At 53.9% G+C, this 262562-nt stretch overlaps 84 protein-coding genes across 84 annotated transcripts; 40 read left to right on the top strand and 44 right to left on the bottom strand.

Moving 5' to 3' along the window:
• Positions 1-1587: 1587 nt before the first annotated feature.
• CCOS01_02205 (uncharacterized protein) lies at positions 1588-3964 on the bottom strand (the record flags this gene model as incomplete). Its single annotated transcript, XM_060450397.1, has 4 exons — positions 1588-1751; positions 1809-2400; positions 2457-3517; positions 3583-3964. The coding sequence occupies 4 exons, from the start codon at positions 3962-3964 to the stop codon at positions 1588-1590; spliced, it is 2199 nt and encodes a 732-aa protein (XP_060319047.1).
• A 1774-nt stretch (positions 3965-5738) lies between these two features.
• CCOS01_02204 (uncharacterized protein) lies at positions 5739-6245 on the top strand (the record flags this gene model as incomplete). Its single annotated transcript, XM_060450396.1, has 1 exon — positions 5739-6245. A coding segment is annotated over one exon (507 nt), but the record flags the coding sequence as incomplete, so codon positions are not given.
• Positions 6246-6499: 254 nt separating this feature from the next.
• Positions 6500-7246, top strand: CCOS01_02203 (uncharacterized protein; the record flags this gene model as incomplete). Its single annotated transcript, XM_060450395.1, has 3 exons — positions 6500-6594; positions 6885-6938; positions 7105-7246. 3 exons carry the CDS (start codon positions 6500-6502, stop codon positions 7244-7246), a joined length of 291 nt encoding a protein of 96 aa, XP_060319045.1.
• Positions 7247-8284: 1038 nt separating this feature from the next.
• CCOS01_02202 (uncharacterized protein) lies at positions 8285-9446 on the bottom strand (the record flags this gene model as incomplete). Its single annotated transcript, XM_060450394.1, has 3 exons — positions 8285-9161; positions 9234-9299; positions 9364-9446. 3 exons carry the CDS (start codon positions 9444-9446, stop codon positions 8285-8287), a joined length of 1026 nt encoding a protein of 341 aa, XP_060319044.1.
• Positions 9447-13134: 3688 nt separating this feature from the next.
• On the top strand, positions 13135-14950 carry CCOS01_02201 (uncharacterized protein; the record flags this gene model as incomplete). Its single annotated transcript, XM_060450393.1, has 6 exons — positions 13135-13241; positions 13388-13611; positions 13662-13719; positions 13771-13990; positions 14046-14164; positions 14224-14950. 6 exons carry the CDS (start codon positions 13135-13137, stop codon positions 14948-14950), a joined length of 1455 nt encoding a protein of 484 aa, XP_060319043.1.
• A 1438-nt stretch (positions 14951-16388) lies between these two features.
• Positions 16389-16595, bottom strand: CCOS01_02200 (uncharacterized protein; the record flags this gene model as incomplete). The annotated part of the gene is made up of 1 exon (XM_060450392.1): positions 16389-16595. The coding sequence occupies one exon, from the start codon at positions 16593-16595 to the stop codon at positions 16389-16391; it is 207 nt and encodes a 68-aa protein (XP_060319042.1).
• Positions 16596-19960: 3365 nt separating this feature from the next.
• Positions 19961-21708, top strand: CCOS01_02199 (C2H2 transcription factor; the record flags this gene model as incomplete). The annotated part of the gene is made up of 3 exons (XM_060450391.1): positions 19961-20724; positions 20788-21021; positions 21093-21708. 3 exons carry the CDS (start codon positions 19961-19963, stop codon positions 21706-21708), a joined length of 1614 nt encoding a protein of 537 aa, XP_060319041.1.
• A 4183-nt stretch (positions 21709-25891) lies between these two features.
• CCOS01_02198 (uncharacterized protein) lies at positions 25892-27467 on the bottom strand (the record flags this gene model as incomplete). The annotated part of the gene is made up of 2 exons (XM_060450390.1): positions 25892-26924; positions 26974-27467. The coding sequence occupies 2 exons, from the start codon at positions 27465-27467 to the stop codon at positions 25892-25894; spliced, it is 1527 nt and encodes a 508-aa protein (XP_060319040.1).
• Positions 27468-27903: 436 nt separating this feature from the next.
• On the top strand, positions 27904-28293 carry CCOS01_02197 (uncharacterized protein; the record flags this gene model as incomplete). Its single annotated transcript, XM_060450389.1, has 1 exon — positions 27904-28293. One exon carries the CDS (start codon positions 27904-27906, stop codon positions 28291-28293), a length of 390 nt encoding a protein of 129 aa, XP_060319039.1.
• A 4077-nt stretch (positions 28294-32370) lies between these two features.
• CCOS01_02196 (triosephosphate isomerase) lies at positions 32371-33343 on the top strand (the record flags this gene model as incomplete). The annotated part of the gene is made up of 4 exons (XM_060450388.1): positions 32371-32408; positions 32528-32598; positions 32657-33262; positions 33315-33343. 4 exons carry the CDS (start codon positions 32371-32373, stop codon positions 33341-33343), a joined length of 744 nt encoding a protein of 247 aa, XP_060319038.1.
• Positions 33344-33695: 352 nt separating this feature from the next.
• CCOS01_02195 (uncharacterized protein) lies at positions 33696-34465 on the bottom strand (the record flags this gene model as incomplete). Its single annotated transcript, XM_060450387.1, has 4 exons — positions 33696-33987; positions 34045-34127; positions 34182-34274; positions 34352-34465. The coding sequence occupies 4 exons, from the start codon at positions 34463-34465 to the stop codon at positions 33696-33698; spliced, it is 582 nt and encodes a 193-aa protein (XP_060319037.1).
• A 151-nt stretch (positions 34466-34616) lies between these two features.
• On the top strand, positions 34617-36203 carry CCOS01_02194 (U1 small nuclear ribonucleoprotein; the record flags this gene model as incomplete). The annotated part of the gene is made up of 4 exons (XM_060450386.1): positions 34617-34878; positions 34936-35063; positions 35118-35367; positions 35458-36203. The coding sequence occupies 4 exons, from the start codon at positions 34617-34619 to the stop codon at positions 36201-36203; spliced, it is 1386 nt and encodes a 461-aa protein (XP_060319036.1).
• A 1237-nt stretch (positions 36204-37440) lies between these two features.
• On the bottom strand, positions 37441-38424 carry CCOS01_02193 (ribosomal protein L10; the record flags this gene model as incomplete). The annotated part of the gene is made up of 3 exons (XM_060450385.1): positions 37441-37519; positions 37606-38088; positions 38234-38424. The coding sequence occupies 3 exons, from the start codon at positions 38422-38424 to the stop codon at positions 37441-37443; spliced, it is 753 nt and encodes a 250-aa protein (XP_060319035.1).
• Positions 38425-38990: 566 nt separating this feature from the next.
• CCOS01_02192 (Cullin family protein) lies at positions 38991-41715 on the bottom strand (the record flags this gene model as incomplete). The annotated part of the gene is made up of 3 exons (XM_060450384.1): positions 38991-39048; positions 39101-41013; positions 41068-41715. The coding sequence occupies 3 exons, from the start codon at positions 41713-41715 to the stop codon at positions 38991-38993; spliced, it is 2619 nt and encodes an 872-aa protein (XP_060319034.1).
• Positions 41716-42606: 891 nt separating this feature from the next.
• Positions 42607-51833, bottom strand: CCOS01_02191 (phosphatidylinositol 3; the record flags this gene model as incomplete). The annotated part of the gene is made up of 7 exons (XM_060450383.1): positions 42607-45064; positions 45224-49691; positions 49742-50079; positions 50135-51523; positions 51581-51623; positions 51687-51734; positions 51782-51833. 7 exons carry the CDS (start codon positions 51831-51833, stop codon positions 42607-42609), a joined length of 8796 nt encoding a protein of 2931 aa, XP_060319033.1.
• Positions 51834-52491: 658 nt separating this feature from the next.
• Positions 52492-52752, top strand: CCOS01_02190 (uncharacterized protein; the record flags this gene model as incomplete). The annotated part of the gene is made up of 1 exon (XM_060450382.1): positions 52492-52752. The coding sequence occupies one exon, from the start codon at positions 52492-52494 to the stop codon at positions 52750-52752; it is 261 nt and encodes an 86-aa protein (XP_060319032.1).
• A 43-nt stretch (positions 52753-52795) lies between these two features.
• CCOS01_02189 (uncharacterized protein) lies at positions 52796-57982 on the top strand (the record flags this gene model as incomplete). Its single annotated transcript, XM_060450381.1, has 4 exons — positions 52796-52985; positions 53050-53673; positions 53726-57864; positions 57926-57982. 4 exons carry the CDS (start codon positions 52796-52798, stop codon positions 57980-57982), a joined length of 5010 nt encoding a protein of 1669 aa, XP_060319031.1.
• Positions 57983-58764: 782 nt separating this feature from the next.
• On the bottom strand, positions 58765-60301 carry CCOS01_02188 (uncharacterized protein; the record flags this gene model as incomplete). Its single annotated transcript, XM_060450380.1, has 3 exons — positions 58765-58952; positions 59002-60135; positions 60247-60301. 3 exons carry the CDS (start codon positions 60299-60301, stop codon positions 58765-58767), a joined length of 1377 nt encoding a protein of 458 aa, XP_060319030.1.
• Positions 60302-62102: 1801 nt separating this feature from the next.
• CCOS01_02187 (DNA polymerase family A) lies at positions 62103-65612 on the top strand (the record flags this gene model as incomplete). Its single annotated transcript, XM_060450379.1, has 2 exons — positions 62103-62277; positions 62332-65612. The coding sequence occupies 2 exons, from the start codon at positions 62103-62105 to the stop codon at positions 65610-65612; spliced, it is 3456 nt and encodes a 1151-aa protein (XP_060319029.1).
• Positions 65613-66191: 579 nt separating this feature from the next.
• CCOS01_02186 (ABC transporter) lies at positions 66192-68428 on the bottom strand (the record flags this gene model as incomplete). Its single annotated transcript, XM_060450378.1, has 6 exons — positions 66192-66815; positions 66872-66922; positions 66984-67063; positions 67119-67566; positions 67626-68122; positions 68191-68428. The coding sequence occupies 6 exons, from the start codon at positions 68426-68428 to the stop codon at positions 66192-66194; spliced, it is 1938 nt and encodes a 645-aa protein (XP_060319028.1).
• An 824-nt stretch (positions 68429-69252) lies between these two features.
• On the top strand, positions 69253-69870 carry CCOS01_02185 (uncharacterized protein; the record flags this gene model as incomplete). Its single annotated transcript, XM_060450377.1, has 1 exon — positions 69253-69870. The coding sequence occupies one exon, from the start codon at positions 69253-69255 to the stop codon at positions 69868-69870; it is 618 nt and encodes a 205-aa protein (XP_060319027.1).
• Positions 69871-70863: 993 nt separating this feature from the next.
• On the bottom strand, positions 70864-73137 carry CCOS01_02184 (uncharacterized protein; the record flags this gene model as incomplete). Its single annotated transcript, XM_060450376.1, has 4 exons — positions 70864-71410; positions 71463-71743; positions 71798-72757; positions 72922-73137. The coding sequence occupies 4 exons, from the start codon at positions 73135-73137 to the stop codon at positions 70864-70866; spliced, it is 2004 nt and encodes a 667-aa protein (XP_060319026.1).
• Positions 73138-75093: 1956 nt separating this feature from the next.
• Positions 75094-78846, bottom strand: CCOS01_02183 (urea carboxylase; the record flags this gene model as incomplete). The annotated part of the gene is made up of 2 exons (XM_060450375.1): positions 75094-78595; positions 78647-78846. The coding sequence occupies 2 exons, from the start codon at positions 78844-78846 to the stop codon at positions 75094-75096; spliced, it is 3702 nt and encodes a 1233-aa protein (XP_060319025.1).
• A 741-nt stretch (positions 78847-79587) lies between these two features.
• Positions 79588-84467, top strand: CCOS01_02182 (LamB/YcsF family protein; the record flags this gene model as incomplete). The annotated part of the gene is made up of 4 exons (XM_060450374.1): positions 79588-80316; positions 80409-80436; positions 81344-83269; positions 83716-84467. 4 exons carry the CDS (start codon positions 79588-79590, stop codon positions 84465-84467), a joined length of 3435 nt encoding a protein of 1144 aa, XP_060319024.1.
• An 855-nt stretch (positions 84468-85322) lies between these two features.
• Positions 85323-87359, top strand: CCOS01_02181 (uncharacterized protein; the record flags this gene model as incomplete). The annotated part of the gene is made up of 1 exon (XM_060450373.1): positions 85323-87359. The coding sequence occupies one exon, from the start codon at positions 85323-85325 to the stop codon at positions 87357-87359; it is 2037 nt and encodes a 678-aa protein (XP_060319023.1).
• A 702-nt stretch (positions 87360-88061) lies between these two features.
• Positions 88062-88319, bottom strand: CCOS01_02180 (uncharacterized protein; the record flags this gene model as incomplete). Its single annotated transcript, XM_060450372.1, has 1 exon — positions 88062-88319. One exon carries the CDS (start codon positions 88317-88319, stop codon positions 88062-88064), a length of 258 nt encoding a protein of 85 aa, XP_060319022.1.
• Positions 88320-93610: 5291 nt separating this feature from the next.
• Positions 93611-93997, bottom strand: CCOS01_02179 (uncharacterized protein; the record flags this gene model as incomplete). Its single annotated transcript, XM_060450371.1, has 1 exon — positions 93611-93997. One exon carries the CDS (start codon positions 93995-93997, stop codon positions 93611-93613), a length of 387 nt encoding a protein of 128 aa, XP_060319021.1.
• Positions 93686-94072, top strand: CCOS01_02178 (uncharacterized protein; the record flags this gene model as incomplete). Its single annotated transcript, XM_060450370.1, has 1 exon — positions 93686-94072. One exon carries the CDS (start codon positions 93686-93688, stop codon positions 94070-94072), a length of 387 nt encoding a protein of 128 aa, XP_060319020.1.
• Positions 94073-99752: 5680 nt separating this feature from the next.
• On the bottom strand, positions 99753-100349 carry CCOS01_02177 (uncharacterized protein; the record flags this gene model as incomplete). The annotated part of the gene is made up of 1 exon (XM_060450369.1): positions 99753-100349. The coding sequence occupies one exon, from the start codon at positions 100347-100349 to the stop codon at positions 99753-99755; it is 597 nt and encodes a 198-aa protein (XP_060319019.1).
• A 3266-nt stretch (positions 100350-103615) lies between these two features.
• CCOS01_02176 (uncharacterized protein) lies at positions 103616-103801 on the bottom strand (the record flags this gene model as incomplete). The annotated part of the gene is made up of 1 exon (XM_060450368.1): positions 103616-103801. The coding sequence occupies one exon, from the start codon at positions 103799-103801 to the stop codon at positions 103616-103618; it is 186 nt and encodes a 61-aa protein (XP_060319018.1).
• A 1099-nt stretch (positions 103802-104900) lies between these two features.
• CCOS01_02175 (uncharacterized protein) lies at positions 104901-105372 on the bottom strand (the record flags this gene model as incomplete). Its single annotated transcript, XM_060450367.1, has 2 exons — positions 104901-105087; positions 105140-105372. The coding sequence occupies 2 exons, from the start codon at positions 105370-105372 to the stop codon at positions 104901-104903; spliced, it is 420 nt and encodes a 139-aa protein (XP_060319017.1).
• A 2307-nt stretch (positions 105373-107679) lies between these two features.
• Positions 107680-108146, top strand: CCOS01_02174 (uncharacterized protein; the record flags this gene model as incomplete). Its single annotated transcript, XM_060450366.1, has 3 exons — positions 107680-107801; positions 107854-108067; positions 108111-108146. The coding sequence occupies 3 exons, from the start codon at positions 107680-107682 to the stop codon at positions 108144-108146; spliced, it is 372 nt and encodes a 123-aa protein (XP_060319016.1).
• Positions 108147-109457: 1311 nt separating this feature from the next.
• On the top strand, positions 109458-110088 carry CCOS01_02173 (uncharacterized protein; the record flags this gene model as incomplete). The annotated part of the gene is made up of 3 exons (XM_060450365.1): positions 109458-109542; positions 109626-109884; positions 109947-110088. 3 exons carry the CDS (start codon positions 109458-109460, stop codon positions 110086-110088), a joined length of 486 nt encoding a protein of 161 aa, XP_060319015.1.
• Positions 110089-110493: 405 nt separating this feature from the next.
• Positions 110494-112107, bottom strand: CCOS01_02172 (uncharacterized protein; the record flags this gene model as incomplete). The annotated part of the gene is made up of 3 exons (XM_060450364.1): positions 110494-110831; positions 110878-111131; positions 111179-112107. The coding sequence occupies 3 exons, from the start codon at positions 112105-112107 to the stop codon at positions 110494-110496; spliced, it is 1521 nt and encodes a 506-aa protein (XP_060319014.1).
• A 783-nt stretch (positions 112108-112890) lies between these two features.
• On the bottom strand, positions 112891-116790 carry CCOS01_02171 (glycosyltransferase family 28 domain-containing protein; the record flags this gene model as incomplete). The annotated part of the gene is made up of 1 exon (XM_060450363.1): positions 112891-116790. The coding sequence occupies one exon, from the start codon at positions 116788-116790 to the stop codon at positions 112891-112893; it is 3900 nt and encodes a 1299-aa protein (XP_060319013.1).
• A 1266-nt stretch (positions 116791-118056) lies between these two features.
• CCOS01_02170 (uncharacterized protein) lies at positions 118057-118401 on the top strand (the record flags this gene model as incomplete). The annotated part of the gene is made up of 1 exon (XM_060450362.1): positions 118057-118401. One exon carries the CDS (start codon positions 118057-118059, stop codon positions 118399-118401), a length of 345 nt encoding a protein of 114 aa, XP_060319012.1.
• A 262-nt stretch (positions 118402-118663) lies between these two features.
• CCOS01_02169 (uncharacterized protein) lies at positions 118664-120538 on the bottom strand (the record flags this gene model as incomplete). The annotated part of the gene is made up of 2 exons (XM_060450361.1): positions 118664-119626; positions 119684-120538. 2 exons carry the CDS (start codon positions 120536-120538, stop codon positions 118664-118666), a joined length of 1818 nt encoding a protein of 605 aa, XP_060319011.1.
• A 1714-nt stretch (positions 120539-122252) lies between these two features.
• CCOS01_02168 (uncharacterized protein) lies at positions 122253-123768 on the top strand (the record flags this gene model as incomplete). The annotated part of the gene is made up of 2 exons (XM_060450360.1): positions 122253-123027; positions 123083-123768. 2 exons carry the CDS (start codon positions 122253-122255, stop codon positions 123766-123768), a joined length of 1461 nt encoding a protein of 486 aa, XP_060319010.1.
• Positions 123769-124716: 948 nt separating this feature from the next.
• On the bottom strand, positions 124717-126167 carry CCOS01_02167 (uncharacterized protein; the record flags this gene model as incomplete). The annotated part of the gene is made up of 2 exons (XM_060450359.1): positions 124717-125333; positions 125423-126167. The coding sequence occupies 2 exons, from the start codon at positions 126165-126167 to the stop codon at positions 124717-124719; spliced, it is 1362 nt and encodes a 453-aa protein (XP_060319009.1).
• Positions 126168-128414: 2247 nt separating this feature from the next.
• On the bottom strand, positions 128415-130113 carry CCOS01_02166 (sulfatase; the record flags this gene model as incomplete). The annotated part of the gene is made up of 3 exons (XM_060450358.1): positions 128415-129272; positions 129329-129913; positions 129976-130113. The coding sequence occupies 3 exons, from the start codon at positions 130111-130113 to the stop codon at positions 128415-128417; spliced, it is 1581 nt and encodes a 526-aa protein (XP_060319008.1).
• A 1048-nt stretch (positions 130114-131161) lies between these two features.
• Positions 131162-131725, bottom strand: CCOS01_02165 (uncharacterized protein; the record flags this gene model as incomplete). Its single annotated transcript, XM_060450357.1, has 1 exon — positions 131162-131725. One exon carries the CDS (start codon positions 131723-131725, stop codon positions 131162-131164), a length of 564 nt encoding a protein of 187 aa, XP_060319007.1.
• A 2361-nt stretch (positions 131726-134086) lies between these two features.
• CCOS01_02164 (uncharacterized protein) lies at positions 134087-134450 on the top strand (the record flags this gene model as incomplete). Its single annotated transcript, XM_060450356.1, has 2 exons — positions 134087-134098; positions 134136-134450. 2 exons carry the CDS (start codon positions 134087-134089, stop codon positions 134448-134450), a joined length of 327 nt encoding a protein of 108 aa, XP_060319006.1.
• A 966-nt stretch (positions 134451-135416) lies between these two features.
• On the top strand, positions 135417-135818 carry CCOS01_02163 (uncharacterized protein; the record flags this gene model as incomplete). The annotated part of the gene is made up of 1 exon (XM_060450355.1): positions 135417-135818. One exon carries the CDS (start codon positions 135417-135419, stop codon positions 135816-135818), a length of 402 nt encoding a protein of 133 aa, XP_060319005.1.
• A 1122-nt stretch (positions 135819-136940) lies between these two features.
• Positions 136941-137678, bottom strand: CCOS01_02162 (uncharacterized protein; the record flags this gene model as incomplete). The annotated part of the gene is made up of 1 exon (XM_060450354.1): positions 136941-137678. One exon carries the CDS (start codon positions 137676-137678, stop codon positions 136941-136943), a length of 738 nt encoding a protein of 245 aa, XP_060319004.1.
• A 1537-nt stretch (positions 137679-139215) lies between these two features.
• Positions 139216-139452, bottom strand: CCOS01_02161 (uncharacterized protein; the record flags this gene model as incomplete). Its single annotated transcript, XM_060450353.1, has 1 exon — positions 139216-139452. One exon carries the CDS (start codon positions 139450-139452, stop codon positions 139216-139218), a length of 237 nt encoding a protein of 78 aa, XP_060319003.1.
• A 4740-nt stretch (positions 139453-144192) lies between these two features.
• On the top strand, positions 144193-147099 carry CCOS01_02160 (uncharacterized protein; the record flags this gene model as incomplete). Its single annotated transcript, XM_060450352.1, has 4 exons — positions 144193-144204; positions 144476-144635; positions 144699-146152; positions 146200-147099. The coding sequence occupies 4 exons, from the start codon at positions 144193-144195 to the stop codon at positions 147097-147099; spliced, it is 2526 nt and encodes an 841-aa protein (XP_060319002.1).
• Positions 147100-148193: 1094 nt separating this feature from the next.
• On the top strand, positions 148194-149522 carry CCOS01_02159 (MOZ protein represents a chromatin-associated acetyltransferase; the record flags this gene model as incomplete). Its single annotated transcript, XM_060450351.1, has 1 exon — positions 148194-149522. One exon carries the CDS (start codon positions 148194-148196, stop codon positions 149520-149522), a length of 1329 nt encoding a protein of 442 aa, XP_060319001.1.
• Positions 149523-150504: 982 nt separating this feature from the next.
• CCOS01_02158 (uncharacterized protein) lies at positions 150505-150882 on the top strand (the record flags this gene model as incomplete). The annotated part of the gene is made up of 1 exon (XM_060450350.1): positions 150505-150882. The coding sequence occupies one exon, from the start codon at positions 150505-150507 to the stop codon at positions 150880-150882; it is 378 nt and encodes a 125-aa protein (XP_060319000.1).
• Positions 150883-153451: 2569 nt separating this feature from the next.
• CCOS01_02157 (uncharacterized protein) lies at positions 153452-153838 on the top strand (the record flags this gene model as incomplete). The annotated part of the gene is made up of 1 exon (XM_060450349.1): positions 153452-153838. One exon carries the CDS (start codon positions 153452-153454, stop codon positions 153836-153838), a length of 387 nt encoding a protein of 128 aa, XP_060318999.1.
• A 3385-nt stretch (positions 153839-157223) lies between these two features.
• On the top strand, positions 157224-157700 carry CCOS01_02156 (uncharacterized protein; the record flags this gene model as incomplete). The annotated part of the gene is made up of 1 exon (XM_060450348.1): positions 157224-157700. One exon carries the CDS (start codon positions 157224-157226, stop codon positions 157698-157700), a length of 477 nt encoding a protein of 158 aa, XP_060318998.1.
• Positions 157701-160233: 2533 nt separating this feature from the next.
• Positions 160234-160824, top strand: CCOS01_02155 (uncharacterized protein; the record flags this gene model as incomplete). The annotated part of the gene is made up of 1 exon (XM_060450347.1): positions 160234-160824. The coding sequence occupies one exon, from the start codon at positions 160234-160236 to the stop codon at positions 160822-160824; it is 591 nt and encodes a 196-aa protein (XP_060318997.1).
• Positions 160825-163190: 2366 nt separating this feature from the next.
• On the top strand, positions 163191-163559 carry CCOS01_02154 (uncharacterized protein; the record flags this gene model as incomplete). The annotated part of the gene is made up of 1 exon (XM_060450346.1): positions 163191-163559. One exon carries the CDS (start codon positions 163191-163193, stop codon positions 163557-163559), a length of 369 nt encoding a protein of 122 aa, XP_060318996.1.
• A 1452-nt stretch (positions 163560-165011) lies between these two features.
• Positions 165012-165629, bottom strand: CCOS01_02153 (uncharacterized protein; the record flags this gene model as incomplete). Its single annotated transcript, XM_060450345.1, has 1 exon — positions 165012-165629. The coding sequence occupies one exon, from the start codon at positions 165627-165629 to the stop codon at positions 165012-165014; it is 618 nt and encodes a 205-aa protein (XP_060318995.1).
• Positions 165630-167450: 1821 nt separating this feature from the next.
• On the bottom strand, positions 167451-168975 carry CCOS01_02152 (endo-beta-1,6-glucanase; the record flags this gene model as incomplete). The annotated part of the gene is made up of 6 exons (XM_060450344.1): positions 167451-167518; positions 167569-168001; positions 168049-168243; positions 168293-168344; positions 168393-168460; positions 168514-168975. The coding sequence occupies 6 exons, from the start codon at positions 168973-168975 to the stop codon at positions 167451-167453; spliced, it is 1278 nt and encodes a 425-aa protein (XP_060318994.1).
• Positions 168976-171728: 2753 nt separating this feature from the next.
• On the bottom strand, positions 171729-172052 carry CCOS01_02151 (uncharacterized protein; the record flags this gene model as incomplete). Its single annotated transcript, XM_060450343.1, has 1 exon — positions 171729-172052. The coding sequence occupies one exon, from the start codon at positions 172050-172052 to the stop codon at positions 171729-171731; it is 324 nt and encodes a 107-aa protein (XP_060318993.1).
• A 590-nt stretch (positions 172053-172642) lies between these two features.
• Positions 172643-174031, bottom strand: CCOS01_02150 (uncharacterized protein; the record flags this gene model as incomplete). Its single annotated transcript, XM_060450342.1, has 3 exons — positions 172643-173110; positions 173168-173854; positions 173918-174031. 3 exons carry the CDS (start codon positions 174029-174031, stop codon positions 172643-172645), a joined length of 1269 nt encoding a protein of 422 aa, XP_060318992.1.
• Positions 174032-175966: 1935 nt separating this feature from the next.
• CCOS01_02149 (carboxymethylenebutenolidase) lies at positions 175967-177280 on the top strand (the record flags this gene model as incomplete). The annotated part of the gene is made up of 4 exons (XM_060450341.1): positions 175967-176234; positions 176285-176673; positions 176729-176916; positions 176971-177280. 4 exons carry the CDS (start codon positions 175967-175969, stop codon positions 177278-177280), a joined length of 1155 nt encoding a protein of 384 aa, XP_060318991.1.
• Positions 177281-177483: 203 nt separating this feature from the next.
• On the bottom strand, positions 177484-178880 carry CCOS01_02148 (uncharacterized protein; the record flags this gene model as incomplete). Its single annotated transcript, XM_060450340.1, has 4 exons — positions 177484-177995; positions 178048-178112; positions 178165-178606; positions 178670-178880. The coding sequence occupies 4 exons, from the start codon at positions 178878-178880 to the stop codon at positions 177484-177486; spliced, it is 1230 nt and encodes a 409-aa protein (XP_060318990.1).
• Positions 178881-180108: 1228 nt separating this feature from the next.
• CCOS01_02147 (uncharacterized protein) lies at positions 180109-181080 on the top strand (the record flags this gene model as incomplete). Its single annotated transcript, XM_060450339.1, has 2 exons — positions 180109-180567; positions 180733-181080. 2 exons carry the CDS (start codon positions 180109-180111, stop codon positions 181078-181080), a joined length of 807 nt encoding a protein of 268 aa, XP_060318989.1.
• Positions 181081-186284: 5204 nt separating this feature from the next.
• On the bottom strand, positions 186285-189258 carry CCOS01_02146 (uncharacterized protein; the record flags this gene model as incomplete). The annotated part of the gene is made up of 2 exons (XM_060450338.1): positions 186285-188570; positions 188656-189258. Coding segments are annotated over 2 exons (2889 nt in total), but the record flags the coding sequence as incomplete, so codon positions are not given.
• A 2165-nt stretch (positions 189259-191423) lies between these two features.
• Positions 191424-192570, top strand: CCOS01_02145 (uncharacterized protein; the record flags this gene model as incomplete). The annotated part of the gene is made up of 3 exons (XM_060450337.1): positions 191424-191513; positions 191600-191820; positions 191895-192570. The coding sequence occupies 3 exons, from the start codon at positions 191424-191426 to the stop codon at positions 192568-192570; spliced, it is 987 nt and encodes a 328-aa protein (XP_060318987.1).
• Positions 192571-193519: 949 nt separating this feature from the next.
• CCOS01_02144 (uncharacterized protein) lies at positions 193520-194255 on the bottom strand (the record flags this gene model as incomplete). The annotated part of the gene is made up of 3 exons (XM_060450336.1): positions 193520-193793; positions 193911-193989; positions 194186-194255. The coding sequence occupies 3 exons, from the start codon at positions 194253-194255 to the stop codon at positions 193520-193522; spliced, it is 423 nt and encodes a 140-aa protein (XP_060318986.1).
• A 1779-nt stretch (positions 194256-196034) lies between these two features.
• On the top strand, positions 196035-197326 carry CCOS01_02143 (prephenate dehydratase; the record flags this gene model as incomplete). The annotated part of the gene is made up of 2 exons (XM_060450335.1): positions 196035-196134; positions 196434-197326. 2 exons carry the CDS (start codon positions 196035-196037, stop codon positions 197324-197326), a joined length of 993 nt encoding a protein of 330 aa, XP_060318985.1.
• A 1028-nt stretch (positions 197327-198354) lies between these two features.
• Positions 198355-198867, top strand: CCOS01_02142 (uncharacterized protein; the record flags this gene model as incomplete). Its single annotated transcript, XM_060450334.1, has 1 exon — positions 198355-198867. One exon carries the CDS (start codon positions 198355-198357, stop codon positions 198865-198867), a length of 513 nt encoding a protein of 170 aa, XP_060318984.1.
• A 172-nt stretch (positions 198868-199039) lies between these two features.
• Positions 199040-199471, bottom strand: CCOS01_02141 (uncharacterized protein; the record flags this gene model as incomplete). The annotated part of the gene is made up of 1 exon (XM_060450333.1): positions 199040-199471. One exon carries the CDS (start codon positions 199469-199471, stop codon positions 199040-199042), a length of 432 nt encoding a protein of 143 aa, XP_060318983.1.
• A 1270-nt stretch (positions 199472-200741) lies between these two features.
• On the top strand, positions 200742-202801 carry CCOS01_02140 (uncharacterized protein; the record flags this gene model as incomplete). The annotated part of the gene is made up of 4 exons (XM_060450332.1): positions 200742-200813; positions 201160-201342; positions 201884-202411; positions 202667-202801. 4 exons carry the CDS (start codon positions 200742-200744, stop codon positions 202799-202801), a joined length of 918 nt encoding a protein of 305 aa, XP_060318982.1.
• Positions 202802-203324: 523 nt separating this feature from the next.
• Positions 203325-204607, bottom strand: CCOS01_02139 (uncharacterized protein; the record flags this gene model as incomplete). Its single annotated transcript, XM_060450331.1, has 2 exons — positions 203325-204290; positions 204404-204607. 2 exons carry the CDS (start codon positions 204605-204607, stop codon positions 203325-203327), a joined length of 1170 nt encoding a protein of 389 aa, XP_060318981.1.
• Positions 204608-205306: 699 nt separating this feature from the next.
• CCOS01_02138 (hsp98-like protein) lies at positions 205307-208078 on the top strand (the record flags this gene model as incomplete). Its single annotated transcript, XM_060450330.1, has 1 exon — positions 205307-208078. One exon carries the CDS (start codon positions 205307-205309, stop codon positions 208076-208078), a length of 2772 nt encoding a protein of 923 aa, XP_060318980.1.
• A 2493-nt stretch (positions 208079-210571) lies between these two features.
• Positions 210572-210778, bottom strand: CCOS01_02137 (uncharacterized protein; the record flags this gene model as incomplete). Its single annotated transcript, XM_060450329.1, has 1 exon — positions 210572-210778. A coding segment is annotated over one exon (207 nt), but the record flags the coding sequence as incomplete, so codon positions are not given.
• A 442-nt stretch (positions 210779-211220) lies between these two features.
• CCOS01_02136 (uncharacterized protein) lies at positions 211221-211490 on the bottom strand (the record flags this gene model as incomplete). Its single annotated transcript, XM_060450328.1, has 1 exon — positions 211221-211490. One exon carries the CDS (start codon positions 211488-211490, stop codon positions 211221-211223), a length of 270 nt encoding a protein of 89 aa, XP_060318978.1.
• Positions 211491-216232: 4742 nt separating this feature from the next.
• CCOS01_02135 (uncharacterized protein) lies at positions 216233-219844 on the top strand (the record flags this gene model as incomplete). Its single annotated transcript, XM_060450327.1, has 2 exons — positions 216233-216477; positions 216538-219844. The coding sequence occupies 2 exons, from the start codon at positions 216233-216235 to the stop codon at positions 219842-219844; spliced, it is 3552 nt and encodes a 1183-aa protein (XP_060318977.1).
• Positions 219845-221151: 1307 nt separating this feature from the next.
• On the top strand, positions 221152-221394 carry CCOS01_02134 (uncharacterized protein; the record flags this gene model as incomplete). Its single annotated transcript, XM_060450326.1, has 1 exon — positions 221152-221394. The coding sequence occupies one exon, from the start codon at positions 221152-221154 to the stop codon at positions 221392-221394; it is 243 nt and encodes an 80-aa protein (XP_060318976.1).
• Positions 221395-222054: 660 nt separating this feature from the next.
• Positions 222055-226397, bottom strand: CCOS01_02133 (PHD-finger domain-containing protein; the record flags this gene model as incomplete). Its single annotated transcript, XM_060450325.1, has 7 exons — positions 222055-222477; positions 222533-222716; positions 222771-223214; positions 223309-223637; positions 223925-224021; positions 224235-226324; positions 226377-226397. The coding sequence occupies 7 exons, from the start codon at positions 226395-226397 to the stop codon at positions 222055-222057; spliced, it is 3588 nt and encodes a 1195-aa protein (XP_060318975.1).
• Positions 226398-227864: 1467 nt separating this feature from the next.
• Positions 227865-229526, bottom strand: CCOS01_02132 (DNA-binding protein; the record flags this gene model as incomplete). Its single annotated transcript, XM_060450324.1, has 4 exons — positions 227865-228088; positions 228145-228936; positions 229025-229213; positions 229511-229526. The coding sequence occupies 4 exons, from the start codon at positions 229524-229526 to the stop codon at positions 227865-227867; spliced, it is 1221 nt and encodes a 406-aa protein (XP_060318974.1).
• Positions 229527-231201: 1675 nt separating this feature from the next.
• On the top strand, positions 231202-233456 carry CCOS01_02131 (snf5/smarcb1/ini1; the record flags this gene model as incomplete). The annotated part of the gene is made up of 2 exons (XM_060450323.1): positions 231202-233076; positions 233133-233456. 2 exons carry the CDS (start codon positions 231202-231204, stop codon positions 233454-233456), a joined length of 2199 nt encoding a protein of 732 aa, XP_060318973.1.
• Positions 233457-234618: 1162 nt separating this feature from the next.
• Positions 234619-235914, bottom strand: CCOS01_02130 (uncharacterized protein; the record flags this gene model as incomplete). The annotated part of the gene is made up of 1 exon (XM_060450322.1): positions 234619-235914. One exon carries the CDS (start codon positions 235912-235914, stop codon positions 234619-234621), a length of 1296 nt encoding a protein of 431 aa, XP_060318972.1.
• A 1726-nt stretch (positions 235915-237640) lies between these two features.
• On the top strand, positions 237641-238531 carry CCOS01_02129 (uncharacterized protein; the record flags this gene model as incomplete). The annotated part of the gene is made up of 2 exons (XM_060450321.1): positions 237641-238189; positions 238292-238531. The coding sequence occupies 2 exons, from the start codon at positions 237641-237643 to the stop codon at positions 238529-238531; spliced, it is 789 nt and encodes a 262-aa protein (XP_060318971.1).
• Positions 238532-238891: 360 nt separating this feature from the next.
• On the bottom strand, positions 238892-239584 carry CCOS01_02128 (uncharacterized protein; the record flags this gene model as incomplete). Its single annotated transcript, XM_060450320.1, has 1 exon — positions 238892-239584. The coding sequence occupies one exon, from the start codon at positions 239582-239584 to the stop codon at positions 238892-238894; it is 693 nt and encodes a 230-aa protein (XP_060318970.1).
• A 1099-nt stretch (positions 239585-240683) lies between these two features.
• CCOS01_02127 (uncharacterized protein) lies at positions 240684-241305 on the bottom strand (the record flags this gene model as incomplete). The annotated part of the gene is made up of 3 exons (XM_060450319.1): positions 240684-240971; positions 241065-241196; positions 241255-241305. The coding sequence occupies 3 exons, from the start codon at positions 241303-241305 to the stop codon at positions 240684-240686; spliced, it is 471 nt and encodes a 156-aa protein (XP_060318969.1).
• A 2570-nt stretch (positions 241306-243875) lies between these two features.
• Positions 243876-243977, bottom strand: CCOS01_02126 (uncharacterized protein; the record flags this gene model as incomplete). The annotated part of the gene is made up of 1 exon (XM_060450318.1): positions 243876-243977. The coding sequence occupies one exon, from the start codon at positions 243975-243977 to the stop codon at positions 243876-243878; it is 102 nt and encodes a 33-aa protein (XP_060318968.1).
• Positions 243978-244482: 505 nt separating this feature from the next.
• CCOS01_02125 (uncharacterized protein) lies at positions 244483-250003 on the top strand (the record flags this gene model as incomplete). Its single annotated transcript, XM_060450317.1, has 3 exons — positions 244483-244544; positions 244623-244775; positions 244867-250003. The coding sequence occupies 3 exons, from the start codon at positions 244483-244485 to the stop codon at positions 250001-250003; spliced, it is 5352 nt and encodes a 1783-aa protein (XP_060318967.1).
• Positions 250004-251119: 1116 nt separating this feature from the next.
• On the bottom strand, positions 251120-253389 carry CCOS01_02124 (sodium/hydrogen exchanger 3; the record flags this gene model as incomplete). The annotated part of the gene is made up of 5 exons (XM_060450316.1): positions 251120-252255; positions 252312-252971; positions 253028-253174; positions 253245-253274; positions 253344-253389. The coding sequence occupies 5 exons, from the start codon at positions 253387-253389 to the stop codon at positions 251120-251122; spliced, it is 2019 nt and encodes a 672-aa protein (XP_060318966.1).
• A 3174-nt stretch (positions 253390-256563) lies between these two features.
• On the top strand, positions 256564-258540 carry CCOS01_02123 (general alpha-glucoside permease; the record flags this gene model as incomplete). Its single annotated transcript, XM_060450315.1, has 1 exon — positions 256564-258540. The coding sequence occupies one exon, from the start codon at positions 256564-256566 to the stop codon at positions 258538-258540; it is 1977 nt and encodes a 658-aa protein (XP_060318965.1).
• Positions 258541-259585: 1045 nt separating this feature from the next.
• On the bottom strand, positions 259586-262272 carry CCOS01_02122 (uncharacterized protein; the record flags this gene model as incomplete). Its single annotated transcript, XM_060450314.1, has 2 exons — positions 259586-262047; positions 262122-262272. The coding sequence occupies 2 exons, from the start codon at positions 262270-262272 to the stop codon at positions 259586-259588; spliced, it is 2613 nt and encodes an 870-aa protein (XP_060318964.1).
• Between the last annotated feature and the right edge of the window lie 290 nt (positions 262273-262562).

Genomic DNA, 262562 nt, shown 5'->3' with positions numbered 1-262562 from the left:
TGCCTGGGTTAAGACGTGTTTGGTGACGGAGATGACATGGGGGTCCTAGACGGTCTGAGGCAGCAACCCCCATATTTCCAGGCACGAGGGGAGTCCGCGCCCTGAAAATGCAGTGCTTTTCGGCGACAAGGAGACAGGAGAAAGGGAAAACTAATCCAACGCCAACGGAGTGCCAGGTCTCGTCACGAGCAACGGATATGTGTGCGCCGTTGCGTATGACTGACAAGGCAGCAAGTTGCTCATTGTTAGCAGGTGTGGCTTTGCGCTTCGGTGTAAAACGGCGAGAGCGCGTTTGCGCCCTTGCGCGCGAGGGGCAGGGAAAAAAGGTTGGAAAACGGAACAACAATGACAAAATAGAGGCACGTCGGGGCAATGCAATGCTGTCACTGCCCGTGTGACTGATCTCGGACAAACTGGGCAACTCTCGACAGGCATTACTTGCTCCGGTGGTGAGTCGAAGGCCTCAAGGCTGACTGGAACATGGTGCCGGTGAGGCTTGCGGGACGGGTACGGAGATGCGGCGGAACAGTCATTTTTACAAAAACTTGGAGTATGTCGGGAATCACTCCCCCATTACATTTCTCGGTGACGGGCTCCGTTTTGATTGACGGAACCGGAAACCCAAGAAACATGGGATAGGAGGCACAGCCCAGTTTCCCTCTAGCACTCAAACTGACCGAACCACAAGTGGAAGAAGTTACGTCGAGATCGGTTGATTATTTTGGTGCAAAGTGTGTAAAGAGGAAAAAGGGTTCGAAAGAGAGGGGAATTGTGGTCCGCCAGACAAATAAAGAGGTGTCGTTGCCTACAGGCTGCCCTGCTTAGCTAATGACATGTGCTGCCTAAGCTTGAGCCAATCAGGGCTAGCACGTCGTCAAACCTCGTGACCTAGGAGAAAGACGGCGTCTCCACAATTTTTCGACCTGGTTTTTCTCGCAAAGTATATTTTCACGCGTTCCCCTTCCCTCTCCTCTCTTGTGTTCCTCATCAGCATCAACAACAGTTCGCGGGCCACCCATCCCAGCTTGGGCTACGGATCTTATGCATGGTCCTTTTCAGATTCCAGGATGGCGTTAGACTGCCGTGTGATATCGCACGGCAGACTGCGTCTCGGTATTGAACCAAACCGTCGTCCATGGCTTTGAGCAAGTGCTGAAGCCAACCGACACGGACAAGCCCGCGAGCTCGTTTTGATGTGTGCTCCCAGCACATAAGGTCTTTGGACCAACCCCACGATATGCCTACACCTCGCGATCTTACTGCGCAAGAGTGTCAACTACTTTTTTATTCGTTCGAGTGGGAGAACAAAACCAACGGTCTAGACAACCGGTCCGCTCCACCCTGATACCGTCGAGATAGTGCGGCTTCAGGACTAAAATCGGACGAACATATCACAAGGCATCTCACACGAGTTGCACGTGGTGCGTTCTTAATTTACCTTGATTGGTGTCATTATAGTAGAGAGTCATTATTCCTAAACCCATGTCACCGAGTTGTACCTGCCATCAGATATATATGAAGGGTATTCCGACATCCTCTGCGCAAGAATTGCAATTCCACTCCATCCCTCGAGTCATTAAACTTCCGTCAAATCCAGTGCTCGCCAAAGATGTGCTTCTCGTCCATGAAAGACAACAAGAACTTGGACACCAGGCGACCCGTATAGTTGGCCGCCACATCTCGCGGGAACGGGTGCTGCTCGTGGTCGGTCGATAGGATTGGGTCATCCGCCAATCCTTCGAGTTCCTTGCCTATACACCACAAGTCAGCATTGACGGTTTAATCATTGGATTGTCGGGTCAGCCTACCGTTCTGATGGATCAAATTCCTCAGGCCCAAGACCATCTCTATGGCTGGTCCGTCCAAGTCGCCTTGCTGGGCCCATGAGTTGTCGAGCATGGGATTGAAGGGCTTGTTCGCCGTATCCCGGCTGTGGGTCTGGTAGATCTGGTGGAACTGGTACGCGAACTGCTTGAACGGCATGTTTTCGACCGCTGCGTTAATATTCAGGGCGTCCTGCCGTTTGTATTCCGGTGGCGTGTGGTTACGCAGGCTAATCTCGTTGAGAGCCACCACAAAGTTATCTGCGGATGTCTCGACCGATTCCATAAAGAGGCACAGTACCAGGAACGAGGCCATACACGGCGCCCACTCCTGTTTTGACTTAGGCTTGAGCAACTTTGAGAAGGACTCAAAGAGATGCTGCATGTCCCTCATCAGGAGCTCGTCAATTACCGCCTTGATCTGCCTGTTGACGACACGTGGGGTCACCCATGGTACTTCCTGAGGGACGAGACCAGAATCCTGGAGGCCCACGACACTCTGCCGTGTGATGCAGAGGTGGCGGGTCATGACGAAGTGGGCGCCGTAGATCGCCAATGCCTTCTTCACCATTGACGACTGGGTCGGGTCAACCAATGCTCTTACGCAAGACAGTCAGTAGCATGGCAACTTACATCAGACTTATTGGCGTATATCTGCACAACGTCCAAGACCTTCTTTGGCAACTCGGTGTGCCGTATTGACTCTGTCACTGATTTTGCGAACCTCGGTTCGGCTGCGATAGCAGCGAGGTACTCCTTCACCTTCTTCCTCAAGGCCTCCCTTTGAGCTGCCGAATCCAACTCCAACACCATAGGTGCCGAGCCTCTGGCTTGCAGGTCTATCCGGTCTTTTTGCACATGCAGATGGTAGTGCTGCTGTACTTCCTCCGTTCGAGGCTTGAAGAACCTCGCTCGAACCTTGAGCGACGCCGAGAGACCGGAAAAGAGCTCTACCTCCCGAGGCGCTAGTTGCACCGCGTCAAGGTCGACATTCTCCTCCATGAATTTCGACATTTGATCCTTGCGGAAGTGGCTGCGCATGAAGTCGGGGAACAACACGGTCAAAAAGTCGGAGAATTGCCAGCAGACGACCTGCGGCACCTGGCCGGCAAGCTTTTTACAGCTCTTGCACGGCCTTTGCGAGTCGCACTTGACTTTGCGGCTGTGGCAGCAAAAGCAGGCACCCAGACGGCGAACTTGCAATGCGCTCTCCTTTGTCGCATTTGCCAGAGGCCCCTTGCGACCACGCGTTTGAATTTTCATGGCTTCGAAGCACTCCCACGGGTTGGGGCGACCCGATGAGGCGTTGATGGAGTTGGGCGTCACGATGACGAATTTGTTCGCGGGTTCGGTAGCCTTCTTCTTCTCGACCTTGCCGGTGATAACCTTGCGGATCTGGCTGGCTGATGCTGCCCTGTCTCCCTCATGTTTGAGGTCCGGGGAGCTGGAGTTGGACTGGGAGGGGCTTGTGGATGTGGAGCTCTGAGACGAGGTTGCGGAAAAGTCCTCCATCAAGAACGTTGAGCTGCCATTGTCGACCTTGAGGTTCGTGGGGTTCCATGGGGCCGGGTTGATGCTATGAGAAAAGGTCTGTGACAGGTCGATATCGCCATCGTGCTGTTGTTGCGGGAATGTGTCTAAGCCGGTCAGGGAGGCATTGTTCGATTGGAATGAGTTGACGAAAGATGTCAGTTCTGAGAACAAAGACAGTTAGCTCACGTATACTTGAAAGTCGGCCACGGGCGGAATGAGGACTCACCATTCAGGTTCAGCTGCTCCTCTGCAAAGAGGAAGCCCTGTGGTGTCAAAAAATTGGATTCCTGGCCGCTGGGAACGAACTGGCTATCAACAGACGGCGCCGGGGCAGCAAACGCCTCCGCTTGGTCGGGGAAGCTCGAGGCGGAGAAGGCGGGCTGGTCGAGGTCGAGGTTTAGCGGGGATAGGCCCGCCGGGTCCGAGCCGGCATGGTGGCCGACGACGGCGAAGCCGTTGAGACTGCCGCTGGCCGGGCTAGGTAGGAAGCCGACTGAGGCCGGATACGAGGCGTAGTCGAGATACTGCCATGATTCTTCGGTGTCGGCCGCGGACTGCTGATCGTAAGGCGAATGAGGCGTCGGGCCCCTTGAGGAAACAGAAGCCATTGTAGTTTCTGTGAGTAGGCAGGACCTATAAGTGGCGAACCGTTGAGTCGCCCGGCGCTTTCAATCCGCTCGGTGAGTTCGATTCGATGATTCCGTAGCCCCTTGTGGTTCTGTTGAGAAAACAGAACAACAGGTCCTTGTTTCCTCACAAAGTCGAATGGCCAGTAATCCGGGGGGGCTGTGTCTGCTTACTTCCAATTCTGCAACTGGCGCGGGGGTCACTCTCCGGACAAGCGAAAAAAATGCTAGGCCTTGTCTCGTCTCTTCTCCCTTTCAACACTCATCGGAGTCGCGATTCGAATTGTCGTCGGCCGGACTCGAATAGATGTTGCTCAATCTCACGAGTTAACCTTTTCTCACCGTTCTTTACCGCTCGGGAAAGTCATGCAAAAGAGCGGGAACGAAGGAGAGACGGTGCGAAATGGGCAGCCAACAAGATTAATACGAGGGGGGAGAACAGCGCTGTCACACACTCAACCCCCATGACAGCAGATGAGCGGAGGGACCAGTAAGCAGCGGCGCCGCAGCCATCCCGCGCAGACCCGTCAACCTGTAAGGTACTTTCTTGTGGGCACGCTGTGCTGCTGGATGAGTTGGTCCTGGTCTCCGCTCCTTCGGCCCAGCTGAGCCGCTAGGCCCTTTCTGGGACCGAAGGTGGATCCACTGCTCCACGAATGAGGGTGCTCTAACCCGATCCATCACCGGCAGCTCACCGGGGCCCGGAGCTGCGGGAGGACCGTACTGCCGCACCGGTGACCGTGGTGACCGAAGCTGATTCCGGCTCTTGCCATCGGGGAACGCACTTGATGCCGCGGCTCCGTTCCGTGGCGAGAAAGGTTGAATTTCAGGAAACTTCAAGGCACAAGATACCTACCCTTACCTACCTCGCCAATTATACATCAGCGTTGCGTTTCTAGCAATCGGCACTGTCCTCTTCCCTTCTCCCAATCAAACCAACGTTGTTTCCTCCGTTTGACCTCCATCACCTGAGAGGCGCTTTATCAATGCAACGCCAACCCGACGTCGAACTTATTTTCACCACGAACCTTTAACGTACGAAAAGACAGATTTCTTATTCCATTCTTATAATTGCCTCAGAGATCGATAGTAAAGCTCATACCAGCGAACCGGCCCGAGCCCCAAGACCCTTGATGATTGACCGTCATCCAACATCCCTCAGGATTGCATCCCGCTCCCCGTCGATATCAAAACCCCCAGCAGTCATAACATCAAGCCTCGAGTGCACCTTGACTCAAACCAACCTCCCACACTCCGCCACTCCGCGTCCTGTCGTTCTTCGCATTACGAACCGCCTCCAAGCATCTAGCTGCATGCATGTATCAGAGGACAATCGCTCCCCGGATCTACCAGAGTGGATAAGCTCCCAACCCGCCGGCATTCGACCTTTGTCCTCACGACACCACCGTAGAAAAACCAACGCCAACCTCGTTTCTCTACCACGATTACAATGTCGAGTCTGGCAAGCTGATCATCACGCCTCCTCTCTCGTGTGACTAGAACAACACCCAGCATCCCCCGCCAAGATAAGGTTTAGCGCGCGCGGCGCTTGACTAGCACTTACACGCACAACGTAAGGATACATCTGTCCGTCTGTTTGTAAGTCCAAGACTCCAAGTTGGCACAGCTCAGACCACAAACCCCGTTCGGCGCGGAAGCTAAACGGGTCCATGCCGCCCGGCACGGCCTCCCCGCCGACGCCGGTGTCCAGGGTCACATATTGCCACTCGCCTCAGGGGGAGAAAAAGAGGAAACGGCTGGTTTTGCTGGATTATATGCCGCTTCCGTCGGCATCCTGCCGTCAGTCCTAGCCTGCTCCATTCCTCCTCTAGGCATCTTGGCCGACACTACACAAGGGCCGGTGGTTTCTTTCGCGACCCCGTTGATAACTAGCGAAATTGAAGGCAGAATATCCAACTACGACAGGCCGGCTATAGCATCGTTGGTCATCCTGTTCACGATCCACCCCGACACGAAACTAGCTCTCACACCTCGAAACAATGATTCAGGATCCCGAGTCCGAAGTTGGCACGGCGCCCTCGTCACAGACAGAAGCACGTTCCAATTCTGCCCGGGTAAACCCAGTGAGTCGCGTGCCGGGACGAGCCCCCTTCTTCCACTGCGTCCTCCAATCTGCTTGGGATCCCACCACTTCAAGTCGATACAGTGGGATAATGTCCCCAAGATAGAACATCCAAACCACCGCAACCGTGGGCATTTCAAACCTTGTTCTGCCACACAGCTCTGCTTATTCACTCTCTAGTCAGCCAAGATTCGAAACCACCTTCTACCGGACTCTAACGTTCTTCCAGAATTCCGCTCTTTTCGCATCCTTGCTTCCCTGTGCTCATGGGCTTTATTCCCAGCACCGGCCTGTCTGGTCGCGCCCTGGAGTTTGCCTTACCCGTACTGATAGCAAAGCATAAGGAACTCCATTTCTGGCGACAATGAATCAATCGGACGCCGCTATGTGGGCGATAGAACTGGAGAAAATCGCAAAACAGAGCACAAGCCAAGATGGGGCCTTTTGGCCTGTCTGCCATGTGCCCCGGTTTGCTTGTCATTCTTCAACACGACCTCGCCAGTCCCACCAGCAACCTCATCGCATACTTGTCTATGTAACCCTACCAATCACCGGATACTGTAAGTCTACATCGCACTATTCACCGGCTCTTTGCCTCGCCTTTGACATGAGTTGTCAAGGGGGGCACGCGGCGCAGTCCGACGGGATTCTATGCGGCACGCAGATCGCACCCCTTCTTTCCCATCCATCTTCAATTCACTTTTCCAACAGCTTGCTTACCCCCCGGTTTCATTGCTTCGCCTCCCCGGCCCTGACCCTTCTTCCCCGGGGGACCCATCAGGCGGGATGCGACACAACGGTCTCCCCATCGACTTACAGAGCTCCCTTGGTCGTTTTACAGTTTGCGTTCCCCGTTCTTGGCCAGGTGATAGTGTAAGATACATCCATCGATCGCCGCTGATGGCCCTTGGTGGTCCTTCCCGCTCAAGTCACTCCGTCAGGCACGCAAGCAGGAACCCCATCGGCTGATGATCACCGTTCATTTCAGCCCAACCCAAGCGCCGCCGGGTGTGGGGGGGTAACAAAGTCGCACCGATAGGACAGGGGCAGAGGCGACGGATACTTGGGTTCCTGCCACACCTGTCCTGCCATCATGCCGGGTTAACAAGCCAGATGGCGTAACTTTGGCTCCTGGAACTCGCGCAGGGAAGACGCGTGAGCAACCCCCGTCCCCTACTTGATGGCAGGAGTCAGGAGCCGTGCGACGAACAGAGCGCTTCAAGTCATGACGTTTACGAACTGGATACCGGCACATTTGAAGGACAATGCGTAGATTTCTGGCGCTGAGAGAGCGCGCCCAGCCACGGGCTATAGGATATCAAACTGCCAAAGGCTCATCTAAGCCGCCCAAATCAAGTGAGTAGAAAAGAAAACAGCACTAGTATAGTAGGGATATGTCCAAATTGCTCTCTCTCTCTCGTGAACCGCACAAACAGAGACGAACAATACGCACAAGCGCAAAACAAACGTTGTCAAAACAGCCATCCGGTAGCCCAGTATAAGTGAAGGGTGTCTGTCAAAAAAAAGATATGACCCATTGAAACAACTCCAGGCCCCCAAACCACGCCGTGGCAGTGCAGAAACGAATAGCAAGCCACCAAAATAACAGGGCCAATGTACAAAGAGGTTTCCGCCCTTTCCTGATGAACCTGTAGCGCCCACCGCTTTCCCTGTAGCATGCTCATGCCCTTTTTTGCTTGCGAAACCAAACCGTAAAGGGTCAAGTAAAGGTATGTATGTAAGTGTGTGTGTCGTGTGCGTGTGTAAAGAGGCAGTTCAGTCGAGAGTCCCTGGAGGCCGCAGAAGTAAAGCGAGGTTTTTCTGCCCACAATGGAGCGCCATTACCATTTCTCGTACAAAAATCAGATTCAAAAACAACAAACAAGACGCAACTCGCTTTGCCGAGAGGTGGAGTGTTGAGCTAAGCTAGAGCCTGTAGGTGTGTTCTCCTGCGTCGTGCCTTTGGAGGGCGCTGTCGTCCTGATGACGTCCCGGTTCCGTATCGTGGAATCATTTACACTCTTCTTCTCTTCTTCTAAAGAATGAGGTGGATTCCGCCCTTCTGCAATAACTTTCAGTTCGTAAGGTCCGTAAAATGTCGTAAACAAAGTGCCACGTTGGCCGCCAGCGTCGAGACACTCGCCGTGGTTTGCTGCGCACGGCGAGGTTGTCAACTTCGGCCTGGGCGAGTATATGGTAGGAGGTAGCATGGAAGCACACTAGCTTCTGAACCGCTGTGCAGCGCGATCTTGAATTTGCTTCTCCGTAGAAACGTATAGTCGGTCGAGGTAGTCCATGGCGCTCGCGTCCTTGAGGATCTTGGCTACCTGGATGCCCGCCGAAATGAGCTGTAAAATGTTGCGGTCGTCCTTTAATGGGCGACTCTGGTGCTTGGCCGCATGTCGCATTTCCAATGAATTCTCGAGAATCGTGACAAACTGCTTAATCTGGCCGTTGTAGAGTACCCGCGCCGGGATGCGGCGCTTCGTAGCCAGGCGCTTCAGGAGGTAAACCCATTCTGTCCATTCTCGGTCCTGAGGTCGCTCGACAGGTCGCATGTCCTGTGTCAAAGGAATGGGGAACTGATATTTGGCCACGAAGTCGTACGCGCACTGAGAGAGCCTGTCGTTGACTTGGGTGAGCACCAAGTCCTGCTCTTGAACGTGGAGGTTGGTAGGGAGATGGGGCAGTTCGCGTTCTTGCATGGCAATGTATTCTGGCGGCGGGCGAGCGAGAAACTGATGCGGGCCGTCGAATTCGTCGCGGTTAGAAGGTCGACGTTGTGGCCGACCCTTGCCATTCACCTTGCTCTTACTCGGGGGAGTGGTGCCAGCCCCGTTCTCGAGTGAATAATCAGAAAGGTTCGGGGATGCAATAATGTCGTCGACCGAGTCCGTCGGTGAGTATCTTTCCTGGTGATCCCATGATTGAGAGTTCGTACTCTTGTACGACCCGTAGCCGGCGGCACCACTGGTGCCGTATGTGCCAGAAGCTGGGCGCGATCCGTACGCCGGGGCAGCGGCAGCGGCAACAGCATGAGGATTGGTTCCGATCGGCAAATTGTAGTTACTAGCTCCTGGCGAGTACGTGGACACGCTTGAAAGGGACGGTGTTACTCGTTTGCTCCTTTGTGGGAATACATCATGAACAATGACGTCTGGTTCTTACCTCGATGAACGGTAGTAGTTGGTATCAAATCCTCCGGCAGGCGGGAATGTATCGTTGTACATTGAACTTTTCTCAGCGGTCAGTCACCCCTCCTCGGGCATTGTTTGGAAATTAGGAGAGCGGTCCGTACCTCCGCGTCGAGTTCCACGGTCCGTTGGACATGGCTGATGGTCTGTATGCAAAATCCGGCTGGGCCATATCTTCCGGGGGCATAACGGTAAAGAGAAAAGAAATCAGGCAGCAAAATTTTTGGAAATGTCCAAAGTGTCCTGAGATGGAAGCCACGTGAAATATGAATAGTCCTTGGGCGGGCAGGTCAGCCCTGGGTGTCCAAAAAAGAGTCCTTTGGGCTGTGATCTTCGGCCAAGTATTCCTGGGAAAATGCGGCAGGTTGTCTCCTCAAACACAAGGGAATCCACGATAACAAAAATGGTCTTGTTCCAGGATGGGACCCTTGAAGAACTCCGGGTCGTTGCAAGGGCGGTGTGCGTGATGGGGGGCAAGCAGGTGATCGGTCCAAGAAACGACCAGTCTCCACGAAGACACCTTAAATGACTTATAAGATGATCGGGAATGGCTTGACGTGAAAGACACTAGGGGGTTAGTGGGAGATGTCTGATCTTGCTGGCGCAAAATGGGAAAGAAGAAACCAACAAGCTCCTGGGATGGACGAGGATGGGGGAGCGGGCAGGATCCTGACAGTGGATGATTAAGTTCGGAATGGAGGCATTTATGTCTGCTTGCGATGTCCTTCCTCGTGGGGCGTTGTACTGGAGCGGCGACAATGGTTGATCCTGGTCAAGACAGCAAAAAGATGTGGTCCGTTGGGAAGTCGAGGCGAAGGGAGGACAGGGACCAGGACAGACGCAGGCCGGCGAGACTCGAGTAAAGATTTGCATTCGCCCCAATGACCAACACCATGGACTCATGGAGACGTCTCTGGTTTCAAGCGGGACGGCTGCCGCATGGGCTGGAGGATACGTGACTGCCAAGCGCTGTAGTCCAGAAGGTTCATCTGTCGGGCGTCCTGGAATAGATTGGTCGACGGTGGGAGCCCCAGGACAAGTTGGCATCCATCCCTAGCTTGTCGAGCGTGGATCGTGGGCACGACACGCGAGTGACGAGGGAGATCAGCGTGCCCTTTGATTGCTGGTGCTCTTCGTGTCCCCCTCTATTTTTCGCGCGATGCCAGGTCGAATTTTTGACAGTTGGCCCCTCAGTCAAGGAAGACCCCAGAAGGACGACAAATCTTATGGCCGGCCTGTGTAGGCTCACGCGTGGAAGCCATTGGACGTGCCAACTCCTGACGGAGGACGGAGCCAGTTGTGTCGAGTAGGGCACCGATTGGGCTGTGACAGAAACTTTTCCTTTGCTGGGCTGGAGGATTGTTGCCCGAAAGGTCGGAGTAGCTTTTCGGTACCGGATGGGATGATTTGTGCAGGGTTGTACCTAGCGGGAGAAGAAGCGGTGACAACAGGCCGGGTTGGGCACAAATTGGACAAGCAAACACCGACGGCCGATACGATGAGGGGACGCGCGCTACGTGCGAAATATGCGTGCCCAACCATGCCTTGATGCCCACCTGGTAAGTCCAAGTTGCTTTTGTGCATCATTGAATCAGGAACCCTCCATCGAATACCCCGACAGTGGCATTGCTCGGAAGGGGTCGACTGACTATTTACCAGTCAACCAATCATGCAGCGCTTTAGCAGACGTTCATCGTTGTCAAAATCGTGGGCGTCTTGCTCCGCTGAATCCCGGGTGGCTTCTGCTGCTTTAGCAGTACCGGGTCGGTGACCTTTGGAGCCTCAATGATTCGCGGACCCGACAAATGGTATGCGTGATCTGAACGTAGCGAACGTGAAGCTAGTCACGGCGATATTGAGGCAAGGGAAAGCTTATGGATCCAAGAAGATATTGCTGGGGTTGGTCAAGATTTGGGCGGAAGCGTCTGGGCCCCCCCGCCAGGGCCAATGGTGTGCACCCCGGAGGCTTCAAGCTGGTCGTTCGGCTGGCTGCGGGTGACTAGCCCATCGCCATCGACTTCCATCGCCAATCAAGCGGGATGACGTGCGCCTCGGTTAACCCCAGTATCCTGGCGTGCCTGGGTAGGTTCTCGATAACCTCAACGATTCGAACTCGACTGTTCCGAATCCAAGGGCGAACAGTGGTGGTCGGACGATCGCCGCAATCTCTGTGCATAATATGCCCTAGATAGGTTAATCGATCTCGGAGTGCAGTAACAGTCAGAAGCAGTCGAAACGAGCCAACGATTGCCGAGTGGAGGAGGGGGGCAGGATGGCTATTTCGTCTATTGATGAGCTGTCAGGCGGCGCCTCGTGGATTGCGGGGATTGCGGGACGATCAAATCGCCAAAGAGATAAAATGAGATGGATGACGTTAGTTGTTTTTGTTGCCAATTTCGTCACAAACGTATCGAGCTGCTGTCACATTTGACAGTTATTTTGGTGTAATGGCGACAACGACTACAGATACATCTCGTGCCATGTGTATGCGCTGCAAGATTTTGAAGGAAAGCCGTCGTTCGTCGGTCTGTGGACGGCGACACCTGTCGTTCCAGCAGCGCATTGATACAGGGTGGGTGGGGAGTTTGTTGTGTTGTTTCGTATGCCTCATTGAGACGACGTCTTTCTGGAGCGGAGTAGAACGTTGAATGTTGGCCGAAACAAAGGAGCAAAGATTCTTGGGCTCCCCATGTCTCCGGGCATTGAGAAGGCCGGGATGTTGCGCATGGCGGAGCGAAATGCGCATGACATGGCCGAAATCACAACCGGTGTGTCCCACTTTAAATCTGGCGATTCGGAAGGGTATGACCGGCCACTTCCACCGAGCTGTCAATGCGTCTTTGCTTCGTCGGGTCGATGCTTCTATTCCGTTTTCCGGGATAACGGCTCGAGATCGAGTTCAATCGAGAGGCCCGTCGCGGGTCCCTGATCGGCCCAGTTCTGCCACGATTGCCACGGTCGCACCTATGGAAGGATCCGGCCATAGAAGCATTTTCGAATCTTTGGTGTTGACGTTGGGAACAACACCGGCTTGGTAGTCTAGGTTGTGAGGATGATTCAATGGATGACAGGGTTGATGCTCGACGCTAAAGAGGACACTTTGGTATGGAAGATTGGTTTATGCCTTGCTTATTAGCGCAGGTAGGTTGAATTCTGGAATATTCTGTTCGTCTGTTTGAATCCTCGGCTGGGATGCTGGGCGGGAGGAAGTGTGGTTGTACGGTACTGTCAATCCGAAGTGAAGATGTGTTGCCTGATGGTGTATGGAGTCGTAACCTATGAGGCAGGGCGCCGCTTTCCCATTTGAATATTCACTTTTTTCCATCCAAGTTCAGGTCCTGCAGGTCCGGCCCTCTCTCTCCAGGCTCTTGAATATTCACCATCCATTACCTAAGGTACAACTCCAATGACCGGAAAAACAACGGCAGGACGTACTCGGAACCGACCTGTAGGGGCTTGGCGGGGCTGGATCGGGTGTTTCCCTGACCCACCAACTGACACCCTTCATCTCCTATTGGTCGAACTCTTATGCACCTCTCGTGTAGCAACTTCCACCTGACCGCTTACGCCAATCATCATCAACATCAGCAACGTTTTCGTCAAGTTCAGGAGGCTGATTAAACATGAGGGATGGAAGGCAGAGACTTCCAAGTCGCAAACTACGTGTATCTCTTCGCTCAATTCCAATCTCCCAGCTACCACTTCTATGCTGTCCCCTTTTTGCCCAGAGCTTTCCCAAGGATCTCATGCAGCCGCAAGATCAATCTCGCTCTGGTCCGCATAGCCGCAGTTCCCACCAAGCATGATCAATCGGCGCCGCTTCAAGCCCCAGGACTGTGTGGAGAATCATTAATGACGAGGTGTGTTGCGTTGCTATGGCACCGCCTAAGAACCGAATACGCAAATTCCACCGTCGCAGCAAGAACGGTTGCTCGACGTGCAAGCAGCGTCATGTACGATGTGACGAGCGCAAGCCTTTGTGGTATGCACCTCTTTCTCATCTGTCATGCCCACGTCCCCTTGACAATACTCGTGCCCCTCAACTGCCCCTTATCCCACGTCCTGCCCGTGGAGGACCAACGCACAAGACACTCCTCCCGTTGAATGATTACCTAACATCGGCTTTAGCACAAACTGTCTGCAGACCGGCAAGGACTGTGTATATCCAGACGTCGAACCTGACGAGGAGTCTCGATCAGGTTCTCTTTCAGAGTCCCGATCTGGGTCCGAACTCACCGTTGTCCCGGCTGAAGAAGCCTCCATCATAACCAATGTCGTGTCAAACCAGCCATTTGCCGGCTTCTCATGCGACTACCAGATGTCGGCAATGTCGCAATGGCTCTGGCACCAATGTAAGCCGCCTTCTGTACCTCCGAGATCACTTGACTAACGCCATGCCCAGTCACTGCCTTTTACGTCAGAGGTCAGACTCCGGTAGAAAGGGGACAGAATCTATGCAGGTATGGTTTCGTCTCCTATCCCACGACATCATCCGGGCTAACATGAGCAAGCGTACAAAGGACACTTCTGCATCCGGGCCTGCTTCATGGCTGCCTTGTGGTTGCGGCTTGCCAATGGGCATGGGTCACTGGATCCCTTGAACACGTCAAGGTGCCGTTTCTCTATCACAAGACAGCCGCCTATGAGTTTGCGAAGCAGCAACTCTCCGAGTCTGAGGAAACCGTCAGCGACACAGCCATCTTTGCTATAGCCAGCCTGGCACTCACTGAGGTAAAGAACCATGACGTCCTTATGATAGAATTTTGTATGCTAATGGCATGCGCAGGGAGCGGTTGGGGACTTGGATGCTTCTTCGAAGCACCTGCGCGGTCTTCACAGGCTGACTCTCAGGAAGAACGGCTACAACTTGATGAGATCAAACCTAGCGCAACAGATGCTGCAGATGTGAGTGGCCCCTTGCGGATAATGTGTAGCATTGATCGATTTAACAATTACTTGGACAGGGCTGGCGATCGCCTACGTCTAGGGGAAGTAAATGTGATCCACGATGCCATTAGTGCTGATTTCCAGCCCAGTATCATCGCCTTGCTGTTCACTTCACTGTGGGATATGGAAAGTCTCCCGCCGCGGCAAGCACCGAGATACGGATGGTGGGAAGGCGACGAGACGCCCACGGACAGGCTCTGGCAGGACTATACCAAAAACCTAAATTGGGAGCTTTCCCGTGGATTCGATCCAGAGCGCAATATAGCGACGATGCTCAACAGCGACGCAAAGAGCAGCAGGGCGAGCTACATTGCCACCTTCTTCTACCTCGTCATGGCGGTCAATGACAGCGAAATGGATTGCGTCCTTACCGTGTGGCTGCTGGAACAGCTCATTGACGATGTTTGCGACAAGGAGGAGGAAATGATTGCCGGGACATTCAGTCGCAGCCTTTGGTTATGGAGCGTCCTGTTCGGAGCTGCTGTGGCTTACACGGGCAGACCAATTACCGCAACAGGCAGAGAGCAACTCGCGAGGTGGAGAGAGTTGTACGCTGCGAAATTGAGCTTGGCCAGCCACGTGCTGCAGCTCGACAGCTGGCACGACGCGAAGGCAGTCCTGGCGGAAGTTGCCTGGACTGAAGGCTCAGATGCTGAGGGGAGATTACAAGACATATGGGAAGCAGCCGTCTTGCGTCGTACGGGCTCTGCACATTGCGTCCATGAAGTGGACGTGACGACGTGAGTGGCTGAAAGTCAAGAACAACACGGCTAGAAGATCTTCCAGCTTCCGAATCGGCATGCTCATTGCCCTCTAGCACCATTTCGACAGAAAGAGATACGTCTGTGCATATTTCCGTGCATGACATCGCCGACTGCATGCCGGAGCAACGTTTTGTCGAGATCCGGTATCAAGTTTTCGGTGACCTGGAGGCTGGCGACCCTGGCTTGAGTCAGAAAGCCGGTACACCGAGATTTAGATCGGCGTTTTAGGTAGGGGATGATGCGCAGCAACACCCAATTTGTCGTAGCGCAGACGGGCGGCTTCATATCCGAAACTTGTTTTCCTTCCTTCTCACAGTGAAAAAACTAGCAGCTGAAGAAAGATCCACCGACTGGCATCTTTTGATCTCCGGTTCGTGTCGGCGACGGCGGCGAGGCGCAAGGGCAAGATCGCCATGATTGCCAATTGCCTCACGTTGTGTTAAAGGGGGATTTCGACTCGGCAGCATCTACCGAGGGACGAGCGTGACAGAGTTCAATGGTGTGGAAAGACGACTAGGATGAGCCGAGTAAAAGGTAGTCCACCTGCGACCGGGCTCGATGGGGAACTGTGGAAAGGGAAGCTGCCGAACGGGAGGTTGTAACTCTGCCGGTACGGATGGGTCAGCAGTGGATACTCATGTACTGATCATTATGCTTGAATATCAAGGACAATCACGTGCAAAAGTTGCGTCCAAGAGTTGTGAAGCCTTTGATGCAAAATGGTAGTAAAATGCTGGAGGGTCAAAGGTGAAGAAAGGAAGGAAGGTGGTTTCATCGTACACCTACCTACCTTATTGTCCCGACACGAGGTATCTACTGATTGCAAGTACCGGTGATTAGACAATTACCTAAGGTAAGATGGGTAGAAAGGCGGCAAGCTATGGCGCTGGTCTGGGGCTGCGGGTGGCTTGCGTCAAGCTAAGTGCCGTTTGTTTGTTTTATCCATACTGACGGGACGTTGTAGGTAGACGACTCTGAAAACGGAAAACGGACAGCGCTATCGCATGGCGCATCGTGGCTTCCCCAATGCCATGTGTCTTAGTCTTTGCTCTTACACTTGACCTTACCACCTTACATAAGAAACTCCAGCTGAGAGTCTGGGACAGAAGGCAAGAACCTTGCACACACTCTCTCGATCTCGACTTCAAATGTCAACGCCTCGTCGTCTGCGTCCATCGCCAAGGTCTTTTCTCCATCCCATCGTCAATGCTCTCCGCTCGACGACGGGCGCCTCCGTCTCACGTCTCTCGCTGACCCCTCGTCCCGTATTCCGTGTCAACGTCAGCTCATTAGCCATTCCGCATTAAACTGCGTTGAACTGCCACACGCCAGTGGTTCCCCGCGTCTCAAGCTCATGCTGGCCTCAAAGTCAACAAGAGTCAAGAGCACCGGCTTCGTCGATTTCCAGCTCATCGGCGTCAGAGAAGACCGAGGTGGGGGGCCAAGAAGATGGAGCTGTTCAATGCAAACTCGACGGGAATCCGGAGAACGAAGTCAGAGACGACGTGGAGCGATTGCTGGTGATCGAGTCGAATGCTCGTGGATCGCATCAAACTACTCAAGATGCCGCTGTCGTTGCCGGTGCCGCTACCGTTACCGCTGCGCTCCATGATACGATCGAACATGACAAGTTGCACCATGTTATCAAGCCATCACAAGGCCACACGCTGCACGTTACTCATGCATCGTAATGCAGCATCATCAAAGGAGTCGCAAATGGTTGGTAAGGACCGCTTCCGCCAGAAGCAGGCCAGCTGGTAGACACCGAAAGACCGCATCGCGAAGCGCGTTTATGTGTCTTGCGGGCGTGATGCACTGCGTTGTTGCTTGTGGTGTGTGGCCGACTGACTGCGACCCGAGCCAGTGAGCATCGAACACGCCAAAATAGCTGCTGGCAGATTGTGCAAGTTGAGACGGAGACTGTCGGCCGGTGTGTGTCAGCCATTTGCGGCCCGCCAACCACGGCCACTGCTTCGTCGACGCGTGAGCCGGCGGCGTGCCTACACCAATGAAGCAGCCAACGACCAGGAGGAAGAGTAACACGAGGTTGACGGACAAACGGGCTGACAGTCCGGCCTTCCGCAGTTCCCGCTCGGCTGTGGTGCTACACTTGTCTGTTGTTAGTGTCGTGTGCGTCTTTTTTCACCCTCTCGCTCTGTTGCTCCGCCGCCGTCTGTCGCCTGGCTTCTTCTAGCGGCCGGCGGTGTCGATGCCACCTCGGCAAGCTTCGATTGATGCGCGTCAAAACATTGGTTCAAGATGGCGCCATGACTTTGATGCTCGAGACGGGTACTGGAAACGGGTTACGGGAGGCTATCACGTCTGTGCGAGGAGGGAAAGGGGGAAAGTCAAGGAACAGTCGGAACAAGAGCAACACATATGGATGGTTAGGATGAGCAAGTTCCGCTCCTGGTGCGAGTCGACAAGCTGCGCAGCCTTGTTTCTTTTCTCTGCGTCTTCTGGCCTACTCTTCTACCGCCGGGACGCTTGAGGTTTCTGCACGGATGTGTTGGTGCTGCAGCCATGATCCCTCCACGCTGCCGAGACGGACGAAATACTGGCAGCGCGATAGGCCAGGGACGTGACCAGTCTCCACCCGGGACCCAAGTTCAAGTCAGGAAAATCAAGGAAGCAAGACCAGTCACCGCCATCCTCGCTCGGAACGGGCCTATGACAGACGCAGACAGAATGAGGCCAGCTGGCTAGCGCCGTGTGTTAGCTCGAGTTTGACCTGCGGACTTTCTGTGACGGCCAACACCAAGGCACATATTGGATACGACGAGGTCGGCGATTCGGCGGTGGACGCTGGCCGCATATCTGTCTGTTTCCAAGGCAGCCAGCAGAAGCTGAGAAGATGATGATGATGCTGCTGCTGCTGCTGCTGCCGCCAGGAGTCTAGACACTCTGGCCAGCAGCTGCCCACGACGCAAGACAGAGAGATGAGACTGGATGGGCTTGGAAATGAGTGGTGGACAAGATATTCCAAGATGTGATTGCTATTGCCTTGGCCTAGCATCCATCTGCAGAAACCAAGGGCGCCAATGCTTCGGAACAGGGGTTGTCTCTGGCCAGCAGGACATGGGCAGGGGGGGGCCACGCATGTCGACGTGGTAGACAGCTCCACCCCCAATCCTCCCCTCCCGAGTCTGCCATGCCCGCAGCCCCTTGGATGCCCCCCTCACAGACCTCATCTCGTTCGCTCGTTTGTGCAAATGCCAGTAGAGACATGGCTTCGTCCCGCAACATTAAAACCCGCTGACCCCCTCTGTCCCTGCCCGACGTCTGTTTCTCTTCTTATCCTTTCAGCCCAACCCGCAACCTCATTCCTACCCAACTTCTTCTGCATTCTGCATCGCTGATCTCTGGCAACCCAACAAGCGCCAATATTGTCTTCTTCTACCCGCCTACATCCCTTCAGCCCTCAAACAAACGGTCAACCTGAGCTAAGAAAGATCAAAAAAGATCTTCCGCATCTTGCCACCCAAGGATTACCATACTCGACACCATCTCGACCAAAGCATTCCAAAGGAACGTCGCAAACAAGTGACCCGCTGTGTTTGCTCTTTTCTTTGGTATCTTCACACGACACAACTCAGCCGAGTTGATTCACATTGCCCTGGATTTGCATGACTACGCGACCCGAGGAATCAATGACTGCTCTTGTTGTTCCGCGCCCGGATATGCCTGGCTACAATTCTCTTGATTTGGACGACGTCCACACACCTTCTAGGTATTGTCTTTTCTTATTCTGTTCCCAGGGTGGTCCGTCGTCTTTTTAAGTCATGTATTGCAAGCTTCATGTACAGTTTCTTCGCGTCTCTACCAACCAGATCTTTCCCGCCGCGGAGGCATTCAAACTCAAAAGGATATATCGACCCATGGACTCTGGACTATTTTCTGCCTGGACACTTTCCGAAGGATCATTGCCCGGGACATACTTTCATTCCGCTGGACTACAGGAGACCGTAGTGCAGAGGCCTAGCCTCTTGCCTGTCGTGCCAGACGCGGTCATCAACAATATTTGATACTATTCTACCGGTGAGTACTGCCCGACAAGAGCAAACCCGAGACAATCAGCAAATTGGACTCCACTGGAATATTTCGCATCAAACAAACCTGGACAATACCTGGAAACCTTTTCCCCAATGGATATTCATGGATATGACCTACTGGGACCCATGGACGTCTCACCCGAGGCTATAGAGGCTGCCCAGCTTCGCATTTGGATGGACTTCCCTGGATACCTTCACCCAACGACAGTGGATATGCCGGTTCTACCGCTTTGTTACTGCCTTACTTCAGGCTTGACAATGGCACATTTCGGCAAATAGACCCTGGACTATCACGGTGCTCCAGCACGCGTCGGCTTCTGTTCTCTCTGTTCATGGATTTTCGCTTTGACCATCTGCTTCGACTTGACATTACCTGGTCTACCTCCACAGCAGCACATCCTGACGGACGGGACTTGCTACTACGCTGTTTTCTGGAATATCACTCTTCAACACAACCGGCATCATTCATCATCTTGAGGTCTTGCACGACTGCTCACGCCTTGTGAGCCGACATGGGGACAACATCATCGCACCGAGGAAACTTGATTTCATCCTGAAGACTGCAACGCCGATACCGCATACTACCAAGGACTTCTATCTTCACGACTCTTGACCCTGAGGATCTCCGACCCATCTCTGTTACACACCTGGAACTTCACATGTCTGATCCGCGGATTCACACTGGACCATCTTCGCCATCTTTCCTCGGACTGTATTCTGGCATGATCATGTTGATCTGCGCTCGCTTGGTCTGTCAACTCATAACTCCGAACCTATGAGGCACAAGACCAGTCTGCTAACATGCTTGTACTACAGGAACAAAGTTGTACCATGCTGAGATGTTTTCTTGTTTACTTGCTTTGCATTGCACACATGATTAGTGGAGAAACAGCACACTAACCCCCCCTTTCAGCGACTACAGCTTCTTCCACGCACAAATGGTGCCCTCAGGAATGTTTTCCTTTTCTTCTCAAACAGGACCATCGGACCCCTTGAGTGGTTCGTGGGAAACGACAGGAGAAGGTGCACAGAACTTTCAAGACTTCTCAGACAACGGATCTGCCCACCCGGGAGACTCCGAGGACTACTCATTCCAAGTTGATGGCCACATCACGCCCAGAGGACAGGGTCAAACTACCGAGGATTTGCAGAGCAAGTGGACTGCTCCCGCAACTGTTGGTAGCGAGCCCATGCGGAGAGGAACTTCGCGCAGCTCAGCCGGAAGCCGCAAGCACCGGATTTCCAAGGTCACATCTCCCAAGGCACGACCTACCAGAATGACTGCTGCTGCGTCAGCTCAAGTATCTGCTCAGCTGTCCTCCATGGACATCACAGGTAATGCCACGGTCTACGGACCTCAGCCCAGCGCCCAAATGATGGACGTGAACCCCTACTTCCTGGACACGGATACGAGCGCCGTCTCGTCCCAATGGTTTAACTCGATGGAGCTCGGCATGATGCCCGATGGCCTGCCCTCAGGCGAGCTGAACATGCACGTTGTGCCTGCTCAGATGCAGCTTGACCCGGACTCGAGCTTGGGTGCTCACTCTCCTTCTGCCTCCTGGAACTCCTTCAGCCCTACAGAGTCGCACCTGTCTTCGCCGGCTGGAAGCACTGAGGACTCATGGCTGTCCGCCCCTCTCATGTCTTCGCCGTCACACTCGGAGCACGTCTCCCCCATTATTCAAAGCCAGTCTCCAAGGTATGTTCCTCAGATCAGCTGCTCTAGCCTAGAGTCAGCCTCTGACGAGACACTCTTGTACAGCGCCAACGGGAAGTTCATGAGCGACGAGCTCGCTGGAAGCGTCCTTACCATCGTCGGCGATGCCGCACTGCCCCCTGCTTTCCCCAGCCGCCGGCCTACCAACGAGGGTGACACCGCCCGGGACCACCCTTTGTACAAGAACGCGACCCCGCAAGCCGATGGCTTGTTCCACTGCCCATGGGAAGGAGAAACCAGCTGCAACCACAAGCCCGAGAAGCTCAAGTGCAACTATGAGTAAGTCGGCCTTTGTCCTCGTCTCCACACCCGTCCCGTCCCCCGAGACTAACCACCCCCTCCTTGTGCAGCAAGTTCGTGGACTCCCACTTGAAGCCCTACCGCTGCAAGATTGACTCTTGCGAGAATGCCCGTTTCTCCTCCACTGCCTGCCTGCTCCGCCATGAGCGTGAGGCTCATGCCATGCACGGCCACGGCGACAAGCCCTTCCTGTGCTCCTATGAGGGATGCGACCGTGCCATGCCCGGCAATGGATTCCCGCGCCAGTGGAACCTGAAGGACCACATGCGCCGTGTTCACAATGACAACGGCGTTCCCGGATCCCCTACCAGCGTCAGCAACGGCCAGCAGAGCTCCAAGGGCCGTAAGCGCAAGGATGCGCCCAAGGCCGCCACCGTCGGACCCGCACCACCCTCCCGCAAGGTCACCGCCAAGGCGGCCGTCGTGGAGGCTGCTGTGAAGGAGGAGCCTTCCTCCAAGCCCCTTATCGAGGAGTGGATGGCCCACCGCCAGGCTCTTGAGAACATCATTCGTGACCTCAACCAGCCCGAGGACATGAAGAACTCGCAGCTCATCAAGGATGCCCACAACCTCCTGTCCGCCATGGGCAAGATCGGACACAACCTTACCGCTCAACCCATGGACGCCAAGGTCCCCTTCCACGGAAACTACGCCCACGCCGGATGAATACCTACTTTTGGTCCGTAAAAGCCCGCTTTACACCATCGATAAAAAAGACTTCCCACTGACTAGTCATTGCTTGCAGAACTTGACTACACCAGTCACAGAATGTTACCAGCCCTGAATGCAAGCGCATCAGGTACCTTCGACTACAACTCGATCCTCTAAATTGTGGACGTTGTATGTTGCCGGGGAACCATCACGCTATCACGAGGTATTCGTGTCGTAATGAGCTTCTCTCACACTGGATAAATCCACACCTCTGGATGGATACACATCGTATGCCGCCCGGCGATGGATACCAAGGATTGAAGTCAACGGACACCGCAAGGAGTACCCAAAGAGCCAACAAAATGCGCTCTAGCGAAAGGCCGCGCCGCCCCCGCGCCGCGGTCAGATGGAGGAAGTGCGATTGCGATGCAAGGGAAGGCACACTGTTTTGATTTACGCACGATGGAATTATTAGAAGAGGGTACATGTAAGAGCTCACGCTCGACACACAACAGAACTTGTATTTGTTTTTGGAACTGGATTTTGGAGAAGACCCTCACAGCGCGAGGCTCCGCCACAACTGTGGCAAGTTACAGACTCGATCGAAATGGACCAACAGCAACTGGAATTAGATTATTTGAGTATATAGGTGACGAAGAAGGAAATTAGTTGAAAAAGAAGAAAATGGTGCTGAAACTCTGTAGTTCCCTAGTCCCACGTTGACTGAATATGATTGAAGTGCACTGGAGTTGTCGTTCACAGCAGAGTGTGTACTAAGACTTGTCTAGGGACGGTCGACAGCACACATTTCCAGTTGCGAGATACGGAAGCATCCTTATGGTGTCCCTAGTATCTAAGGGCGGCGAGTCCAGCTCGACTGAATGTCCATCTCAATACCGTGACTACAGCGTGACCAAGTATTCAACTGCCACACAAAATGGTTAAAAGGATCAGAACACAAGTTGAGTTTAGCGAACTCCGGTCTTGGCTTCATCTGGTACGTTTAGATCTATGCCTCGTTGCCTTTTTTACGATTTCCCCTCTTCAACCCATCCTTTTCCCCTTTTCTCCTCTCTCTCTGTATAACTGCTTCATATCTTTGGGGGGTCCGAAGCGTAGACTGATGATGTGTCGAACCCTTCTACAGTATCCACGACCAAGGCCTGGAAAGATGCGACGCGCGGTCGATGGGCTGGAATCAACGAAGTCTACTTGTCCCTGTGAGGGATCATAACGCTTACCCACGTCTTGCACATGGTTCCCGAGATCATGGCTCGAGGGTGCGATCTTCTGGCTTTGGGGTGTGATCACGATTTGCTTGGAAGGGATCGGTGGATAGTGTTGATGAAGAGGGGCTTATCGGGGGTATATCACCGGCGTGTTGATGGAATCGAGATTCTTTATGGAGCGGATGACATCAGGGTCGACATGAGATCTCCCGAATGGAATTGGAGAACTTCTTTGCTCAACGGTGATAGAAGAGTCGATGACAGATGTGAGCAGTCCCCGCTTATGACCCCTCGATGGGATATGGTCAGGGGCAAGTAACCTTGCAAAGGGATGGGACAACGAGGGAGAGTTGGCATGGAGGAGGAGAGCTGGGATTAACAAGGTCTATACGCATCCTGCGTTATTGACGGGGTTTCTTCCAGGGGAGTAACGCGTGGGTATAGGGTTAAATAACCTTTTTCTCTACATTTACTCTCTGGATCTGGTGGAGGCGTGGTGGTCTCCCGCTCTGGAGACGTGATCGTGATTTTGCATGGAGACGGTCTATACACATAACCTCGCGGGAAGAGAAAAAGATGGGATTTTTCAATTTTTTTTTCTAGCTAGCCGACAATAGCTGGCGCGCAGGTAGGGGTCGTGATAGTCTCTTGGGAACGAAGGAGTATGTCGGCTATTGAATACTTCGCCGTGATGGGATGAGGATTAAGGAGGTTTAGTTTGTAGCAAGGTTGGTGATGTGAGTATAGATTCCGACTGTAGGGCTCGGCTAACACGAGAGCTTCTTTCTAACAATGGGTGTGTTACGATCGTCGTAGCTCTCTTAGATATGATGGGCACTTGATGTATCCAGTCTGGGAATCCCTGATTTGACATGTACAAGATTTCCCTGACACAGGAAACTCCCAGACTGGGACGATACGATGGAAAAAAGCCAGAAAAGTTGCTCGAGTAACCCAAACTGAGCATGCTAAATGGCTTGCAAGAACACCGACTGCGCAGTGAGCCCCTGAAGCCGATCTGGACGTGAACGCCACGTCATTTACAGGGGATCGTGAACATTAGACAAGAATTGGATGATGATCGGACTATCAAGTCGAGATTGAGAGGGGAATCTAGGCACATGTGTGGGCGGGTAGGATGATGTGTGTACGGGAAACGAGTCTGATGTTGTGGCGACAAAGAGACACGGGGAGAGAAAAGCACACAGGAGCGGGAAGAGCATGCCCGCGCATAAAGAAGGGACGAGGGCGGACGAGGATGGATGAGGACGAACAAAAGGCTTTCTGAGGGGTGTGTGTTTCTCGTGATTGCTAAATGTTGCGCAACACAATAGACCTCGGAGTTCCAGATATTCAGGAAGAAAAAGGCCGAAGAGGCGAGTCCAGGGTTCAAGCGCGCGGAAGAGACTTCTCGCAACAGGCGACGATCATCAGTCTGATCACCAGATGAATTTTCAATGTGGTCACTGCCTTCGTCCCCCCTTTTACTTAATGATATGCCATTATAGCCTTTTCACCAGCTTACCATAGCTTACTTCTGGTCTTGAGTCTACCTAGACTCCGTTTGATCGGCCTTGCGCGCATGGTGTTTGGTTATGTGTATGAGAGAGCGAGAGTGTAAGCCACAGCTTTGGAAAAGTATGACAGTGTAAGTGAAGTCGGTACGGACTTCCTGTAAAGGGGTAAAGGAGCTTACAGGATTGTTACTCGCCCATGCAAAAAAGGACGCGACTATCAACTAGATCGCCTTCGGTCGAACACGAATACCCCCCTTCCTTTCGCGATGACTAGCGTTTGATTTAGAGATTCACTTTTCCACCATCTTTAGAGACCGTCACCTCGTTCTTCCTTCTCCTTCTGCTCTCCTAGGCCGTGCGCGACAGAAATATGCGGCTGGTAAGAACAAGAAAAAGGAAGGAGGATAGACTTTCATGTAAGGGAGGGAGGAAAGCGACCACGGCGTCGAAGGCTTGTGCAGCCTGCCACGTGGAGGTGGACTGATGGAGGATGTGGGAATTTTCAAGGTCGCACTTTGCAGTGGGACGTTGACGGGCATTCTATGAGCGATGCTGCGATAGTATGCAGGTATTCTTTGTCCCTTCCTGTATGGCACAGCTTATCTGTAAGTGGCATGTCCTGGTCAATGGCGAGGGGCGGGACGGTCATCGCCGACGAAAAGCACCATTTTGAATTTGAACGGGAATGTATGCACGTGAGGGGTCTCTATCGAGGCGGCCGTCGCGGGAAGGACAGCTTACCATTGGGGGTGAGGACGGCCAAGAAAATCATGCTTGTCCAGGAACAAGAGTCGGGGTAATGAGAGTGAGAGAAGGGCAGGACCGCATGATGATCAGCGGCAGCCTCGATAGACGCAAGTGATGAGCTGATGATATGGTCAGCGGACAAGACGGCAGCGAGAGTTTGTGCCCTTTACGCTTCGGCGGCCGCCTTCGGGAACGGTGCCGAGGAGGAGGAGGAGGGCGGAAGTGAGACGCTTCTGTTCTGTAAGAAACGGAAAGTGAATGGACGATGCTTGGGCCAATCAGAATCCCATTCCCGGTGGCCGTCTGGACCAAGCCGGGACGAAAGTTCACCTTGTTCAACAAAAGGGATGGGCGAGAGCTGACTGAGAGTTTTGTACAAAAATGAGATGGGAGGCAAATGGGCAGATGGCGGTGTTGTTGGCACGGCGAAGGCAAACAGGGAAGAAGTCTGAATTACTAGTCATTGACCTCGTTGACTAAAGCTCGGGTCTGGCTCCCGAGAAGCTTAAATAGGTAAGAAACTATAAACATGGCCGTAAAGGGAAGTGAAATGCAGGAACTGATGTCCTGAGGGTGTATCGTAAAACTCTTTGAGCAAGCATTCTTTAGCCGCCCCTCCCTGGTCTTTTACCTCAAAAGAAACAACAATGGATATTCCCGTCTGCAAGGTTTATACACAATGTACAAGCTTTTTGGGCCCGTCAATTAGCCCCCGAATGTACCGACAGATCCCGATTTCGCGTGTTTCCGCAGAGGCGCGGGTACGGCGGTGTAACTGCTGCGGTCGTATGTGCCATAGCGAATCCCTGCCTCCAGGTCGTCGATGCTCTGGCGGATGCTCTCACGATAGACAACGTCGTCAACTTCGTAAAGGATCTGACTATGACGACTGCTTTCGCCCGACGCATTGGTAAGGTGGCTGTCAGGCCGGCCGTCTTCAGCACTGAAGCTGGGCCGGTGCTGACTTGAGGGCTCTGAGTTGCTCCTCATGTGTTGAATCTTTGGACGGCTGAAATTATTGACGGCTTGGCGCCGGGCCATTTCCGACTTTTCCGTCGTTCGACCCCTCGGAGCCCTTCTCCTGTCGGGAGACCTATCCGCGGGGCCTAGACTGGCTTCGTCCAGTTGGATGTTGATAGTGTAGACTGATTGATTCTTCATCACTGCCGGTAACGGCTTGTTGAGCGTCCCTTCACTAAACCTTTTGGTTGCGGGGGACTTTGAGGGAATTACGTCGAGCTCCTTCACTGTAGGCTCGTTTGACATCTGACTGGTTCTTGCCGAACCGGTGGTGGCCTTGTCGGTAGGTACTGGCTCCGTTGTCGCGCGAGTTTTGCGTGCGTTGGTGCCGAGGAACTTGGGAAGGTATTTGTTGAAGAATGGCTTTGTAGAGGGAATACTGGTGCAAATGATGCCGAGAAATAGCTCAAGGCAAGATACAAGCCAGTTGATCCAGGCGTTCCATGTGGCGTCGGGCTCCGTAGTCATGATCCAGGTGAAGTATGTCCGAGCAACACCGGCAAAGCATGCGAGGAATCCGGCACCAAATAAGAGGTTGACAATGGTAAGTTGTCTTGAGGTGAGCTTGTCGGCGTATACAATACGTACGAGGGCGAGGGGTAAGAGAACCACCAGGAAGTCCGTGACGGTATTGATGGTTCCGGCAACGAGAAGATGGGTGGATTCGTTGATGCAGTTCTGCGGCTCCAACGAGAGAGTCCAATAGAGCTTGAGAGGCCTTGGATACGTCAGTACTGCGCGTCTTTCACCATCGACGGAGAACTTACCGGCACTGCAACATAGCTACCAACATAAAGACGATGCAGTTGACGGAGATTAGCACCTGTAGTGCTACGACGAGCACTCTCAACTTATTCGATGCTGCACACGCGATTCTGTACATCAGAGCCAACATGGATAACTTGGTGAAGCTTGTTGCCAAGTCGAACAGGATCTGGCTGGCGAGGCCGATTTGAAGTGATCCCGTAATAGTTTCGGTAGGCACATCCCAGACATGCCGCCCCCAGCCATAGCTGTTCGTAGCTATGACTCCAAGCACCACGAAGCCCGTGGCTGGAATAAAGGCCAGCACGACGAGAATGTCGTCCCAGCCGAACCCGTTAGTGATACATCGTCGTGTATAGATCCGGATGGAGAGGATGACAGTGGCGATGGCCAGTAGGATGATGGCAACGATCTCGTTGGCCGGGCCTCTCGTTACTGGATTGACGAAGTTCGGGGTCGGCCAACTGAGAATGACTTCTACAGGCGGGATTCTCATATCGTAGATGGCGTGAACATCATGGAGAACGGGGAGTTGGCCACGACTATTGCTAAGAAGCGGAGGTGTAGGAGAGGTTTGGGGAGTATCTCCTCCTTATTGCGGCGTCCAAGGTGGTCCGAGTACACGCGGGGACGAAGAGGACACTGGACGAGGGGGGATGGGCAAATCGAATGGATGGGCAAAAAGACGTTTTTTTCAGCGGTGGTGACCGTGCTTGAGCCTAATCAACGGATGAAGGCAATGGCAAAGCATAACTCTGCTTGTGACATCAAGATGGTGATGCGAGCCCCGGCCAATATATCCTTTCGGTCTCGATGGTGGCCATCCCATCCCTGGCACGGCACTGCGGGGAGGGGGGGGGGGGAGTGGTGCGAGGAGTGAGTGTTGGCGAGACATTCTCAAGGCCGCACTGACGGCTTGAACCGGGGTTCTCATGAGGAACTGGTGGTGTCGTGTCGTGTTGTCTCTCTCAGTGTCCATTGGATATCCACGGGGCGGTGCTGAAAAGGGAACGATGGATGCTACTCCGTTGATCCCACGGCATCTTGGCCGGTTGCAAGTCTGTGTGAAAGAAGCCGGGAAGGCAGTAGACTTCGGCGCCTTGCTTCTTTGCGTAAGTCATCTTCTGGGGCACCGTCGCATCGCTTCTCTAGAGCCGTTATGGGAGAGAACGTCTCCCAGCCCTATTGTTGGTTTTGCAGCTGGGGTGACAAGCCCGTTTCTCCGGCTAAGGAGGCTCAACAGCAGACTAGGCCGTTTGACGCGGCAGACCCAGGCTCAGAGACCGGGGTCATTTGCCGCTAACGCAGCGGAACCAGTTTGAAGCTACCGAGACAGCTTTCACTTCTAGGTGTCAACAGTGTCAGAATCCTTTCATGATCGTCAGCGTCATGCGCCAGGCCTGCGATCATGAGCATGACATGTCAAGGGAAGCTGTCAGGTTATTTGACAGAACGGGTTGGCCGCTGGCAGCTTCATTCGAGCGGTAAGGTGCTTGTTGGTGAGAGCATTCAAACTCAGAAACCGGCCCTGGTCTGAATATCATCATGATGGTGGAGGTGGGCGGCCGGTGGACGTAGCGGAAAGCAGGCTAAAGGTGGGGAAGACAATGTGTTCCTGGATGAGGATCAGAAATGTTTGCATCCAGGATCTGGATTGGCGAGTTGTCTTCGAAGCCGCGCCGCCTTCTCGTTTCTCTTTGGTTACTGTGGTAGAGAACTGTTTGGAGCTTGGCAGGACGCACGGGTTTTGGGTTCGTTATGGCGCATTGACGACCGGGCGAGGGCATGATAAAACCGTACGTGTCAGAGGGTGTTGGACGCCATAGGCCCCAATTCGATTCTCGCCTGTTCGACCTCGACATCCTGGACAGGCCTCTTAATACGGCTAGAGGCAGGTCATCGTGTTCCCAGAGGCTATGCTGCAAGGCCCCCGTGATGCGGCCGCTCTCTGATATGGTAGTCTTGGCCTGTCAGGTTCCGGTCCCTATCACATCGGATCTGGGCGTTCCCATGACTGGTGGCGCCCCAATGCTACCTTGTCTAACGAACAGCGGATGCCAGGGTACGCATGTCATCAAGCGAAGAGGCGGCTTCATATGCAAGAGGATGGAATAGGATGGCGTACTTTGACGTGAAGTCGTTAGCTGGCAAGGAGTTGACAGCAGGTGTTAGTTGGAAGATGCGGCTTCCATTCGGTTCTTGAGCCATGACATGCTGCCCCACACCACGAATGATCTTAGTCATCAGCCAGACGACACCTCTCAAGTCACACTCAGCAACTCATATCGCAAGGCCGATTTCAACAACTCTACTATCCATTGCCTCTGGGTTCGTCAATCTCGCCACACTCAATGAAACGAACCAGTACTGTTATCTGGATGTCGTATTGCTTCTTCTTGCAGCCACCACGCGCAATAGCTGGGTGGCCAGATTGCTATTTCTGAGCCGTTTCCGAACCACCCCTCGTACGCTGCTGTTTCAACCGGCACACGATGATTGGGGCCCTGGAAGGTCGGCAGCGAATGATGTCGCGAGCGCACAGCTCGGTCCCGGTGTTCCTGTCATTAGCGGGCAACGGAGAAAAAAGTCTTCAGCCCTCTCTCCCTCCCGCCCGTCGAGAGCAACCCTCCGTGAAGCCAAGTTCCCCGGTCTGGATCATGGCTGGTGAAGATGCGATTGGGCCCTGAGATCAGGCCGGGGCTGTCAACCCCACGTGTGTCCGGCCTGCCATCAGCTGCGCCTCCCGGGGGCTACCCCTTACTTGACCGACTCAATCATAACGACACTTGACATGGGTTCATTATACCGCCTGGAGTGCTCACCTATTGTGCGCGAAAACGGGTAGATGACGGGTTCTAGACGGCACTGGACTTCTAGAATGCCCAGGCGTCTCGTATGACAGATTGTGAGAAGACATTGTGTTTCTGACGCGATATTCATGCCGCCTAGCGCGTGTTCGGGAAACGTCGGAAGCATGCTGGAGAGGATGACTCTTGGCAAGACCATCACATCTCAAGTACAGTGTGCTCTATGATATGGCTCGCTCATTCTTGCACCTTACTATGTGCCACCAAAGTGCCATCCGTCTCCCATGTCAGAGGCCACCAGTCCGGTATAGACTCGTCTAATTCATAGAAGCTATCTATCTCTTCAAACGCGTGGTATCGGTTCTTTTGCGCCTCGCTGCATCTATTCGAGTTGAAAATGGTTTCACCGTACTCGAAGAGTTCGAGGTTTAGCTCATGATTGCACAGAACAGCCCGAAAGGGGCGCCGGCATAGCAATAGATAGATGAGGCGAGGGCATATGCCGAAGCTAGCACTAGACGAAAGCTGAGAGAGAAGGCTCCTGTCTGAAGAGCCTGATACGGAGGCGTATGAATCCATTACGGAGCTCGGTGATCGGCTTACACAGCTTTAGATCTGGAAATCGTCTCTTCCATCTGCAAACTCCACGTCAATCCTGCTTCGATGCTGTTCCAATGAATATGAACGCTGCATTACTAGCAGCATTGACCGCTTACCTGCGTAGACGTCAGAAAAGACGGTGAAAGAGGGCTAGGTTGGTCTAACAAGTAGTGAAAGACTTCCTTCTCATGGAGTTCCTTTTTGGTACGGCGCAATCGAATGCGACGATGTCTTACAACAGAGACGAATTAATCATCACTCCGCGAAGACACCACGACGTTGGCAGGATCTGGGAAGGTCCGAGCTGAAGTGGTTCTGGCTAGATGAAGGGATTCTCAATGAGCGCGACGCAAGGAAGTTGAGCACGGCCAACTTCACAGACCGGATTATGCTCCCTTGCCAAGTTTTCTCCCCTCTCATGTTAGGATGCCATCCGGAAACGAAGATCATAAGTCAGGGCAAGTCGACCAAGGCGATCCGTGCTCTGCACGGGATGCTGCATGGACAAGACAATCGAATTTGCAGATTTGTCGATTGGCGACCTTCACTGGGGCTGCGGGTACAGATCATGAATTTGGCATTAGACGAGAAACTGACTAGGACTTATCATATCTCCCGGCCCAGTGGCCTTGGATCCTGTTGAATCGTGATTGTGAAATATCTGAGACGGCGTCGTCTAGCTTTGCTTTTGATGCTCCGGATCGAAGACGCCAGACTCGCGGTCTCGGGACAGCGAAGAGATTGGGGTGCTTTAACAGCAAGGACTTACGTGTGGAACTGGTAATTATTATTCGTTTTTTGGTGAGAAGCTAAACCATCGCAGACTTGATTAGACGAAGGGATGGTGAGTGCCGAGATCAAGGAGATATGATTATTGAGACATTATACAGGGCATGCGTTCTCGGACTTCAGTCTACTTCAGTCTAAACTTGCCATACGATGTGTTTCTCACCAAACAAAACAGAGCAAGCAAGCTTGCTGCCCGGGCATATCGTGAGCCGGAGCGATTGTGAATCATTTTCGTTGACGAGCCGACATTGCGTCCAACCGAGATGTCTGCCACTTTGCTTTGCCGGGGCTAATAAGAGACGGAGCTCAAGTAGCCGTCGATTCGGAAGAAACAGGGTTCGTGAACAGGTTGGCCGAGGTCTTTACCTCACAGAAATCTGGCGGATGCATCGTTGGCTCTTTTGGTGCAACATTGACGCCTCAATCGACAGCCTGTATCAATGCAAGTTCACCGAAGCAGGATAGGTCCGGGGTCGTCAATCTCAAGTCGTTCATGAAGAAACATCTTTGGCTGGTTCTTACTCTACAATGACGGGTTGTACATACTAAACTACACACTATCTTTGCTGACTTACGCGGTCAAGGTAGCCGTCGTTCTCTGCTGCTATTCACCTGGGAGCTAGCGGGCATCCGATTGGCTTATCAAATGAGAGACTCGGCGACCCTGGGGATGAAAGGAAGAGAACGGTCCGACTGGGCATGAAAACTGTTGAGGGGCGGTCGATGTTGGAGGATGGTCTCAGCCCACGGTAGACGGACGCTCAGGTCACTTGGGCAACTTTGGATGCTGCAGTGAGGTTGAGTGCGGGGCAGCTGCAGGCTCCGGGTCAGACCGGGGGCCGCTGGGGACCCCACCAGAACTGCTGATTGTGTGCTGTCAGCCTGCTGCTGTTGCTGCCATGGGCTCGGCCTGCCAGCGGCGGCACTCTGGCGGCACTCTCGAGGTGGGCAGCTGTGGTACCAGTTGCCCCTCCTGCGCAGCCCCTCTGCCCCTCCATGAGACAAGCGCAGCCCACCTTGCACTGGAGCTTTTGACGTGACCCAACCCTGAGGTCTTTTCCATGACTACGAAGCTCTCCGAATCTATCCTGCGTCATTTACACCCAAGTCCTTGATCTGATCTTTCACTCCTGACGGAAACTCAGACGTATCCAATCCTACCAAACCTCCCACGTATCACCAAATCACCACCAATTGCCCAACATGGCTCGCAAGTTCTTCGTCGGCGGCAACTTCAAGATGTAAGTTTCGTCCCATTGGCGGGGTCGACGATCTCTGCACCACCCTACCGGAGAGGGGCAGCCTGGAAGCTGCGGCTTCAGCCAAAACATCGTGAGACTAATGACCATCAACCTTGTAGGAACGGATCTGTTTCCGCCATCAAGGAGATTGTCCAGAACCTGAATAACGCTACCCTCGACTCCAACACCGGTACGTGCCATGTCTTTGCAGTCCTGTCCCGCCGTTGAGTTTCTCTGACAGTCTGCAGAGGTCGTCGTCTCCCCTCCTGCCATCTACCTCCAGCTCGTCCGCGACCAGCTCCGCAAGGACGTCGAGGTGGCCGCCCAGAACGTCTTCGACAAGCCCAACGGTGCCTTCACCGGCGAGATCAGCGTCTCCCAGCTCAAGGACAGCAACATCAACTGGGCCATCCTCGGCCACTCTGAGCGCCGCACCATCCTCCGCGAGTCCGACGAGGTCGTTGCCTCCAAGACCAAGTACGCCACTGAGAACGGCGTCGGCGCCATCTGGTGCTGCGGTGAGAGCCTCGAGGAGCGCGAGGCCGGCACCACTGTCGAGGTCGTCAGCAAGCAGCTTGCTGCCCTCAAGGCCGCCATCTCCGACTGGTCCAAGGTTGTCATTGCCTACGAGCCCATCTGGGCCATCGGCACTGGCAAGGTCGCCACCAACGACCAGGCCCAGGAGGTTCACGCCGCCATCCGCGCCTGGCTCAAGAAGGAGGTCAGCGACAAGGTTGCCGACGAGACCCGCATCCTCTACGGCGGCAGTGTCAACGAGAAGAACTGCAAGGACCTCGCCAAGGAGAAGGATATTGACGGTTTCTTGGTCGGCGGTGCCTCCCTGAAGCCTGGCTGTGAGTATTTTCGGTGCACCATCATCATGGACGGACAGCTAACATGGCACAGTCGTCGACATTGTCAACGCCAAGCAGTAAACAAGCCAGATTACAAACTTGATGATGATGACCTAAAATCAGGCCGTGATGGGCCGGGATAGACCTAGGATGACCCCCAAGTGACCATTCGTAGTCGCCAACTCCTAGGGCCGTAGACTTGAATAAAAGAATTATACCCCCCCCCCCCCCAAATCTTCTGAAGGTGGTTAGACCTGGTGAAATGTTTGTGATTCTTGAATTTCGAGTTCTTAAAGGGGTACTCTTTGCCCTCCCTGACGGGTCAATGTATGGTACACGCGGCAAAGAAGCTCCCGCTTTCGTCCTGTACACGCCTAGTTCCTTTCGTAATTTTACACGTTTTTCCAAATCGATACGCTCGTGCCTCTCATATTTATACAGCCATGCCATTTCCGTGGTAAGGACTCCAGACACCTCTGACACTGGGGTTGATACTGTTGACCGGCTTGTTGACCCTCTTCAATTTCTCTCCGTTGGCGTCGCGCAGAAGCTCAGCCTTTTTCAAGATCTCGATTGGCTCCATATTCCGAACGCAAATGGCCTTCTCGCGGCCGTTGATGTAGTGGCCGACAATGATGGGGTGTTTCGACGGACGGGGCGATACGGTGAACTCGACTTGGGGGTTTGCGGCGGCGAACTTTGGAAGCTGAGACTTGATGAAGCCGCTGGGTGACCGTTAGCAATGTTCTCGATAGTCTCCTTCTGAGGGCGGATTGGCGTACTTCATTCCCTTGGAGCTGCCGGCCCAGTCGCAGTAGTGAAAGTCCAGCTTCTTGCACTGGAGGATGAAAGAGCCCAGGCCATTCTGTAAGGACGTCAGCAATGGGTTCACGGTGTATTCGTCTTCCGAGGAACTTACACGGCCGGTAGACACCGTCTTCAATGCTCTGATCGTCATGGTATCCTGCTTGGCGCACAGAATCCGGTTCGCAGTCTGGATCACGAGAGGCTCCTTTCCAGGGACGGGGAAATTTCTTAGCGCGAAAATGTAGGATGCAGCCTGAGGTGACAGCTTCCAGAGGTACGTACCTGCCTGCACTCGAAGCTCCCGTCTGTGACCAGGATGGCTCGGCTGAACCGCGGCGATTGGCCAAAGGCAGGCTGCACTACAAACTTTCCCATGCTCGTGTCAATTTCATCCATCTACTTTACTCTGACGACGCGCCTGCTCCCTTTCCAAATCCCGACATCCCACCAAGCTCCGTCGATGCATCATTAGCTACGGCGCGACGCATCCCATCCGAGTCGACAAACATTTCTTGAATCGGGAATTTGATGAAGAGCAACTACAGCGATGACGGATAAGCTCCCTCCTAACCTGTTGGCGCTCTTCGCGCCGCGCCCTCCTCTGCGATGGGTTGCGCCGCCCGACCATGCGCCGGAGGCCCGACGAACCCTCCCCGTCTCTGGACTCGCCGAGTTCCTTCCCGCGCTCCAGCAATACAAGGAGGAGGACGACTACAAGCCGACAGAAAGTTGGCTTCAGATGCGCGACCGCAAGAAGCTTGAGAAGCAGGCAGCTGTTGAGAAGCTCAAAACCGAGGGGCCGAAGGACTGTTAGTTCTGCCAGTATTCATCCATCGAGAGTCTATGCTGATGTTTTCGCGATCTAGTTAAGCCGCACGAGGATCCCAACATTCGTGGCGACGCTTTCAAGACACTCATTGTTGCGCGACTCTCGTACGAGGCAAATGAGCAAGACCTCGAGAGAGAGTTTGGTCGATTCGGCCCAATTGAGCGCGTATGTACTCCCGAATACCTTTCCACACTTCGAATCGAGCTAATGTTTGTACAGATTCGCATCATCACTGACACGCATGCCCATGAGAGACCCAAGAAGAAGAAGAAGCCCCACCGAGGATACGCTTTTGTAGTATTTGAACGAGAGAAAGACATGAGAGGTAATACCGCCGAACCCACCCCCTCCGACAAGACTCGGCTTGTCTGCCAGTCGTTCCCCTTCAGACGTGCGGCCCTCAAGCTTGCCCGCGTTCTGCACTTCACACCGAGATCTGTGGCCCTCAAGCTTGCCCGTCTCAAATCTTGTTTTTCCTTCTTTTTACCCAGTCACGATGCAAAGGTATGATATCGTCAAGGTTTTACTGACACACGCGCCTTGGCGCACTGGTGAGTAGCTGCTCTAGATGCCTGCGATGGTATTCGAATCAAAGACCGACGTATCAAGGTAGACGTCGAGAGGGGCCGCACCGTCAAGGGCTGGGTGCCCCGCCGATTTGGCGGTGGCCTCGGTGGCAGAGGTTACACCAAGGCTCTTCCTGCCCGTCCCATGGGTGGCGGACCTGGTGGCAACTTTGGCGGTGGCTTCCGAGGCGGTTTCCGTGGCGGCTTCGAGGGAGGTCGCGGACGTGGAGGCTTCAGGGGAGGCGGTGGAGGTTTCGGTGGTCGTGGTGGCTTCCGCGGCGGCGGCGACTTCGGCTCCAGGGGTGGTGACCGCGGACCGAACGGATACGGCGCACCCAGAGACGCCCCTTCAGGACCTGGTCGCGGCTTCGGAGGCGATCGTGGTGACCGAGGCGACCGCAGCTTCTCCGGTGGTGGGTATGACCGTGGTGGTGGCCGCTCATATGACGACAGATCCGCTGGCGGTGGCGGCGGCGGCGGCTACCGCGACGGAGGCCGCTTTGGTGATCGGGACCGTGACGGTGGCCGACGGACTGGAAGCAACATGGAACCCATCAGGCCTAGAGGGGAAGGTGGGTATCGCGACCGTGGTGACCGCGGAGACCGAGGCGACAGAGAGGACCGGGACCGCGGCCGAGACAGAGACAGAGATTACGACCGACCTCGTGATGACGACAGTAGAAAACGCGGCTACGAGGGCGGTGGCTACGAGGATCCTCGCAAGTTGCGTCGTTACTGACGAGACACCTAGTGTCTTGCGGTGGGTGACGACTAGCTCGTCTCTTCTTTCCGTCTCTTTTCTTCTTCCCCTTCTCTCTCGAGGGTAAGCAGAAGGTTTCAAGCGCGAATTTCGAGTACCTCCATATTCGGACCAAAGAGAACTCGGACAAAGCTCGGATGCAAGCTTGGGGCAAGTATACGCAATTACCAGGCAGGCCAGCAGTGTTCACAACAAATCATCACACGAACCACCAACTTCCAAAGAACTGATTCAGCATCTTGTTGAAGGTAAACCTCGCCACGTGCATAAACAACCTGCCCAGGCTACGACTGCCGTAACAAGGAACTCCGACAACGGCTCGATGCTGCAGGTAAGGTCAGAGGTAAGGGACTCTGTGCCTACTGACCTGGAGCTTAGTGAAGGAGGATTCGTACCGGGAAACAATCAAAAAGGATGGGACAAATCCACATGTACCACGTTATAATTACTTGTACCAATAGGTGAGGACTTTTAGTTTCTTACGCAGACAGATCAGACGTCGTATCCGTACTTCAGCTTCCTATCATCCGGCTGCTCGAGTTGTATCCAGTCGTTGCCGAGAGTGCATATCATCGTCCCAGAATTCCTATGTGTTTAAAAGAGGCTGCTTCCTCAATACACGGGAAAGGGAAAAAGGGCCGGCCTAACGAAAGGTTGTCTCGAACTGGGGACCTCTCGAATTCTGAGAGTATTCCATCCGTTAAATAGGTACCTCTGCGCGCGAGCGTGTCATGGCAATTTGGCAGGCACCAAACTTTATATGATGAAAGATGCCCAAAAAAACGAACTACCCACGGCATTTTTCAGAGCCAGCCCGGCCTGCTCCTAGCCAATCGGAATGGAAAGGAACAGTCAAACCGTTCGGCTATCGACTACAACGGATGACGCTCGTTGGGGAAGCTCTGCACTTTTGCTCCCTAACAAGGTTCGACGTCCATCCACAACTTGTTTGCTTCCATGTCATTTCACCTCCGTCAAGGATGACAGAAGGAAAAGCCTGTTTTTAGTGGAAGAGATTGATGCTTTGACGCATGAATTGTTTTCAAGGAATAATAATCTAGTAGAAACCCCCTTCCGTTAAACGCCGTGAAAATTGTTTTTGTTGGTCCCACCCTTTCGCAATCCATGATGGTATCAAGCCTACATGAGGAAAGCAATCATCAAAGTCTAAAAGCTTTTTTTCATCTTTTTTACGTTTGTTCATAACATTTGGCTCTTAGTCGCTCTCGACCTCGACGCCGTCCATGGCGTTGGGGTTCACTTCGGTTACCTCGCCTGAAGCAGAGCTCCAGTACCTACGTACACATGTCAGTACTCGCAATTCTCGGGGAGCCGGCCTCGAAAGGAATGCGGGGGAACAAAAAGGGAACAAGAAACTTACGCAAGAACCTTGACCTTGAACTCGCTCAAGCAGATCCCAAACAGCTTCAACAGCCTCGTCTGCCGACTGTCGAGCACATCGCCCTCCTTGCAGACGGTGTATCCCTCGCCCTCGCCAGAGTCGTCGCCGCCGAGGCAGACGCGGCCCTTGACCATGCGCGTGGGCATACCCAGGCGTCGGAGCTCGGGCTCGATGCTGTGCTCCATGGGCACGTCGTGCTCGGCGGGCACCTCACCGCCCGTGGCGTAGACGACGCCGGCGGGGATGACGAAGTCGCGGGTGGCGACGGTTCCCGCGCGCGCGAAGTCGACGGGGGAGACGCCGTCAAAGTACTCGAGGATGGAGGCCGGGTCGCGGTTGGTGAAGATGAGGCCGACGGTGCCGGCGAGGAAGGGGGTGAGGCGCTCGATGCCGTCTGCGACGGCGGAGGAGGGGTCTTGGCCTAGGGCCTTGGCCATGAGTTTTGTCTTGCCGAAGAAGAGTCTATTAGGTGGCAGGGCAGGTCAGTTTGGTGGGTTTAGATAGGGGCGGCTCATGTATGAGCCAGTGTATTCTGCCATGGTGCACCACCATAGGTGCGGTATCACGGGTTGAGTAGACTTGGAGAGAAGCTGTAAAAAGAACGGACCTGCAGTCGTTGAGCTCGTGGCGGACCTCCTTGAGGTAGTTGTTGCGCATGTTGTTGACGCCAAAGACGAAGCAGTGCTGGTACTGCGGCACCGACTCGCGAATGTTGGAAAAGAGCTTGTCCTTTTGCTCGCGCGTCTTCTTGTTCACCTGGGTCAGGTTGACCACTCTGTTGCGCTTTGACTTGGGCATCTTGGCGGATTGTGCTGGGTTGTCGACTTAAATTAAACAATTGGCAAATATCCCCTTATTCGGCTTTCCTTGATAGTTGCAGGACGGCTCGGCGAGGTACTTCGTCGAATCCGGGAGGGTGGTTGGTGGGAATCGGCGCAAGTCAAGTCGTCGAGGTTTCGCGGTGCACCGTACAATGGGAAATATTTCTGGCCGACCGCCTTTGGCACAAAATTTCCCAAAATTTTGGCGCCCAGGTGCAGGAGGGACCACCGCCGCCGCAACTTTTTTCATGAACCCCGCAATGCGCTAGGTGGAACGATTATCCGCAGGGTCCCGACAGGGGTCACCATCAGTCACCGAGCTCACCGAGTGTAGATGGAGTGGTCAGTGCACCGGTGAAGGCAGTGTATTAGAGCCAACTCAAATTGCATTGTTCCATGAAAACGCCGGTTTCCTAACCATCCAGCGTCTCTTTCATTCAGTTCATTTATGTATATGGAAAGATCAACCATGCCATCTACTTGACTCACCAGGGTGATCTTACGCCCTGGGTACGAACGAGTCCCGCAATGCCAACTACCTCTCTACGCCAGGTACGTGTAAGTGTTGCCCTCGCGTTCCAAGTAATCCTTGTCAATCAGGCTATGAGGTGTTAGCAACGCTTCGTTCCGCCAACGATACGGAAGTCACTTACTTTTCTATTTCCTTCTTGATTTGCGCCGCATCAACTGCACCTCGGTTCTTGGTCAAGTTGATCACCTCCGCAACCAGCTCGCCGTGGCTCATCTCCTTGCGACTCTTCATGATGCGCACAATGGCTGCCTGTGTTTCGAACCGTCTGTCCTGGGCGATACGCTCGTGTGTCGCCTTGTTCTCTTCCTTGGTCTCCTTGAGCTGAATCTGGTTGATCTTAACTCGGATCTTTGGGTGTATGAATGCCTTGTTAATCGTGAACGTGTCCGTCGGGTTGACGTCCCTCCCCTTGGGACTCTTTGTAAGCACGCGAACCTGGCCGCAGGCGAGAGATTGCAATGTTCGGTTCAGTTCTTCTCCTTGCAGGTTTGTCGAGCGAGCAATCTGTTCGTAGCCGAGAAAGCCCTCGATGCCGACCTCATTGAAGAGAACGAGGATGATGGCTTGGTACGCGCTGACGAGAAGCTCCTTTGTACCCTTGGGGAATTTTGCCTTGACCGTGCAGTGCGCTAGTGCGTGCTTCCAGTTGAGCAGCCGGCCCGTGTGCTTGTTCTTGTAGTACTGGTCGAATCGCTCAATCTGCTTGGCAACATCGTCTGGCAAGTGCACCTTGACGTCGGGATATGTTGGCCAGGCCGCCTGTGACAGGATCATTACCGACAGATCGACAGGGGCTCTATCCACGCCGGTGCCTTCCGACCACTGCTTGTAGGCTTCCATTTCCTCCTTGGCCACCTCGACGTCCTTGAACATCTGCTCCAGGTTGTGAGTAAAGTTCATACCACACTCCTCGCGGAGCTTCCGCAGCATGTTACGCTCGGCATCCTGACTAGCGCTTCTACCCATGAGCAGACGGCGAGCCAAGTCTTTCTTGTAGAACGCTTCGAACGCGTCCTTGCCTTCAATGAAACGGAAGAGCTCCAGGGCCTGGTCCAATTGCCGGTCGAGCTCAGCGTCTTCGTCGCCGGCGCTGGCTATACCGCTCTGCTCTGCCGCAGCTCGGTCGATGTTATCTGACAGAAGTGTTTTCGGCAAAGCCTTGATTCCACCGCGAAGCAGCATGTCGACATACTTTGCGATCATCTCGCCAACCTTGGATGTTCCGGAGCTCCACGTCGTTGCAATGCTGCGATCGTTCATAAAGTCTCCAAAAGCGTTCCTGAGCTCGTTGACAAAGTCTTGGTCGCCGCCATAGGCGTCGCGCACAATGAGGCTTAGTGACCTCTTAAGTTCAAGAAGCCTCTGGACCATGTCGTCGCCGCGCTCCTTGTCAGCAACTATGGCAGCGCCCGTCTTCTTGATATATGTGCTCCAGGGCTGCTTGAGCTTCTTCTGTATATCGGACAGTCGCAACAAATCGTACAGGGCCTTCATGGAGTCTACCTCATGGTCGGAAAGGAGCTTGGAAAGACTCTCGCTGTTGAGAAGCTTGTCGGAATACTTGTTCACAAGGATACCGTGCGCGGCGTCGAGCAGCTGCTTCTTGGTTGTAGAGTCGAAGTTGTACTCGTTGCAGCGGTAGTCCTCCTTCTTCAGCAGCCTCTCACACGCCGAGATATACTCCTTCAGGCTTGACGCGCTCCTCTCCTCTGCGAAGTCCTCAAAGAATGTCTCTGATAACTCGATGAACCGGGGCTCGAAGTATTTGGTGTAAATGTTGAACACGTGTAGCATCATGACCGAGTCCTTGAGCAATGCCGCTTCGAACCGCTCGTCCCCTGTTCGGTCGTACGAGATCAGGTCGTACATGCCCCGTAACGCCCTGCCACCGGGCGTCTGACCATCTGGATCGTCGCGAGCCGGGAACGCCATCCTCCTGAACTGTGAAATGGTTAAGTCGTTGATGGAAAGGTAATTCTTATTCTTTAGGAGGTAGGTACGATCAAGGTAAGTGAACGTGGACCGGATCGTCATCTGTGTCGCGCGTTAATGCCAAGCCAGGGCGTAGAAATCACCTCGTAGACTCACAATCTGGCCATTCCACACCCTCCAGTGCTCGAGGACGCTCTTAAGCATGGCTACATCTGTGCTGCCAGCTCGGGACTTGATTGACCGTAGTACATCTTGGGTGAGGTGCTCCTCGCACTTTCGCCGCAAGGTCTCGTACAGCTGCAAGTCGCTGTCTTGGCCGCGCCTGCATATATCTTCCACGGCCCGAGATAGCCTCTCCAACGGTAGCTTTGGCTTGCGCCCGCTGAAGATCTCGTGCAAAGCATCGACCAATTCCTGCTCGGTCCGTTCGTAGTACTTTTCCAGCTTCTCGTTGGTCGCCGAATGTCGAAAGTTCTTGATGATCAGCTTCTTCGCGCCCGTATATGGCCGGTACGAGTTGGATTGCGTCAGGTCAATGACCTCGGGTAGCTTGCCCTTCATCTTGGTAGACATGGTATTGTGAGAGGAAGGGTCGTCGGCGCCAAACTTGAAGCGCTTCGGGCTCGGTCTGTTGGACTGCTGCTGGTGCGGGGCGACGGAACCGGAGCGCGAGACGTCGGAATCTTGGCGGGGTCTTCGGCGTAGAGGGTTATGGTTGTCGTTGACCGGCGCTACGCCGCCTGTCCTTCCCGTCGCCCGTGATGGCAAAACTCCCTCGACTGCGGGGGGTGAATTCGACGGCATGGACCGTGTGGCCCTGCAACAACTTTTGTCCAAGCTGTTACAGACGTACTATGCGCTCTCGTGGAGATGGGATGGTGTGGGCAGGGCGGGGTGGCCGGGGTGAAATCGTAGAAGGCAATCTTCTTTTGAGTGAATTGTCGGGTGTTTGCAGAGAAGCTTGTCACAGAGAGGTTGGGGAGTACAAAAGTCGTGATTGCGGGAGAGTTGTCGCGGAGTTAAACGCGGAGCTATGGACGCCATTAACAAATCACCACCACCACGGTCGTTAGCATCATCCATTTAGCACGTCCCCTTATCGTCAGTGACAGGGATTAGATAAGACATGGACCCCACCACACCTCACTTCTCGTCGTCACGTCAAACGGTCCCACCACAGTAAACACCCGATCCCATTGTCCCCGGGCACTCCACAATATGCTTCACTCAAGTCTGTACTAGTTAACAAGATTGTAACGCCTACTTACCTGCTTAATATGCCTGACATTCTTATTCTTTTTATTTTTTCTACCATTTCTGCTATTGTTGTTGTCCTCTATATATTCATTAGGGAATACTCTTTAAATAATGAATAGGGATAGGGATAATAGGCACATAGATTATAGAAAAATAGCCTGGGAGGGTACCGATAGAGCGGCAATCGGATTAACGCCCACTTGCTTGGGTAAGGTACCTACCGTATTAAAAGAAGATTACTATGGAGTCGCCTTTCCAATACAACATTTAGTAGACGTCACGATAGCGTACTTTTCGGATACCTAGTTGTGTCAGTCTTTATGCACCCCTCTTCTTGCCCTTGTACAGGCATAGAGATATAGAGGCGCAGGCGTGATCGCCTCTTCAAAACTGATCATTGAATGCATTGCAAAATCTTCGGAATGAATCTTTGATTATCTATGCATACGCTGCCCATCCCGAGTAGAGGACGGCAAGATTACTTATGTCGGTCGCTTGGTTGATCAGGTCGTTGACCGTTGCTGTTACGCTCAACGTCGTTGACAACTTCCCCCGTACCACCTCCAAAGCCCGGTTAGCCTCCGACGGCTCATTGACCTGCTGCCCCTTTTTACCCTTCCCACCGTCTTCATCACCTTCGTCGTCGTCCCTGTTGTAATCATCTCCTTGTACTTCTCTCTGTAGTTTTGCCAGGCGGACGGGAGAAATGGACCATGAGTACAAAGGATCGTAACGCAGGACGTCGAGTATCGTCATGATCGAGTAGGTCTCCTCACGCAAGGCGTGTAGTGTGAACTCGCAGCAGCGCCGGAAGACGCCCTCAGTCCCAGTGATGCCCATTCCGTCCACAATGTCTCGTGTCAGCCGGAACGGGACGAGTTCTGGCACGGGGAGGATGCGACCCATCTCGAACGCGACACCCAGGTCGATATGCACGACCTCACCCGTCTTGCTATCTAGCAGAATGTTGTGGCCGTGCCTGTCGCCGAGACCGAGCACATGGCCAAGCATTGAAATAGCTGCAGTTGTACGCGTGTATGCGAGGCGCTTGGCAAACCACTCGTCAGGATCGACAAAATTCTCCATGAAGAAGTATTTCATCACGGGATGGAACTTGTCTATGACCTTCCTATAAGCGGTAATTCGATGCTCGACAGTCTTGCCTTGCGCATTAGAAATGTCTTTTCTGCATTGAGAGCCTTTGAGGTCCTTGGGAAAGTATCTCTCGTGGGCTGGCATAAGAAAATCGTGCAATGGAATGGTATTGGGGACAAACTCGATCAGCCCAGATGCCGATGTCAGAGGAAGGACCTTGTACGTGCGGATCCCAAGGTTTCTCTGCTGTGCCGAGCGATGCAGTTTGAGAAGATCCGACACGGCCGCAAAGACCTGCTCCATGATGGCGTCTTGACGGAGATCGTCGTTGCCGCCCTTGACAAGTTGTCGGTATTTCTTGCCATCACTCCCGACTGCCGTAATGATCTTTGGCGCGCTGACTCCAGACGCAATCGACATCTGCGGGTCTAACTTTGAGATGATGGGGACATTCGAGTAGTCCATGGTCGCTGACACCTCGAGCTGCATGGTCGGGGGCGGGATCTTGTACTTGGTCAGTGCATTTTGAAGCGATTGGGCCGAGTGAACGTCCTTGAGCGCCATCTTTTGTCCAGCCTTGAACTTATTAGAATCTCGGTCGACAGCCAGGCGATGGTAGTAAGAGCTCGTCCTATCGATCGCTTGCCATATTGCCGCGACAGACTTGGCAGACTGCAGCAGCGATGCCACCTTCTCCGTGGCTTTGAGTCTTAGGACTGCCACTTGATCCTCTTTGCGGGTCTTCACCTTTGTGCCTGACCAGATCTGGTACATCCCATGGTATGGATGCTGCAGACAAATTTTGTAGACGAGCTGAATCAGGAGCTTCTGGAAAGGCGAGCTCGGTTGATCCTGTAGTCTAGAGGACAACTGATTCATCAGCGTTGCAAACTTTCTCGTGGGCGTCTTGTCGAGGTGTTTCTTGACGGCCTCATTGGTCTCTGGCTCCTCGGAACGCTCCAGCCAGAGAGCCGTGAAACGTAAGGCATCATTATTATGCTCATCAGAGGCGGTAAGTGAAAGGAGATAGTTTTCCAGGCTGAGCCGCACAAATTCGCCTCTCGTCTGCTCCATGCGACGGAGCTTTTGCTCGTCCAGTCCTAGCCATAGCCGAGCGCGATTCAGGTGACCCTGGTATCTTTGTTTGAGATGGGGATCGCGGGTGCTCGATATGAGGTCCTGAAGTTGAGAGACTTCGTCACTCTTGCCCTTCCGCAAAGTCTGCAGCCTGGCAAGATCCTGCAAACTGTCTTGGTCTTGCAACTGCTCGTCACAGAACATGGCGAATTGATGGTAGACATGCCCAGCTTGCTGTCCCTGGCTGTTCCCTTTAAGATCTTTGAGAGCGGGTTCGAGGTAATTTTTCTGGATGTCATGAGGGTTCTCCAATTTGGCTACCGACACCTGGTAGCCAATTTTCGACAGGAGATCTGAGCGGCTCACTGGAATTGTCTGCTTCTTGAGGGACGAGTCGCTATCGATACTTTGTAACATGCGAATGGAAGGGATCATTTCCCCATAGTCCCACATTGAGTTGGCTGTCTCAATCTTGATGGCGGCATCCACCTTAACGCCGAGCTCGTCGCATGTACCGATCAAGCCGACAAGTAACGTGGAGAGATTTACACACTCTTGCGTTGCTTGATGGAAGCGATATATCCCCGAGGACATCAGCATGGACCGGATCTCGATTTGTCTGGCCTCGACTGTTGACAAGGCCTGGGCGCGAAGCTTGGGCTTCTGTCTGATCAAGCTCAATGATGTCCCTCTACAAGAAAGTAGGTGGCTGACATCTTCGTACCTATGGTTTGTCAGTTTGATCGTATTCGCGCAGAGATATTCAATGAGTAGCGGCAGCGGGAGATCGGACACCCGAGCAGAAAGTGGAATGGTAAAGGCAATGATAAAGGCAATGTAGCAGGATGAAGAAAAACAGGTGGGGACCCAAGGTTTCACATACCTTCCGCGCCTCATCCACTGGCCATGTCGTTCGAACTTGCCAAGCATGTCCTCCAGCTCAGAAAAGTCAGCCACGTTGGCAATATCATCAAGCTCTGTCAAAACTGCGAGAGCGCCGAGATGCTTGCGAAGGCTGGCTGCATTCAGGCCACGATTGACAAGACTGCGCATGGTCTGGCTGAAGCCGGCATAGATGGCATTGCGCACAGAAAGCGTGTCAGTGGCTTGTTGGACATTCTGATACGCCTTGTAAATGGTTACGGCACAATTGTCGGCGGTTGATGGGACAGGGAGATTCCATAGCTCCAGTCGGCGTGCTGTCTGGAAAGTGTCCTCCATGGATGCTTCATCTCCGTCGTGGCTCTGTTGCGTCTGTAACAAGGAATGAGAGAGACCCACCAAACCCAAAGTACCGAGAGCTCTGACAAGACACTGGCTATCCACCTGTGATTCGGGGTTCCTTGTCCGAATGTGTTTGTCGTACTGGGCTCCTCGGAAGACCAAGTTCTTGGAGCCGTCCTTCTCGTAGTCCAATCGAGCCAGGAAACTTGTGAAATCGGCGGGCTGTGGGAGGCCATAGTACGCATCAGGATCGTCAATGTTCTCAAAAATCGAAAGAAGGACTTCAGCAGAATCGTCCTCACGGATCGCAGATGATCGCCTAGACGAGCGAACTGTCTGAGAGGCGGCAACCTCCGTGAACAGCAAGGCGGTCTTATACATTCCGCAACGCGAGGCGGCAGCGGCAGCGGCAGCGAAGTCGACATCGAGCCACAATGCCCGGTCCGCGATGGATGTCTCCTGAGGAATGGACTGTGTTCTGAGGTATAATATTGTGTTGATCAGCTGCTTCTGGTTCGTCCGCGCAGCATCATCCTCAATCTTGAGCCACTCTTTGGCGGCTTCCGACAAGTTGCGCTTGATGTGGGGTTGTTTGTCCAGTTGACTGTATAAGGCCAGGTGGACGATGAATGGAAATGCATCTTGGGCAAAACCTTTGACGTTCTTGAGAATTGGCACCAGCGCGCTTAGGACAATGTACTCGGAAACCGACTGCGCAAGGTAAACAGCGAGCTGCTGAACCCAATCAGAACTCTCCACATGATCCCGGAAGAAGACCTGCGAATCAGGAACAATCGGGGACAGGACAAAGTCGGAAGGAGGCGTGCGATATTGAGCCCAAGCGGAGGCCAAGCACAAGGATTCTGTCAAGATCTGCTGGGCGGCAGAGACTAACGCACCGTCCTCCTGCGCTGCTGCTTCTGATACGACTGCCCTCAAAGCCGATTCGGCCAAGCCTCCGATGGCAGATTCTTTGCTCTGTGTAAGTTGTTGCAGTAGACTCAGCAGTCCCTTCTCGGAGTCATTAGCTCCTGGTGCAATCCTGCTGTACTGTGATAGCTCGGACTCTTCCAGAAGTTCAGCTTGAATTTCTCCTGAAGCGGCGAAAGACCTGCCCATAACGCGGCCTGCCCAGGCGAGATACTCGTCACTGAGAGCTAACGCATTGCAGCTCTTCCACACAAGTCCGGTGTGCCGTAGGGCCTCCTCATCGTCGGAAATTACATCTTGACGACCTGTGGTGGGCACAGCGAAATCTCCACACAATAAACCGAGTGCTAGATTACGAGCTGCCTCGTTCAGAAGCTTCGACTCGCGTTCGCCATCCCTGAGAATCTCCATCAGCAGAGTGCTCTCGTGCGTGCCCTTCTCGGCGTTTCCTGAAGATCGGATTTTGGATGCAGACTGGGTAATCAGTCGGAATGCCTCCCGTTGCTGCTCATCGCCAAAGTTATTGGAGTCGTAGCCAGTGAGATAGGAACTGAACCATGAGTGGAAAGTCTGGGCTTTGCTCATGGTCGCCTTGAATTGACTTTCTTGGGTTGTACTTGACTGACTGGACTCGAGGAAAACTCTGAGAGATGCTAGAGTAGACAAGGCGTAACCAGCGAGAAAGGATGGGGTTTGCTCGAGATGGTAAGCCCCTTTCGTGATGAGATACCGACTCACACCAAGTGCATCGTCGGCACATTCCGAGTCCACAATGAACGGCCGGACGGACGAAAGTAGCATTTCCAGAGGATAAGCTTCCAACGCGACAGGGCCGGCAAGAGAAATCAAAACTCTGACCTTGCGCAGCACGGAGCAGGCGTGAAACGAGCCCAAGGCAGGGTGGACAGTGTTGAACATTCTCCGGGCGACCGAGACAACCAAAGCTGGTGTCCAGAGCTCTTGTAGCTCGTACTCCGTGAGGCGACACACATGGAACAGCTCTCTGGTGAGGTATTTGGCCCTAAACATGGGTTGTTGATTAGGCGGTAGGGCGGTTGTCGACTGAGATAACTGCTTCATCTCGTCCAGTGCCTCACAGGCGTATTCAAAGCTCTTGTCTCTAGAGAGATGCTTCTCGATGGGGTCTTCTTGGTCGAAAAGATCCAGCAACAAGGCAACAATGTCGGCAAAGTTCAAATAAATTTGATCGAGGAATGGTTCGTTACCCAAAAGCGTCCGAACCCACGTCTCGCCGGTTTCGAAGTTTTCGCCTTTAGAAATAGGCGTGCTGAGCTCATGTGCGATAGCGTATGCCATGATCTTTGTGAATCCTTGCGTCACCATGTCGACCAGGGAGGTACCCAGGCGCTTGGAAAGAGACTCGACGTCTTTGTAGCGATGGCGCATTATCTGCAACGCTGTCGTCTCGGTCTGCGCTTCCTGTAGAAGGCCATTAAGAGTCGGAAAGCCAAAAATCTCATATGGTATGTCCTCGATTTTGTTGATGGCTGGGCCGTTTTCGTCGTTTGCGGGGGGCGCAAGCCATGTGTATAGCAGCTGGGGGCTAAATATTCTGAATAACTCTTGAGAAGAGGACAGACAAAGGGCTTGCGAAACCGTTTCCAGGCACCGTTTGGCATACTGACTGGACTGCATGATATTCCCCGGCGTCTCGAAGATGTGATACGTGCATCTCCTGAGCAGGGTTGGCCAGCGGCATGCGAGCTGAGACAGCACAAAGAGGCGGAACGCGATGCCTTCGAGGTCTTGGGAGTTGGTAGGAAGACTGTTCAGAACGTCAAGAAAGATATCGTCATGCATCTTAAGTACGTAGGAGCCGAATACGTCCGGCAAAGCGGACCCGATGAAGAACTTGACGGGCAGCGTGCCGCTTTGCATGATTGACAGTAAAGTCGTTCGACAAGAGTCTAGGCCAAGATTGCTCCCATACTGTGGGTTGGTCCTCAAAAGCGCAAGCAGCAAGCTCGAGAGAGACATCTGCGACAGTGGGGAAAGGAGGTTATTGGGCAAATATTTGCTGACAAAGTGATGGTACAAGTCGCCGAACATCTTGGCCACGGGCTGTTGGTCGTCCTTATAGACCGGCATGAGGCTTTGCAGAATCCTCAAGCTGGTCGAGTGAGCTACTTCGCAACAGGAGTATTCGGGCTCACCCATGATGTCGCCTGTTCTTTCAACGACACCGATCGCATCTTCTTCACTGATCGGCAAGTCAGACTCGAAGAGCTCTGAGGTGAAGGTGCTACACAACATGAACTCCTTGTCAGGGAGCGACAGAAGCTGTTCCATGAACACCTTCCCGTTGTCTTTATGCATCGATGCAAAATGGTATAGACGTTGTATAGTTTCATGTATGAATGCTTCTCCATCCAGGCTCAATGAGATGTTCGAGCGGGGGACTTCGGATAGCGTAACGCTGACTCTGCTCTCCTGTGAGTCGAAATCATCGTCCACATCCATAAGATCTTGGTCCTGTCCCGAGGATTGCCGCAAGGATCTCTCTTCCACGGTTGCTGTCAGTGTCGAGATCAGCCTCAACAGTGGAGCATGTTCTTCGAGGCTGTTGATGCCCGTTGTGTTAAGTGACGGAAGCACCGGTCGTATTGTTCTCAACAGAAGCTCGAAACTTGTGTTGTCACTCGAGTTCGAAGCAGCACTTATGCTGGCCTCGGAAAGCTTGGCCAGGAGACTTTCGATATCTCGTGACTGACCCGAGTTCAAGTCGACAAGCTGGCTGGCAAGGAGGATGCCTATGATATTTGCAGAGAAGAGACTGTAAAGTCGGTCTGAAGACATGGGAGCGCCTCCCTCTGACCCCTTTCTCGCCCACGAGTCACAGAGGTCCTGCAACTCCTCGACCTTTGGGAACAGGAGCTCCAATACTAGTCTCTTTGCGGCATGAAAAGAGGCATCGTTGGCCTGGACTGATTCGGAAGTGCTCGAACGACAGCTCAGGAGGGTGCGTGGCTTCGATGCTGGTGGTGCGTCCAGCAGCAGGAGGTATCGTGTCAGGACTGCTGTGTGGTACTGTGCCTTCCACACCTCGCAAATGGACCCTCCGGTCACTGTCAAAGGTGTCGGTGTCAAAACTCGTGCGCCACAGCAAGCCCGGATCAGGTTGGCAAGTTCATTAATCGGAGCGTGGATAGAGCAGTCGCGAGCATAGCTCCAGTCGGCTTGAGAAAGGTTAGATTGGTGAATAGCTCCAGCTTGTAGAACGACGTACCTGGATTCCATCTCTGGAATATCCATCGAATAACGTGATGATTTGTTGACTGGCTTGCGTTGGGTAGCTTGACGTTTCTGAGGGACCGTAAATGAAACATGAGGGTAATGGAAGAGTCCACCAAGAGGGCTGGGCCGTTGGCGTCGGCAGTCGTGACAATGCTGTTGATGCCATCGGAAACATCGTGGTAAAGTACAAGGTTTCTTTCAAGGACAGTGTGCAAGAGTACGCTGGCGGCACGACTGGTGCTAGGAAGACCGACTGCTCGAGAAGCTACTTGCCATAGCTGTCTCCATGAGTCTGAATTATCGGCCGACTTGACCTGTGATATTGCGGAGCTTTGCATCCTTAGCTTTAGCGATCTTAGTTGTACACAGTTTAGAGGCGCCTTACCTGGAGCAAGCGAGCATAGCCCAAGATACTACCGTGGAGTCCTTATCGCCAGCAAGGCCGGCGAGATCAATAACAAGATCCGACACTTCAGCCACAGAGAAAGTGTTTAATTGAAGAAGGAAAGGCACGAGCTGCAAGGCGAGTATCCGTGCTGCCGAGTTGGGTGACTGCAGTTTTTCCTGCAAACGCGTCGCTGCAGCGTGAGTCTTGCGCTTTTTTCGCGGTTGCTCCTCTGACGACTGTGATATATCCTTGTTGCGGCTCTTCCAAATGATTCGCTCCAAGATGGCGAGGTTCTGACACAAAGCCCATCCTCGCTCTCCCTCCCGGTTGTGTATACGAAGGCCGAAGACCTCTAGTGTGAAATAGTCCTCGGGCAACCTCTGGGGGGCGAATGTGAGATCATCGAGTTGAAGCTGGGAATGTTTGGTTCGCCGCGAGTATTCCAGCCATAGGGAATCGGCGAGTCCTATTATCTCTTTGCGGGCTGTATCGTCACCCTCGAGGCATACAAGACGCTCAAGATGGAGGTGGATGATCAACATGGTTTTCAGCATCTCGTCCCGGATCGAATTGAGCATCCCGTCTTGAGATGCCGTTCGCGCCTGCCACCAATGGCTGATCAGTGGCACAAGGTCTCTGGCCAAGCTGGCAGCCCGAGAGATGTCGTTTGCTTGAATCTCGACAAAGACTTTGTTGATTGAAGCAAAGCTCAGCTGAATCACTTGGCTCAACCCAAGGTGGCGTAGCTGTAGTACCTGGATGATCGTCTCGGATAGATCAATAGATCTTTCGTGAAGCGGCGCATTTGGCGGGCGGACGAGGAGGTGGATGCAATGAATGAGGTCCTGTACGGTACCGCGATGGATTTGACCCGGCATCCTCTGGCTAGCATTGGTGCTTCTTCCAGTAGAGAAGCCCAAAGATGCCGTGCCCGGTGCTGGAGATCCCCGTGAGCCGGAGTCTCTGTCAGCATGATCGAGATATACCCGCACGGCATCGACGCAGAAGTCGACACAGTTCTTCCATCCGGCCGCATCCAGTGTAGCAAGCTGCTCGACATTCGCCTGATGGGAGAGCAGGGCGAGGATGGATTTGACATAGTCTTTCAACAGTGGCTCCACGTACGGTCCGTCCCCGGATCCAGGTGGGCAGGGTAGAGCCTGGGTGACGTGGTCGATGAGAGCAAGCATCGTCTTTCTCTTGAGCTTGCTGGCAGAAGCTCCGTGGCCAACAGCAAGCCGAAGGGCCTCGGCGCATTTGCCCAATCTGCCTCCCGCTCCTGCAGCCGTCGTCCGCTTGCCCCCGGTGTAGGTCTTCTTCTCACTGATGGCACATTTGAAGAGGATCTCAAGTATGCGATGGTAGTGCTTGTCGCGAAGGGTGGATCTACCACATTCGTCAACCAAGGCCAAGAATGGATCAGTGATAGGGGGAATTCCTTACAAACTGGCCGATTTGCCCTTTTTGTCCAGAAGATAGATCAGGTCTGCCATATGTTCAACATCTCTGGTCCTGAGCAGGCCACTGTTGTCATCAAGGAGAGACTCACCATCCAAACCAGAAGAACGCTCTCTGAGGTTGCCCCCCTCGATTAAATCTGCTGCGCTGTCAGTTGTGAAATTGCATGGCAGCAGTGTTACTAACCCAGCGCATCATTAACAGTAACGTCCCCCGTCTTGATCTTTGGAGGCGCCATTGTTGTTATATGCCATCGTCCTATGGCCTCGTCAGTGAACAACTATTCCCAAGCGAATGTAAACAGAGTTGATAGGCTCGGACACAAGATTAAACGAGGGTAGAGAGCGAGGATGAAAAGCGAGGTTGCAGTGTATGTACCTTTCTGCCTGCTGAAAAAAAAGTTTGAGTGCACCTTTTAGTGTTGAATGTCATGAGCGTGCTGTTGAGGCAGGCGTAAGCGTGGTGATTGTAGTATCAAGTAGTCGCGACGGAGCTTCAAGTGCAGCAGTGGCAGCTCACAAGTCACAATGAGCACGAGGTGATCATTTGCTGGCATGCGGCTGACTTATCAAAAAGGGTCAATGTGTCGCGCAAAGCTCAGGTATGACACTTGATGAGCTTCCAGAAAATCATTCGGTGAGACGCAGCACTTCATAGCCTGCAACGAAGCTCCTTCACAGATAGATTCCTACAGCACCTGGAGAGCTCCTTGCGCCACCTCAGGTACCTTCCTTCCTTCAGCTTGCGACTTTCCCTGGTCCCTGCTCAACTGGAAGCAAATTACGGCAGAAAGTTTCACCACCTACCCGAGGCGGATAGGTTAGGTACGTCTCTTATTGACTTCGGCGCGGAACATCTGGAGGGGCCGCGAATTTCTCTCGACACAGCAGCCGCCAATGCACCCAATTGGACACTGGAAGTCCAGGCACCCACCACCATGGACACTGACAGCACCGACCGTTCACGCGCCTACGGCAAGCCACACTTCCAAGGTTGAAGGACAAGCACCTCTCGTCGCTGCTGAGCTCCACACTAAAATTCCCGGCATCTCGAAAAGCGTCGCCCGCGCAGACCACTCACGACCGAACAAACGAGCAGATCCGGTCGCCTTTCGCCAACGCGACAGCTTCGCGGCCTCCCCTCATCTCATGACATAAACAGCTTTTTGAGGCCATGCAATAGCGCGCCCAGCACCTCAAAATGGCCGAACCGAATACCCTCGAAGCTTTGCAGGCTTTCCACCGCGACTTGGCTGCCATTCGCGATGGTCGTCCCGAAGGCGTTGATTCCTTGGACAACCCCGTTATCCAAGCCATATTCGAAAGGGAGCTCGAAAAAACATGGCAACGGCCTGCAAGAGATGAGAAGAGCCGTCAGGCTGTCAAGTCAGGTTGGTTTGAAGCTCTGTAGCTTCCCTGTTTAAACGTGTACACTGACACAGCTCCATGCGCCAGGCAAGGTTGTGATTGACGAGGAGGAATATGCCGTCAACGACGAGTTTCAGCAATTGGTCCTCAGCCTCGCCGACGAAGCCGAAATAAACGAAATCGATGCCATGCGATGCCTATTGGATTCCGAGGATGATCCCATCGCCATCGCTCGCCCACTGCTCGAATGCGCTTTGATCAGGGTTCACCAACAACGAAGATACACTCTCGACAGTATTCGACTCATGTTTGAGATTGATGCGCTGGACGACGACGAGGTTGATCCCGAGATTCTCAATGGTGTGCAGATGTATCTGTCCGCGACCATCTTTCAAAGCCTGCCAGGCGAGACGGCTTCTTCGCAAAAGAGGCTGATTCCAAAGTGCATGTCGGCGATCCAGGATGTTAGGACATGGCTCCAGAAGATTGCCGACAAACTGACGGCTGCAGCCGTACTGATCAATGGCAGAGGTGGTCAGGTACCCGAGGAGATGGAGACGATTGAGTTCTCCCGCGTCAGCCTTTACCAGCAGCACGAGCTTCTTTCAATGATCCTGTGCCGCGCAATCGAAAAGAAGGATGCTGAAGTTGGCGACTTCAAGGCGTTCCTGCAGCTATTGAGCAACGTGGACAAGTATGACATTCTTCTTGGTAAGTACGACGACTTCTGCGAACGAACTACATCCGCTGACATGGGCTGAAGCGCATTTGTTCCCCGCATTGGGTGCGTACATCACACTATATGGCTCGACCGAAGGAGTTTCGAACCTGAACATGGCGAGACAACTCAATCCGATCATCTGCCCACAGGCCGATGAGACGACCCCTTGGCGCTTGGTGTATCTTCAAGCAGCTGTCAAGGCTTGGTGGCTATCAGAGTACAGCGGGTGGTACCTTGACGACTCGCTCCTTGGTGGCCTGGAAGGTGTTGATTTGGACAAGGAGGACAGACAGAGATCCAAGCAATTCTTGGAGGCTCTGAAAGATGGTGCTTTCGACTTCATCCTCTCCATTGCCGCAGATGTCAAGACGCCAGAGTGGGTCGACCCGTCAAGAATAACGATGCGCAACTGGCTCCAACGAAAGGCGCCTCCGCTCATCTCAGACTCCATCACCTTCTCAGACGAGTTTCAGTCGTCCTTGATGCTTCAGTTGGAGGTCTTTGTTGATGCCTTCATTTCGAACCTTCCTGACGTCCTGCGGAAGCTTCGCGTGGAGGAGGACGAGCAGCGTCAGCTTAGCCAGACACACGAACAGGACCTCGACCTGGAGCGCTTCCTGGTGATCATTGCCTACGCGTACGAGGGCCGTCCCGATGCCGCAATGAATTTCTGGTCAGACCCCGATAGCAATTTGGCTGGCTTCATGCACTGGGCATCACGGAGAGCCTCGACGCCGCTAGTCAGCTCGTTCTGTGAGATGCTGCAGGCCATTTCAAGCAACGAGGATTGCGCCACGGCCGCGCATGAATTCCTTTTGGACGAAGGCCACCATGCTTCTGGCAAGATGAGGCGGTCGCAGTCCCTCACGTGGCACCAGATATTCAGAGAGCTTGTCTTCTTCTCAAACAAGATTAGAGAAAAGGCCCAGACCCCCCAAGCGCCATCAACATACCGGCCTGGCAGACCGACCAGCGACCAGGCCGAGGCAGAGCCTGAATCTACCATGATGTTGCAGTCATACTTGCGGCTCATTACCAAGCTCGCGTCCGAGAGCGAAGCCCCGAGGCAATTCCTCCTCAAGGAGCCCAGCTTCAACCTCGTCGAGATGCTCTTCCAGCTTGCAAGCAGTCCGATCCCTGCGGATTTGCGGGCCGGCACATTCATGGCCTTGCGCGCTCTTATCTCACGGAAAACCCAAGAAGAGGCCAACATTATGTGGCAGTGTCTGGAGGCCTGGATGAACGGTGCCTACATTGTGACGCCAAGCCAGCACCGATCGCCCCAGAGCTCTCCCATTGTATCCATGGACACCGTCAGCGACGACATTTGCCACGGCTTCGACGAGCCCCACGCCTTCATTCAGCTGCTGATCGCGCTCATTTCGCCTCCGGAAGACAGTAGCCCTCTAAATGATGGCTTGCCATTCCCTGAGAACCTCGGCTCGGCGAATCGCATGCCGGGCATCGAAGTCTACGTCGACACTGTCATGGGCAAGGTTTTTGCAAACAAGGCCAACGAAGTCAACGATGTGAATCAACTGAGGATGCTTCGCTTGAGCTGCCTCGAGTTTGCAGCAACCTGCTTGGCGACATTCAACGAAAACCTCATCATCATCGCCAATGAGACAAACATTCCCATTGACTCGGCAATGGCCGCAACGGACCTAGCGACCTACGTCAAGCTGCACCCCTTTGCTAGAGTCATGGAGTGGATGTTCAACGACAAGGTCATTGCTGCACTGGCCCAAACCATCCATCAAGACGCAGTAGACGTCGGCAATGCCGCGCCCACATCACCAATTATTCTGGGCATTCTCAGAGCGGTGGAAGTCATTTCCAAAGTGTTGGATCTTCAAGCAACATTCCTTGATCTTGTGCGCCCAATCATCAAAATGCAGTCAAATCACCGACGGGCTCCTGTGGCCAACGCCGCATACGCGTCCTTCGAGGACGGTTTGGTTGGTCATCTGAGCTTGGTTGTCGACCTCGGGAACTACTGTGGCCTCGGCCATCCCGAGTTGACCCTGTCTTGCCTGCGATTGCTGCAAAAGATGACTGCATCTTTCAAGATCACTTCTGCGTGGTCGTCCACGCCAGGCCGCAAGAGCCACCGCAACAAGGCCATCGTCGCGTTGGAGGCGAATGGAGAGCACGAGGCCATTGCCCGGGCTCTCGCCGCGGAGCTGATCACGCCGCTCGACCTCGCCGGACAAGCCGAGTCACCCAACTACCTCACCAAGACTTACATACTCGAGTTCTTGTCAAGCTGCTTGGCCGCAAGCCCTAATAAGCCTACCATTGCTCACCTTCTCCTCGGGTTCACCTGCGGCGTTGACACGCTCTCGATAGCGCCAGATGGCACCTTTGCCGCAAGAGATTCGCTCTTTCACAGCATGTTGAGGCTTCTTCTCGAGAGCCCTCACGGTGATGCCACTTGCATGCGTCACTGGCTCATTTCACTGAAGAGCAGATGCATGCGTATTTTGCGCGTATTGTGGACGTCGCCGCTGTCAGCTCCCTTCATCATTGACGAGTTGCGGGACAACGATATCTTGTTCCACTTCTTGCTGCGCGAGGTAGTCATCCAACCTCAACTCCTGTGGGAAGAGCACGAAATTAGCATGCCCCAGTTCCCACTAACGGAAGGAGCGCCGACGTTTATCGACTTCCTTACGTTGCGCAGCATGAGCTTGGAGTACATATCGATGGAGCTATGCAGCATTTCGCAGAGCCGAATGCCATCCCTCAAGCGACGCATCTTCGAGGCTCTCAATGGCCAGATTGTGGGCGAGAACAACGAACCCATGCCTATTCCCACAATCTTTGATTTGTACGACTTCTCACTACCAGACGGCATTTGGGACGAGACACTCCCTTCACTACAGTTTTACAAGGATCTGGATCTCAGCTCATGCCTTGAAGAAGACGACCACGGAAATCCCATATACAACGTAGAACGGGCAAAGGAAATTCTGCAACTCAAGCGCAGTGAACGAAGACACGACGGCGTCGTGCTCACGGCACAAGATTTTGCGAATCTGGAACGGGAAGAGGCGACAATCATTGAATATCTCATCTTCTCCAACCGGCAAAAGCGCATAGCGTCGCAAGGTCTGGGTGTCCTCAAGACCTGGACAAGCCTGCTCCTCGTCATGGTTGCATCGAACGAGTTCAAGGGCACCGCCGAAGCGTCTTTCTACCTACAAGCGCTTCAGGCCATCCTGCCTGGCTTGGAGGCCTCTGCGTTTGAGCGGCCAGAGGAGGCCATGGAGCTTGCCAAGTTGGCCAGGGTGCTCCTTTTCAGACTTGACTTGACCGCGAAGCCTTCCCTTGACCGCGAGAGCCAGGCGATTGGCAGCCTGGTAAGCGACAAGCTTTACCAGCTGTTCCAAATTTGCCTGCAGGCTATTGGCAAGTGGACCGGTTCATCAGATCTCAGAGCAGTGTACTACAGCATATGCTACCGGTACTTGACGGGCATGGTAGACCAGGGACTTCTCGTTGCCGGCCGCCAGAAGACGAACAAGACTATTCAGATGTACGGAGAGAGGCTTATCAACGTCATTTGCGACGATGCGTATGGCAGCGACGCGGCATGTCAAACGGCTGCCTTCATCCTGCTCAACGCGTTGGTCAACCTCGGACGACAGGAAGATGACCAGCACATTGTGGAAACACTCAACCGACTCAACTTTATTGGAATTCTCGTTGACTCGCTGCGGACCATTCTGCAGGACTGGAACGAGATCATTCAAACCGGCAACACGGCGCAAGAGACGTACGTTGCCGCAAAGTTTGCGTTGCTCTTGCAACTCGCCCAGACAAAGTCCGGTGCCAAGTACATCTTGCACGCAAACCTGTTCCGATCCATCGAGGCGTCGGGCCTGTTCGCCGCGGACCCGGAGCTCCAGATTGATCCGACAAACCCCAAGGCACTGGAGAAGCACTACGAGCTGCTCGCAAAGGTCACGCAGGTCGTCGGCGCCGCCATTGTCAGCCGCGGCTCGAGCAACGTTCTCCAGGGTCGTAGGTTCCTGACGGAGCATCGCATGTTGGTGACACACACCCTTAAGCGCAGCGCTGGTATCGGCACCGTTGAGGGACAGGGTGCGTTGGAGGAGAATATCGAGGAGTTGGCTGAGGGCTTCATGGTCTTGATTGCCGCGACCGGCTTCCTGGAGGTAAGGATTTTGCTTACATCTCGTCGAGAATTCATGACACAGTTTGCTGACTTGTTGACAGTTTGAAAATGACGTGATGCCGGAGCCAAAGAAGCAGGGCCCTGTTTTGTTCACTTAAGAACAACCGGGGTCGAGCCGCGCAAGGGGCCGTGTACGAGGCGTAATCAGTGGAAGAATTTGAGAAGAATCAAAAAAAAAGGGGGGGGGGGGGGGGGGGGGGGGTGAAAAACCGGGGGGGGGGGCACGGGGGAAAAAAACCGGGGGTGGGGGGGGGGGGCCAGAGGAGGGGCGGGAAAAGGGGGGCGGGGGGGGGGGGGGGTGGGGGGGGGGGGGAAGACTTGAACATCAGCGTGGATGTCATCTGTGCATAGAACCAGGCGTTCGGGAGAAGGTCCAAAGGGTCGGACAGGAAATGGGACACTTTTGGCCGGAGGTCATACCTAGTCTCGTCGGGAAACATATTCCCCGAGGAAAGCATATTTGAATACAGAGTCGTGACGAGTGTAGATCTGTTTGCACATGAATTTTTTGGCCGCTCGTGGTCTGTCCTGACTCTCTGTAGTTTTCTTTCAGTAGTTTCATAGTGCTCAAGACTCGAGAGTAGTCAGGAAAATGGCTGAAATGGGCTGTCATTTCGCTTTTGCTGTCCCTAAACAGGTCTAAGGGCTCCTCCGCTCGCCCTCCGTGAGCGCAATGCTGGTTGAACGGGTATCACAAGAAATCAATGACCAGGCCCTCCCGATTTCCCCCAAACGCACTGTAAATGCTAGAACCACGCAACCCTATGCTCTCCCTTGCTGTGTGTGTTGGCCAAAGATGTACGTACTGCCCGCGACTCGAAGAAGGCAGTCCAGGGGTGTGTTAAAATAAGTAATGGTGTAGAAGAAAAGGAAAAAGTCTTCAGGCTCGCTGTTTCCCTTTGCGGCTTGCTGTCATCAACTTGAGTTCTAGAGGCCAGAAGCCCTTCGTCTTGCTTGTGTACTCGTTTCGGTCCTTGGTCTCGACTTTTTGTCGGCAGATCGGGCACTTATTCTTAGTGGCGTCGACGTTGAGTGCAGAGTGCAGGCACTCGGAACAGAAAAGGTGGCCTGCTAAGCATTAGTGCGATTTCCCAGTATAGCGCAGGTTGGCACATACCGCAGTGTGTTACTGTCAACGCAGTGACATCGTCCATGCAGATGACACACTGGAAGGCTGAGAGCTTGACCCTGTTGTCTTCCTTGGGTACTTTCACCTCCTCCGACGCCTCATTAGGGCCTGCCAGATCAATAATGTCCTCATCCTTCTCCTTTCCCTTCTTCGATTCTTCCTTTTCCTCGGCAAATGGGTCGTCGTCTATGACTAGAGTATTGGTTGCTGTCTGAGTGCGCGTACCCTGGGGCTGTGATGTCCGCCGCCTTTTCGGGCCGGCAGAACCTCGAGACGGTGCAGAGGAGGGCGCAGCTCTCTTTCGCGATGTGGGTGCCGCGATCTCCTCCGGCTCGAGGTCGTGGTCGGAACTGAGTATTGTGGAGGCTCTCCGGCGCGTCTGCACAGGCATTGTGGCTGGTACTTGTTCGTCGTCTGAGCTGACGAAAAGCGATTCTTCCACCTCGCTCTCGAAAGTAGTAGGATTTCCCGTCGGTGCTTGTCCTACAGGTGGCGCGGCGGGAGTGTTATTGCTGCTGTTTCTGGTGAAGAGGCGGTTTGGTCGCAGCGCCGTTTCTGGAGGGCAGCGATGGGGAGGATTTTGTAGGTTCAAGGACTGATTCGGTTGGTGGGTGCCTGGATAGGCTTGAGCTTGTTGAGGGTACGAGGACGGCGAGGAAAAGTTCCCATCAACCAGTGCCGAAAGGAACTCGTCACTGTTCAGGTCGTGGCCAGGCGTCTGCGGGGCGCCGTTAGGGAAAGGCGCTGTCGCGTCGAACTGCGAGAAATCCAGGTTGGCGGCAAAGTCTGAAAAAGAGGGTAAAGCTTGTAGGTGCTGGGTGTTGTCTGGTGTCAATATGCCCCAAGGGTTGACTGCGTGGTTACGAGACCGCTGTTGTTGCTGCTGTTGCTGAGTATCGGTGGCGGCGTTTAGAGGCCCTGAAGTCGTAGCCTGTGCGGGCTCTGAATCGTCGTCGAGCTCGATGGGTGCCTGACTACTACCGCCTCGTGCAGCACCCCGGTCCAGGCCTTGGAGGTGATTCACAGATTGAACAGAGGTAGGTCGAGTCGGCTGAGGCAGAGGAGGCGTGGGTAGAAACGGAATGAGGCCCGGCATAGGAGGAATTAGGAAGCGCCGGTCGTCTGCAGCGCGAAAGGAACAATGTCCAAGGTCAGAGACAAGAGGTTTGGGGATCCCAAAAAGACAATGATTGATAGACAATGTGCATAGGGAACAAGAAGGCAGCTAATTACCTGACAGGTATCCGCTGAAAGGAGAATGGAGGTCGACAAAGGGGTTCTTCGCCATGTCGAAGTGACGAAGGGAAAGTGGTGGAGGGGAGCGAAGAAGGCGGGATGACGGTTGGACGTCCTTGCTAGTGTCGTCAGGTCGTTTCGGGGTTTAGGCGTCGGTTCGGCGATTGATTTGTTGCTGACCAGTGGCAGCGGGCTGCTGTGGACGGGTAATTGCTCCGCGACCTGGACGTTCTGAATGACAGCTGAAGCGGCAACTGCGGCCGTGTGTGAATCAGGTCAGCAGGGCACTTCTTTTGCCGGTGCACTGGTGGCGACTGGATGGGACACTTGAGTTCTTCCAGGTTCTCAGCGGACTTACTCATGGGCAACCTGCACTAATGAGTATTTGTGATCCGCCAGGGTCAAATCTGAGAGGAAAACAAATGAGAAAGGAAAAAAAACGAATAATGTCCTCGGATCAGGATGTGTACACTACTAAGGGATACCTCTGTAGCTGCCTCGGGATTCCCGATTGCGTCAAGTGGCAGACGCAGCGCTCGGGTCGTCAGTGGACAGAGGAGAAAACGCGACTCGAATAAGAAAAGAAACGATTTAGGTGGTCCTCTCCATCTGTGTCTGCCTCTGCTTTGGGATCTAGGCCGGTCCCGGCGTTGCACAACACGGCTACATGCAGCCAGTCGGTCGCCCAGTGTCGGGCAGCTCACGCACAGCGTTTTCACTCATTCATTGGTGTGATACGTCGCTGCAAAGTGATACCAGTTCCAAACTGGCTGAGGGCCTGAGACTGGTGCGGCAAGCGCGACACAACACAGGTGACCGCCATGCCGCCATTTGAACCGGGCATCACCGACCCCAATTCTGTCCCACCGACACGAGGTGGGCGCAACACACGGCACAGGTGCCAAGTGTATGCTTCTCCAAGCAGCTTGGACGAACTGTGCCTGGTTCATTTTACTACCTACCATGTAGCATTACGGACTAGAGACATGCCTGCCCAAGATAGAGTAAACCCCCGTTAAGAGGATTATGACTGCCGGAGCGGGCCGGAGGTAATCGACCCACAGTGCCGACCAAAGTGGGGGCGACGGGCGGCGACTGCCCTCGGAATCCGACAATTCGATACCCAGGTAGCTCAAGGCGTAGACCATGGATATCATAACCTAACTTCGCTGCTTCATACCTTATGTTATGTGCTTACGTAGAAGGCAGATGAATGCACTAATCTAGTTGCAAGATATAATGTTAAAATCCAGGAATTCACTAGAATATAATTGTTTGTAGTTGCAGTTGCTCTTGCGCTACTCGTCTTAATGAGTCAAAGCATGGAGGTCAGGTGCTGTAGCTGATCCTGCACAAGAATCCTGATTGACTGTACGAATAGTGGTAAATTAAGATGTGTGATAGGTTGAAAAGACAGTGTCCTTCGGGATGACAGACGAGATATGAGACGCGATCCAACTGTCTTCGAAGGTTGGAACATTCCACTTTTGAGGTCGCTTCCCATGGCCCAGGCAGGCGGGAGACCCTGAATGCTCGCAAGGTGGGGGCGACCAGGTGAGCTGAGCAAAGCAGGCAATCCCAACGATGCCGATTGGCTGCCATCCTTGCAGCAGCACATGGACCCAAGCTAACGCGCCCCTCTTCCGCCCCCTATCGCGACGCCTATCGAAATGGTGACGGCAACTTTCGAGTTTTCGCTTTGCTCCTTGTTCGTCGCTCATTCAGCGCCGCACCTCTTAGCTTCCGCGCATCCTCTCCTTCGCATCCAGGTCATGCTGCGCAACCATATATCGACAATACGCATCTAATACGCACCCAAAATCGCTGCGGCATGCTGCAAGGACGATCCAGCGATGGTTGAGATTGCGAACCATGTACTGAGGAGTTCGACTGCGAGCTTCGTCCGCCTAGCTCGACACCATGCTTCCCGTCGCCTAGCATGGCGCTCTCACGTTCGGTGGCAATCCGCAATCGCTACAGATGCCTCCAAGACAAATGACATTGCAGAACCACAACAAAGCCTAGCTCGTACGACCATGCGCCTGCCTAGATGTATGTCTGGTCATTCGCTAACATCTGCAGTCCCGTCGCAAGCGCGCTTCAACGATATCGGTGTCCAGCACCTCAGCGCTCATGTGTACAAACAGCTCTTCCCCGATGGAAACTCCCCGCCGCCTTCAGAACTTATCGAACTATCGAAAGACCATTTGCGCCGGCATGATTTACTCGGCAAGAACACGGACAATAGCGACCCCATCGCCTTCGATTTACCAGAGCTCCAAGGACGCACATTGGACGAGCACTTCTACAAGCTGGCCGTCGATTCTGCCGAGCCGTACCTCTCTTTTGCAAAACAATTTGCGAGGGCGAGCGCACCGCCAAAACCGCGGAAATGGGTTCGCCGGAGTGGCTGGACCAAATACTATCCCGATGGCCGAACTGAGGCGGTCGATGCGCCCGACGAGTCGATGCTCTGTTTTGATACCGAAGTCATGTGGAAGGAAAGCTCGTTTGCAGTCATGGCTTGCGCCTCGAGCCCGACGGCATGGTACGCCTGGTTGTCCTCGTGGCTCCTGGGCGAATCAGAGTCTGATCGACACCTGATACCGTTGGGCGACCCGAACAAGGAGCGTATAATAGTAGGACACAATGTTGGATACGACAGGGCGAGGATATTAGAAGAGTACGACGTGAAGCAGACTCGCAACTCGTTCCTGGACACCATGTCGCTTCACGTCGCTGTGAATGGCATGTGCTCGCAGCAGAGGCCGACGTGGATGAAGCACAAAAAGAGTAGAGAATTACGAGATAAAATCGCGAGCGAAACAGACGACGTCCAGCTTGCGGAACTTCTAGGCAACAGTGCCTTACGGCAAGAAGAGGAGGAGTTGTGGGTGGAACGAAGCTCGGTCAACTCACTCCGCGACGTGGCCAAATTCCACCTTGACGTCAACATTGACAAGGCCGTTCGCGACGAGTTCGGCTCCCTCGACCGGGACGGCGTATTGAGCAAGCTAGACAACCTCCTCGACTACTGCGCTGCAGACGTAGCCATCACTCATAGGGTGTACCAGATTGTGTTCCCCAACTTCTTGGACACTTGCCCTCATCCCGTCAGCTTCGCGGCGCTGCGACACCTTTCGTCCGTCATTCTACCCGTCAACAAGACATGGGACGCTTACATAAACAATGCTGAAGCCACCTACCGAGAGCTTTCTGATGCCGTTCAGGAGCGTCTCATCGGGCTTACTGAGCAGGCTCTAGCAATCAAGGACGACCCCGAGAAATGGGGGAACGATCCATGGTTGAAGCAGCTGGACTGGTCCGGCCAGGAGATCAAGATGGTCAAGGGAAAGAAGAAGAATGATCCCCCACGACCAGCCGCGAGACAAAAGAAGCCGGGCATGCCGAAATGGTACAAGGACTTGTTTCCGAAGAACGATGCCCCCATTGCCATCTCTGTACGCACACGTATCGCGCCTATCCTACTCAAGCTATCGTGGGATAACCACCCGCTTTTCTGGTCGGACAAGTATGGTTGGACATTCAGAGTGGCCTTTGACGAAGCAGAGGCTTACGCGCAGAAACAAATGATTGAGTGCGATTTCTCCGACTCTGACGCCGATGCGGCACTACTGAAAGAAGAGGGCATCTTTTTTAAGCTCCCCCACAAGGACGGGCCCACGGCACGATGTGTCAACCCGATGGCCAAGAGCTATCTCTCCTACTTTGAGAAGGGCACCTTGTCGTCAGAGTATGCATACGCCAAGGAGGCACTAGAAATGAATGCGTCGTGTTCGTACTGGATCAGTGCTCGGGATCGCATCAGGTCACAGATGGTGGTGTACGAAGACGATCTGTCGGTCAACGGTGAGAATGCGAGCTCCAAGAAGGAGAAGAGCGCCGAGGAAGTCCAGGGCTACATCTTGCCTCAAATCATACCTATGGGTACCATTACGAGACGAGCCGTGGAGAACACATGGCTCACGGCAAGTAACGCGAAGAAGAACAGAGTCGGATCGGAGCTCAAGTCGATGGTGAAAGCACCACCGGGCTACTGCTTCGTCGGTGCCGATGTTGACTCGGAAGAGCTGTGGATTGCGAGTCTGGTCGGAGACGCAACGTTCAAAATGCATGGTGGCAACGCCATTGGGTTCATGACTCTTGAGGGCACAAAAGCAGCCGGCACAGATCTCCACTCGCGGACAGCAGGTATTCTCGGCATCACGAGGAACGATGCCAAGGTCTTCAACTATGGCCGTATCTACGGTGCGGGCCTCAAGTTTGCCGGACAGCTGTTGAGACAGTTCAATCCCAACCTGTCCGAGCAGGAGACAAACGCGACTGCGTCCAAACTGTACGCTACGACGAAGGGTACAAAAACCAACAGATCAGTACTCAGCAAGCGGCCGTTCTGGCGTGGCGGGACTGAGTCATTCTTGTTCAACAAGCTGGAGGAATTTGCGGCCCAGGAGCGGCCGCGGACGTTCGTCCTGGGGGCCGGCATCACGGAGGCCTTGATGCGCAGATTCATCAACCAGAACGGCTACCTGACGTCGCGCATCAACTGGGCCGTCCAGTCATCCGGAGTCGACTACCTCCACCTCCTCATCGTCAGCATGGACTATCTCACTAGGCGGTTCAATATCGATGCCCGCCTCGCCATCACCGTCCACGATGAGATCCGATACCTCGTGAAGAACCATGACAAGTACCGTGCGGCGATGGCGCTGCAGGTAGCCAACGTCTGGACCAGGGCCATGTTCTCCCAGCAAGTGGGCATCAACGACCTGCCGCAGTCGGTGGCGTACTTCTCGGCCATTGACATTGACCATGTCCTCCGCAAGGAGGTCGACATGGACTGCATCACGCCGAGCCACAAGACACCGATCCCCCACGGCGAGAGTCTCGACATCACCACGCTGCTCTCCAAGGGCGCCGAAGCCCGTCTCGACCCCGCCATCGTGCCCGACCCCTCTCACGCGCCCAACTTTGACGGCATCGAGTACGCGCCTCGCACGCCCGTCATGGACACGCTCGAGGACAGGACGACGGCCGACACCTTTTTCCTCAAGGCGCAGATCGCCAGCAGCGAGGCGGAGCTGAGCCAGGTGCTCAAGGACAGGAGGACGGCGCTCAAGGCGCAGGAGGAGAAGATGATGACGCCCAAGCCGCCTAGGGCCAAGAAGGAGCGCAGCGTGTTGCCGTACCATTCGGACGCGAGGCTCGTGCCCACGATGACGGTCTCGGACGCGATTGGGAACAGGTTCTCGCGGTACGATGGGAAGAGCAAGTGGACGATGTGGCAGAAGGAGAAGGGCGTGGGCCGGTCGGGGCCCAGCTCTAGCTATAATGTAAGATGAGAAAGTGGTGATGCTGACGGCGTTGTACGATGTTTGTAAATGCCCGGACGGCAACCTCTGTCGACTATGTATGTTACCAGAAGCCGGTGGTCTTGAAAAGTTGGGAGCTCGATTGACTGGGAAGAAGCGAGTTGGTGTTTTGATGTTGGGTCCTGGCGTTGAGTTGTACATGGAGGGACGGCAACGTTTCCGTTTGCGATATCTGATACCAATCATATTTGTTTTACCTCACGATATCCATACTGTATGTGTGTTCGTTCTCAGTCGACTCACTCCTTTGCCACTGTCCCGAAGGATTTTTTTGGATTTTATTTTCAATTATTGAGACTTGCAAATTAAGTGATACAAACCGTCTAAACCAAATGGACGCCATGACCCCTACAAACAAATTATTACGCTCCCCCCTTCATCTAAAGACCGACATAGAGAAACACTATAGGATTAGGCTTTTGCAAGCCGTGTAAGATCAACTATACCAGCGGAAAAGACAGACAGACTTGAACCTCATTTATACACTTCCCGACCTTACACCACTTGTACGAGGCATGAGATGACCGACCAGCGGCGCGGGCACCCTCCTCAGTTCTTCTTGATCTTCAACACGATCCACGCCGCGATGCGGTATCCGATGACGATGGAAAGCATGATGCCCACGTCCCTGCCAAAGTGGTTCTCCGTGTACCCGTACGTATCGAGCACGCCCTGCCCGGCAATCTTGCACTCGCTCGCCAGCGGGGTCTGGTACATGCACTGGCACCCTTTCCCGCAGGTATACGTGCGGTGCCCAAACTCGTTGTGCATCATGCCCTCAAAGACATACTTTTGGTAGTCCCAGTAGTGGAAAACGTATTTGTAGAACGAGTTGAGAATGGTGGGAGAGACCATGAAGCCGTTCACGCTCATCCAGAGGCCGTTTGCGAAAGCCACGAGGGCGAGGCTGATGACGAAGCTGGGGAAGAGGGAGACGAAGAAGACGACGAGGGACTCGGCGGCGAGCAGGTCGAGGAAGAGCCAGAGGACCCAGACGAAGAAGGCCGTGGCTGAGGGGCGGAAGTTGGAGAGCCAGTAGGAGATTACGGAGAAGATGAGGGCGATGAGGAAGAGGTAGGGGATGCCGATGAAGAAGTTTGAGATGAGGAGGGCTGTTGGGCCGTAGAGGCCGTTTTGGTGCTCCTTCACGTATTGGTCGCGGTCTTCGAGGAACTGTCATCCGCTCTTGTTAGTTGCTGTTATACGAAAGTGCAGGGGAGTTTGCGTACGCTTGGGACTGCGGCGACTGCCATGAAGCTCATGAAGGCACCGCCAAAGAACTAGTATGATGGTCAGTAAAGCCCGGGAATCAGAGTTGGTATGGACTATAGGGGTACTTACAATGGCATTGGTCAAGGGGATAATGGACTCTTGGTCAGTCGAAAGGCGAAGCCAGACCGTACCCATCATGATAGCCAGACCTAGATCTAGTCAGCACACCTCCTTTGCAATCACACAAACTAGATGGCAACTCACCAGTGTACATGGCAAACCGGATCCCGTACGCCACAACATCCCGATAACTCTTGATGAAGCTCCGATGCAGCAACGTCAGCGCGAGACTCGGCAAGCCAGGCTTCTTCTCCGCCTGGTCGTCCTCGAAAGCGGTGCTATTCTTCTCGGCGTCGGCGATGGCGGCCCGCAGCTCCTTGGCCGGACGCGACTCCTCCCAGCCCTCGTGCATCGACTCGAGCCTCTGCGCCGCTTGGCACTTGTCTTTGACGAAATCCGTGTTGACCATCTCGAGCACGTGCTCGGCCGGGTTCACCTGTGTGGGGATGGGCATGCCGAGGGACTCGTAGTAGGGGACGACGTTGTCGACGGGGCCAAAGTAGTGCGTCTTGCCGGCGGAGAGGAGGAGGAGCTTGTCAAAGAGGTTGAAGGTTGAGGTGGAGGGTTGGTGGATGGAGGCGATGACGATGAGCTGTCGGTGTGTTAGGGTTTTCGTAGAAGTCAAGTTAGGAGGCAGACGACTCGACTTACATTGCTCCGCTTGGCCACAGTCTTGAGGTAACTAATCACCTCAAAGCTCGCCGCAGAATCCAACCCGCTCGTCGGCTCGTCCAGAAACATAATCTTCGGACTCGTGATAAGCTGGCTCGCCACGCCAACACGCCTCTTCTGCCCGCCCGAGATACCCTTGCGGATCGGCGTGCCAATGATGGTGTTGGCCTGCTCGTTGAGGCCGAAAGCGTTAAGCAAGCCGTCGATGCGCGCGAGGCGCTCGCTGGCGGGCAGCGAGGAGGTGCTGGAGAGGCGCGAGGTGAACAAGAGAGTCTCGCGGACGGTAAGGGAGCCGATGAGGGCGTCCTCCTGCTCGACGAAGCAGCTCATCTGGCGGAACTGAGAGCGCGAGGGCTTCGCGCCGTTGACGAGGACGGAGCCGGATACCGAGGAGGCGTTTGTTGGGCGGCCTGCGAGAACGTTGAGGAGGGTTGTCTTGCCGCAGCCAGAGGGGCCCATGAGGGCGCAGATCTCGCCTGGAAAGTAGGTTGTGTGAGTATGGTATGTGACATGTGAGTAGAGTACAAGGAATTGCAAGACGTACCCGCCTCCACGATCCCGTTGACATGGTCGACAATCTTCTTGGGCTGCTTCGTCACCCTGTCCTTGACAGTGACCTCGGTGCCCTCCCACGAGATGTTCTGGACAGTGGTGTTGAGCAGATGGGCGTCTACGGATCCCATCATCTCGACGTCGTGCTCGAAGAAGCTGTTGTTGTCGCCATTTGTCATGTTGGTGTGCTCCTTCTTCGTACCCGAGGCGTCGCTATCTCGAATCGTCATGGTGTTCTGTCCTTGTTTCTTGGTGATGTTTCACCGAGAAACTGTTGTAAGTCGATGCTCGAACTGGGAATCTAAAGGGGGTAAGTGCGTGTAACTCGAATGTTCAATTCACCACAATGTAAGAAAATCTTGAGATATCAGAGTAATAATGGAACACAACTATGATACAACCGGTAAAACAAGGAGGAAGGAAGGCAAGCGTTATATGAGATCCGATCCTTCCCCTCCACCGCTTCCTTCCTCCTTCAAAATCCTTATCTGGGGAACCGACATCCGCCAAGAGATGTAGCCTACTCGGCTCGCCAGGGACGGCCGTGCCGCCGCATCCACTGCTTGTGTTGCTTCCATGTTGCAAGGTATGGCGTACGGATACCTAGGGTGTGGGTAGGTAAGCAACGGGAGACCGGGGTGCGGCCAGGCCGTTTGAGGCTGAACCAGACAATAGGCTTCATTCCTGCCGCACTAGTAATCGGCGACCATCATGTAAGACGTCTCTTTTAGCTCCCATGCCACACCCACAGATACCCCGGCTCTGTTCCATAAGCCAAAGAAGGGGGAGTGGAAGAAAAAAGAATGCGCCGAGGTAAGGGTGCAGCGCCAACACGCGTTGATAGTACCTTACACAATAAGCAACCTTGTGGTTGGAACAGCCATGCAGCGCAACGACGGGTGCAGCAGCCGTGCCTTGCCCACATAAACATCCAGGCACGTTTATTGTTTACTGTACTGCATGTACAACACAATACGTAGTAGGTAGATGTGATTTCACTTACAAGAGCCCCGTTGAAATCTCGAAAGAGGTTGCCTGGGCAGGGTGGACCGGTATGTTCGGCAAGGGTTCGACGCCGCCAGAAGTACGAAGGCTCCTTTGGGAAACCTCGACCGATGCCGGTATCACTTGGCGAAATCATGGCAATGACGTCGAGATTAATCCCCGATGGAACCTTAGACGCTGCCTACAACGGGGGGACACTTCATCTATCTCGCAGGAGGTAGCCGTGGGGGCCGGTTATCTCCAAGCCGCACCGAGTGGGTGTGACATGTCATGTTGTATCCATCTCACACGCAGGCGGGAGACGTCTACAATGGGACAAGGACTTCTTTCATCTGAGCCTCTGAAGATGTGGCAACCGGTAGGTCCCCCCGACATCCCATCCCGCCTTGCCGCCAGCCGGTTTGCATCCATCCCGCATCTCTCCCGTGCTACCTCGACACCAAACAATCATACGCACAAAAACGAGGTTCCTGCCGACAGCCGAAGGGTAACACAAAAACAAAACGGTCCAATCTCTAGCCTTTCAATAGCGTGGGAAAGCGTGGGAAACAAAAGACTAGAACTCAAGCAAGGACGGGGGATAGGGAAACATCGAATGGTCCCCGAGATGAAAGATGCGCTGGAGCAGAGTTCGGACGGGAAACTTGTGGGTAAAGTAGGTAGGTAATTAAGTGGACGCCGAGAAGGGTGGCGACGGGTATCTGGATTGGCGCTCCGCTAGTTTGCACTGAGACAGCACACACTCGGATTACAGCGCAGACATACAAAATGAGACAACCTGCTTGGGTATTACTCTGCAGACGGTGTGCATGCACCGGCTACCTTCACAGTACAAATAATGTGGCTGCATCCAAGCCACGCGAGGTAATTGGACGAGTTCCATCGAGAATCTCAGGGAGGGGTCTCATTTCTCGACGCCGCCTCAGAGGGCTGAGTTTAGGTTGTCCGAATGTGTGGCTGTCTGCCACTCCACGTCGCGATCCTCCGGTGGTGGTGTGTCGTCGTCGTAAAGAAGAATGGGGATTAGCTTAAAGAACGGGGTAGGACACCACCACCCTTGCTCTTCACGATCCTTCAATGCTACGACATTTCCATTATGGACAGGCATTATCACAATATTAACTGGTGCCTGGAGTAGTGTGCATACAAAGCGGGGGCAACCAAGTCTTGGCTGACTCGAGATCTGAAATCTGACGATGGCTAGATCTTCAGAGGTGGCGGATCTCAATGGGACGGTGGGATCTAGCGATTGGAGATTTCCCGACGGGCTTTTGGGGGCTTAGAGATCTTCGGAATTGAACTTTCGAGCGGAGGAGCTATCGGGAAGCTCGAAATATGACAATATTCTGCTCACAAATCATGGAATTAATCCTGGAGCCTAAAAAGCGCTCCAATACTTTCCAGGTCATAGATTAGAATCATATTCAAAATTCCATGGCGGTCCATGCCGCCGCGTGTATATTCTGAGCAGAGATATATGCCGTTCAGGCCAATATAAACAAGACAGATTTGTCTCTCACGGAGAACTCCTTTCAAACGCCCTCCACTGCTCGGCGCGCCTCCCGAGCTGGTATATATCGCCAACAAATCAACAAATCGCCACATATCACGCCACGCTATCCAATCCTATCTTCGTACGCACAAAAGACCTCCCCGGGCTTTAGCTGGGGAGGTTGTCGAGAGGCGGCATTGGCATCCCGCTCAACCCAGTCTCAATATCGTTCATAATCGTCTCGTCCGCCGCAATGCTGTTCATCACCTCGTCCTGCGTGAAACCTTGCCAGTACGTCGGGTTGATCTGCGACGCCTTCTTGGACCGGTAAATCTCCTGCGCGACGCCCTTGACCTGCCCTGAAGCGTTGCCCGCCGCCTTCCACACCGCCGAGAGCTTGTTGAGTGCGCCAATGTTGAGCCGAATCTGCTGTCGCAGGTCGTCGTCGTCATGGGGGATGAAGAAGAGCGCCCACTTGCTCAAGTGGACGATCGAGGAAAGCGTCACCACGCAGGTGAAGAAGTGCGTGTGCGAGAGGAGAGGGACGCGGTGGGTAATCATTTTGCTGATCTCGGCAGCCGACGCAATCGTGTGGTTCGTGTGCGAGTTGAACAAGTCTCCAGACGGAACCGGTCGGTGCGGTGCGCAGGATGTTACAGACCGTGTTGGCGAGGAGTCCAGCTGAGAGTGGGGTTGGTGAAGCATGATGGATGTCCTACATCACGTCAGTTCAACAATGCTCACATACCACAGACGTTCAAACGTACGCATTGGTCATCATGTTGGCCTGGAAAATCATCTCATCCGACTGCAGCTTCTGGTTCAGGGCGTCCTTCTTGGACAGCGGCAGGTGAAGCCTCCAGTTGGTCAGAAGGGCCTCGATTCGCGAGAGATTCTCATCATCAGGGCCGTATATTGGTGGCACGCGCATGAACTTTCCGAGGTTCCGCCCTGCGAGAATGCGATACGCAAACGAGGAGAATTGCCTGTCGTCCCCGGAAAAGTCTTGGTCTTCCAAGTCCGTCAGGGTCAAGGGCGGCGGAATACTCTAGTTCAGAATCTTAGCCTTTGACCGTCACCCAGGATAGTAAGGAATACTCACTCCAGACAAATACTGGTGCTCCTCACACGGTAGGGCGGCATCGGCGGGGACATCAAACAGGAGGAAGTTGGTCTGGCGGTGTACACCAGCTACCATGCCGTCTACAACGAACAAGTCCCACCACGTCCTGCGCCAGCTCTCCTCCAGCACAGGGATACCGCGCCCATACTGTGTTGCATATTCACGGGTATTCAGTCCAAGTTCGAGAGCGATGCGCTCGGCGTCACCAAGTAGATTTCGGGCCTTTTCCTGCTCACAGCTGCCGTCGAGGCCTACGATTAGGAGGATCAGGGCTTGCACGAAGAAGCCATCCCTCCGAGTCGTTGGATCTTGGACCAGACGCAAGGCCTCATCCAGGAAGCCAGCCCGCGCAGGTCCCACATCGAGGAAGAGAGCTCCAACCCACCGAATGGCAGCCAGGAGAGGCTCCACGTTGGTGTCTCTCATGATACGGAGCAGCCATTCCTTGGGTAAGGCAAATGGGTGCGAGCCATGGAAATGGTGATAAAAGGAGTCGAGACATCGTTCAGCCAAGGTAGGCACGGGGACTTGCGCAGGTACACCGGGCTGAGATTGACCCAGGGCCAGCTGGGTCGAGTTGAAGCCGATGGCAGCACCGAAAGACCGGTAGAGCTGCAGGTTTGAAAAGTTGGGCGTCGCGGCAAAGGTGGTGCTGGGCGTGTCTGGAAGGACGACGCCCGGGGTATTAAATGCCATTCCGTTCTGCATCGTCGTGGGGACTGAAGTGCCGTTTGCGCCAAGTAGCATTGGACAGCTATTGTCGCCGACACCTACGGTGGAAGTGGGGGAAGAAGACCGCGCTCTCTTGTTCGGATTGGCGGTGTTATTCCTCCTCGGGCCCTTGTAGCCGCGCCGAGAAGCGACGTAAACGCACTCGGACTGGGAGCTCAGGCATCGCGAGCACGGGTTCTGGCCGTCGCATTTGAGATGCTTGCTGCGCTGTCACAGAATAAGATTGAGGTCAGTCTTGGCCTCGCTAGGGATGGTACTCTCACGCCAAGGAGGGTGGTGCCCGTCTCGCCGTCACCGTCTCCACCGGAGCCAATGGAGAGCAGTGAGAGACGACGACGGGGGACCTGAGCTGACATGGAGGGGCGACTTACGCATGCGAGACATGCAGCGGGGACCGCTACGACGGGAGGCTGTTGTCCTTGGGATCGAGAATCACTGGTCGCCGAGGAGGATGCGTTTGGCGAGTCGCGGTCGGCTGGTGACTCGGAGTCGGGCACCATTGCCAGAGGGTTCGGGGACCCGTTGCTGTGTGTGCTGTGTGTGCTCCCCGGGGGAGGTGGGACTTCGGGCGACAGCGAGGATTGCATGTCGAAGACTATTCTTCAGGTTTGGTAATTGCGGCCGATTGCCGTGGGCTCCCCGGGATTCGTTATCACTCGATTGTGGAATGCTGTCGATATTCTGTTTCTCTCTCTGTGCCTGTCTCAATCTTTGGCCTCTAGCAAAGCGTGGGAAGTCGATGGGTGGTTGCAGGAGGGAAAGAAGACGCTTGGTCGGCGACAAAGAAGGTGCCAGAGGGCGTATTAGTATCCCGTTGGTAGCGAGGACCAGGAGAGCAGAATGTTTGTGACCTCTGGCCACCCCCAAACCATCGACCGGGAGGCAGCAAGGAAAGAGCTGCGGCGCACGGATACGGTGGGTTGAACCCGTCAAGAGGTGCCTGAACGGTCCTGGAGTCTGGACTGTCTGGGAGCCCTGGACCCCTCCACACAAGCAGGGGGTTGAGGTAGCCAATTGAAAAGCCAATTGGACCAAAGCTTGAGCTGCCCGCGGTGGCTGAGGCGTCGACTTGTGTGCTACGTGCCGTCTTTGTTAGTGTTGGATTGTCGTGGGACGAATGCGGGTAGGGATGAGGTCGTCGTTGGTGGCTTGCACCAAGGTTTCCTTATTCGCGTGTTTGGTGGTTGGTTGGCTGATGTATCCGTAATGGAAGTGTAAGCCTCGCCTTCCAAGGCAATGGAAGTGTCAAATGTTTGTCAAGTGGAGACCAAATTCGGGACCGAAATCAGTTCGGGGAAGCGGGCCCTGGCTTGAGGCCCTGTGGAGGAGAGACAAAAGGCAGGAGTCAAAGACGCAAGGTGCAGGTGCTGATCGTCGCTGCGTGTTTGAGTGTAAGGTATCCCTTTGACGCAATAGAAGAGGCGAATATTGATACCTGGCAAATCCAGAAACCATCCCGGATTCCAAGGTGGTCCGGATCGAGAGTTTGAAAGCCACTTATACAAACCTGAGCAGCTGTGCGCTTTCTTCAACGGCCGGCAATGTCTATGGTGGGCGGTTGTCGGCCACCACGCCGCGACAGGTGGCAGCCACCTCAGTCCGTGCAGCTGTAACTTGTGTAGTGCGGATCTCGGCCTTCCTCACCAAGTGACTATCGGCCATCAACATCGGCTCAGCCCTACAACCCATGGATCAGACGTTATGATCTCCCGGCTTGACCCGCATTATTGACCTTGCCTTGTAAGTTGTCGACTAGCATGTGCAGAAGCGGCAGCGTGAATGAAGTTGGACGTAGATTACCTGGTCACACGACGTGTCTCAAACTGCACCCATTGATGCTGTTGGGAATGCCTGGGGTCGGCAGTACATCGGGTTCTCGCCATCTTCTCTCTATCACCTCATAGTTTTATCGACCTAGATCGCTCGAGCACAACCAAGGGAGCATCGAGATCCGACCATTTCGTACACGGCGGTATACTTTCCAGCTTCCTGGTTGACGCATGACGAATCCTCTCCGGCCGGCCACTCAAATGCTCTCGGCTTCGAGATGAAATGCAAGGGCCGTTTCGGAGCCTTCTGAGATGTGCAACCCAACCCGGAACCCAATTTTTCCCCGCCGGGCCGACAGCTTGACGGACACATACTTCCAATGGGAAGATAGCTTGTGCCGGGGGGTGGGGGTGGCCAGGATGCTCCCGGATCCACGACGCAAATGGTGCACTTATCAACGGTGCAGAAGAAAAGGGAAAATACGGGTGACGAATTTCCTCATTCAACCTGCACAATGCTCTCTTATTTGCTCAACCTCAAGCGGGGCCTAGAGTCCGGTAGCGGCAGTCGGTCAGCCCCGAGAAAGTGGGTCACAACCCCCGGCGGGCCGTCGGGTCTGGCTCAATTCGTCACCCCATGCCAAGGTGAATGGAGTCACATTACACTCGGCAGTCATGAGTCACGATAAAGAAAAGGAGCCTCCGTTTGGTCATTAACAGCGTAATATTCAGCAGCTCAGGATCGTCGCAACTCAGCATACATACTACCTTAGGCTAAGAGGCCTTCTTGCCCACTATTATTGGCATCCCAGGACTGACGACAGTCCCTGGCGGGCGTGTAATCTTCGTCACGACTGCTCCGACATGAGAGTCTGGAACAATCACCTTGATTTCCATCTTCATCGCCTCCAAGATCGCCACCGTCTGCTTCGCCTCAAGGACGTCCCCGACTTCTACCAGAACTTTCCAGACGTTGGCGTTCATGGGCGACTCGATAGCCACAGCATCTGCTGATGCATCGTCCCCGCCCCCTTCACTCTGTTCTAACAGAGCCGCATCCTTGGCGGCAGTCCATTCACCGAAGAGCCGCTGTTCGAGCTCTCCCATTTCCTTGGCAGCGGCGTCCTGACGCTGCCGCCATTCTTGATGTGCGGGATCGCGGGCTGCGGCGTCAAACTTGGCAATGTACTCGTCCATGCTGATGGTCTCATCGGAAATGTTGAACACATATCTACCGGCCTCAAAGTCTCGTTCTACTTGATCAAATTCTTCCTTGGAGACCTCGTGGAATCTAACGATATCGAAATTGTTGAACAACCAAGGTCGCGTCGGGGAAAAGCCGGCTCGAGTACCCATCATATCCCACGTACCCAACGTGCGGCCCATGAGTTGGTAGCCGCCCGGTGAGGCCACGGGATAAACGACAAGCAGAGACCCACCGAGTGCGACTGAGCCGCTCGGAGTGTACGCGCGGTTAGGGTTGTATTTCTGCCCCGTGAACACGTACTTGGGGTCGAGCGGAAACATGACAGGGGTTCCGAGGAAGAAGCCGACTGCAACTGTGAGCCAGGGTGTCTTGAGCAGTGAGTCAAATACATCGCGGCGAGTCTCCAATGCGTTATTCTTCCGCAGATACTCGACGTTGTCTGGTAGGTAGGCAGCAGTGGGCCGAACGCTCTCCATATATCTTTCCGTCGCTTCTGTGATGGTGGGGTGGTCAACATAAAGCGGCAGGTTGACTTCGCGAACGGGCACTTTGATGCCAACAATCTCTTCGATACTCTCGTCTTGCTCAATCAGGCTTTGCAACAGCTCGGATTGGGAGACCTGGAGCGGGTCGTAGTGCACTGTGAGCGTAGCGAGGTTCGGCTCACAACGCACGCTCGCAAGGTTGCGCGCCGCAAGCTTTCCCTCGAGAATATGAACGCAGACCGTGTTGCGCAGATCCGCAACTTGTTCACCATATTCTACTATGATGGAAGTGTCGCCACCTTGCCTGTAAGTGACGCGAGGATGATCTCCATTCGGTTCGACCAGGTGCAATATTGAACTTGTGGTCCGTGAGCCGAACTCCAACTTGAGTGGCACAATTTCTGTATCATTACCATCCACCAGAGCACCCAAAGACCTCAAGTAGGCCTCGTTTGTGTGTTTGATCTTCATGGCATCCTCAAAGGAAACCAGTCGCAACTGAACGCTGTCGCCCGACTTCAGCTGACCAACTTTCCACATCTCGGCTGAGCAGATGGTGACCGCGCAAGCAAACCCACCGAGATCCGGGCGGTCGCGGGAAAAGATGATGGGAAACTCCCCGGTCCAGTTGACACCGCCGTTGGGATACCCGTAGTCGAAGACGTTTGATGGATGAGATCCGCCTCCCCCGCCGGTGGTGCGTGCCCACTTTAGTCGTGGGCCCTCTAGTCGAATGCCACTGCGACTACTATTGTGGCTTACGGTCCATTTGGAGTTGGTGATTGTTGCCATACCCTCGGGGGTCAATATGTCTTCCGAGCCATACGGACCATTAAGGCAGAATATCTCCGAGTGCCCGTAATCAGGGATTGCCTTCTGTGGTAACGAAAAGGGAGTGGCTGCCGCTGCCCAACTTGCTGTTTCAGCGGCAAGGGCGAGAATATCGTTGATCTGCAGCTTACGGCCCTGAAGACCGCCGAACGCGAGCTCTGGCGCCGTTGATTTGGAGCCGAGATAAAGAGGGATGTCTGGGAAGCCTCCTTTGACTGCGAGGTAGGTCCGAAGGCCGTCACCTGTGACGTTGCCAATCTTGAGCGTCTGCCCCTGTTGCACGAGTATTCGGGACCACATTGGCTGGTGCCTGTCGTCAACACTGACGGGAACTTGGGCACCACACACGGCCACCACGGCCGATTCATGGAAAAGGAGTTCCGGGCCAGACATTGCTATTTCGAGGACCTCGACTTGAGCGTCGTTACCAACGAGAATGTTTGCTGTCCGACTGCTCAAATCATCCATTGGTCCGCCGGGAGGCACGCCGTGTCCGATCGTTGGCCTCCCAGGGTAATCCTGAACCGTAGTGAATACACCAGGGTTGAGTACTTGTACGGCGCACACCTTTGCCTTGAAAATGGGTAGGAAAGAGGTGAGCGTATCACCCTTGGTGAACTCATTAGAACGTAGCACCTGCAAAAGGTACTGCAAGTTCGTCTGTGTACCTTGCAAAACAGTTTGGTCAAGAGCGGCGAGCATCATCTTCTGCGCCTCAGCTCGACCGTCATTGCTGTGCACCATGACTTTTGCGACCAAAGGGTCGTAGAGGGGTGTGATTTGCTGGCCGCTCTTTACCCATGTATCCACCCGGATACCATCGCCCTTGGGCCAGCTGACACGCTGTAGAAGGCCCGGGCTAGGAGCAAAGTCGAGCAAGGGCACTTCAGCATATACTCGGACCTCAATGGCCGCACCGTTCGGCTGTGCTTGTGGGATGCTTCGTAGCTCGTCCAAGGGGATGCCGAGCTGGCCGCCGTGCTCGTAGTCGGCTTGCTGCAGCATCAAGTGAACCAGATCAACCCCATAGCACATTTCTGTGATGCCGTGTTCGACCTGGAGACGCGTGTTCATCTCGAGGAAAAAGAAATCGGCCGTTTCATCGTCGACCAAGAATTCGACAGTGCCGGCACTCTTGTACTTGAGTTGTGAGGCGTAGTCGACTGCCGCCTGGAGCATCTTCTCACGGAGACCTGGCGTTCGCGCAACGAATGGACTGGGGCACTCTTCAACCACTTTCTGGTGACGTCGTTGGAGAGAACATTCCCTCTCCCCGAACGCAACAACTTGCTCGCCGTTTCCAAAGACTTGCACCTCTACGTGTCGGGACCGAGGATAATACTTTTCCAGAAAGACGCCGCTGTTCTTGAATAGAGCGCCCGCACGACTCTCGACTGTGACGAATGCTTTTGGGATATCATCGTCGTCGTAGCATATCTGCAGGCCCATACCGCCGCCTCCTCCAGTGGCTTTGAGCATGACCGGGAAACCCAGCTTCTTGGCCCCTTCTATGGCCTCGGGGGTTGATGGAATTAACGAAGTACCGGGGATGACGGGGACTTTTACGGCCTCAGCAATGGCTCTCGCCTCATGCTTCAGACCCATGGCCTTGATGGAAGCGGATGAAGGACCCATGAAGATCTTGCCTGCAGTCGTGACGGCATCGGCAAAGTCGGCGTTCTCGCTGAGGAAGCCATATCCGGGGAACACAGCGTCGGCGCCGCAGCTTTTGCAGATTTCTAGAATGGCGTCTCTGATGTGATTGTGAGAAGCATGATGCTACGGCCAACTCGGTGTCACTCACCCATCTGTGTAGGTGTCGTTACCCCGCAGTGCGATCGCCTCGTCAGCTAACAACGCATGTAGTGATGTTGTGTCGGCGGCCGTATAGATGGCAATACTGTGGACATCTAGCTCACGGCAGGCCTTGATGCAGCGAACGGCAATCTCGCCACGATTGGCCACCAGGACCTTCTTAATGCTACGAAGTGGCCTGGAATGCATAGCTTCGTTGAGGCTTTGAACAAGTCAGCGACAATTTGGACGCGGTTAGAGGGCACATGGAGGGTTAGACCGTACGAAGTTGGGTTCGTGACCCCCAGTATATCAATCAGCCCATTCCGTTCGTCCGCATATTAGTGATTCGAAGGCAAGACGCGCCCACACCAGGCCGGTGGCTACCCTGAATGCCTCTCATGTCGTTACCCCAACAGCTAGAGTCCCAGGAGAGGGGAACGCATCCAGTAGCATTGCCGGAGTACCGGGTCGAGATAAGGGATCATCGGCGAAGCGCATGAAGGTTTGTCGGGTGGAGGTCCCGGTAGGCTGTGGTAGGTTTATGGTAAGATGATTGACCTCTTTGCTCAGTTGACGTCGTTGGCCTGTACCTCAAAGGGTGTGTGTGGATGGCAGATGCAGTAACGACCCCGCATCGTACCAATTGATGGGGTCACAATGGGCACCCCTACTATCAAGAACACCTGTCGGCGGAGTTTAGTGATAAGGACCGCCTGATCCAGCATACCCCAAGACGGACCTTTGGAGTAATGGACCCCAAACGTCTACCCCAACAGTAGAGTATCATCCACCTCTCACTTCGATCGTTGAAGCGCTCTTACTAGACGACATTGAGGCAGCAAAGACAAGATGCCTCCATCACGCTTACTCCATCCTCTCTCGTTACGTCAGACTGTCTTTCGACAGTCAAACCTCCCCGGACATCGCCCGTTATCCCAACACTTCAAAATGGCTTCAGGACTGGCGCGCAAATACGAGATCAACGCCGACATGGGTGAAGGCTTCGGCCGCTGGAAGATGGGCCCGGACGAGGAACTGATGCCGTACATCGACGCCGCCAATATTGCGTGCGGATACCATGCCGGCGACCCTTCTATCATGCTCAAGACAGTTCGCCTGTGCAAGAAGCACGGCGTCAAGGCCGGAGCGCACCCGGGACTGCAAGATATGTTCGGCTTCGGTCGCAGAAAGATCGAGATTGACCCCAAAGACATGTATGCCATGGTGCTGTACCAGGTCGGCGCCCTCAAAGCCATACTCAATTCGGAAGGCGTCGAGTTATCCCATATCAAGCCTCACGGGGAGCTCTTCTTCTACATGCAAAGAGACGAGACCATCATGAGAGCTGTTTTGGAAGCTTGCGCCACGTTTGGGGACAACATCCCAGTCTACGCATCGCAAAACGCGACACAAGAAGCTATGTGCAAGGAGCTGGGCATCCCGTTCCAAGGGGAGGTCTACGTCGACATTGATTACTCTCCAGAGGGCAAGCTCATACCGGTGGCACAGTCCAAGGTGGCTACACCAGAATTATGCTACGAGAGGGCTTTGTCTGCATCACTGAAGGACGAAGGCAAGGATAACAGTGGCGGTATCTTTAGCTTTGGCTTTGAGGGAAAGCCATTCAGCATCTGCGTGCATTCTGATCATCCCACGGTGCTTCAGAATGTTACGGGTGTACGCAAGGCAGTCGACGAGGCGAACAAGCAGAGGTTCCCTAATTTTTCGAAATAGTCGTTTCTCAATATGACCCTAACAATGCCTCGAAGAAAGCATGTCAAGAAGATTCCGATGTTGGTATGAAGGTAACCTGAAGAATGTCTGCAGGCGTCTAAGAGCTGGAAGCGCAGAGTAGTGGCGGGCATTCAGCCGGCAGCTGACATATCCATGGCAGCGGAGATGACTTGTCTTCAAAGTTCAGCCAATTTCAACTCTGAAGCCACAAAGTGAACACAGCTCTTTTGAAACTACGGAAACGGCGACGTCGGGACCAGTAAAATGGCCCTTGCTGATCTCTTGGAAAGTCTCAACGAGACTATGATGGATCATGTCTACAAAGTGCGCGCCTGAGCTGTCTGGCTTGTCGACGGCGGAGCGCCAACCCCTTGGTACTGGAAATTCGGATCCTCAGACACACGCCTCGATGAGAAGGCCACTCGCCAGAACGGCTCTAGGTCATGCCGCATGAACCAGCAGCAAAACATGGCAGCGTGCTATCCCTAAATCTAAATCCACCGAGGACAGAGAACCGGCGTCGTCTAGAGTGCTATGGGTTGGATACGAGGCACAAGTATCCAGTGCGACGTCGGAATGATTGTCGTATCGGATACGAAAAATCATCGGAGCCGCTGAGGGAAGCGCTGTGCAAGCAAACGATGTCCATACGGAGGCCCGCAAACTTGGCGATGCCCATTGAAATGATTTAAGGGGTCACATAGGAGATACTCGGCTTGGCGATGCTGCTCTCTGGATGCTTAAAAATGGCATCTTCACCGCAAAGATGCTTCCCGCCCTGGACACTATATGGCATTCACCCACACTCTTTACTTCCATTAACTCTTCTGCTCCTTTCAACGGCAAGGTCCTAGCCCAATGCCCAAAGTCTTCCAGTAGAACACAGATTGAGAGACGTCGTCGAACCACTCGATGCATCTACAAGCTTCGCTTACAGCCTTCGTCGCACTGACCTTACTTGTCTGTTCAGCGATCGCGGCAAACCCCACAACTCCACACGAATCTCCTCATGGTTCTAATGGCTTTGCTCTGGTCTCTCCAGCTTGCATAGATCCTCTCTACAGCAAGCCGGTGATTGACAGCGAGACCGACGAGATCTCCCCAGGTCCCCATCACCACGTTGCGGGGCACTTTTCTAACACGTCCACTCGCTTCAACTTCTACTTTCCGCCAAAAGATGCCTGGGGCGGTCGTTTCTTCCAACTCGCCTACCCTACGCAGTCCGCGAATGCCACTGAGGAAACCATTGGGTTCGGGCTAGACAGCAAGGCCTACACGGTCCAAGTCACGGGGTCAAACGGGTTCCGTGCCGAAGCAGCAGCAGCAAGGTATTCCCGGATTGTTGCGGCGCGATATTATCGTCTCACAAGCACTCAGCATATCTATGGCTACGTTTACGGCGGCAGCGGTGGCTCTAACCAGGTTATTGGGGGTATTGAGAATACAGTCGGCGTCTGGGACGGCGCTGTGGCGATGGTCCAAGCCGTGCCGATTTCCGCCCCCAACAGCCCATCGATCAGGGCAATGGCGGGTTTAGTTCTACGGAACAGGAAGACCGAGATTCAGGATTCCCTTAAGCCCGGGGGTAGTGGAAATCCTCTCTCAATACCATCAATGACGGAGCTCGAGCGAAGCATGCTGATTGAAGCCACAAAGCTTGGTGTCCCCATCCGTGCCTGGGAACAGTATGATGAGGTCGCTGACAGTTCACATCTGAACATCCTGCGGAATACCATTATCCAGCCTTCGGACCCTACATACGTCGAAGATTTCTGGTCCAAGCCGGGCTACCTCGGAACGGCGGATAGTGCGCTCGGAATCGCCATGAGAGAGGCCGTAGTTGACTTCAATGCGACGGTAGAGGATGTTCAGCTTGACAACGATGGGAAGCTGGTCAGCATAAGACTCGACACAGTCCCGGAAGCTGTTGCTGACGTATACGGGTACGACCTGGGTTTGCTTGGAGCCGACGACTTCAAATTAAGAACCATCAGCGGCACGTTGTCTACGGCCAACTACACCATGTTGTTCACCGACTACACTGCCGACGCCAACGATGCCACTCTTACAAAGTTTATTGCAAAGGGAGTCAAAGTCCACATCGACAACAAGTCCTCTGTTGCAATGCACTCCTATTACAGACACCAAATCCCGGAACGAGTAGGATTCTACGGATTCGACCAGTTCCGGACCGTCAATGGCACGAACTACCCCCAACGGACCCCTGACACGTCCAAGTCCCTCGCCAGATCCGTCTCTGGCGGTAATCACACTGGCACCATCGGATGCAAACTCATCGTCGTTCAGAACCTGCTGGACAGCGACGCGTTTCCGTGGCATGCCGACTGGTATCGTTCGCAAGTTAAGCGGCAACTGGGAGATCGCTTCGAGGATAATTATCGCCTTTGGTACAACGACAATGCGGAGCACTTTTACGAGAAAAGGCCTCCACACCGTCTTGCACTCATTGTGCCGTACAACGGCATCTACCAACAAGCTCTCCGAGACGTGGCAGCTTGGGTGGAGGATAGAGTGCCTGCGCCAGATACCACGTCGTATACTATTTCGGCCGACGACAACTCGGTCCAGGTGCCACCTACAGCGACCGAACGGCGAGGAATCCAACCGGTTGTTGAGCTTCTTGCGAATGGAAGATGCAGCTGTACGGTGAAAGCCGGCCAGTCGGTGACGTTACGAGCGACTGTCGAAACACCCTCCGGGACTGGCAAGGTTGTCAATGTCGAGTGGGATCTGACTTCGGAGGGCACCTTTACTGATGTAGGGCCCGCATTCACGCCTAACCAGACTGTGACGATTGAGCACACGGTTGTCTACAACACGACGGGGAACTTTATCGCTATTGCGAGGGCGACGTCTCATCGTCAGGGAGACCAGGGTGCCGTTTATGCGAGAGTGATGAATTTGGCTCGTGTGAATGTTATTGTAGTATAGTCTTGGTTTCGTCTCAAAGTGCCTGGTCAAATCAAGCTGTTAGCCAAATGCTCACAAAATTCCGGCTTGAAGGTGCCGTGAAAATATGAAGAGTTCGTTTCCTAGAGAATGAGGTGAATCATGATCTTTTCGGAAGTCAAGCCAAGGACCCAGGAAAGTGCATGACGGCGGAAGTATTCTTCCAGGCAAACGCAGTAAGGTGATAGAGACGGGAAGGAACCTAGTCACTCTGGTTAGATATGCCTGCCTGACTGCCTCAAATCGCGTACAAAATTCGGAAAGACAGGCCGATTCGGCCCACGCTCCTGCTTCCCCTACGATAATCATCCGCCTGCCCTCAGAATCTTTCACACAACCTTACATCTCCTCACTTCTGCAACTGCACACCAGCACACCAGCACACGCGCACACGCGCACACGCATACCCACATCCACACATCCTCTCAGAAGAAGTCATGGACTCCCAAGGCAGCCAAGCGACGAAGAAGCGGAGACTGGGTGATGGAAACGAAGATAGTCAAGCCAGTAAGGACGACGGCAGTTCACTCGGCGTGTCTTGGCGTGGTTTCCGTCCTCGGACCATCGAGTTCGACCATCAAGCCTCCTGCAGTGAGTTTGAATCTCGCTTCGCACTCGAGATCTGGGCGACGGATGCACAGGGTGTTGAGCGTCAAATTGGAAAAATCTGGGATGAAATCAACTACGCTGGAGCCGGGAAAGTCAAGGTCATCGCAAAGAGCGCAATGAGCACACTGAGCGCACTGAGCGCAATGAGCGCAACGAGCATCGACACCCCGCGGTTGGCCTCCGACGATTACATAAAGGCATTCGAACGCCATATGAAATCACAGCAGACTATTCAAGAGAAAGCTCGTCAGGAGGAGAAGGCTCGCAAGGAGGAGAAGGCTCGCAAAGAGGAGAAAGCTCGCAAGGAGGAGCAGGCTCGCAAGGAGGAGAAGGCTCGCAAGCAGAAGAAGGAGGCTCTCCGAGAGAAAACACTTGCCCTTGAGGCTCTTCAAGCGAGAAGGAGAGCCCTCCAAGAGAGTGAGAGAACTCTCCAGTATGAGGAAGAGGCTCTCCAAGAGAAGATTCAGTCTCTCCAAGAGAAGCAGACTGTTCAGGAGGGCAACAGGACTCTTTAGGCGAGGTGGCCACCTCGAATACCTGGAATAGGAAGAGCAATCTTGCCAGGTACAGAAGACTCACTAGCATGCAGAATAGAACAATGCTCTATCTGGTTTACCTGAGAGCCCCTCCCCACGCAGCCCATTTCCATCAGGAAGCATCCCTCCCACGTTCAATTAAACCTACTGACAACCCTCCGAACACAGGCCCATCTATTGAGATTCACTACATTATAAGGTGACGGGACTGTGATACGGGGTCAACACGAGTCAACTCCTCCTGCTACCACGGGAATCGAGAACAATTATGTCAAATGCAACACGCTTTTACAGAATCATTTGTGGCGTGATGTGACGAGACTGAGCATGTCTTGATGCTGACAAGGTCCAAGTACTCCGTTATGCACAGCCGTTGGGAAATAAGCTCAAGAGGAACGGGCCGATCCGATGAACATCAGTGCAGTCAACGTTGCGCTGACTTGCGTCCCTCGCAAAAGCTAATTACTTAGCGCTGCGTGCCTATTTACATGCAACGCACACTTTCCGTCAACCTGAGTTGTCTTCCTCTGTCCAGCCCAGAGCAGGGAGTCCAGGCCCTCATGTCCTTCCATCGAGTGAGATGCCCAGAGAGAAGGTACTCACCTCCATGGGCCGGTCTAGGTGCTCAGCTTTCCGTCGAGTTCCTTCCAATTTGGGAAAAGGCAAGTATCTGTTATACTGGATGGATCATTTCGCTTCCACACGTTAGATAGGCACCTTGCTCCAAATCCCTGGCTTACCATGTCACTCCATTAACGTGCCTCAATTAGTACATCCCAGAACACCAGAACACCAGAACGCCAGACCGCCAGACTATCGAAACACGACGAAAAAATGGCGACGCCGAGCCTTGAAATACCGGCTGAATGGAAGAACGAGATCGACAAGCTCTCGAGATGGTATGGGGGCGATGAAAGATATTCGGTCGCTCACGTGCAATCACCTCCCTCGACCGACGACGGTAGTTGGTTGGCCTTGGTCTTGCATATCATAGGCATGAGGGCGAGCGGAGATAATGGTATCTTGTCCAGGTACCTCGTCGGTTCGCTCCAAAAAGAAGAGGTGTCAAAAAGCGAATGGGACAGCGCTGGATATTCCGTGGGAATGAGACCCGTGGTATCAAGATACGGTGGTATCGGATTCGTCTCGGACTTTAATTGCAGATACAAGCTGATCATCATTGACGCCGATCACTCCAAGAGCGTCGACTATGCGATCTCGTTAGTCAAGTTAAGCATTCTCGCGAAGACCGAACAGACGACTATTTTGCGCTTCGTCTGGTTGTCATCTGCCCCCGTTGACAAAGATTTAGGCAGGATGCTCGCCGTTGCAACCAACAGATCAGAGACTCCCGTCACAGCTTTTCGATTGACACAGCGGAGCAATTCGTCAAATTTGTCAAATTTGAGATGGATTCAATACAAAGCGAGCGACGGGGAATACCCAGACGCTGTGATGGAAGCTATTGCTCCAGCGTATGCGATGGTTCAGGACCCGGGGCCGTCGGAATACAAGATAACGAGAACGATAGCCTTCTGGGACGGAGACTCCGAGTGGAAGCGGCATCATCTGAGACGAACGCTTCTAGCGGCCGCTCGGAAGTACTTCACTGACGAGAAAGATACCAGATCAATCTATATCACCCCCGGTTTGATGGGAAGATCGTTGAATGATGCCAAGAACTCGTACCATTTGATTATTCTCAATAGCGAGATAAAGGAGGTATTCGACACAGAGACATCGCATGTGGTTCAGAAATGGGTGGCGATGTCGAGGGCCAAGATGCTGACTCAAATAACTTGCGCCTTGGACAAGGATGTTGAGCAGGCGGATAGAACCATCCACGCCCAAGTGGCACTACAGGACATCCTCGACGCGGAACCTAAAAGGGAATTCGAAGATATTCACCTTCCGGTATTCATCATCTATGTGATGGATGAATGTCCTGAAATTACTATCGATCGTCTTCGTGTTTGCTTCGTTATCAAGGAGCCGGCATTCGCTGAGGCTATCCGTCGGCTTTATATGTTGGGGCTCATCTACTACGGCATGGATGGAGTCAGTGTACATCTCAACATTTCCCAGGCCCGGAGGACTCTTGACTTCTTATCAACCACGGGAAACGACTTGTCAGTAGCCTGCTTTCTGAGCTGCATAACAAAGGACACGCCCGCCACGGCCCGGTCCGCGATGATCGACATTGCGGCTATCGTGCTCACGTGCCACGCTTTAAATCCCTTCTTCGTCATTTCACCCGATCACTTTGCTGACGAAGATTCCATAAACGGGCTATTGCAGCGGCATTGCATAGACGTGCCAAGCGATGTTATCAAGAGTGGCGCCATGTGGTTGGCTTTGGCTATCTTCCGCCAATACGAAGAGGAGTGGCATACTGACAAGGGTTTTATCAAATTTGAGGATGGGACGCTGACTCTTTCATCCAATACATGCCGCAAAATCAGTTCCCGTGCAAGAAGGATCGACCATCGTGTGAACAACTTGATCCCGGAGGCTCAGGACAACGCATCAGAAGCGATGCTCAGAATTTCTCATGAAGACGTGGGAGAAATTCAAAGGTGCATGGTTCGTGCTTGGGCACACAACGTCCTTCTCCCCGACGGCAGAGGTGGCCTGGACAGCATCTTTTCTGGGACCTCGATCAAGCTAGATCCCGACCAAGGTTTGCGACTTCCTCAGGACGCGCCACTACACGTACTCAGCTTTGGATTCGCTTTGTATGAAACGGAGTACTATGCATGGCTTCCGACGGTCATACCGGAACAGATTCTGTTCGATACTGTTGGCGAAATGGGCTGTGACCTGGTGGACTTTGCTACGGTATATTTTGAGGAGGACGATGAAGATTATTAGAAAGGCTGGTCGGAAGACGAATCGGATCAAGGTGACGAAGCATAGGTGGGTAGTCAAGACCTTCCTGAAACGACATTCTCTATTGAATCGTTCGCCCACGTAGAGCCTGCGCATGTTTCGCTGTAAGACGAGAGAGTTGAGGGCATCACTTTTAGGTTAATAGACTCTTTCTTACCTAAAGCTTCTCAAGTGAATTATGTCTTGATCCCTCCCGGGTCACTGCGTGATATGTCAATCGTAGATGAATAGAGCTGGCAGTTTAACAAGGCGGTAAGTAGTCGTAAAAGAACCTTCAACTCGTCGAAGATCAAGTACTTCAAGCACATTATCAGGTCAAATGGAACCAGTCGGCTTTATGAATAGTCGTATCTTGTGTACGTCATTCAGAGAAGAGAGTTGGGAGGAGCTCCCAAAAATCAACTGGTACTGTGTGTATCTACCTAGGATCCTTGAGAACGAGATACAAGCCTTGTGGCATGCCCAGAATGCAATCAAACTCCTGAAACCTTTTCGTTTGTTCAAAATTTTGCGTTGTATTTCTTGCTACATTCACCCACATCTCTCTGATGAAATCTCCTACTTTCCTCGTCTCTTAGAACATATCCGTCCCTTTCAAGTCTCCATATTATCGGCAGACTTTTGAAGTCTTTGCACACAACTTGAGCCTTGCGTTTTGATTTACTTTCAAGGGTATGATCTCACCTATTTAGACTTCACAGGCGTGGACTTGGTAGCCTTCTTCTGTCTCTCAAGAGCCATGGCAGCTTTATAGATGCAACAGTTCTTCTTATGAATCTCGATGTCGATCCCACTCTTCATGACGATGTTGCAGTGTTCGACCAAGTCCCCTTCACCATGCTTCTGCATGTGCGTACGATGGGTATCGGTGTCTGACTTCTGATCCCAGTAGCAGCCGGATTGAGAGCAACACTTGATCGGAGGCTGCTGGATGGTAGACATCTTCGCTTCGTGGTGCCAAGAAATTTGGTATTGAGAGAAAAGGGACTCGGCAGTGCGCGATCAGGGGTCGGGAGAAGAAAAATCGATGGCAGCCAAGAGACGACATGAAGAGATCGTGAGAGGAATCTTTTACTCCTATTTATACTTGATCATCTTAGACACCGCTCTTTCTCTTTTCAAAGACTATTCCGACAATTTGAGAGGGCTGTGGGCGACGAGGTGGTCCATCAGCCACGTGATATCGCTCCATGAGCGCGTTATCTACCCATGAACGCTACCACTTCTACCGACGCGGTTGCCTCACGCGTTCTGAAGGATGCTATTGCATACGCAGTATCATGGGTCGGATAGACAGGATTTACATGAGACCAGGTGGCTGTACTTGGCTAACCAGGGCATCCAGGGATTGGCGAATGGCCGAAGGCAGACTGGGAACTGTTATGCCGGTAACCATCCCCGGGGGGCAAATTTGTTCCCTTGAGCAAGATGAGCGTCTGCAGGTAGCCAGGGATTTCAATGAGAATGCAACCTGGGGGCTGAATGCTGGGCTGTTCTTTGAGAGCTGACCATCTCGGAAGACTCTCCGCGGCTGTTCCTCCAGAGCTTTGTAGCTTTTATCGCTCAGATTGTTTCTCGGGCCCTAAAAACATGAGCCAGACCCTGCGACTCTCAGAAACTCCGACCTATAGTGGGCAGTTGCCTACGCCTACGGCCAGCAATGGGTGTCATTGGGGTCGAAATACTACCAACTCTGGCTGGAATGGCTTCATGTCAACTAGTAAAGCACGCGAGATCGAAGGTGAATCTTTCGGTAATCAATCTGCTATAATCTGAACCCTAACGACCGAGGAAGCGATTTACTGCACATATTCCCACTGCGGTGTGAGAGCGGCCGCATTTCTGGCCTCCCAAGCATCGAAACCCCAATCATGGGGGAGAACTCCCCCCCTTGTCACCTGCATCCTGCCATGCATGTTGGAGCAAGGCAGCATTGAGGTTGTGTGCGAAGGGAGATTACAGAGTCCGATGCTATCCACCTACTTAGTAACTTGGTAGAGGGAAACGCATGGGTTAAGTAGTCTTAGCTGCGAATGTTGCCACGAGCTCCCAACCCCTACGAGAGAATCATGCGCTGACTCCATGTATGCAGTCTATGACTCAAAGCCTTGGAGCTGCCGGCATGCATACAGGCATGGTGGGTGATCTGCCCGCTCGGGGCGTAGGAAAGGCCCTTTCCGGCTTGCCATCATGCCGGCTTCTCCAAGCGGACTATCTTCTGACATACCCCAGTTGCGGATCTCGCTCCGCCTTGGAGAAATAATCCATCATTTTCGAGGGTTGAGAGACGAACACGTGGTGTTCGACCACCCGTTTCGTGCTCACCGGCTGCTGTTCAGGAGCGTCGACGGCATTGCGGGCGTTTAGAGCACCACAAGAGCTTGCATGACGCTCCCATGGCCGCTCGGGATGGCATCATGCGGTCTTACTTGGCCCGGAGATGGTTTATTATTCGCTCCTCAAGGTGCTGTAGGGTGAACCTGCTATTGCTAATCACAACCTTTTAGAATTTAGCACTAGCACCTATTGACCTCCCATCTAGTGGAAAACTTCTGAGCACAAAGCTGTGAAAAACGATGTCTGTTTTCTCGCGTCTATGGGCATGTGTGATGGAAGCGGATCGTGAGCTCCATTTGGATGCGTGACTGAAAATGTCGGTGCAGAACGTTGTGGGATCAGAGGTACGAGAGGCAGTGCACGTAGACATGACGACTTGCTGATCCCCTTCTTCCTACCTCACGTAGCAGTGTACATCAACAAGAATCTCTAATTGGTATATGTAATGATATTTTACTCATACCTCCCTCAACAATCATCACTCCAGCACCGCGTTGCTCCCGGCCGTGGCACCGTGAGGGCATCACGTCACGTCGATCCTGGCTATCAGATTAGTATCATGAGATGCTCAGCAAGACATCCGGCTTCGCTATTCTATTCATTGTCAAATGCTAATATGATATGTATTCCGTGTCACTGGCCAGAACCTTTCTTTTGGCGTAGCAACAATATCTTGCTTGAAGGCTCACAAGATATAGGCCCTCCTTATCGCAAAAAGACGGCAGACCACGAGGTAGTCAGACGTACCCCTGATGCCGTCCTAGTAGGAAGCTTCTTACCTGAGACGGGTAACTGCCAACATGTATGCCCATCTAGAGCGTTGGGAAGGTGCGGTTAATCTCTGCTCCTCTCTCCTCGCCATGCTCCTGCAGTCGCCACATCCTCGTTTCTGCAATTCGAGTCTCTGAACCGGGCCGACGAGCTCAAGGCGTTCTCTCGTGCTTTGGAATGAAAGATTAAGGACTGGTCTCAAAGCAAAACCATTGTATCTCGTGGTCTAGGTGAAGGAGCAAGGACATGCTACTAGGATTAGGAGTAGGTAGACATGCCGCCTGCTCAAAAGGGGGGGAGAGCTCGCTAAACAATACCGGACTAGGCCGAGACCTCTTCCAAGAAGATGCGAGGAGTATAAGAGCAAAAGTAGAATCGTTTCTCGCGGCCTTCGGTGGGACATTGCGGCTTTTCTTCCTATGTTAATACGTGTTTTTGGGACCTCAAGTTCGGTATCGGCTTCATCGATCGAGAAAGGGTAATAAACGCGGACTCTTGGTCTAATCATGAGCAAACGTCAGCACAGATCTTTCACTTGTCGTCAATCGAGGTCAAGAACGAAAGTCGGTACGTCTACCTTCCGCATCCGCTCGAGACAAGTATTTTCCGTAGGCCTACCGCGACCCTAAACTGAGGCTTGAGGTACAGCAAAGTTTGATCAAAAGTTAGACCGGTAGAACATTGAAAACGAGAGATGATTGAATAGAAACGTCAAAGTTTTGACGAAATTGCAGAGGCCCAGGTGCCATCAAGAAGGGAAGCACCAGGAACGACAACTTGAGGGCAGCCGTGTATTGCCAGGAGAAAATTTCAGTGTCGAGACGATGTGAGGCAACCAGGCATCCAGCCGCACGTCAGCTTCATACATGACGAGATTTCATTCCATCAGAGGCATCATTTGGCAAGGCAGATTAATCGGGCTGTGTATCCTGCTTTGGTCGACTTGGTTCACGGCGAGTGCTCCCAATGTAACCTCGAACCAACCAACTGCCAAACCGGCCGCATGCGAGAGACCGTTTCTGCGAACGCAAGAAGCGGTCGTGACCCGAACGCTCCCAATGATCACAGACTCCTGTTTCCTGATCGAGTGGCTGACGGCGCTTAATTTTTCCACTTGGCGCGAACGTCATGAACATCCTCCACCAGGCCTGGTGCCCTGCCACGTTGTGCGTGAAGAGCCCCCTTGAGTGTTTCTAAGTCGGTCACTTGACTTTCAGCTCCAATTTCGCCAATAGTTTCAATAAAAGTACTCTGCTGTTCTGCACCGGGCGTGGGTGAAGGCGGTGTGGTCGACGCTGGTGTGGTCGAGTCCTGGACACTCGGCCGCGCACTTGCACCCCGTCGACAGGGGCACGATTGCACCGCCAAATTATTTATTGCAAACCCTTCCACGAAGAAGTTTAGGTTAGAACTCATGTTCGTGAGTGAAAGGATTCTCTTGGAGGAACACATCAAGCTCACACTCACGTCGCGGCCGGAATGCCGATCCCGCGCTCCCCGTTGTTGACCAGGTTGGCGTTCGAGGAGGCCCTCGCGAGGTGTGCCTGCCAGATGCGACAGCCATGCATCAAGCGGTTCGACCAGGCGGGTTAGCTTCCTAACAGTATGATTTTCTTTTCTATTCGATTCGGTTCTATATGGGCTCATAATGCTCTGCCGGTCCTGGGGGTCAGAAAAAAAGGGGGAGGGGGTCGGTGTCCTGCACTTTGGTCCGCCAGCGGCCGCTGCCAACTCAACTCGCAGGAGGAAGAAACTTGAGGGGTACGAAGTGAAGAAACCCGTTGAAATGCAAGCCATGATAATGAGGAATATCAGTCAAGTGTGGCAAATCTAGTACAGTGTCCCAAACCTATTCGCGTCTACGTCTCCAGCGGGGCGTCCTCCGCCATCCATCATTATCCACCAGCGCGTCTCTGGAACAAAATTGCATCTCAAATTTTGCTCCCCTTTGCTTCTTCTACTAAAAACCCATGCAGCTGAAGGATTTCGGCACCCATCATCTCCTTGTCCTAGACTCAAGACAGTAGAAGCGATGCAACTGTGTGTGTGTAAGTGTGTGTGTGTGTGTGTGTGTGTGTGTGCAGCGGAACCCCTGGTATCGATCGCGACCTTGGCCTCAAAAGCAAAGAGAAGGCTCTCTAAGTCCCATGCAAAGCTTTTCATATTTCTGTTTTGGGTTTCCGTGGTGATTCTTGTGACAGTTGACGGAAGCGTAGGCTTGGTAGGATGGTGAACCTCCTCCAGTACCGCTTCATGAGTAGCGGAAAACCCTTACTCAACCCGGTGTCTCGACAAGGCGACGAAAGGCAACCACCAATAGTCTCTAGAGCCTCCGGCTAATGCAATTAATATGATGGATGGCTTCCTTCATCCTTTCCGAGGGTGTGTGGGTTCCAGCACAGGGCCAGACCGGGTGGGCTACCCGGAGGCCAACCCAGGCCTGTGCAGCAGGATATTAGAATACCAACCTCTAACAATGGCTCAAAGTATTGATCCGTGGTAATATTCTCGGTTTCAAATTTTGCACATCTCGTCAGTTCGGTCAGTCTATACCCTGTCTCGCGTATTCCAATCTCGCCCCCAAGCTGCGGACTCAACACCAACTCACACCTACCCACTCACACGGAGTCCCAAAGCCAAACCAGCTATTCCGTTTTCGTCTTAAAAGTCCAATTGAGCATCAAATTTCCTAGAGCACTGACATGCTGCCAAGCAGGGCCAGCTTTTTGTACTCAATTAACTGACGAGGGGATGCGGCAAGTCGGGGTCCCAAATTTACCATGCTAGCTTAGAGCGTGGGCTACAGTTACCTTAGATATACGGAGCTGTGACGAGGTCTCTGTGAGTTGCAATGTGCTGAAAAAGGTTTATTCTAGTCTAGGATAAGTTCCTCCAAGTGAAGTGAAGAAGACCAAAATCGGCATTGAATCCCAGCAACTCCATCGCTGCCCTCGTAACCTGACCACCCTTGTATCGCCCTGTTATCCAAATTTCTGAATTTCGCCCTCCAGTTCTGACCAATCTCGAAGGCCAGTCTACCAATATTCTGTTATCGTACGTTCTTGCCAGAATCTGTTTCTAGTCGTGGTGTCGTGCTTGACGTGTTTGTCGACATGACGAATAATCTAGCTCGTCTGGCCGCCAGCGCAGGCCAGAGAACCGCATTTGATTTTCAGGGAGATCTTTCCGTAGTTTGAGCCATGAATGGTGATCCCGCCATTGTGGACGGAGAGAGCTCGGTGGTTGCCCTCAGGAGCGCCCTCGGGATCGTCACCGCCGTCATGTTCAACGGAAGGCATGAGGGCTTCTGCAGCTGCTCTCATGTTCTTGCAATCGACGCAGGACTCCTTGTGGCGTTCAAGGTAGTGGCCAGTGTTGATATGATATCTTCCGCAGGGCGCCCGGCCTGGCGGTCCGTGATGGTAGAAGATATGGCGACGGAGGCTACAACCTGCGCTGGGCTGCCATCGGCACCTCTGATCGGAGCATTCTTGGGAGCTTCGTTGCGACATGTTGGCTTGGAGAGTCTTTTGGTGGACACGGAGGCGAGCTCAAAGCAAAGTGATAGAGAGTCTGAAGATGACTGAGTGTCGATGAACTGCTTTCAGCTAACCTCAGACGAAGGGCCCTGCTGATTTATATGTTTGTTTCTCTATGCCTCCGAGAAGACTGAGCTGAGATTAAGCAGCGACTTGAGTTGGGATCGGGCTGTTGTGGTGAGTCGTTGCTCGAATACAGGATAACAAGGCCCTGGGCCTGCTCCGCGCGGAACGACCATGCTACGACTTGGGATTCACTTTTCTTTTTCATCACACCCAATCTTCCAAAGGTTGTTCCCTTGATCAAAGCGTAAATTACAGACGCGACGACGTCGTGTGGATGTGAGTACCTTCCATCAGCTGGGCCCCCGGCAATCCCAAGATCTACGTGGCTGTAAATGCTGGGGATTAAAAGCTCGTCTCTACGGATACACTCTACGGATACACTCTGTGGATACCTTCGTCTTCCAACGGTAGTTGAGGAGACTGGTGGGCACGCTGCTCGGCGTGCTGGTGGGTTTAATCTGCCTGGCACCAGATCAATCCGAGCAACTAGAACTTAGCGCAAGTCTAAACTTGTTCCAGAGTAACTCCAAATCCGACCAGGTCCTGGACCAGGTATCATGACAGCAAAAATGGAGGCCCGACAGGGCCTCGCCCCTTGGTTCCTCGGGTGCGCGGCACCACCCAATCCTTGTTGACTCGCATCTTGTGGTGTGTCAAATTTGCGTCGGCTCCGAGCCAATGCAGATAACTACGAAGGTAGATCCTCCGAGGTAAAAGCAAATCAAGCTCTACAGCGGACGAGATGCAACTTCGTCTTTGACACCTTGGGGTGAAAGACAAGAGGTGAAGGGAGTGGGGTTAGAGAAGAGAAGAAATGACTCGGCACTCTAGGGTAGGGGCAAGTAACTACGGAACAAGGGATTGGAAAAGAGAAGGGAAGAAGGGAAGAAGAGGCTTCGGTGAGAGACATATCGGTTACCTAGGAGAGAGATTGGGGTGTCTGCAAACTCCCCGCGCTGACGCGCCGCGTCGAGGAGCGACTAGCGCGGCGGCCTTGGGATGCGGTGGGAGTGGGAGAGAGACACGGGGAAGAGAGTGACTGGGGTAAGACAGAGAGGATCTCTCTGGGGTGTCGAAATGTATCCGTTGGATGAAATGGAGACGTTGGAGCCGTTAAACGAACGGCTGAAATGAACTCTGTCCACCCCCCCCCCCCCGGTTTTTCGACCTAGAAGCGATCGCTTTTCCAACTCGAGGGAACCGCGTCACTTGCTTGTGTGCACAATTCCATCGTCGCGGGACCTGACTTTTCTTTTTCTGCTCGTCTGGAAATGATCTGCGCAATGGAAGTCTATCCTGCAGCTACGGGCCACAATGGGTGTTGCGTTGCCAAGCCCCTCCAAATCATGTTCTCGCAAAATCTTGACTCTCCGCTCCTTGTCCTTCCAAGCACGCCAGATTATCAAGCCCCTGCGGTTGCTGAAATGGGATTGACTGCCAATCTGCAAGGTACTTTTCCGACCTTGGTGATGCACTTGTAGAGACCGCTCTTCGTCGCACGGCCTCATACTTTCTTGGGCGTATGCTGATCAGTTCTCTCTGTGGCTCGACCGAGTTTCGTCTTCTGGTAGCAAGATGGCCAAGTCTACCTGGGTTCGCCATTGAGTAGCACAACCCATCCAGCCCTTCGTTCGGCGTTTGATGCTCCCCGATCACCCCCTCGTTTTGTTCTCCCACTCATCAAACCGCGTGCCCATAAGACTGGTGAAAGAAATAGTACCTCATAGAGAGATACTCTCATACTGTGAGATAGGAAGAGGTTGAACTAACCAAAAACATAATCGTAAGCGCCCCTTGCCTTTGAGCTTGGTCATACTCACCTACCGTACGGAGCATTTCCAGTGCGTGTGTACTGGTAGGGAATCGGAATCGACAGGCTAGGGCGTGGAAAGATTGACCCGCCACTGGTCAGCGGTGCTCCCATATCCACGATTTTCCCAACGGCAACGGCACGGACACACAGACGGCACTAACATAGTCTCCATTCACCACCGCACACAAACGGGTTCCCGCGGATACTTGCATACTCTCCCTCCAGCGGCGAGAGAGCTCGCTTGACCTGGCGGGGGTCATCCAAAGACCAAACTGATAATTTGTAGCTTACGGAGTACTTGGTCCATGTTTTGCTATCTAGATGAACCAAACCTAAAGAGGCGCCAGCATAGTGAAGTCGAAGGGGTTCCGACATCGAGAATTTACATGAGTGTCTGCTCCTCGGGGTGCCTTGCAGGAAACGTGATACACTGTCCGACTATGGGCTTCTCATGTATCCACGGCAGGTCAAAGCGAACTCAAGTGAATCTCTCTTGAGGTATAGAGTCCACCGCACACGCCGTCATCTGACAACCAGGATATATTGGGAACCTTGGCACAGGCACCGTCAACGCCAGCGGGGGTGTCTTCTTAGCCAGGTAGACGGCTAGGGTCTTCATGTCACTTGCAAGTCACAGACAGGGGGCGTTGGGTCTTGAGCGAACCAAAGTATTGACAGACGGTATCTTGCTGGATCTGGGTCGTCTGGGGCTTTCTAGAACATCCAGCACGTCACCCATGCTAGCGTCACCTACCTACGTTACCTTACCTTAGCTTTGGTCTGTCAACTACGGTTCCGTATCCATACATGTTACCTTAAGATCCAAACAGATCTCCCAAATTTGGCCAGTAAACATACGCTGGCGGGTGTTCCTTGTAGCCTATTGAGAACTGGACGGGGCGTGGCACGATGAGCAGCTCCTATTCCCGTTCCACCCATTCCGTATAGCGTATTGTACAGATCCCGGGCACTAGGAAGCCTTACCCGTGCTGGTTTCTCTGGACCGCCCACATGCACCACACCACACCAGCGGCAGCGGCAGCCGCGACGGACACGGGTCCAAGAAGATCCAGAGGATGGAGCTGACGCCAATTTCCCTTTCTATCCGTACGGATCTTCAAAGATTTCTGCTGGAATATGCAATGCGAGGTCCGCCTGCGCGGACAAGGGTGTCAGACTCGTCAGCTCTCACATACTCCCTCAGTCCCAATATGCACGCCAACAGGGATACAAGAGACCCGACGTCTCGATCCCAGTCCCGGCACACGGAAGCCATTACCCGTCACCAACAGCAAGGTAGCTAGTTCGATCAAGTTCTCGTATCTCGACATTCGAAGGGGGTCCTCTCTTGTCCTCTGTGCCAGGAGCCGCCCAAACACCTCCGATGTAGTCGGTACCGAATGCGCTTTCTGCTGCTTATGAAAGACTCAGGATTGGCGTGAGCCGAAGCGAGCTTAATTGAACGACGTCCAAGTACATCACACATGTTCTCACGAATATGAGATTAACGCAGCAACATGGAGACGGCCTGTCTACCCCAATAGTCGGATCATTATGAATCAGTAGGCTGCGCAGTACTCTTTAAGGAATATTCAGGAGGAGTCTGACCTGCCAAGCCGGCAGTGCCGTTTTCTTCTACGCCGTCCGGCCACTATACAGCGAACGAGACTTAGAATGTCGGATCTGTGACGCCTTCCGAGGCTACTTGGCGCGTCGACCACATTGTCCGTGCCGGCGCCATCCCGCAGAGCTGATCTTCTTGTTGCCTGCTCCAAGAACTCCCGACGCGTTGAATAAACTCAGTCACGGTTGTACTATGATGGTAGAGCTCAACAGAGCCTCGCAGCCAGGGTGTTGAATGGACGCTGGGACTCGCTGGGCAGCACCTATGGCCCGGGCGATGGGCTACTTCTGTGCAGGACACGCGGCTTCCAGGAGCCTCCCCGCCCGTTGCAGCCGTAGAGGCGTAACTCATGCAAGAGAATTGGCAGACACAACAATTCCCGAGATCGCCTTCGGCTCACTCTGATGTGTGACATGCCGGCTCCGACATATCAGACAAGGGGGGGGGGGGACAACTTTTGATTTTGTCCACCCCCCCTTGTCAGGTCAACCCTGCAGACTCGGCCCTCCAACAGCTCATTGGATATGACGGATGATAGATTGGTGGAAAACTGCCGCCAAGCTACGAACCCCTGCACGTCGGGGCTAGATAAGCATGTCCTCATTGCTTTTTCTCCCGAGACTCGCCAGGAGCCAACGTAAGGTACTCCGGAGGCCGCAAACCACCTCAACTAGCGTCCTGCGCCGTTGGCCAACGGTGGTATCCACCATCCTTTGTCTTCGGCCCCACTCCGGCTCACGACCTTCGGCCGGCCGTCGGATAGGCCGTTCCGCTGAAATCGGGATCAATCATCTACCGTGTTTGAACTCGTCTTTCTGCAGGAAAGGTCTTGTGAGCATATGAATCAAGAGGAATAGCTTCGAAATTTGTTGAGTTGACCGTTGGAATCGCGTATCCTAGCGAATTTTATCGTGAAAAGGCCTGCTGTCCCAGGAAGGCTGCCAAGTATCATGCTCCCCAGGTCATGCAGCTAAGACGCGAGCGGGGACTTTCTTTTCCTCTACCCTGAAGCTTACGGGTTGTCTCGAGAACACGTGCTAATGAGGTGTGCGTAGAAGATACACGCTTCTCTCCCTGCCAAGACGGCTCAACCTGGTGGCCAGGTACGGACGAATCACTAGGCAACTAGCCAGGCATGTGGCGTCAGATAAACCTTAACTCTTTTGGAGCTCATCGGAGCTATGGATATCACTTGAGATGGCATCACGACAGCTCCGGCTTAGATTATTCCAAGTCGAAGTGCCGTTGCAGCCCTCAAACGGGGTGTTCCTGTCTGTTCAAGCAGAGGTCATCAATCACGTCAGCTTCTAGATCACGACTTGAACTCTATCATCTGGATGACCTGCACTGAAAAAGAGGCAGGGGAATGAAAGAAAATATGTTTCACCTCACGGCCTCCTATCGAACACAATCACGACTCAAGGCTGGGCGAAAGGATTGGATAGTATGTATGGGATCCCAAGTCAATGACGCATTCTCCATGGAGCCAATGGATTACCTGGCCTAGCCTCGCTCATCTATGGGCAGTTGAAGTCCGATGCAGGCAGCCGACGTGGCAGCCCGGCCCGCTCTTGGCTGACCTCCTCGAGGTAGCGTGCGCGAGGCAACGCGAGTAGAGAACGGCTGCCAAGAAGTCAATGAACAATGGGTCCAGGAATATGTCTTACCTTACTCGGACATGGTCAGCAAGGCGTCTAGCGGGCAGAGCTTGGGGAAGCTCTGCTTGGTCCGTGTCCGAATTGCTGGAGATACTTCCGGATCACTGGCTGACAGGGGATACCGTTGCACAGATGGGCCATGGGCGACAGCAAGAAACAATCCTCGGGCCGCTGCACTCTTCATCTTTCGCGCCTTTACATTCCAAGGATCTTGGTTCATCGCAACTACCCGTAGGAAACTACCTTGAGCTTAGTCTCCCTCCCTATGCTAATTCGAGGGATGTGCACCACAGGGAATTCATCTGTCCCAGGGGAAGTGGTCGATGCTTGACACAATGCTCTTGAGTGTTTTCTATTGCAACAATAAATTTACTCCCAACTTTCAATCAAAGCTCTTCTACCCAGAAAAATTGTTGGATTTATCCCGGTGGACCACATCCCTGAAACCTCTCCGTGGTCAGGTCAGTGGCCTTCCCCTCAAGGCAGCCGCTCGTTCATCGTAAACCCGGGGCTAGGATATCTTCTCAATGATGGCTCATGGCAGAAAGAGTCATTGAGCAGTGCTTACTATGCGTTTTCTTCTTCGAAATTAACTGAGTCGTCACAAGTGTACGGGCAATAGTATGTGGAAGTGTTTCCAACGTTGCCACTACCAAGGCCCATGGGTTGTCCCATTGCGTTCGAGAGGGTTGTGTGCAATAAAGTTGGCAGCACCTGAGATTCGAAGATGCTGTCGATTAAGCCAGTCCAGGTTCCAGTATCAACAGGAATGGCCGAGTCTAAATTGGCTGAGACGAAGGTCCGTCCTGCTTGACTGCAGTCTGCCATTGGAGGAGCTGTGTCCAAATGTCGTGGGTCAAATCCTTCGGCTGTGGTTGACTCCACGTGAGTCGGGTCAATGAATGCTGGAGAAGTATGAAGCTCTCTCTGAAAGCTTTCTGATTCGGTTTCCGAGTCGTTCTGGCTAGCGAGATGGCCACTGCGAAGACATTTGCATGTCTCGCACTGTGTCTTATGGCGCTTCATGTTGTCTGCCCTAGGCTTGAGCCATCCACCGCAGGGCATTTTAACGCGTGCTGAATGAACGGTCTTGGTGTGTCTCTTGTGGTTGCCTTTCTGAGTGAATGTCTTGCCGCAGCACACGAGTGCCTTTTCAGAAGTCATGGTGATTCCGGCTGTCGTCTTGGGTGGTGAAACGCAGGTCTACAGGAAGATGGTTCTCTCCAATGCCTTAGCATTGGGGAATGAGCAAAGAAGAGAATGAGTGGCCACGTCTACTTCTGATCATACTTGCTTGAAGAAGCGGCTCGTATTTAAGGTGAGCGGGGTTGGAGCTTTTAGTAGTGCGCATGAGGAAAACAAGGCAACGAGTCGAAGGCCCTCCACAACTCGTGGATACGGATAGCAGTAAGTTTCGTGACGCGGAGTCATAGCTTTTCCGAAGCCTTTGGGGTCAAGTCGAGTCGTGGTGACTTGTCTGAATGGGACAAGCTATAGAGGGCGGAACGCCTGGCAGGAGGCACGGTGGAAGCTAGCCAGGCGAGAGACCGTATGTGGTGAAAGCAAAAAAGGAATGTGCTTAGATACAGCTACCGTATGTCGCCGTCTGGGCGGAAAAAACGGGCGATAAAATCGGTAAAGTGATCTTAGCATATGTACCTATGATGCCCAGGAGGCACGACTGTACCTTCCAAGCGAGTATCGACGCACCTCTAAAGGCTGGACTGTACTTGGATTTGTAGGCGAGTAAGACGGTCATCACCAAATATAGATGAGATATGGGAAACCGTTGGGAAAGAAACGGTAGTCCGTCTCTCGTCTCGCTTCTGAGGAATGCGGCTGCCGTTATTCTCACCATTACGAGTCGACAGTGTAACGCCAAATGAATGACGGGAGCCAAGCCAGACGACTGGAGTCAATCATCAGCTGCCCATTTTAGGCATCAAGAGCAGGAAGCTTCGAAGGCTTGACATGAGGCTCCGGACAGTGGTCGCCGAGAATACGTAGAAATATTCATAGGGTAAGTAATATTTGTTTAGGATGGACATCAAACATACGGTGATATCGGGTAGAATGACGAGCAAGTTGTCGAGGTTATCTTAGAAACGGGGGCAATAACTGAAGCCATTGCTGCTTTCCGGTCCGGCACTGTGGAAATCCAGTTCATCCCCTAATCATTGACGTACTCAGAGAACAGCTCCTACTCCATTCTTACAGTGTTCTGAGAAAGCTTGAAAGTGAGGCGAGACACATTGCCAGCCCTCACATCTTGCGGACACACTCTCCTCACGCTCTCGTCCCGTCCCTAAGCTTGACTAGGAGACTAGCTGTTCTACTTCAAATAAACGGGCCATAAGCGGGGGCAGTCCAGACTTCGGAGCTAAATCAACAACTAAGGAAGCAGTATTGCGAAGGCAGACAGGACGCTGCAGGTGCTCCCAAAGAGACCATCATCTGACTGACGATTTCGTCCTAAGGGGTAGATGTCGGCCAAACGATACCAGCATGGGTTCATCCAAGTATCTAACTTTGGAAGTATCTTATATGCCCCATAGACTTTTACTTTATTATTTGGGCTACTTCTTAAACAAAAGAAGAAAAAAAGAGTGTATACCCCTGAAAGGCTGCTGTCGGACTTTGCGATACCGGAATGCGGGAGAACGACGAGGAATGACGGATTGGTGGTCTGTGGGTCTACGGAATGTTGGACAGGTTCAGCTCCTTTCTGGACTCTGATCAGCACACTCACGCGGGTGATCCCGAACGTTAGGGCCTCTTGAGCCTTCATGTAGCCTTAAGTGAGCAGCACTTGACAGTAGCCAAGACGAAAGCCATGTCAATTCTCGAATTAGGTGACGATGGTGTAGAGGACTGGTGGAGAATAGTCGCGTCTAGCTTCGTTGCAGCCTGCTGATGAAGAGTGCCTTCATCATGGGTGAGACACTCAAATTACATGGGACAGGGTGCAGCTCCCTTCCCCTTTCCCCTTTTCTGATGTCTTCTTCCGTGGCTCTTGATTCGCCCGGTTCCGTGCCGCGGCAACACCACGGACTGAGCAGCCCTGTGTGAGAGCCCAAGAAGCCGACAGGTCGGTGCTCCCGTGGCGAGCTTCCCACAGTGACGTATGGAAAGCTTATTCCGCTGTTGACAGATTGATGATGCCTCACTTGGAGGTAGTGAAGGAGTTGGCCACCCACTGGCACATCAGTCCAGTTGCTTTCGTATCAACCACCTACCTCCTTTCCACGATGAACTGTTGCATCTTGTCAGCTTGCTTCAGACCTAGCGGTAACTACATTGTCACTTTACCTAAATGGCGACGTTCTCAGGTCTGACTCGCTGTTTTCTCTGTCTGTTTTCTCACCAAGCGAACAGTTATTCATTGAGTGTCCATGTGAGGCTGTCCAACCAATACTACTGCAGAATCGAACGAGACAGACTCTCGCTCTTATTCGAGTGAGAAACACATCTCAATTTGCCCTCCGTTGCTTGTCATCGTCGTGAAGCTTGATAAATAGTTCGTGAAGTCGGTCAAAGACGAAACCTACGGATTACGCTTGTCGCTAGTGGAAGGACTCGCACGATTTCGGGCCGTTTGCGGCCACCCACGCGAGCCCAACGCGCACTCACTCACTCCAACGCGACAGGCTAAGACTAACTCTTGCATCGTTACAACGTTGTATTTGAGCTTATTTGAACTTCATTGCAAGATTAGCTAGCGCTTGTTTGGCTGAGGCAGACGCTATCATTACTGCGGCACAGACGTGGTCCTAAGAGCCGACCGGTCCGACCACGACGCCGCTAGCTAGCGAAATCAACATCGATCGCGCCAACCATGAATTGATAGATGCGATGGTTGGTCCTATATTCGCATTGACAACATTCTTGGGTCTTAATCTTGCTGCCGTGGGGTATGCTTGTAAGGAGGTAGAGACATCATCCTCTTTCCAAAAGAAAGTGGTAAGCTGTCAGTATGTCACTGAACCGATTTGATACCTCCTAGGGACCGAACCTATTCTTTTGAAGCTGCGTCGGTAATGTTTAGTGGGTTTCCAACTCGATCCGTGCTCTCCGCTGAGGGAAGGTTCCGAAACCCGGGGGACTGCCGATGCATCTCCACAAGTGATCGGACATTGTCTCCACTTTTACCGGTAACTCGGACCCGTTGCAATCGGCGTTACCAACAAGAACATATGCGCCACGAAATCTTCACAGAACGTCATTCCACATGCCTGATACACCAAAATGATCCTGTCGCTGCTTGTTCATTCCAATTCTGAAGAAAATTACCTTTCAGCTTCTATAGTCAGAGCTATGTGCTCACATGGACCGGACTGGACTTGAAACCTGGATGGGCTCCTATGGGCTTCCACGATCACCCGGCTATTCGAGATGATAGTGAGGGTTTTCCAAAGGATAATTGCGAGTAGCTAGCCACATAGCCTATAGGCTAGGAAGCAACATGTTCCGGTAGCCCATATTACCCATCGGCTGCATGAGCTGTATCCAATCGAGCTACCCACAGGAGCGTACATCAGACTTCCATCGACTTTGTCGCGGTTGATCAATGTAAAAGAACGCGCTTTGTTCCGAGTATACTTCATTTCCGTGAGCATCACGCCCCGTAGACTTACATTATCCAAAACACAAATCCGCAGATGCCCAAACTTCAGTCGCGAGACTTCGATGGTTTTGGCAGAGCCCCCAGACAATTGAGATGGCACCCTAGACAGAGTTGAGGCATCGCATAACTCTGTCAGATCCGCCGTGTCATGTCGAAAACACCACTCTTGGCCTAGAGGTCACAAATCTAGAGAGAACCCACCAACCGCTTGATTCAAGATGACTAAGAACCATAGAGCCACCAGGAACATAGAGAAACTGCAATTCGTTGTGCACCAAGCTATCATAGTACGGAGTCAGTGCACCTGGATAGTTCGAGTCCAAGGCCATCCTCTGTGACGTGAGCTTGGTCACGTTGCATCAAGACTGTCCTTTTTGAGTGCCAAGTGACCTTTTCAGACAGTCGAGTGCTTCTGATTTCGGTCTGAGAGAAAAGACCTGGCGTTTCGGTAGCATTACCGCCATGATTCCATTACGGCGACCTTGGCCTTCAGTAATATTCAGCCCGTGCAAATCATCATCTCACCCTAATCAGCTTGCACCAGATCCCACCCTCTGCTGGCTTTCTCGAGTATAGAATCGAGGTAGGAATCACGCTCTGTAGCTTTTGTCTCGAAATTCGACATTTAGGTCGCTGAGATCATACGGCGTAAACTGTCGCATCAATAAGTGTTAGCCAAATAGCCTCACATCCAGTTGGAATATTGTGACTGCATACTTACTCCAGACATTGTCGCAGGACCGCTGCCTTGATCAACCAAGCCCCGACATCACCAAATAAACAGGACTTCTTTCAGATCGCAGGAAGGTTGAAAAATAATTTCGAGGTATCGTAATGTACAAAGAACGCCTTGTCGTTAAATCCGAGGGGCAGCTGCGACACATATGTATCCAAACGTTGGTCGCCTTACGCCGCTGACTCATCACACACACCCTCCACGTTGTTTGGATTTAGGCGACCACCGACCATTCCCAATGGAGCCAATCTTTCAATCTAGCCCAAAGACCCTCTAAACAGTGGTCAAAACTTCCCGTAGGTGTCGTTTCTGTGCCGAGGGCTGATCGCTCTGGTGGACAAGCGTGACAAGGCAACTAAGATGATGGATCTGAGTGGATACTTATTGCGCCGGGATCCTGTGGGGTTGTCTGCACGACATCAACGATGAGCGTTTTGTTCCCCACAACAGTTACCAGTGGAAGGGGACATATCCATATTCGTACGTTTGTTACTTCGTCCCATGTACTAATGGGACCAGTCCATGTGAAATCACCGCCAGGACTATCAAATCGTCAGAACAAGATTATCATTATGATCTCGGAGGGGAACTCACAATCCGTATGGGTAGGCGTAGATCGTGTCCAAAACCGGGTCATGCAGCGGTGCGTTGACGCCAACATCGTACGAAGTGTCTCGCGTCTCATTCTTAGGGGCATGTAGGTAGACTTCGTTAGGGGTGACACAGCCCGATAGCTCGTTCTGGGCTGAGGTCCCGTCGACTGCGCGTGCTATGATAACTTGTTGTACATGCTGACTAAGACGCTCTGACCGACGGGGCTTAGTCATGCTTGGAACTTTTTCAGTACCGACAGGCTTTCGGAGACACGCGTGGCACCTTTGCTGATGGCGTCTGATGTTGCAAGAATGACCTCGTAGAAGCTTTCCGCAACGCAATTTGACTAGTGGACCGTGCACAGCTCTCATATGCCGCTTAAGGTTGGCTTTTGTTGGAAAGGGCTTTGAAGTGCAGCCAAGTGTCACGCACGGGAAGAACTCATGGGCAAAAGTTGCCATCAACGGCATTGCTTCCAACGTGGCCATTGCGACTCTAACGATTCCGTTTCGGTTTCTCTGCCACACGCTGGGTCAGTCGAGCTATAAGGAGTGTTTGGCATTCGTTTCGTTGAGAAGAGTTGTGTTAGCAACAGGCGGTTGAGGTCGTGAAGAGATATGTATATTCGGAGGATATCGAGAAAATGCAGAGGCGACGTTCCGTTGATGAGAGCTTTACGCCGCAAGAGAACAAAGCTGTATAAGGGGTAGCTGGAGACACGTGCCCAAATTCGGTCTGGAGCTGTACGATTGTTACCATTGAACTTTTGACGAGGACGCTGGCTACCTAAATATGGACAGGGTCACAGAGGTCAGGCTAAGGGTGCGAACCACTCGCCACCTAAGGCACATGCATTAGCACGGTTGCCTGAGAAGGCCTGCGAGAGCCTCAGGCTGGTTCGCGAACCAGTCGCTTTTTCCATCCTGGTGGACTTCCTCTTCGCCCACCCCAAGTTCCCGTCTATTTCCTTCTTCCCAGTCCAAGTCACAAACGGCTCATCGAACCAAGAAGCCGGCACCTTGGACGATGATTCGAGCCAGCTCCCTGCCATGATGACCTCCCGGCTGACCTAAGGTAAGTCAACCTTCCTTAACCCCACCTTCAATTGAAGAGGCATCTAGCCTGACGAACTGCGGCCGTTGCAAGGAGTTGTTAGAATTGCATTGAACGTTCGGCCGGGCAGAGTTATCGCAGAACTTCGAAGTGCAAGCCACCGCTGAAGTTTGCCTGGCACGTTTTGTATACCTACCTCAAAGCACTTCCATTGCGACCCGTTTACCTCTATCATCAGTCAACGACCCAAACCCTCTTCTATCTCTCAAATGCATGATGGTTATCACGATGCAAGTGTGCTCCTACGGTAATAGTTAAACCCCTTCACACTGTGTTGTTCCGATCATGGAAACGATATGATTCATTGTGAAATCATGGTGAGAAGGGGTACTACCTTGTACACTGCACAGTGTTCACTTGAAAACTTTGCTTTGGTCCAGAATGGATGGATTCAGGAGTGATACTCAGTTGACAACATTGGAGCGTGGCAATAGGAATCGGCCTGGAAGATCACCTTTGGAACCATCATTACCTTGGAATCTACCGTTTAAGGCGTAAGTGCACGAGATTGATGCAGAAATGTAATGCATGCTTCTTTGCACATTTGACCTGACTTGCTGTGAGAGCAATAGAATGACTACATTGTTAATTTCTCGCCAGGTCCACGACTCGTTCTAACTCTTTGAGTCGTTAATCGTTTTCGTAATCGTTCCCCGCCCGTAAACAGTCCGAGAGGTCAACAACAGGCTCAAAAGAATCTACATCACGCAGTAGATCTTTGCCACCCTGCTCCTCCTCTTCTGAGCCGCATCTTTCTGAACTCGTCACTCTTTTCCCTCTGCCATGTAGTTACAGCTTTCGTGGGCGACGCCTGGACTCAACCCAAGGCGGTCCACATCACACACCCCACACCACCCTCTTCCCTAAGACACCCCCCCTCTGAGCCATCTACCCCCTTCCCTTGGTTGCCTTAACAAGGAGCCGCGTGGTTTGCGAACCAGAAGAAGTCGTGTCCTTCGGGGTCATGGTGACACCCCACCCTCCAGCTCATATAGGTCGCACTCGGTATAGGTTTTGCTCTGCTTTGATGTCAACGAGCCATGCAAAGTTACCTGCCGCCTTGATAGATGCCTACTCCCGTAAATCAACACAGGTCCTTATATCCGAATATTCCACTCTATTTTTTTTCTCTCTCCACCTTCTCCAAGGCAACTTCCCCCATGATTTCGCCCTTCCATATCATCCCGAGTAGAGTGGCTAGGTATCTCGCCATCCCAAGCACGAACAAAGACTGGATGAGACAGACAGATTCAATCAGCATCTGGTTTCATGACACTTTCCTGAATCCGCAATACGCGAGCTAGTGTCTTCATTCACCAAACCCCAATTTCCATGAACCTATATCCATCAAAATCCATATGTTGACTGCCCAGCAGCTTTCGTTCCAAAAACCCAGTACCCCCCAACGCCGTCTGACTTGACTACTCATGCTCACATGTAGCCTTCGACTTACAGGCCGCTCTACTTACGAAAACTCTCAACTCACGAACTTCGACCGACGTAACCATCCATGCTTGGATTTTCGTAGCATTCGCCAAATAGATATAAGCTGAGCACAAGGACCTGCCATACAACTTGGATAGTATCTAGCCAGGCTTTAGATTCCTGAGAAAAGGAAATTTGCTCAAAGTTTCACTTGACTATAAGCAAAGCGTAGAAGTCGACTACGAATACGAAGACGACGACTTACGCATTGCGGAATTCCTTCACAACAAGAGAACCAACGAAAAGGTCGACGAAAGTTCGACTCTAGCCTCCGAGAAAAGGGACTGCGACGCTTTCGAAATCCCTACGGGACGGGTTATGTCCGTCAAAGTGCGCAACAGACATGACTACCATAGTCTAACAACACACTTAGTCCGAAGCATGGGTCCGGCTTCCGAAGCAATACTGACACCTGTCGAATCTTCGACTCGGTAATGATAAATACGCATCAATCAGCGGCTCATAGTCTCGCAGGCTTGGCCGAGCATCTCGTTAATGTTGCGACTCGCCTAACGCTTCTACAACGTCTTGAGAGTCACACAAATTCAATATTCCCAAGGAGGTTTATTGCAACGACGAGTTCAATGGCTCAAAATCAACGGTGACGCTCATAGCGACTGGCTCGATTTAGGTATCAACGGCTGATGCCATCACGGCAGTACTCTGACATGGCAATAGTTGTATCATGGCTTATCCTTCTCAACATCTCTTTGGTCCACCTCCCAACCTTGCCCAAAGCCCAACATGGACACGCCGCCCCCGACCCACGATGTAAATATTCCAGAGCGATAAAGAACCTCTCAGGAACGCAGTGTTTTCCAGATGAATCTTTCTCACTTATCACCATGAGCCTAGATGCAGACTAATGCCTCCCAGCAAGAGCCCTGAATGCGGCCCATTGGTGGCACCTATAGCAACTGGTTGGAAAACGATGGTGGAAGCAACAAACCGTATAGGAAGAGGTATGTAAGTAGGAAGGTTACGAGTAGAGAGGCTAGGCTGTAGGCTCCTCACAGTCCTCATGATCCTTAAGTAAGTGCAGTAAGATAAATATTATAATCAAGATCACTACGGAGATTTTTCACCTTGTCCCTATCTCTTCCCTCCGCGTCTTTTCTCTCGGCGTCAACTTCGTCCTCGTCTTCAATCCCGTCTTCGTCCTCGTCGTTGGCATTGTACTCGACCTTCCTGCTACTATTCCCCTTGAATACTACCTAGATAGCGACGCCGATAACGTAAGATCCTTTGACGCCGGGAACAGAGAAAGAAAGCGCCAGCCTTTAGTCACTATCTTCCCGAACCGGTGTCGGACCACCCTTCTTGATGTTCGCGCTTCCATGTAAGGCTATGACAAAAGCGATAGGCCCCGGAGTCTATATGATTGTCTTTAGCATCAAAGATTGAGGCGGAGAACTTCCCGAATTTGAATGGAATCCAAGCAGGTAATCGCTTCTCTCAAGACACAAGCTGAGAGCCTTTGAGGGCTTTGGGCTTGATGACAGTCAGTCATAAGCAGATCTCACATTCGCCCGCGCAGCAGGTAGTATATTTGATGGCCATTCCATCAGCATAGACTTCAAAGAGTACTATCAGCCTCGGTTCGTTGAGTGCTAGGCACAGACAGATAGGGTACGGGACTTCATCGACCGCCTCGTTCAGACGCAGGGGTCATATCCAGGACTGGCAGGCGCAGAGATACACCAACAACAGAGCCCGCTCTATGTTGGATGACTCGTTCCAGCTCACGGTATGGCCGATTCAATACAGCCTGGCGGCTAGCTTCAAGAACATCACCAAGTCCCTGGGTCTTTTCTCGTCCGTACTGCGCGCCACCACGGCCTTGACCCCGTTCTTACGCGGAGGGTGGTGCACAACACATGGCTCCCAGGGCAGTTGCCCGTCGCTGAGACGCTGGTCATTGCCCTTTCTTGCTCCTACGCGTGGCAGGACGGCTTCAACATTGCCGAAGGAGGTGCAATCACTGACGACATGAACAAGAAGAAGAAGTTAAGGACTGGCAAGACGGGTGGTGTTGCAGATACCCCCAAAGTGAATATTATGGTTCGATTCTCCCGCATGAGAGACAACATGGAGAAGTCGCGAGAGGATATTGAAGGAAGATCGTCCCTTATCCGAGGCCTCGAAGAGTGCCAATCAATTAAACAAGAAGTCGAGTCCGACGCAACGAGGATTGACCAAAACGCAACAGGGGCGCCCAGGCGTGCGAGGAGGGCGACGCGCTGTTGGAAAAGGCCAGCAAGGAATGGGGGCAGACGCTGAGTGAAAAGCTGAGAATGCATGAGATTTGGAAGGAGATGAATGCGCTGGCCACTATCCTGGAACGACTGTGATCTAATGTGAGCACACTTATGTTGACCTGAACAAAGCTCGGTCAAGAGATTCATAGACGTAGTGTTTACGGATGGAAATGGCAATCACTTGCTCAGGTCAATCGTTACTCATATTCAAATTGTTTCAGCAAAACTTGTCAATTTCCCACCCCCCTTCCCTCTCTCACTACTGTTCTATGCAGCCTTTGGCCACGTCTCATAATCGCTGAGGTGCCAGTCTCCAACTGTGCGCGCGGCTGCGTGGGCTTGTACTTTGTCTCTCAGTCCTTCTTTTTCAACCTGAAGTTCCTCCAGGTGCGTATCCTCCTCAGCGTTACGCCTGTTCCGGTTTCACCTTGGTGATGGCGCTCGTACTCTTGCCTTCCACGCTTCGATCTGGCGTCCTGCTTCTTCAAGATCTGTCTTCTAGATTTCCTCCATCTGTGCATGTTCGCTAGCTTCACGTTCCAATCTCTCCCTCAACTCTTTGTTTTCGGCCTGGAGTTCCTTCAGGTGCGCGTTCTCGTCAGCGGTACGTCTCCTACGCTTCTCGATTTGTGGTCGTGCTCGTAATTCAGCCTCTAAGGCTTCTTTCTGGCGTATTGCGTCGTCAAGATCCGCTCTCAGTTGAGCGTCCCCCGTCGTTTCATTTTCACGTGCTGCCCTGTGGCGACTTGGGACTCTGAAAGGCTCAGTCTTTGGCACGTTGAGTCGGGCTCGGCGTTTCTTGTTCTTTGCTTCCCATCGCAAACGCACAAGAATGGCTCGCTCGTAAACGTCAGCAATGTTGCTCTTGTTTTGATAACTCACTCGATGGCCTTCGGCCGTAGACGGCGAGCTTGGCATATTCCTTGGGCGTGAAGCCTCCCCATTGTGGCATGCCCATGTATGTAGAGTTGGCCAAGGCCCTGATGATGTTGTTGATCTCGTGAATGCTAATCTTGTATGTTCGGAGCTTCCTGCCATTCGTGCGAGGCTCGGCGTCGGTGACAATGCTCCCCTCAAGATCCAGCATCAAGGTTGACAGAGGTGATGCATTCAGGGCTTTGTGGGTCATTCGCGATCTTGTCTTCTTGTGTAGCTCGGGCAGCGGCTTGCCTTGCCCTTGTACTTCTCAATCACATTGATAAAGGTGGCGAGGAAGTTGTCGTCCGTCGGATTATCCAGCGGCCAGTCCTGGTAGTTCCTCGTGCGTAAGATGGAGGCGTACTGCAGAGCGATTGCAAGCAAGTCGAGGCTCCCCATCCAGACGGGATGGAGAGACAGGTGGTGAAGGTTCCGACAGAATGCTACCGACCATATGGCGGGTCGTCTCTTGTAGACTTGACCATTCTTTTCGATTTCGACCTCATCGACAACGCTGGTGTCGAACTCCATGTTGTTGTACTTGGAGATGAACAGCTGTGGCGAGCAGCGCCAGACGCGCAGCCAGACCTTCCAAAGCCCAATGAGCTCAGCTGTGGTATACTTGAAGGTCACGAGCAATTCCCGCTCAGCGTTCTTCTTCCACTCCCTTTGCAGCTTCTTCTCATCTTTCCTGGTCCAGTCTTCGTCGTATTTCGACTTGGGCAACTTCTTTGGGAACAAGCGATCGAGCTGACGTTTCGTCAGGATAGGAAGCGTCTCATCCATATACTCTCGAACTCGGGCCGTAGACATCTTCTTTGACAAATTCTCTCGCACAAGGCCCCATAGAACGTGACCCTCGGTAGGCTCGGGCGAGGATGAATGGGGACTGTCCTCTTCTCGAGACCGCTCCGCGACTCCGCCACTCTTTGGCGTCAGATAGCTCGTCTTCTTCCTCTTGGTGCTGTCTGGCAAGACGACTTCTACCGACGGACTCCTTCCTCGCTTGGGTGCTTTGCGTCTTGCCGGTCTCGTCGATCGGGGCTCTTCGGGCTCAGTCGGTGCCTGGGATCGTGCATATCGTCGTCTTCTTGTGCCTTGCACGATGCCGTCGATCTCAAGGTTGCCCTCCTCATCGCCATCGAAGTGCATGGCGCCGGCCTCTTCGAGACCTTGAGGGGGAGTAGTCGCCATCGTAGTCGGGTTTATCCGTCAAACTGTACTCGTCAGCAGAAGCCATGGTGAGCAAGGCTGATCATACACAATCGTGTGTAAAATCAAGATGTGGGGGATGTAATTAGGACAAAGTCGGGAGGAAGGGAAAAATATTTTGAGGCACAAAAGTGCGCAAGCAGACTTGGGTCATATTCGATGAGGGTGCCGTGGGAAAATGATTATTCGTACCTGCCTTCCAGGTCCATCGTGCAAGGAAAGTACCTCATCCTAAGGCAGGTATGTATCGAGCAAATGGCAGACAGCAGGATCCGGTAATACGGAGAAAACGGGGCACCAGATAGAAACCGAGATATGTTGAACATGGCGCGGTTCGACATCGTGTCTATTTGCCATTTGTCTATCATCCTCTGGGACCATGTTTACGGAAGACATTCGATATTCCTCGTCCAACCAAAACAACAAACCTTCGTCCATCCGTGACGGGCACTCACCTACATCTCTCTCACCGCCTGACAGGCCCCCAAGCCATCAGCCATTCTCACAAAAGCATCGGAATATTCCCTTGGATATTAACTTTGATTAGAAAACTACTCGCTACTCCTACACAGGAATAACAAGAAAAAAGGGGGTGGGGGTATAAGTCAGAAAAAGTATCTAAAAAGGAGTCCCAAAGCCAAACAACGCATGTGCCGAACATGCCTGGGCGCTGGGGGTTAGTCTGTCTGTCTGATTTGGAAATCTCTCTTCTCAACCACTCGGAAAACAAAAGAAACGCCGTACGGACGATAGCCTCCCAAACTCCTAAACCTGAGCCGACCTCGCGCGATCAACGCTGGGCCGGCGATGCCCGTCCTCCTCTGACTGCGTCTTATGCTCTACTCCGGCCGTGCCATTAACCTGGGCTCCGTCCTTAGACTTGGTCTCAGAAGCCTTCGCTCTGTCTTGTGCGTCTTCCGCGGCAGCCTTGTCTTTGGCATCCGCGCGGTCTGCCGCCTCGGCTCGTGCTTCCCCTTCCTCGTTCTCCGCGATATCATTTCTCCTCTTGGACGAGTTCTTGTCCGAGCCCTCCGAGTTCTCCTGATCCTCAGCAGACTTGCGCGCCCGCGCGGTTTCGGTCGACCGCCTCGTATCAACACTATGTCTAGTCGCAGGACTCTTCAACTTCTCATCCGCCTTGCGAAGCTCCTTTTCCGTGCCGACGACAGTGCTTATATCCTCACCCTTTTTGATCGCCTGTAGGGTGCGGTCGGCAATGTCGACGCTCTCAAAGGCTGCGTGATTGACTCGTTGCTTCTTGTGCGAGAAGACTCCCTTGATGCCTTGCTTCTTCTCGGCCTCGAGGGTCTCCAGGAGTTCGCGAATAGTATACCAACCAGTGACTACGTCCTTGTCGGTTTGCTTCTTTGAATCGCCTGGGAGGTTCCGTCTTTCGCGTTGGCCCTGGACAAGACGGGCCCGACGGACGACTCGATCCGGCTGTTTCTTCCGTTCGACTTGCTTGGCAATGCCCTTCAGAGTGTAGCCAACGGGACTAATGATGGCGCTGAGATCCTTGAGTACGAATCCCGTGAGACCCATGCCTGTTCCCTTGACGAATCCCTTGACGCCCTCCTTCTTGGCACCCCGGACGGGTAGGCGAACGAGGCCGGTCGTGCCGTCGTAGATGCCGTAAGCGAATTCCTTGCCGGCCGCCTTCAATCCAGAGCTGATGCCGGTAACACGTGGCGGGCGTCGAACGGTATCGTCACCATACAGCCGAGGAGCGTTGTGGAATCCCTGGGCAATAGCCATGGATAGGTCTACCGGTGCCCTCGCCAGGGCCTGTGCCGATTTTCCCACGCCCTCGCCGACCTCATTGGCGTAGTCTCCGACGGCGTCGTCGACGGTAGTTCCAGTATCGATCGATGACATGGTATCGCGACGTTCTTGCGCACCCGGTCTAGCAGAAGAAGCGTTTCCGTTGGCTTGGGACTGCTCTCCCTGGCTCTTGTTCTTGCCGTCTTCCTTATCTACTTTGTTGTCCTCGGCTTTTCCTTCATCTTTCTTCTGCGCTTTGCTGTCGTCCCCGCCCTTTGCTTTCGCCTTGTCGCCCTCCTTCTTGGAATTGTCCTCGTCACCCTCCTGCGGTTGCAGCGCGCCATTGCTGTTAGTCGCGGCCTTCCGTTCCTTGGCACTCGTGCGCTTATCTCGGAGGGCCCTCAACTTCTTCTTCTTATCCTTCTTCTCTTTGCGCTTATGTGACGTCTTGGCAATCCTGTAGGGAACACTGCCGATGCCACCAAAAACGTTGCCCATCGTGCCGGCGAGAGAGCCCGCGATACCGGTCACCGGTTCTCCAGGGCCCTCGAAGTCGTTCCATTCCGTGTGCCGCAGCAGTCTTAGCCTCTTCCACGAAAGTTGTCCTTCCTCGACAATGATGTCGGCGGCGAGGGCACTAAGCTTGACATTGGTGTTCTTCAGCGTCCAGACTGCCGGTCGGTCACGCAGAATGGAGCAGCGCATCGAGTTCATGCCTCCCAGAGTCAGGTGGTGGTGGAACGACCGCACAGCATTCTTGGCGCCGTCGCCTTCCAACTCAATGTCTTTGGCGACCTTGGCCGCCGCTTCTTTCGCCTCGTCCGTAAGGCAGTACTTGATGCCCTCGGCGAGCTTCTCGGCGTCCAATTGCTTGTAGGGTACAGCCTCGGGTCCGGCTTTGCTTGTTGCGAGGATGCTTCCCCAGAAATGCTGGTCGCCGAAGAAAGGCACAATCATGGTAGGCAGACCACACTTGAGAGCGATTGCGGTGGTTCCAGCTCCGCCGTGGATGACGCAAGCTTTAACTCGGGGGAAAAGCCAGTCGTGAGGCGTGTTCTCCAGCATGAAAATGTTATCGGGGACGTCCATCTCGTCACCTCCCAAGCCGCCCCAGCCCTTTGACACGAGCGCGCGAACCCCGGCAAGTTCAACAGCCTCGAAGATCATTTGGGTGAAACGGTCCGCATCATCGACGACAATCGAGCCGAAACCAATGTAGATAGGCGGTTCCCCAGCATCCAAAAACTTCCCCAGTTCGCTGGGTGGATCAAATGTCGAAGCCAAGTCGAGGAAGACAAATCCAGAAACGTCAATTTCTTCACCCCAATCTTGCGGCTTAGGGACGAGACCAGGACTCCAAAGGTAGGTAAAGGGCACGTGCAAACGGTAGGTCGCGCCAGGAGCCCAGAGAGTCGACACGGCGTCCAAGCCAAGGGTCTTGACGCGGAAGTCATTGACCAAGTCGCCCAAACCCTGCCAAACCATCATCTCGACCAGGGGGTATGAGATGAAGTTGGTGTACCCAGGGTCCACGTTGGATTTCTTGATGCTGGCCAGTGGGTGAGGAAAGGCCTGTGTCGGAGTGTAGGGGAATGTGAACATGAGATGCAAGGGGATGCCGAGGGCCTCTGCGCAGTGAATGTGGGCAAAGCTCGGGGGGTTGGCAATAATTGCGTCAGCGATGAAGGGGTCCTTTTCACCCATCATCTTGAGGTTGTGGACATCCTTCTCGTCGTCGGTGGCGTTGATGCAAGCTCTCCAGAAACCGTCAAACATCTCCGCCATGGCTGAACGTCGACGTCCAATGTCTCCAGCCTTGACAGCATCCAGAGTCGGAATCATGCCCGGGTTCTTGACCATGAAGGCCATCAGCTCGGAGGGATCGCCGCCGACCGAGAAGAACTCCAGACCGGAGTCGTTTTCGACGAACTCGCGGAAGGCGGGGTGCGTCGCAATACGAACGCGATGTCCATAGTCCTCTTTGAGTATCTTGCCAATCTTGAGGAAAGGCTGCGCGTCACCGCGGGAGCCAATGACCATGATGACAATATTCAAGCGCGGCTTCGGCTCGCGGTCGGCCGTGGCCGTGGTAGCGGAGGAGAGACGTGACACGGACGGACGCTGCGCATCCTCGCCCTGCTCCTCACCTTCGGGCACCGGCACCACCTTCTTGACGGCGTGTCCTAACGCCTTGGCCAAGTAGCCGGTATTGGCCGTCTCCTTGACCGAGATGCGCAGACGACCGTCCTTCTTCACCTTGCCCTTGGTGTTGTAATTGTCATTGCCAACGTGGAAGCGGCGGTAGCGCTCGGCAATCTCCTTTTGCCGCCTCGCATTGGCTTTATCTTGTGCCTTTTTTCGTTCGGCCGGGGTTTTGCTGTCTTGGGCGTTCTCGTCATCGGAGGAGTCGCTGGAGCTCGAACTCGAGCTCGAATCTCCCCTGTCGGCCTCCCAGAGTGCCCTATCGAGGTACGATGTTCCGGATCGCTTGGGGACGTTCCGCCGTGTCGCGCTGCTCTGGCCAGCTTTTCGTGCAGGCGCCTCGGTCCTCCACTTCTTGTCTATGGGAGGGCGTTCTTGGGTGTTCGACGTTCCGGGAACCTCGAGGTGGTCAGGGCCGTTTGGGGCCGACTCGGTCTTTGTGGCCCTTTCATCCTTTGGTGGTATTTCGGGAACTGTAGGCGCGGTCGTGGATTGCGGTGATCGAGCGTTCGGCGAGTCGACCTCGGGTGGTACAAAGGACGGGTAGACAATGTTCCTGTTCTCGTCTCGCACAACACCAATGTGTCTTCCATCGCGATCAATTTCGTCAATGTGAAGCTGCTCGGGAGGAGGGGTCGCTGTCGCCTCGGACTCGGTCGCGGTGCCCAAGGCCAGTTGTGCCGCGGCGGTTGGATGCGCCATGATGGCGTCGGGTTGGCGTGTGGTGGTGTCAGGTCTGCTCTTGAATTGAGTTTCGTCTCTGACGGTGGTGCGGAAGGGGGAGGAGGGGAGTTGCGGTTATGGAAAGGAAGTTGAGATCGATTGTGAGAAATTTGTTGTTTAGCTCAGTGCTGGCATCCCAATGTGGACATTAAGGTAGGTAGGTAGGTAGAGATACGTTTTGAAAATAGCGTGGCTAAAGAGGTCTTAGGGGCGAAGTTGGTCTTGGTGCGCAAGTCGCGTCACTTGTTCTTGGCTGGGTTGTCACGCAGAGGTTGACGTCCGGAGCAATGAAGGAGACTAAGGACCTCGAACTCCGCAAGCTAAAAAGGCGAAAGGGACGGACGGGAAGCATAAAGAATGCCGATACCACCCTCTTCATCGGCCGATCTGTTTGGTTCCGGGAATAATAAGGTACAGCAGAAAGACTTGTCCGGCCCACGGAAAGTTTCACGCGAAAATCAAGCTTGCGAGCTTTGCGGAGGAGGAGCACAGGAAGGAGGGCGCCTGGACGTGGCTGCGGCTTGCGCTCTGGGACCTGAAGCCGAACTGGTTCTTGCTTTGCTGTTTCCAAAGCAGTCCATCTGCAGCAAATAACAGTGCAGTAGTGCAAGCCTCAGGAGCAGCGCAGAGCTGGAATTTCATTTCCAACCACCCCCTGGTCGAAAATGACATCACTTCCCGAAGGTGACGCTAGGGCGGTTATCTGCAAGGGTGCGCCCCTGCCGATGAGGTAGCTTCCTGGTCTGTGCGACGGAATGACATTGGCTGGGCCGGGCTGGCCCGTGCCAAACCGCTCAGAGGGCAATCTACGATGGTCACGTCCGGAGACTCTCCCCCGGTGGCTCGTTCGAATTAAACCGCCACAATCCCGTCCCGAGTGCCTCAGTTCAGGTTTTTCTTACAATTTGGGCAATCAGCGTTACCTCCTTGACAACACATTGCTTTCATTTCAATCGAATCACGTTGGCGATCTATGGTGAGACAAGTAAAGTACAGCATGACGGAAGGTACGCAAACCGGCCCCCCTCAACCGAGATGAGATGGTGAGACTGCGTTAGGATTTGCCAGCTGTTTCCTACATGAAGCCAAATTGGGCTCGAGCCCCTTGGGCCGCTGCGTCCTCCAAACATGTACATCTGGAGATCTGATTGCACATGAGCTAAGCCACTGGCGCCACACTTGTGCTTCGGATGTATTACCTCGAGCTCTCCTGGTCCAATAGATCGAGGATCTACACCAAGATCGATGGTGCACAGCCACGAATCACTCGCCACAGTCCGCGTCTACCTGACGGCATTTGACAACCGTGACAACGTTCGCAACGTCCTCATCCCCAGAACGTCCAAGTTGGCCGTGGATCGTCAGAGCAGGCGTTTAGAACCATGCGGCTTTCGGGTCAAATATGACGGGCTTCTAGACATTCGCCCTTCCGCACTGACGCCGTCGACGCCATCTTCCGCTCATGAACAGCGTGAGTCCGCAACGGATAAGACGACACGTGTGGTGGCCTGTAGTGGAATGCATTCCATGCATTGTAGTGCGAGTTCGGTGACGGGTGGTCTCTCGCACTTCACCGCGGCCCGCTCCTAGGCTCTGATCTTTCCTCTGATGAACTCTGACGAAGAGACGCCACAAAACACCACGCTCAGCTAGCAGCATATTTAAAAGAAATTTTTGTTTTAAATTCATACAGCTGCTCGTTGCTCAGCAGCCAAGGTAATTCGTAACTCATAAGAGACTCCGCCATGAACCTACTCCCGAAAATGCAAAGCCCATACCACAGAGCATCTCGGCTTACCCGCGCCGGGGCTACCCGTGATATCCAGTGTCCAATGTACAACAACAGCACCTTTTACTGCAGAGGCAAGCTCTTCAACCGCATCGTCAGAATGTCGAGCTGTGTCTTAACCTCCTCGCCCTGGCCCTGATCATCCACTTCCTTCTTCTCAAGGGCCGTCTGCAAAGTCTTGACGGCGTGTAGCAGAGGCTCAACATAGCGCTGCTCCACGGCGCCAGGCATGCTAGCCGGCACCAGGTGCTGGAAGCTGGTGCCGGCGAAGAGGAAGTACGCAAAGTTGGCAACCTGCAGGTGGAAGGGGAAGTTTTGCACCCAGTATTCCCAGATTTCGGGAACGGACTGCTCTTTGAGGAATGCCATGTTGGGGAACAAGACATATTGCAGAGTCTCGACTGCATCTGTTGTCGAGAATCTGTTTGTGAGCTTGCGTTTTTGAGCCACAATCAATTCTTCTCGCAACCACGTCACCGCAGAGGCCTGCAGAGCGGAGAAGATACAGTTCTCAAGGAGATCCTCCAAGATCTTGAGCCGGTCGCTATCGTCGGGGTCGTCATGCAGGACGAGGCCCGCGAGGGTTGTCGAAACATTTCGAACTGATAGTGTCGGGTGGAACACAGAGACAAGTGTGAGAAGATGGTGGTAGGGCATAAAGTCGCCTTCTGACGGTGAGATGCGCTTGTAGTTCTCTAGCCAGAGTCCCATTACGACGAGAGCCTCAGTGGTGCCAGGGTTTCCCACGATGCGCGACTGCGGGTCTTCGCCAAAGAAATTTTCGAGAAGCTTGACATGATCGGGGAACATGGTCATCTGAACCTGTTCATAATCCGCATCAAAAACTTCTGCTGAGAAGAGCCAATATGCAACCAGGCACCAGACACCTCCGGTGGAGAGCTTGATGTTGTCGGGGCTGAGGTCATCGGTCTCGACTGCTAGCGGGCTATTGGGGATGGAGCCCTCAAAGATGTCCTTGACGGAAAGAGCACGCACTCTGTTTAAGCCGAGATCTCCTGCAAGTGCCTGGGTTATTTGTTAGCGAGTTCGTCCGTCCGAGCAACATCAGACGAAGGTACATACGACTAATTGGCCAACCAGAGCGTCCCTCGCCAAGAGATCATCGTCCTCCTTAAAGGCTCGCAACACGCTCTTGCGCATCACGACACGCTCTGGGTTGTAGAATTCCAGCAGGCGAGAGGCCCATTCCATGCCGGTGCAGTTAACGTAGGCCTCGATGATGCAGGTAATGAAGGACTGGAGCAGTCTCTTGGTCGTGTCAGGATCCGTCGGCGCCAACTGCTGCTTGTGTGCGGCCTCGGGGTCCGGTGCGTGTTTTGTGGGATCGCTCTTCGTAAAGGGAGTGTCGAGCTTGTTGCTGGACTGACGGGTAGGGAGCGGCGGGCGCTTATCGCCAGAAAGGGAGCGGACGAGGGCAATGACTGCAGCCGTCATTTCGGGATTGCGGGGATGGTAGGTGCGGTAGACGCTCTGAAGGGTCGTGTGAACGAAGCGAGAGGGGCGCGCGACGTTCAATCGCTTGTGGAGGATGCTCAACATGCCGACCAGGTGAACGAATGTCGCCGTCGTCGCGGGATCGTCTTCCTCGTCGGTGGCCTCTTCGACAGTCTTTTCCAAAACCTCGAGGACCTTAAGAATGACCTCGCGCGGGTTGCCCAGCTGAGCAATGGTCTCGAGGCACTGCTGACTGCCCTGAACGGGCACAAGCATCTCGACCAAGTCCCATCCGATATCCTGGGTGAGCTGAGTGTCTTGGAGGATTTCGTTCAGGTCAGGCAGGATCTCGGGGGAGAGGACCTCGCCAATGATGGTCAGGTAGGTGAAGGTGTCTGTGGCGGGTGGCTTAGACTCGCGCAGAGCCTGGAGGCCGCTGGGCTTGTCGGCCATGGCAAGAGGAGGATTTGTCGCTTCAATCATGGTGTTCAACTACTCGAATGACCTCTGTGACATTGGAGGGGTTGGTCGATGGTCGTTGAAGAAAAGTCTGGGCTTGATGAACACTCGGCAGACGGAAGAAGGAGGGGGGCAGATGGGGTGAAGAAAAGAAGAAAAGAGACTGACTGCGCCAGTTCTTGTTTCGTCATCGGAGCTTTCAGCACCTGAGAGACGGAAGGGAAGGCGTGAGAGAGAGGACCACACTTCAGACCTAGGCAGGCACGGCAGGGTTCCAACTCCAATTTCTCTCCACCAGGCAATATAATTAGCACCTCACCAGCAGCTCACCACTCCACGAAAGGGGGTGGACTGAGGCGGGCGATTGCAGTCAACGACAGGATCAGAAATGCCAGCAGTGGGCGCAGCAGCAACCCCGCACTAGCCCTGATTCAGAGAGGATCCCGCTGGAACACTTTACAGGTCAGGTTCACCCCACTGGAATCTGCATTCTGAAGAGGTCCCGCCAGGTCTGAAGCCTCAGGATGGCCCCGCCTCCAGGACCGGTGGAGGTCGTTGGTGCAGACATGTCAGTGGCCCAGAGTCACAGTGAAACCCGGTGCCATCGGGTAATACAGCGCGCCAGACCAGGCTGGTTCCAGCCCGCAACACTGGCTGGGGCCAGGCCTTGGCGGTGAAGTGGCCTGCGACGAGACAGGCTGAGATGTGAGTAATTCATTCCCAGGAAATTCCTAAGACGGTATGGAAGAACAGGTTGCGGATGGAAGATCGGCTCGTGTTTGATTTATGCTTGACAATGGAAGCATCCGAACAGACGACGAAACTGGACAGTCCCCATCCCTTTAATCTGCGGGAACGGGAATGGACCCTGAAGAAACCTGAATCCTGAGGGACCGAAGTCAACCACCAGCGTCCCCATGGAAGTCTTATCGTTCCCGCGCTATCCCTTCTGTTAAATGTTATCGATAGAGAAAGTGGAGCATGTCGAGATAGGTAAGGTACCTACCTAGCAGGATGCACTTCGATAAGACACCTTGACTGGGGAAGCGATTACAGACCCCAAGGAACCTTACCCGTATGTGCGTAGGTACCTTGATGGGAGTACACCGTCCATCACCGCCTCTCTCATATGGCGGTCTCCCTTGCCTTTGAATCTCGTTTGAGTGCATCGTACAAAGGCAACGTCTTGCAGATTTGAAGACGACAGGTTCAAAGGGAAACAGCAGAACAATTGCTTCGAGTACAGATTCATCCCCAAGGCCATCCGGCGCCATCTGCCATCCGCCACCTCCAACAAGCAACTGCCCGTGACACCCCGCACCCGCCATTCGTACCAGGTTTCGTGACTACCTACCTTCCTTACTACCCGATTATTACAAAGTACCACCACCCAGTCACATCACCGCTAACAAACGAGCGGACGGGTACTTTGAGGTTTCGTCCATCTGAGTAACATCTCCTGTACTTCCTGCCAGGCTAAACGCTCGCGGCTCGACATGTACCCTTCTGTCCCCTCCTTCCCATTCTGATCAGGTGCGCTCCTCCCCGCCCCTACCCAACCCAAGCCCACGCCCTACCTGACCTTGCTCTGACCGACAGTTACCGACTGCAGCCTCAGCGGACTGGGCGGGCTACAGCCGAACTCAAGTCAACGTCGTGCCGTCTCATCCCGTAACCTCACTCGTTCTTTTTGCCGGGCAAAACAGTCTTTTTTCATTCCTCTCTCTCACCTTCCACCATGTCCGCTTCCGGAGTATCGGTATTGGAGGTGCCCGCGAGCAGAATGGATAGGTTCTGTCTCTTACCGCCAGAACTCCGTACAGCCGTTGTTGAGTGTGCCGTCGCTGACTGCCGCTACGGCGATGAGTCCGATTCCCTCGCCGACTACGCCTTGGTCTGCAAGGAGTGGCAGGCCATCGTCGAGCGTTTCAACTTTTCCGTCCTCAAAGTCACCCTGGCCAATCTTGACGACTTTGAGTCTTCCATGGTCGGCTCTCGCCGCAAACTCGTCCAGCGGATCAACCTACACGTCGACCTGCCCGCCTACGACAATGATCCCTGCGAAAAGAAGGAGACCTGGGAGGATAAGGCCGAGAATAACTCGTGCTTTACTCTTGCATTTTACCGTCTATTTGGCATCATGAATTCCTGGAAACCAGAGGATGCGACCCGTGACGGCATCGATTTCTCACTAAGCATCTCTTCACCCAGCGACCTCCGCAACGCCAACTTTGAGCTATGGCAACGACGCAGGTGGAATATCAAAGATATCGGCGAAAAGCGTTTCGCCGACTCTTGGATCGATTTCGTCGGCCAGGATGAGGAGTTTGACCGGGTTAACCACCTGCCTGTGGTTAAGGTGATAAGGTCATTCACCGTGAGCCCTCAGAACCACCGGGCGCTGATGCCCGCCGCTCATGCCGACATCATCGCCCGGCTGCCCGGGTTGCGAACAGCCAATTTCGACATCACAAAGGACCGTAAGAAGGAAACCCGCAAAATTCATTTCAACCGTGCGTTCCATGATGATGTTGCTACCCTCCAGGTCCCCTCACTAACACTGGCCAGAATTCGCCGGTTCCATGACAAAGTGGCCCACCTCATTAGAATCTCTCACCATCATGTCCAATACGATATCATCGTGGCGCCAGATCCCCCACGAGACGCTTGCTGAAGGCGACAGCGGTGCCAAGCTCTGTGAAAAGCTCCGGCGTGCCGCTCAGCATCTTAAGGAGCTCAGCGTCACCAACGTCGTGCGTATCAGAGAATTCTTGCGTCCTCACTGGCCCATGGGAACGGACGATACCGAGCCGTTCCTGGCGAACCGCTCGTATCACCCAGAGTTCTGGCTGCTAAAGACTCTCTACATCTCTTATGGATCTATCTGGTACAATACAGAGTGGCACAAGCAGAGCGACGATATCAATGAATCCTCGGAGCTAGTCGATTTCCGCCAGAATATATCCCTCGCCGCCGCCCGGATGGCGTCTACGATGCCCCAGTTGAAGCACATGACCATCAAGCAGCGGCCTCTGATGTGGGCAGGCAAGCATGAGCTCGAGTACAAGATCGAGGACGACGATAAGGCCTACCTGACTTGGACAAGTACCTTTGATTTCAGGCCATGGGAGCGAACGGTGGAGGCGTGGGTCGAGGTGGCGGCCCGGCAGGAGAGGAAGCTCGAAGTTCGCATCATCACTATGGCTTGGCATACTGACGGTAAAGCTCCTCTTCTGCCATCACTCACCTTTTGAGCACTCTTTCTTTCTCGGGTCTGAGAAATATCAGTGCGGGCATTCTTTTTTTGCGACTTTTGGAAGGACGGAGTTTTTGTGGCGTTCTCGAAAGATTTTTGGGATTTCTCCTTGGTACTCCTCTCATTACACTTGGTTCATGATACCCAGGGTCCGGAACCGCTCTTCACGGCGTCATGATTATATCTCAGGGAAGGGGTAAGCGGGCAGTATTAATAGACTCAAGCCAGGATGAGGGCGAGACCTCAGCGGGGTGAAGGGGAGGCTAGACCAGAGTGGTGCGACTCTTGGTAGATACGTTGAATGAGCGATACACGATTCGAACACTTGGTCTTTTTGTTTTGTTCCTTTTTGACTTCGTTTTCGTGATGGGTTTCCCCGGTCTTGTGTCATGATTCAGGATGAGATGGTTCTGCTACACGTGCTGTGACCAGCAGTAGCCCAGTGCTGACACCGCCTCGATGGCTGGTTCAAACTTGCATGACATGCAGAGTATGGGTGGGCTTTGATCTGATGATTCTTAACCATGGTGGTTATGATTGGCTGAGTGTAATCTGAGTCTTGGAAGCAGCTGTGAGATTTACAATGAGTTTTCTCATGAGAGATGAAATCTAAGGCTCAGAAGCAGGTAATAGATTTACAATGAGATCTCTCATGAGATGAATGAGCCAAGATGCGTTCACATACGTGACAGAAGGTCCATACTTACTAGGTAGATAGCCATTCTCATTCACCATCTCATAGGTCATATGAAGTAATTTGAAATCATTTGATTTTTTTTCATCTTATTGATGCTGAAAAGAGTAGCTCTCTCCAGATTCCCAAACGCCATGTTGTCCCAGACGCCATTACCCTGAAATCCCATGAACCAGATATAATCATCTCACGCGTACGTACACATCTACAGTGAGCCGTTTCTTTGGGCAACACTCAATGGCCCAACACACCTCACTCATCGTCATCGTCATCGTTCAAATCAACCTTGGGCCCGGGTCCCCAGCTGTACCTCTTGCGCGTCCTCAGCATCCAGCTCCAATGGCTCCACGGGTCCTCCGCAAGCTTGGTCATCTCAATCACATCTCCGTGGCCCTCCCACAGCGTGGTGAGCCCATACTCGACCGCCATCCGCGCGTACTTTGTCGCCAGCCACGGCTCCCCGATGCCGTTGTACTCGATCGCGGCGAGGGTGTACGCCTCGGTCAGCAAGCTCCAGTTGTGCTCCTGCTCATACAAGGAGATCAGCAGCTCCGCCATCTGCGGGGTCGCCCTGGACGCGGGGGTGTAGTCGTTGAACTCCTCCCGCAGGGAGGCGATCTGCTCGATGCGGCGGTCCGACTCGTCCGTCTTGAGGCGGTGCTGCATGCAGTGGTGGCAGGAGCAGTGGAAGCCCCAGGTGGAGTGCAGGCGCTCGCGGCGGGCGGCGCGGGTCTGCATGGGGTCGATGTAGGAGAGGGTGAGCTCCTCGCCGGGGATGATGTCGCGGATGGCGACGGTGCGCTGGGTGAGGGTGCGCGGGTCGAACCAGTAGTCTACGTTGGGGCGGCAGTCGTGGTTCATGCGGGATGCTGGGGTGCCGTGTTAGCCGTGTTTGCAGGGACCTACATGAAGCAGGGAAAAGGGTAAATAGGGGCAGAGTAGGGGGGGGGGAGCTTACTGTTCACGAAGACGGCGTAAAAGTCATCATCGCGCTTCGCATCGTCCATCTCGACATCAAACGAGTTGGTCACGAGGATCTTGTCCACCATGGACAGGTGGTCGCCGTGGTAGCCGTGGCTCGACATGTTGAGCCACTGGCTGCGGTGCTTGAACTGCAAGAAATCCACGGCGTGGGCCTGCATCTTCTTCATCTCGTCGGGGGGGATGTGGCTAAACGCCGCATAGTCAATGAGCAGACTCGCCGTCTCGCGCAGGATGATCTCGCCCCGCTTGATGGGCAGCGAGGCGACCAGGCCGTAGTCCTTGCCGGGCACTTTGGCGACCTCGAACTTGGGCAGCGGCTGGTTCGAGCCCTCGAGCTCCTCGGGCCTGGTGAAGCCCCAGCTGCGGGTGATGTGGGCGGCGCGGTCGGCGTCGGTGATGATGGAGATGCCTTTGCCGCCGTAGTTGGCCGCGTGGTAGATGCAGAATTCGGGTGCCTCTGTGCCGTTTTTGAAGCAGGGCGAGGTGTGCGTCCACGCGGAGCCCGAGGGCGCGGAGGTGGTTCCCGCTGAGGAGAAGGGGAACTGGTCGGCGCGGCCGCCGAGGAGGTCTTCCTTGTTGCGGCAGATGGGACCGTTGTTGGAGGAGGCGGCGAGCAGCTGGGAGGAGATGCAGATCTCGCCGGAGCTTGAGGAGATGACCTTGGATTCGCGAAAGGCGAGGGCGGAGCCGGCGCCCAGGAGTGCAAGTGATGGCTTCATGGTGATGGAGGAGAGATGTGTGTGTATTAGAAGAGAATGATATCTTCGGGTCGTGATCTACACAACGCGCGAATAGAAGTGAAGAATGAAAGGATGAACAGTAAAAAAAGGGGAGAATAGGAGAAGGAATGGGAGAAGAGAAGAGGAAGAGTTGAACACACGCTCACTTTCGTCCCATTGATCTATGATAATCGGACTCCCGGCACAGCTCGAATGATTGAAAGTGGGACGAATAGATATTAAGTATCCGCACCGCTCGACACACAATATGGCAAGATACGGCACGCAATAAGCAAGCACGGAAAACTTGAGCAAGCTTCAGAAGCAAACCCTGGGCGCTTCGACTCTTCTTTGGAAATGCATGCATGCGCGGGACGGGGTTCGAGCTCTCGGCGCTGGCTGGACCAGCGTTTGGGATGCTCGCGGGGGAGCAACAGGATTGGAGCATGGGTGGAGGAGGAGGGATAACTCACACCTCACAGCCTACAGACCCCATAGACTATAGAACGGATGGTGATGGGGTTTGCGGGAAAGACGTGACAAGGTCCGCGAGCTTCTTGGGGCCCGGATCCCTGTCTTGAGGTCTGGATGTTTGTGTGAATGGTCGATTGCGTTGGAACTCTGAGTTGCCATTGAAGCTGTCCACGGGTTCCGTCTGACACTTTTCTTTCTTGTCTTTTTTCCCTGGTCCATCACCCATGGGATCATTGGAGTATGGACGGTGGACCATGGCCCATGGCGAACCCCAGGATGGAGAGAAACAAGACTTTTGACGAATGTAACCCTCGGTAACTTTAGTAAGGTTGTCTTGTAACGAGGAAGGGTTAAGCGACTCATGGTGCGAAGGACGACAATCCCCTGTAACCCCTTCCCGCGACCCAATTGGACATTGGCGCTGTTTGATGATTGATGCTCGCTGGTAAGGTATGTAGGATCATAAGAAAAGGGGGGGACGGAAAGGATGGCGCTAGGTTGCAGCGCTGCGATTGTTTCTTGTGTCAAGATCCTCGTTGATGGGCGTTCAAGGGGGTTGTGCGCTCGTGTCAGATGTGTTGCAGGACGCTGGGGTTGAGTTCTCGAGTGCACCCCAGCACTCCCCGTAAAGCGATGGTGGGCGGGAGAGGAAAAAAAAAAAAAAGGGGTGGCGTTGCAGACAAAACGGAATGGGGCCCGGGTTTGGAGGTCAGACAAAACAACTGACACACGCCGATCAGCGGGAGAGCCTTGGCCTGCCACTATTTTGTTGGTAACACGGCGCCGTTGACAAGTAGTAGCCTGCTCCAGTGGTCCGTATGTAGGTATGAACCCCTTGGCTAGTTGGCCGTAGGGTCCCCAGCAAACTACCTTCTCTTGCATGGTGGTTGTGGAGTGTTTCCAAACCGATTCTGTGGGAGAATGTCAGGCACAAGAAGGGATAACAGCAAGTGGGTTAGAGTTAAAATTTAGGTACGCTTGCAGGAGATGGTGGTGGCCGCGGCCACCTTTTAGCCGTGGCCTTTTTTGGTGAGTGTCGTCAGGATTGACTTACCTTTCTCTGCCTCAGTCGAGCCAACCTGAGCCCGCGGACTATGGAGTGGGACGGGCTTCACGTTCTCGCCTGTGGATGCTGCCTTGGCTGCCCCGCTGGGGACATGTGCAGATGGAACATTTTGATGACCAAGAATGCCTGCCCGTAAACATATTGTCGTGCAGCTGCCCAGAATAGATGCTACCGCACATGTGTCGAGGAAACTTGCGACGACGCGGGAGCCACCTGCGCCCACGGTGGCGGCTAAAACATAACACACAGCACAGGTCCCGAACCGCACAGGACGGCGTGGGCAGACCTGCAGGTGCCGTCCTATCCAGCGGATCTCACTGTACGAGGTACGAATAGCCGGCGACAAAGAACACAAATCACATCTCAGCTGCCCGCCAGCGACCGGACGGTGGTGGGAGGAGGGGGGCGTCGACGACCTTATATAGTGGAGCAAAGTGAAGAATCCAGACCTTTCGAGTCCCAGCCGTCGGGTTTCCGTGAGGCCGATGTTTTGGATTTGCATGTTCCGTGTCGCGTTTAGAAAAAAGGGTCGAGCCGAAACCAGAGCCGGAACCCAACGGAAAAAGTCTCCGGTCGCGGGGACGACCGTGACCCACCCCGAAAGTGAGCCCGGCGAAAGGTGGAGACCATGTCCGGAGCACCGGTGTCTGCGGGTCGCTTCATTCGGCGAATTGATCACATCAATAGCAACTTCTACCATATTCAAATCAACACTCAACGTCCTTCTCCAACCGTCCGCCCCGTCTCCTAAACTGATCCGCAACACTCTCCATCTCCACAGCAGGAAACCTCGGGTCCTTCTGCCACGGCAAGAAATCACTACTCGCCACCATCCACCGCAACACAACCCCTTCCATCCGCCTCCTCACCTCTTGATACTCGCCCACCTCAGCCAGGTTATGCAGCTCTCCCGGGTCCCCAGCCCGATCATACAGCTCCGCCGGCTCGTACAGCCGATACACGAACGTCCACTCCTTGTCCCGGCACGCCACGCTCTTGCCCACAATCGTCGTGTCCTCGTGCTGCAAGGCGGCTTTGATATCGTACGGGTACGGCGCCTGCTCCAGCAGCGGCTCCTCGCTCGTCAGGAACCCGCCCTCGGAAAAGGCAAACTCCTTGTGCTTCATCGTAGCGTCCGCCGAGGTCAACACCTCCGCGAGCGAGACGCCGCAGTGAGGAAAATGCTCCCCGACACCCGCAAACTGCAGCACCGTCGGGACTAGGTCCACCATCTCCGCCATCTCGTCGTACACCGCGCCCCGCGGCAGCCCGCAGCCGCCGACGATCAGCGGCTCGTGGGTCAGCGAGTCCGAGAGGCCCGACGGCCACTTCTCAATCATGCCGTGGTCGCCGAGGTACTCCCCGTGATCCGTGAAGAACAGCGTCACCGTCGAGTCCCAGTGGCCCAGCGCCTTCGTCTTGTCCACGACGCGCCCGAATTGGTCGTCGAGACGGGAGATCATGCCGTAGTAGGTCGCCATCACCTCGGCCCAGATCTCGGGCGTCGCGCGGTGGGTACCGTAGCGCTCGCGGTTGAGCTGCATGTAGCGAGGCTCGTAGCCGGTCTGACAATAGTCCGTTAGCTGCGACAGTCTCTGGCATCCCCCAGGAGTGCACTCACCTTATCGTCTGGCTTCGTGGGCACACCCATCTCACCGCGATCATACATTGAAAAATACGGCTCCTCCACCTGAAAAGGACAATGCGGGAAAATAAGCGGCATGAACAACACCCAAGGCTTATCCGTCGGCGGACACTCCAACCACTTCAACGCGCCCTTCACAACAGCATCATCATAATCCATCGCCTCCTCGTTATTCCTCAATCCCTTGTAAAACAGCCTCTTCCAGATATCCTCCTTATCCTCGGGCTCCTTGTTCCCGCCACCCGCGAACCGCGGCACGAACTCGGGCGTCTCGAGGAACCCATACTCATCCAGCGACAGCTCCGTCACCGTCGGCGCAAAGGTATCGCCCCTCGGCGCGAGGCACGCGACGTGGTACCCTCCTTTTTCCTTGAGCGAACGAAAGAGGTTGGGCTCCCACGGCTTGATGAGGTTCTCGAGGGAGCGGTGGCCCGTGACGTGCGGGTAGTTGCCCGTGAACATGCTGCACCGGGATTGCGTACAGACGGAGGCCTGGACGAAGCAGTTTGTGAACCGGGTGCCCTCGGCCGCGAAGCGGTCAATGTTGGGCGTCTTTACGGTCTGTCAGAACGTTAGTGATGTTGCATCGATGGTTCACTTTTGAGGGGAGGGTGATGTGTGACCTTGTTGCCATTGCAGCCGAGTGAGTCGTAGCGAAGCTGGTCCGGCATGAAGATGATGAAGTTTGGCTTGTCCATCTTGAGCCCGCTGGGCTTCGCAGGCTGTTCATATGGAGGTGGGATATCTGACGAGGGTGCCATCGCGAGAGGTCTGTCTATTACACACTTTACGCTGCGGATTGACGTTGTCGCACTGCTCGCAAATTGAGAGCAGGAAAGTCTCTTCTAGATATAATCAACATCAAATCGAAGCCTTGCCATTTCTTTCACGAGGACACCATCATAATCCACTCACTATCCCAAACCGCAAACCCTCACTGGTCGGATGAGGTTCAACACGGCGATGCGCACAGCCGACAACCGCTGCGATTATCCGGCGAGATCCGGCGATGAGTGGAGACAATAGGGTGGTCCGTACCCAGCGGTGCCGGGATCGGGCCAGTACCGCGTCCGTTTGTTGGAGCACGAGTCGGGGGATTTTGATGGGTGATCGTCGCAAATCATTTGCTTGCCGATCCCATGGTCCAAACGCTTTCCCCCCAAACACCAACTGCGAAACAAGCCGGTTCGTCGATTGAAGCTGCTTCTCTGCAGCCTACCGTATTTTGAGGTAACGTGCCGTAGGAGCGGCTACTAGCCCAATGACAATAAACATTGACGTCGGACCTCCGGCAAATATTGCCAATGCGGGGTGGCTGTAACGTAGGGCGGCACACGGTTTCACAGGATCGACAGACTCGGGGTAGCACGGGGGCATGCGATAAGCCATGGGTCATCATTTGCTTTGAATTGTTTAGAGGACAGAAGGAAATTATACAGCATTAGAATATACAAATATTCTACAACCCGGCATTCGCCTTCACCACACGGTGATTCCTGGTTTCGTTCACACCGCGAGACGGGCTTCCCGGGGGTAGTCGTTAAGTTTATATACGTAAGAGTTGCGCCCCGAGCCATTTCCCAATGCCGATGCGTGTTGACTCCACAGGCGGTGATATAATCCCCGTGTGTGTGGACCATGCAAAGGACAGAAAGTCATCCCGGTGCGCAGGGTATAAAAGTGTGTGTCGTCGAACGCCATGCCATGTTGAGAAAAATGCTGAGTTTGTACAGCGGGAACCGATCTGTACAGAAGAAGTTTGTCCGGGCAAAAGTTGGACACTTGATAAGTTTTGGTTTTGTTGGTTGCTTAGTTGAAGCGCTCCTTCTCCCGCAGGCCGCCGATTGAGTCGATATCGACAGAATAAAACTGCGACTTGCTATCCTTCTCGTACGCCGGGAGCTGCTCATCGCGGACGGGCTCGAGGCCGACGGAGCCGCCATCGCCAACGCGGACGACGAGGACACGGCCGCTCTTGCGGCGGCCGCCCTCATCCTGCTCGTCGGGGAAGGTGATGTGGATCTCGGGGACGTTGTCGGGGGAGTGGGGAGCGGACTGGGGGTTCTGGAGCATCGGCGAGCGTCCGTCCTGGCCGATGTAGAGGACACTTGAGCGGCCGTCTTGACTTGTCTGGATGGTGAGGTTGTGGTGGTTTCTGGCGCCGCCCTTCACTTCTTGATAGGTGGGAAGCATCTGTTCTCGGCGCTGTTGCCTGCGCATGCGGCGCATGAGGAAGAGTGTGGAGACGAGGAGGAGGGCGAAGAAGATCAAGGCGAGAACGACAATCATGAGGTTGAGAGTGTCGCCGCCATCGACGTCGCGGGTGACAACGCCAGGGGCGTTGCGGGAGATGAGGTTTTGGATGGAAGGCATTGTGTTGGTCGTGAGCGGGTCTGATTATTACTGCAAATATCCCTTTTCTTTGGTGCGAGTCGAAGAAGAGAGCGGTATTCGGTATAATTATTAAAGAGCGGACGACTGTAGGAGGGGATTGTCAGCCATCGCGAAAGGGGTTTGTTGTTTGAGGGTCCGACATCTGGTGAGACATTCTGGAGCATTGTCTGGTGAACACACAAAGGGGAATAGATCCATTCCAGATCTCCCTTTTCTCACCGGCCAACACACACAACAGTCCTCGAATGTCCAGTCCAGAAGGGCGGGTTTGCCTCGCCTCCCAAAAAAGAAGTGGCACGTACGTAAGGGATTAAGTCTTCTCTCTGTGGCAGGCCGTCGCGAAAGTCGTTAAAGAATGCACTTGTCTCTCGGTGTGTCGTGGATATTTTTGGATTTGAGGGTTGGGTGTTTTTTTCGGTGTAGTTGTGATGGTACGTAGTGAGCAGGGTGGTTATTAACGATAGGACGGAAAACTGCTTAGTGAATGCAAGCGGAATTTCCAAGGGGGGGATAGTATTAGAGAGTGACTGGAAGGAGGGTGCTAATAGAGAGCGAGTGACAACAAACGGTCCTGCAACGTACAGCAAGGACAACGACGATTTGAACAAAGTTGTTGAAGAAGAAGGGGAGGGAAGGGAAGGGAGGAGGAGAAGAAGTCGAGATGGAAGGGAACGAGGAAGGATATGTCCTGGTTGGAAAATGGAGAGACAGGGGTAGCGCCGAGGGTGAGGAGCAGACGGGAAGAGGAGGTCTGCGGTGTGTGTGTGTGTGTGCCTGGTACCTGCGTTGGTGTGTGGACAATTGGTGCGCAGGCTTGCATTAGGACTGGGCAGCGGGTAAGTGGCTACTGCCCAGCGTGTGTGCCAGTGTGGGCGGCATTGGACGCCTGGGAGGAAGACGCGATGGAGCCATGCCGTTCCTGGCCAGGCATCCAAGGATCTATGCAGCAGAGGCACAGCATAAGCGCACAGAAAAGGGCGGCATCATTCATCATGGCATGGGGCGGTTCGTGATCACAGATTGAATCCTTTCCTAGAGCCCCAGCCTATTGGCAAGGCGGCAGGGATCATCACCGAGCCAGACCGGGTTGAGAGAAGCTCCAGCCAGGCAGTACATAGGTACTTCTTATCCGTCCTATACGTACTGCGTATGATAAGGTAAATACATAACATCTGAGGCACGAACAGAGAGGCTAAAAACTCAGGAGAAAGCTGCTTACCGCCTTGGAAAAGAAGCGAGAAAAAGCTAAGCAGGACCAGCCAGGACGGGAGTGGAAAAGAGGAGAAGATGGCAGCATCGGACGACAGCAAACGGTCCTCCCACCTTCCCTTCCATGGAATCCATAGTTCCATTGGCGCACTCCGTAGTGGATCTGGACCGGGCCAATTCTCCATTCTGGCAAGCACTGCCCATGGAGCAACTTGACTGATTTGGGAACATGGGAAGCAACGCCCCAAGATTGAGCCCATCTGACAGGCACGCACGATTCGTCAACGGTCTGTTGCAATTTCCGCCATTGGCCAATGAGGCCGTTGCGTGCCTGGGATAAGCGGGGCGGTACCGGGAGCCGCCTTGAAACGGCGTCGATAATTGGGCGGCCGTTGGTCGTTTCCCAACTAAGCTCATCGACCCCCTGCAGGGGCTCGTGGTCCGTGAGCTCGTGTGCAGCCAGGAACGAGCGAGTTGTTCTTGCTCTGCTCTTGCTCCAGTTCCTGAATTCTGCCAGATAATCCCCCCTGGCTCTTGCCTTCCTCCTCCGAACCTGGGCGGCTGTGACGACAAGCTGGGACTCCCCTTTTTCTGTGCAATCTGGACTCGCAAATCAGCACCCACTGCGGCCTTGTGCAAGTGGGTCCATTGGATAGAACACGCGGTTAGCGTCGTGGTGACATCCATTTCGAGAAGGAAGGTGCGTCCTTCGTCAGCAATACCCGGCCTTCCACTCTTCGAGGCAAGCCGCAAGCCGCAACACAAACAAATCATAACGACTTGGAGAATAACAATGCAACGCCCGTCGAGAACATGAACTCTGAATGCTCTCGGATTCGCCCGACCAAACTATTGCTTCTCAAATCTCTTTTTCCTTTTCTGCCCTTCCGTCCAGTCCGCTTCCTCCTCTGCCGCCCTCATCTCGATATCACACGGAGCTATAACACACCGGCGCCTACCAGTATTTTTCTCCCTCATCACAAGTCTACCGAGCGAAAAAGCTGCCAGCTTGATCCCTCTTCTGCCCAGTCTAAATGTCTCCGGGTATCCGTACCATCGTCGACTGACAAAGTTGTCCGTCCCAATCCGGTCTTGGCCTCTCCCGGGGCCCCACGAATGCAATCATTCAACATGTCAAATCAGGTTTGCTGCTTGCTGACTCTCGCCCAATTCTAGAAAGACTTCATTAACTCATTCCGCCCTCTCCCACCTTTTTGGCGGCGGCAACGTCCCGATGCCAGAAATAGCGTCGGAGCTCCAGCAGCCACCTGGTCACTCCATGCCAGTGGGGCTCTCGACCCGCACCGTCATCTCTGGCAAAGCGAGAGCCTCGTGGCCCACGATGGCCCCGTTGCCCTACACACGAGATTACGAGCTCGTGAATGGACTCTTCCAGTCTTCCACGCCTACCACGGTGCTGCCGCCTGCGAGCCTCGTACACAACCCAGAATTCAAAATGCAAAATCCTGCCCGGCCCGTAGCGATCTTAGCATAGCCTTTTCGTCCGACTCCGCCTGCCGGCTCCTGTTGTCGCAGATCATCCCTTTCGGGACCGTCTACGAGATTTCCGGGAATTGCTGTTGCCCCTTGGAGACAAACGAGAGTTGTTCATCTCGTTTGTTGTGAAGCACCGTTGCATTGTTCAATGCAGCGACCACCTCTTATCCCACAGCCCCTGCCCCTCCGGGTTTAATGCAATACTACTACTGACAACTCGACACCGAACATACCGAGCATATGGTCCGAGCCACATGCGGCGCTCCTTTGTGGCGTCCGTCCGCTCCGATTCACCACGGCGCCACAGAGAGACAAATAACGACTCTCCTCACTGGGTCACTTCCGCAACCATCATCATCCGGTTTGATGTTATCTTGACAAGTCGCCCAAGTGGGATATTCGACATGTGGCGGTTCCCCTGAGTGGCCATCGCTGCCGAGAAGGTCTTTGACCTAAATACCAAACGCAATCAGGCTGCACCGTCCAGAGGCACATCTCATTGCCCATGTTCCTGAATAAGGTCTGCTCGTTTTTGACACGTACAAGAATTTCATTGTGGCCTCTTAGCGGAGAATTTGGACTACTTTTGACCTCAACCGCAGCTTGACTGGAGGTAAGCCCATGGGCAGTTCCCAACTAGGCGTTTGCTAAGCCTCTTGGTGAGCATGATGAAGAGTTCTTGCAGGTGACAGCGCCTGACGACATCTTGGGTCTCCATGATAATGAAGCTTGCTAATACTCGCCCAGTACGGATGACAACGCATGAGGCAGTTCGCCCGTGATGCTCTTGCGCTGAGGTGGCGGTCACGGCCACATCTTGCCTGCGAACACGATACATGCAACGATACCAAAGCAGCCTGGCAGGCGATTATCTTGCGCAAAAGGACGATTCGAGACATGCATCGCTCATCTGCTCTGCGTTAGTCTACGGAAACGATGTATGCAACAGCACCGAAGCAGTCTGATGGGCGGTGAAGCGGACCAGAGCCTGTCCAAGTACCAAAGACAACCCGCGCATCCCTGCTTGGCTAGCAGTGTCGACCTCAACCTCGTGAACTTCCCGGCCGCGGTTTTCCAGGAAAGTTGCGAAGCACAGCAGGTGTCTGAGGATTGGGCGCCAGTGCTAGGCAAAGATTCAGTTGGCAGGCATCTGCAGTACAGTAATCACGACACACAAGACCTCGATTTGAGGATGCCCAGTGGCGAAAGAACATGTCTTGAACCAAGTCTTAACAGGATCGACGAAACACACATTGGCAAGTCAGCGACAAAGTTCCGACTCTTGCTTGGCCTTGTACGAATGCAGCTAACCGTCGCCATGCTGCGAGAGCCCCGCGCGATCACCACCGGGTTCCAGAGGCGATGACCGTCTTGTGCACCAGACTAATCATAGCAGGAGGCGGTGTGGCACTTTTCGGCATTACAAGTGCCACAGCATCAAGTAAGGGTCTGGAAAGATATCGATCCCTCGCAGTCCTTGGACATACCTACCCTGCCTGCCCACGTACGACTCTCTGTCGGCCACATCGATATTACACAGCGGCGAGTGACTGCACGATCGGACAACCTTGCCCGAAATGTCTCAGCAAAAGGTTGCCGGCAGAGGCCTTCATTGAGGAGCAAGTTTCTTTAGCCCTCCTTGCGAAGAAGCAACTGTGAGGCGGTCAGCGACTGGGCTGGCCAAGCAATATACTTCTAGCCAATAGCTGTACTCCAAGTCATCCCGACATACAGTTGATCGTGTCCGCAGAGCTTCAGACTGTCCATAAGCAAGTTCTCAATGGTAACGAGTGGTGTCAGAATCGTGCACCGGATCCAGAGGCTGGCATCTCTTCTCAGGACAGAACGACTCGGGGTTACTCACTTGCTGGCGGAGGCCGAACCAGACCAATGCAATTGGCAGGCAACGACGCCCCTTGTTGCCCAATAAGGTCTGCCAACTCGCAGACGAACGTCCAGTAGGCTTTGTCGCTTCACGATAGAAGTTCGGTTTATCGAAAGCGGATGATGCTTGATTCTCGGACTTGCTTTTTCGTATGCTCTTCAGGCATAATTTTGTTTTTATAGGGTGTCTTGTGGCGCCGGAACCCCGTGAAGATCACATGGACCGCTTCGTCCGTAGGGTACCGAGATGCAGCTTGGCGAGTGGCTGCTACTTGAGCAGAAGGAAACATGCAAGCCGGCCAACACGAGTCGTACAGCATGCTATTTCGTCAGCAAAGCGAGAGAGTTCATGAGTACGGAGTAGTGAGAGTGTGACCGCACGAACTCCCATCCGGCCTTGTCCAGCCACTCGTTCCGACCTACTGGAGCAATGAGCCTCAATCGATTTGCGCCTTCATGCAATGCTATGGTCACCAAGCCGCCAGACTTTGATGTTGGGATGCGATAGCTCGCAGCGCAGTTTCCAAATACTGGACAGGCGATATTGAGGAATGTCGATCCCTGCCGTGACCTACTCTCTGGCGTACCATCGTCCAATGAGACCCTACCCAGGCCTGTTAAGGAGGAACGTGGACGGACCAGGCCGCCTGGAATGAATAGCAGTCGTGACTGGCCCTTTCAAGTTGGTAGAGTTGAAACACTGAAACAACGACAACCCCGCCAGAGTGGACCAAGACCAATCCGGGGTTGACACACTCAAACTTCGGGCGGTCTTTTGGGGTATTTCCTCGGGAAGGGGGAGAAAGTCCCAGTCCCTTTGGAGTTTCATGAAACCCCGTCGGCTCGAACAGAAGGGGGTAGGCCATTTGACTCCATACACATAGCAATTCTGCATAGATTGCTCGCAGAGGCGGAGCGGTATGACACAGCAGTGCACGTTCTGAGTACCAGCGTTGCACCCGTGGGATGTCGCAGAGTAACGCTCAGCAAGCCAGAAAGCACCTTGCTCAATATTAACCTTTGGTAAAAAAGGACGAGCGGTCGGCGGCCACGACACTGGGTGAAGAGGCGCTGCTCCGTACAAAACACGTCTAATTCTTACCACGAGGGCTAATCCACAACCAAGACCATGGCTTTCTGCTCGGAGCCGGGCGCTGTCATCGACATACATCTTCAAGGGGCTTGCGCTCCAAGTGCAGTGTAACGCTGCGTGAGAATTTGCTCGTTGGAGATGAACACAAACAAGCGAAGGGCGAGCGGGAGCAACTTGGCGCGCGCGGGTGTCTAGAACAAGCCCTTGCCAGCCAGCCAGCCCAGCCCGTGAACTCGGATGGCAATACATGACGCCTAGAAGTGAAGTGCCTTTTACGGACACTCTTGGTTGCCATGCTGATGGGACCGATGCAGGTTTGACAGGGCGTGTTGGGACGGACGGAGAAGCTCAGGGACGAGATGGGCCAGATGGCCGGCCCCGGCTCGTACCAAGCAGAAACGTTGACGGGCTCATTTGTTCAGCCGAGGGATGGCGCAACAAGGACGTGCCAGCGCGCCCACCAGCAACATTACAGCATTCCGGTATGCCTGTTCATAAGAATTGCGTTCCAGGAGCCAACAGGTCCACGGAGGAACGAAACATGTCCATGATATTCCCATAGACTGGCGGCTCTTTTTTCTCTTTTCTTATTCTCTCTTTTCCGCATCATCGCCACACGGTAGTACATGATACACCGACCGCCCCTTGCTTGATTTCTTTAGAGTAACAAAAACAAGACTCACGCTTGGCAAACAAGTACAAGAATGTTTTGTTTCTTGCCTCTGATTAAAGACGTTGAATGTTTAGCGACGACTTGCGGGACCAACGGCACCGCTCTGGTGGATTCATCATGTATTGAAAACACGAGCCACGGTTCCTCAGCTTGCACTTATTGTTGATGCCCCTATGCCTGCCAATCAGCGCGTTTTTGTTGAATAAAAGACATAGAGATGAGGAAGCCTTTGATACCTGCAAAGTCTGCTCAAACGAGGAACATGGCAACGATGTTCCTTCCTCAGATTCTCAATCGAAGTTTCGGACTGTACGAGTAAGGTGAGACGTCAAGGCAAAAGGAAGGAAGGAAAGAAGGCATGGGAAGATGGTCTGCCTGCCTTGTTGCAGAATTCAGTAGCCCAACTTGGAAGGCGAATGCTGCCTTTCCTACCTTGAACAAAATGTGCCTTCCGATTTACTTAACGAGGTGACACAGGACGGGCTGCAAGTAACATCGCACAAGAGCCTCCTTCTCTCTTTCCTTTCCTTTCCTTTCCTTTCCTTTCCTCTCTACTCCTTGTCGATCATCCTACACTCTTCAACGCTTCTCAACGGTCAGACAACGAAGAAACACACGTTGAAGAAACGAAGCGCCGTTTTTTTTTTTGTGTGTGTTCAATCTTGCTGTGGCCCGTTTCGCTTCCTCGAATCTCAGAGACTTGGCTGTCGTTTCTGCCCCAGAATCCCTGAAGATCATACACGGAACTCGGCCGGAACATAGTCGCAGGTACATTTCCGGCACATATCGCCGCCCCCTGATCCTAAATCGCCCACGCCCCCCTGAAGTCCAGTCTGGACACTTTGGACAAGAAATCAAACGCGAGACGGCGCAGTGATAGCGAGACGGCATTGGACGCTCGACCAGGGAAAATCCGGGGTTGTGGCAGTGTAGAGGCGACCTGTCAATCTTCAAGCCACGGTTCGCCTGGGTTGCCATTCCTAATTCCATCATCATTGGCCTGTTCAGCCACCGTTGAGGCAGGCAACAACAAGTTTGCTTTTTGCTCCTCACGAGTCGAGAAAACAAAACATTCAAGCCACGGCTGGCCGTTCGTCATCAAGCAGTCTTCTCTTACACGGCGGCCCACCCGGCTGCTGCAGACTTGTGGTCCCCTTTCCCAACCCCTGGTCCAGGCTTGTTCTCCTCGCTACGCCGGACGAATACCTTGACCCTGGATTCGGTCCTCCACAAGTGGTGCTGCTGCTCAGTGCCGTTGCCGTCCTGTTGAGAAATTGAGATGTCTCCTTCACTGCCGCGTACGGAGTACTCTGCACGACGACAATAGTGGAGAGACGAGTAAAGCAACATTGTCGGGTTCGTGCTGCCTGGGCGGCCTATTGATCACATCACCAGCGTATTACACCCTAGAGACGATACTACGCAAACCACGGGCTGTAAGCAATCAATCACACGCGCAGTGTTGTCTCTCAACAGCAGCTGCCCCCTTGTCCGTATTATCTCGCCTGCATTGATCATCGCGCCATCCGTCCCGGACCCCCATCAACATTAGACCAGCCAGCTCCAGCTACGGATACAGCTCGTCGGTGCAGCGGAGGTCTTGGAGAAGTTTGGACCAGAGCAGAGCGATCTTTTGCGTGGCCTAGAAGCGAGCCATCTGCTGATACCTCCACTGGAAAGAGATCTGTCTGCCACGCAAGATAACCCACTCTCCGAACCAGCCTGCCCAGCGTTGTCAGCATCGAATCCCAGTTGCATCTCATTCTTTCGTGGGAGCCGTGCCTCATCAATCCACCGCCCACGAGTGCCCCCGAACAAACAAAAACCCGTCAGACGCTAAAAAGGACGGCAGAACCCCTTCTCCTCCCCTGGCAGACGGGGGTCTTTTTCTTGTTCTTGACTCGTCTCGTCCTAGCGTATCCCCGTCCGTGTGTGTCTCCCTCGATTGGACTCGCCGCCTGTTGTTCAGCCCAGATTCCTGCTGAGGTCGAGACTCAAGACTCTGGACCCAGCTCTCGGACGGCCAACGGTACGGCGTCCTCACCTCGAAGGACGAAGAAGCTTGCCGCCAGCCTGTCTTGTCTGATCTTGGGGCAGGATCCATCAGTCGAAGGTAGATTAGAACTGAGATCTCGCCGATCACCGGCGACTCAAGGGTACGAAGTACCTTACCTCTCCACGACGTTCAGCATAATCTACGAATGTTCGTATGAAGCCAGCGAAAAGAGTATCCGTACTTGCTCCGCTTCGTGTCTTGAATGACCTGCAGCTCTTCCTAGCTCTGCTCATATGTACGGACACGCTACGGATACAGCTACGGGTTAATCGAGCCAGTGTCTCCCGCCTTGGTCCCGTCAGTCAGTCAATCTCTCTCGCTCTCTCGCCTACTCCGTAGTGGGCCACACCCCCGGCTCCACGCGCTGCATCTGCATTCTCGCATCGACAAGCCAAATTGCACACTCGGCGCCTTCAACTAGGTTGCTTGAGGACTTCCGGACCAGATAAGCGTGGGCAAACCACGGCGGCATCGGATACATGTTTCCAAGTACTCTAGTGACCAGCATCTACGTACGGATTCCGCCATCGAATGAATTGTACAAACAAAACGGTCTCAGCCCGGACAGACCCTCTCTCTCTTTCTCATCGCCGTGATTCAGGCAGTCGGCCTGCTGTTTATTTCCGCAGGTTGTTTATCCCAAAGTGCAGCAGCACCTGTATCGACAGAAGCAGCACAACCGCATCCACGATCCACTCGGTTCTCGGTACACGCAGTCTGGGAGAACTTTTGACCATTCAAAGACGGTCACTTTGTGCTTGTCTGCTTTACGGCTTGCCCTACCTTGGCCAAGCCAGAGGTAACGTCAAGTACCTCACCTTGAGTTTGGTGCCATTGCAACATCAACGACTCTCCCTGTCGTGCCTGTGGCCAGCCGTCGGAGACCAATCGCAAACCGCCATTCCAGTCCCAAGGATCCAAAGAGAAGGGCTCCAGAGGCTTGCCGCACCCATCCACCATTTTCTCTGACTTTATTTGATCATCTTGGGAACCACCGTGCCTCCTCTTTCCAATCCGCATCGTCTACCTGTTTTTACATCTTCCGTCTTTTCTTCAACGTCCGCCATCTTCTGCCTATAGTCCGACTTTGCTCTGGCAGAGTTGAGCCCCAAGAGCATATCTCTCGGGGCACGCAGCGTCGACTCTCTAGTAATTACACACACTCGCACACTACAGACACGCACACACGAGCAACGCACACACCAACCGAGGCACCTACGGATAGAAGCTAGGAGCGACAAGGACAAGAACAAGAAGCACACACGCGACATACTGCATACACCATTCGTCCCGACTTGTATCGACGTTTCGAACCCCGGGGACTTTGTACATTGCTTCCCGCCACGCACTTGGTACCTGTTGGCCCGTTTTCTCTCGACACCTTGCGCTCAACCGCTCCTCTGAGAGCCCGTAGCTGTACTCCGTACCCAGGGCAATCAATCAGTCACTCACTCACTCTGTCATTCATCGTACCGGACCACCGTCTCCGCAAATCCATAGGTTGATTGGACGTCAAGTCCTGTTTGCCTCCACCGTCGATACTTCTCTCCGCGCGCCCAGTTCAGCCCGTACTTTGTCAACCGTCAGGTCGTGTCAGGGTACCTGTTATTCTCTCCCGCCAAGGTGCCCCGGTACCTCAGCCCTCTGAACGCACGCATAAACCGTCCATTCAAGACGTCTGCAAACGAACATTTAGCTTTTTTGTCAAGCCGCACATCACATCATTTGGAGACGAACGCTCTTCGCTCGCCCACATACGCACAATCCCAAAAAGAACGCATTGCCCCCTTTGGTACTCTGCTCTGTGACCTGTCGTCATCACCTGTCCAAACTTTCAATATTTGTACCTCGGTGGAGAGGAGCAGAGAAGCAGGCAGCCAACAAAACCAGGCCAACCGCGAACGAGTACCAACCTACTCATTAACGGATAGAGGAAGAAGAGAATAGAGGAGGCAACGAGAGGCAAGAAACAGCAAGGCAGCAACCGGGGATTTGTAGTCCACTCGCACACAGACACATTCGACTGTCGATTCCTCGCAAGACAGGAGTACAAGATTTGGTAAGTTCGGCGCAAAGTCTCGTCTCTCGTCTCTGGGTTGGATCCAATAGCAGGGCCAAACTATCATTGCCCCTCCCCCCCTTGTCTGCCTATTCTGATCTTTCCCATCTCATTCTCCCGTCCTTTCGCCTCCCTCCTTTCCCGCCTTCATTGCTTGTCTCTACTTTACCTCGCACTCTATTCACACCGTCACCAAGCTACACAGAGTTGAGCACCTTGGCATCCCCCTCCAAAGCAAGCAAGCCAGAAAAAAAAAAGAGGTACGATAATTACCGGCAAGAATGTGTGTGTGTCGTTTTCCATCCGTACCCGGCCTCACATCCCCATCCCTCGCATGACTGACCCCTTCCCGTCTGCCATCCATCAATCAATCCTTCCCGTTGGTGTCTACCACGGTGTCGTGGGTGTCTATCTACCTTGTTTCTTACTGCATTTTGCGGCTTTGCCTCCCCGAAGTTGTGTTGTCGGGTCCCCTCCCCCCCCTTCTTCCCACGGCTCCATCGTCCAACTCCCAGGGCCCCCATCTCCAGTCCCGGTCCTAGGCCCAGTTCCCAGTCCCAGTCCCAGTTCCAGTTCCAGTTCCAATGCACCCCCGGTCGCATCCCTGACCCCTCGACTCCTCAAGACTGAGGAGCAGAAAGAGAGAGAGAGAGAGAAAGAAAGAGGGAATAGAGGGCCACTTTGGGGCAGTTGGGCCACACCCTAGACAGGAAAGCTCCATGTCAGCTCCCCTTCAAACTCCCCCTCTCACCACCCTCCTGTCCTCCCGCCCCGTCTCCGTTCTTCTCAGTGGATGCCTCCCTCCGTCTAGTCCATCTGCAAGTCGCAGCTACTGCAGCTCCCACACGAGTCTCCAGTCTCCAAGTCTCCCAGTCCCAAGGCCAGGCTTTTAGGTCAAGTCTAGGTCCCGGCTGGTAGCCCACGACTTTCCCAAAGGTCCAGGGTGCACTTGTCCTCGATATTGGATTGCGCAAAAAAAATCTCCTACAAAGTTATTAGCTGCCCGCTCCCGTCTTGTCCCTCGCCCCAGCCGACCGCGGGCGCTCCATCAAACAATCAACCTAATCAGCCTTACCAGCGACGCTTGACCTGTCGGGTGTTTTCTGTTCTGTGTCTACTCTATTATTACTGTACATTTTTGGTCTTCCACATCATCAAAAGAGCCTCCGGTCGCTTCTATACATTACATACCTTTGACAGAGTTACCTTACTCTCCGTACATTATCCGTACTCCTCCCTCTCTCTCTCTCTCTCTCTTCGTCATCTCTCTCGCCCTCATCCTCGCCCGTCCTCACATTCCTCCATCCCTCTCATCCCGCTATTGCTCTCCCACATACCTTGCCTTCCCGGACGAGCCCACTCGCTTTGTTTCTTTCTACATAATCCAAGTACGCACACCTGCACCCTCATCCCTCACCTTATTCCTCCTCGCTCGCCTCCCTCCCTCACGACTAAAGCGGGCAAACCCTCTCCTCAACAATCAACCCTGTGCTTCGCGCTAGAATTTCTGCCCCCCCAGTCTGCCTGGTTTTGCTGACGCCCACCGTTCTCCCTTCGTTTTTAGTCCGCGCGCCATAGACGATTCCTGGAGAAAGTTCCTGTCGCAAGAAAAAGTTTACACCTACATCGTATATAATTCACGACCGGAAAACCCAAAACTTCCCACAAGCAGCTGCGCCCTCTACGTGTGTGTGTGTGCAGCCACATAGACGTGCCCTTCAACCTCTGTGTCCTCTCGCTTCTCGCCAGCCACCACAGCACCTCCGTGTGACAGACATATCCAAAGAGCAGCATCAAGCAGCAAGCGAGGTGCATCCGATCTCACCATCGCAGCCGCGAACTTCCCCCCCGTTCGCCGCACCAAAAAAAAAGGTCAACCTCCGGAAACCCTCGCTCCTCCTCTCTCTCCGCATCCCCCGGACACTCGACCGCATCTTCTGCGACCGTCTCTCTTGCGCAGAGGCCGACCACAAACATGACCACCACCGTAAGTCGCTGCCCCGTTTACTCCACGTGAGGTCCGATGGGGGTGAGCTCCGGGTCGCGAAGATGCGAGCGCGCGGCCGTGTGTGTCAAGACTGCGCTTCCCTAGCGGCCTCATGGCCTCTTGGCTCGAGTCGCCCATTCGGCGCTCGGAACTTCGCCTAGACCTGGCAAACAACTCAAAAAAAGCTTGCCTCGCGCCTTACTTTCTCTTTTGCTGTTCCTTCTACCCTCCACCGATGGCTGCCACTTTGCTAACCTGCCACGTTGTCCAGGCCCGGCCAGCAGGTCGGTACGGAAGCTTCCCCATGGCAAACGGCCAGAATGAGAAGCCTGCCGCCAGCGTCGCCCCCGGCTTCACAGGCTCCAACTTGTACTCGCAAAACATCTGGAACACAACGTACACAGGCGGCGCAGGAAAGAGAGACCCCAGAGGTACGGTTGACCGGGACGATGATTGATTGATGGACTGGAAGCTGACTTTATGTGATGTACTAGGCCCGGAAGACAGCTTCGCTGGACAGCCATCAGGGTCCGGTGCCCTCGCTGCGAACTCGGAGGCGGACACGTGGACTCAGAATCCCTGGAACCAAGACACCCAGACTCGTTCAGCATCAGGCAGTACCTCGCCGAATCGCACACGCGACAGCATCCACAACAGCAATTCCTTCTTCGACAACAACGCCGTCGGGCAGGGACGCAACCTCATCAATGGACGGCCGAAATCATATCTGGAGGAGGACAAGGAGAACACAGGCTTTGGGCCCAGCTACGGCGGCGCCTTTGATGGTTCGTACGCAAGGCAGGAGAAGCGAGGTTCCAAAGACAACGCCTATCTGAATCTCGGCGTGGTGGGTGCTCCCTCGAGAGACAGCAGCATTCCTCCCTCGCGCCAGTCGGACGACTCGCACCATTCGCCCCCTGCCTTCCGAGACAACTTTGGGGGTTATGGCCACACTCCCAGCAACTCGATTGCCTCGAGCCGTCCCGCCATCCCCGGCCACTCTTCCTCCTTCCCCACACAGACTACCAACAACAGGGCCTTTATGGCCAACGGCAGACAGATGGACGAAACGGACCTCGCTCCTCAGTTCAAGAAGTCTCTCACTCTCGACGAGGCCCAGAGCATCGCCGCCGGTGCGCAGAACTTCCAGTTCAACCCCGTGTCTCAGCCCTGGAGGGGCGACATGAACGCCGCCATCACTGGCGAAATGTACGCCGACGCCATGGCGGCTCAGTACAAACGCGGTTCCGCCGACCGCATCGCCGGTGCCCCTGGTCAGTACCGGGTTGTCACTAGCCCCAAGACATATGCGCCTCAAGCATCTGACCTGTGGACCCAACGGCCGTCGTCCCGCGATCTGAGAATGGTCCCGGATGGCGACCGCCGAACGCCCGTTCCCGCCTTCATCCAGGCGCAGGCGCCCGCGTTCTACCCTGGACCCTACTACACTCCCAACTTTGCGGGCCAGTACCCTCCGCAAATGTTCGACCCTTACGGACGTCCATCGCTTCCCCTACCGAGCTACGGCCTGCACATGGCGCCGTACTCGATGCCGGGCGTGATGCCTATCCGGCCCAGCAAGGACCAGGACCCTGGCAAGGGCGTCCGCAGCTTGCTACTGGAGGAATTCAGGTCCAGCTCCAAGTCGAACAAGCGATACGAGCTGAAGGATATCTACAGCCACATTGTCGAGTTCAGTGGCGACCAGCACGGATCGCGCTTCATCCAGCAAAAGCTCGAAACTGCAAACAGTGATGAGAAGGATCAGGTGTTCCGCGAGATTGAGCCCAACGCCATCCAACTGATGAAGGATGTCTTTGGCAACTACGTTATCCAAAAGTTCTTTGAGCACGGCAACCAGGTCCAAAAGAAGGTTTTGGCGTCACAGATGAAGGGCAAGGTTGTCGACCTGTCCATGCAGATGTACGCCTGCCGCGTTGTCCAAAAGGTGTGTGCATATTCGCGTAGCAAAGTGGACGAAGCTAACAATCACAGGCCCTGGAACACGTTCTCGTCGAGCAGCAGGCCGAGCTTGTGAAGGAGCTGGAGCCCGAGATCCTCAAGGTCGTCAAGGACCAGAACGGCAACCACGTCGTGCAGAAGATTATCGAGCTGGTTCCCCGCCAGTACATTGACTTCGTCATGGACGCATTCCGCGGCCAAGTCAGCCAGCTGGCGGCTCACATGTACGCCTGCCGTGTCATTCAGCGCATGTTGGAGTACGGCACAGAGCAGGACAAGGAGACCATCTTGGCTGAGCTGCACAACTCGACGCAGGTTCTCATCACTGACCAGTACGGCAACTACGTCGTGCAGCACATCATCGAGCACGGCATGCCTGAGGACCGATCGAGAATCATTCAGCTTGTCATTGCGCAGCTGGTCACCTTGTCCAAGCACAAGTTTGCGTCCAACGTTGTGGAGAAGTGCATCCAGTACGGTAACGCGGAAGAGCGCAAGGGCATTCGGGAGCAAATCATTTCCCAGGCGAGCGATGGTACAAGCTCGCTCCAGTTGATGATGAAGGACCAGTACGGCAACTACGTCATTCAGAAGCTGCTGAACCAGCTCGAGGGTGCCGAACGTGAAGCCTTTGTGGAGGAGATGCGACCTCAGTTCCAGACACTCCGCAAGACCAGCACCAGCCGCCAGCTCGCCGCCATTGACAGACTCATCTACGCGACGACGCAGACGACGCCGTCCAAGTCTGGGGGATCCCAGGCCGACACCAACTCGGCCGCGCCAACCCCGGTTCTGACTATGGAGCCCAACAGCCCCCAGAGCAGCAGCCCGCCCAGCACCAGCGCCAGTGCCGTTGGCGAGGTTGCCGAGGACGATAACAAGTCCAGCGCGCCCGGAGGTGTCAGCCTCAAGGTGCAAGTGGAGGAGGCCTGATAACAGTACTACACGAATCTTTTGCGATGACGGCGTCTACGGTTGCTTCGGACATGCATCACGACACCAAACGGACTTGACGATCCCGGCCCATGTGCCAGACTTGTTTAAAAGAGAAGAAAAAAAGACGACGAACACTTACCTAATTTTGTTTTCACATACCTGATCTGAATATGCAACTCCAAAAAAAAAAATCACCCACATACATGGCTGGAACACGGTCACAACGGTAGAAAATCTGCTTGGACAAACATTTGGGGAAAGGCGAGGGTTCCCAAAACGGACATGATTCTCTGTTGCTTCTTCTTTTTTTGGTTGCAAAGTTTTCTGGACTTTTATTTTGCAAAGTAATGAGTCTGAGGTCTCTGGAGAGCCATTGGAAGGGTTTATCACAGGAACAATGGCTGAGCGATACGAACACGGAAAGCGGCCGGTCGGAATTTGAGGTTCCTATCGGGGGTTTGTCGGCTTTCCACCAAAGGGGGCATCGGGGCCGGTCATTTTGGGGCGCAGATGATATTTTTCGAGTCTTCTTGTATTTTATTGAATTATTCGTGTCTAGGCGATACCAGTCTTAGTCTGACGGATTAGACCTGTCAATAGACGTGAGAGTATGGACAGTTTCTGATGATTTGGCGACGTGTCATTGTGAGCATGAGGTGAGAGTAAGGGAGTCGCTTGAAGTCATTCAAGGGATTACCTGTTTGCGGTGTACAGCATTCCCAATCACCTCGGCGCCCAGTGTAAGCCAGATTGTGTAAGTCGTAGTCCTCGGCAGATTTTCCGCATTTTCGGAAACGGACCCGACAGCGAGGTCGGCATCGGGGTTACCTTGGACAAGCGGCAGGGGATCCACCCAATGACATCAGGGGGAAACAGCTCCCTCCAGACGCCGGTATTAAACCTCGGGTTCCTGAGCTTAGCCTTCCGACACACTGGACCCCGTGCCCCCCCACACGTACCATCGTGGAGATTAAACCTGAACGGGTGTATCCGCTGCCATTTTACTTTCCCATTTCCATCACCCCCCAAATTTCCCAATTCGTTTTTTCTCCCTACACAACCACCACGACCACCACACCTCCACACACACGATGCAGCCTGCACGATTAACGTTTCTGTATCCGCACCTTTTCCGGACGGTACGCCTCAGCGAGACGACTACGGCGACGACGAGCCGCGCGGCGTCGAAATCATGTCGGAGACGGGGACACGCCGAGGTTCGGAGACGGGGGTACGCCGCGTTCGCGCCTACGCCCGGGGCGCAGCAGTCGGGTTTCGCGCCGAGACACGGAAAGGGGGTTGAGCCTGTGTCTGCGACAGCGACGACAACGACAACACCGGCGCCGGCGCCGGCGGGTGATGGAAAGGAGGCGAGTCCCGGGCAGGCTGCGGTCGGTGCGTCCAAGGGGGCGACCGACGACGGCGTAAATCCCAAGACGGCGGCAGCTTCGGCGACGGCGACGGCCTCGAATTCGGCGGAGAATAACGCGGCCGACGCCACGGGTGCCGCCTCTGGAGAACAACAGCAGCAGCAGCAACAGCCCGAAGAGGCGGAGGAAGCCAAAGCCGCAAAGCAGGAGGCCCGCGACCAGGCGAAGAAGAGCGGGCCCCTCGAAGCGATCCTGCACATGGGACCCCCCGAAGAGGTCGCCAAGCAGCACCCGCACATGGCGCCCCCGCCCTACGTGCACCACTTTGACAGCTACTCGCTCGTGAAGGACCTCGAGGGCGGCGGGTACAGCAAGGACCAGGCCATCACGCTGATGAAGGCGATCCGCGCGATCCTGGCCCAGAATTTAGATGTGGCGCAGGAGAGCCTGGTGAGCAAGAGCGACGTCGAGAACGAGACGTACCTGTTCCGGGCGGCGTGTTCGGAGCTGAGCACCGAGGTGAAGAACAACCAGAAGCTGGCGGACGAGGAGATGCGGCAGAAGAGGACGCTGCTGCAGCACGAGGTCGATATCTTGACGCAGAGTCTGAACCAGGAGCTGCTGACGCTGAATGATAACGTGAGGGGTATGTTTAACGATCGCAAGATGGCGGTGAGGGAGGAGCAGAAGGCTGGTGATAGTGTTGTGAGTGCCCCTTTTGCTTTCCGATCCTTCTCGAAGATTGGGGATGATCGTACTGATGGTGACCAGATCCAACAAATCAACTACAAAATCAGCCTTCACCTAAGCAGCGACGCCAAATCTGAAATCGAGGGCCTGCGGTGGATCCTGATCCGGCGGTCGGTAATTGGGATCCTGTTCATGGCGGTCTTGACGCTGGGGACGCTGCGGTACGGGACGTACGTGAGCCATTCGAAGCAGGCCGAGGCGGAGAGGATGAAGAAGCAGGCTGAGATGATTAAGATGGCGGACGGGAAGAGGGATCATAGCTCTGCGCCTGATGCGGCGGAGATTCTGGCGGCGAACTGAGGCGGTGAGAAGGTGATGGAGGAAAGAGCGATAGCTTGGAGAGAAGTCGGGATGGGAGAGAAGAGGAGCGGGAGGAGTGAGGCGCCCTGGAGGTGCGGAGGGGCTCGTCATGTGCGGCTGGTGAGATACCCTATAGACATGCACAGTGCAGACCTATGCAGACAAGTGTTGTTTTGCATTGCTCTCAAATGTATCCTCTCCAAATTACATGGTGGCTGACGTCTACAAGTTACAAGGTGAGATCTGTAGTCGAGAGGATGCGTGTCAGGTGGAACCACTCCAACCCTGTATTGGTCAGCGTGACTGTGCCTAGTAGGTGAGTTCATCCTCCACTCGTCAATCAATGGTTTTTGGATTGAGAGTCGGCTTGTCTTGAACAGGACGAGCTGTATGTTATCACTCTATCACTGTACCTACAGCCACGATTGCCTGCCGGACAACGAAGAATCGGGTTGGTCTTTACGTCGCTCAATAGCGGTTTGGCCGCCATCCCGGCCTCGACTCATGCGTGTCAGATCGTCCAATACTTCCAGCGAGGCTGCCACGCTTTGATTGGAGGTACCGTTGTTGGATTAAAGCATGCTGGGGGTGCTGTCCGGCTGCCTTTCACTGTAAACGTAACATGTGATTGGTTATGTCCCTTTTCTTGGCCTTTCTCTGCTGCCGTCGTTGACGGCCGGCCATTGTAGACTCAGTGTATCTTTCGAAGCCGGACCCAGCTACCAGTATCTGGTCACCACTGCCATGTCGACCTTCAGTTTCGACCTTCAACGCCACACCACTCGACTGAGCCACACTCCCGAAGCTCGAATCCTCACTTTGAATACTATTCGCGTCCAAAATCTATAAATGATGGTCGTGTTCACCAGCTGGGTATCAGTTATGGTAGACAGACAGCCACTCGGAATCTATCAACTTCATCTCACAGCCGCAAATCATTAATCCCTGTAGCTCATCTTCCGGTAACCCCGCCAAAATCACCATGTCCGCCCCAGGGACTCAAGCATCTTCATCACAATTAAAATGTAAAGAACACGGCTGTGGAACCAAAACTTATTCTACTCAATCCAATCTCAGAAGACACGTCCGGTCTAAGCACGGCGAGCCCGTCCTAATGTCCTGCGGTAGACTACTACCTAAGCACACATCGAATATCAAGCGTCACCGGGACAAGTGTAAGGGCTGTTGTCAAGCTCTAGTCATGACATCGACGCCCGAACAGAACGAATTCGGAAGACTTATGAGCGACGCCAACATTGTTACTGAGAGTTCCAGCCTTGATGTCAGCTTTGACAATTACCTGGAAGATTTCAACAACCTGAGTTATCTCTCAGAGAATCACGATCTTCGGTCCCTTTGAGTGGAGAATCAGCTTTGGGACGCCGACATCGTGGCTATATGCCCAGCTTCTGTGCACAGTCAGAGCAGCCATCGACACAGGGTTCGCCGGCGACAAGGAACCTCTGGAAGGATTGTCGTTTCTACGCAAGACGCGTGGTCGTGGAGGGCTGACCTTTCCTACGGGGAGCATGAGAAGAACAGGGTATATTTTCAACTGCTTGGCAAGACTTGAGCGTATTCTGCTTGCCTTTTCAGTGTTACCTTTTTCTCTTCTCATTTTCCACATGCATTTACCACAGAAACTGTCAAGTTTGATCGGAGCCGGCAGTCGGGATACGATTGAAGAATATTGCGATGTATGCCGAACCCTCGTCGACAATTTTGCGTCCCTCTTTGGGCATTCTTAGTACCGGGGAATTTGTTCGTCTTCTTTCTCTTTTTTTCTCTTCTTTTATTTCGAGGAGTGGGTGGATGGTGAGGTGCGTTGACAAACATTGTCTTCGGCACCGTCTCGTACAACAAGGCCATCATAGAGTATGCCAAATGAATGAAGGTCTCTTTTTCCGCCGTTCCTTCGCTGTTCAGATTGCGTCATGGCTAGATGTCATATTTTTGATGTCGGCTCATCGCTCGGCGTCTTTTTCTGAAGACGAGGGAATTACAAATTCTTTAATCTCACACATAATTTGTGCAGCAAAGCCATCATATTAAATATGTATGGTGGGGGCAGCTGTCAGCACTGAGCTTACCCACGATATGGAGCCTTGGCAATGATTACCCATTTTCTCAGCTTGGAAATTTTGAATGGGCGTCTTTCAGTCACGATATCCCCGGGAGAGTGCTGTCAATTTCTTGTGTTCAGACCTTGTGTAAGCAGACTTGAGCATAGGTAGTCTAGCTCTCTATTTCAATACACTGCCGGATTAGCCATCAGGTCAAATCATCGAAACTTAGGTCAGAATGGCGGAAGTTCTATATCTTCAAACTTACATATCCATTGTTTTATGTTCAGTAGAAAACGTAGACTGACACGTACACGGAGAGTCGAGGAAATCGTGAATTATACTTTATGACTTGTCCTGGCCGAGGTTTCGTGTAAGTAAGGTGGGGGCGGGTCTTGGTGAAGCGCGATTGAGTTTCGGTCAATATTCGGATGGAGTACCCAGTCTGCCGTACCCAGTCTGCCGTACCCATCTATGCCCACAGACATTATGACATTCGGATGGCTAAAATATTGGCAGCAGATGAGTTTGAAGAAGAATGAAAGGGGGTGTCGCCATTTCTCCGCCCGTCCTCCTCATACTAGGTGCTTTTTCTTGTCCGGCGACGAATTTGGTGGGTTTATCAACATGCTTAAGCTCTGAAAATACCTACATGTAGATCTTGATGCAAGTAATTCATCTGTTGAGGAGTCGGCCAGGCGATGGGCGGAGGATTATTGGCAACATAGAGAGACTTAGCAATATGCTTCCTTTTAAGATGGCGAGCCGGAAGAGGAATTATGTTTCGGCGCCTGATTCGGCGTGGGAAAGGGGGAGGAGACGGCGGAGGCCGGGGCGGAGGCGGGATGGGGGAAGTGGGACAGGGGAGGAGATGGAGACGGAGGAGAGAGGGCAGTGGGAGGTACTCAGGAGGAGCGAACAGCAAGCGGGGCGCAGCTGGGGAGCGAGAGAGTGAGGCTGTCTGATGTGACTGATACCCCATAGACTTATATGTTTGAAAATTGCGTAGACACAAGCAGGTCTTCTGTCCCCAAGCTGGTCATCGCGACATGAGTCTTTCAAGCCAACACAGTACAATTCTTCGAATACAAATAGAAGCAACTCCAGGCTAAGGCGCCTGCCCATTAATGACCGGCGACCTCGCTCGCCTCTATGGGCGTGTTAGGTGTGGCCATGCGTGTTGGCATGGGGTTACGTTCTGCCTTACGTGAAGAGCGGTTCCTGCTTGATCTAGCCTTGGCGTATATGCGCCTCTTCAGAGGATGGGATGGAGAGAAGATTTTGCCCCTTGTCACGTCTCCTCTGTGTTGAGCATTTCGTAGGAGGCGGCGGTTATACTATACCATAGCATGGTCTAGAAAAAGTGAGTGAGAGTTTAGGTCTCCCACATGTAGTACCAACAAGGAGGCAGTGCAAAGAAGTATACCTCATTAGATAGCGGTAGGGTCCATACAGGGGTAAGGCGGTGTACTTTGTACTGGGAGCGCTGCTACTCCGTTTGCGGCTTAGAATCCTTGGAGTCGTCGAGAGTACTCCGTACTCATCTGTAGTCTACCCAGCGTTAAGCGGGACTTTGCTTTAGGAACTGTGGACGCAAGCTCGGAAGTACTTGCCGCTACTTATCCAGACGGCATGCTACACTACTACACCAGGACCACGACGGCCGGTGAACCGGATGACCTAGAGGAGGCTCGCAATCCTCATTTACTTACAAGATGCTGAGTACATGTATAAATGGTGGCCATGACATTAGTTTTGCCCTGTCGAGAAGAATAGACATGCAATACTCAGCCTTCAACTTTGCAACCTTCTCTCTCATTTTTCAAGTGCAGTCAATCCGCGAGGGAAACATTGACCTCAGTCGCAATGTCTGTCCCGGGGTATGCAGTACCCTCAAAGTTTCGTTGCGAAAAGCCCGGCTGCGAACTCACCACTTTCACCACTCGGTCCAATCTCAACAGGCACAACTACTCCAAACACGGCACTGCTATTCGCATGTCCTGCGGAAAACCCTTTCCAAATCATAAGTCGAATATCAAGCGCCACCAGAAGTCATGTGCAAGATCCTGCACGGCTCTGGATCAGCCTTCAAGTCCCGCTGCGCAAACCAGCTTCGGGTCACCTACGAGCGCAACCACCGGTGCCGCGGAGACTAGGGACTTCGATTTCACCCTCGAATTCCATCCAGGAGAGTTCAGCGGTATGAGCTTTCTCATGGAGGACTATACTTGCGAGACCCTTCAACCGGAATAGCGCTCCTAGCAAGACCGACTTCGTGGCTCGCGTGCCGGTCAGAACCGGCGTCAACACGGAGCTCTCAACATCGAGGAGCAATCGCGTCAAGTGTCTCTTTTGGCAAGGAACGGCATGCAATGCATTTGTGAACGTCTGATACCCGGGGCAGAGCTGGCTATTCCATGTTTCAATACGTAGCCACGCTTATTTTTACGCTAATCGCTCTTTATAATACACCAAATTCCATCCATGAGACTCTCCAAAAGTTCAAGTAGCCTGTGAGTGAACCCCGATGAGGAACGAGGCGGAATGATGTTAGCGCTACGGCTACGTACCCATGTCAAAGTGCGTGGAGCACCCACCATGGCCGGTGGCTCCAAGGACACCCGACCAAGGGGTGGAATCCAACGGCAAGTGGGGCGATAACGCGGGAGGAGTACGTACCTAGAAACCCGTCATTACGGATACGTACCTAACTAGGCGCATGCAAGGACACACCAGCAGTGACGGTGTTGTAAGGTGCTCGAGATCCACAGGATATACACCGAACCAAAAGTCTTTCTCATCTGGCCAAGAGATTAACTAGATGTTGCCAATGAAAACCTGCTACCTGAGATATCTCACCGTACCTAGTTGACAGGCTTGCCTAGAGCATCTTGACTTAAGGTTGTCGGTGCGCTAACACCAAATTAGGGATCCCTGCCATACACGAATGCCGTTGGCCCCGGCCTCCGTTGTATAAGGCCCAAGCCTGTGTAAGTGAGGTGGACCCCAACCATCAGTGAGATGTAGATGAGTGAACTCTCACTTCGTTATAAGCCTCTGATAGAAGTTCATCAGCCAGGCTTCGACTGAGAAAGTGGTAAAAAGGAGCTTGCCACTTACCTGCGACTTTTATGATGTCTCATAGCGACGATGATTGCACTGCTCAATCGTTCAGCTGACTTCACACTGGGTGCGCTTCGACGAAGGCACTAGTGTATGCGAGAGTAGTGGGCGAAGCAGTGTTATTAACAGCGCAAGAGAATGTTCTACATCGCAAACGTCATAGCAATGAGGAATCTGAGCAGTACACCGATGACTTTCGAAGTCAGCGCTCCGGGCATCGAGCCCCAACAGCTGTAAACCTCATGATTGACCGCATAGAAAACAACGTTGCAGGGAGCCCTTAGTTGGAGGACGCTTTAGAACGCTGCACCATTGGCAATAATGAGCTTGTATCTGTGTATGGGGGCAGCCTGTCAGCACTGAGCTTACCAACGACACGGAGCCTTGAACATGGTCCCTCTTCTCGTCCCTCCCGTCAGCTTGGCAAATGCTACGACGCCTGCTCGGCGCCTGTCGTGAGGAGAGTTAGCCATTCCTATGCAACGAATGCACGCGAGTAGACTCGAACATTGATTCCTACATCTATGTATACATTATATAAGATACCTTGCAACTTGGATACTTGTGCGTAAGGAAAATATACCAAACACCAAGTCAAAAGAGCAGGATGTTCCGATGCCCTTGTTAGTGAAGATGCTCAGATTAGCTGCCTCGCATGGTCTAGCACTGAAACGGCAAGGTCAGACAGATGCAAATAGTGTGGCTGGCCTCCGAACCCTGGAAGTTAGAGGTGAAGCCTCGGTGAAGCCACGGTGACTTGCACTGGCAACTCGGTGAGCTTGCGTGCGGGGTATCTCTCCAGAGAAGGTCCGTACGGCGGGGGCTCAAAGTCTGGCTACACACAGGATCAAGGTCTCCTACCACACTCAAGTGGCTCCTCTGGATCGAGTTTGCATTCGTACAAGCGAGAGGGTCCGACATGCGTGGCTGGTGAGACATTCCAGATTCAAGAACCGGCAAAGCTGCAATAATCAAACCCCCCTTTGCACGGCTACCCCATGGGCCGTAGATTTTTCTTCAATAGACGGTAGAACTATATATGCAGTACTGGCAAGGAAGTGAAGGTCTATTAGCGATCCACAATTTGTGACCGGTGCGCCTGTCATATTTGTCGAGATACTTCCCGTCTCATCTCCAGCTTCAAACCCAAGGCGGGTTCTGAACTCCTGGATCGTCTGAGGAGGAGCCATCGCACTCGTCATAAAACCAGGGCATGGCGTCGCGACAGACGGTTGCGCGGCTCCAATCGGTGTAGAGTTTAGGGGGGGGGGCTCTATTCTGACGATTCAAGGTTACGCTGATGGCATGTTCCAAGGGTTGTGGGAGGCGTTTTGATAACCCGTAGAGGGGTGAAATGCGCCCGACTACCTTATAGTGCTGTATGACAGCCCGTAATTGGGTCGGGTTACCTAGTGACCCGAGCAGAAGACCCCTCGAACGGGCTAACACCACGATAGCGATGAGCATTTGCGGAGGTCTGCCGCAAAGCGGCGCATGCATGGGTGTGCGATTAACGACTTCGACTAGTCGTCTTCCAGGCTGAAGTCTATTGGAATGCGTCAAGGTCTGAGTGGATGAGAGACCAGGTTGACAATCGGAGAGGTGTGGGTAATGAATTAACGATCGAGACTCGACACTCATTGTCTCACACAGCTATGAATGCGCCGAATTCGGGGTCACAGATGGTAAAGGCGACGTTAACAATTCGACTGGTTTGTCTTCCAAGCTGCTCCGCCCAAGCTGCTCCGCCCCTCAGGCTTGGCGGCGCTGCGGTGCCGACGCGCATGGGGTGGCCACGGGCCCAAAGCTCAGCTCATCGTACCGAAGGAGGATGCAGGTCATTCAACCAGGCCCGACCTTATCTCAACTCACCCGACCATAACGGGAATATACCCATCACGTGACCCGCAAGATGCCTGTGTCGGGTGGCCCTGGCCAAGACTGAGTGCCTGGGCAGCCAACTGTATTCAACACCTGAGCAGGGAGAGAAGCAGGCAGGTGAAGTGCCCTGCAGGTCTGCGCTGTATTTTTTTGCCTGCGACGTAGCAGTGTGTGGTCGAATGGGTTGCGTGAAGCTCGTCATTACCTTGATAGTGCTGCTAGACTTTTGATTCGATGTTGGAGTATGTTCCTACCAACCATCACTATGGTTGCTTCCGTGCAGGGATGGAGGATCAAGTGTCCCGGTCGAGACTAGCATTTCCCTCAATTCCCCCAGCAGGATCCCAAGTCCACCGTCCAATCGGTGCGCTCCATGTAAATGAGCTGTCAAACGGAGCCTCCATCCTCCTCTTTGATGAGACCGAAGTTTCCCTTTCTCCCAAGCTTTCCTCACCACCAGCTTCATCATCATCATCTACTGAAAAGTACAAAGATGGATCTTCATCCGCTTTCTCCTGAAGGAATGAGCAGCATGACTAGCTGTTTCATTCTCCCACTTTGCTTCCCGATTCCCGTAATATAGCAACCCAAACTTGTCTCCCAAGCGCAATAAACACAAAGCAGCAATTTCACGATGCCTGTAACGCGGAATAGAGCATCTTCCAACCTACGCTGCGAGGAGGCCGGCTGCGAAAGTAAGACCTACTCAACTCCATCCAACCTCGCCAGACATATCCAGTCGAAGCACGGCGAGCCCGTTCAGATGCCTTGCGGCATAATCAGACAAGATCACCGATCCAACTCCCGCCGTCACCAGTTCGGGTGCTCCGGATGCCGTGCAATTCTGGGGTTGCCTTCCCTTGACGCCCTCGGGTCCCCGATCCTCAATGACACACTCAACGAGGTCGGCAACACCATCGACACCATGGATGTCGTCGGAGCCCATCTTTTCGACGACAACCTCGTCGAGCCCGACAGAATCTTCGATGATATTGGTACCCTGGTTCTCGAAGACACCGTCGACGAGTTCGCTGACGCTTTCGCTATCAACTCGAGAGATCACATCAACGTCTATGATCCCAACAATGGATATTATCCTGGGTTCTTGTAGTAAGAACACTCTTCTCGGAATGCGAGACCTCATGGCTCAAGCAGATGGGAACGCATTCTTGCACCGCGGGCGTCGGCACGCAGCTAATCCGAGACCAGGAGCCCTCGTGCCCATACCTCCCTCGACGCACAGCGTGATAAGAACTATGGACGTCTTATGATACACGTTGTTTAATTACCCCATGTGTCTCTGTGGAGCAAGCGGATTGTCTATCTTGTTTGAGATTTGGTTTTCTAATTTTCCTTGAGTGTTATCCTTATCGTTCCAGAGGCCATTGACGTCGAGCTGTGTCATGAGGTGGCATCATCACGCAACGAGACAGCAATGATGGGGGTCGTCTTTCAAGCAAGATTTGTAAGGTTGGTCATCGAGAACTTCGCTTTCGCGGGTGATCAGTCAAAAGACCGTCCCTAACACGACCAAGTCCCTAACTGATTGATGGGTGTAGTCAAACCAGGTGTGCGCACGGAGCTCCTCGCGAGGAAGAGCAGTCGGGCAACTTTGCATTTGACAGGGGACGTAGGATGAACCGGGGTCGTCCGATACCCCGATCAGAGCTGGCTTTCTTATGCGTTACTACGTTTTACTCAGTCGTTCGTTGAAGACACAAAAATAAATTCTGCCACTTGCAAAAGACTGGATAAGCCAACAAAGACTTCGGCTCGCCCCGGTGACTTCATGTATTATTGAGCCCCACCAAATAAGAAATCGGTTCACCATCCAACGGCCGGTCTAAGACCAGGTAGGCCCGTGTAAGTGACGTGGACCCCCAGCATCCACCAACGAGAGGTGAGCTCCAAGTTTGTCATCGACCCTTAACGTCGGATTTCGACAGCTCGTGTGCGGGGGTTCGTAGTTGAGGAACGACATCCTTGATTTGCATGCCCTCTTATTAGAAGCAATTATTTGTACTAACATACAGTCATCCGGGGGACTGCAGTTACCTCTCTTACAGCACATTTGGGTGCAGAATGTAGCAGACGTTTCGATAGGGAAGAAGTCCGGTACCAACCAACAAGGCTTCAGATACAAGCTTACACCGCAGTCTGATGTTGTATGGAAGCTTCCAAGTCGTCCAGCCTGCAAGCTAAGTTCTTTATGACAGCAATTGATTCAGCCGAAGATAAGATAATAGATAAGAACTACAGGACTCGAGGAGAAGCAGGCGAAGTGTTAATACTGCTGCGCATCCCGACGAATACCTCCCGCCGGGCCTGTGAGGTCATTGGTGAAGTGGTGGGGTTGGCTGGCTTGGTATTCCCTTGACAGCCATGGACGATGCGGTTGTAGGTGCCGCCGGCGCCGGTGCTACTCCAAAAACCTGACAGCGGAGGCCAGACACTAACCAGGTACGTAGATGAGCAGAGCGTTCGTGTCAAGTGCAAATTGTAACCGCTTCCCCATGGAAGACCGGGCATGCAACGTCAGGTGTGGGGCTGAGTCCTCATAACTTCAGGTGCACCCTCTTCTTCCATCGCAGTCCAGCACCAACGAAATGATCGCCACACTGAGGACTTGATGTTGGCAGGTTTCACACATTTTCGTTCTCTGAACCCACGATGCCAGTGAAGTCGACTTCATACTGAGGACTGGCAACAACCAGGGGCTACAATCGTGCCATTTCCACTCATACGAAACCTAGCGGAAGCACCCCTTCGTACGTCTACCTATCGTCGAGAAGATTTACTTGTCATATGATGGTTTTTGAGGCGTCTGAGAATGTTGACGTTCCATTCAGCGTCTGGAAAACGCGGTATCCGAAAGCAAAGGATGCTGTAGTCTGCAACCCAAGTCCTCTCTACAAAAATAATTTAGTATATATATATAAAATGCGAAGAAAAGGTTCTCTGCACTCGGTGAATTCGACGTTCTCTCTGTTCTTGCTGTTGTTGCCGGTATCTACTTTCAACGAGACCTCATCTTTGCGATTGTGGAAGCCCAACATTCAGACTGTTTAATAGGAAAATCGACGTCGACACACCAGAGACTTGAATGCACACATTCACAGCATCGTTCCCTGCATCAAAGAAGCGCTCCTCAACGGCTGAATATGAGAATGGCCAGAAGTAGGGGTGCGATTTCCCTGGTGCTGCGTGGTTCCCCACGCAGTCCTCAACTGGCGAAACGCAGGGGTCAGACTCAACTTCGAATGGCGTGGCTTCCAGGCAAATCGTTCCAGCGTCAGATTTGTAGAATCCCCAGGAGTGTGCACCTTGTCATTTGAGCTCGCTGCGCAGTCTGCTCCGGTCCTCGTCATGCTTTGCGCGGTGTGTTCCTTTCCTTCCCATCCGGTGGACTCAGATACGTACTCACAAAGGTTTATAAGGCCGAGGCCTTAGCCAGCCATAGCTCAATCCGAGTCCTATTACTTTCTGTTCCTCTGTTCTTTCCTATCACTGTCATTCGCATTCATTCATCCAGTCATTCTTTAGTTAGTTCTTTCCCTTCGTTAGCCTGAATTTCTGTTCCTCGTACCTGCAGCCAACTGCCTTGGACACCCCAAAAACGACTCCAACACCGCTAGAAGCCAGTCATGCCTACCAAGAACAACACCTCGAAACCCTCTATTTTCCAGTGTGAACAGCCGGAATGCCGTGGCAAGCGGTTCAACGACCAGTCCAATTTCAACAGACACCAGAAAAGCGTTCATGGTGACAAGGTCCCGATGCCTTGCGGAAGTCTGATTACCGACCGCCCAGACAACATTCAGCGACATCAAGACAAATGTGGGGAATGTCAGCAAAGCTCAGGGATACCTTCGTCTTCTGTTGGCAACGGAACTGGACCAGAGATAGCATTCAATGTCAGCATTCCGGGCGCTGAACCTCAGTACACCGGCATGTCACAAATCAGCTATCAGCAACTCTGGATGCAACGCTTTCACGACGGCCATCAGCATGGCTATCGCGACGGCTCGCAGGCCGGCTGGCAGCACGGCCAGTATGCCTACCAGTCCGGCTACACGTATGGCCACCATTATCTCCCACAGAGCCAACAGCAGACTACCCAGTCACTGAACGGTCTTCAGCAAAACTACCAGGACGGCTACCAGACTGGCTACCCGCAAGGCTACCATGATGGCTACCATGATGGCTACCATGCTGGCTACTACCAGAGTCATTAGCATCATGACCAGCATCGCGGCTAGCATTGCAGCCAGCATCACGAACAGCATCACGACCAGCATCACGACCAGCATCACGACCGACATTATGACAAGCATCACGACCAGCATTACGACCAGTATCACGAACTGAATGACGACCGGCACGGCCATCGGTAAAAGGAGCAGGTCTCCATCTACTGAAGCTTTATTTCTCGATCACTAGTTGAAACAGCCTTCCTAGCGATCAAAAACCAGATTGTTTAATATTTGTGTGGATATTTGAAGATGCATACGCGCGATAGAATGGGAAGGAATTAGACTCGCATACAGAGGCATTGTCGTTATCATTGCATAGCCATGCATCTTTCATGATACTTTCATTTGTTACGGGAGTCTTTGGTTCACAAAATTCAAACATCGAGAATGAATATCTGTTTCCCTCCATAATTGCCAGAGCATGCTTGCGTGTGACGAGGCATCTCCTCTTCTATCTGTGTGAGCGCGAAAAGTTGTGAACAGTATCGGCGAAACCACAACTTGATTCTCTCCATCTGACTTGGATCAAGAGGCCCTCCATAGGGGACCTGAATGACCCAGTATGTCCCAATGTTATGCAGCGGTAGCCCCGGAATCCATCAAATGCGGCCTATGTACTCCGTAAGCACAAAGGTGGTTAAACGGGATGAACCTTAAAAGACAGGGGATCCGAGGATGGGACGGGACGTTTCCAGCGCTAGGGTAATCCACATACAGGGGCCCCCTTGCGGGACACACCAGGACACGCACGGACACATGGGTCCAGGATCAAGTGAATGGTTGTGATTAAACCGCGTCTTGTGGTCGTGCCCTTGCGTCAGCAGCTTTGTTTTAGCTCTTCTCTCATCCCAGACTTTCGGTACCACCACTATCTCCTAGACGTACCGACTATGGAGCTTGACATTCGGCATTACGATGATGAGGTCATCCTAATGGACAGGATTAGTGCAAGGCACATGCAAAAGAAGCTCTCCAGGATGCTCGTCAAACAGAGCTTCACAAGATTCATCAATGATTGGACTCTTGACTGTACTCTATCGTGAGGGGAAACTAGAGAATTACCTACGTCGAGCCTCCGCGTCTTCCCAATCGAGTCCGCAGGGGTGGCCAATAAATCACGATGTATGTAGGCGGATGTCCCGTAGATTTGGAGATTCGAGCATGTGTTGTCCTACTAGGTTGGCAAACGTTACAATTCTTCTTGTAGTGGATAGGGTACCACGGAGAGGCAGCTTGTTACACCAATCCCCAAGGCCGGCTGCTATGCGCCAATAGACTCAGTAAAGCTCTTCGCGGCTACCTGGATTGCCAACGTGGCTAAGTGTCACGGAGGAGTTCATCTTCTCTGATTTATCACCCGACCACTGGTTTCCGGATCATCGCATTGTACGTCGAGTCTCAAGTCATTACGCCCAGTTCCTCCTCAAAATGAAAGAGATACTGGATAGAGATAGGGGGATGCTGTTTTCTTCCCCTCTCAGAAGATTTATATTCTCCGACTGGTGATGTCCATGGAGAGGTTATGTCCTTTGAAACTGAGTGACATACCTAAGTCCTTTGATCAATCCTATGTAAGGGTTACCTAATCGGGCTAGACCTAGCAGCCTCGATAAAAGAAGTCATGTTCAAGTGAGCTGTCACTCGAGTTGGTCTCGTCTTCCGTCAACCCCCTGGCAACCTGCCCACCCAGCCTCGTGGACCGCACGTCACCAACTCAGGTAAGCGCATCGTTGATGTCAAGAAAGGCATGAGAATGCAAGAAAAGTGACCTGCGGCGATTTTCAGCTCGGTCGGACGCATTCAAAGAGAGGTAAACAAGCGCTCCTCCCCTCTGAGCCCAAACTATCATTGGTAGTGCCGCGTCTCCCATTGGGGAGGATGGCTGCAGCCGCAGTCATAAACCTCGAGAGTACCAGTCTCAATGAGGCGCCGACCCGACCGATGACAAGTCTCACCTTGCTCCGTTCGCTTCCGTTCGCCTCTAACGGCGGTCACAGGGCGAACCAGCGCCTTGGATGGGGGCAGACCACAGAGAGCCGTCAGCAACGAGGTGTTGACCGATGTCGCACAATTTTGGATTGACCCGACCATCACGAACAAGTGGAAAACCTCCTCTTTCTACCTAAAAGTCGTTTATGATTGATGGAAGCGTTTTCTTCCTCTATCTACGACATGGAGACTCGCACTCCTCAATTATCTGGATATATAAACAGGTGCGAATAAGTCCACCGATGTCCTCCTGAGATTGGAGATGACACGCCAAGCTATTCTCCTACCTCAGTTCCTAGATTATGTCAACGGCCTTACTCATCTTCTAAGCGTAGCAGAAGCAAAACGCTCATATCGTCATGCCTGCCTCAGATACCAAGGCCAAGTTGCGCTGTGAAGCACCCGGCTGCGACGGAGCCTACTCGAGTCCCTCCAACCTCAAAAGGCATATCAACTCTAAGCACAGACAGGCTGTTCAGATGTCATGCGGCAAATCCTTTCCGAACCACCAGTCTAACATTAAGCGCCACAAGGAGATCTGTGGCTGCACGGTCCTAGTTCAGCCTCTAGTTCCCGCTGGAGGGACTGACCCTGGTGTACCTACGACTGCCGCCACCACCAATACGATGACGACGCTGGCCATCGACGATACTCTCGATATGATGTTGAATGACTTCAAAGATGCTTACTATCCCGTGGACAACAACTTATTCGGGCCATTCCAGTGAGAAGACTTTCAGTTGGGATGCGATACTACCTATATGGCTGGTGCCTATTTACCTTACCTTAGGTAAGCTACCTAAGGCTGGATGGTCCTTGCTGGGATGCCAGACCACATAGCTAATGTCAGCATGAGCAACAACAGCTAACTCAAGACCAGGGGCCCTCGCATCCACACTTCTCTTGACCTGAAGGCTTTATAAAACCACGGAAGTTCTTAAAGATGGATCCGCCGTGCTTTGCAGGCTTCGTTGCGTAGCAAGCGGTCTGCCTATTTCCTTTTGGGTTCATTGGGGTGCTATGTCTCCGAAGCATTAAGCTGATGGACCATCGGTTAATGGGGCTATTGATTTAATGACAATTTGAACTTCGAATTTCTGAGTTTTCGTCAAAGTCTTGAAGTTACTGAAAGAAGATCCCGACTGCCTTAGTCTGGTACAGCCTGTTCTGAGTGTTGGAGAACTTGCGGGGCATGCCCATTTCGTGTAAGTGCCTGGTGTAAACCCACACGGAGAGGAGCAGAGGAAAGGCAAACAATCCCAACTTCGCGCAGACAGACTGCCCCGATGCCCCCAAAGCCAGGGATGGCACAGTGAATGGGTGTGGGTGTTCGCAGCAACAGCGCTTCCTGACGCAATGACATGGACAAGACATTACGTGATTGGTTTACCCCGCCATTTCCTTCTTCGCTCGGGATACAGACCTAAGACCACAAAGTTCAGATTTCAGTTCATAGTATAATCGTGCAGCATATATTCTCATGGTCACTGATGGCTTCTCTGCGTCAGTGGTCGGTATGTGAAGGAGCTTGGAGAGGGATGGTCATGTAAGCTTCCCGCCAAGAGGGTACGTCCTCCCCGCCCATGTCATTCCCAATAGGGGCGGCCCATGCACGGGGTCCTTGTAAGACAACATATCAGGGGTCCTCTGAGAAGATCAGATGGTTGCCGATGGTTCGGCAACCGGGCTGATCATACTCGGAAGCTAATCCAGACGAGTGCTTCCACTTTCATCCTGATATGATTATAGATTCCCTCCCCTTTTCCTAGCTGCAGGAATTGTCCTGAATGAGATCGGACTTTGAAGAAAGCCGCAGGATACGACATACTCATGATATGACAACACGCCAGGTATGGTACTGGTATTATACCCAAGACTTGGGTTTAGCCCGACAGAGTAGGATAGCATGACAGCCATGATATGAAGGAGAAATAACTAACATAATAATGGAGAAGAAGCATTATCCAGTGTTTGTAATACAGAGTTTATTAGGATTAATTATTGAAACTTTTGTCGTGCTCCATCAACCAGGAGGTAGACCACCATCATCAGTCGTGTCGGAACTCCGACCAAAGACAACACCAGAGTTGCTGTCGTGTAATTATTGCAGGACCGATCATGAAGCTCGGGCTTCTTCTCACAGCCGAAGCTGGTAACCAGTGAGCCCATCCATGCATGCCTTAAGCCCACTCGCGGTACACATCAACAGCCTCGCAGGTAGGGTTGGAAGCCGGACCGGCGGTGATCCAGACGAGGGAGCGGTAGTAGTAGTTGCCGACAAAAGTGTAGCAGACGTGCCAGCGGTAGTACGCCTCGTCGCCATAGGGAGCTTGCGAGCCAGCAACGGCCTTGGAGTCGTCCGCACGGGAGTAGATGAAGAGCTTCTCGTTCTCGTCAAAGCCGAGGGTGAAGAGGGCGGTGTTGCCGGGGGAGAAGATGGGAATGGCACCGTTGCTAACGATTTGCAGGTTGAGCAGCATGCCAGAGGAGATGGGGTCACCGTTGCCGATGGGCTGGTTCCAGGTCAGGGCGCCGAGGAGATGACCGTTGTAGTCGGACTGGGTCTCGTTGAGGAAGTAGTTTGTGTGGGTCGTGGGACGGTTGGCTTCCTGGACGGGCTCCGTGGTCTCGGGGCAGAGACCAGCTTGGCCGGCACCGGAGTGGCACGAGGTGAGGTAGGTCTCGCCGGAGCCGCCGGTGCAAGGGGTGAACTTGAGCCAGAAGGGTCTGGTCTGGTTGGTGAACTGGGCAGAAGCCAGAGTGGCACCCAGAAGGGCGATAGTGTAGGCGGCCTTCATGGTGATGGTTGGAGAGGTGGTGATGATGTGTTCGTGGAGAAGTGGTAGTTGCTGATGTTGATGCTAATGAAGAGGAGATGAGCCCAGTCTTTATACTGAAATGTCGAAGACTTTCACGTACCTTGAAAGATGCGATGAATGATGTTGAACACCTTGAGGTTTGGATACGACGTTGGTGATGTGGGATCTAACCAAGGACGGACGAAGTGAAGTTGAAGAAGAGCGGGGTGGCGTGGTTTATATTAAGAGAGAGACAACTCTGGTGTCCTTTCTTGCTGCTTCCGGTTCAGCCAGCCTTCTTTCCGCGGGAGACCCTGCTGTCCCTCATTCTTTCCATATGACGGATGATCATGTCGGAAGGATCTGGCGGGAGGGGAGAAAGAAAAAAAGAGGCGGTCGGGGGAAGGCGGAACCCCGCTAAACATACACGAGGTCCTTAGCCGCATCGTAAAGTTGGTGTCACTTTCCAGGGTGACATGGACGCAAACTAGCAAACTAGGAAGTCTCAAAGGAGCACTGGTAACGTGGTGTCGATCACCGCCCACAATTCGGCTCCGTTGATGGGCACGGAGCTAGCGCAAACGAGCCAGTAAGGGAGGATGCTCCTGTCCTCGGCGAAGCAAGAAATCTGGGGAAACAGCTGCTTCGTCTGATTCTGATCGTCCTTGTGTTCGTTCACAGGGTTGCACCGGGTCTGTCACTCCAGTCAGCCCTCCGTGTCCTCCGCCCCGGCCGTGACTGATACCATTATCAGAATAGCGATATCAAGCAGCCCACAATACTGACGATGCTGACGCTTGAGTTTCCCGGCGCAGGATACCCCACATCAAGCCACGCAAACTCTACGCGGGTTCGGATTTCCAAGTTTCCGGCCGTGGGTCAATCTGAAGTTAATGAACGGAAAAGAGGAGCACACGTGGTCTAGAACTATGGACGGCAGGGCTCGAAAGGAAGCAAGATGTTTGCCTCAAAAAAGAAGCTTCACAAGAACCCCACGTTTCCTGCATCGTGGGAATTGAGTTCAAAAATGGCGCTCCCCAAGGCGGGACGGAACGACGCCACACGCACGTCATAGATGACGGTGGTACGGGTTGGGCTTTTCGAGGCTGAAATGTCAGATGCAACCTTGTAATATCAGGGTGTTTTCAATATGGTGATGCGAGACATTGCGGAAATCCGCTTCAGACTTTGAAGTCTTTGATCACAAACTTGTCCCGAGCCCTAAGAGTCATGCGAGGGATTAGTAAGGGCAGAGCTGAATCCCATGTGTAAGTGAGACATGACGTTGGAACCAACGCGGACGTGCCGGCGGGCCGGTTAGGCATCTTGGCTCACTCTTTGACTTGGGTGACTTGGTGGTGAGAAAATAGTCGCGACGAAAGTCAACAGATACGAGAAAAGGGCCGCTTCCAGCTTGACAGGATCAGCATACCCCAGGCCGGAGAATATGGACTTCCACTGCATGATCTCCCACGTAGATGGCATTTTGTCATTGATCCTGCACGCCGGCAAGGTTGATCTCGAGGCCGTTTGCTGACTGGAGACTAGCGGGGGTTGAGGCCTTACTGGATGCGGACGAGACACCAACGCCGCCATCCTGGTTAGGGAATCAAGCATGCCGAAAGGGCCGATGATGGGGTGTGCTGTGCGGGTTCGCGCAGGTTACGTTGCTTTTGTGACAAGATGCAGTGGAACTCCGATACGAGGTTGGGTCAGGAGGTTCATTTACACGTTCAAATGCTTATGTATGGAAATATCTACAATGAGAATGTGCAATGCGTCAAATCTTCCGTTTCCCGTATATGTAGTCAGAGATACCCTCTAACCGCAGACGCCCGAGCTGGCAATCGAGTTCAGGTCCCTGGGAATGACTCCGGCAATAACACCGTCTACATCCTTGTTAGCATACACATCATCAATCACCATAAAGGAAACTCACCTCTGTAGGACCACCGGTAATCACCAAGCTGGGCCTTCCACGTCCAAAACACCCAGCCGGCGGTGTTCTTCTCGTAGGCGTGGACTTGCGCAGCGAACCACTTCTTGTAAAAGTCCTTTTGCGTGTCGCGGTTCCAGTCGTCCGAGTTCTCAACCTCGTCGGGCGGGCTGATGCTCCACTCACCGACAATCGTCGGACCCGAGGCGTCGCCATTGCGGTTGTCGTTGCACGACGTCGAGATGTAGCTGTCGTGCGTCCAAGGCACGTCGTTCTTGTTGGCCCACTTCAGGTAGCGGTGGTCGTCAAACGCGGTGAAGTAGGTGTCGTCGAGGAACTCGGTCGGGTTGCCGGAGCCCCAGAGCGAGGACATCATCTGGATGTGGAAGTAGTTGTTGGCGCTGACGCCGAGGCTCTTTTCGACGTTGCGGATGGCCTGAGGGTGTTAGTGAGGTGGACGAAGTATAGACTTTGGTGACCAACATTGTAGCCGTTCTTGTAGAACGTGCTGCGGAGAGACTGCACGGAAGAGTCCCAGTTGGTGGGCTCGTTGACGAGTTCGATCGTGCCGACGTTGCGAAGCTCCTTGTTGTCGTGGGCAAGCTTCCTCAAGAACTCGAGGAACTTGACAGCACGGCCGTACTGGTAGTCATTGTAGAAGCCAGGGGTGTTGGCGAACTGTATATGGTTAGAAGACGGTTGTAAGTCTAGGAACAGGGCGTCTTACTTGACCAGTGAACGAGTTCTTCGCCACTTGAGCACCCGGGGCACCGTGCTGGCTTCATGTTGTTAGTCTTTGAAGGCGTCTCATGGGTTGTTGAACATACTCCAGGATGATGTAGAATCCGCGGTCACTAGCCCAGCCGCAGAGCCGGATCAAGTATTTGACAGCTCCCTGCATACGGTCAGTCACAATACACCATGTCAGATTCGACCAGGGACACTAACCCTCGGGAAGTGCTCAGAGTTCTGGTCAACCAGCGACTCATCCAACCAGTATCCTACGGGAATACGGATGGTGTTGATACCATAGGACATCATCTCATCCAAGTCACCCTCGGTGATCCACGTATCCCAGTGCTTCTGGAACGCGGCATCAGACCTCTCCTGGCCCGTGTTCATGACGCAGTCGAACTCGGACTGCTGTCCACCGCAGCCCATGGTGTTCCACTCATTGTTGGCGATCCATGGCTCAAAGACGAACAGGGAGCCCAGGTTGACGCCCCTGATCTTGCCGGAAGCCGTCCACCAGCGCTTGCTCACGCCGTCAGAGTCATCGGATGTGGTGTTTTGGTTGTCAAAGAGGCTGAAGCCGCGGGTGTCCAAGAGCTTCCTGCTACCGTCGTTGGGCAGCCATGCGTGGGCGAGCTGCGTGGTGGCAGCGAGTGCCAAAAGACTGAGACGGACCATGTTGACAATGTTTGGTGGATTGTCAGGCTTGCGATGAGAGGGATGCAGAGACAGAGACAAAGAAGTGTGGGAAGACCGGCCGTCTTAACAAGCTTTTGATGCCTTCCCCGAGTCTTGCGGGCCGCAACGGTAAACCCCAGGATTCGCCAATGGAGTAAGGAGGAAGGAAAACGAGATTATCCCAGGGGCGCAGCACCCGATGCCGTAGCACCAGCTCTTTCCTTGGGGCCTGGACGCTAATGCAAATGTCGATCGTGAGGGCTGAATAGCTCTAGTGTATTTCGTAGCTCTCCTCACGAAAAGGCCCCCTGTAACTTTGCTTTGTCGGCATCGCTTCACCAAATAGCGGGAGTCTTTCAAGTCTATTTCCAGAGAACGCAAGGGTTGACGGCATCGAGCTGCGGGTGTTCGTCCAATCCATCCAAGCCATCCAATCCATCCAATCCGGACCGATTGGCGACCTCGAGAAACCCTGGTTCCTGCATCGAAAGTCGTCGCTGAACCTCGACAGCCGCACGGGCAAGCAGGATGACGGCAGGGAAATTGGCGGCTGCCTGGAGATGGTCGCTGGGTCCCCCAATTGCCCCCATTGCCTCATCAGGCTTTACGACGGGTTGCTGACTGGCTCTTGGCGACCATTGGGGAGGATCGAAAGTGAGACGGCCGGCCTAGCCCGGGGGCCAAGTTCGATTGACCTCCTTAATAGGGTTTAGCTCCGGCTACCGGCCATGCTCTCAAGGAGTAGGGGTATTCCGCACCCACACGTTAAGTATCCCGTACCTATACTAGGCTCGTTTAAATAAGTAATAAGCTATATATAATTTTATTACTAAGTAATAATTACGTACTACGCTCTAAGTACGCCTTTTTATTATTTTTATTTTTATTTATATATAAACGCATATTTCCTTTACTTAAATACTTTATTTTTTAATTATTTTTAATATAAAAAAAGTACTTTTTTAAAAACTAAAATATAAGCTCTAAAAAAAATTTTTTTTTAAATAAATTATAATTTTTAAACTCGTTGTTTTAAAAAACGTATATAGTTAGTATTAAAAAGAGGGTATAGTAAAAAAAAATATAATAAAAAAAGGTATAATAGAGGTAAGTATAAAGTAAAGTATAGGATGCGCTTTTTATTTTTAAAATTATTAAAATAATAAGTATAGGTATTTTATACTTATATATTAAATATCCTGTACTTATACTAAGCTCGTTTAAGTAAATAAAGGGTAGTACGTAATTATACTACTATAGGCGCTACTTCTAGCCCGGAATTACTATTATTTTAATAACTTTAAAAATAAAAAGCGCATCCCGTACCCTACCTTATACTTACCTCTATTATACCTTTTTTTATTATACTTTTTTTTATTATATCTTCTTTTTAATACTAATTATATACGTTTTTAAAAATAATAACTTTAAAAATTATAATTTATTTAAAAAAAAATATATCTTTAAAGTTTATATTTTAATTTTAAAAAAAGTACTTTTTTTATATTAAAAATAGTTAAAAAATAAAGTATTTAAATAAAAAAAATACGTATTTATATATAAATAAAAATAAAAATAATAAAAAGGTATACTTAGAGCGTAATATATAATTATTACTTAGTAATAAAATTATATATAGCTTATTACTTATTTAAACGAGCCTAGTATAGGTGCTGGATACCTAACGTGTGGGTGCGGAATACCCCTACTTAGAATAATAGTGATTCCGGGCCAGAAGTGGCGCCTGCGGCGGTGCAATCACGTGCTGCCCTTTACTTGCCCAAACGAGCCTAGTATGGGTGCGGGATACCCAACGTGTGGGTGCGGAATACCCATACTCCTCTCAAGATTCAAAGTTCAAGCTCTCGGGTGGTCGACAGGGGTTTCTTAAAGGGCTGCCTGGCACCTGCAGACTGCAATGTAAGGCACGTAGGTTCTTAGTCATCATGCAGCTGCAAGTGTACAGTCAGCAACCGCACTGCTCTTTTTTTGGTGCAGTCTCACAAACGACAAAACTCGACTTATATCCACCACAAAAAACATCGTGAATCCACCAAAATTCCAAAAAACACATACAACACCAGGTATTCGCTGGTCGTCACCGACCCAACTACTAATCCGGCCCTCATTGGCTTATCTATGGGAGAGCGGACGGGATCCCGAGTTTTCCAATGGGTATGGTCGTATGTGCTGGAATGAGGACCGCAAGAGATTCAAGACGACACAGGAGCTGTCCTGTGGGCAAGACGGGAAGGTATACGATGCAAGAGGAGACTATTATTGAACGAAGACGGGCTGTGAGGTAAAATGGGAGGGTTTTGGGGTCTCAATGGCTCAAGTTGGGTGCCACATTGGGTATGGCATTTGTGGTGTGGGCTTACTTACGTAGTCATGTTACTGTTACGAACTCATCTCTCATACGAGATAACGGTGACTTCTTGGAATACATTCATGATCTTCGAGTCATCCAGGACACAGCAAGATATTTGTAAAGTTGAAAAATCGCGTTAGAAGCCGCTGGTATACTGTGTATCTTGTTCGATCTTACGAATGTAGTGTCCCCGAATCGCCCGAACGAATGCGAGTGACATTGCGAGAGCAGACCTTCAGTCACCTTCAGTTTCATCTCTCGTCTCAATGTGCTTTCACTCAACATTCAGAATCACCAGCTCTTCTTGAAAACTCCTTACTAGGCGAGGATACTAAGCAGCAATTCCCGTGACACATACTGTGGCAACTCACCTCTCAGGCCTCTACGCCCCACAACTTCCCTCAGCATACGTGCCGCATCGGATACGAAAGTAGCCATTATCGATATCATAGTCCTTGGTACTGCTTCTCGCGTCGCGGCAGATAGTACACCGGTTCGCGGGGTTATTGCCATTCTGTACGTTCTGATCGGGGTAGTACACCCGGCCGCCTATGTCCTCGGCGCAGATGCCAATGGCCTCGTCGAGACGGCCCATTGCCCACTCGTCCCACGTGCCGCTCGGGTAGGACCAGAAGTAGGCGCAGTCCTTTGCTATTGCTGCTGCTGCGAGTGCTGAGACGAGCAATGTCGTTGAGTGTCGCATCATGGTAGTTTCCAGATTCGATGGGCTGGCTCAAGAAGGGCTAGGCAGATTGAAGTTAAGAGACACCTTTCGATAAGTGTGCTAGCAAGACTCTGGTGAGATATGTCCTTCACCTGCGAAGAAAGCTATCCTGAGAGTTTATGTATCTCAGCAAAGAACGTTCACCGCGCGTTCCGCGGGTTTGCGTAGCGATATCCGACTGAGATCCAATTTGGCAGCCTCACTGTACCCATATAGATGGGATTTCAAACTCAAATTGATGATAGTCTGTAAGTTTCCAAGAAGAAACGGTAGCTGTTGGTCGAAGCGGACAACGCGATAGCAGGTTTCTAAGATCAGCGAAGGTTACGGAGGCAAGTCAGCCATATTGGAGCAGCCTGGAGCTACAATTAGTAGTCAGAAACACGATGCCGCTCAATTTTGACTGAGGTCATTGTTTGAAGTGATATCCAATATGCATTCGTTTTCAACTATGCTCTTTCGACAGACACATGCGCCTATTGTGCACATTCATCCTTTTTATTTCCAAAACATGGAAGAAATGGTCAACGCCGAGCGCCTAACACTACATCCTAAACATGACTCAACCACTACTAGCTCGACTTGCAAGCGGCATAGCTGTCAAAGCCGGACGCTTGGTGCCAGGTCGTCAAGTGCTCAATCAAAGTCGGGTCAATGTCGCGGTTGGCCTTGATGAAGATGGTCTCGTACGGGTGCACGTTGGTGCCAAAGTACTTGCCGTTCCAAAGAACATCACCATTCTGCGACGTGTCGCACTCCTCAATGTAATTCTTGGACTTTTGGAACGCCGTCATCATCAGGTCCACCTTGTAACCTTGCTTCAAGAAGGTGCCCGTAGCACCAATCTCTGCATGCACGGCGTGGTTCCAGCCGTCGTAGCAGCCTCCCAGGCCGACAGGGTCGTTCTCGGTGCCGAAGTCGTCCTTGACAGAGGAGCCCGGAGGGGGATTGAGGAGCAGATCGATGCCTACGCTGTCGGTGGCCCAGATCATGGACTGGACGTGGAATCGGGGCCAGCAGTTTGCCGTCATGCCGACCAGCTAGCAACCCATATTAGCAGCAGTCACTAGACTTGCGGAACATCGTCGTCGTCTTACCTTGACTTCATCCGTGAGGCGGTCCAGGTACATGTCAGTCCAGCACGACTGCGCCCAGTGAGGCAGGAAGGGACCGCGGATACTAGCGTTCATGGTGATGAATCGCTTGTACTTCTTGTAGAGATCTCCCTTCCGGAGCACCTCGCCGTACGCGCCAAGGTCGAAGCAGGTGTTATCCCGAGCAACAATCTTGATGTTGTCCTTTTCCGGGATGATACTGCTGACGTTGGTCTCGCCGTTGAGAATGAAGATGAAGTCGGCAGCGTCGTGCAGGCCCTGCTTGACGAAGAATTGGAGGTTCTCGCGGCCGGCGTCGGACTCGGCGTAGGCGTAGAGGATTAGGGGACGGCTGCGGTCCTTGGAGCCGGACGATTCTTTCGACGTGGTAGAAGACGAATGCGACTTCAGGGACGTAGAGGCAGACGAGCTCTTGCTCGCGCCCTTGCTAGAGGCTGCGCTTGCGGTCTCCTTCGCTCCCTTGGCAGTCGTTTGTGAAGCTGCCTTGTCTGCCTTGTCTTCGTCGTCCTCGTACCATGGCGGGAGGGAGTACTCTGGCGACTTATCTGGTTTTGAAACATCGTGGGACGGCTTCGAGGACTTGTCGGGCTTCTGCTTATCCGCGGCATTGCTATTGCTGTTCGGGTACTGCGGCTGGCCTACAGGATTGGCAGACTGCTGGTCGTGTGTCTGGGGGATCGAGAGTTAGTCCAGAGAGCTGGGAGAGAGACCATTCGTTGACTCAAGACTCACAACGTATGTAGGCGTTGTCGACGTTGTCTGGGTAAAGGTCGAGAGCGTCCACAGGAAGAAGAGAAAGATGAGCAGACCAATGAAGGTCTGCCTATTCACTGGAGCCGTCGACATGGCGAATGCTGTCGATGGATGCTGCGGCTCGGAGTCGGCGACTTTTCAAAGATGTGTGCGATGCGATCGATGCGCGCAACTTGGGACCAGAACCAGCTGTGAGCGATGATTATCTTTGCTGGACCAGGGATCGTGAATCACTGCATCAGAGCAAGTTGACAATGACGATGAGCAAGAAAGAGTAATACAGAGCACGGCCGGCGAGGTTTGGAGGTGGGAAAGAGTTGAACTTACGTCGGAGACAAGTAAGAAGCTGAGCAAGGGGCCCAAGTCTCAAAATGGACGCCAGGGAGCTGTGTCTGACATCTTGGGTAGTCTGTATAGTGTGGCGTGGCGTCGCCGACTATGGCCAGGGAGGGAGGGGCTAGAATGAAGGGCACGCGGCACGGAGGGTATTGGAGCAGCTTCAGGCCAGCTTTCATAGTCGGGACCTGATTTTTAGAGTTTCAAGACTTTGAAATACTATCCGCCATCGCCTTGGCTGGCGGGTGGTCCAAGTTTCCCTCATGTCAGTCTTCAGTAACAACTGTCATGGCGAACGAACGACAACTAGCCTGTACGATTAGACGAGAACATTCTGGCAGTTCTGTCTGGGGTAGAGTGTCTGAGCATATCAAAGCTGAGGCTCTGGATGCCGTGGTCCGAGGGATGGATCTGAGATGAGATGCAGGACGACTTGTGTGGACATGGGACACCACCGTCGACCATTCATCGGTCGCCGTACGCCTCCCACATGCGGTTCCGGGTGTCTGGACTCGTAAGGCAGTCCACAGTCCACGCACACTGCAGGGACCAAAGATCGGGCAGTTCCCACAGGGGGACGGGGAAAATCTGTGATGAACGCGGCAACGGGACTCCCCACGCTTCCGGCGCGGCACGTCATTATGGACGGGGGCAGCCAGGATGGTCATCGAGCGTCACCTTCGACTTATTTCATCAGGCTAGAGAGTTGCTCTGAATAAAGATTGCCTCAGTTCTTCTCATGGTTGAGAACGGACGGAGAGGTGATTACACGTTATCGCAGTCTTTTCTTCTCTCGCTTCTGGACGACTACCGCCCGGCGTTACACAGTACTCGGCAGATCCCTTGAAATGCCCTTGATCCGCCCTTGGGTTATCTGCGGCCCCTGCGCCCCTGCATTGGCTCGTCCCTTGCATTCTGCACCAATTGCTTCTTTTGTCATCTTTCGAGGTGCCAATAGCGAACCTGACGCGCTTAGCTTTGGGCCGTGCAATTGAATGAGACCTGGTTTCATCGCAATGGAACAGAGAAATGCAGTTTTGTGGGCTTGTTGATGTTTTAAGCGCGATTGAGTTGAGTATGTGTGGTGCGCATAACCAGTTGTGTTTGGCCAAGATAAAAAGACACCTTACCAACATCTTCTATGTCGCTTTGCAACTTAGGGAAAAGTCCTATCTGTGAGTTGGAGTTACAGACTCAATGGGGACTTTGTATCTTTGGATATTCCATCTTTAAACTCAATTGGTCTCTTCTCTTGTCCCAGATAACGGCGTACTCGGGCAACCAGGTATCCCTAATTACGATTCCATGCTGAGGTTAGATAAACATGATTACTTACCGCCAAGGACTGTCAACGGAGTCTTTCCTAAACCGCCGCAATTGCAACATGGCATTGGAAGACGCAACTCTCGAGGAACAGTCGCGATTGGCCGAGGTTGTTACAGAGGGCTTGTCAACCCGGCTGACTGCCTTATCTGGGAATGGAGTTGGGAGGAATCGGCCGATATCTCGAGCGGGGGTTGCACCAAGTGGAGGCGCAACTGATCTCACCTTACCATTGAAACCTGTTCAACTGGTCATCAAAGTCGATGCCGTTCCATCGGTGCCAATCGCGAAGTCGCACATTACAAAAAGGATCCCCAACTCGTTGAGCAGAGTTTCTACCTCAAAGCGAGACAACACAACTAGGAAAAGATGAGCGCCGTGACAATTCAACCACCGCTGTCCCGCCGTGGCCACGGCCCTGGGCTCATTATCGTAGTCGAAGAGGGTATCAACCTGTCCAAACATGACAAGATTCTGGACCCGCCTCCATCGCAGAAATGGGCAGAGGAAGGATACACCGTTGCGCAAATAACTGTTGCACCCGGAGCCGCAGACATTGCTGGTCAGGTTACCTCGGCCATTAAGAGTCTAAGGGAGCTCGACAGTTGTGACGACAAGGACAAGTTTGGCGTCATTTGTAAGTACACCATTGCGTATAGGAAACCCCCAACTAACAAATCTCATCAGCTCTCATTAGTGCGCCCTCTTCGCAACTCGTGGACGCCCTAGAGAGCCACTCGGAGGTCAAGGCGGCCGTGTTCTACAACTTTGGCCAGGCACTCACAATTCCGACCCTTTCGCATCTCCCCAAAACCGTGACAGACAGTCCCAACCCAACTCCTACGGCAAAGACACATTCCTACCCCGGAGCGAGTGACTTCTTCGTCGTCCCTAGCCATCCCAACTTCAACGCCAATGCCGCAGGGCTCGCGCACACCCGCACACTGACGTTCCTGAAACCCCTCCTCGGCGGGCCGTACTTCGATCTCGAGGCCGTCTGGGAAGAGCATACCCTCTTCGAGTTTGGCGAGCGCAATGTCGAAAAGACCATGGCCACCATGGTCGAGCAGCCCTATGTGAGTTTTGTCGGGAGGTAGCTCTCAAGGGCAAGGTTGGCTAATACTGGCGCAGGTCAACCACATCCCGACGCTCACCGGCGGCGTAGGCCGTCAATACCTGACCAGCTTCTACAGAGACCATTTCATCTTCAATAACCCCGACGACACTGAGCTTGAGCTGGTCAGCCGCACTGTAGGCATTGACAGAGTGATTGATGAATTCGTCTTCAAGTGCACCCATAACAGGGTCATCGACTGGCTGTAAGTCTCCCCGGACGAGACACATGAAGAGCGTACTTCTGACCACGAACTCAGGCTCCCTGGTGTTCCGCCAACTGGCAAGCATCTTTCCATTCCCTTCACGAGTGTCGTTAATGTGCGGGGCGACCATCTCCACCACGAGCACATCGCCTGGGACCAGGCTACCGCGCTGCGCCAACTTGGCCTCCTGCCCGAGTTCCTGCCGTTCCCCTACCAGATCAACGGTAGCGGCCCGGCGTCCGGAAAGAAATTCGAATTCAAGCTGCCTGTCGCCGGCGTAGAGTCGGCGCATAAGCTCGTCGACGAGAGCGCGGTGGAGTCGAATGCCATGTTCGAGTATGGAACGCGAGAGGTCGATGCCTAGCCGGATGAATCTAGGACGCTGCGACGGCAAGTTACTTCGAGGGCCTAGATTTCCGGTGCAGAGTCAAGTCCAAGGTAGTCTGATTTTGGCGGGCGGTTTATTTGTTGAAGCTGACATCGCTCTTCTGTATTAGGTTTCTATTATGCTCAGTTATGATATGACAAAGTGAACGCTTCTCATTATGCAGTCGTCAAGGCCCATTTTCAGACTCGGTTTGAGGCCAGATGCGAGGATCCGCTCCGTGATGAGGACTCGTACTTTGTCGATGCCGTCGAGTCCTGACGAGACCGGCTCTCCTCGCCCCAACGGACCTCCTGGTCCACCTTGATCCGTATTCCGCCCTTCAGGGACAAGTCGTCGCACGATCCCGAGTCAGAATCATCCGAGGGCTTAGTCGTCGCTCCTCCTGCTCCTGCGGATCGGGTTGAGATGTTCGTCGTGATGCCGTACTTTCCGTCTTCGGTCCCCAAGCGCTTGAACCCTCTGTCGGCCGACTTCCCTCCCGTTCCCCCGATCGTCATGAGTTCCGTTGGTCCCCGGCTTCCAGCCTTGGAGCGCCCATCGCTCTGGCCCCCAGAGAGGTTGTATTTTGTCGCGATGCTGCCGAACTGCGACGAGACTTTGACCATGAGGGGGCGTAATGTGGGCAGGCAAGCGCTGATGACACCGCAGGCGCATTCGACGACGCACCATGTACACGCAGTGGCGAGCGTCCCTAGATATACTGTCAGCGAATGACCAGAGGCGGCGGGCTGGGTGAGCCTTACATGTCGTGTCTGTAAGCTCAAACTGCATAATTGTTGTGAAGCGATAGATACTGGCAAAGAGAACGCTATGTTGATGTCAGCACTAATACGATTGCCTCTGGACTTGGCATCACTTACAATCCTCCCAGCAGGAACATGAAGCACAAGGACAAGCGCTGAGCCAACGTCACCTGGAGCTTCCACACCTGGCCGATGGGCAAGCACAAGATGGCCACGTCGGTCAAGATATTGGGGATGGCGTTGCCAATGAAGGACGCCTTGAGGTCGATGCAGGTACCTTCGATCCAGGGCATGTAGGCCTTGGCCACGGGCGTGCACTGGAAGACACACACAAAGACAATGGCGAGCCACCAGCCGATAGTGAGGAGGCCGAGGACCATGGCCGCGATCTTGAAGCCGCGGCCAGGGAAGATGCGGCGGTACATGAGCAGCAGCGAGATCTTGATGAACATGACCGCCGTCACGTATACACACTCAAATGCCAGTAGCAGCTTGAGGAACTGTATCAGCGTGTCTTGTGATAATGTTGCGGCGTGGCGGCCGAGGCCTTGTGCAATCACTATACTCGTGGTCAGTTTTCATGATGCCCTCACTTCAAACCATCGTCTTGTCTGATGCTTACTGGCATAGTTGAGGGCTCCGGCCATAAAGGTGACAATCAGGCCTACTACCATGAACCAGTCATCGAGGCCATAGTGAAAGCCAACAGTCCACCGCGCCCAGAACCGGAGACCGACAAAAACGGTTGCGAGAACGAGCAATGCTGTCGTGGTGCCACTCAGTTCAGGCCCTCTATCCGCCAGAGGGTCTGTCAGAGCCGATGTGTCGGCCATGGAGGCTGAAGAAGGGAAAAGATGGGGGCGTGAAATCTCCGAGACCAGTACTCCTCCGTCCAGAATCCAATAGATTTTGAGTCAGTATCGTGGACACAACAACCAACGAGTCAACGAAGAAGAATGCAATGCAAGAAACACGCCAGTTTTTCGGTATCTCTCTGCTGCTTCCCGAAATTTTTCGGGTACGGGGATATCAAAGGGAAAATGAGAGAAAAAGAAGGGCTAGGACAAGAACAAAATGGAGCCTTTTCTTTCCTGGATATCCGGGATGCGCAAGCCTATAGTCCTTATACGCTCTGCCATTGATACCCTGCCCGGTGTAGAAAAACGTGGTGAGATTCGACTGACTCGGCATATGAGGGGCGACAACATGCCGGCCTGTCAAGACTGGAGGCTTCAACGGGGAGGGGAGGGTCCCCTCGACGCCTGTCGAAGGGGGCCAACGTCGTACTGGGGATCCAAAATCCGCATCGATATAACGTCCACCTCGAGGCCCTGCTACCTCTTGTGCCCTTGTCCCCTACCCAGTACTACGTAGAAGTGGTCCCCGTCGCGACCCTGTGCTCCGAGCGCGACGTCTGATCGCAGCCAGGCTCATCACGGGAGTTCAGACAAATGTGCCCCATTGCTGATGTAACCTCAGCTCGCCCCATCAACACCACCTCAATACAGTCGCTATCCTCCGGTCTTGACGACCTCTTTCGGAAAAGGGGGACACCGTTGAGGGGGGCGACAGTTGCGACACTAATTCTTTTCTCTGATATCGACATGGGCATAATGAATTCTATGAGATTGAGGCAAAGACGAGGTTCATGGGAGCACCGGGAGCTGTCAGCAGAGGAACAAGATAGAGAGTCAGAGAGGTATCCGTACGGATATTGAACGAGGATAAAATGGCATGTTCATCTCTTCCTTCCCCTCGGCTTTCCCACGATCCCCTCGGTTCCTCGCGCGTTGGCATCACAATCACTCTCTTGTGCAGCATTCCCCTCTTACTCGATCGATCCTATTGCATCGTTCGCTAATACGCCTCCGGCATCCCACAACTCCTTACCAGTCGTTCATTCTACCAAAGATCCTGCACGTCAACGGTTACCCGTATCCGTACCAAAACACTCTTGAACCTTGGTACACGTTGATCGGCAGTTGTCTGTGTCCTCTCCCCCCCCTTGACGCAACTTACACCACACGCCCCCCTACCACCACTCCTCCCAAATCCATCAACATGCTCCCAAAGATCGCCAGCCTGCTTTCCTCAGCCCTCGTGGCCACCGCCGCCACTCTGCCCACTGTGGTCTTCACCCCGGGCGCCTGGCACGGTCCGCAGTCCTTCGACCTCGTCCGCGCCGGTCTGACGCTCAAGGGCTACGAGTCCGAGGCCATCACCCTCCCCTCCGTCGGCGCGGAGCCCGCGACCGTCGGTCTTGAGCAGGACGCCGCCGTTCTGCGGTCCACCATTGAGACCCTCGCCGACGCCGGCAAGGAGGTCGTCGTCGTCGTTCACTCGTACGGCGGCATGGTTGGCGGCAACGCCATCGAGGGGCTTGGATACAAGCAGCGCGCGGCCAACAACGAAAAGGGCGGTGTCATCATGCTCGTCTACCTCGCAGCCTTTGCTGCCCCCAACGCTACCAGCCTTTTGGATATGCTCAGCGGAGAGTACCTCCCCTGGATGAGAGTCGAGGTAAGCTTCTTCTTTGACACTTTGACACTGGAACCCAGTGCCAGTGGCCCCCTCCCCCATCCCTCATGTCACTGTTTTATACCCTTGCTTGGCATGCGACATATCTAGAAACATGCCCCAAGAGACTCTTGATCGAGATACTTCCCGCTGACACTGAACTTGCAGGGTGACAAGGTCTACGCTGATACCCCAGAGACCATCTTCTACGCTGATGTCAACCCGGTCCTCAAGGCCAAGGCCATTGCGGAGCTGAGCTGGCAGTCTGCCCGTGTCTTCTCTGACCCCGCGACCTACGAGCCGTGGAACAACGGCATCGAGGTCATGTACTTCCACACTGAACAGGACCAGGCTATTCCTCTGGCTACCCAGGAGGCCATGGCCGCCCAGTTCCCTACCGGCTACACCACCTTCTACGCAAACACCTCTCACTCCCCCTTCCTGTCCCGCCCGGACCTCGTCATCGAGGGTGTCGAGCTCGCTGTTAAGGTTGGCCAAGAGAAGATTGCGGCTTAGATAGTTTTCTTGCGAGACCGAGTGCGTGCCTTGGACAGAAGACGCTGTAGATCGTTAACAAAGAGGGTTGCCTCGTGAGACTAAGTCAAATCGAGACAAGTAAATAAAAAAGAAACAGAGTTGCAAACACACAGCTCCAGACCGGGCCCAATGGGAAAACATGCTTGAATCTTTCGAGAATAGCCTCACTCGACCCAATCCTCACGCGTTTAAACCGAACCTGCATGTGCTCAGTGCTTCGTCAAATCCGCGTCAACCTACCGGAACTTGGCCGCCTACCTTAGCATGCGTAGTGCGTACGCCCATAACCGTAGTAGGCAATTGTGACAAGGGTCCCCCCGGATGAAGATCAGCGCAGCAAAGCCTCACTTACCCCTGGCTAGCCATAGTGGCATTCCAAATGCAACGCGGCAGATGTCGACCGCTTGCGTGCTTTTTGGCGAGCGAGGAAAAAATACTGCCCACCCAGGTTTTGTCTTATGAAGCAGGGCCCAGGGGAGGGGACCAAAATGGTAACCCAGTGACGTTTCGCGTAAAAGCTCGCGTAATAGTCAGGGAAAAAGCAGCAGTACGAACTATCCTTTGATTATGAAGAGTCTGAATCGGGACGGCCCCCAATGAATAGAGGCAGAGATAATTCCCGGTTTTTTACCAACGCACGCGTGGCCCGGTCGAGATCGTAATCCTGCCTGCCGGGGACCGGAGACAAAACATGAATCAGCAAACTCATTGCAACTCTACCACATAGACCGCGGACCACGTGCCTTTTCACTAGGCCGTGACACTGACAGGTGACGACTTGCTTCGAGGGCATCGAGGGAAAAGCATTGGCAAGAGCCCACCGGCCTCATGGCATGGCAAGGGGCCCTGCCAGCTTGTGGTGGATTTGCCTCCCTCCTCCCCTGGTGAAAGGGCAGGGGTTGAAGAGGAGTTTCTTCAGCATTTGCGGAACTCCTGCGGTTCAGGTTTCTTCAGCAGCTTCGCAGCCTGCAGGCCCGCTGGCTGGGAATAAGGGGAGAGAGAGGAGTTTGATGGGTGGGAACATATTGCATCTTCGAGACCCAATTGGAAATCCTCCCGCCCGCAATACCGTAACCCGGCTCCCTCTCCTCTCTGGTGAAGTTTTTCTTTTTCCCGTACGAACAGAAACGAGTCTTGCTGAAGATGAGACGGCTGTCGCGGACTCGAGGTGCATGTAGTCAAAGTAAAGCTCTCCCTGCGTTTCCTAGAATGTCCTCGGCAAAGGTCGGTAGTTGAGGCGATCCCCGAACCGGCGTTCGGTTAGTTTAGTAGACTCGCGAGACCAGATTGAATCAAGAAAGGTTTCCGCGTTTCGCCTCCCGTCCTTGGTGTGAATGGGCCTTTGTTTCTGCTTCTGGACGAGCAGCGGATACAGCCAAAGGTCGACCGTTTCCAGGCCTGGTCCTCCGTGCTCTGTCTCTTCTTTTGCTTGCCCCAATCTCCACAGCTCTTCCCATTCCTCTTTCGGAGCCTGCCGGCCGGGCCGGCGCACCTATGACAATGACAGGCAGCGGGTACTCCTGTTCCTCTCGGTCGGAGTGAAGGCCGTTCACCCTGTTGCCAAGTTCTGGCCCGTCACGCCGTTGCGGTGCTCCGCATCTATATGTCATCTGTCAGACCCCTCAAATTGTGCAGAGTCCACAGTAAGGCAGTAGTGTAGGGAGTAGCTGAGCGTGGTATTGGTATCCGTAAGGACTATTTGATGGCATACGGATACTTCGTACCGCTTCCACGGCACCGCTTTCCAAAAACTCTCCCACAACCCGCGGCAGGAGGTGTCCGAATGTGACGCTGAAAGGAAAACGAAAGAAAAAGAAAGGAGTCCCTGAAAGTTAGAATGTGATAAGCAGCAACCCCGGACCCGGGCAGAGAGATTGTGTTTTCCACCTATCCTTGTTCAAAAACAAATCAGAAATCTGATTTTCTTCACATCAATAGTGTTGAGGAACGAGTGGGATGAGTACCCGTCGTTGCCGCCACGGAATCTCAGAGGTCCAGGCAAATTAGACTTTGCACGTCAAAAGAAATGACAAGACGAACGACTCGAAGATCCCATCCCGACCACCACCACCCAGTTTCCGTACGACGCAATCTGTTTCACCAACAAACCTGCAATGCTGCCCTCCGCCCTTGGCACCTGTAGGCCGTCATAAAACCCCAGTCCTAGCATGTGTTCGTCACCCCTCTCGAGTCTCGCCTCGCGTCTATCAGGTCTATCGTCATCCGCGTTATCGCTATCGGGTAACGGGTTGAGCTGCCTGTCGGATGTGCCCATGCCCTATATGCCTATCAGATGCCAAGTCTGAATAGTCCAAACTCTCTCCGCGGTCTGTTAGCGTCTGGCATTCTGCATACCACCCATGCAAGCCATGTAGACTGCAGCGAGCTAGACGCACCAAAGACACTAAAGAATGCAAACCCCTGACACCGGATGACGGGGGCCTCATGTCGGGGTTAACTGTCAAAGGAAATTTGACAGGTAGATCTCGTTTCAATGAAGGAGTCCGTCTCAATTTTCATCCCGCGGTGCCTGCCAACCCCCGTGGCCGTAGCCCACCCTCTTCCGAACGGGTTCTTCCGCGGACGGCGCGATATAGAACTGCTCCTGCAGGTCTCAGCTCGTTCTCCGTTAACGGCAAGGACGGACACGGGGAAGGGACGGAAAGCACGGGAAGCCGCGGCTCGCTCGACCGGTCAAGAAAAAAAAACGCGCCTCTGGTCTCACTTTCTTGACGATCGATATTGTCTGTTCCTTCGCTGAACCACGGCGGCGGGAGTGGTGGTTCTAGACTTCTTAGTCTCTCACACTTGATGTCCGTCTGTCCGTAAGTTCTAGGCCTTTCACGCCTTGGAGGCTGAAAAAGCAGCCTGTCGAAAGCTGCGAGACCTAAGGAAACTAATGCGGCTCGCATAGTAGGTTTCGATAGTACGACGTATCACGAAGCAGACGGGCTTCCGCGGCTAACCCTCAATCAGCGCCCAACATTAGTAAATCACGTCAACGCCGCAGCCCGCGCGACCCCCTTCGAGTCCGCAACTCGCAGATGACGGATCACAGAAAGAGCGGCAAAATGGGACAAAGGATAACCGGCGAGTTTCACTCTGAGCCTCGGAACTGAGATGCCGTATGGCCCCCCTCAAGCCTCCAAGCTCCCATGTTCACTCCCCATACACGGTGGAAATCGCAACGTCCCGAAGCACGTTTTGTTGCTGCTAGCGTCTGCGAAGAAGACATGGGAACCCATCTAGCGGTGCCCACAAACGGCTGTCCGAGCCCTCTCCCCCTCAAAGGCTTCTAACAAGTTTTTGTTGGCAGCGACTACGAATAAATCCCTGGTCTTCTTTGATGACCATCACGGTCTCCAAGAGACGATCATTGGGTAGCTGAAGGCAAAAACAAGCACTTGGAGCTTGGAAGTTGGGCACATCTCCGCCTCGGTGTTGCAAGACATCCGTAACCCGATGATCAGCAGCAATCCAGCATCCTGACCTGAATGGGGAGGATAGAAGGCGATCTCGAAGTTCGAAACCCGAGTAGCTCCAGCCCCCAGGAGCCTGCATTTGCATGTAGATTTCATTTTATCAGATTTCTCAAAGGATACTAGAGCCTTTTCTCTATACTTTGATCTATTCTCTTAGGCGCTTGGTCCAGACTTTGGGTGTTGCTAGCGGTTCAACGTGAGGCCGAGCCGCGAGATGAATTTGATCATCCGCATGGTAAGTTATTCGTCCTCGCTTTCGTACACCTAGAATTACATTCCCGCATTCGTCTAATCAGGCACGTCTCATGGGCTCTATCTCCCAGCCTCCAACGACTTTGGCAAAAGGGACGAATACTTCGCGAAGCAGAGACTCAAATAATCAAATTAACGCTGAGCAGGGAAAGCAAAACCCGGGCAAGCTGCCGGGCAAAGAAACAGCCCCCAGTGGACACCACAAAAATAGCCCCCAGCAGACACCAACCAAACCCATGCAAGCCATGCTCACAACATAAACTCCACACTCCTGCAAGCCCGCAGATCTGTATTTCCAGAGTCGCCGAGAGGGGAAACCTGCAGCATGGGGGCGCGAGGGGAATAGGATGAACAACGAGGTTTAAAATAATGAAGATAATCATCATCATCTCTCACCTCACCCTCACTCCCAGTCTCCCACAAAAAATAGGGAAACGAGTAATTTATTCCCCCGCGCAGAAAATGGGAACCAAGCACATGGCTTTGCCAGGGACAAATCCCCTTTGGGCACACAAAAACTGGAAAATCAGGCAAATGACACACGGCAACTATCCCTACACGAGTCGCAAAAGTATCCGTACGGAGCATTTTCACACAACTTTGTGAAAGTCAATAGAGAATAATCTCCGCCGCCCATCGGTGAATTGATTGTGCTTATCCGTACCCAGGGACGTGGGCGTTGGCAAACTTTACGTACCTGTCTCGGGTACCGCTCTCTCTTCCCAATGAGGAAGAAAAATGGGCAAAAGGGCTTCACTGATTACTTGTTTCGATGTTGGATACCCAGACCAAGGCTGGCGGGAAATGAATGGTGACAGCGGCTGATTACGAGATGTATCCGAGCTTCTACTAATTCCTTCCCCGTCCCGCTGAGTGAGCGAGCAAACGAGATGGGATGCTTGCTATGACGCCCAGTGTCGCGGGGACCTTCGACCATACCGCTGGGGCAGGTTCGTGAGAGCATCAGCTCATTCGGCCGACGACTTTTTAGGGTGTCAATTGATACTACGACGACGGATTGACAAACCGCGTCTCACATGATGTGCAAGTTGTATGATGTACTGTAACCCGAGGCTCATTATTCCCCTTCAGTGTCATTTCTCATCGAGATATTATTATACACTCTCTTGTTTCATGCCCCCCCGGTGCCCGTGAAATGCCAAATCTTTATAGCCTCTCTCCATTCGCCAGCCCATGCGTGAATGTCAAGGAGAAGTCCAACCATGTCCATGCTTTATCGTCGGGTCCTTCCAGCGGCCGCTCGCACGTACAAAAATAGAGACAACCCGCTGTCTCGTCCCAGTATATAAACCCCGTCCTGGCGCGAGGACATGGGGAAGTGTTGAGTTTCGTAAGAAAAATAGGTACAAAAAGGACAGTATCCCGCTACAAGTGTAGCGGCAAGAGCCCAAAGAATCGAAGAGTGGGGTATCTGTTGCAACGCAAAGACTATGTGATGGGAGCCAGGAAAGGGCTGAGCATCAGCTCGTCCGCACTCGGCCGAAGGTTGTGATCCATCTCAAAGGTCTGAGCAAGGAAGGTCTTGGCATCTTCAGAAGCGTGCTCCGGAATCGTGGGAGCCGCCTTACCGCCACCAATCTTGAAGATGGCCTGCAGCTGACTGCAGTCGGGGTACGGATGTGTGCCTGTCATCATCTCAACAACCAGGCATCCGAGCGACCAAATGTCGGCCTTGCGGGTGTACGACGTCTGCTTGACAACCTCGGGGGCCATCCAGAAGACGGAGCCCTGGAGGGAGGGGCGGTGCTTGTTGTTGTTCGCGCCGGACAGGATGTTGGTGGCTTCAAGCTTCTTGGAGATGCCGAAATCGGAAATCTTGATAGTGCCCTTGTTGTCCACGAGGATGTTGGCGCCCTTGATGTCTCGGTGGATAATCTCGCGATCGTGCAAATACGACAGACCAGTCAAAATTTGGCGCACAAAGCTGCGCACAAGAGGCTCTCCAAGAGCGCCGTACGAGTTGAGCATGGTCTGGACGGAACCGCCAGGAACGTACTCGAGGAAAATGTTGAGGTACTCGGTAGACGAACTGCAACCCAGATACTGAACGATATTCGGGTGTCGAAGGTCGCGGAGCAGACTGATTTCCCGCTTAAGGGCCTCGATCATGCTCTTCTTGCGTGCGTCGTTTTGGCTGTTGGCACCCGGAGCTGGCGCCTCGACCTGCTTGACGGCAAGAAGCTCACCGGTCACGGCATGCAGGGCGAGGTAGACACAACCGAAGGAGCCTTGACCGATGAGGGCTCCCTTCATCCACTTGTCGTCAGACCAGGACTCTCCTGCGAGGAAGCTCTCGAGCTCCTCGTCGGCGTCCTCGCCGTCTTCATTGAGCGCCGCCGTAAGATCTTTGAGGGAACCTGAACCCGTTGAGCCGTCGGTCTCGAAGTAGCTTCGCCGCGTAACGTTACCTTCGGGGTCCGTCACGCTGAGAGCGGCTGCACTAGCACCGTCGGAGCTGTCGGCGAATGACACGTAGGACTTGCGGTTCGGTTCGACAGGCGACTCCTCTTGCAAGGTGTCGAGCATTGAAGAGGCGACGGAGTCGCGGAAGTGGGTGACCCGCAGGCCTGATCGCGCCTTGGGAGCACTACCGGCGTGGAGCCAGCTGTCAGCGATGGTCGGAATAGGGGGTGCATCTTGGATGCTAGACGCGAAGCTGAGGTTGCTAGCCACACTCAGACGGCTGTTGACCTTGCTCAGACGGGTTGATCTTCTCATGGACAGACGAGCGGTCCTGTCAATCTCCTCTCTGGGATGATCCGGGAAATAGGATGTGAGGTCCGAGGCGATGAGCTCGCTGGGAGGACGCAACCCGCCAAACGACCGCAAGATGCCCTTATTCCTCCTGGGTCCGCCGGCAGATCTTGGGCCGTCGTTGGATGCGGGGCGCTCCAGCTCCTTAGCGGTATTGTACACGTTGCGCTCCCGGTCGTGGAAAGAGACCGGTGAAAGAGGATGTTGCAGCTCATCGTTCCATCTCTCACCCAGAAGCTTTTGCACCTTCATCTGGCTTCTCTTATCCACAGTCTCGAGGGCGCGGCTGTGATTTTGCTGCGCCTCCTCAATGGCGATGCCCGCTGCTCTCTCGAGCTCGGGCATGCCTGGCTCACCAGCAGGGACACGGCGAAGAATCAGGCGATTCCGTTCAGGACGTTTCTGGTCCTTGATAATCCGCCACAACTCCGTATCGCCGAGTCGCCGGCACTGGTTCGGGTCTGGCTCAATGCCGGCCAGTACCCAGAAGCAGTAGTTCCTCTCATGATCCTCTCGTAGTGCAAACTTCCTAAGGGTGACTCGCATGACCTCCTCACACGTGTTGCAGTCGGCGATTTTGACGACCTTTGTGACTCCTCCGGTGGAAATGACGCGGATAACATCCTGATTCTGCGGTAAGCCAGCCATCAGTGAACCATCCATACTGGAGTTATTCCTGGTATGGGAAGTTACCAATCGGCCGGTCTGGGGGACGGATTGCCCGGCGCTACTCACATAGCCGGGACTTTGGCCATATCTTGTTCGCAGAGGGCGGATGGCATCCGTGCCGGGAAGGGGTGAGTTGGGACGGGAAGAAGCGCTCTCCAGGGGAAGGGAGTCGTATTGTCTGGAGTAGCGCTTGTTCATGGAAGGCGTGGGCGCGGTACGAGCACTTGAAGCAGATGGTCGAGAAGACCCGCCCGACGACGGGGTGAATTGGTCGAGGCCACCGAACGAGTCCTGCAGTGGTCAAATGTCAGCTGTGTTACCCATTGCTGACGGCATATGACGGTGCCGCGAGAGGAGAAGCCGGTCTTGCACGTACCCTATTCCGTTTCTTCTGGTTGGCGTAGGCCTTTGTCCTCAACTTCTTAATGCCCAGGAACAGTCGCACGCGGTCGCCGACCTTTTCGATGCCCATCTCCTTGAGGACATCCTTGTCGAGCTCGAGGAGGTTCTCGCCATTGATGTGGTTCTTACGGAAGAGCTTCTCGTACTCGCCGCATTTGACGCTCCTCAAATAGTCGCAGACCTTGTCCTCGTCCCAGTTCTTGACGGCATCGGGGCCATCGCTCTCGGAGAATTCGGATTCGGTCGGGCTGGCGTAGGCTGTGGACTGGTTCGAGATCGTGGGTGCCCGTCTTGAGGGCGGTGCGGCACCGGTAGAAACGCTAGAAACCATGGGATTGCTGGAGCCCAGCGGTGCCGGGAATGCGGTTTTGGGGGCCAGCATTGCCATCTTGTAATTGTGATACGTCAGGTGGACATTGACTGAAGTGAAGTTGACGTGGTCGATGGCGGTGGTGATCGCGGGAGGGGTTTGTCTCAGCTGCCTCTCCTGGAGCGCGTCGTGCCGAGAGAGGATTCCGTCAGGCAGGTTTCCGAGACAGGGAACAAGGCGTCGGGCCGGATGCGATAGAAGCGAAGAAGCTGCGATATAGCGAAAATGTGGAATGTAAGTGTCTCTCGCTGGATCCGAGTTGGGGAATGTCGAGCCTCTTCAGTGCCGGACCGTAAAGGCCTGGTTTCTGCTTGGAGACGCAGAGGAGGGAATTTGGTGAGGGCGAAGGTCGTGTGTGGAATTACGGGTACTTCGGCCGGGAGGGAAAAAGAGGAGGGAAGGGGAGGGTTAATGATGGATTTTGGGGGTGCAGGGGACTTGCACTTGAGAGCCAGCGGCAGGGAGGGGTGTGTGAGTGGTGCAGGTGTAAGCAGCCTCAGAGGTATCTTCACACACAAGTTGGGATGCGAGATACTTCATCTACGGGTGGGCAGCAAGCACCACCACAGAGACTCTAACTGAGGTGAGCGACCACAGACCATACAGCAGGGGGGCAAGGTCAGAAGAGGGGAGGGCGGCAACAAGCTTCCAATGCTGCTTCTTCCTTTGTCACTTTGTGTGCTGTCGCAGCAGTCCGTGAAAGGAAATGGACTTGGCTGAGGCTCCAATGCAAAGAGGGATCTCTCTGAGGTGCTGTGTGTGTACAACCTTGGAACAACGGACGGTATCACTGTATAGCAAAGCAAAGCAAAGCTGAGCTACAAAACACGAGATTTACAGGCCGCACAGTCCTCGCAACGGCCCTGATGCGTCTGTTCGCTTGAGGCAGAAACTTGGGGAAAACAAACACACTCGAGAAGCTTTCCGCAGAGTCTGCCCTTGAGTCTTGGGCTTTTAGCCACTGTGACAGAGAGAGAAAGGCAACGTTGCAAAGGGGTACGACGACGATGAGGCGTACGGCAAGGTTTTGTTCGCGTTGTTTGAGGTCTGGTCTTTTGACGTATTGTTCAGCTATCCCCTGGTCTTCTTCGTCACCGAGTCTTTGGGTACGGAGTAGTGTTTCTTCATTTTGCTTGGGCATGTTATCTACCTGCCATACAGGCTTACACAGTACTCCGAAGAGGCTTACTATGTGTGCTAGGTAGCAATGTGTCCCAAGATGCTGTCAAAGAGCCTCCATCTCTGGCCAACTTGCCCGGTTCCCTCGGGTTTGCGGTCCACTCAAGAGCGACATTACACGGCAAAATGGCACGTCGATTCAACAAGGTTTTCGCTGGCCAAAGGCTTCTTCTGTTTCTCTCTCCTCTCCTTCCACGATGAGTCTCAGGCGCGATGGCGGATCATGGATGGAGTAGCCAAGCCCCTGTATGCACCCTTGGCAACATGGCAACCTTTAAAAGGGCGTTTGCAAGGGTATGGCGACGGCGGCGGCTTCATGAAACTGGCTCAAGCAGGGTCAACGCCGCACGTCCCCACCCAAACTTTGGCTCTGCAGCGGCACCTGCCCTCCTCAGTCAGTACCTGCCCTGAGCTGTCGTGACTCCTCATTAGCACTTGCCCTCACTGCCTGACTGCCCAGTCAGTACTTTCCAATAGCATTTTACTGCCCATCACTGAGGAAGGCACTCTAGGTAGAAAGACTCTGGAGCGTGCCTTCCCGTGCTTCCAACCAGAAACATGGACAATGTACCTGAGGAAGTCCTGAGGAATTACAAAGCCGTGAGCCGTCTTACCCCCCCCCCCCCCGAAACGTCCCCAATATCCCCCAATGTGTCCCCAACGTGTAATTTGCCCTCCTCAATGCGCCGTCATGCAACCCCCGCCGCCTAGCCAATCGCCGCCAAGTCGATATCTCGTGTTCTTGTATTGCAGTGTGCCACAAGAGACCCTCTCGTGCTTCTGATGCATCACGGCCTGTTCATCATGACGTCCACACATATTAGAGCCTGCAGGGACTCTGAGAAGAAAAGAGGTGCAACAAAATAGCAACCACGTCCAGCCACGGAGTCCGTGAACAGTGGCAGATGGGCGGGTGGTAGTTTGTTTATTCAGTTGTGCCGACCAAGCTCAAGTTGTTCTTCAAACAAATCAGAGAACACCCCGGCTTCTCGCTCACCTCTGGAATAATCCTACACGCGCCCATCCGAGTCTTTCTCTGCTATTCTTGGCCCGTCAGCAAACCCGCTTGGTTGCGCGCGCCGCCCGCCCCTTGCTTGCAAGACTGTTCCTATTCAAAGCCTCAGACTCTGTTCGCCAAAGCCACGTCACGGCGCCTCTCTTCGGACCTCGACCGCCCTTGACTCCCGACAAAGATGGGATGCAATTTCCTCTGGAACACAATCTTCCACAACAATGGCTTCGGCCATACCATGAAAGCCACCGAGGCGTACGAATACCGAGTGGTTAGTAGCCACGCCATCATGCACGGCCTCGCCTCCGTGGTGCCAGACGTCGTCTTATCGTCAGCCTACCCGTAACCCGCCCGCAGAGGCCTGCTCACGATCCCTTCTCGGGTGCAAGTGACAAGGCGGCCCGCCAAACGTACACGTTGGCATGCCATGTTCCGTGGTCTCTTCTATCCATCCGGATACACACCATGGCCCGGCATGAGCTCTCCACAACAATACCCGGCTCCTTGGAGGAGGTCACCGTCGCAACCGGACGCTGTCAACAACAAGAGCTTGTCCGTCTCGCCCGGATCACGAGAGGGTCAGAGATCCCCGCTGCGATGATACCTCCGCCGGTTCCACTCTGCTTGGGACGATGACACGATTACACGATAGGCGAAGATTGGTTTTGCCGCTGACCAACAGGCGGAGATCTGGTCTGTTGAATGGACGCCATACAATGGAGCCGACTCCTTGCAACGTGATAGGCCTAACGAGCAGACCAACACACCCTGATAATTTGGCTGCAATCCCCTATTTGCTTTCTCAGCCTGCCAGGAGGAGCAGGTCGCCACCAACCATCGTGAACTACCTATCAACGAACCAAGAGGTGCCCGCTAGGGAAGTCAGGTGTAAGCTGTTCGCCGAGGACAGCACAACAGAACTGCAGGAGTTCACAGTGACAAGGCCGGTGGAAGATTCGCAGAGGCCGGCAGCATGGCCTGCGTCCACCGGTGATTGGCTCCAGCGCACTCCCGCACTCAACTCGGGGCTGGATCGCTTGAAACCAGTCGTGTCGCACGTCTCGACACCCTCTCCGCTGCCCTGCATCCCTGGTTTCCCTCCTCTGGGCGCCAATATCCCGCCATGTCTTCACTGCTCCTTCGTTGGACACCAGGGACTACCAAGACTTGACCACCACGGCACCACTGCGCTTCATTACTTCACCAGTCTCCATATGGGAATTGGCTCACAAGACTGGGGGAACTCGGGGGAGCTACGGAGCGTCCTTTCTACTTACCTTTCGGCGTTGGCGCCCCTCAGATTAATTAACACGGCGACGCCAGTCTGAGCCCAAGGCACGTCTAACGTGGAGAGGGCGTTCACCGTCACTTTGCGCATCGTGGATCATCCCGGCTGGGCCTCACCCCTTCCAGAGCCTCTTTGCCTTCTTTGGCACATCTCGAGCCAATCACCTACATTGTCATTTCGAGCCGCCTTTTGACTTTTCTCTGCTTGTAAGAGGCGCCATGTGACACACAGCTGAGCTCTGGACGGCGCACTTATTGCTGTGACACCTCTGATTACTACGAAAAATCAGGGCTAGGAGACATCACAATGTTCACCTGACATGTGTGTACACAGAGTACAGATGTACGTCACCTTTCTTTTTCCTGCAACCTTTTGACCCACGGTCTGCGAAATCGACAGTGCTGAGGTGCCATTCATTCCACGGCATGTCGGTGGATTTGGTTACGCCAACGCTGCTATTTTGGAAAGATACGCAGCCGTTTGTGCCGTCGTCGCACAGAAGGACGCGCAGGGCACCTCATGCTTATCCCCATCTGCTCCTGATGCTGATTCTTCGGCGAAAGCAGTCCGCGATTGTGGGGACATGCAGTGACTGCAGTCATGCGAAGGAAATGAGTTATGGCCCGATCACCGCTTGGTCGCCACCCAAGGAGAGGGGAACCATACGGTCAACCAAGACTTGGCATTTGCCGACACAGATGACTCCTTGAAAACTGACGATATTCCCAAATATGTCCCCTAGAGCGCGCCGCTCACGTTTCAGACCAGACCGCCTGGAAACCATCCAAAAAGAGTGTGTTCATCTGCAGAGCAATGCTAGATCCGGCCGTCTGGTCAGCTAAAATGGAGTGCCAACGTGGCCTGGTCAGAGCGGGCGTCAACAAGCCTGAAACATGAAACCTTGGAAGATCTGCCTTGCATATATCTCGTTGCGGTACAAACATTTCGGCCTGGTGCTATTCCCCCTCATCCAGAGAAAGCCATCGGTCCTAGCCACGCTGCCACTCTGCAATAAGCGATGGAGATCGGCTTGTGGAAGGTCTTCTCCCGGCGCGCCGGCACCTCACTACCCTTCCTAGCTGCTCATCACGGACGACGACCCTTGCTGCTTCTGCTTGAGCCTTGTCGTGTCGTTCAAACTTGACGTCGTCAGCCGTGGCTTGTGTGACCTTTGACCGGTGGCCTTCCACGTGGACAGGGTTCCAAAGAAACAGAAACATGTTGAAAGACCAAGATGAGGCCACGACCGCCTTGTCGTCGCAACTAACACCACTCGCGATGAACTTTCGAACTCGTATCGCGGTCTACGGAACGGGACCGAGACCGAAGGAGTCGCTTGCTGCCTCCGTGTTGCTATGAAAGCTACGGGGTAACTTTCACCACTGTCCCAGCATTCCCTGCTCCTTTCCAAAGGCCCGGTTCAAAGCAGCTATTGCGCCATAGATGCCGTGCTTCACCCCTGCAGCAGATTCGAAGCATCACAGCAGCATGAACATTGCAGCTTGTGAGAGACGGGGTTTTCGCAGAGAGTCTGAGAAGGAAAGAAAAAAGTCTACTCGAAATTGAAGGGGAGTAGAGTTGCGACGAACTCCCAGCTGGGATTGGTGCGGAAACGCTAAAAAATCCAATCAGGCACGCCAGGATGCGCCACTTACCGCCAGCTTCGGACGAAGTCCATGCTCCACACAGCTCCGCCGCCACCGCCGCCCCCGCCACGGCGACCATGAGTTCCTATTTTGGCACTGTCGGCAAGTCGGCCTGTCGGGCGGGTCGCCGGTCCCCGCAAGGACGGCTATCGGCTTGGCCATCTGCCCGGCATCAACGGAGAAAGAGGAGTCTCGGGCTCCGGAAGGTTTGCGGCCTGAGCATAACGACGTCGTTCCGGGCGCATGACGCTGCGGCGCTCGTGACTCAACCGTCGTTTCGTGTTTCGCGTGTACGCGGGCTCATCGGGATGGCTGACGAGAGAGAGGTTTTGCGGACAGGACGAGTCTCTGTCTCCTAGCATTATCGTCGTCAGTCTTCCAGTGGTTCCGTCTGAGTCTCGACAGTATCCTTTCATCTCGTTCAGAGAACTTGTCATCACAAAAACGCAAAACTCATTCTGTTTCAAGTACAAGGTCTCGTGATGCCGCCATTGTGGTTGCTGACTGATTGACGTGTCGATGCTTAGCTGATGGGTGAAGCGACTTGGCCGGTGCTAGATGAGCAACACCCTGTGACGGCACGGACGCCAGACCAGCGTGAGCAATCAAACATGCCGTCATCTTATCTAGGGCCTCCTATCAAGGACCGGCGAGCTATCAGGACTGCTTCACTGGGAAGAAACACATTTCCTTGGAAATGGCGGGGCGTGACGGTGTTGTGTATGATAAGACACGGACGGCAGTCGGCCGGCTGAAGATATGAGCGGCAGTCAAGGGTGACCGCCTTTGCTAATAGTCCGATGGCCCCCTTTCGCTACTGAGACCGCTGTGATATCATCTACGTCCAATGTTGTCGCAGACATACATACGGCAGCCGAAGACTTTTGGTCTGATACAACTGGCAAGCACACCTCGCGAGACCAGAACAATCGTCGGAATTGAGCACACGCTTAAAGCGTGTTGTGCATACCAACGCAGAGTGAAAGTACCAACAAGGAGACACCCTCAACATACGCACATGACCCAAGTTGCTAATGTCAGAGCTGGATTTTCTTGAGCGACGGGACGATCCGCTGTCAGTCCTAAGGCGGCTGACCCGAAGGTGACAACTTTTTGAGCTGTGTCTCGTCCATGGTGAGTTTACTGTCATGGAGCGGCTACCACGACGGCAAACTTGCCATCGCAGTATATCCAAAAAAAAAAAAAAAAAAAAAAAAAGAGTATGGCTGACCACGGCTGCTCAACAGGTAAACCAAATCGTCGACTCCAAGACGGCGAGTTGGCAAAGGTCGCAAATGTCTTAGTCGTGCCGGGCCCGGCATTTGCTCATCGGCGAGTGGAGCATCTTCCCCATGCCCCGCGGGAGCAACCCCTCCCCCTTCTAGCCAGAAAAAAAAAAGCCCAATCCACCACTCAACCTCCGATATCGACGACGACCACCACCACCACGACGTCTAAAATTCTGACAGCCCCGTTCGTCGTCGACTTTGCGCCCCCAGCAATTGTAGGACACGCGCAGATCAGTAATTGAATTCGGCTTCGTATTCGAGATAGTACAAGAAAGCCGTCTTTTGTGTTCTGAAGCAATCGACCGCGCCAAGGTGCGACCCCGACGCAGCTACCCGGAATCCGGAAATAAAGGGCCCCTCCTCCTGCTCCTCCTCCTCATCATCATCCTCGTCCGCCGACTTCCACGGCCACGCAGACGACTTCTGTGCGTGTGTGTCTAAGCATTCTCGGACGAACAATCATCCACGGCTCATCGCACTGCTCAATTTTGAAAGCCTCCTCCAAATCTACGCTCACGAGCTTTGATCCGCCCTTCATCGAGACTTTTTCGTCACATCACGATCCAACCATGAGTGACAAGTCTCAGGTTTCGGCGGAGGCTGCAGGCGGAGAAGTCAAGCCTCTGGTGGGCTTCTTGGGCCCCCAGGCCTCGTACACGCACCAGGTAGGTACCACGAATCTGAAGAAAAGAAATCACACCTCGCACGGCATATGCCAAGTGTGGTGGGACTTGTCAATCATCTCTAACTTTATGCATCGCAGGCTTCGTTACAGGCCTTCCCAGAAGATGAATGGGATCTGAGACCCGTTGTCAACATCACAGGCACGTAACTCACCACCCTTTTTCTTCATTATGTCGTCTCTGCTGTTCTTGGCACCCACCCCCTTTTCTCATTCTCTCTATTTTTCGTTCCTGCGCCGTGGCGTGTGCTACCTCCCGTCTGACTTGAATCGGAACGTCCATCAGACATCTTCGAGGTCGTACAAGCCGGCGAGGTCGCTTTTGGCGTCGTTCCCGTCGAGAACTCAACCAATGGGTCCGTCCTGTTCACGCTGGACAACTTTGCCGACCGCAACGGCTTGTACCCAGACATTTCGGTCTGCGGCGAGATCTACCTCGACGTGCACCACTTTCTCGTCGGCCGCCGTCCGGACCCGGCTCACGACGCCGCCGCCGGTCCGGGACTACGAGGAGGAGACGAAGGCTCCGGCGCCTGCACGCCGACGGCGTCGGACCCGAACCCGCTGAAGCCGCGGACGAAGCCGCTGTGTAGCCTCAAGCACGTCCGGCGCCTGTACTCGCACCCGCAGGCGTGGGGCCAGTGCGTCGCCTTCTTGCAGACGTATCTCAAGGGCATCGAGGCCATCGACGTTAGCTCGACGAGTCGCGCGGCGGAGCTGGTCAGCCTGGACGAGACGGGGACGAGCGCCGCCATCTCGAGCGAGATCGCGGCGGGTATGCACGGCATCGACGTGCTCGCGCGGACGATCGAGGATCGCGAGGACAACACGACGCGATTCTTCATCATCCGAAAGGGGCTGGACGAGAAGCAAAGGATGCCAGGCCACTGCGTGAAACCAAAGACGAAGACAAAGTCCATGGTGTCGTTCACGGTCCCGCACGAGGCTCCCGGCGCGCTGGCGGACGTGTTGGAGTGTTTCCGGCGCTACGGGACGAATCTCACGAGCATCAACAGCCGGCCGAGCCTGACGGCGCCGTTCAACTATGTCTTCTTCGTCGAGTTTGAGGGGCACCGGTTCCGGGATCCGGAGGGGAGGGTCAAGGGGGCGCTGGACGGGGTGGCTCGGGTGGCGGAGAGATGGCGGTGGCTTGGGAGCTGGGAGGACCAGCGGTCGTGAGAGGGGGAGGGACTGGCTGGTGGTCTTCCCCTCCCTTCCTCGTGACTTGGCTTGCGGTCTCTCTCTCTTTCACTCTCTGTCTCTCTGTCTGGCTTCTAGGCCCTGGACTATTCCCCTTGCCTGATTCAGCTTCGGCAACTCTGTGGATGTCGGCGTTGGCGACGGCCGTCTCTGGCGACTGCCGATGATCCCTGAGCAAAACGTTGACATGGCACGCGGGACATGCTTCGAGGCTACATCTGGTCTACATGCCAAATACTGAGAGGTTTTGCGGTACTGCGGCCTACAAAGGGCCACGAAAGGGGAAACGGGGCGAGTGGGCGGGCACGCCATGCTATTGCTGGGAACACACAAGGGGAGTCTATTGGACGGAACAGGCCTGGACTGGCTGACGACATCGCAACTAATGTCGATTCGAGATAAGGAGGTGCATTGTGAGGGCTGGAACCAGGTCACCAGGACCCTCCAGGAGCGTGGGAGCGTGGGATGACTGAACTGTCCCTTTCTTCGGTCCCCTTAGCCATTGTGTAATGGAAACGCAGCAAAGTGCCACCGCGGAACGAAAAAAGTCTTCTCGTCGTTCGTCCTTCTGAGGCGTTTACCTCCTGTTTTTGCCTCTTCAACCCTGGTTATATGCTGAGTCGACTCATGGATACATTGGAATGGTCTGAAAATGCCTCTTCCGACCCTGGCTCTGTGATGGAGCGATGGATACCTGGGAAGGTCTAAGATGAGCCTTTGATGGCCGAGTCTTCACGCCGAGCTGGTGGCGTTGTGAGACCTGGTTTATGGTTCAATCGTGACAAGAGGAAAAAGGGGGCCGGCAACGATGACGAGAAGGACCCTCCTATTGTCCATGGTTACGGATGAGTTGTCATATGCAGAGCTTTTCCAACCCACGCAAGAGTTGGTGAAGGAGAAAAGCGACGGATCAATCGCTTCAGCTCGAGCTACATGTGATGGTCTTGAGAGAGCGTTGAGAGCGTGGAAGAGACGACCAGAGGGCTGGTCGCGTGCCCTATGTCCGAATGTCTCACAACGCCAGTCCGGCTACATTCATGGCTACGGCCACACACGCACCCTCCCAAAAGGTCAGCCAACAAGATGAGCAGATTTGCCAAGCAAGCCTGATTATCTATCGTCTGGGTCCTTCTTACAATGTGTTAGCTGTCGTGAAGGATCGAGACCAAGGAGTAGAGCAAAAGTTAGTTTCGCGAAGCTCTGTACTGGGTGTGGAAGGGGTCGAGAAGCTCTTGCAACTGTTTAGCGTGGCGCGGAAGGGGGTGACCTGGGAGTTGTCGGGGTTGCCAGAAGCTCTAGGAAGCTCTGCGAAGCTCTTGCAACTTGTTGAGGTGCACCTGCTCTGTCTGCCATGCACTTGCACACTCACACACACACACACAGAGCTGAACCCCTCTTTCCTGTCTAGTTTGACTTTCCCCCCTCCTCCCTCAACGGACCGGTCCATGTCCGTTTCCTGTTGGATGTCTTTTTTCTTGTGTGGTCTTTGCCTTTTTTTCTGCCCGTCCGCCGTTCGGTGAGATTCTGGTGGTGGATCGGCAACTCCACGTCCATTACGTCCAAATTACATGGACAAGACGTGCTGAAATCGCAGCACTTGCAGGACCCCTGGTTGATATGGTCTGTTGTTGAATGGCGACCAAAGTTTGGTCCTGGATCTGGGCTGTTTCCTCTCTGAATACTTACCTCTTCTCATTTCTCTTGTTGGCTCTGTTTTCTCATCCGACTCCTCATACCCAGATGCCGAGTATCTGCCGTCGCAGTCACAAAAGGGCCAGGCCGAGGTTTTTCGACATGTCGCCAGATGGAGCTCAGCTGGAGCACAATGATGCTCGTCGCTGGATCCCGCGCCAGATGGGCCCACACGACGACACACGTTCCGCCGCGGAACGTCTCCATTTGCCCTGCTTTTTTCTGGGGTCTCTTTCTTCTCTTTGAGTTGGTGACTTTCCTAACGGGACCCATTCGGGAACTTCCCTGGGGGCCTTGATGCCATGGCCGAGTGAAAACTTGCGTAAGAAAAGTACCCACGCTATGCAAGTGTCCAGATTCCCGCAAAATACCCTTTTTTTTTTTCCTCGCGTCTCTTGCGTCTGCCATATTGTGTACTGTACCTATTTGCATGCTGCTTGCTGCACGCAAAAACACAGAGTTTTTTTTTTTTTTTCCCAGCTTGTCCCATCCGACAAAAGCGGGCTTGCAACACTCGGCAGACTTTTAGTGCTGCTGGGGGCGCAGAGGCGCCTGTGTTGCAATTGGTGTGTGCCGGATCAATTCCTTGTGCTATGACGTGTAGTGCGCGTAGTAAGACAAGGTTCGCACCGCGAGGAAGGATGGGAAAAAAGAATACACTGGCGCCTTCCCCATCCGAAGAATACCTCATTGCTCAGTCAGTAGAAAGGTGTGAGGAAGTATCCAAAGGCAAAGGTATCCGTACGCGGTAGGGCAAGTACCGGAGCTGAACCGTCTGGTCTCTGGACGAGGTATCTTTGGTGTGTTTTCTGTCCGATTTTTACACTGCTTTCCGCCCGTGAACGTGGATGAGAGAGTACTTTCGTCTTACCCGACTTATACTTGCCCATCTACTTGTTGGTGTTCCCTCTTCTCCCACAATTCAAATGTCCCGAGTTGCAGCAAGGCTCAACCCAAGTGGGTGAAGTGTGGACATGGCCACACACATCCTTTCGGTACCAAGTACCGTACCCTCTCTTCCTGTTCGGCTGTTCCCTACCACCACTCCATCTTCTTTGCTCTCTTCCTCGCTCTCATCCCGTCTGAAGGGAGGGGTGGGCTCACCGGGCACCGTGCTGGCCCATGGTCCAGACGCAACAAGTACGCAGTTAGTAACTCTACGTACCTTTTTTTTGTCGTCTGGTCCGACGGCTGTCGGTCCAAGGCAGTCGGACCTGGACATGAGAGGCGTAGACAGTAGGAAAAGTGGTAGTGAATAGGCAAAGGAACGGCAGCGGCGCGAGGGATCGAGTGAGGAGCGGTTGCCGTTGCCGTGGACTGGACCGTAGAAGCGGGAGTTGCAGAGCTTCTGGGAAAGCTGAACCATGAAGGGGGGAAGAAGGACCAAACGATTTATAACCAGCTTCTCCCTCTCCCTCTCCCTCCTCGTCCCTCTTCGATTTCGCCATCGATACCTTGTTATTTCGACATTCACGATCCCCTACATCCAACATTTTTGTTGTTTAGACATCGCGACAAGAGCTTCTCACAACCAGGTGCCAATTAAGACACCAAGAAGCTCTGCAACTTTGGTTCCTTGCCTACCCGTTACCCGTTCACCCCTTGCCGGATTCCATCATCCGTCTTCCCCGTTGGCGGTTGTTCCAAAATCCAGCAAATCCCATAGGATAATTCCCCATCTTTGCTGCTGAGGTGCTTCATCATGGCCATCACGCCTTCGAAGCCAATCTTCTGCGCGACCCACCCCAGGGCCTGCTCTACAGCCTTTGAGAGAGTGAGATTTCCCAATCCCATAACGCCTGTTGGCTTGCTTCTGGCACTGCTCGTTCCTCCCTGCGTGTCTGCTCTGGGACACGAGCGAGCACGCAATCCCGCCGGACCCCAAAAACGGACAAGGTTCAGGGTGCCTGAATCGTTCCTTTTGGGGGGAAGAGAGACGGCCTGGCGGGAAGAGAGAGAGAGGGGAGGAACCTGTGGTGTTGAGCGAATTACCACGGCTTCATTCGTTCTGCTTGTGCACCGAAACCACCATCAGCTCGCTGCTGGGGTTACTTCTGCACAGCGAGCGCCATGTGAAGAAGAGCAGGATTAGCTAACATGGCGATTTCTCATCATTCTAGGTGTTTATGAGCCGCCGGGACAAGCTGGCGTGTGTACATGAGCCTTTTGGCGATGCGTTCTATTATGGCCCTGAGCGGACTGGTGAGCGTTTTGAGAACGACGCTGAGGGCAGAGAGAAGTCTGGCTTCGCCGAGACGACGTATGCCGATGTTCTGAGGCAAATCGAGGAGGCCGGCAAAGATGTATGTTTTTTCCTCTCCCCCTGATTCCCTTTTCCCCTCCAAAGACATATTTGCCCCTCATTATGAGGTCGTCGTCTTTCCGATCGCGATCTCACCCGCACACCCCTCCACACTATTCCCGCCCATGCATTCCCCTATAGTACGCTACTCCCCCAACCCCTGGCAAATTGAGTTGCAGAGCTTCTACGACCCCCAGTCATAACCACCGTCAATTCCAAACTTGCCCTTCCACGCCCGAAAATGATTCAATTTTCGGTCGGAGGTGCTCTTTGAAGCTTCAAACAGAGCTTCTCGAAACTCTGGATTGATTTCGATTGAAGCGGCGTTTGATGGCTGGGGGTGCTGGCGTGCGTGCACCCGGGGAAGCTTTACAACGCAGCCGCCACAATGTCGCGCATCGCCGCTCAGCGTTCCCTGGTACCCTTGCGGAGCTTTTAGAGTCGCGACCAACGTCGCATTCCACCTATTGCTCAACACCACCACCACAGAACTATGATGATGCTATATCCCAATTGCCCAGATCACTAACACCCAACCACAGAAGCGCGCCTTCATCAAGGACATGGCTTACTACATCATCCCGCCCAACCAGCAAAAAGCCTCCATTGTCCCGTCCGCCGGCAACACGGCCGAGCCCACCAACCCCACCGTCCTGCCCTTGAGCATCCTCCGCAAGTTCCAGTGGACGTTCCTGATCCGCCACCCGCGCCGCTCCATCCCCTCGTACTACCGCTGCACCCAGCCGCCCCTGGACGCCGTGACGGGCTGGACAAACTTCAACCCGTCCGAGGCCGGTTACGAAGAGCTCCGCCGTCTCTTTGATTACCTCATTCGCGAGCGCATCGTAGACGAGAAGGACTTGTTGGTCGTCGACGCTGATGACATGCTTGACGACCCCGAGGCCGTCATCCGCGCCTACTGTGCCCACGTTGGCCTCGACTTCACCGACAACATGCTTAACTGGACCGATGAGGATACCAAGGTCGCCCAGGAGAAGTTTGCAAAGTGGAACGGCTGGCACGATGATGCCATTGGCAGCACGTCGCTCAAGCCGCGCGACAAGAAGCATGTAAGTCACCCCTAACCCCTACCCCTGATCGGCTGGTGCTTTACTGTTGTTCTGTACCCCCTCCCAAACGAAAATTATTCCCCAGAAAGAGATTGGATACAAAAAAAAGGACCTGCCCGTTTGCTTGGGCGCTTTTGAAATCACTTCCTTGAAACTCGCTGGATATTTTTTTGACCTTTGGTGTGGCGGACGAACACACACTAGACACTAGTGTGGGGTATATTTCGCAGCATGCTAATTCCCCGCGAGAAAAAGGTTATCACCCGTGAGTCCGAAGAGGCTGAATGGCTCAAGAAGTACGGCGAGAAGGGTCTCAAGGAGATCCGCGAGTGCGTCGATGCCAACGTCAAGGATTACGAGTACCTCAAGAAGTTTGCCATCCAGATCTGATTTCACCGTATACGTTTAAGTACGGGTACGGCTAGTTGTACACGTACGGACACACAACGTACACTTTTAACGAAGTTGATGACCAAGAACGCCCACCAACCAAGGGGTGGAATTTATACATGCATGTTTTTATTATAAAAACGGGAAATCGGGTTTCTTTTTTTTTCTTGAACGGAACAGTTCGATATAGGGATTTAGGGAAACCTTGGGAGGTTTTTCTATCAGGGACCTTGAAATCGGTCCATCATGGGTTCAATGTAACCGTATTGATACAATAGTCTACATGGCAGTGCCAATAACCAGCCACTTCTAACAGGACTGCGTATATGACTTGCAAAGTCTTTTCTTCTTTAATGAACGAAAAACCATGCCATCGCACAATGCCTACTCCACGTCCATTTTTCTTGATGTACACATTTTCCCCGTATTGTGACAAAAAAGGTCTCGGCCAAAAATCTTACACGACAGTGCTGCTGCTTGCTCTCGTTCCCCTAGCTCTCGCCCCATACATAGACCTTCATATCTATGCCTTGGTATCAGCCTTGGCGTCAGCCTTGCTGTCTTTCTCGTCCTTGCTCTCCTCCTTGCCCTCCTCCGCCACAGGCTCCTTGATGCTGTAGTTGGTATCGTCCCCAGCGGCCTGCACAGGCTCCGCGGCCGCCTTGGGCGCCTCCACCTCGGCGACAACCTCCTCCTCGGGGTCGAACTGGTTCTCCTCCAAGAGCGCCTTGGCGTCCTGGAACAGGTCGTGCGTGACGTTGCCGGACCACTCCTGCGCAAAGTTGCGGTCGTCCTCGTTGGCCCAGTATATCGTCGCGGGCAGCAGCTCGTCGACGGCCGGCGCCTTGGTGGCGCCCTCTTGCACCTCGCCCTCTCCTTGGCCAGACTGGCTGACAATTTCCGTCTTGGCCGGCGGCGCCTTGGACCACTTGCGGCCCTCCAGCGCCTTGCCCTCCTCGAGCACGGCCTTCTTCTCGCGGCTGCTGACGACGAGGCGGTTGCCGCGGCCGAAGCCGGCGAGGACGGCGGCCATGTCGGCGATGGAGTTTGCGCGCTGGTCGTTGAGGGCTAGGGAGCGCTCGTGGCGGTTGCGGACGATTCTGCGGACGCGGACGAGGTCCTCGGGGGCGGGCTTCGTATCCTCGGCGGCGGGGGCGTCGGCGTCTTCCGTCTCGCCGGCGACGGAGTATTTGACGTCGTCTACGGCACCAGCGGCGGCGGCGGCGGCTCTGTCCTTCTTGACGCCCCACGGCTTGATGGCCTTTGGCTTGAGGAGCTCGGTGCGCTTCTCCCTGTAGAGGAGGTCGTCCTCCCAGGCGAGCTCGTGCATGCGGCGGAACTCGCGGAGCTTCTGGAAGACGGACTGGCCTGCTGCGCCGGCGCCGGCGGGGAGCTGGATGAGGGCCATGGGGGCCCAGTAGTCGCGGCGGAGTTTTGCGGGTTTGGACTTTTTGCCGTTGAAGGGGAGTTGCTTGAGGGCTCGGTGGGACTATGTAGGTTTGGTGATGTTAGCTGAGCTTCTTCTTCTTCTTTCAACTTGGTCCAAGAGAGATCTGCCATTGGCTGCCCCAATTGGCTAGCAACAAGGCCTCCAAAACGTACCTCGAGCTGCTTTGTGTGCGAGTAGATGACCTGGTTCGAGGTCAGGTGGCTCCAGACCCAAATCTGCTCGCCGTGGCCCGGCTCAAAGTTGGTGAGCTCATGCTGGGGCGTCCTGCGTCGCGACCGCGTGTGGCCATGCCGTATACTCGTCCGGGCGACGCCAAAGGACAGTTTTGAGAAGCGAAATACCGGGACCGAGTTCATCGTTGCTAGCTTTGCGGCCGATCGGTCGATGAGGACGTATCGTTTCGTTTCGTTCGTTCGTCGTCGTCGTCGGCAACCCCCTAAACTTCTCGGGACGGGCAGCTTGACAAAATTTCCCGAAGCTCTGGAACCTGTTCCCCCAGGCCCGCGCCGGTAGTGTGGCTGATCTGTGGCTTGACGCTGAAGGTCACATGATTCGAGTGTTACCAGCCACATCGGACAGAACGTTCCTTGGCGACCTTATCGATAATCTTGATAAGGTGATTGTGATAGCAGGTCCGTGCGCTCAGAGCGAACCCCGCGGTTTGGGCTCGGTCGGTGCTCAGATTCTAGTGACGTCGCGCGACTTCTACCAGGTTCTGGTCGCTGCCCTACGACTTCCCGGCCTTGCCAGCGCATGCTGGATCAGTCCATCCTCTTGGCCCACTTCCAGGTTTACGGTCTGGATGAACCTCACTTTGCAAGCATAAATTCAACATTGCAATCAAACTTCAACTGGCTTCTCTTCTCAAGTCACCAAGCTAATTCTTGCACATATTGAGATACCCCGTTGAATGATAGACTCTTCAACTTGAAGCCATTCAGAGCTTCCTTCAACAACCATACCTCACGTATCACCACTCTTAATTACCCACCACTCAACCTCACAAGACAAACCACGCAACCACACACAATCGCTACCACAACTACACTACCAACATGAATTCACGAATGGAATTCACCGACAGAGGCGAGAAGGCCGTGCAGGATGCCATGGCCCTCGCGGAGCAGTACGCCCACTCCCAGCTGCTCCCCGTCCACCTCGCCGTCTCCCTCCTCGATCCCCCGGCAGACCTCTCAAAGGACCAACAAAACGGCCCGCCGCAGACGTCCTCCATGTTCCGACAAGTCATTGAGCGCGCCCACGGCGACCCGCAACTCTTTGACCGGGCACTCAAGAAGACGCTCGTCCGCCTGCCGAGCCAAGACCCGCCACCGGACCAGGTCTCCGTCGCACCCACATTCCACGCCGTCCTCCGCAAGGCGCAAGAGCTGCAAAAGACGCAAAAGGACTCCTTCATCGCCGTCGACCACCTCATTCAGGCCCTCGCCGAGGACCACACAATACAAGCCTGCCTGCGGGACTCCAACATCCCCAAGGCGAAGCTGGTGCACGATGCTGTCACCCAGATCCGCGGCACGAAGCGGGTGGACAGCAAGAACGCCGACACCGAGGAGGAGCACGAGAACCTCGCCAAATTCACCATTGATATGACGGCCCTGGCCCGTGAGAAGCAACAAGACCCGGTCATTGGCCGTGAGGAGGAGATCCGCAGAGTCGTGCGGATCTTGTCCCGCCGTACCAAGAACAACCCGGTCCTCATCGGTGAGCCCGGTGTCGGTAAGACTACCGTCGTCGAGGGTCTCGCCCAGAGAATTGTTAACCGCGATGTTCCCGACAACCTCAAGGCGTGTAAGCTGCTGTCGCTCGACGTCGGCGCCTTGGTGGCCGGAAGCAAGTACCGCGGAGAGTTTGAGGAGAGAATGAAGGGCGTCCTGAAGGAGATTCAGGAGTCAAAGGAGATGATTGTCCTCTTCGTCGACGAAATCCACTTGCTCATGGGTGCTGGCTCTTCAGGCGAGGGTGGCATGGACGCCGCCAACTTGCTGAAGCCCATGCTCGCCCGTGGTCAGCTGCACTGCATCGGTGCGACGACCCTCGCTGAGTACCGCAAGTACGTTGAGAAGGACGCCGCGTTCGAGCGTCGATTCCAACAGGTTCTCGTCAAGGAGCCTTCCATTGCCGAGACCATTTCCATTCTCCGTGGTCTCAAGGAGCGGTACGACAGACATCACCGCGTTACCATCCTCGACAACGCCTTGGTAGCGTCTGCCAACCTCGCCGGCCGCTACCTTACGTCGAGAAGGCTTCCCGATTCTGCCATTGACCTGGTCGATGAGGCTGCTGCTGCAGTTCGCGTCGCCAGGGAGTCGCAACCCGAAATTATTGATTCTCTCGAGCGCAAGCTCCGTCAAATCATGATTGAGATTGCCGCTCTCGAGAAGGAGAAGGATGAGGCGTCCCAGACTCGTCTCGTCCAAGCAAAGAAGGATGCCAAGAACGTAGAGGAGGAGTTGGAGCCTCTTCGCCAGAAGTACCTCAGTGAGATCAAGAGAGGCGAGGAGATTCACTTGGCCAAGACGAAGCTCGACGAACTCGAGAAGCGTCTTGAGGATGCTGCCAACGCCGGCAACCACGCCAAGGCCGCCGACCTCCAGTACGGCGCCATCCCCGAGCAGCGCGCCGTCATCAAGGAACTCGAGGCCAAGAAGGCCGCTGCCGACGCCGCTCTCAACGCATCAGGCCAGGACCACGGCGCCATGGTCACTGACGTTGTCACCGCCGATCACATCAACGAGATTGTGGCCCGCTGGACCGGCATTCCCGTCACTCGCCTTAAGACCAGCGAGAAGGAGAAGCTCGTCCTCATGGAGAAGCAACTCGGCAAGATCGTCGTTGGTCAGAAGGAGGCTGTCCAGGCCGTCGCCAACGCCATCCGCCTGCAGCGGTCTGGTCTCAGTAACCCCAACCAGCCGCCCAGCTTCCTGTTCTGCGGTCCGTCCGGTACCGGTAAGACTCTCCTGACCAAGGCGCTCGCCGAGTTCCTCTTCGACGACTCCAAGGCCATGATCCGCTTCGATATGTCCGAGTACCAGGAGCGCCACGCCCTTAGCAGAATGATTGGTGCTCCCCCGGGATACGTCGGACACGACGCCGGTGGTCAGCTCACCGAAGCTCTCCGCCGCAAGCCCTTCTCCATCCTCCTCTTCGACGAGGTCGAGAAGGCTGCCAAGGAGGTCTTGACCGTTCTGCTCCAGCTCATGGACGACGGCCGTATCACCGACGGGCAAGGCCGTGTCGTCGACGCCAAGAACTGCATCGTCGTCATGACCTCCAACTTAGGTGCCGAGTACCTCACAAAGTCCACCAACCGTGAGGGCAAGGTCGACGCTACCACTCGCGAGCTCGTCATGAACGCCCTCCGCAACTGGTTCCTGCCCGAGTTCCTCAACCGCATCAACTCGACTGTTATCTTCAACCGCCTCACCCGCCGCGAGATCCGCAAGATCGTCGACATCCGCCTGCAGGAGATCCAGAAGCGGCTGGAGGGTAACGGCCGCAAGGTATACATTGACGTCTCGGAGGAGGCCAAGGATTACCTCGGCAACGCTGGCTACTCGCCCGCCTACGGTGCTCGTCCACTGTCTCGCTTGATTGAGAAGGAGGTCCTCAACAAGCTGGCCATCCTCATCCTTCGTGGCAACATTCGCGATGGCGAGAACGCCCGTGTCGAGCTCATCAATGGCAAGATGGTGGTGCTGCCTAACCACCAGGACAGCGAGCTCGATACCGATGACGAGGACATGGATGAGGAGGATGCCGTTGACGAGCTTGTTGCTGATGAGATGGATGAGGACATTTACGACTAAAGCGAATCAAGAACAACAGAATGAAAGTCAGAAGACACAAGGAGATGATTCACGAAAGCATGATTATTAAGATTGATGGGGTCTTTTTTTCAGTGTAGAGATATAAACTCTAGAGAGAGAGAGCATCAGGCGTTTAGGGATTAAAATGGTTCAAGCATTGTAGGATTTTCTTTTTTATAGGAGTTGTAAATAGGTTATAGAACTATAAAAGTTCAATGAAAACAACGTACACAATATTTAAATGTGTCAAAAAGTGAACATTTCCAGTGATATGAACACCGTGGTAGTTGACGCAATAGTGGTTGGGAATTTGATTGAGAGACATACAACTCAACCGGTTTGAAATTTGTCAATACACGTTAAGTACCAGGAGACAGACCACGAAAATACGGGAGGCTAGCTTGTAAACGGGTTATAGGACTCCAAAAAAAAAACAATCTCAATGGAAGGTGTTGCGATAATTCCTCTAGCCTAACACAATACATCGCGAGACAAAAAAGCTTCTCCTTCGTTTATTCCCCCTTCCACGTTCCATTCCTTATCACCAGCAACACCAGGCGCCCCTCTATACGCAGTTCAGTACATTGTGGGCCAGGGAGGCGGTAGAATGGTACAAAGGTCAGCAATCGACGAACGTACAGCTCGCAGCCTTACTTGATGACATACATACATGACTACACCGAGCTCGAGATTCGCAGTCCCCGGCATGAGAGCACCGATCTAAGCGCCAAGATATATAGCCTACCGAGGTGAGCATCTTTTTCATCTTCCATCCATTCAACCCGAAAGAGTGCGTTCGACGTGCGTCAAGATATGTAGTTGAATAGTACCCAAGGCTGGGTTATAGTACCGCGAAACCCAATGAGATATAATCGAAACGAACATGTCTGGGAAGCAAACACAGCAATGTCCTAGAGACTCGATCTCAACCAAAGTTGGAAGGTGCTTGTGATAGTACGCACTCACCACAGGAGATTGACGCCATATGAGATGTGACCTTCTGGTAAAGACACGCAACGGCAAGAGGATATAATTCTGGCAACAAATTTAGCACATTCACAAAAGAATTTGTGCAATGGCGAGAATGATCCGGGAACCGCGCATATCAGACAAGTCTTGGCTTTCTCTGGCGAAGGCAGCAGAGGGGCTTCATCGTGAATTATCCCCATCGAGATATACATTCTGCACCACTGAAATTGTGGCATACTAGCTGATAAGTTGACCTGCGTCCTCAAAAGAGAATGCCATGGGAGTATCTGATATCCTAGATCGTGGAAACAAATCCTGTTTAACATTAGATTGGCATACCACCTACCTGACTGACGAATGACGTCGGAGCTACCTGAATGGCCGCCGAGGCAATGTGAGCCGAGCGTCGAGTACCAGCGCCCGGCATGCCAAGCGGTCACGATATCTATGTGTTTGTCCTGCCCAATTCCCATCACACCTCACATGCAGCGTCCGTGACAGACGCATGCCCGGGGAGCCCCGTGGCTATTTCCAGCGGGTGTCGGGGACGGCTCACTCGATGCCAAGCAGACCTACCAAGGTTATAATAACGCCCACGTAGCTATCCACGCCAGGTAGCTATTGGCGCCATATAGCTATTCAGAGCGCCACCGTCGTTTCGACAATCTGGGCATACCGATATTTTGGAAATGATCCAGGTCTCTGGGCTGGTCGATATATCACCCTATCTCGGGGTAGTGTTTCAACCCCCCTTCATTGCATCAACTTGGATTTGTTCTGCTGATCAGCGAGCGCATGCCCCTCTTCCTGCTCCAAGAACTCGCATGGTCGCATGGAAAACACGCCTTGTTTGGTTTAGTTTTCTCATGGCTGGGATGGAGAACGGTTCTGCCCAGTCGACGCCTTGCCTACGCGGGTACGACGGTTTTGTGGCCTTGAATTTTTTGACGACTGGAGCTTTTTCGCGAGATCTGCGAAACTAGTCGCGGGGGAGGGATAATGGATGAGGTCGGGGCCAAGATAAGATGCTATTTTTACCCGAGAGAACCCCGGTGATCGCCCTGGTCGGAGAAGGGGGGACCCACGATGGGGAAGTTTAGCCTCCGTTTTGCCCCCTCTCTGAGCCTCACGAAAGCAAGCCTGGGGTCAGGAATTGACTGTGGCGGGCACCCTCCCCGAACCTGGGACCGCGGTGCATGAGTTGATAGATTGCTTAGCCAAGTACCGAAGCCACCGCGCCTTTCTGTCTCGTTGCACAGCGGGCCAGGATGAGCTTGGAGCCGAGACTGGTCCTCGTGGTTGTGAAGAGAAAGAGGGCCGCATCGGCGGTGCGGGCAACGAGCTGCGAGTGACGGCCGACCGATCATGCCGTAGGCGGTAATGCATTGAGGCTGCGCGGCGGAACGCGTCACTCGCACAACGGACGTGGCGGAAGAGGGCTCTGGCGCCAGTTTCGGCGGAGGCCGCGGAGTAAGTTGAGGCTGGAAACTTGGAAAGGTCCGTGTCGTGTTGCACATGTATAGGTCAAGTAGGTCGGGCACTTTCATCCTGAATCTGGGACGAAAGCGAGAGAGGGACGATGTCCGATGTTCGCTGAGTAGAGACCACAGAGCGTACATGAACGAGGAGAAGGGCCTCCTTGTCACTCAAACCAAAGGCGGAAAGCCTCGACACAGGATTGGGTGGGGTCCAGGACGGGAAAGTGCCAGTAAAACGGGCTGGTGCAGATGGAGGACGGGCACACTCTCATCGGCCAGATTCAAGGGGCAGCGGCTGGTGTGTGTAAGGTAGGTAGGTATTCGTATCTTGGTTGATGACCGATCCAAGTCAAGAGCTGCGATGGCAGGTGTCTCTCGTCAAATCAAGAGGTCTGGATGTGAACGGGACGGCAGGACGGAAGCTTGGCCAATGGACCCCAAAGGATTTGTCTTGGGATGGAAGACAAGCCATCGTTCAACCCTTGAACGTTTGATAACGGTTGATTCAGTGTGTAGTAGCGCAGCATGCGCAGATTGAGCGTTTTTCTTTTTTCCGACACGAGACCTTGCCAGCATCCAAGTTGTGCCTTTGGAGTGTCTTTTCCCAAAGCAGAGGATCAGCTCGTCCCCGGGCCTAATCGGGCGAGCATGCGGGCGGCTGTCGGCTCAGGAGCCAGGGACGATACCTGGCCATATTAGGACACTGCACACCAGCTCTGTTGGGGGTCTGTAGTCGTAAGGATAGAGGCTATCCAAGTGCCCACGACATTCGTCCGTAGTCGTGTAGATAGCCACCATTCGAACATCCAACAGCAATGCCCGTAGCCCACAGCGAAATACGAGGGAATGCATTGGAAGGGGGTTGCGTCGTAGCGGGAGCCGTTGGCGGCAGATCGTGGCGTGGGGCGTGTGCATGGTCGTCTGTAGGTAGCGAGCGTTGCAAGGGTAAGCAAGACTAAAGCCATGTTTCAGAATTTTTAGCAGATCCTCTGACAAGCGTGGTCCGAGGTTGTCATTGGAGGAGGATCAGGGGGCGACGAGCTGGAGCATAAATGACCAGCATCTCCATCACGCCTTTGCAGTGTTGCACCTGGCGGCCCTTGGTGAAGCTGGGCCTTGGCCTGTCGATGTCAATGGCCCCATTGGGTAGCACGTCGCAAGCTTTGCTGTCTGTCTGTTGGTGGTCACCTCCCCCCTTTTATTTTGCAAGTGAAAGTATCTTTTGCTGCACCGATGATTCGACAAAGTACCGCGGGCAAGGTTCGAGTCAGGTAGCGACGTGGTGTTGTAATGCTGAACGCAGAGTGTGCGTCAACTTGACTTGATGCTCAAGAATTATCAAGCGATGTTGGAAGCCGAGGCATAGGAAAATAGCCGTTTTGTTCCTTATCATATTCGCGGACGACCACGGACTTATTGGAGGTATCCAAAGCTGTGGTTCGCGATGGCGGAGGGCAACCCCTGAACGAGCCTGAGAGGACACACTGCCGCTTGGACTGGCTTGATGGACGGCGTGCCTTGAACACCAGCCGGGGGTATTGGTGGCTTGTGTCAATTTAACCGTGACAGCAAGTCAGGCAGTCTGTCATTACTGCACAGGCAATTGCCAACCATAGTCAAAGTCTTGCTTGACAATGTTGGGCGGTGGCGTTCAAAGTTGAGCGAAGTTGATTGAGTTTCGTCATGGTAATTCAGCGATAAAGTGCTCACTCCTTGAGTGACAGTATCAAGATGCGAATTCGGTATTGACACAGCCTGCGACTAGAGCGCGGGCAATTGTGTTACCACGGGGTCTCACTGTCCCCGTCACTCTTGGTCTTGAAGGCTTCTTGAAGCCGCAGTTCCCGAAAGAGTCGACGGACTGACACGGCCGCCTAGACACCAAGATGTCGCGGCTATATGACATGGGCTCGCCTGGAGCGGGCAACTAGTTTGGTGGCCGGCAAGGTTCTGCAGTGTGTACTGCAACTCTGAGCTCTCAAGGCAACATCAGGAGCTGGACATGTTCCTCCGAGGGAATAGTGTAGCGTGAGCGTAGTGTAGTGGCTTGACCGTGCAGTGCGGGTGGTTTGCGATTGTGAATCGGATCGAGACTGTCAAGTCAGTTGGACTCCCAACTGCAGTTGACGACAGGCCATATCCCTATACTCAAATCAGTGGGGAGCCAGTCGGCTGCTCAACTTGGGTGGAAGATGAGGCGAAGTTGTGTGCGTGCTGGATGTGGATTTTTGTGCCAGCATGTAGTATGCAATTTAGAAGGGTCAGTATCCCAGCGGGCAAGGAGGGATGTCACATCTAATGACAGTCTGAAGGCTTTACTTGACGGTGGCCCCATCGCTTCGGATAAGGGGTACGATCGGGGAGATGGAATGGGCGTATTGTTGATGGAGGGAGTGTCGATGGAAGTTCCTGGCAGAGAGGTTGGTTCCATGGGTAGTATCGCATCGCCGCCGGCATCTCTTGTAGCTGAAATGCTCAATCCAGCTCGGAAGGGACGACAATAGTAGGCCAAATAAGAGCCGGGGTTCTCTTTTCTCCTGGCCGTAAGGCTGCCGGGCACGGCGTCGACGAGGAGCCCCAATCTGTCTAGGCTTCGTACGACGCTTCAAACGTAGGGGAAGGTATTCCTTAGGTAGACAATGCCAACGATATTGTGCGAAGAGTGTAGGCGTGTCCACGTAACCACCCGAGGAGCAGACTGGGTGTGGTGGTGTAATAGGATTCCTGCACGAATCTATCCAGAATAAGGTACTCCGTACAGTGAGGTGAGGTAGTTGTACGTGGTTATGGACTATTTGAGACGTTGTTGCGCTGTTTAGATTTGCCCAAAGTCGTCTAGCGGCATCGTCGGAGTGCAAGCTCTCGGCATTCGACTTGCAACCTGGCACTTTTGTCTCGAAGCAGAGGGTACGGGCCTGACGGGGACGGCGGACGCGGCGCACGCACCATTGTCCCCGTCTCTTGAGTCTTGACTCTTGGGTCAGAGTGTTTGGTCTTGCCTGTCGGTGTATGAAAATTGGACGGTGCTTGCCGCCTTCCATTCCACGTCGAACATTCCATGGGCAACGGGGGGATGGCAAGGTGCAAAGTTGGAAAAATATGGAGAGAAAATGTGGATAGGTGAGGGAAGGTCTCCACTATAGACCGCTACGAGTGTCAAATCGTTGTCCCGCTCAGCCGTTGTCCCTCGTCCCTTCCTCCCTGAGGAGGTCATGTACCGGTCTCCACTTTAGCCTAGGAGTAAGGAACATGGAAAGGGAAGGGGAGGAGGGGCGAGCCTGGGGAGAAGAGGGGAAGGCATGAGGTGCCTTGGAAAGTGAAAAAAAAAAAGGGAAGGAGTAGACGAATAGCGAGATCTGATGCCTTCCCCAGAGGAAGTTGATTGACTGTCACAGTCAGCTACCAGTTCGTACTCTTTGGGTTGTTTATCGAAAGAGCAAAAATGATATACCAACTAGCGACAACTAGACTGGAAGTCTGTAAAGCCTTGGACGCTCTCCCTTACCTTAGTGCCTTGAGCTTCGGGTCAGGCATTGACAAGGCTGGGGCTCTTTCACCCCTAAAAGACTACACTAAGGCCGATCGGCTGCCGTTTCACACTGACCTCAACCCTCCGCTTGGCCCCGTTATGGGCGCTGCATCGTGTCAGCCAGTCCCCTGTTTTGCTCTGAGCTGTCTGCCCTGGTCTAAACTGCCCTAAGTTTGGAGACAGAGACAGAAGGTGACGACTGGCGGACGGGAGATGTGAGGGTCCAGGGAAATCTGAGGAGGTATGGAGTACGGAGTACTGACGTGTGACTGTGGTCCTTCTCCGTGAAGCCATGTACATACCTTTCCCCACTCGGAAACCTGATGCTGACCACCGATCCCCTGAACCTCAGTCTACTTTACCTTACCTTACTCCGTACCTCCTACTGCCCGTGGATCCAAGGTATTCACTCACATCCATTACCTGCTCCGTACATACGGCATGGCATGCGTGTGGTGCTAGTAATGTGTAGAGTGACGATGGCGGCGACGGTGGCCCTGCCAGGCGCTGGTTTACATCAGGCACGCCGTACCTTGCCTCGCTGCTTCGCCTTGCTGGCCCATCTACCTCACACTCCATGTTGGCTGATGTTATGTAGCCTCTTTATGCCTGAGGTCAGAGGTCTGAAGTCGGGTCGACGATAGAGCTGTGGTATCTGGTATTGTTCAGTGGAGAGGATGGGGAGGTAGGTATGATGTATCTAAGGTCGGGTCTGGTCAATTGTGTAACTGTCCAAGGTACGGAGTACATCTCATCTTTCAGAAGTACCGCGAGTCACTTCTCTGTAAGAGAAAGAAGAGGCCTTGGTCCAAGTACCTCCGCCTCAGAGGCAAGCAGCCAGAGGTACCTCACCTTCCTCCCCCTGCCTCGCCGTCCCTCCTTACCCCCTAACAAAGTGTCCTTACTGGCCAGTCGTCTAAACTCCCGTCTCCTGTCCTGCATCTGCTCTCTGCACTTGCTTGCTTGCGTTGCTTTGCTTGTACCGGAACACACCAAAACACTCCAGACCAAAGGCCAACCGCCAAAGGGTCCCTTTCACCATCAAGCCTCTCAACTCACATATCCTCTTACTCCTCCGCTCGTATCTCTGTTTTTTCCCCCTCTCCCACTCCCACACTCCCCATCTTCAACCACACCCCCAAACCCCCTATCCCTTTCTCCAGGCCTCATCGTCCCTATACTAATGAAGCCTGTATATTGAGACCGTTTACTTTTGTTTCTTTCCTCTCTCTTTTTACGTCTTGCTCAAAAAGATCATCTGGAGGAAAGGACAACGAGCTGGTTTTCGCCCACCACACAATTCCATCGTCCAAGGTTGCTTGTTGGGACTCTCGACGTCTAGACACACTGGGAACCTGTGGAATCTGATCCGAGAGACTGGCCAGACCAAAAGGACGCAACGCTACGCATCCGCATCCGCATCCGCATCGCGCATCGCAGCAGCAGCACCACCAGCAATCGGCGGCACCAAGCATCCACATTGACCCAAGCCCACCGCTAAAAGCTACGCGACCACAAAACGGCTACCCGAGTGCCTGACAAGAGAAATCTTTCCATCACCCCCAGCGCCCGATTTTCGTCCACGTCCACGTCCACGTCTAAAGCCCACTTGTCCCCCCCGACATTCCTTGACCTCACTCCCCCCGACCGACGTCGAACTCTCCTTTTATTTTCTCGAGCACCCAGCAGCCCTTTTGCAACCGACCGACTGGCTGGCCTGGCGTACCTTGTAATACCTGGAAACACGCACAAACACGACCTTTCAACTCTTTCAACCCTTCGACGAACATTCCTTACCGCACAAAGGCCCCAACGACCACACCATTCTTCTTTCGCGCGCCTCTGCTCTGCTCTGCTCTACGCCTACCATTGTTGCTCTGCCCACCGAAATTGGACAGCCCGACAGCAGCAGCTCCGGACCCTCCGCTCAATACTCGCCCGGAAGAGACGCTGGGAACTGACGCAGCACCGTGCCGTCACCCTCCCTCGAAACCCCCGACTGTGGAATACGAGACGTTACGGTCTCGAAGCTGTCCACAATTCATTGGGTCCATTTCTCCCCCGCGCCTGTCAACCGTCGACCGGGAGAGCATTGCTCAATTCGTCAACGACAGCAACCCGCTGGGAAAATTCTAGTGTCACAAAATTTCTGATGAGCTTTGGCCTAGATAATTGATAATGTCAACTAGATCTGATCACCTGGCCATTGGTTACCCGCCCCAATCTGCCACACAGAATCGGTCCACCTCACCAACCGCCAACAACACATCCCCCATTGACCCGACCGCTGGTTCATCTGTCAGATCACCATTCGGCCTGCCAGGCGGTTTGAATCACTCTAGCAAGATGGCTAGCGCCTCGCGATCAGGGGCTGGCTCTCCATCGCACGAGATGCCCGGCTCCAGCAGGCTATACTCCAAGAGGTTCGTTCGCTCTGCCACCCTGCGAGTGACCATTCGTTTTTGCTGACCAAAATTCGACAGGGCCCGCGAAATTCAAGCTCAAGAAGGCGTCCCCGGATTGCCGGTAAATCCTTGGGGCGGTCCGCCGACCAGCGGCAACTCTACGCCCCTCCGCGAGAACATCCCCGAGTCGCCAACCGATGGCTTTCCTGACTTTGCCCAATTGCCCACCCCCGAATCTATGCCTCAGGCGAGACGTGCCCGTGCTGGAACCGTGCCATCGCGGTTCTCGCCCGGCGGTGTAGGCAATGGCTTGCTCAACCTCCCGGCTATGGCTCCCAAATCATCCCGGCCAACTCCGTCCCACAGCCCGTTCAAATCTCCGTCTCCCGGTCTCGAACCGGTCGACACGGCTTCCAACAACTCTGCGCTGCTCTCCCGCCTCCGCGCAGGCTCGATGCCTCAGCGGAGCCCTTTCGCGCAGATCCCCGGCACCAGCTCTCCCTTTGGGCCGTCCATTTTCAGCAGTTGGAACCCTACCGGAACGGGTCGCGATAGGGGTATGACTCTTGCGAGCATTGCGAGCATCGGCTCGACCAATGGGCCGAGCTCGCCCACGCAATCTCAGATTTCCAGAGAGGGGGGTGGAGAAAGCGATGTCCATATGAGGACGCTGGACTACTTGGGACTTGCTGAGACGCCGCAGCCTCCCCGCGCCCAGTTGGCAACACCGTATATTCCGAGCTTCAACGATTTTACTAAGGCTAATCGTTTCCGCTCGTACTCGGTCAACAACAAGGACAAGTACGCAGACGAGGAGGACGATGAGTTCGAGGACATGACTCTTGAGAGCCAGTACGTCGCCCACCTCCAGGATCAGCTCGCAGCTACGAACGCTGCGATCCACAACCACAATCTGGCTGTCCAGGCGTTTGCCAACCAAGCTACGCGTCCTCGTGCCCGAACAGCCGGCGTCCTCGATACTCCTGGCTCTCGCCTCATGCGAACCTACATGTCCGGTAGTGGCATGGGCAACGCCGTCCCTCCTGCGGAGATCCGTCTGCCGGATGAAAAGGAGTTTGACGACCTCCCGCAAGCTGTGGCTGCTATGAACCTGGGAAGGTCGAGCAGCCGCAATGCGGGATTGCTCAATGCCGAGGACCAGGGTCTTGAGGGTCCTACCAGCGCCCTTTGGCTCGGCAGCATCCCGACTTCCACTACTACATCGACTTTGACTGAGATGTTCAAGGCATACGGTCACATTCTGTCTGCTCGTGTTCTCACGCACAAGAACTGCGGTTTTGTGAACTTCGAGCGGATGGAGAGCGCCATCACTGCGAAAGCCAGCATGAACGGAAAAGAAATCTTCCCTGGAGCAGGACCCATTCGCATCAACTTTGCCAAGCCGCCTTCTGCCTCGAACACGCCCGGCCACGATGGCGTTTTCCCCTCGCCCAGCCCCGATCCGTTCGCGAAGAACCAGGACAATGCGCAGAATGCGGCCCCCGGTACCGCTGGCGAGAGCGCAAATGCATCGGCCCAGTCAGCCAATGCTGCTCCCGTTGTGCCTCCTCTGTCAGAAATGACGAGTGACATCATGCGCATCGTTAAGCAGTTCCAGGCCACCGAGGAGGATGCTGCCAAGATCTCCCGCAGTCTTCAATCATCAATCCAGTTCACCAACTTCATCGACGAGATTCCCCCCATCCGGGAACCGGCCCACACCCGCGTCCACGATGCCCCGAGACTCAGAGATATCAGAAAGAGAATCGACAACCAGAGCCTCTCCCAGGCCGAGATCGAGACGACCGCTCTTGACATGCTGCCAGAGATTGCCGAGCTAGCGTCTGACTACCTTGGCAATACTGTTGTACAGAAGCTCTTTGAGCACTGCTCCGATGACCTTCGGGACGCCATGTTGGCCGAGATCGCTCCTCACATGGCGGAGATTGGCGTACACAAGAACGGCACCTGGGCTGCCCAGAAGATTATCGACGTTTGCAAGACCCCGCACCAGATGAATTTGATTGTCGAGCACCTCAGACCCTACACCATCCCTCTGTTCCTGGACCAGTACGGCAACTACGTTCTTCAAGGCTGCCTCAAGTTCGGTGCTCCCTTCAATGACTTCATCTTCGAAACCATGCTCAGCCGCATGTGGGAGGTTTCTCAGGGCCGCTACGGTGCCCGAGCTATGCGCGCCTGCTTGGAGAGCCATCACTCCACCAAGGAGCAGCAGCGGATGCTGGCTGCCGCGATCGCTTTGCACAGCGTCCAGCTCGCCACCAACGCCAACGGTGCCCTCTTGTTGACCTGGTTCTTGGATACCTGTACCTTCCCTCAGCGCAGGACTGTTTTGTCCCCCCAGCTTGTGCCCTGCCTCGTCCACTTGTGCACTCACAAGGTTGCCTACCTCACCGTGCTCAAGGTTATTAACCAAAAGGCCGAGCCCGAGGCGCGAGACACCATCTTGAAGGCTTTGTTCTTCACACCCAACGACCAAATTCTCGAGGCGATCCTGAGTGACCATGCCTGCGGCGCCACCTTGATCTTCAAGGTTCTCACCACGCCGTTCTTTGACGAGAGCATTCGCAGCCAGGTGGTTGAGAACGTCAAGAACGTGTTGGTCCGCATCAAGGCCCAGCCCGGCCAAGGTTACAAGCGTTTGATGGACGAGGTTGGCCTGTCGACTCGCAACAGTGGCGGTGGCCGCGATCACGGCCATGGCAACTCTGGCAATAACAGCAACAACAATGAGCAGCGGCAGCGACCGGCCTCCCGCCAGGCCAACATGAACAACCACCAGCAGCAGCAGGCTGCTCACATGAGCAAGCAGCAGTACTATAACTCGTTGAACCAGCCCGTCAACCCTTCCAACTATGAGTTGGGATTCGGCGGCCAACGCAGTGAGCCTGCCGACGCGAGCATGGCTCCCTTCCCTCCCTATGGTGTTCAAAACCCCATGTACAACCAGTCCAACTCTCCCATGCCGACGCCTGCGAATCTGCAGCAGCTCCAGTACCAACAGAGCATGCTCAACCGTGCGACGCCCCCCATCAACAACTTCTTCCCGCCAATGCAGGCAGGCTTTGGAGGGTATAGCAGCCCAAGCCCGTCCATTGACCAGTACCGCAGCCAGAACCTGGCCAACGGAAGCCCCATTCAGCCGCCGACTCAGCTTCCTCAGATGCCTCCCGGTCAGGCACCGTACGCACCTCCTGGATTTGGTATGAACATGGGCATGTCGGGATATGGTGGCTATGGCAATATGGGCGGTATGCAGAACATGGCGTACATGCAGCAGGAGCAAGTCAACGGAAGACGTGGCCGAGTAAGCGATCCCCCATTCGCAACCCCTCTCCACCAAGCCAGAGCGCGACGTGACTGACGAGTTGAAAAGCGATGATTCACACGCCACTTGTACAGACGAATTGCTGGTCAGAGAGGGTCTGACTGGCTCATGCCGCTCTTTTTTTTGCTTGGTAAGGGATGGCTTGGTATGGGATCGGCACAGGAGTTTGGTTGATCTGGATCGTCATGTAAGAATGTTTGCAAGGGGGTACGCACCGCCCAACGTGTCAGGAAAATGCGCAAGCCACTCCAGATGTGGAGGAGGCCATGTCTTGATGATAGACAGGGCAACAACAACATGAAGTTGCCTCTCCGGAAATGTGGTCGCAGCAACGAAGAGGGTTTTTTATTTTCGTTTCACTCGGGGCTCTAGAAGCCCCCCACTTGCCACTTCACTCTTCCTGTCCTTTCTTTTTTTCCGCTGGGGAAGTTTTTTTACAAGCTTTACTATTGCTACCCTCACTTTGCTTGTGGCGTGGTATATAGAAAAACCGAGAGAGGGTAGCCGGATGTTGTCCTGAAGCCCCACCTTCGCATGGCAGTCAAGACGCAACCCCCTAAAAGATCGCATATGCTGCTTTTTGTTATGAGAGAGCTATGGAGTCGAGAGTGTGTTTCCGCAGTCAAAGCATTCGTGTGTGTATGCCGCGACCTGCCGGGTTCGTTCGCTAGGCAGGCAGTCAGGCAAAAAAAACTCTTGATAGCCACGCAAACTTTTTACCTTGGGCTGCTGGGTGTTTCTTCCTTCTTTTGTAGTGTTTTCTTCTTCATACTAGATAGCATAAGTATAAGGTATTGTTAGTCAAGCATTGTCGTAAAAGCTAGTTGATATTGCCACACGAGATTTCTCGGGTCCTACCGTTTCCCGTGCACGAAGGAGCATAGTGATGTTGATATTAAGTAAGAAGAAGCCTGAAGTCGGAGACACCTGCTGCTCTGTCCATGAGGGAGGGACGCGACGGCTGAAAGATACTAGACTGGCTACCTAGGAGCACTAGAATGATTGGTTCCTCCATAGTGAGCAGATCATTTTGCTACATGCGGCCAGCTAGCTGCCCTAGAGAACGTCAATATGGCGAATGGATGGGAAGGATTCTGGGGAAAGGCCCAAGATTATAACTAGTAAACGCCATCTATCACAGCCAGGCTTTGTTGGTTTTCCACTGCTCATTGTCTCTTCTGTCAACGACAGAGACAATAAATAGACTAGAGTACCACTGTCGGTGCCATCCAATCCAGGCAATGCCTAGGAAACTTTCTCAAAGGAGCGCAAGCCCACGCTCGTAGAGATAGATGTATCGATTTTCTTCATAAATGACAACTGCAGCATTGGAGGGAACGGCAATGGTAGGGTTATATAGATCATGCGGTGTAGCATTCTATCTACTGGGCCTCGTCAGGCTACCCTCCCTTCGTCTCCCGGGGTTTGCCCTATTTTCCTGCTTTCTCCTTCAACCTGGCCTGGACCCAAGGTACTCAAAACCGCCGGCCGGCTTCAGGTCACATCAATCCCATTTCCCAAATTGGATTTCTCGCTCTTGCCTCCCTGGAAGAAAAAAAAAAGAAGTGCTCTGTTTCCCTTGGTAATCTAGCCAGCCCAGCCCTGCCTGCTGGTCCAAAAGAGAGATATTACGAGAAGAGGTAATGGCCTATGATACAAGATTGAGGCAGGGTGTGAGGGAATTCCAGTAAGGGGAAAAGAAAATTGGAGGGAAAGGTGAATAGGAAAGTGAGGTACAAAAAGCTGGCCTTCACACCATTCCTTTTCCCCAGGTGGCAGCATGGGCAGATAACCAGATCCCCGTCCCCCTCTCGCCTTCAGCACATTCTACGTGCTTCGGCCAATCCAGTTTGCACTCTCCATGGCTACAAGGCCATGAATGACTATGCGAGCTTGCTTTGTCGGGTCGCTCGAAGCCTATGTGGCTTTCTGTCGCACCTGTCTCGGTACGCTTCGATTCTATGGCCGGTCTTCCTTCACCGGTCTTTCTTTGCGCTTGCTCGCTGCTTCGTTTTGAGCCCTCCCAAACTCCAGATCCGTGTGGGGGTCGTGTCTTGGGGAATCAAATAAGAAAAGAGTAGAAAATGGGCTATATCCGCAATTGGCTGTGTTGGCTGCTGATTCCCTAGTCCTGGGAGGCGAACCATCCACTTCCAATTAGCGTCTCAACACCACCCTTGTGTGTTGTGTTTGGTAAGATAAGAATAATCAGTTAAACATATAGTCGAATCGTTGTTAACGCTAGCCTAGTCGATATCCATGTCGGGCACATCATCTTCGTTCGCGTCGTTGGGGACCTCCTGCGAAGACTTCTCGCCCAGGCTGTTGATCGGCTCCGGGTTATCTTGGGTCGTAGTCGCTGGCGTAGGTAGGTCGGCAGGGGGCTCCACGGACTCATTTTTAATCGAGGCTGCGTCGTCTCCGGTGCTGACAGTGCCATTGGTATGGTCACAGTCGATCGCCGTTTGATCGGCCTCGATGCCCATACCAGAAACACCGCTGTCTCTTTGGTCGTCTCCAAGCAAGCCTTTGATGCGACCAGTCATGGCTTCCATCTGAGCTAGCATTGCGCGGAGACTCTGCTTATCGGTAACATTTAGATCTCCGCTGGCAAAGTTGTTGACACTGCCACGAGCCATGAGTGAGAGCATAGCTGGCTCGGCGTTGGTCTGTATACATGTGTCAGTCACAACTGTTTGCAATTCCAAACAGTTCTTGACTTACTAGCAATGCCTCTGTGAGCTCGTCAAGCTTGGTAGTGGGTTGAGTGGAGGCCAATTCGACCAAATTCAGCACTGCTTGCTGCTCAACACGTGAACGAGCACTCATGGGCTCGCTGACTGGCGGCGCCTGGACGGTGTTTGAAGCCGTCGAGCCTTTGATGTGACCAGCGCCATCCTTCCGAAGCCTGCAGATCTGTTAGAATTGGAAAACAACCAAATAAGGATCCAAGGGAACTGACTGAGAAATGAAATCGAGGACAACGCCCTTGGAAGACAGCTTGTAGACGCGACCGAAGGTCTTGACATCGCTCCAACCCGAATTTTCATCCTCGGATTCTTCATCATCAATCTCAATGAAGCCATTGTTTTTCATGCCGCGGCTGAAGGCAGGAACGATGACCGGGGCGCCTTTGATCTTCCGGAAGCGGTGAGCTGGGGCAAGCTCCTCTGGCAATGTAGCTAACAGGTCGTCTGCATGCGCAGGGCAACGCCATGTTCGCACCACAGGCGGGATTGCCAGCGGGGGATCGAGGCAATCCAGATGCCAGTGAAGCCCGCAGAGGCTGCAGGGAATGATGGCTCGGTTGTCGGCGGTCGGGTGTTGGCAATTGTGGCATAGCACAGCAGATCCGTCAGTTTCTCGAACCTTGAAGAAGTCTGGAGCTTCCTCATAGCCCTTCTTCCTGTAGTGATTGTCAGTCGAAGCGTTCCCCAAGGACAGGCGAGATGGGATGTTTGGAACACAGCGAGATAGTGAGAACAGAGATTGTAGCTTACTTTGGCTTAGCGGGCACTACCACATCCTCGTACTCGCCTTCAGGGCCGACCTTGACGCCCTCGAAATACACACGCACGCCTTGCGGCAGCTTGTAGGCTCGAGGATTAGTTTTCTCCAGAGTGTTCATCAAACCGCCAAAGGGACCCTTGTGTTCGGGCACCCTAGTGGGGTATCTGCTGCTGAAACAGACGTTGCAAAACCATTCCTCGGGGAGAGTGTCGCCCAGCCCCAGGTCGACACACTCGAAATGGAATGACCTGGAGCAGTTCTCGCAGCAGACCAGCTCTCCAACGCCGCTGCATGCTGAGCAGTAGTCGTCATTCTCATCCTGATGAGATGTGTCAGCAATGTGGTCGTTGAGGCAATTTACGGGAAATGAGTAGGAGTGTGGGTGCAGGCTGGCCGGGAAAAATGGGAGGTCGGGACTGGCCGCTAAACTCAGTATCCCTCGGGATGTGCGCCTTGGCCCCCGAAAACCATGCCCTCACCATTCGCCGACCCTCGCCCGGCCCATCATCTCCTCGCTCCCCGTACGCAACAGTAGGGGTGCGGCATCGATCAAAATGACCGCAGCTCCGTGCTGCTGAAGGATTCGTTATTGAACTGGCAGCTTACCTGGTTGATTGGGCCACCGCCGTTGGCGGCAACTGCACCGCCCTCACCGCTGGCACGAGGTAGTCCAGCCGCAGTGCCTCCCTTCTTCTTCATGGGTCTGTAAGAATGCGTCAGTCTGTGTCCAGCTTGATTTGGCGAACCATGGATGAAATTTGACAGACGGATGATGGCAGAGACGAGGATGCTTCGGTGCGACGCTGCCAGGCTCGCGCCACTCATCACTGGCGCCCTCGACTCATCATGTCAAGTCATCCGCTTTGCCACAGCGAGGCCCAAATTTCATGATGCAAAGGGGAAAGAGGCAACTTACGAAGTTTTGATACGCAAGCCAGTCCGTTGCTTCTTCGTAGGGCGCAGGTTCGTCGGTGTCGCAGCCCTAGAGCTCGTGGCGGGCGTCACCTCTCCGAGGATTGACGGCGCAGTCGGCGAGCTCGTATTGTCGATCTCGTCGTGCGTCCTCTTTGCTGATCTCGTCGTTCTCGTGCTCAGGGTCAGATTCACAGGCAGATTCGAGCTCGGCGCTGGTGTTCTTGCCGACTTGCGCAGATTTACTGCTGGCGAAGATGCGGCCATAGATCCAGCCCTGCTTCTCATGTCGGAACCGCGAATATGGCTCTCAGGCTGGGGCGTCTGGCTAACTGTGCTATCGCGTGCATCTCTCCTCCGCAGGGTGGTTGCATCGTCGCTGGGCAGTACGCGAGGAGTCTTGTCCTTGTTGGCGTTCTTCTTGCCATTCGCCTTTGAGGGTGCTGCTGTCGTCGAAAGGTTGGGGAAAATGGGCGAAGAAAGTCGACCAGGCATGTTGCTAGCCCCTGCAGCTTGAGATACGTTTGGGGGGAGGGTGGGTGAGTTTGGGTTGGATGCGTCAGACACGCTCGCCTTAGCAGCAAGGGATCTGCCGCGTCTCTTCATTGGCTGTGGATCGGCTGGCGGTGGTGCGCTGGTCAAGGTGGTCTCGGGGTCGGCCCCAGCAGCCGTGGCAGCCGTCGTGGCACTGTGACGGCGACTGTGGCTATCGCCTTGAACAGCCACGGGAACGGGCGGAGAGCTGGGCGAAGGCGAGTCGGGTGGCAGAGACGGAGATGCAGAGAGCTCTGACAAGGACGAGTCGCTGCTTGCAGAATCTCTTCGGGCACGCTTGCGTGACGGGGTCATGGTCGCGATGGTGGTTTCCGCCGCCAGTAAAGTAGTGTCGTCGTCTTCTTCGTCGTCGACGCTCATGCCCATGGGTGATTCCGGAATCTCCCTGCGCTTCCTAGCCTTTTTTGTCGGGGTAACTTGAGGCATATCGTCGTCTTCGTCGTCCGATTTTGAGAGGTCGAGAGAGAGAAGATTGCCGTAGGGCGCAGGCTTTGGCTTGTGGGGGGTGAAGCGCGAGTTGGTGGAAGGGGGCACAAAAAAGTAGCAAGCCTGATTGTCCTTCTTGCCTTCTCGCTTCTTCTCCTCGATAAGGCGAGAAAATTCGTCGAGGGTGTCTTCGTCGGCTGTTTGGTGGTAAACGTCCTCAAACATGGAGAGGAAGGCCGGGTTAGAAGAATTTTCGTCGTAGAGGGTCCGGAGTGCCCACGCAGTGGGATAGCGGTAATGCCGGAGCGCCTCGTCGATTGCGACCTCCACAGCCCTCTCGACGACGTCCTTGTTCTCGGGCGTCGATTCTGAAGGCTGCACGGCGTCGCTCGAGGGAGCCATTTGATGAAGTGAAGCTGATGCACGGCGTCCTACCGATGAGCGCGACACACTCTTGCGTGAGATGGAGGCAGATGCACGACGGCCCTGGCTCTTTCCTGCGGCTGCCTTGGGCGTGTAGTCCTCGTCTTCGTCGTCGTCGTCCAGACCACGTGCGGGAAGAGATTTTCTGGTCGCCTTTTGAGCGTTGGCTGGAGGAGTAGGCAGGCGCGGAGGCGGTGTCGGTGTCGGTGTCTCTGAGCGATTTGCCATGGAAGACGCATCTGCCTCATCAGCTGCTGCCGCCGCTGCCGCCGCCGCCGCCTTTGCAGCAGCAGCGACAGCAGAACTTGCTGAGCTCGACTTGAGGATAATCTTCCTGACGGGATTCGCGACTTCCTGACCCGGCTTTTTGGCCTGTGGTCCCTTTGGCAGCGTGCCCAGGGGCGCCATGTTCTCGGTGACGCCGTATCGCATCAATCCAGCCTCCTCGAAGCTCGGCTTGCTCTGCACCGTAGGCTCCAACCATTTCTGCATGAAGGTCCTCGAGGCCTCGCTTGCTCCATTGCTCTTCTTGACAGGTTCCGATACTCCTCCTCCGTTGGCGTGCTGATGCGGGCTGGAAAAGCGCGACCGCGTGGCTCTCGTACTCGTGGGCATCATGGCAACTGGGCTCTCGAGGGCCCCTGACCTCCTTGCCTTGGACCAGACGGGCAAACGCTCCGAGTCGGACGCCTAGAATCGCGTTAGTTTCGTGTCTCTGGAGGGTAAATTTGGGCATGGTTACTTCTCTCGTCTTTGAAGGCATTCAGCGATATGGTTTGGGCGCGTTCCCTCCACTTGCGACGCGAATGACTTTAGGAAAAGGAGGGATGGGAGAAGAAAGGGTGTGAAGCTGCGGGATGGACCTCGAGGATTTTCGGAGACAACGGACTGGGGGGCTAATGGAGAGCTACAAAGCTACATACCTTACTCCTTCCCTGCCTCGGGTGCCTTTGAGCGGCCACGGGCGTCTACCTTAGGCGGGCACACGGCGGCATTCAAGGCACTCAAGGCGAGTACAGGTGGTGGGCAGGGGGGGCGGGTGCAGGTCACAGCGCTGTTGGGAACCTGTGGTTTAGTGCCACAACATCGGCCAAGCTCACTATTGGCCCTGTGACATGGACATACTTTGCCGCACGTTGGCGTCAGCCATTCAACTTTTTCCAGCCTTCTCCTGTGCCTCTTTACCTTTACCTACCTAAGGCAGACTTTGCCTCTTTCACCTTTGATATGAGGTACCTTACTTACTTACCTTAGATAACGATTAAATCATCCAGGCAAGGCAGGGTAGAGAAGTGAGAACGAGGCCTACTTCATGATTCTGAACAGTCGTCTTTACAAGCCAAGATCAAGGGCCTCGGGCTTCTAGGTCCGCTTCCATTTACCTTCCATCACCAGGGGCTGGGCACCCGCCATCTGGGTATCTGGCGGGTCTTCTAAGTTCTGCCGTATCGACGACGACCAGGGCCCCGGCGAGGACGGGAAACCGGAGACCTCTGGAATTGGACAATTTTGTTCCACCCATCCTCGTGGCTCACCTTCTTCCCCCGGCCGACGGTGTCTCCTGGGACCTGGCGTGCTCCGTCTCATCGTCCCATCGAGACATTAATACCCCTGTCGTCTCGCTCTCATTCTGCTCTCTCAGACATCCATATCGTCACGTTGCTATCCCACTCTGTAGTGGTCGGTCAACCAACACTAGACTCACAAGTTGAGTTGCACTCAGGGGAAGAAGGTCAGGCATGCTCAAGGATGCGTAGCGCGTGCAGGTACGGAGTAGATGGATGACTTTCATTGTCTTTGTTGGGCTTGCCGCCAGTTCAGGCTTCCATTCAGTCCAACACCTTCTGTTGGATGAATCAGTGAGTAGCTGTTGAGTCCTAGCTACGCTGCTCGCTGCTTTTTCCTGCTGTGCCTCCTGGTAGGACGACTGAGGTAACGACCCGGGCTGCAGTGGCGGCTGGCTGAAGCTTCAGATGGGCGAGCAAGCAGCTCTCTCCTCGGCATTCCAAAAAGCAGTCGTGCAGCCAGCCAGCCAACTTTTTTGGCGTCGGATAAGCAGAGCGAGCGTTCCTGTTTCCGGCCTCATCCTGGCAATGGCCCTATCCATCGACTGCCCCAAGGAATACAATCACACATTTGACTTTCACGACAAAAATTGTGGGCGTAAAATCGGGCCGCCCCCTTGCTCGTCTCATTGACAGTCATCGCCATTTCCTACACTGAGATCGCTTTACTCCTCATCGCTCTCCTCCTCCTCCTCGCCGCCCGCAGCAGCAGCCTTCTTGGCCGGCTTCTTCTTCTTCTTGTTCTTCTTGCTCTTTCCGGTATTTCTGGACAGGGGCTGCTCAAGGATCTTGAGAATCTCCTCGTCCTCAATCTTCTTGTCCGACTTGACCTTCTCAAGGTCAAGAGCGGGCGGCGCACCGAGCTTGGTGATACCGTTCTTGGTGATGGCTATCGACATGTTAGCACTCTGGGCCGCACTTTCTTGTACATGTGAGAAGTCCTACCAATCGTCGACAGGTAGCGGGCGACGGGGGAGTTGTCCTTGTCGCCAACAACCTCGTAGGCGCGGAAGACATTGCCACGCACGCACTCAACGACACCAGACTTGGCATCGCGCTCGTCATCGAGCTGGCGCAAGCTGAAGGGGAAGGTTCCGAACTTCTTCTGGACCTCGGAGAGGATCTTGCGGGAAGTAGGGCGCTTGAGGCCGTAGTTGGTGGTGGTGCGACGGTGCAGAGTAGTTCTTGACTCCAAGGTCTTGACCTTGCCAGCGCCCAAGCTCACGCCCATCTCGACACCCCAGACCTCACCGATCTCGGGAGTGCCATCGCCCTTGGTGCCCTCGGCGGGTGCAAGGACAATCTTCTTCTTGCCCTCGATCTCGTTGCGCTCAAAGAGCCATGAGGTGGTGCTCTCAACCAGGTTGCAGTCGTAGGACTTGACGACCTTCTCGAGCAGGCTGGTGATCTTGGCCTGGGTGGGTGCCTTGGCAGCAGCAGCCTTGGCCTTCTCCTCGTCGGTGCCGGAAGCGAGCAGACCGGGGGGGAGCATCAAGCGGAGGAGGAGCTCATTGGCGTAGTAGTTGGCGAGAACCAGGTCGGCGGTGCGGCCAGTGATCTCACCGGCGACGACGGTGTCGCAGACAATGGAGCCGAAGCCGTCAATCTGAGCACCAAGCTGGATCTTGATGGGCTCGCCCTCCTTGATCTCAGTGGCAGCCTCGGCCTCATCGGTAGTGAGGGGAGTGTAGGGGGTCACGAAGGAAGCCGGGGAGATGGTGGTAGGGTGGGAGAAACCTGCAACACGCGAAGGAGGTCAGCGATGCTCAGAAATAAGGTAGGCAGCATACGACCAGGAGGGAGGGAGAGAAGGAGGGAAACAGACCCTTGTTGACCTTCTTTCCACGGTAGACCTTGGCGAGCTCCTCCTCGATGAGCTTGTCACCCTTCTCGCAGATGGTGACGATCTTCTCGCCAGGCTTGATGAGCTCGGCAACCGCAGCCAAGACCTTCTCAGAGATCTGAGCGGCGGTCTTGTACTTGGTGAGAGTATCGGGGTTGTTGAGGGTGTAGTCTGGGGGATCGTTAGTTTGTTACTAGTTCATGGCGAAGACGCAGCTCGAGTCGTCCTCGTGTCTCGTTGAGCCTCGTCGAGTCCCTTGAGGGAAGGGCATCTGCTTTGGATAGCATGGTGTGCGTTTGTGGTGTATTTCGGGTGGTGGCGGGGTAGCTGCGTGGGCTGTTTTGGTATGTGACGCAAATGCAGCACCGGGACCAGCGACAGCACCAGCACCAGCAAAAACGTGCGAGAAAAGGCAGGCACTGCGCGCAATGCTCTGCAGAGCTTGAAAAAGAACAGGGAAGTACTAACCGATCTCCTCCGACATGATGGCGGTATTTTCTGGGGTAATTGACTAGAAAATGAAAGTGATATCTCAGAGATAGCGATGCACCGGTCCAGAACTCGAAGGACTGAACGTGAGAAGAGATGCAATGCAAAGTTGGTGTGTCGGGCGTAAGTATTTTGACGACAAATACGTCGATTTTCAGGGCGGGGAAAGGAGGGGCTCGTTGCTGTTTGTGGGTGCTCGGGCAGGTCAGGTCAAGCAGGCACGCAGGTGCTCCCTCGATCCTTCCTTCCACCTCTGTGTGCTATGCAAACCCAGTACCGTCAAGTACCTTTGGTGGAGAATTTTGTGCATACGTCGCATCGCTTAAAACCGCCTTGCGCATATCCGTAGGGTGCTGGGCTATTGTTCGCGTGTCGCGCCAGCCACGGCCCACGTCTCTCTCTCATTAATACCGTGACACCTTGGCTGAGGTGTTTTTATGCAACCTTGAGTGAAAATATGAAGTAGTGCCGCTTTATGCTTGGCGGGTCGCTTGCTCAAATCTTGTCTTGAGCTGGCTGTACTATAGGTGTGAGGCAATGACGATAATTGGCCCATACCTGAGGTGCTTTGAATAAGTTGCCAAGGTACCTGAGTGACTGTCTCAAGCTCAAGACTGTCTCATGGTGAACAACTAGAACCTTGTGCCGAGCTCTGAGCTCTACGGATACCAGCACACCCAAGGACGCATCTACATCTACACGTCTGGAGAGCAAACACGCAACGGGACTGAGAACTCAGGGCAACCTTCCCTTGTGCCTTCCTCCGAGCTTGAAGCTGCTTCCGGCAAAAGCTCGGCCCGTACCGACACGACAGGCACACCAGATGGCATGCCCTCTTTCCTTTTCTGGAGGAGCGAATGGCCTCACGCTCGCTGGCTTCTGTCTAGGAACCTAAGGCACGCTGGGCACACACCGCTATATCTAGCGCAAGAAGATGCAATTTCCATCATGAGAATGGCGCTTATCGCGCAAATGGACGTGCCAGATTTTAGGCCCCATCTCCGCCACAATAGTCAACCCGTAAATCATTTGCATCTTCCCAGCTGCTAGGCTTAATTGCAAGATCAAATCAGAAGAAGTGACTATCTTAGCCCTCACATACGCCATCATGTCATCAGCCGCATCCTGCAATACGTCAAAGCCATTGGTGGCTACTTGCAGCGGTGCGATTCAACATGCTGAGGTTCAGGAACGCGGTCACGTCCTGAAGCACGAGTGAGGACGTTAGATGTAGCTCTACGGCTGATTTATGCGGCAAGATACTTTGCTCGCTCGGTACCTGAACTGGGAAATTTTCCAGGTTGCGATTGGCGCTGGCCTGAACTCCCCTGGGCGCCGCATTGGTCAGTCTGTGCTAACAGTACGAAGTCTCCCTGTCATTCAAGACAGACCATTCCCAGGCAAAACACCAACATGATACATCAGATGCGTTAGCCACATCCGCGCCAGCCTTTCCCGGTACAACACCAACACGCTGCGCAGGAGAGAGAGGCTGCGACAGACGTAGCAGAATCCACCTCTCATCCCCAAGTGAACTTTGGAGCCATCGTCAATTGGCATCCGCCACGACACGCGCCCAATACGAACCCAGGCCCGATCGCGCGTCTTCCCTTCGACGTCTCGGCAGTCGCATCGCTGCGGCGATTCGGGACCCTGCACATATCTTCATCATGGCCGCGCCGCCATCCACGTCCACGCCTACTGCGGCTGGCGCGACAGCCTCGTCCTCGGCATCAACCTCCGCGTCCGCTGCCAACGATCACGATGGCACTCCTCGCTCCGCCGCTGCCAAGGCTCTCCCCGTACGAGACAAGGACTCCTTCAACAAGTTGCAGGTAGAGCGCTACGTGACGCGCGACTGGCACTACTCTGTCGCGATGAAGGACGCTCAGGAACGGTTCGAGAAGGATATGCAACAGACGAGAGACAAGATTGATGACTACAACCTCATCAAAACCCAACGCCTATATTTTCCTCCGAGCAAACTGTACGGCGAAGGATATCGTGGCTACGGCAACGGCTATACCGACATCGATCCCCGCATGCGAGCGCCCTTTCCTGCCCAAGTCATCTATCCGAGCCAGAAGCCGCGGCCGGGGAAGCGCCAGTCGCATCCGCTCAGGTGGAAAAAGAGAGAGTTGAAGAAGCAGGCGGAGCAACATGAGGAGCTCGTGCCGATACGCATAGACGTTGACTGGGAAAAGATAAAGCTTCGCGACACCTTCACATGGAACCTCCACGACAGGGTTATTCCAGGCGAGCTCTTTGCGCAGCACCTTGTTGAGGATCTGGGCATCCCTCTAGACGCACAGCACAAACCCGTCTTGGATCAGGTCACGTTACAAATGCGCGACCAGCTCAACGACTTCTACCCCCTAGTCTTCTCCGAAGAAGACGCGCTCGACCCGGAGCTGCCATATTCTGCTTATAAGAATGACGAGATGAGGATATTGATCAAGCTCAACGTTACCATTGGCGGCGTGACCTTGGTCGACCAGTTCGAGTGGGATATCAACAATCCACTCAACTCCCCAGAGGAATTTGCCGCCTCAATGACTCGCGACATGTCACTGTCCGGCGAGTTCACCACCGCAATTGCTCACTGCATTCGGGAGCAGTGCCAACTCTTCACTCGGAGTCTGTACAGCGTTGGACATCCCTTCGACGGCAGACCGGTCGAAGACCCCGATCTCATTGCCGCCTTCCTGCCGTCTCCGCTGCCATCTGTATTCAGACCGCAGCAGCAGGCGAAGGAGTATGCGCCGTATCTTTACGAGCTCAGTGACGCCGACTTGGAACGCAATGAGGTCATCTTCTCTCGGGAACAGAGACGGCAGAAGCGATCTATCAACCGACGCGGTGGCCCTCAACTGCCGGACCTCAAGGAACGGCAGCGGACAATCAGGACGCTCCTCGTCTCGTCCGTGCTTCCAGGTGCTGCGCCTAATATGGAAGAGAGCACGTTGTACAAGCGTGTGGCCGGCGCGCCACCCACCACCCGGAAGAGGCCAGGAGCACGCGATGGCGAGGTTTCCGATTCCGACGATAGTGAAGACTCAGGACCGGACTCGCCAGGCGTGTCTCAGCTTGGCGGCACGGCCAGGACGAGAGGTCTTCGGGGCGCCGCGAGTGCTGCTCAGCAACGCATCACGAATATCGGCCGCTCCGAAACGCCTGAAGCGAGCATCGTCCATCATCACGAGACTCGCAGAAACCTTGGCCGCTCCCTTCGCGATACTCGCGATGAGACTGAAGAGCCTACACAACTTATTGTCACACTGAAGGTTGGCAAGGACAAGCTGAGGAGACTTCTCCAGAACCCAAGAGCGAGGTTCACTCCGAGTGGCTCTCAGACACCGTCAACACCCGCACACACTCGCATACCTAGCGCGGCCGCGGCTGCAGCAACCTCCATGCCTCCGCCGTCTACGCCGGCCTCGAATGGCCAGGCTCTTCCTGCTCAACTTGGCACTCCTCTGCCTCAAGGCCAGATTGGTCGACAACCTGCTCCGCCGCCTGTTGCCGGTCAACCGCCACCACCTGCTGTAAGTCATGGGTATCTTGGACTTCAACTAGGAAAGGAAACTGACATGCTTGATAGCCCCCGCCGCCAGAATGGCTAAAGAACTGTTTGCAGCAACTAAAGCAAACGTACACCTTTGATAACTTTGAGGGCATGATGAAGTACTCAGCCATCAATCCTGACACAGAGATGCCGATATCAGTACCAGCAGGGTCACAGCCTCCCGAAGGCGCCAGATGGATGTTCCTCCCCCGCATCCGTTGTCTTGACTGCCCAGGCAAGCTGTACACACCTGGGCCGGAAATGACGGCAGGCAACTTCGAGGTTCACTTGCGCAATAAGCAACATCGTCAAAAGGTGGATGCTAGAGAAGGCAGAGACACGTCAGCTGGAACGACTTAAGGCGATTACATTCCGGCGTGGAGCCCTAAGTGGCATCTATGCCGAGCAATGTCAAGGCTCGAGCCGAGCTTTCTGGAAGGTGCAGCCATTTCTACCTGGAGTTATTGGCATCGGCACCGAGTCAACAATTTGAGGATGACCCCGTCACGGCATTACACTCGGATAGCAAGCCTGACTGCTGGTCATTATTCCCAGCACCTGGGAGGTCCTCAAAATATAAGGCAACCTTGAACTAAGGACGATGGCGTTGTCAAATCAGCACACTCGGTATTGTACAAGAGATCAGTCCATTTCCATTTCGTCAATGGGTTGTAGAAGAAAAAGGGACGGATATCATTATCACTAGCGGTGGAATGGATAGATGGGAACAAGGGGAGGTCAGAACGCGTTTCTTGCCGATTTTACAGATTTAGGAGTTCAGACTCTACTCGTGAGGCAGGGTCGGAATGGCCGGAGTTCCGATTGGAAGTGTTTTATTAGGATACGACTTGGAAGAGAGAAGACGAAGACGGGCTTCAAAGGCAAGGCTATTGTGGGGAGGTGTGACAGCAGTGAAAGAGGTCAGCAATAGTGACCTTGGTACACAACCTTACTGGACAAGGGCTTCAGAGTCTCCTGGTAGTAAGAGTAATACCACAAGAAAGCTTCAAATGTCTACGTTTCCTCGCTTCTCAGTTACGTGTGTATGGATCAAAATCATGGACAGACACCGACACATGGAAGGGGGTTCACCGACGGTGTGGGCCTTGCTCATCCACCTTGATGAGAGTACGTCACAAATCTAGGAGGCTGATCAAACTTTACTATTAAATGACTGGCTGTTTGCTAAGGCTAAATGATGTACGCAAAGGTACGTATTTCCCAGTGGCCTTTAGCCATTTCAACTACCAACAGGTGCCCATAATAGCCCGGATCGTTGGGATACATTCGTCCTCCGAGTGATTTCTTGGGGGACTCGACGACTTCAGCCAGTGTAACGAACAAACTAGAAAATCAAACTTTTCCCCCCAACGACATAGGAACACAAGAGAAATCATACGTCTCTTCAATGAGGCGTTTCAGCCCCCCCGCCCCCTGCGAAAGAAACTGAGCTGACCATTGGTTGTCGTCCAAGTTCTTCATCTTTCGAAGGAGGCCCGAGAGAAAGACATCAGCCCCGTACTTAGATGTGATCGGGGAGGACCTTCGGCGGATTCGGCGTCGGGTGATCCTCTACGGGCTCTTCCTCGAAGTGGGGATGGTCGGGGTGGTAGGGGTGCTTCGCCATCGCCTCCTCCTTCTCCTTCTTCTTCTTCTCCTCCTCCTCCTTCTCCTTGTCGTGCTCGTCGTGGTGGGGGTGGGCGTGGTGGCCGCCGTGAGGGTGGTCGTGGTGTTGCATCTCCTCGTCCTCTTTGGACTTCTTGGACTTGGTGTCCTTGGCCTTGGGCTCGTCGGCCTTGGGCTGGTCGGGCTTGGGTTGCTCAGCCTTGGGTTGATCGGGCTTGGGCTGCTCACCCGCGGGCTCCTTGCCCTTGGGTTCCTTAGCCGCGGGCTGCTCGACCGCGATCGCCTTTTCCTTTCCCTTGGGCTCCTTAGCCGCGGGTTGCTCATCCTCTACCTTGGGCTTCTGGTACTCAACCTTGGGCTTCGGCTGCTCGACCTTGGGCTGCTCGACTTTGGGCTGCTCGACCTTGGGCTGCTCAACCTTGGGCTTCTCAACCTTGGGCTGGGTAGCAACGGGCCCCTTAGCCGCGGGCTCCTTGCCGAGATGCTTGCGGAAGGGGTGAGGCACGAGAGGGCGGGCAAGGCGACCGAACTTGGGGGGCCAAAGAAGGGAAGAGGAAGCCTCGGAGTTCTCCTCGGGGGCATGCACCAAAAAAAAGCCGCTCTCGCCGAGCTTGAAGCCCAGCTCCATGAGCTGCTCGTCGGTGATTCCGAGGCTCTCCTTGAGGATGTCCGCCATCTTGGCCGTGTTGACGCGGATCTCGTCTTCGGTCGCGGGATCCTCGCTGACGGGATCCTCCTCCTTCGAGGCAGCGGCGTCGACGTTGGCTGTGGGCGTCGCGGTCGGGGCAGGGCTGCCCTTCTTCTCAAAGTCGGCGACCAAGAATTTCTTGCGGCCGAGGGTCCTGTCCATGGACTCCTCGATCCAGCCGGCCTTGGACGGGTTGATCTTGTACTCGTCGAGGTAGAAGCGGACGCAGTAGCCGATGGCGCCGGCGTATTCGTCCGGGCTCTCGTACCAGCCTGGTGCGCGGCGCTTCTCGGCGTTGTACTCCGTGCACCACGCCCTGCGGCGGGCGATCATGGCCTCGGTCGGGCCGGAGCCGGAGTACGGCATGGGCGGGGCGACGGGGGCGGTGATGGTCGCGGCGGCGGTGGCGGGCTCCGTGCTGGTGGTAGTGATGGTGGTGAAGGAGGAGGCGCTGGCCAGGGCGAGGGTGCCCGTGGCGGCGAGGAGGGTCTTGGCGGCGACCATGTTGTGATCGATGTGAATAATCTTGAATTAGAGAGTAGCGTTAGTATCTGGGTTACAAATGTAAGGTATTCTATGATGTATACATACCTAGAGCAGATGGGTACAGAGACCTAACTGTTGATGTTTTCGATGTAAGGTCAAGTATCTTAAGTCAGTTGGTAGTGTTAGTGTGACTGGCTTATAAGTGTGAGGTAGTCCGTGATATATGCTTACCTAGCTGATTGGTATAGAGACCTAGCGAGCTGATGGTTGTAGAGGAAGAAAGAGAGACAGACCAGATAGAATCAGAAGAGCGGATTTTATACACATCCCCACGCAGAGGTCGCAGAGGTTCCTATTCCTACTTCTTCATCTACGGCGCCATATGCCGCTGTTGAGCCTTGAACAAGTCCTATAAAAAAGTTAATATTCGCCTCTACACGTTTACACAAGGTGGTTTAATGGGGATCATGGTTGCCGGCTGGAGGACATCGGTAGAGACGGGGGTTCTCTTGTGGTTAAGAACCACTCCGACCTAGACGCCAAAGTCAGAGTAACCTCATAAACTTGCCAGCGTGATCATCATTTTCATGCGGAGGAGAAAGCTTGAGAGTGTACATCCGGAAAGTTTACGGTGATCCTCCTGATGCTTCACGTATTGAGCGACGTAGGTTCAAACCCGAGCCGCATCGTCCATACATATCCGTTAGTCTCCCTCAGCATGCAAAAGAAGCGCCTTCAAAGTCACGAGATAGCGAGCCATGACTGGACAGGGTGTTTGCACTCAAGATGTTACGCGATATCAATGCTTCACTGAGCTCTACCGCGTCTGCCCCACATGAGCTCTCTCAAGCTCCCATCCGGGGCTGTGGTTCTCGAAGAACCGGCTAGTACCAAAACTCTCCCACCTCTTGCCGTGTGTGTACGCGCGACAGATATCAGTCTTGGTCTGCCTCCGAATGTGACCCTTGCGGCGCGTCTTGGGACGCAACCCTACTCACCTGCCTCCGAACGCCAGACTTGGCGACGGGACAAAAGGCGACTCGAGCGGCACATGATGCAGAACAAGCTTTCCTTGGCTGATGGTGGCTTTTGATAAACGTGGTCACTTTAGGAATCTCAAGGTCATCTACACCCGTAGAGTTGCAGACTTTCACGCCACGATATCATGCAGGTCTTTTTTTTTCTTTGCAAACACTGCTTCAACATGGGCCGTGGACACGTCAAAAGAGTGCTTCTCAATCAAGGTTTCTCGTCAGACCAGCATGCCCTAACAACAGAATAACGTAATCCCCTTTTTTTGTCCCATGTTCATGTTCGTGTGGGGGTGCGTAGGCTTTAAACTCCATACAGGCTAAATCTCCCGTGCATTCAGATTTCCCCAAATCAACGTCTACAGCTTATACGATGGGATCGGAGGGTGCTGTCCGAACAAATGCGACGTAGATAAATAAGCTTCCCCCTTCACCCCCTTGAACATCCCTGGCTAGACGGTCCGTCCGGAGTGTGTTTATATTACTCGTGACCTATTCGTGCCTGAAGCATTACCCCCTATGTTTGCTATAGTTCGCCGACCTACTATATTCGATGTCGTGATATTCCCCCCGTCCCGGGTTGCCGTATAGGGCTCAGTCTGTGAATGATATAAAAGTGGTCAGCCTGTCCGGCGACTTTTGGAATAATTTTGGTATCGCCGGCCAAGCATCACTCGTTCCAAAATCCCCTCAACCAAGTCCAACCGCCCAAGATGAAGGTCACCGCCCTCCTCACTCTCGTGCCCCTAACCTCCGCCAAAATCCTCTGGGACGGCCGCTTCAACGACTTCAACACCTCGTCCGACCTCAACAAGTGGTCCTGGTCCAACCAAGTCGGGCCCTACCAGTACTACATCCACGGGTCCGGCGACGTGACCAAATACGTGAACCTCTCGCCGTCCTACAAGAACCCGGCCGACACGGCGTCGAAGCAAGGCGTCAAGATCACGCTCGACAGCACGGCCTACTGGAACGGGCAGAACATGCGGCGCACCGAGCTCATACCGCAGACTAAAGCCGCCATCAATTCGGGCAAGGTGTGGTACCACTTCAGCATCTCGCGCAAGGACACCAACGCGCCGAGCATCTTCCGCGAGCACCAGATTGCGTTTTTCGAGAGCCACTTCACTGAGCTCAAGAGCGGGTGGATCAGTGGCGAGTCGGCAACGAATAACACGAACCTGCAGTTCATGGTGCAGCAGAAGAGTTTGTGGAAGACGGAGTGGAAGCCGGATGTGTGGCACAATGTCGCCTATGAGATTGTGAGTTTGACGTTCAAGCCCCTTTGTTTCTTGAGTATTGGGGAGTGAGGAAAGGTCCCCACGTCTCGAGTAGAAATATGAACTTACACAAATGTGTTATAGAACTTCTCCAGCGGAAGCGTCGGCTTCTGGCACTCTGAGGGCAGTGCCCCTCTGCAGCAGGTCGTGGCTCCCGTCTCGGCCTCGACGTCGTCCAACGGCGCGGACTGGCATCTGGGCGTTCTCGAGCTTCCCCGTGATGGATACGCCGACACCAATGAAGATTTCTACTTCTCTGGCGTCTATGTGGAGGACACCGCTATCACGACCTCTGTCACTGGACCTGGTGAGTCTACAGTGTGAGAAACCTTGTGAGTTGAGTGAAATTGACACGGATGTGAGCAGCCGCCTGAGAGAAATTTCATCTCACCAAGAGAGTAGGAGTAGGGTCAGGCTCAAGGGGAGGTCAGACAAGACGGCAACATCGTATACACTTCACCCATTCTTCAGTACATATCACTCGTTCACGTTCACGCATATAAGGTTGAAAAATCAGTTTTCTTTGGTTTCCATGGCAATCTTCTTTCTAGAAACCAATTTAAGATCTGCTTCTTCGTAGCTTCTCCCGCCAAAACATCCGCCCACCTATGTTTCCAGACTAACTGTCTCGTGTACCCGTGGAGTTTAGAACGTGTGAAAGTCGTCGCTGTTGACTTCTTGCCTTCAGTAGGAACTCTTGCACGTCTTCGTCACCATAGTTGTCGGCACGGTAGTGTCGTTGTGAACAGCTGTAGGAGGCGCCTGGCAGGCTCCGAGAGAGGTACGTGTCATGCCAGGAATGGGACCGAGAGAAGGGTCGTAGCCAGTGACACCAGCCCAGTACATGCAATACTGGGTGTTGCTGTCACAATACTTGTACTCGCAGTTGACCGAGGGAGTAGGCGCCAAGGTGATGAGAATATTGTTGATAGTATCGCGCTTTCGATTTCCAGCCTGGGTAGGAACGATGCTGCACTTGCCAATGGAGGTAACGGTCTCGCCAGGAATCGGGCCTTCAGTAGGATCCCAGCCAGTGATACCAGCCCAGTAGGCGCAAAGAGAGGTGCTATCCTGACACCATTCGTGGTTGCAATCAATAGTGGTAGTAGGGATCGCCGAACTCGTGGGGACGGAGTCTGCTCTGACGTTGTCCTTGATGGGGGAGACGACGAGGGTGCCTTGGGGCAACAAGGATCTCAAATGAGTGGCCCTGGAAGCGGTTCCAGTGAGAGTTATGAAGTCGGTTTGGGGTGTGGCGATAGACTGAGTAGAAGTAGCGTGACTGGCAACGTAATTGTCGTGGATGCCAGCTACAAGACCGGCGCCGGCCAGCAAGAGCACCGTGGAAACGGTGAGGAAGATGATGAAGTCACGCATCGTGAATATTGAAGCGACTGCGTTGGACTTGGTGAAGAAGGCTAGATGTTTGGTCAGTGTGTGTTGCGTTTAGAGCTGGCTTTTGTACTTTCACCTGGGGCTTACCGAGAAGGAACGAAGTGTAGAGAATGACAGTTCGACTCGTCTTTCTAAGCTGAGACTTGATCTATGATGAAAGAATGGCCGAAAAGAGTGAAGTTGAAATATCGCGAGTTGACTGCCGCAGAAGGATCGGAAAAGACGCTGGTGATGGTGGTGTGAGACAGGGTTCAAACGACAAAGTCAGCGCAGCGGAAGGTCTTTAACCTCCTGCTGAAATCGAATCAAAATGTCTACTATTGAAGAAAAGAACACTGCAGGTGTAAGTGTGTTGAAACGGAAAGAAGTTGAGTTGATAAGGCAGTTTCAGACTCATGAATGAGCTTCGCAGTTGCCTCATTCTTCTATCTTAGATGCAGTATTTTCTCACGGAAGGAGTAGTTGAGTTATGTAGAACAGAAGGAGCCCATTCTGAGACCGATTCTGCCGTGAGAGTGCCGTCTCACGAGACGGGAGGCTGTGATACGGAATTGTGATACTTCCGCCACTGTTGGACCAACATTCTGAAGTTCAAAGAAGCTTAGCTTTGAAATGTTAGGGCTGACGATGAGGCTTTCCAGAATCGTTCCACTATGGGATTGGTGTAAGGTGACCTCAACCCACGTTTTCTAGTCATGCTAGCTTCGTACGAGCTCAGAATGAACTGAACCATTTCCCTTCCGGATGGACATCGTCACGATGTCTGTCACTTTCACAGGTGGCTTACTGCTGTCTCTGACCATGTACGACGATGGCGCTGGATCGTGCGTCCCGAAAGAAGCCCGTCAACTTGAAGAACAAGCTTTGTGCGCCCGCCAAAGGCCGTTTGCTTCCCGCTTTTCATTATGCAACATTGACGCTGATTAAGGACAGGCTCATACAAATAACATTTTACTGCACGTGAACATGCAACGTATGACACTGGTGAAGCTGCTTGAATTGGCGAAGAGAAAAGTTTCATTAAACGCGGCAAAGGTTGTACCATGCGCCGCTGAGAGCTATTGACATCAAATGGCCCGGCTTAGGAAGACGCCAACTGCGTAGCTGCCTTAGCATACAACGTAACGGTGATGGCGATGCTGGCAAGCCAAGCGAGACTTCGCAGGGGGCCGAAGCTACGGTTGTCCTGCAGGCGGACGTAGATGATGTTGTACAGGGCCCTGGAGGCGATGTAGCCCAGTGTCAAGACGTTAACGGTCTCGGCGTCTACCCTGGCGAAGTTGGCGGCGACCACGGCGGCAGAGTAGAAGCCGAGCGTTTCAAAGGCGTTCTCCGATGCGGCCTTGGCGCGGAGAATGCGGGCTTTGGCCTAGAGATTTCGCAGCCTCGTGTAAGATGATGGGCTACGGTATCTGGGGAGGAGGGCAAGGTTCCCTCTGAAAGGAAGGGTTGCTGTTCTTACAATCTTGTCTAGCTTGTCATCGGCCACGACACTAGTTTGGAGCTTTCTCGGGTTGCAGAGGTCGTAGTGTGCTCCTGCTCCGGAGACGGCGTAGACATTGGGCAGCATCGCCATGATAAAGGCGGCCGGAATCTGGACGCGAGGTTTAGCCTGGTGGTCAAGCTACATCGCTTATGGATACTTTACTGACAGTGTAAAGGGAGAGCCCCTTTTGGGCGAGGTCCAGACCGAAGAAAGACATGTTGGCGGCGGTGTTTGAATGTCACGTTGAGCGATGTTGGATGAGTTGGTCAACACAATGTTTTCACTTGGACGGTGAGGAGGCACGGAGGGTAGTTGTATAACTACACTAAGGCACGGAGTTGACCTTTTCAAGATCGGAAGGACGGCGCGAGTTAGAGCCCGACGGGACACCTAAAGAGAGACACGAACTCGGGGAGGAGGGGGTTGCGCCGAGGCAGTCCGGTCGCACGGGTTGCTCCGAGTTGGGAAACCAGTACGGCACGGTTAGTATGGGGGCCTAAAGGGACAGCTACCTGTGAGAGCTACGCACAATAGTCTTCCCGCCTTTAGTTGACAAGAGACGGGGCCGCGGGAACGCTGCCCACATTGGGACCTGGTTTGGCCGAGTGGTGATGACAGAGTTACAACAATAATTCGCATCGTCGAACGGGGACTGCAACATTCGATTGGCCAGCTACAATTTCCCCCCTCTACCCCTGTTGAAAGGCAAGGGCGAACTCGTGGAGTGGGAATCGTGATGTCACCCAAATCGGCATTTCAAAGGCACCGACCAATCCGATGCTGTTTTCTTGCATAACTTTGCAGGATTTAACGTTGTGTAAGAAACAAAAAAGCCGGGCCTGTCATTGGGCCGCTGGGGGGACGGAATAGCATCAAGCAAACCAGACACAAAACTTCCCACTGCGGATTTCTTTTCACCGGGCTGTGTGCTTGGGTGATTTGGTGCGCCCACACATGTTTTGATTTCAGCCTCCATGTTCAACGTGATAAGGAATAACCATCGCTTAACTCATTGTCGTTGAATCTCTCTCTCTTTGATTATTTCTCTCTGTGTGTTGTTTCCGATACCTGCGGGGGAAGCTCAAACAAGCTACCGACGTCCGTTTCGTTTCTCTTTTCAGAGTTCTCTTCTGAGAGAATGCGATGTCTTGGCAGACGCACAATCTGGAACCTGCAAATTCAACCTTCCGGCTTCCGGAACGGATCAACTACGCCCTCTCACAATCGAATCTTTGGCAGCCTATGAGATGAGCCTCTCACCCAGAGTGTTCGCCAGACTCACGGCAATCGCTTTTTATGAGAAGTCTCTCAAAGAGCATGATTACCTGCTCATTTGAATACCTTCTCAATATCACCAGATACAACCTGCGCTCGATGGCTGCACTGAACTGATCATAAGTCACTCATCGACGAACAATGAGAGTGAAGGTCTTACTGAAAGTGCACGAGCGCCATACCCAAAGCATGTCGCATTCAACGAGCCAAGCAGTTCGATGGAGTGCAGGATGAGTATTAGCTGACTGTCTTATGAGAGGCACTTTGTGGCACACGAACGACTAACAAACATGAATTGTACGTTCCCGAATGAGAGAACCTTTTCAAGTTGCTGACTTTTCCTCTTCCAGCGCGGCAACTCGGAGGTATGCGACTGACTCGAAACTCACGAACCTTTTTTAGCAGAGCTTGCCCCGCGACTCCGCGATGAGACTATTGAATTCGGGTGTGCGCTGGGCTTTGGAGTTTTTGGGACGAGCACTCACAAAGCGTCCATGGGCCCCGACTCATGCTCCAGGTCTTATCCTGGTTGCCCGACTTCAAGATTGTCGGGCAACGGTCATCAGAAAGTTGCTTTGCTCGCCAACGTTCATCGAATCAAGTGATTCTGGAGTCGAAAATTTCGTCTCATTAAGGGCCAGGTGCGATAGGGTGTTCATCTCTATGGTCCTCAAGTGAGGTTGGAAGATGAGAATTGTCATCATTTACACTGCGCCGGCGTCTTCTCACGGCCTGTTGGTGCTGCGATCGACAGCGATGACGATCTCCCAAAGGCAGAAAAAACGAAATCTTCCACCACTACCCAGCCCGACAGCTTTCCAGCAAAGAAAGTCGCATTGCTGGAAGCGAGCCTCGCAGGCAAGGGGCCCCGAGGCTGGAAACATCAAGAGTGGGCTCTTCATGCCTGCGACCAGGTAAGAGGCGATGGCAGAAGAGAGAAAAAATAAAGCTCCAAGAGTCCAAGCCCGGGCATCCTGGGTTTCTGGGACTTCCAGCATCCAAGCAAACAGCAAGCGCAAGACGCTTGCACCGGTGGAATGTGACCACAGCAGGGATGCTGATGAGATTGGATGCCAGACGGACCACACACAACGTGGGAGAATTTGGGTTGGTCTAGACGAAAACAGCATGGCGGCAAGAATATGCACACACTCACTCACTGACTGATTCATCGAGCGGAATATGTCGCCAGCCAGCAGCGGCAGAGCAGACTTAACTGGTAGCAGCACACTTTGGCCTGTTCAGCGGTGTTCCATCTGGTTCTGATTTCAACCAGCGGCAATCCAATGTGCATATTGTTAGGTATTGCAGCAGAATGGGTGGGAGGGAGCCTGGGGAAGTTTTTGAGACTCGAAGGTACTTACTTACAAGCGCCTTATCACTTATGCAGCCACTCACCACCTTAGGTCCTAACGTATGAGAGCGAGAGAGACACCTGTCCCCAGCGACATTGAAAGACCTCATCATCTTTTGATGTGCGGACGGGCAAAGGGCGGGTGCAATGCACCGGCGCTAGAAAAGGAAAAAAAAAAAAAAAGGCACTGAACACATCAGGTCGTCCCCAGGTCTCCAAGTTACCCCCAACAGACAGACCCGATGGGCAGACACATCCATCAAACTGCTGCAAGGAAGCGTTGCTGCGTAGCCTGAGTGCGCCGCAAAAAGTTGGAGGGTCCGGTCCAGGCGTCCCCATTGGAGAGACTATCTGGCGTGAGAGATCACCGCACTGTACATCTCCTTTTTGCCTCCCCCGGTCTTTCATCTTCGCACCGCCCATTCCCTTCGGCATTCTGTTAAAGACGGATCCATGGCCTCCTCCCAGACACAGTGTCCAGATTCTCCGATAACAAATAATTTTTCCCGGGGTGTCTATCAACCCCCCCAATCTAGCAACTGCCCATCAGCCTGTGACTTCCAGAATCACCACCCGTCCAGCGGCGCCCGTAGACCGACAATTTTCTGGTCGACCATCCACGACGGAATTCAATCGCGATCAATTGCCACCACGCACCACCACCACTTTCATCACTTTTGATCGTCGATTTCATCTCCCCAACGCGAGGAAATCATTGTCGACATCCCGTTTTTGCCCAAAACGGATGTCGCGGCAGCTCATGACATGACTGAGGTCGGGCCTGCCGACCGCTCCAGGCTTTTGCGATCCAAACGCGATCAATTTAGGTCAGTTACTGCATCGATCGGTAGAGCTTAATTGTGCGATTCCAACGATATAATTTTCGGCGTGTTGACATTTTTTAGTTCAATTGTAACGTCGAGGAAGCGGAAGCTCCGTCAGCTCTTCGCTGTCGCGACCGAGGGCGATGCACTCCCCACAAACGACTTCGCGAATCCCGACGCGCCGCCAGCCACCGCAGCCGAAATCCAGTTCTTGCAAGGCTGCGATATCTCACAGTACGTTTCCCTGTTCTTCTCGCGCTTTTTTGAATATTTTTGGTCGCGTATGGCTCTGGTTGTTGCCGCTCGCCGCTTACACGACTTACAGAGGACGAAAGCTCAATGAAGCGAATCTTCCTGCTCGACCTCAACTGCGCTACGATGTCCTAAGACAGTCCCTCGATAACTCTGGCCTCTTTGCACCCGAGCCAGCGCCTGCTCCTCCCGCAAAGCAAGACGCTTCCCTCCCCGAGCCCCAAACGAAGAGCGCTCCTGCGCCGTCGCCAAAGCCGGCTGCAGCTGCATCTAGCGATCCGAATGGCGCTGCATCTTCACCTCGAACACCTGCGACCTTTACCCTTCCGCCCTCACTTCCACCAAAGCCCCCGACGCCTGTGCCTGCTGCGGCGACGCCGAATCGACCCGATGCTTCCAAGCCGCCCACGTTGGCTGCCTCAGGTCCGCCGCCGCCATCACCTGTAGTCGTGCCCACGAAGAATCCTTTGCACGCATCGCGACAAGATGCTACTGAGACAACAGGTGCTGCACTTGTCGAAAAGCCCGCCCCAACACCCCTGCGAGAAAACCCGAATGGCATCCCGAAGAAGACCGAACCACGAAAGGGCGATGCGCCAAATGATGCGCCTACGCAATCCGTTGTGAAGCCACCCGTCGCCCAGCTTCCCGCTCGTCCAGACTTGAAGAAGGCCGAGGATACGACCCCTGTGGCTTCCAAACCTCCATCCGACTCAGCAAAGGTAGTCGACGGAGCTTCATCGCCAGGCTCAACGACGCAAACGGCCGCGACTCCCGCTGTGCATGATGTTTCGACTGATACGAGCCCCGAAAATGAAGGTCCTCAGTATGTGGAACGGCAGGCGACATTTAATGAGGGGGCGACAGCAGACAGTGCAGAGGAGGCCAAGGGAACCGAAAGCGGTGCTTCCCCTGATGAGGATTCGCTCAATGGCAGAATACCAGATGGGCCAGAAGCGCAGCTTCTGCAGGAGTCTATGGCGATGGGCTCTAAGCCAACACCGCCTGTGATCGAAACACCCGCGAAGAAAGCTTCGTCTCCCACGACACCTGTGCTACCCGCTCCACCTGCGGTTGAACTGAACACTACAGAGCCCACCACCGCAAAGGTCACTACACCAAGCGCGGCCCAGACTGCTGCTCCCACCGCCGAGCCGCCTACGGACCCGTTGGCCAAGGAAATTCCGGACAGCCAGGAGTCTCAGGCTCCTGAGAAGATGGATGTGGATCAACCAGCCGTGGACCAGTCTGGGGGAAAACCTTCCGTCGAGGTACAAGAGGCACCTGTTGGGCCCAATCATACAGAGGCACAGACTCCTCAAGCTTCAAACCAGGCTCCACAGACGCCGCAGGATCCAGAGCGAGCGGTTACTCGAACAGCTTCTGGCACAATTCGACAGAAGTCTGTGGCCGAAATATTAGGAGGAACAAGCCCAGAGACTCAAGTGACTGCCAAAATGCCAGCAAGCCAACTCACACCTCTCACCTCCACGCCTCAGTCTCCGCCTTCGAGGCCAAAGACATTTGCCAACAAAAAGAAGGACAAGGAAAAGGCAAGAAACAAGCCTTCTGAAGTCGTGTTTGGTAAGCAGACCAAACGATCAGCAGACAAGTCTTTGGTGCCTAGCCAGCAGAAGCAAAGTTTTCTGCCGACAGACGACTATTTTACACCACTCTTTGTGCAAGGTTTTACGCAAACATCAAAGTGGATGAAGCCGATAGAGGTCATCCTCAACCAGTCTCACAAAACGGTTTCCACCCCAGATGCCTACGTCGCCATACAAGACAATCAGGCATGTCGAGTGCTTCGTCGTGTGTATCACCTGCAGCAGCATGACAAATGGTCATTGCGACAGCCAAAGAGGTGTCCGGAGCCTATCCGCCCGGAATCTCATTTGGATGTGCTGCTTCAAGAGATGAAATGGATGAGAACGGATTTCCGGGAAGAAAAGAAATGGAAACTTGCTGCTGCTCGGAATCTCGCGCACGCCTGCGCCGAATGGGTTGCTTCAAGTGAGGAAGAACGCAAGGAGCTCCAAGTGCCCGCGTACATTCCGCCCAAGGAGCAGCCAGTCCAGCCTGAGACTGAAGGCGATACATCCATGGCCGACATCTCGTTGGATGTGATCGATGCACACGCAACTCCCGAGCTGGTACCTTCAGGTGACCTGGATTCACCCGAACACGTCGAAGAGTTACGGGAGGAGATTCTTGAGACTGTAGCCCCGTCTGCAATCTTTGCTCTGGAAGATGATGACGTTGTTTTTGAGCTTCGAAGTTCACCGACCGCAGACCAGCTGCTTCAGGAGCTTCCGATGTACGGAACACCACTCAAGATCCCGGCGTTTGATTTCACTGTTCCCGAATTCGACCCCGATGCGCACTGGCGTCGCCCTGCTCTTCCTCTGAGCAAGTACGTGGAAGGCGAGATGAAGCTTTCTTCGGACGGACCCCCGAGAAAAAGGAGTCGATACCAGTATGAAGAGGAGGAGGAGGATGATGACGAAAAGGTCGTGTTCGGATCCCAGCCCGCAAAGAGGATGAAGTTGCCACCGCAGAATGCTGATGTGGCCCTATTCAACCCCGAAATGAAGCCCATCAGAGACCGTCTCCACGCCGGCCATCAGTTCCGCCCGCCGGCGGAATACCAGATGCCCATGCAAAGCTTTTACGAATGCCGCAGCCCCTCGCAATGGACTTTGGCAGAGGATGACGAGCTGCGAAGCCTGGTTCGCGAGTACTCATACAACTGGTCGCTTATTTCCAGCCTTCTCACGCCTAGATCCGTGTTCACATCCGGAGCTGAGCGGAGAACGCCTTGGGAGTGCTTCGAGCGTTGGATCAACCTGGAAGGCCTTCCGACGGACATGCAGAAGACGCAATACTTCAAGGCGTACCAGAATAGGATTGATGCTGCCAACCGTGTCATCTTGCAGCAGAACCAGATCGCGCAGCAACAAGCTGCCGGCCAGGCAGCGGCGCCGACAACGCCGGTCGCAAGACGCAGACCGTCAACGCCGCTCAGGGTTGAGCGACGACGCAATCAGAAGCATCTTACGCTGATTGATGCTATGAGGAAGCTGGCCAAGAAGCGCGAGACTGCGGCCCAGAAGCAGCAACATGCCACCCAGATGGCAGCCATGCGAAAGGCGAACGAGGCCGCGCAACCCAGAGGACCCACCAAGACACCTAGGGATTACAGCTTGATGAGGTGGGAGCGCGACCAGCAACTTGCCGAGAAGGTGGCCCAGTTCCATCAGCGCCAGGAGGCTCAGAGACGCATCACCATGCAACAACGAGGTCAGGTTGCCGCCCAGATCGCTACGACACCCGCCGCAGGCCAAGTACCGGCAGGCGTCGCGGGTCAAGTCAACGGCAACATGGCTCGTCCCAATATGCCCAATCAGCTCGCTGTTCCGGGCCAAGCAGGCCGAGGTCGCATGCCCATGCAGGCTCCGACCGCCAATATGGGCGGGGTTCCTGCTCAGATAAGTGGCCTTGTGCCTCCCATGCCAATGAACGGGGCGCAGACGGCTCAGATGCAGGCGGCTCTGCAAGCTCAGCATAGGATGCCGATGCCCAACCCTCAGCCTGATGTTAATCTCATGATGCAAGCGCGGCGTATCTCAGAGCAGCAGCGACAGGCTGTTCAGCTACAACAAGCTCAACAGCAAGTCCAGCAACAGGTCCATCAACAGCAGCCGCAGCCGCAACACCAGCAGGCCCAACAGCAGCAACAGCAACAGCAACCGTCTCAGCAGCAGCAGCAACAACAGCAAATGCACCAGGGAACACCGACGTCTCATGCGTCTCAGTCTCACTCTCCGCCAAACATGCGGCCCGCGTCAGTTAATGGCGTCCACGGCGCCAACGGCGTCAACGGTGTCAATGGCGTCAATGGTGTGAACCAGCAGAGCTTCATTGCCAATGCTCAGGCCAATGCCCAAGCCATGATGGCATTCAACGCTGCTAATGGTGGCGGGGTGGCTACGTCTCCTGCTGGTGGTCTCCATATGCCCAACGGCACTTCGGGCTCACCTCGCCCCCTCACACAAGTGCCGCCGGGCATTCAGCAACAGCTTAGCAACCTGGAAAACCAATATCGGCTCAAGAACCCGACTTGGACACCTGAGCTCGTGCGACAACATGCTACAGAACACCTTACTCGCCTGATGATTCATCAAAGGACGACCATGTCGCAAAATGCCATGAATGCGGCTGCTGGCGGTGGAGGCGCTTCGTCTCCGGGTATTGCCAACGGCATCGCTGCCACGACCAGCCCGCATCAGTATGCTGCTCTTCTTAGACAGCAGCAGCAACAGCAACAAGCGGCAGCAGCGGCACAGAATGGTCAGGCTCAGAACGGGCAACACCAGCAAGCTCACCAACAGCACCATGGCCAGCAACAGGCACAGCAACATCATCAGCAGCAGAATGGTCAACAGCAACATGTGCAGCCTCAGCATACTCAACACCAGCAGCATCAAGCGCGGCCTCAATCCGCACAGCCTCAGCACACGCCGCAGCCTCAGCAGGCTCAGCAGGTTCCAAAGCAGGCTCACACGCCGCAGCAGGCCCAGCAGATTCAACGGCCCCAGTCAGCTCAATCGGCTCAGGCTCTCCACGCAGCACAGTTGCTCCAGGCCCAGAAGCTACAGCAAGCTCAAAAGGCCCAGCAGGCTCAACTTGCGCAGCAGGCTCAGAAGCAACAGCAGCCACAGCAACAGGCCCGACAGTCGCCACAGGTCCAACAGGCCCAGAAGGCGCAGCAATCGCCGCAAGTTCAGCAGGCTCAAAGAGCGCAGCAGTCGCCGCAGGTCCAGCAGGCTCAAAGGGTGCAACAATCACCCCAGGTCCAGCAGGCACCAAAGCCACAGCCATCCCCTCAGGTTCAGCAGGCCCAACAGCTTCATCAGGCACAGAAATCACCGCAGGTTACCCAGCAGGCTCAGCCGCCTCAGCCGCCTCAGCCCTCCCAGCAGGCTCAACAGGCCCAACAGGCTCAACAGCAGACACAGCAGAAGGCTCATCAGCAAGTTCAGCAACAAGCCCAGCAGCAGGCTCAGCAGCAAGCCCAGCAGACCCAACAGCCGCAGGCTCAGCAAGCTCAACAGCAACAGCAACAGCAACAGGCTCAGCAAGCCCAGCAAGCTCAGCAACAGCGCCAAGCCAGTGGAAGCGCTACACCATCTGCTACGCCCGCGCCATGAATGGGTACCAAGGGGGCGCGTTCACGGTTACATGAACGGCATCAAAATCACTATGCGAACAACGACATGAAGGTCTATCGAGAGTAGGAATACCAACCGCCAAGGACGTGGCGGGAGGACAGGCAATGAATCACCATGCCAAAGGAGGCGTCGCGGAGGTCGCGGATGGACTTGCCCGTGGGAGAAGAAGGGCACACACATCCTGCGTAGTCGTCGCACCGCTCGCTGGCCCCCTTAGTTTCTTTGGGAACTGTGGGTTCGTTTTCATCTCTTTCTTACCTGTTTCTCGCTATGAGTAGACGACGGCGTTACTGATTAGACGAGGGTTGGGCGGGGAACACGAGAGGGGGCCAACGCGAGCGGTTTTTTTGCGAGCAGACGAAAAAAAAAACAACACCTTGTACATAGAAAGAGAACACACCATCCCACAATTGTGAGAGATTCTCGGCTTGGTTCTTCTTCCTTTCCCCCCCCTTAACCCAAAGATGAGAACGAAAGCAACTTGGTACGGAAAACTAGGTTGTATATAACCACTTTGTAATGCCGAAGACGAGAGAAAAGAGAGGTGGCGGCGGCGGCGGCTGCAGCAGCCGAGGGGATGATGGGACGAGGACTCATCTTACCTTTTGCTTTTTTTCTAGAGATGGGGAAAAAGGGAGCGAGCATTCGGCTGCCGACGAAAAAAGGCACAAGATGCAAATGAAAGAATTAAGAAAGTTTTAACAAAGATACCTCCACTTCATACCCTGTTCGTGTGAGTTACTATGCATTGTGACTCAGGTGCAGCCATCACCTATTTCACATTGACAATATGTAAATTTTCACTTTTTCATCAAAGTTTTGCCAGTTGAAATTTCTCATGGCCGCAGGCTACCTGCGGCCAAGCTCTCTATAAAATTATACGCCCAAAACGCCCGTTTGAATGCGACTTTACACTTCCTGGCATCGCCTCGGAGTGCGTGCGTGCGTGCGTGCGATACATGACCACGTGTCTAAAAGCAACAGGAGAAATAAAACCCAACAAGCCCGCCCTTCCCTTCCCTTGATGACATATACAGAGAAAGAAATGACCATGGAAACCAAAGCCACACGCCATTAACCGACAAACCACTAGTCCTAGACCGCACCCGGCCCGGAGCCAGAGCCGTTGCCGCGGGTGTTGCCGTCAAGCAGTAACGTCGGCTTGATGTAATCCTCGTCCAGCTGCCTGAACAGACCCGCCGCGTCCTCGGCCCCGTGGCTGAAGAGCTGTCTGATGGCAGTCGTCGCTGAAACGTGGTGAGGCGCCACCGAAGTTCCGGCGGCAGGCTCGGTCTGCGCGAGGAGACCACCGGCAGAAGATCCGGTCGCCTGCGAGGCTCCAGGCGTGACCATTGGGCTTGTGCGACGCGGGTCCCGACGGGCTGGGGGCGGGAGGTCCGACGTGTCGATATCGCTTCCTAGGTCCGAGTCCGTCGTGTTGCCGCTCCGTCCCAGCAGATCAGACCTCTCGATCTCAGAATTCTTGCGACTGAGACTCGATTGTCTCTTGACCGGGTTCGGCGAGTGCGAGCCCGAGACATAGCTGCTGCGTTCTGATCCAACCGTTGGCCGAGCGCCGTTGCGCGAGGAAATATTGTCCAGCGACAGGCTGCCGTTCCGCCTAGGATTATATCCGATGCCGGTGCTATTGCGCTTGACATATTGTCCGCCGTTAAACGACTCAATATCGAATTCGTCGTCACTGTCAATCTCATCGACGACCCCGGTGCGAATTCCCTGGATCTCCAGCATGCGCGCCGTTGTGCCGCCAAAGATGATGACCGTTAGCACCACAACCACCAGGACGGTGGCTTTGAGCGCGTAAGAGTTTTCGCCAGTAAGAAGTGCAGCAAGAGCGACCCCGACAGCCCCACGCAAACCAGCCCAGAAAAGCATCGCCTGATAGTTGTAGGGCAACTCATCGCTCACCTCTCCTCCGCCCCTTCGGCGAGCTCTGTAGCGAATGACCCAGTTGATGAGGCGAGACAGGGGGAATACCGCTACCCAGCGAGCAGCGCAAACAGCGCAAACAGTAATGATGATCAGCAGCGGTCGGAACTGCAGCGCATTATCTGTGAACAGCGCTAGACCGAGGTAAATGAAGATGAAGTTCTCTGACAGCTGCGCAAGTATCTGGAAGATGAACTTGGTCGTAAGCTGGGTCCGACGAGACATGTTGAAATAAGCGTAATGTTTCAGCGTTATACCGCAGAATAGCAATGAGACAATGCCTTGCATGTTGTTAGCAATATGTTGGTGCAAGGCAGGGAACTATTGAGGATCTTACCAGACATGTGGATGCCATGCGAGAAGAAGTAGGTAGCATACGCGATCAACACAACTAGACAACTCTCGTTCTTGGGGTATCGTCGAATGTAGGTGAGTTTCAAAAGCAATGCCGTCATAACTCCAACGAGCACACCAATCAACAAACTTCCAAAGAAGACGATCAAGAAGATGCCGATACCCTCGAAGAAGCTCAAAACGCCGAGCTTGGAGGCATCGCCTTTCTTGTACTTTTGCGCCGTCTCGAAAATAACAATAGCAATGGCGTCGTTGAGGATCGATTCGCCAAAGATGATGGTATACAACTTGGGGTCCACCTTGTATGAATTGAAGATGGCCAAGATAGTGACAGGATCGGTGGCCGACAGGGTCGCGCCCACAGAGATGGCGTCGACGAAGGACATGCTTATGGACTCGACTCCTGTCAATGCATAGAGCCATAGAATGAGGCCGATGACGACAGCTGACAGAAAGGTTCCGGCAAAAGCAAACGTCAGGATGGTGCCCATATTCCTAAAGAAATTGGCCTGGTGTAACTCGTAACCGGAAGCAAGGATGATCGGTGGTAGTAGTAGGTTGAAGAAGATTTGGTAGTCGAAGCTAATGAGGTTTCGGATCGAATCGCCAGAGGTCACGAGCAAGAGCAGTCCCACAGTCATTCCTACGGCATGCGTTAGAAGCCATCGCGTACTAATGTAATAGGCGACGGGGACGAACCAGCAAAGATGGAGATGACCGTCTCGTGGACGGCCTCAATTTTCCTCTCTTGGAGGAAGTAGCTCGTCAAGAAGGCTGTAATGAGTAGCATGATGGAAATAAATAGCGCCCATGCGGCGAAGATCTCCTTCTGTGAGCCATCGGAGCCTGGATGACTTGCGGTCAGTCGCAATGGTCGGGAGCGCAAGGGCTGAAGGGGATCTGGTTGATAGCTTACCTTCAGGGTCGCCCTCTTCGGCGGCACGTTCTGGCAAAACAAAGTCAGCTTACGCAGCCTCGAGGCCTGCGAGAGGCAGAGTGTTAACATGCAACATACGGACAAGGCGCAAGGCCGTTCCCGCAATATCCGTCGCGGAAATCATATCGTAATGGCGGTTTCGCGACGATGTGGTTGTTTATGGGTTGGTGACGGAGTAGGATCCAGAGTCGAGAGGAAAGCTGGGCGACCGGCGGCTCGCGGGTGAGCTCCGAGATGGGCGGATGGCGATCATCAACAGGGCAGCTCGTCGTCGTACGCCGCAGGGTTGTGAGCTGACGACGAGAGTCTCTGGGTCGGTAGCTGTTTTCGAGATGTCGCCAAGTTTGAATGCCAATGCGGTCGAAGGGCAGGCAGACTTTAGCAAAAGGCCAGTTCTGATGTAAGGTTCGTAGAGGTGTCCACTAGAGGTAGACAGATGCAGCGCAGGTCGACAAGCAGGACGGGACGGGAGCCAGCCACTGGTCGGAGGCTGCAACACTGCGCAATGACAGGAAGTGGCTCTGGAGCGATGCGGTGATTGGATGGGTGCTGTTTGACGGGCGGTTTTGCTTGCGTAGCCTCGGCGGGGTGGTAGAGTTACAATCGAAAGCGGGCGCGTGTCACTAGCTGATGGCGGAAAACGCAGCGCCAAGCGCAGATCCTAAAGTACCGGGTACTGCGGGCCCAGACGATGTTAGCCTGTATCCGTACGGATAGTGTACATACATAGTAAGGTATAAGGTAAGGTATGGTAGCTCGGGGCCGAACCCGGTGAGACGGAGTGGTGGACACGTCGAGGATTAGGTGCCTTACCTTCGGCCACTTGAATTCCGATAAGACTGAATGTGCCGTTTGTGTCAAAATGTGACTGTTGTTCTACTTCTTCTCTTGTATTGCATGAATAGTTGTTGTGTTGCATATCATACCTTGATGCATAATGAACGTCGGCAGCAAGGAGTGCAGTCCACCTCATGCAATGGAAGTGGTAGGAAGATTGGGCCGAGCTTGGCCGCTGCCTGCAGGAAGCATGACTTCATTTGACACGGCACGTGCTCGTGAGGACCAGTTGAGGTCGACGATGAGGTGCCCCACCATGGGTCGGATTCTATGTACAAAGTAGAACTCGGGCAATTACTGGGCCCAACACAGCTGAGCGAGCACCTCCATGGGCAGGCAGTAGGGTTCCATGCCACCCATTGTGGCATTGCATTGCCTACAGACGCAGTAAGGTAAGCATCGTGGGATCTGCCCCATTGTGTACGGGTTCTCCGCAAAGTGAGAAAGGCCCATTGTTTTCCCCAGCTTCCACGTCCGCGGGGGCCGTAAAAAAGATCCAGTGGAAACACAGTTGTAGGGACCATCCAAGCTGAGGGTGTTGTGGATGTGGACTGCCGGTAAGACATCTGACACTTGAGGGTGCTGTGGCAGGACTTGTTGGGAAAACCGGGGTAGCACTTGATCAAGATCCCTCGTGAGGGCTCATCAGCCGGATGGAGGGCACCGTCAGCCGGAGACGGCTGTTCTACCACACGCAGAGACACGGGGTTGCGATCCGAGGAGGGGCCAGATGAGTGAGATAGGCAGATGGTGAGATGGTGAGGTGGTGCCCTATCGTACCTGACTTTTGCCTGAAGATGGCGTATGCAGCGACCACACGAGGCCTACCCGTGTCTGTCTATGTTGTTGTAGTTTTTGTCAGAGAGCAAGTACTGGTGGAGGACCCTATGCACGCCCATCAAGTCTGTTGTGTTTTTAGTGTTCTCTGTCCTGGTCTATTCCCATTCTGATTTTTTCCCAACCGTGAGGTGATGAAATAGCAACGTCGGTGTGCAGATTGTCTATCCCGGGTAGCAGCAGCAACCCATGCAGTTCAAGCCCAGGTAGGTACCTAAGAAAGGCGGGCGTTTCGTCTGGGACAACTACCTCAAGGTTGGGAAGTCGGGACTGGAAGATACCCCTAAAAAAGATAGGAGGAAATGTAGCGGCCCAGCATCTCAGTACTCGGTGGAGGTGAAGGAGCTACGGGCATGACGTACTGAGTGCGGGGGCCACCCCGGGAACAGGCCAGGAAGCAAGGTCGACGGGTGTCGCTCTCTTTCACCGTATCTGTGCGATGCCATCGCGACTTGGGCCGTCACCTCATGCCCATAGGCAGTGTGTGTTAGACTCTCGGCCCCGCCATTTTCCTGTCTTTCTTTCTTCCGTCTTCTTCTCTTTCGCCCTTCCCTCTCGTCCGTTCCAAGCCATCTCTTCTCCTCTCTTCCTCATCCGGAACCCGCGCCCTACTAGCCGTGGAAGATCCCATCAATTCCACCACTCAACTTGCTCGGAACTAGGCGAATAAATAATAACATCTCCTTTCCCTTCCCTCCCCCTCACCATCTCTTTTCAACGTTGCATGTGTCTCGACCATCAGTTGCTCTTCCTTTTCGCCACGTGCAGTCTTTATCCATCCGACCACGCCAACCTAACCTGCCCGAGGTCGCATTTAGCTGCTTTCCCCGTCCAGTCTCAGGCTCCCTAGGCCATCAAGCAAAGAGACGGATCGAGACAACGCTTCAGTCCGTTCACCATCAACAACAGTTGTATTCGTATCTCATTCGCCTCTCTCCGCCAGTTCATCTGCAAATTCGCCCCTGGTTCTATCTGCCACTGCCAGCGGTCCCAAGACGGTGCATTTGGCTGCCGCTCTCCCGCTGTCCGCTACATTGCTTGTCGAGTCGAGACTCGGAACCAGGCCTATTCTTACCCTACTAGCAGGTACTCGGACATCCAGGCGCAACCCTAGCACACCACCTCAACAGACGGTACAGCTCCTCATTTGCCCTTGCCTGCATCGAACCGCATAGCCTGGGCTCGAATCAGGAACCGACCTGCACCAGACAGTTGGTCATTCAGCCAGGGCGCAGTTTCCAGCCCAGCGAATGACGCACACTCCTGCCACCGCTCTGTCATCGTCAGAAATCGAATCACCTTGTACCAGCAGCCCGTGTTCGGGGGTCTCGTGGCATCCTCCTACTTGACCGCGTGACAACACAACTTCTTTTTCTGCCCAACCCGGCAACGAACAAACACTTGTCATTGCCATTGCAAATTCGATCCGCCATTTATATACTCTTCTGTCGCCTGTCAATTAGCCGACCCAGTCTAAAGGTTCGTCAGTCAATCGATCGAGCCGACCTCCCCGCATTGAACGAACGCTTCCCCAGCTTGCCCCGCTAGTGGGCCTGTCCGAAATCGACTTTCCGAATCGCTTCACTTCCGAGTCGTCGCGGCTTGACGCTCAACGACCGAAGAGATGCCTTCATCTCAGTCTCAGTCCCCCAGGAGGGGCCGTCCGATGCCATCAATCGCCCAGAGCACCGAATCTGCACCGTCGAATCCCAAGGAGAGAGGCGTACGCAGCGAGCGATCGCCGCTGCTCTCCTCCAACAACGACGATGAAGGCTACTTTGATCATCATGCGGTACTGGCAGCGCAGCAGGAAGATACACAGCAAACCAAGAGCGTATGGTACCTGATTCTCCTGACCATTAGTATCGGTGGTTTGCAAATCGCCTGGTCTGTCGAGTTGTCCAATGGGTCTCCCTATTTGCTATCCCTTGGATTGAGCAAGTCGCTGATGGCCCTGGTGTGGATTGCTGGCCCGCTTACCGGCACCTTGGTTCAGCCCTATGTCGGTATGCTCAGCGACAATTGCCGACTCTCGTGGGGCAAGCGGAAACCCTTCATGGTTGGCGGGGCTATCGCGACTATCATCTCTCTAATGTTCCTGGCATGGACTAGAGAAATTGTAGGTGGTATCATGAGCCTCTTTGGCGCTGATGTCGAATCTGTCGCCGTCAAGAACACCATTATTTGTGTGGCCGTGGTGGGCATTTACGTCCTCGATTTCGCCATCAACACCGTGCAGGCTTCTATTCGAGCTTTCATCGTGGACTGTGCTCCGGCTCACCAGCAAGAAGCTGCCAACGCCATGGCGAGTCGCATCACCGGTTTCGGAAACATTGTCGGCTACATTGCTGGCTACATCAACCTCCCTACGTACCTTTGGTTTCTGGGTGACAGCCAGTTCAAGGTGCTATGCGCCATCGCCAGCATTGCCCTTGCGGCGACTATTGCAGTGAGCACCACGTTGATCAAGGAGCGCGACCCTCGACTGGAAGGCCCGCCAGCTTCGGGCAAGCCTGGTGTGTTCTCCTTCTTCGGCAAAATCTTTAAATCAATCAAGCGTCTGCCGCCTCAGATCAGGAGGGTTTGCCAAGTCCAATTATGCGCATGGGTCGGCTTTTTCCCGCTTCTTTTCTACACCTCCTCGTATATTGGTGAGATTTATGTTGAGCCGTACCTGGAGGCTAACCCCCACATGACGCCGGAGGAACTCGATCAGCTATACGAAAGAGCAACTCGTATCGGAACCTTTGCTCTGCTCATCAATTCCGTCGTCAGCTTGCTTACGAACGTCTTTCTCCCCTTTTTCGTCGCACCCACCTACGACAGTCAACCACTCGGTGATCTCCCAGGAGACAGTGACAGTGGAGAGTTCGGTGATGAAAAGGCGTCTTGGTTGGATCGCCTGCAGATCCCCGGGTTCACCCTAAAGCGGGCTTGGTTTGCATCTCTGATTCTCTTCTCGGGCGCCATGTTCTGCACCGTCATTGTTCGTACGGTAGAAGCAGCCACGGCCTTGATCGGTTTGGTCGGAATTACCTGGGCTATGACACTTTGGGCACCCTGGGCCATCATCAGCGCCGAGATCAGCCGGAGGGATGCAAAGATTCGCCAGAGAAAGCAAAGGCAATTCAGCCCCAGCAGAGGCGATGGCCCGGCGTCGCCCTCCACCGTCGACTCTACCGCCGACTCAGACCAGACCGATTTGAGCGACAGTGAGGAGGCAGACCAGGCCGGCGTCATTTTGGGCATTCATAACATGGCCATCGCTGCGCCCCAAATCATTGCCACCGTCGGATCCAGCATCATCTTCAGAATTTGGCAGAAGCCTCGCGGTACTCCAGGCGATCACTCCATCGCTATCGTATTAGCCCTCGGCGGTATCGCTGTGCTTATCTCTTCCTTCTTCGTTGCGAGCATCAAGGAAAGCGCCTCCTTGCCAGCAGACGCCATGGTCGCGGCCGAGGAGGGTGATCCCGCCACTCCCGGAATCCGTCCCGGCACGGGTCGCAGCCGCAATAAGAGCTACGAGCATCTCCCGCGAGCCAGTATCAAGCGTGCGACCCTCACGAGGAACAAGAGTTTTGGTGGTGCCGAGTATTAAAAGTGCTTGGAAATACACTCATTTGGCGTTGGGTTTTGCGGCGCTTGAACGAAGGGGAACGAGGTTTCCACTTTGTAATTGGGTTGGATTTGGGAAACATGCAAGGAGTTTGGGCATATGACATGACCACCGAGGCGGAAAAGGGTTTGCCACGCCACTTTTTCTTCTTCTTTTCACTTATGAATTCTCGAGTTGGGATGTTTCTGGATCGGTTCACACGGAGCGCATCAAGGGAGCAACAGCGATGGTATGATGGGGAACGCATAGGGGCGATTTTCCTTTTGTCCTTCACCACCACTTCTAGAATGCGAGAGGAAGAAGGGGTCATGAGGCTGTAGACCACACGATACATAAGAAGCAGCTTTAGCTGCTTAGAATGATAACGGCACGCAGCCGACACAATAACATTCCAGATGCAGCGATGGCCATATTCACTTGCGTTGTTTAGCGATACTGTGCGAGGTTACATGTAGACATAAAACGTTGATGAAGTGATTCTTATTTTATTTTTTTGTCCAATTATACCCACACCTCATCCACCATTCTTTGCGTTATTCTTCTCGTACAATCATCTCATTCGGAAGAGTGGCCTCCGTCCACCCTCCCATACATTTGTGAAAAACGGCAACAACACACGAGAGATGAACAGAGTCTGATTCTCTGACTCCCACGACGTGTATGAGAGAATGCCCCCCAACCAGTTTCATGCCGCAAAACTCAAATATGACCAAACTCCTTTCGGGGGGTTCGAATCTCCGAACCCCCCGACCCAATGCATTCTTTCTCATTTCGTGTTTCTCCTGCTCTCCTTCGCCTCATAGCTTGCTGTTCTGCAATCAGATCATACTTACCGAACCCTGTTATGTTCGGTAAAAGAGAAAAGGGTTCAATATTGACGTCGTCTCGGTCGTGATAGAGGGTAATATAGGCGGATGAGGTGTAATGGACCTCGTGCGGAAAATGCGTTCGTCGTTTGCGCTTGCGGCTGTGGCAGGGTTTTTCTAAAAAAAAAGCTCTTTTTCTACCCCTTACTCTAGAGGCAACTTTAATCAAACATGTCGGCGCCCGTGGGGCGACTCGCGCTGCTCCGTCTACGCTCCTGCCTGCGTCTACGACGATTATCGGCTGCTGCGGTTTCGACGGGGTTAGTCTTCAGATTGTCTGCCGCACTGGGCGAAGGGCTCATTTGGCTCCATGTACCGTGGGTATTCTCGCTGCCTATGCTCGAGACGTTTCCTTCACCCATCATCACGCCCGGTGGCGGCGGCGGTGGGCCGCCAGAGTAATATGCCGAGTCTTTCGGTTGCCGCCCCGCGGCGAAAGCAGGGTTCGGCGGTGGTAGACTGCCGTCTCGTCCTCCGCTCTCTGCTAATCGTTCTGCTGCTGATTCTGCTCTTCTCTGGCTCGAGTCCCGACGGTACCGCCGTCCGCTGCCGACTTCGCTGCCGTAGAGACTGCTCACGGATCCGGCCCGCCTCCTCCTGTCCCCGCGCCTGCTTGCTGCGGCTTCTTCCTCCGTCAGCCTCCGCAGCGTGACGTTCCTATCCTTGTCGTCATGGACTCGGACCTTAACGCTCACAGGTTGCGAGCGCTCGGACTGGGCGCGGTGGCGACGGGCGTTCTCTTCGGCGGCAAGAACGCTCGCTGATGCGACAGCGGCGGCGGCAGCTTCTTCGCCGGCTCGCCTGCGTTTGGATGAGTCGCGGCGTCGGGGCCGGCCGCTAGGCGAGCCGTAGACGTCGGTTTCGGATTCACGGTGAAGAACGCCTGCTGGGTCGGGAGGCATCGAGGGCATGCTGATACCGGACTCAACGACTTCGTGTCTGGAGTAAGTTGTGCGGGAGTGGTCGCCGACTGGGTAGATTCCGGGAGCGCCAGGTGGGGGTGGGGGACCGGCGGAGAGGGGTGGCATCGGTGGGCCGCCGTACCCGGTACCGGGAGGTCGAGGTTCCAGTTCGGAGGATTCGGTCATTTGTGTGATCTCGGTGCTCAAGGCAGACATGGGAGGTCGTGGCCGACGTCCGCTCATGCGGCGGGAGCCTCTCCGATCGCGGGAGGGCGAGTGGAAGCCGTCTCCTGTGTACCTCGAGCCTGTGATACCAGATCTCATGTCCTCCTCTTCTCGGATTCTTTGCTCCTCGGCGCGCTTCGCCTTCCGGTCGGCCATTTTCTTGGCGAACCATCCTAGGCCCAGGCCGGCGAGGATGCCCTTTCCGGCCCCACCGGCGGCGGCGGGCTGGTCTTCTCTCCGTCTGGATGGGCTGACGTATGACGAATATTCCGAGTCCTCGAAGCTGTACTGCGATCGGGTTCTGGCGTGTGGTGGGCGGTTGGTTCGCGGTTCAGCGGCGCTCAGAGCCGCGGCTGCCGCTGTCGGTCCTCCAGGTGCTGGCAGGATGGGGCCGTCTCGGGGACGCCTCGGTGGCGGAGTGTCCTCGGTCCAATCCGTGTAATCAGTGTATTCGCTCGTAGCAGGGTAACTTCGACTCGGGCGGCGTCTCGGGGTCTCAACAGATACGGCCGAGTACTCTTCGTCATATGTACGCTTTTCCTTGCGCTTCATCAGGTTCGACACGAGTTTGCCAGCGCCTAGGACAGCACCAATGCCGGCCAGCTTAGACAGGAAGCCTCCCGACTTCTTGTCATCCCGTCGAGAATCGACTTCGGTGAACTTTTCGTCTTCGAGGTATGTGCCTGAGCCCCGTCTGGATGTGAGATAGCTCGCGGATCCACGCCGGGAACCGATAACCTCCGGCCCACGACTGCGGCTCCTTGATCGCGATCTCTCCCGGCTGAGCTCCTTCTCCTTCTCCTTGTGCTTCTTGCGACTGAAGAGAGCGGCAATGGTCGCACCCGCGGCGAGGGGCGCCAGCCATTTCCGGTCCTTTTTGGTCTTCTCAGTGTAGACGTCGCTGTAGTACTCTGACTCGGTGATGCCACTCGGGCCTTCGGAGCGACCTCCACTGATGTAGGTCTCACGGCCACGGTGGTGGTCTGCACCCTCGGCGCGGTAGCTCAGGATAAAGTAGATGAGGAGCAGAAAAGCCAGCCAGAGGGAGAAGATGATGAAGGTCCACTTGGGCGAGCCGTACAGGGTCAGACCGAGAGGAACCTGGATGATGCCGAGAAGCGCAATGAGTCGACCACTCCAGCGGTGAAACATTTTGCGGAGCGAACGTCCCCTAATATGTCTCACAAGCCGGCCGCCGATGATTTGGAGGAGGAACATGATGAAGATGGCGAGGCCGATTGCGTGGTGGGGGTTGGTCCAACTTCTTTCGGGGCCAACGGCGAACCAGCCCAGGACGAAGACGGCGACGAGCATAAGCGCAGCGAGGATATTGAGTTGGGCATGGTAAGGTATCGCGTAGCCTGGTTTCGCTGTATAGAAGCGGGCGGTAAAGACGGATAATGGCACGATGAGGAGGAAGATGATGGCGGCCATGACGCCGTGGGCGAGTACGAGAGTATGGTACTGAGCGACGGTCGAGAAGCGATTGCCCATGCCTGTGGGTGGTCGCGTGTTAGTCGGGCAGGCTGCCACAGCGAATGCGCCGTGTTTGAGAGTAAGGTATTCTCACCATTGTACTGCATCGTCTCAAAATTGAGGCCGACGAGGTTAGGCAACAAGAATGTGTTCTTGCTAAAGTCCCAGGTACCATCACCAACGGTCATGGTGTTGGAGTCGTAGGAAGCGACGCCGGGCGCCGAGAACCCATCTGCCGGCGCCATGATGGCGACGACGGGCGAAGCGGACCTTCAGTTCGGGGTCGATAGATTTGAGGAATGCGGGATTGTCTGATTGCGTTTGGTGTCTCTATCGTGGGCGACTCGACTCGAAAGAAAGGGACCCCCGAGGAATGTGTTTGTCTTGGAGGGAGGTTGGGAGGGTTCCTATGAGCCGGTCGGTGAGACGTCCGGAGGTGAGTGGGGGTGGTTTCTCGGTGTTGGTGAAAGTGTGAAGCAAAAGAAGACGATTATTCTTCTGCTTCAACTCAGAAAAAAAATGAAGTAGAACAAAG

The sequence above is a fragment of the Colletotrichum costaricense genome (assembly GCF_030867565.1).
Source record: "Colletotrichum costaricense strain IMI 309622 chromosome Unknown Scaffold_2.1, whole genome shotgun sequence".
Taxonomy (NCBI): domain Eukaryota; kingdom Fungi; phylum Ascomycota; class Sordariomycetes; order Glomerellales; family Glomerellaceae; genus Colletotrichum; species Colletotrichum costaricense.
Note: the sequence above shows the minus strand (reverse complement) of the source record. Positions and strands in the feature narration are given on the sequence as shown.